The sequence below is a fragment of the Spermophilus citellus genome (assembly GCF_964194105.1).
Source record: "Spermophilus citellus genome assembly, chromosome: 9".
Lineage (NCBI taxonomy): Eukaryota > Metazoa > Chordata > Mammalia > Rodentia > Sciuridae > Spermophilus > Spermophilus citellus.
This window is the reverse complement of record NC_138191.1, coordinates 17,535,654-17,824,011: the sequence shown is the minus strand read 5'-3', so window position 1 is coordinate 17,824,011 and position 288,358 is coordinate 17,535,654. Positions and strand designations below refer to the sequence as shown.

At 37.2% G+C, this 288,358-nt stretch overlaps 1 protein-coding gene and 1 pseudogene across 2 annotated transcripts; one reads left to right on the top strand and one right to left on the bottom strand.

Moving 5' to 3' along the window:
* The first annotated feature begins 103,794 nt into the window (after positions 1–103,794).
* On the top strand, positions 103,795–248,074 carry MAN1A2 (mannosidase alpha class 1A member 2). The gene is made up of 13 exons (XM_081306320.1): positions 103,795–104,849; positions 131,259–131,514; positions 134,542–134,638; positions 144,214–144,332; positions 149,672–149,752; positions 162,164–162,258; positions 186,020–186,143; positions 188,770–188,863; positions 214,721–214,836; positions 219,155–219,374; positions 232,344–232,516; positions 235,894–236,009; positions 246,107–248,074. The coding sequence occupies exons 1-13, from the start codon at positions 104,548–104,550 to the stop codon at positions 246,237–246,239; spliced, it is 1,926 nt and encodes a 641-aa protein (XP_081162446.1). The 5' UTR covers positions 103,795–104,547; the 3' UTR covers positions 246,240–248,074.
* On the bottom strand, positions 137,538–141,841 carry LOC308656752 (dnaJ homolog subfamily B member 6-like; annotated as a pseudogene). Its single transcript has 3 exons — positions 141,739–141,841; positions 141,061–141,624; positions 137,538–137,605 (listed from the first exon to the last, which is right to left on the bottom strand). The product of its transcript is annotated as a dnaJ homolog subfamily B member 6-like (transcript).
* Positions 248,075–288,358: the final 40,284 nt, after the last annotated feature.

The window sequence follows — 288,358 nt, the reverse complement described above, 5'->3', positions numbered from 1 at the left end:
TAATCAATTTAGATATCTTAGTGGATTTCAAAAACAAATTTATTATAATCAAGGAACAAAAAAAAATCATTACTAATTATAATAAAGAACCAAAAAAACCTCTGAGTCCTCAATCATGGTCACAAAATAGGATTCTAAATGAATGCAATGACAAACAGCTTTTGGTGAATACTTAATTTTTAGCATATTTTAAGCAGAAATGGGGAGAGTTCCTACTCAGAACTCCATCCTTCAAGGTAATTTTTCTTGCCTGAAAGTTTTGCCTTCTTTTAGGCAGATGTAAAGTTTGGATGAACTGTGTGACTGTGGCCATCACCTTGACCTCTGCCCACAAACTTCCCCACCATAGCAGGTCTGTTTCTATTGCCGGAATCGGGGAGACAGGTTATGATGTCACTGCTGGGAATGAGAAATGGGTTTCTTTTCCCAAGAAAATGATGCTATAAATGAGGCTAAACATACAAAAGTTTTAATGATCCTTTTCTATTTAGGGTTAAAACAGGCTTCTGAAATCTGGCCTCATAAACAAACCATGTAGCTTTGTTGGTTTAAACAAAAATATTTTGAGTTTCTACCAACAGATGAACTTTTGAAATACTGCTTTCTGGACATACTTAGTAGCTGGAAAACATTTTTTTTTTTTTTTTTTGGATTTCTCACTGAGTCCTATTGACTATGCCAAATGGCTTCTGGTCTTGTGGCCTCTGTCCTGAGGGTATGGAAGAGCTCACATGCAGATATATCATTTGCTGAATGATATCTGAATCCCTACACAAGTGGAATTTCTTAGAGAGCAAGAAAAGGAATACAGAATGAAACTGCCTATAATAAAGCACCGAAGATAATTTTTGAAATTTTCTTCCCGAGATTTGTTGCCATGATATTCTATTCCAAAAAACGATTTACTTCTCCCACAATTCACCTGAAATTGTTCTCATCGGCCCAGAAACCATAAACTTTCAGGGTTGGAAAAGCCCTTGGAGATCATCTGGTCCAATGCCCTCGTTTTGCACAAACACAATGAAACTGCTTCCCTTTTATTTTTGTCATAAATTCTATGTGCCACAAATGTTCTAAATGCTTCCTAGGGGTTCTCTGTGCAGCCCATTGAGTTCTATATTGAGCCAGCTTTGTTTATAAAACTACAGGAAGAATTCAAATATGGTGCCTCTTTGGATAAAGCAAGGCAGAAAACAATGTCAGAAACAATTCTATAAAGTGGCAATCTGGAAATACAAGACCACAGATTCAAAATTTTAAATTAGACTCTTCAAGCAGGAAGAAGGAGAGGAAGAAGCACCCACCAGCAGCAGCTTAACTTCTAGACTCCTTGGTACTTTGGAGACATATTTATTCTTGCATCTAACTTTTTTGGACACTAAGAAACTGAGCAGTCAGAGGCTTATTTTATTCGAACGGTTTCTCTCTGTAGTTAGAAATTTCTTTGTTCATAAACTCATGTATCAGGGAGGGAATTTTTTATGACACAGGGAAGCTGTGACCTGGGGCAGCTGGTGACACAGGAGACTTGTTATTTAGGGTTATTCTAAAATACAGGACAGTTACAGAGGCTTCTAACTAGAAATAGGCAAGTAGAGTCCTCATAAGGCAGTGGAGAAAAAAAGCAAATCTCTTTTTCCACACAGATGCAGACAGAAAGAAAACTATTGAAAACCAGAATAATAACATAGTCAGAGGTCAAATTTGCTCATCCACCAGATCAGTTCCATCTTTGTCCGAAAATGTATCAAGATTCCTTAGTGGGCTGGGGTTGTGGCTCAGTGGTAGAGCACTCGCCTCGCACGTGTTCGGCCCTGGGTTCGATCCTCAACACCACATGAAAATAAATAAATACATAAACCTGACATTAAAAAAATATTTTAAAAAAAGATTCCTAGTAACATTTTGTTTTTAAAAAGAATTGTGCAAGGCTGGGGCTGTAGCTCAGGGTTTGTGCTTGCCTAGCACTGTGGGAGGCCCTGGATTTGATCCTCAGCACCACATAAAAATAAATAAATAGAAAAAAGGTATTATGAAAAAAAAGTCTTGAAAAGAAAAAGAATTGCACTAAGCGGTATTTCTAAAGTTTCAAAACTATTTATTTATTTCAGTTTCCTCTGCTTAAATCAATTAAACAAGCATTAATTAGGCACCTGCTACATTTTGTGAACTACCTTGTTTTCTAGGGATATAAAGATGAATGAGACACACTTTCTGCTCTTTGGAAGTTTGTCATCTTGCACGAAAGAAAGACTCATCCAATCACTGCAAGGGAGACGATAAGAGCTGTGGGAATAAGAGGAAGAAACAATTCACTGAGCTGAGAGTCAAATAGAGCTATAAATAGGCGACATTTGAGTTGGGCCTTCAATAATATGAGAAGTTTGTTAGGTGGACAACTAAGATAAGAGCAGTCCCGGGCAACTCGATCTGTTGTGGCTGGAGTCAGAAGCTTGCTGACGTCTGAGGTCTAATGGAGCTGCTCTGGAGAGGGATGATGCGGCCACTGCAGGTGGCGGGTTCAGTGAGCACCATGTGAAGTGGTCACTGGTCGTTGACCACTTTGAAGGGGAATGAAAGAATCAATTCTATGCTTTAAATCTGTAACTTTGGAAACCACATGGAGGAAAGAAGATGGAGGTAAGCTCCGTTGGGAGGCATCAAAAGAGCCTACGTGGAACGAGCTGCAGTGGTGCACACCTGCGATCCCAGAGACTCCGGAGGTTGAGGCAGGAGGACAGCAAGTTCAAGGTCAGCTTCAGCATCTTACTGAGATGTGGCCTCAAAATAAAATATAAATAAATAAAAAGGACCGGAGAGTGTAGCTCATTGGTAAAATGTCTCTGGGTTCAATAACCAGTTTGAAAGAAAGAGAGAAAGAGAGGAAGGAAGGAAGGAAGGAAGGAAGGAAGGAAGGAAGGAAGGAAGGAAGGAAGGGAGGGAGGGAGGGAGGAAGGAAGGAAGGAAGGAAGGAAGGAAGGGTCGGTCTAGTACAGGAAGATTGAACTTGGCAGATCAGGATGGAAAAGAACAAATATTCTCTCAAAGTGTAGGAAGTAGAGTTGGTTGTACTTGGTGAAAAACTGGGTATCAGCGGTAAGGAAGAAGGGGTACCAAATAGACTCCTGGGAGTCTTTCTTGAGAAAGGTACGGGTATGGTCCTATTATTCGGTCATCAAGGGCCAGAAACTCAGTATGGACAAAGCAGGAAGCATATTCCTCTTAAAATCCATGTTTGGGGCTGGGGTTGTGGCTCAGTGGTAGAGCGCTTGCCTAGTATGCGTGAGGCACTAGGTTCGATTCTCAGCACCACATACAAATAAATAAAATAAAGGTCCATCAACAACTAAAAAATTAAAAAAAAAAAAATCCATGTTTGGGTTAAGAAACCAAACTGGAGATGCAGCGAGGCGTCTAAATTCACTCTTTCTCTTGACTGTCCTCCCTTCTCCACTCACACCATCCACCTATGCTTCTTTCTGTGTTAGCTTCCCCTTCCCCAAGTCCTTGCTTTTTGAAGAACATCCTGTATTGAGGATGTAGCTCGGTGGTAGAGTGCTTGCCTAGCATGCTCAAGACCCTGGGATTTAAGGTGCATAACTGGATACGTTTTGGAAAGTCCACACCTATGAAATCATCACTGCCTTCAAGATTACCAGACACACCCATAACCCCCAGCTTGTTCCTTTGCCCCTTGATAATTCCTCTCTTGCCCTACTCTGCCTCTCCTCTCCTCTTCACCCTTCTCAGGAGTGACCGGATCTAATTTCTGGAACCGTAAATTAGATTGCACTCTCAAGAGTTATAGAGAATCTCGTAGGCACTTATGTTTGTCTGTCTTCTTTCACTCAGAAGGATTCATGCAGTATGAATCCATTGTATGAATCTACAATTCACTCCTTTTTTTTATTGCTGAGTAGTATTTTATCATCTCTGAATTTTCCTGTGTCTGTTTTATTCTTTCACCACTTCTTGGCTATCTTCTCAGAAGTCTGCCTGTCTCATGGAAGTCCCAGGGTTTACACTTTATGGTCACCTTCACCAAAAAACTGTCTGATTCTCTTTTGATGACAAGTTCAGAAATTCCTATGAAAGGCTCCGAAGGGCTCTGGCTGGGGTCAGATATTCACCCCTGTTGCAGATCTATGACTTGAAGCTCCTGGTGCAGTCACAAGAATCTTCTGGATATGTTTGATCTCAGCCTTTGGGTCACACAGGCACATCCTTTTGACCCCCTCAGGCCCCATTTCTCAGGCTTACAGTGAATTTGTGAAAAGAAAGTATTCTTATAGAAGGTGTTGAGTTCGGTATCATTTTTATTTCACAAATTCCTCTGCTCTTTCTATACTTCTGTTTTGGCTGATATCTCAGTGATTTATACAGTTTTAAATTTTCTGTTGTTGACAGATCAATAAAACAGAATATAAAATTCAGAAGTATATTCAAATATATACAGGAATTTGGCATATGATAGAGTTGTCTTCTCAAATCAGTGGGGAAAATGATAGACTCTTCAATAAATAGTGCTGGAACAACTGTGGGTCCATTTAGAAGAAAAAAAAAACATTGGATCTATTCCCTCATGCATTATGTACCAGGATCCATTCCAAAAGAATCAAATATTCAATGTAAAAAGTAAGCACTCAAAGGAAAGTTCCTGCATAAATTCAGAGTGGGGAAGACCTTTCTAACTATGATACAAAATCTAGAAGGCAGAAGAGAAGAGATTTTAAAATTAAGTTCCATAAAAATCTTCACTTGGCAGAAACAATTTTATCGAAGACAAAAGACAAATGGTGAATTAGGCACAAATTATATGCAACTCATTTCACAGACAAGGTTTAATTAATGTCCTTAATATTTTAAGAGTTCCCACAGGTCAATAAGAAAGAGATCGCTTATCCAGAAGGAAATTTGGCAAAGAATGCAAAGAGTTCACAGTAAAAAGACACATAAATGCCTTTTAAAGATATGAATAGTCAATCAGCCTCATTCTTATTAAGATAAACAGAAATTCAAACTATGACGAGGTATCATTTTTACTATCAAATTAATAAAATTATAGGTGCAATAATGCATGCTCAACAGCAAGAAAGGAGGAAATGTGCACTGTCCTATACTGCTGTTGTGGGTGTCCTTGGTGCCACATACGGATGGGAAATGTAAGCATCAAAACTGGTTATTCACTGCAACACTGTCACTAGGTAACTGGCAACAACCTAAATGTCCATCAATGGGGGATTTGTTAAATAGATTATGGTACATTTGTATAATGGGATATTATGTAGCTGTAAAGAGAATGAGGGGCCTTCTTATGAATTGATATTGAAAGATTTCCAAGATGGATTATGAAGTAAAAAAAAAGTAAAAATAATAATATTGATTGTATGCTTTAATTTGGGTATAAAGGAAGTGATTGGATTGTAAATTTGTATTTACTTGTGTAGTATATATTTCTTAAATTTCCAGAAGCATTCAAGGGAGATATTTACATGGTTACTGGTTTGGGAAAGTGAACCAGAATTGAACACAAGGACGACAAGGGTGAAAAACAGACATATGTATAAATCTTCAGTTAATTTTGAATTATGTAAATTATCATCTCCCTTAAATACTAAATTATTTTTTTAAAAAATTCCATTGTTTGTCTTCAATGGAATTAAGCCATCTTCTTCTAAACTTTGGTTCAAGGAAAGTTTGACTCTTAGATTTACCTTTGCTCAGCAAAGCAGCCTATTTTCTTTAGGATTTAGTTTCATGGTTGTGGTTTAAGTTCCTGATAGCCACATTGCTAGGTTACACCTTCATATGCACACAGGGAGAACCCTCTACATGGACAAGTATGGATACTCATCTAGACAAATGCAAGACCTATGCAGAGGATCAAGCATTATAAAAGTCAAAGTCGAGTGAGCAAGTAGGCATCCATCTAAAGGAAGAACATAGGATCTGAGCAAGTGAGATTGGGGAGGTAAATATAGAGGGGAAAAGAGAAAATGAACAGAGGGGACAGAGGCCAGATAGACAGAAACAGAATTCAGTCCCCTTAGGTCTTTTACTGCAGTTGCTACATGTACCTTCAAAGGGAAAAATCTCTGATTCAGCAAGAGATCTCAGAGCTGAGTTATGCATCATCCTGAAGAATCAGGAGGGCCTACCCAAGGCTGAGAGGCCCCACCCCAATGACTGTTTTTTGTACTCTCCATAAGGCACACTCTTTTTAATTTAAGGCACACCCAGTACAACCAACCTCTGGGCACATCAAGAACACATCATGACCTCTCCTTCCCCACTTCAGTTCCTGAGAGCCATAGAGAAGATAAGAAAAGAATTCCCTATTCAGGAAGTGAAGAAATCTCTTTTGTCACTGCTAGATTCAAATGGGGTCCTTCCTCCAGTGGGAGGGGTTTGTTGGCTTGAAGTCCTCTGGGGCTAAAATCTTTGTTCCAGCTCAGGTATAGGATATATTTTCTGGATGCCTCCAACTCATTTTCGTTTAGCACCTGCCTTACATCACCACTGGAAAACGTTCTTGCCAGGTGTTCCACATGAGCTGGAGCTTGATCTCAGTCCTGCTCTGGAAGGCTTACAGCTCTGGGTCTTAGGTTCTCCAGAAAAGAGCTCTTAGGAGGACAAATGGGATGATGAATAATTGCTCACTTTTGTGAAGTACTTAGTGTATAGGAAAAAACTTACACTATTTAATTTTCACAAGTACCTTAGACCACTTAGGTACTGTTATCTCATTTTACAGATGAAGAAACCAAACCTTAAAGGTTAACCAACTTGCCCATGTTTACAAAGTTAATGACAAAGGAGCCAGTATTTGAACCCAGATCTGTATGAACCTGGAGGTTTGACCTTTAATCACAGCACCCCCGGAAGCATGCATATGAAAAGACTTTGTAAATGAGATTCCGCCTGAGGTTCTGCATGCATTGCTTCCTGTTATAACTGTTTCTGTTAATGGCTTGCAGTTGTTGAATAGTTAGGATGTACTGTGTGTTTAACATGTATCATTTCATTTCATCTGAACACCAACTCTTTGAATATATTTCTTTCTATATAACATTTTCTTGTCCAAGGTAACACAGTTAAGTCTATCACCAATGCCTGCTCTTCTCCCAAATACATTATGCAGTCTTCCCGAAGACACAAAGACTCATGAAAAATATACAATGATTCTGATTGGAAATAACCTGGGAATGGTGATATCTCTATTGCTTGTGCAGCTGCACTCTGAGAGATATTCAAGTGTGAGTGCTCCAAACTTTATCCAGTTACCTTTCTCACTCTACCAGTGCTATTTCTCGGTTATTTAACACTCAATGCCCTTTCTGTTAAGTCCACCAAAGATCAGACAACCAGCACTGCTGTTAATGTAAGCATTCTTCTCCTCTCTTCCTCCAATTTGTCCCATCCACCAGGTCAATGTATCTTTTTCCTGTGGAATTTCCTTCTTACCACTCAGAGAGGTGCTGAGTTGCAGTTCTACCTGGAGCTCAACTGTGCATGGAGAAACCAACCTCCACTGCCAGGAAACCACTTTCACTTGCACCAGGGAAGTGATTTATGACCGTGTACCACAAACATGCAATTTAAGCATGTATACAAACTTTACATGCTCACAAAATGGCTCCTTATTTATACTTAGAAAGAGAGGGAGCACACTACTTATTTCCCTCACTTCAAAGTTATAAAATTCTTATTGTAAAGTCACAGTGTTGAAAAAGTCACATATGTGTGTCTATCTCTCTCAGACTTTATATTGCACGGGGGCTCTGACCCTCTGCAGATGGAAGAAGATGCAAGATGCAGTTAGGACAATGGGCACACTTTATTCAGTGGTGGCCACAGCCATTAGCCAGTCTCCACCTTCAGCTGCAGCCCCCAGCCAGCTCCATTTTAGCCCCCTCAGTCCTTTTCCATATGCCTTTTTTATACGCAGGCCAAACAAAGAAGGCACAATGCCAACAGGTTACATAAGGGGGCGCATGCTCACAAGTTAACGTTTCGTAAACATTAACTTGAATATATACGCTGAATCACAGTGTTTCTGGCCTCGACTAACCACAACACAGTGGGTTCCCAGCCCTGGTTACACACTAAAAACATAACATAGCTCACCAGAAACTTCCGTGAGGGAGCCTGACTACAGCCATTTGGGGGCCTATTCCAACACTCCACTATAAGCCCCTTGAAGACTGGAATTATTTGAATTCACCTGAATCTCCCACAGTGCTTTGCATGGGGTAGGTGCTTAGAATCCATTTGCTGAGTGAATGCAATTTTTTGACTTAGAAAACATTATTTTAATTATAGAATAATTATTTTCCATAGAACTTCCTCTATACCATAAAAATGTCTAAGGGCTGGGATGTAGCCAAAGGGTAGAGTAGGTACCTAGCAAGCACAAGACCCTGGGTTTAATCTCCAGCACTCCCTCACTCCCCCTCCACCCCCCAAAAAAAATCAACTAACCTGACAGGATAGCCTGTCCCATGTAAAGTTCCTGCTGTGTGCCAAGCACTTTGCCAGATGCAGAAGACACAAACACAATGACGTTTAGCAGTCTGGGAGCCTTTTTTTCCCTGGGGGGAGAGTCCATCGGTCTCTTAAGTCAGAGATGTTTCTGGACTACAGAATTCTTTCCTATGTTTCAAAGTCCCCAAGCATAAGCACAGTGAAGATTATTTCACAAGCTGCAGAACCAGGCGGCTCAGAAAGGCCAAGGCAGCGGGCCATGGTTGAGCTCACCATGCCCTTGTTATTGTTCTGGGTGGAAGGCAGAAGACAGAAGAGGCAGAGAAATGGCAGATGAAGCCTTTTTAATTTGGTGGCAATTAATTCTTTCGCTTGCTTTAAATTAAAATGTTCAGCTTTTCCTAGTCACACTCATCAACAGCTGTTAACATCAGTGTCTCTTCAGCATTTGGAAGGCTCTGAGTGTAAACAGCCCAATGAAAGATAAATTGTAAAACCTTGATTAAGCAGAATGCTCTGGGAATGAGCTTTACTGGTTTATTGATTCTTCTACTTATTGAAGACTTAGCCAGAAAACTCGTTTTTTCCCCTTCAGCCTACATTTATTCATTTGTTCATCCCATCAATTAATCAACATAACAGTAAAGTGGCTAAGTGCAGTGTGGGAGCCAAGCTGCCTGGATACCATCCCAGCTCCGTCACTTAGTCACCCTGGGCACGTTGCTTATTCTCTCTGTGATTCTGTTTCCTCATCTGTAAAATGGAGACAATAATAGTACTTATGGCATATATATGCAAATTAGGTAAATTAACATATAGAGACGGCAGGATAGTGCCTAGCACATGGTGGGTGCTTGATAACTGTCACTGCTATTAGTATTATTGATCACCTCCTGTATTTGCATGGCAGGGCAAGAAGTAGGTGTGACCCTGCCTCATTGTGAATTCCTACCAATATTAAAAAATTCAAGTAGTAAAAAAGTGGATGTGTAACCGATGTGATTCTGCAGTCTGTATACGGGGTAAAAATGGGAGTTCATAATCCACTTGAATCAAATGTATGAAATATGATATGTCAAGAGCTTTGTAATGTTTTGAACAACTAATAATAATAATAATAAAAGACTGCAGCACACCAAAAAAAAATTCAAGTATTAATTCTGCCTATCCAAGAACAAGGTAGCTCTTTCCATTTTCTAAGATCTTCTTTGACTTCTTTCTTTAGGTTTTTGTAATTTTCATTATAAAGATCTTTTACCTCTTTCATTAAGTTGATTCCCAAGTATTTTATTTTATTTTTTTGAGGCTATTGTAAATAGACAAAATTGTAGAACCAACCTAGATGTCCTTCAATAGATGAATGGATAAAAAAATGTGGCATATATACACAGCAGAATATTACTCAGCAATAAAAGAGAATAAAATCATGGCATTTGCAGGTAAATGGATGGAGTTGGAGAAAAGAATGCTAAGTGAAGTTAGCCAATTCCCAGAAACCAAATGCCGAATGTTTTCTCTGATATAAGGAGGCTAATTCATAGTGGGGTAGGGAGGGAGAGCATGGGAGGATTAGATGAACTCTAGATAGGGCAAAGGGGTGGGAGGGGAAGGGAGGGGGCATGGGGTTAGAAATGATGGTGGAATGTGGTGAACATTATTATCCAAAGTACATGTATGAAGACATGAATTGGTGTGAATATACTTTGTATACAACCAGAGATATGAAAAATTGTGCTCTATATGGGTAATAAGAATTGTAATGCATTCCACTGTTATATATAAATTTTTTAAAAAAATGTTTGCAGTACAAGAAGTGCAAATTAAAATAAGAAATTGATCAAATAATGTTATGTGCATGCATGAATAATAAACCACAGTGAACCCCCCCACCAAATTCAAGTAATGTAGAATTATGTAGGATTTCTTAAATCTCGAGAGTGAAAAACAGATTGAAAGGAAATAAGTGAAATATGCTATTCTGTTTTTTAAAATTTATTTTTCCATTATGAAAGAATGTGCATGTCTTATGTCGATATACATATAAATATACCCTCAGAAAAATTGGGAAATATGGAAAAATAGAAAGGAGGAAAAAATCCTTCTAAATTCCTGGCAATTTTTCTGTGCATAAATGAATTTTGCTGTGGAAGGTTGGAGAGAATGGAAGTAACCAAAAGTTGTTATCATAACATATATATATATATATATGTATGTATATGTATACACACATATATGCAGACTTACATCTGTGTTCATTTAATGTTTTAACAAAAGTATTTTCATGTTATTATAATATGTGCTTAGAAAAACAAAATCTACCCCACCTGTTTTAGTCAGCTTTTTTACTGCTGGGACTGAAGGATCTGACCAGCACAACTGTAGGAGAGGAAAAGTTTATTTGAGGGCTCACAGTTTCAGAGGTCTTAGTCCAGAGAAGGCCAGCTCCATTCTTGTGGGGGGAAGCTGGAGATGTGGCTGAACATCAAGGCAGGAGAGGGTAGCGGAGGAAAGCAGCTCACATCATGGTAATCAGGAAGCAGAGAGAGAGACTCCAGCTCCAGATACAAAATATAGACCCCTAGCCATGCTCCCAATTAACCACTTCTTCCAGCCACATCCACCTGCCTCTAGTTAACACCCTGTTAATCCCATCAGGAAGCTTTTGGGGGACACCTCATATCAAAACCATAACATTTCGCCCGTGGTCCCCAAAAGCTCACACTAATCTGACAAGGCAAAATACATTTAGTCCACTCCCAAGAGTCGCCATAATCTCCACAGTTCCGAGACTGCCCAAAGTTCAAGTTCAAAGTCTTCTCTGTGACTCAAGGCAACCTTGCATTGGGAGCTCCTATAAAATTAAAAGCAATTTACAAATATCCAACATATAAAGGCATGGGGTATATATTTTGTACCTGGATCTGCAGTCTCTCTGCTTTCGGATCACCATGATGTGAGCCGCTTCCCCCTGCCACACTCTTCCAGCCTCACCTGGAGCCCTGAGGGATGGAACCAGACTTCTGTGGACTAAAACCTCTGAAACTGAGAGCCTTCAAATAAACTTTTCCTCCTTACAGTTGCTCTGGTTGGATCCTTTAGTCACAGCGACGAAAAAGCTGACTAAAACACTACCCTTCCTAATTCTGCTCATCACAGGTAATCATTATATAATAATCCCACGAATCTCTTTCGAGACTATTTTTCTAGGTATAAGGTAGTGATTAATATTGAAATTAATACTGGTAATGATACTCTCAACTAAACTACAGTTTATTCATATTTCCCTCATTTACAGTAATTGTCTTTTTTATTACTACATATTAATTATACATGTTAATGGGGTTGTGATTTTCCATATGGCATGCATTGATCATATCCACTCTCCCTTCTTATACCCTCAGCTCTTCTGGGCCCCCCAGCCCTCCCACCCTTCCTCAGACTTGCATACTTACTATTATACTTTTAGGATGTCTTTTTGTTTTTGTTTACACATATGAAAAAGAACATGTCATACTTGTCTTTCTGTGTCTGGCATATTTTTGCTTTACATGATGTCCTCCAGTTTTATTTATTTTGCTGCAAATGACACGATTTCATTCTTCTTTCTGGCTGAATAATACTCTATTCTGTATATATAGTATATTTTCTTTATCCATTCATCTACTGATGAGCACTAAGGCTGATTGAATAGCCGATTTCATAGCTATTGTGAATAGTGCCGCAGTAAAAACGCACATGCGTGTGTTTCTTTAGTTTGCCAACTTCATTTCTTTTGTATACATATCTAGAAATAACATAACTGGATATATTAACATTAATATTATAACTAACTGGATATAATATAACTGGATCTATCATGTGGTAGATCCATTTTTAGTTTTTTGAGGAAACTCCATGATGCTGTCCATAGCAGTTATACTAATTTACATTTCCACAATAGTTTTAAGGGTTCCTTTTCCTCCACATCCTCCCTGGCATTTGCTACTTTTTACATTTGGCTCGTTTTGTTTTTTCTTTTTTTCTTGTGACAGTAGAGTGTATTTTGACATATTATACATTCATGGAGTATAACCTTTTCTAATACTTTTTTTTAAAGAATAGCCCTTCTGACTGGGGTGAGGTGGAATCTCATAGCAGTTTGGATTTTCAGTTCCCTGATGGCTAAGGAGCATCATTCGCTTTTTTTTCATACATTTATCAGTCATTTGTATTTCTTCTTTGTTTTTTTTAAAGTTGTATTGGTTCATTATATAATATATAATATATAATAGTGTGATTTGTATTTCTTCTTTTGAGAAGGGTCTACTCAGCTAATTTGCCCATTTTTAATTGGCTTACTTGGTTTTTTGTGGTTAAATTTTTTTTTTTTTGTCCTTATGGAGGCGGCAAATATTTTATCCCATTCTATAGGCTCTTTCTTCACTGTTGATTGTTTTCTTTGCAGTGTAGAAGCTTTAATTTGATATAATTCCATTTGCCAATTTTTGTGTTTATTTCTTATGCTTTGGGGGCCCTGTCAAAAAAAAAAAAAGTCGTTGCCAGTGCCAATATCTTGAAATGTTTTACCTATGCTTTCTTCTACAAGCTTCAGGTTTTTACATTAAGTTATTTGATCTATTTTGAGTCGATTTTTGTACAGAGATAATAGTCAAGTTTCAATCTTCTGCATGTGGATATCCGTTTTCCCTGTATCATTTGTTGAAGAGGCTATACTTTCTCCAGTGTATGTTTTGGGCAACTTTGTTGAGAATCAGTTGGCATAGGTGCATGGGTCTATTTCTGGGTTCTCTATTCTATTCCATTGGTCTACACATCTGTTTTTATGCCTATGCTACACTGTTTTATTTACCATGGCTCCACAATATATTTTGAAATTAGCTATAGTGTGATTCATTCAGCATTGCTCTTTTTTCCTCAGGATTATTTTAGCTATTTGAGATTATTTGTGTTTCCATATAAATTTTGGGATTTTTTTTTTTTTTACTTCTGTGAAGGATGCCATTGGTATTTTGATGGGGATTGCATTGAATTTGTAAATCTGTCTGGGTGGTATGGACATTTTAACACTATTAATTCTTTTAATCAATGAACACAGAAGGGCTTTTCACCTTTGAATGTGAAGTTCTTTTTCACACTCTAAGGTGTAAAGACCTCAGTTTTTAATTTTTATCAAAAATATAATCATTTTTTACTATCAATACATTATGGACAATTTTGTAGGTCAGTGCATACAGGACTTCAGGCGTATCTTCTAGGAAGGGGCTGCTTTGCCTTTTATAATGATATAAACCATACTTTAGTTAATCTTACTCATATTGGACATTAGGTTGTTTCCAATTTCTTTTTTTTTTTTTAATCAGTGCAAAAACACTACAATGAACATCCATATACAAGTAGTATTGTGCATTTATGGAGTCGTTGTTTTTTGGTGCGGGCAATCAAACCCAGGGCCTGGCACATGCTGGATAATCACTGATATTACCCTTGAGCTATAACCCCAGCTGCAGAATATTTCTGTGGGAGAAGCTTCTTTCATCTCCAAAATGTAACTGTTTTGACAAAGCAGGGACTCTGATGTTGAGATGGCCTCAGAGCCATTAGGACACATTCTTATCACATCACATGCAGATGTGGGCTGAAACTCTGGCACAGATCTAAGTGACTGGTTCTTTTTTTAATGATCTCTACCTAAGCAGCTTCTTTAGTCATGATTTTCTTCTTTCTTAAGATTTGGTAAAAAGCATTCACATTAATAGCAGCTATGATGAGCTGAGTTCCAGGTAATTAAGGCCTTCATTTTCACATTAAAACCTCATTCACATCACTTTTCTCCTCTAGCCCACCCTCCCTCGGGCCAAGAAATTCCATGACTTCTGACTCTGGTTGTTCTCCAATTATTTAGAGCTTGTCAACCATGAAAGAGGGAGAGAATGAGCAAGGAAAGAGGGAGGAGTTAAAATAACAGCCAGATGGAGATCATGAAATTACTTAAACTGGAAAGTCACTCAGGAGAAACCTCGTGCTGCAGCTATGCAAAGATGATGACAAATTGGGTAAATGACTTTACAGTCATGAGCTAAGCTAAAAACATACTAAAAGGAAGATCCTGGATATATGAGCTGGGGTGCAGACTTAACTGTCCTGTAAAGAGACCTGAACAGACAGTGGCTCAGATAAGACAGAGGTTTAATTCTCCCTCTCTAAAGAATCCAAAGACAGGCTAGAGGTCCAGAGCAGACAGATGCACTGTTCCCTAATATCATCCCAAGACACAAGCACTGGGTCAACTCTTGCCTCCCCAATGGCTCCTATCTTTGGTACAGGTGGCAGCTGCAGTTATTGCCGTATCCACACCATAGGAAATGGAGGGTGCAGCATGAGCCCCTTTCTTTAATGTTCACATCATTTCCACGCCCATTTCAGTGGCAGAAATTTAGTCACATGCCCCTACTAGCTGCAACGGAAGCTGCCAGCATATTGGTTGCTACATGGACGAACATTTTACCAAATTAAATCTTGCTTTTTTTTTTTTTAAGGAAAAGAAGAGGAAGATAGTGTCAGTAGAAGGAAGGATATATACATATGGGCTTTGTTTTTGTTGTTGTTGTTGTTGTTTTTGGTCCTGGGGATTGAACCTAGCAGGGATTAACCACTAAACTACATCTCCAGCCCTCCTGAGTCACTGGGATTACAGGCATGCACCCCTGCACCCAGCAATATTGGGGTCTTTGTTCTCTGTTATGCTGGGTTTACGTAGAGGAACCAAAGAAAGTCATTCTACAGAATGGGACTTATTTAAGGGCTTGAGGACCTAATGAAAGGGCATGATTAATAGCAAGTTTAGGTCATTAACTTCTTTTTTACAGAATCCATGACAGCGTGTACCTCACACATGCACCATCTCTCAGTCTGGCACGTTATTTTTGTTTTCTAAACACTCCCCTTTCTAATTTCCCAAAGCCCTTAATCTGTATCCTCAAAAGTCCTCATTTATATCCCCAATTCTTCCCAAACTTGAGAGATACCAGGAAGTCATGCCTGAGGTAGAGTTTACAGATAAGCAACTAGACATCAGCAGCCACATACCACTTTGCTAAAAGAGAAAATAAAGTTTATTCTTAGCAACCACTGAAATATACACAGAAAGTTTATGACAGGGTAGAGAGAATTATAGGATCGCAGCTGTACTAAAGAGCATATAAGAAAAATGTATAGGAGAATTTTCTTGGACCTCTGCCTGATCTGTTGACTTATTTTGATTTCCTTTACAGCAGTCTTGTGGATATCTGTTTATTTTCATGACTTCTCTAATTGGAGCAGGTTCACTTTGTTTTGATAAGGTTTGTGCATTTTAAGAGTGAGAGAAAGAGTATAAAACAATATAGTTCCTGTGGGTTCCTCTGAATGTACTGAAAGATTGTGAAATTCTTTCTAATATAGTTCCCAGTGATATTATTTGGGGTGAGGTGTTTCCTCTGGCAAAGAATGTTTTCAGATGTTCCTGTTATGGTCTCTAAATAAAGAGCCAAGCCCTAACCTGATCCATAAAGTAATGTAAAGGAAAGTTCTGGTATCCAGAACATTTACTGTGACTTGAGCTGACTCTCTTTACTGGGTTGGGTCCACGGCCTCCAGCTGCTAAGAACCAGAGCCAGCCATAGTTATTTGCTACTTGCCTGTACATTTGCACCGACTGTCCACCTCTGGAAGATGCACTCCCAAACTCAGTCCCTTCTTGAAGACTGACGCAAAGGCAGTGGCATAGAAGAGCCAGAGCTGACAATGACATTGTTCTACTCTCTCCCTTTTAGAGATGTAGAAAAGAGAAGAGACTCAACGTGGCTTGTGAGAGAACGTGGAGTGAATTCCAGGTCACCGGTCACTTTGCAGCGCTGTCCCTAGTCCTCCTAATGATAACCATTACTAAAATTTTCCTTCAATTTAAATCTCTAAAAGTCCCTGCCACCCTCCTTGGAGATGAACCGACTTTGGACTTAACCATAAACTAACTATCTGTCATAAGCCATTTGCAGCTCACACTTAATGTTTATCTGTGGCTAGCCATCTTGTGACATGGTGTTAGCCCAGAATTCAATTTCTAGGGCTATACAAGGTATAGGGCACACCTAACACCCAAAAATCATAGTAGAGGGGCTTGAATAGCAGAGCTGGGCAATTCAGGAACACGGAGGAATCACAGGTATGTGAACAGAACCAGACTGCTGACTGGCTCTTTAGGAAATTGGGCAACACGTGCCCCTTCCAACAGGGAAGCTAATAGCTCCAGGAGATGAGAGACTTCGAGGGCCCCGTGTTGTTAGATATCCATCGACAAGAGATGTTAGAATTTTGTATGCATTTAAATGTGAAATTACTTGCATTTTAAATATTGGCTCACATTTTAAAACATTTTTTAAAATACTGCCAGGCTCAACAAAATCCAGCTCCTGCGCTTGCCTGCCAATGCAGCGTCTACAGCCTAGCCACAGTCAAGGGTGAATGCTAAAGCCAAGCACACCTGTGTGAACCCTGGCTCAGCCTGGCTGTGTGGCCTCGGGCAAGGTGACCTCCCCACCCACAGTAGAATTGCCGACCTCATAGAATTCTTGGGAAGATTGAGATAATGTAGGTGAAGCACTTAGCATGATGCCACACACATCATACTTGGTTCAAGTTAGCAACGCCCCTATTATAACACTGAACCATGAAGTCCTAAATGTCCTTGGTCAGAGCAACACCCAGAAAGCTCTCTAAAGCAAAGCCAGCACTTATCTCCTAAAAGCACACCATTTCTGTCAGCTAGTTTCTGAACCAGGGTCCTTCATGGCTCCCTGTTCCCCGCTGGGCATACTGTGTGAAGTCAGCCTAGCTTATTGACATACAGTTAGTTCCCTGTGGCCTTCCTCTGGAGCTGGATAATTGGAAAGAAGGAACATGCTGGTTGCTTGAATCATTCTGGAGAGCCTTGGAAGATGCAGGAACATGGCCCCTGGTAATGAGCATGCACAGAGGCCATGCAGGTTCAGCCAGGAGGCGCCTTGGCTCTTGAGCCTAAAAGAACACCCTTCCCTGACAGCACAGATTATCTGCTGTGAGAGTGTGGCCTCTGACTCAAGACAGGTCTGTGCTTTCTCAGCTCGACAGGCATAAGTGGCATATGTGATGAGATTGGGATCAGGCCTGGAGAGATTACTAGGAGACTCTGAGGGCTTAAATGTGGATGAAAACTCTGGAATGCTGCCCAACCAGTACTTTGGGTAGTACTTAAATTCTCAGCAAGGATGGAAAGACATTGAGAACCAGAAAGGCTACTTTGACCATTTTACTTTGGCTTAGGGGGTCTTAGTGCTCCTATGGACATTCAGGCAGATCTGCTTCCTCTGACCAAAGAGTCAGAGATACATTTCTTTGGTAGATTTAACAACTGGTCATAGGCCACAGTGGGCATGCTAGGACAGAGGAAAGCCTGCAGGGTCAGCAGGAGGTACTGGAACAGTGGAAATGGCTTGATAGCAGTACCTCTTCTTTGAAGGGGTTTTAGAAAGAAATACATTTAAAGTTCCTTTGCTTAAGCATCATTGTATAAGCCAAAGAAGGCATTGAAATTCCAAAGGCGCCTCACCTCTTGTGCTACAGATAAGGCCTATTTTCAAGGTCCATTATTCTTTCTGTAGATACTACCGTCCTAAATAATAATTTGTAAATATTGGGTGTATTTGAATATTGAGAAGTGCTTCACGTTCTATCTCCACCTATTTTCATGGACATGGAAGGAAATAGTCCAAGAGGAAGGGTTTAATCCTATGCTGCTCCAAGAATCCCCTCTTTTCTAGAAATTATACGACATGGCCCCCAGCTTCTTTGGACAAATCTAATTCTCTTCTCTGTGCTACAAAGGAACTTGTTGTTATTTACTGCAAGGGAAGCATGCTATAGCATCATTGCAAGGGGCTGTTGTGTGATTGCTAAATAACCTTTTTTTTTTTTTAATCCTTTGAGTCAGACAGAGTTGAGTTTCAAATCTCACTTTACTATCTCCTAGATATGAATCTGGGCAAATTACTTAACCTTTTAAAAATTATTTGCCAACACCTATAAAATGAAACTAATAATAGCATCTATCTCAAAAGATTTTTCTGAGAATCAAATGAGTTTACAGATACAAAGTATTTAGCAGGAATCTGGCACATATCAAGTGCTAAATTAATGATAGCTATTAATAAATTTCCCTTCAATTTAAATCTCTAAAAACAACCCACATTTTCCTAAAGCATGTTTCCTTAAAGTGAGGTTTACTGATGATACTCAAGATATCTGGGGAAGGAATATTGAAGAACAAATTCTCTCCTATTCCTCGTGGCTCATGCTGCTGGTGAGGTCCAGTCTCAAGGCAGTCTGGTTGTATGATTTCAATGGTGACCTTGGCAGAGTCCTTCAGGGGTCATGAATGTAGGCTGGCCCTTCAGTTTCCTGAGTTCAAATGAGATATATAAAGGCAAATGCAAATTAAAAACAAGAGGCTTAATTCTTCCTGTTCAAAATAAGGGAAGAGATTTTTCCCCATCTCCTTTTTATTTCTCAAAGTTTTTTTTTTACTACGCTTTGCAAATGTATGTATCTTTATATTGGCTGAATAAGACTTGTCAAAGGACAAAATTACAACAACTTAAAGATTTAATTGGCTTACAGTGTTCTCAGTTCTAGAACCAGGAAGCACTTCATTTCACAAAATGCAATAAGTGTTCTGATGGGCTGAACCAGAGAGGTTGGTGCTGTGGACAGAGGAGGGTTAAAGAGAGCAGAGACAAAGAACAAACAGCAGATTGGTCACTTCAAAGCCACTTTTCCTTTAAGGCGGGTACAGGGAAACCGACAATAGAAAAATAACGAATTGGTTAGCAGATTACTTTTGGTTTATTTTTGTTTTGTAAGGACTAAAGCAGAGGCAATTTCCCTGTGGCTGTTATATCTTTCTCTTCTGATTCCTTAAAAAGTCAGAGAACAGCTGAGTTGCGGTTTGACTTGTAGGAACCTTGTGCAGGAACCTAGTCCCAAACAAGGCTTCCTGTAATGTTTATTTGACGGGTCAGTCTCCTGACTCAGACATATTTCCTCAAGCACCTGGCAACTGTCTTTCGGAGCAAACATGGAGGGAGACTGATTGCCTGTCTTCCAGTTCCAATGCAGAAACTGATGTGTCCTGATGGCAGAACTGTCACCACCCGGGATGAGGGTGGGTGCTTGAGGAAGGCTCTCCAGAGGCAGAAGAGACCTCTCCTTGGACCTTTCAGGCTCTTGACATGTCCCAGAAAAGAATTTAATGACATATCACATATGAGGAAGAGAGCAAGAGATTCCTTGCGGAGCGAAACGCATACTTGAGAACGGGAGGGAGGGAAGGCAGATGATGGGAGGGAGGGAACCTTTTCCTCTGGGATTCTAATGTGTGTAGAGTAGCTGGGGGGCGGGGGACGTAGCACTAGAGGTGGAGTCTGGGCAGGCTGAGCACTTCTGCTCCAGTTTCCCTTGGTGTGCACATTGCCCTGGCATGTTTTAACCCTGCCACTTATTCCCACCAGAGGCCTTGCGGGTATCTTGAGGTTTTGATGCCTTTTCATCAGCCAATCAGCAAGCTGCTTGCAGGGTGGTGTGGGATGGGTTGCTTTCCAGCTGTTGGTTTTGAATTCCAGTGGTTCTGGGTATTTCCTGCATTCCAAAGTTTCATGGGTGTTTTTGTTGTTGTTGTTGTTTTATGGCATTTATTTATTTATTTACTTACTTACTCACATTCAGTGTTTTCTCTGTCTTCCTAAACTTCTATCTCACAACCAATTCAAAATCTGACTGTAGAAACCAGAATAGGACACCCCAAATATGTCTCTTTGGCATATTGATTTTTCGACCCTGACTATTTTGAGAAACTGCGGTCACAGGAGTGTCTGAAAAGCTGCCCTTTGGTGTTAGAAATTCACTTCTATAAAAGAGATCAGCATTTGTCAGCAATGTCCCTCTTCACCAGAAAGAGAAAGATGACTAAATCACTAGACTCTTCAACAGTGAAATTTGTTTTTCCTTCACATAAAGTTAACACGGTGGTCTCCCCAATGACATGAAAAAAATTAAGATGAACTATGTGTGACAATAGATGCTGTCCTCTTATTTAAGAACTTGTTATTATTGATCTTGAAAAGATGCATTTAATGTGTCACATCTGCTTGTCCATAGAAGGAGGTGAGGTTCCTCCTGCCAGCAATCTCTTCATGGTTCGCCTGTGATATGCACCACATTCTGGTTTAACACTTATTCAATAATAAAACTGTTTTCTCTCTCCTTCTCTTTCAGTCTCTTAGTACTATATCTGTGGAATTTTCTGGTCTGGGATTATTGTTGTTGTTGTTGTTGTTATCATTATTTAGTTATTTTTCATTTTTAAATTTCTTTTATTATTATTTTTTAAATTTCTTGCAGTTCTGGGGATCAAACACAGGGCCTCATGCATGCCAGGCATATGCTGTACCACTGAGCCATGCCTCTAGCCATTTTTGTTGTTGCTGTTATTATTATTGCATTTCATCAACAATGGCAGGGCCTTTAATCCCCTCTGCCAATCAGTCATGAGTCATGGGCCCCTGACAATGTGGGTACTAGTTGAGGAAGAACTCTGCAGCAAAAATAGACATATATAGATGATCTGCCAACAGCACTCTACAGAGGGTGAGTGGGATGGTGGTGGCTGCAGTTTTCACTATTCTTGGTTACACCATTTTGTTTTGTTTGATTGCATTTTCCATCCAAACATTTCCTACCATTTCACAAACAACCACATTTTCTCATCCACCTGTACAAGGGACTTAAGTGAGAGGCTCCCGACCACACTCATGACCATTTTTCACATAATGAAGAGTGACATATGCAGGTCAGAGTTGGTGATAGCCACATAAGTCTCCTGCAACTCAGTCGGGGTTTGCGGCCATAAGCAGATGCTATGATGCCCAACCTAAAAATTGATTTTGGTTTTGCTTCATGGAGAATACCTTCTCAGAGCTTTGCCCCACAATGGGGATCTTCTACTCCAACACCCCAGTACCAGAACTAGGATTTGGTAAGAGTGGACAAGAATGTTGTATTAGTTCTCCAGAGACACTGAAACAAAGGGATATATATATATATATATATATATATATACACACACACACACAGAAAGAGACTTATTATGTGACATTGGCCCACACAATTGTGGAAGCTGTCTGCAAGCTAAAGGTTCACAGAAGCCAGTGGTGCAGTTCTGGTCCAAGCCCAAAGGCCCAAGGACCAAGAGGAGATTGTGCAAGTGCTAGACCATGAATAGTCAAGAACCAGGAGAACTGATACTCAAGGGCAGAAGATGCATGTCTGAGCTAAAGTAGAGCAAACTTATCCTTCTTTGGCTTTGTTATCCCTTTCAGGCTCTTATTGGATTGGATGATCCCCACTCACATGAGTCAGGAAAGCTCTTCCTTACCAGTCTACTGTTTCACAAGCTAATCCCTTCCAGCAGCACCTTCATAGACACACTCACAAACAATGTGTACACCAGCTATCTAGGAATCCCTTCACCCACTCAAGCTGACACATGAAATTAACCAGCACAGATGTTCCAAACTACTATTAACCAAACTAAGAGAGTATCAAGGGAACAGAACTTCCCACCAGAGCACCCAGGCCTTCCTACACCTTACCCCTACCCATCTCCCTTAAGTATGTTTGTGGACCTGTCTATCTTAAATCATAACACCATAGATATATGTGCAAATTACTTAGTCCAGGGTGAATCCCTAACACAGATACGTGGGAGAAAATCTTGTTATCTGGACACTAAGGTATTATCTAAGGTATTATTAATGTTATCCGGACACTAAGTTGATCAGCAGGTATGTAATTTCTGGCTCCATTAAAGTTGTGGTTTTAGCACTTCTGGGAGATTCACTAGTATGTTCCACATTTTTTTCCCTACAAGAGAAGCCTTTGAAACATAAGGTACATTAAACTCCCTGTTCATATTCAGCTGGCTTTTTGAGTATCAATTTATCATTTTTTGCACATCAGAAATGGGGCTCCTGGTGTCATCAGAGCTGTTGGCCAGAGATTCCCATATTGTTATTTCTTTAGCCAAACAAACAAAAAGAGAGCTGGAATTGGCTTGTTTCAGACAAATAGGATTTATGACAAAAAGCTTTAAATAGGTCAAAGAAAAACGTTTTATACCAAATGAAGTTACAATCTATAATAAATATCTAACAGCTGGAAACTTTATGTGACAATAACAAAGTATGCTGGAAACATAAGAATAAAAAAAGATGCTCGAAACACAAAATTTGTGGAAGACTTTTTAAAGACACATATCTCAACCTTTGACAGCTCAAATAAATAAAAACTATCAAAAACATACAACATCTAAATCATAGAGCTTTTTCATTATAAAAGAGAAACTTTGCCATCCTTTTAAGCTTCTGGAATATTTACAAAATATGACCATGATCATAAATAGAACTCAAAAATATAAACTCAATAAGTTTGAAAGCATAAAATTTATATGAGCCATTTTATTATATCATGGAGTAATAAAACTGGAAATTAAACAAACAAATAAATACTTTGAGGTAGAGGTCAAACCCCCAAACGGTTATTTTGTCTAAGTAAAATAAAAATTGCAGATATGGATTATTTGAAAAATAATAAAAATAAGAACACTTTTTCATGTATCCCATGTAATAAAAACTCATTGATCACCTTTAATAAAACTCAAGCAGAATGATGTGACTGAGGCTAACTGGTTGGAAAGACCTCACTAAGGTGGCATTTAAGCGGAGATGGGAACATCAGGAAGAATTTGCCCATGAAGCCCCACCAAGGGCACATTACAGCAGAGAGACAACCCTCACTGTGTATCAAAGTTAGAGAATCAGATGTTGGAAATGCAAAAATTCATAACAAAATTTTCTTATTATTGATGACAGGATAAAAATAATTGAATCGTTCATTCAACAAGGCACCATAAAGATAACAATTCTTTGAAAAGGAGAAAAAAGATAATTTAGATAACAACCAAAATAAATTAATGCAGAAAACAAAAAAGATAGAATCAATAAGCAAATTCAAGTTTTAGTTATTTTTGAGCAACAGTATGGAAGATAAGCATCTAGTCGAGGATTTTTAAAAAACATGTATAAATATAAAAATGAAACGTAGAAATATAGAAAGCTACCAATCTTATAATGGAACTAAGATAGCTCTAATTCTAAATATGACCAAAAAAGGAAAATAAAATAAAAGGAAAGGAAACCATCAACTCTTATCATGTTTAGTCATCTAGAATCATAAACCTACCAAATTGACTCCACAATATATTAAATCATTCGTGTAGGGGATTTCAAAATGGCGGAATAGAGGGGGGTTGCATTCCTGGCTGCTCTGTGGTATGAAACTAAGAAAGCAGACAGGCAGCTTCTCAGCAAGATGGATGAACACACACACACACACACACACACACACACACACAAAGGTGGGGGAGAGAGACTTTACTGCAATTTAAAAATGGACATTCAAAACAAACCAGGGACTCAGGAAGTTGGATATAATAAAATCAGAAAGATATCCCCAGTAGTACAGCTGCTGCCATAGCCAAGCGAGAAGCACTGGCCAAAGTGTTCCCCCCATGAGCAAAGTGGAAGAATAAGGGAATTAAAGGAACCCGCATTTTTAGAAGGCCTGAGGTGTATCTGGATACTAGAGATCAAGGACATCACCCTGCTAAACTGAAAGGTGTGTTACACAATATCCTTGTGTGGGGAATAAGTTGCCATCTCTGCAGGTGGTTTTCAGAGAACAAAGGAAGAAACCATTTTGCAGCCACTGATGGAGGCTGGCAGCTGAGGGAGCCAATTCCTGCAAACCCAAATTTGGACCGAAATACAGGCCTGGTAATCCCATACTGCATGACAGAATGTGCCCAAGTGACCAGGAGAAAATCAGATGTGGAGAGAGGTTTTCACAGGGGACAACTGGTTTTGAAACCCACCTGGCTTTCTCACCCTTCCCCTCCAACCTAACTATCCATAGGACCAGCTGGGAATTTAAAAGGGTGGGGTTGGAGAGATTGAGTTTGGAGGCTGAACTCAAGACCACGAAACATAGAGGGGCCACAGGTGATGTAGGGTACTGAGAATTGGCTCCTCCATCACATAAATGGAACCCAGGAAAGATCCCTGGAGTACAGTCTTCCAGCGTGGACCAGCAATTACTAGGCCCTTGAGGTGCACTGATTTAAAATCTCCAGACCAACTGGCATTCAGCAAGAGGCTGGAGCCCACCTAAACCTAAACCCTGCCCCAGGAATTTTGCCTATGGGATTACCTCTCTCACTCCAGCAATCCCAGAGGGTGGAGCATCACGCTCCAGATGACCCCACCTAAAACTACTCAGAAGAGAAGCTGAGAATATTTTGAACTCCAATAGAAAGAATTCTTTAACTTGTCATCGAGTTTTTTTTTCTCTCTCTCTCATTTTTTCCCTCTGTTTAATTCTGACATTATTGGTACATGGATATTTATACATATTCATAATTTTTTCTCATTTGTAGCATTTTTGAAGCCAGTTATTTTTCATGGATCAGTTTTTTAAGGACTAAGATGTTTAATTAGTACATTTTAGTTTTGTTTTGTATTCTTTCATTTTTATTTTTAATCTTTAAAAAATTTTTACTATATATAAAAACCTTCCATGACAAACAAAAGTTAAAAGAATTCACAACTAGAAAGCCTGTTCTACGAAACATACTCAGAAAGACATTTTATGAAAAATAAAAGTGAAAACCACAAAGGAAGGAACTACACTGAAACAAGAGTGAATCAATAGAGAAATTAATTCAAATTAAAAACCAGAAATAAATCAAAATGATGTGGAATAAAACTCCTAACTCAATAATGATACTGAATGCAAATGGCCTAATCTCATCAATCAAAAAAGAAATAAGTGGATTGGATTAAAAACAAGACTGAACAATATGCTACCTCCAAGAGACTCACCTGATAGGCAAACACATCTGCAGACTGAATGTAAAAGGATGGGGAAAAAAAATCATTTACATGGATCATGCAAATAAGCAGGGTTTCTATCCTCATATCAGATAAAGTAAACTTTAAGCCAAAGTTAATCAGAAGGGACAAAGAAAGACATTTCATACTGCTTAAGGGAACTATATATCAATAAGACATAACAATCATGAATATTTATACCCCAAATAATGGAGCATCTACATACATCAAACAAACCCTTCTCAATTTCAAGAATCAAATAGATCACACACAATAATATTGCATGACTTTAACACACTTCTCTCACTACTGGATAGATCCACCAAACAAAAACTAAATAAAGAAGCTATAGAACTAAAAAATACGAGTAATAATTTATACTTTGCAGACATATGTAGAACATTTCATCCATCAATGACTGACTATACTTTATTCTCAGCAGCACATGGATCCTTCTTTAAAATAGACATTATCTTAGGCCACAAAACAACTCATAGCAAATACAAAAGATATAGAGATAATACCTTGTATTCTATCAGATCATAATGGAATGAAATTAGAAATCAAAAATAAAATGAAAAATAGAAGATTCTCTAAAACCTGGAAACTAAATAATATGCTATTGAATGACTAATGGATAGCATAAGAAATCAAGGATGAAATAAAAAAAATACTTAGAGGTAAATGAGTATAGCTATACAACATATCAAAATCTCTGGGTTACTATGAAGGCAATGCTAAGAGGAACGTTCATTGCCCTGAGCACATTCATTAAAAAATTAGAAAGTTGACAAATAAACAACCTAACATTGCATCTCAAAGCCCTACAAAAAGAACAAATCATCATCAAAAGCAGTAGAAGGCAGGAAAAAATTAAAATCAGAGCTGAAATCAATGAAATTAAAACAAAAGAAACAATCCCAAAAATCATCAAAACAAAAAGTTGGTTCTTTGAAAAAAAATCAATAAAACTGATAAACCCTAGCCAAGCTAATAAAGAGAGAGAGAGAGAGGGTGAGAGAACCTAAATTACTAAAATTTGAGAAAAATAAAATATCATAACAAATGCTACTGAAACACAGATAATCAGAATTTATTTTGAAATTTTATACTTGATAAAGTAAAAAAAAAATCTTGATTAATATAGAAAATCTTGAAGACATCAACAAATTTCTAGAGACATATGGCCTACCCAAATTGAATCGGGAGGATATAGAAAAATTAAACAGATAAATTTCAAGCAATAAAATTGAAGATGCCATCAAAAGGCTACAAAGAAAGAAAAGTCCAGGACCAGATGGCTTCTCAACTGAGTTCTTCTTCAAAGAAGAAGTTACACCAATCCTCCTCAAGTTATTCCATGAAATAAAAAAGGAGGGACCCCTTCCAAACTCATTCTATGGAACTAGTATCACTCTGATACCAAAACCAGACAAAAACACATCAAAGAAAGAAAATTTCAGACCAATAGCACTGATGAATATAGATTCAAAGTTCTTAATAAAATACTAGCAAATTGCATACAAGAACATATTAAAAAGATAGTGTACCACAATCAAGTGGGGTTCATCCCAAAGATGCAAGGTTGGTTCAACATGTTGAAATCAATAAACATAATTCATCACATCAATAGACTTAAAGACAAGAATACCAAGGTTATCTCAATAGATGCAGAAAAAGCATTTGACAAAATACAGCATCAATTCATGTTCAAAACACTAGAAAAACTAGGGATAGTAGGAACATACCTCAACATTGTAAAAGCTATCTGTGCTAAACCCAAGGCCAACATCATTCTAAATAGATAAAAATTGGAAGCATTCCCTCTAAAAACCGGAAAAAGACAGGGATGCCCTCTTTCACCACTTCTATTCAATGTACTCCTGGAAACTCTAGCCATAGCAATTAGACAGAAGAAAGAAATTGAAAAAATACACATAGGAAAAGAAGAACTCAAAGTATCCCTATTTGCTGATGACATGATTCTGTTTTTAGAAGGCTCAAAAAGCTCCACCAGAAAACTTCTAGAACTCATAAATGAACTCAACAAAGTGGTAGGCTATAAAATTAACCACATTCCTATATATCAGTGATGAATCAACTAAGAGAAAATTTAGGAAAAACTATCCCACTCATAATAGCCTCAAAGAAAATCGAATACTTGGGAATCAACTTAACAAAAGTGGTGAAAGACCTTTACAATAAAAACTACAGAACACTAAAGAAAGAAATTGAAGACAACCTTAGACAATGGAAAGATCTCCCATGTTCTTGGAGAGGCAGAATTAATATTATCAAAAGGGCCATACTACCAAAAGTGCTATACAGATTTAATGCAATTCCTATTAAGGTTCCAATGATGTTCTTCACAGAAATAGAAAAAGCAATCTAATCTAAATGAAATTACTTTAGAATAATAAGAGGCTGAGAATGAACCAAAGTAATCCTCAGTGAGAAAAGTAAAGCAGGAAACATCCCAATACCAGACCTTAAATTATACTACAGAGATATAGTAGCAAAAATGGCATGGTATCAGCACCAAAACAGACATAAAGACCAGTAGTACAGAATAGAGAACAGAAAGACAAAACCCACATAAATATAGTTATCTCATACTAGACAAGGTATGTACCAAAAGCATACATTAGAGAAAAGTAGGCTCTTCAACAAATGGTGCTGGGAAAACTTGAAATCACTATGCAGCAAAATGAAATTAAACCCCTGTCTCTCACCCTGCACAAAACTCAGCTCTAAGTGGATTGATGACCTAGGAATTAGAAAGAGACCCTGCACCTAAAATAAGAAAAAGTAGGCCCAACTCTTAATCATGTAGGCTTAGGACCTGACTTCTTTAACAAGACTCTTAAAAGCACAAGAAGTAATATCAAGGATCAATAAATGGGATTATATCAAACTAAAAAGCTTCTTTTCAGCAAAAGAAACAATCAATAACATGAAGAAAGAGCCTACAGAGTGGGAGAAAATCTTTACCACATGTACATCAGATAGAGCACTAATCTCCAGGATGTATAAAGAACTCAAAAAACTTAACACTGAAAAAAAAAAAGAAAGAAAGAAATGAATAACCAAATCAATAAATGGTCTAAGGGGCTGAACAGACACTTCACAGAAGAAGATATACAATTGATCAACAAATGCATGAAAAAAGATGTCCAACAACTCTAGAAATTAGAGAAATGGAAATCAAAACTACTCTAAGATTTCATCTCACTCCAGTCAGAATGGCAATTACCAAAAATACTAGCAACAGGGCTGGGGATGTGGCTCAAGCAGTAGCGCTCTCGCATGGCATGCGTGCGGCCCGGGTTCAATCCTCAGCAAAGATGTTGTGTCCGCAGAAAACTAAAAAATAAATATTAAAAAAAAATTCTCTCTCTCTCTCTCTCTCAAAAAAAAAAAAAAAAAAGGCTGGGAATATGGCTCAGGGGTTGAGCACTTACCTAGCATGAACAAACTCCTGGGTTAAATCCCCAGTACCTTGAAGCGTGTCCCCAGGAACTAGGTGCAAGCCTGACCCAGGAGAGTGGTAAGAAAATTTGAATCTGCTGAGAACTCTGACCAAAGGAAAAACTCTTCCTTTAGAAAACTTGAGTCCACACTTTGAGTGTGGAGCCCAAATGTACTCTACCCAGGGTATGTGGGCATCCCTGAGTCAAGAAATTGCTGTAAAACTGGTTTCAGGTCAGAAAAATCCCTGACACTCAGCAGATGGAAGGACACATTCCAACATCCCGAGCCGGGGTCAGCAGGCTAACGCCATAGACCAAGCACTGCCTGTGGCCTGTTTTTGTATGACTTGGATTTTAGGAGTAGTTTTTAAAGTGTTTTTGCTTTCCTTTCTTTCTTCTTTGTTTTGTTTTGTTTTAGTGAAAGGAAGAAGTGGAGGAAGAGAAAACACAGAAATTGTGTGTGTGTGTGTGTGTGTGTGTGTGTGTGTGTATGTTCTATAAAACCTAAAATATTTACTTACATGACCCTTTACCAAAAAAAAAAAAAAAAAAAAAAATTGTGCCAATCATTGACAGGGAACAAAGGAAGTCTGAAGGTGGGAAAATATCCCCGTTGAAGATCAGCTTACAATAAATTTTTATGCTACAAAATCAACCACTATTTAGGAAAATCAATAGGCTCAACAAGTAGTAGATAAGCAGATTTGCAAATTTTAGACACTAGCATAATCTGAAGAGACTATAACATATGTATTTTTAAAATAAAGTGAAAAGAGGAGATAGACTTTTAGAAAAATCTTTCCTAAAAAGAAAAATCTAGCAATTTGAATTAAAAATTCAAAGGAAAAATTAAGTATCAGATATAAACACAATTGAAGAACCAATTATTTTACCAGAAGGTTAATCTAAGGAAATTAATCAGAGTGTAACACAAAGTGATAAAGGGATAGTAAATATAAAAAACCAAGTTAAGAGTCAGGAAAGAGACTAAGGAAGAGCAATTAGTTGTAGTTCCAAAAGGAAAGATTAAAGGAAATGAGAGAGAAGAAATATTTGAAGAGACCAAAAACTAGGAATGGAACCACCATTTGACCCAATTATCCCACTCCTCAGTACATATCCAAAAGATTTAAAATTAGTATACTACAGTGAGGCAGTCACATCAATGTTTATAGTATCACAATTCACAATTGCCAAGCTATGGAGCCAACCTAGGCCCCTTCAACAGATGAATGTCTCAGCTATCCCTCTCCTTGGTTTATACCCAAAAGACCTAAAAACAGCATGCTACAGGGACACAGCCACATCAATGTTTATAGCAGCTCAATTCACAATAGCTAGACTGTGGAGCCAACCTAGATGCCCTTCAATGGATGAATGGATAAAAAAAAAATATGTCGCATATATACACAATGGAATTTTACTCAGCATTAAAAAAGAATAAAATCAAGGCATTTGCAGGTAAGTGGATGGCGTTGGAGAAGATAATGCTAAGTGAAGCGAGCCAATCCCAAAAAACCAAATAACAAATGTTTACTCTGATATAAGGAGGGTGACTCATAGTGGGGTAGGGAGGGGGAGCATGGGAGAAATACATGAATTCCAGATAGGGCAGAGGGGTGGAAGGGGAAGGGAGGGGCAAGGGATTAGCAAGGATGGTGGAATGTGATGAATATCATTATCCAAAGTACATGTATGAAGACACGAATTGGTGTCAACATACTTTATATACAACCAGAGATATGAAAAATTGTGCTGTAAATGTGTAATAAGAATTCCACTGTCATTTATTTTTTTAAAAAATCAATAAAAAAGAATTAAATAAATCTAGATTTGATTCTCAGCTCTAAAAAAAAGAAAATATGGCATATATATACACAATGGAGTATTCATACACAATAAAGAAGAATGACTTTATGGCATTTGCTGGTAAATGGATTAAGCTGGAGATTACCATACTAAGTGAAATAAGCCAGTCCCCAAGTCAAAGGTCAAATGTTATCTCTGATATGAGGAAGCTAGTTCAAAATAGGTGTGGGTGATAAAAAAAAAAAAATAGAAGAAAGATCAGTGGAGTAGACAATGGGGAATAAAGGGAAGGGAGGAGGAATGGGACAGGGAATGACAGTGGAATGAATTTGACCAAACTTTCCTGTGTACATATATGAATATACCACAGTGTGTCACTATCACATACAACCACAAGACACTAATTTAAAAAAAATAACTATAAGTAAATAGCAAAACAAATAGAGGGAAGAGAATCGGGATGGGAGGAAAGGAGGGGAAGAGGAAGTACTGGGGACTTAATTACAAAAAGTATACTCCATGTTTTTATAATTATGTCAAAATAAATTCTATTGTTATGCATGACTAAAAGGAACTAAAAAAATATTTGAAGAGAAAGTTATTGAGAATTATTCAGATATGATAAAAATGTAAATCCTTGTATGTGATAAATACACTAAGTCTTCCGCAAGATAAAAAATAAAGAAATCTAAAATTGGACAAATTATGATAAATTATTAAACCCAAAAGAAAAATTTAAACTAAGCAGAGAGAGAACACAAATGATCACTGTGGCAGAGGTTGTTATAAAGCCACCTAAATATATTCTTCTGGGAAAACAGAATTGTAGTTGGACATAGGGATGCTAATTCAGCATTTGATGAGTAAAGCATGTCTTGTAGACTTGACTTTAGAATCCTGTAATATTTTACATAATTATGAAACCAATTTAAAATTTTAAAAAGCAATCCCTAAGAGTAGAAGCTAAAAGGAAATAATCCTAACTTGTATCTAAATGGTAGCTTAACTACATGGAAAGAGACTAGTAAAAGTGACTTTCCAACAAGGTAATGACTGTGTATCTCTGGTGGTATATATGCTAAAGACAAATAAAAAATTTGCAAAAATACAAGAGTTAACAACTAGAATCAACAAATGGGACTTAATTAAACTTAAAAGTTTTTTCTCAGCAAAAGAAACAATAAGAGAGGTAAATAGGGAGCCTACATCCTGGGAACAAATTTTTACGCCTCACACTTCAGATAGAGCCCTAATATCCAGAGTATACAAAGAACTCAAAAAATTAGACAATAAGATAACAAATAACCCAATCAACAAATGGGCCAAGGACCTGAACAGACACTTCTCAGAGGAGGATATACAATCAATCAACAAGTACATGAAAAAATGCTCTCCATCTCTAGCAGTCAGAGAAATGCAAATCAAAACCACCCTAAGATACCATCTCACTCCAGTAAGATTGGCAGCCACTATGAAGTCAAACAACAACAAGTGCTGGCGAGGATGTGGAGAAAAGGGTACACTTGTACATTGCTGGTGGGACTGCAAATTGGTGCGGCCAATTTGGAAAGCAGTTTGGAGATTCCTGGGAAAGCTGGGAATGGAACCACCATTTGACCCTGCTATTGCCCTTCTCGGACTATTCCCTGAAGACCTCAAAAAAGCATGCTACAGGGATACTGCCACATCAATGTTCATAGCAGCACAATTCACAATAGCTAGACTGTGGAACCAAACCAGATGCCCTTCAATAGATGAATGGATAAAAAAAATGTGGCATCTATACACAATGGAGTACTATGCAGCAATAAAAAATGACAAAATCATAGAATTTTCAGGGAAATGGTTGGTACTAGAGCAGATTATGCTTAGTGAAGCTAGCCAAACCCTAAAAAACAAATACCAAATGTCTTCTTTGATATAATGAGAGCAACTAAGAACAGAGCAGTGAGGAAGAGTAGGAAGAAAAAATTAACATTAAACAGAGACTTGAGATGGGAGGGAAAGGGAGAGAAAAGGGAAATTGCATGGAAATGAAGGGAGACCCTCATTGCTAAACAAAATTACACATAAGAGGTTGTGAGGGGAATGGGAAAATAAACAAAGAGAGAAATGAATTACAGTAGATGGGATAGAGAGAGAAGTTGGGAGGGGAGGGGAGGGGGGATAGTAGGGGATAGGAAAGGTAGCAGAATACAACAATTACTATTAGGGCATTATGTAAAATTGTGGATGTGTAACCGACGTGATTCTGCTATCTGCATTTGGGGTAAAATTGGGGGTTCATAACCCACTTCAATCTAATGTATGAAATATCATATGTCAAGAGCTTTGTAATGTTATGAACAACCAATAAAAAAAAAAAAAAAGAAAATCCCTTGGAAGAAGGAAAAGATCAATCAATTGGGAGGTGGTTGTACTTATTCATAACTAATAATAGATTCAAAATTGACTTGACTTCAAAAAAAAAATTTGCAAAAATAAATAATTTTAAACTATTTACTATTTATTTTTAAAAAATTAAATGGAGTCATATAGGAGTCATATTGTGAATGGTGGCAATGGTGTGTGTGTGTGTGTGTTAAAGGCTAAAGTATATAAGTAATTAGGGTAATATATTAGTCTGTTACAACTGCCATAACAGAATACCATCAACTGTGTGGCATAAACAACAGAAATTTATTTTCTCACATTTCTGAGGCTAGAAGTCCACGATAAAGGTGTCATCGAAGTTTGTTTCTGGTGAGCTCAATCTTCTTGGATTGTACATGTGTTGTCAAATGGCCTTTCCTCTATGTAGACTGCAAAAGAGAGGGGGAAAAAACTCTCCTTTCTCTTTATCTTCTTATGACCTTATATAAACTTAATTACCTCCCCAAAGGCCCTATCTTCAAATATAGCCCTATAGGAGTTAGAACATCAACATATGAATTCTGAGGAAACACATTTCAGTCTATATCAGTCCCATTGAAAATTGAAAATTTTGATATGGGAGAAAGAAAATATAGATGAAAGATCAATAAGGCTGGGTAAAAACCATACACTCCTAAGTCTGTATAGAAACTATTATGTGAGTCAACTTTCCATCACTAAAACTTAACACCTGTGAGATAATTAACTTAGAAAGAGAAAAGGCTTATTTTGGCTCACAGTATTGGAGGTTCTAGTCTATGATCAGGCAGACTCATGGCTTTGGACCTCTGATAGGCCTGCTAGCTGGCAGTGGGGACAGATAGTGGGGATCACATAGCAGAACAAAACTGCTTATATCCCAAGCTGGGGAGCAAAGAGGAAAACAAAATGCATGGGATCCAGGGCACAGCCCCCATGACCTTCGTACTTCTGGTTAGGCTCCTGTCCTGAAGGTTTTACCACTTCCCAATTGTGCTACCCTTTGGGTCAAGTCTTTAAAACATGGCTTTGAGGGATAGGCACATCCAAACTATAGCCTCAGTCAATACAAGTTCATGATGTATTATGTATGATATGATATGTATAAAATAATATATGCTGCATTTGTCCATTAAAGAGGCCTAGGGAGGAAAAAAGACCAACCCAGTTGGAATGAGACCACTGGTGGCCAAATTACAGCCTCTAAATATCATTTCCTTTTCAAATGAATGGGAATTCCTTTGAAAAAAAAATGTCTGATTCTAAGCCTGAAAAGGGAAAAGTACAAGCAGAGCAGAGGATATCTTGTCCCAGGTAAAAAGAAGTTTCCCAAAGTTTACATTTCAGTATCCCCATGAACCAACTTGAACAGTTGTCCCCTAGTCAAAGATGAGATCCTTTGATTTCTGGAATTGATTTTGGCTACAGAATATATAAACTTGATTACCTGCTTTGCCTGGCCAATTCTCTGAATTGTCTGATATCCTTTTACTAAATTCTATTCCACTTTAAGTAGGTCAGTACTACTTTTGTTACTTACAACTAAGAAACCTGACAGACTCTGTGAGGAAGCTTGCCTCATACAGTCTAAGTCATAATAGACATTCAGAAAATGTTGATTTCCTTCCTAGGAATCGAAAATTAGTAATGACTTATTTTCAGATGTTAAGAACTGAATGGGAAATGTTTTCTCTATACACAATGGAGATCCTGTCTTTGTTCATATCCCCCACAGCTCTCCCTACTGGCCCGCCCCCAACTCAAGGGAAGAAAGTCGGTAAACAGTTTGGTCTCAGCCCAAGGTTTTGAGTTGGCTTCTATTTTTAGTGGGTGTGGGTTCTGTGTAGAAATGGCAGCAGATGAGCCCTGCTCTCCTGTACTTTCTGCTTCTTGCCACAGGGAGATAAGAAGGGATGTAAGATTTCTTCTCTCTTCCTCTGCATGGTGCCAGAGGGTAAATGACCTCATAGGGCAGGGATTTTTCTATCAACTAATATGCGTAACATTTCAATTTGAAGAGAAATAAAAAGATCCAGGGAGACACTGAGGCTCAAGCCGTGTGCTCAAGTGCATCCTTTAGCAGAGACCCTCCGTATCAGGATCTTAGCTCAGCTGCGAACCGTGTCCCACATTGATTCTCCTTTGCTGCTGCTCCTTGCCTTGCACAGAACTCCCCTGGAAATCCAGTGGCATATAACAGGACACTTGAAATGAGAGAGCTGCCAGGGAGAGAGGGCAACACCATTAAGAATCGGTAAAACCCTTCTCTCCTCCTCACAGAACCCCAAGAGATGGGAAGCCAAAAATACAGCAGAACAAAGCATGGGTGCCGTGCCCCTGAAGTCTACATGAAGGGGCTTTTGACAGGTGGTATTAGGGTAGAAAAAGGGAAAGGAGGAAGCCAGTGGAGGGAGAAAGAAAGGGGAGTTAGAGGATGACCTGTTCCACGTTCCTCACCCTGTTTTCTTGGCCTCATCCTCTCTCTCATTAATTCCCACCCACACGTCCAAGGTAAAGTGGTAAAAGGGTAATGAGGATGAGGTAAGTTCATGGGCATTTTATGGGCCACATCATTTTCTTGGGAGTTCATGTCTTGGGAATTTTTCTTTTGTACCTCTGAGGTGCTAAGAAGTTGTTTTGCTCAAAATTTTAAAGCACATTTCCCTGTGCTTCCACTGGAATCCTAGGATTCATCCTTCCCCGCCCCGCCCCCCCCAACAAAAAGTTAAAACACAGAAACCTGAGAAAGTTATAAACTTAGGGGGAAAAGGTGCTAAGAAGGACACACTTAGGCTTGATGTTTAATTTTGCCTTTAGTCAAGACATGGAGAACCCTTCTGTGGTTATCCCAGCTTCTCAATGGTCTGGAGTAGTATTCGGGGCCAAAACATCTTGCATTTTCCTGACCCTGTCCTCGGAACTTGATGTCACCCTGGCAGACCCCATGGGCAAGGGCATAACTCTGGCAAGACAGGATTCAGCGTTCAGAACCATGAATCCAAACCCATTATTATCTCCCCAAACATCATGTCCCTCAAAACAAGCCACATGAATGAAAACAGAGCTGTCATTCTTAAGGCCACCTGTAGTTAATGCCTTGGCAAATGGTTACTCTGCTCTGAGCCCACCTAAGCAGTGGTGGCTCATAGATATCAATAGGTGCAGCAAGAAGACCCCAGCTCTTGGAAATTGTTGCTGTGCACTCCAGATCTGTTCCTTCCCTGGTCTTGTCTCTTTGATTACTGATGCCACCATCAACCCCTTCCTGGTGCTCCCCAACTTTAAGGAAACCTGTTTCCTGTGGAAATTCTAGGAAATACTTAATGGTTGAAGTGATGGCTTCCAACCATGGAACCTTGAGTTCCAAAGATGACATAGTTGAAGTGCAAATGGATCACTGTGCTTGAAAGATGGTGTCTCCAAGGCAAGCGTTTAGACTTCCTGCCTTATCTCAAGATTGTTCCCAAGTCACTTATAGGGGTTTCCAATGCCATCTCAGGTCCTCTGCTTCCCTCTTCTGGCCAACCGAAAGGAATCTTTATAGCTGTTTCGAGTTCAGGGAAAGGACTAGTATGATGGTACCTCGTCATAGAATCAAATCATCATCACCTAACAGTCACTTTTCAAGACAATTTTTTTAAAAAGTTATACCCAGGAAGTGAGGTAAAAATAGCATCATGACATTTTAAACATTCTCACACTGAAGGCAATTATGACAACTATTCTACTATATAAAACTAAAGAGAATGTGTTAAACTGGCAGTTCCCAATCGTGTGATCAATGTTTTTGCAGATTGGGTTGTGACCGAATAAGTTTGGAAATTTTTAGGGTAATGTAAGTTATATCGTTTTTTTTTTTTAACTGAAAAAATTGCTCAGGGCATTGAAATTGCTTGTGTGTGTGCCCCATGAATCCCCCTTAGAAGAGAGAGCCTATAATTTTTGATCAATGAACAAAGTGTTTCCTGAGAAGCATCCGAAGGTCTAGCCATCTTGCAGAAGACTCTGGGAGAAATGTGACACTAGACATTGAAGAGTTGAACAACAACAACAAAAAAAGATCACATTTGAAATGAGAAATGTCAACATTAGGCCCCAAGAAAGCAAATGGCCACAAATTCCTTTTGAGCTGATATTTAACTTAATTTTAATTATGAATTTTAGAATTGAAAAGGACCCTGGAAGCTATAAAGGTTCCTTGAAGTTCAGTCCCACCATTTTGTAGATAAGGCACGTGAGACTCAGAGAGCTATTTAAAAAAAAGTCTCAAAACCCAGCAAAGAAATGCCACTTTAAATCTATTTGTGGGAGTCCAGGACTCATGACCATTTTTCCCAGAAAAGCTATCAATTGCAAAGGATCTGCATTTTGACATATTAGATGAGCAGGTTGGAAAAAAAAATCTTAGTTTAAGAAAGTATGTATCAGGCCATCTGCTTCACTGGAAAGATGTACGCAAGATGTTACAGCATTTGACAAAACAAAATCCGACTTATTACTCATTTATAAACCCACGGAAGGCACTTTTATCAAAGTCATCATCCTCATTCATACATCAAATAGAAAGTCAGGAAATACAGTTTGTGTTAAACTCCAACGTGCTTTGATGCTTTTTCATAAATGTTGGCACATTTGGGAGAGCGCCACAGCCTTCTGTATCAGCTAGGACTACTCTGGTTGATAGCGACAAGAACACTGTTGAACTGACTGAGGCAGAATAAAAGGGGCGTCATTGTTGGAAAGCTCATCTAACAAAAAGAAGAGCAAGGGGTTAAGTGAAGGAGCCCCAAACTTCTTACCTTATATCTTGGTTTCTCTGTGTCAAACAGCCTTGCTTTCTACTAGAGATGGTACCTGCTGGCCTGTGTATGTGTGGGGGGTCATTGCCTCACATCCTCCCCACCAGAAAGAAATAGTCTCAAGTTCAGAGTCCCAGAGAAGGGCTCTGATTGGTCTTGCTTGTTTGAGACATTCCTTTCTGAAACAAGCCATATAGGGCCTCAGGGACGGTTGATAGGATGTAGGTGAAAGAATGGATTGCAAAGTCAAATCACTGAAGTTCAAATACTGAATACTCTGCCTACAAGTGGGATGATCTGGGACAAGTTGCTTAAGTGCTTGTCTCAATTTCCTTATCTGTAGAATGGGGATAAAAATTGTATAAACGGATACAGTTTATGTCATGGTTAAATGAGATAAAACATGAAAAGAATTTTATATAGTACCTGCTACAATGTAAGCAATCAGTAATCATTAGCTACTATCATTACTGCTTCAGCTTCAAGGGTTAGGAAACCTGGATTAGATCGACCACTATGGCATCGACCCCAACACTGACTAGCTTGTGGTGTTGCTTAACTCTTCGGCACCTTTGTTTTCTTCATCTACAAAATGTGGGTAAGAATGATTCCTACCTTGCAAAGTGGTTGCAAGGAATAAATGAGATGATAAATGTAAATCATTTAGCATCTTGGCTAGCACATTGGAAGCGTGTAGCAAAAGTTATCATTATTATCATTAAGACTGTGCAGATGGTCTATGAAAAGATGATAGCTCCCATTTGAATCATGATCTTAGGAGTACTTCATTCATTTATTCATTCATTCAACTTATATTTATGGGATGTTTCTGCTGTGCTAGGCACAGTGTTCAATTTGGAGAATAGAGAATGATGAACAAGATAGACAAGGCCTTGAGCTCAAGAAGCACACTTCCTTGAAAGGCTTCTAGAAGCATCTTGTTCAAGACAGGAAAAATAATAGCTGTCAGCTTCACCTACCAATTAGTAGACCCCCGACTTCTCTGTTACCACAATTCCATCAGATTTCTTGTTTTCTGCCTCTCTCAAAAACATAGCCACCTTGATGATTATATCTATTTTTCTGCTCTCGATAAATAACTATGGCTATTTGTATGTATGTATACAAGTACTGTATGTATACCTTGTAATATATATTATGAACATACACACACACACACACACACACACACACACATATATATATATATATATATATATATATATATATATATTCTTTTTAATATTTTAAAGATCTGGTAGATCACTTCTCTGTTCAGGGATTTCAGAGACTTGCCATCTGGATAAGGCTGATGAAATTGAGGTCATTTCCATCAACAGAAGAATGGATCAAGAAAATGTGGTATCTATACACAATGGGATCTGATTTGGTCATAAAAAAAAGAATGAAATTCTGATATTTGAGTCAGCATGTATGATCCTGGGGGACTTTAGTTTAAGAGAAATAAGTCAGGCACAGAGAGCCAATTACCACATGTTCTCACTTATGCATGGAAGCTAAAAAAGTTGACCTCATAGAAGTAAGGGAGAAGTGAAGTGGAAGAAAAGAAAAGTGGTTACCAGACTCTGGGAAGGCTGGGTGAGATACAGAGATAGTTAATAGGCACAGGGGTATAGTTGGATAGGAGGAATAACTTCCAATGTTCTATAGTCCAATAGACAACTCTGGTTGACAACCATTGTATATTTTAAAATAGAATTTTGAATCTTCCCAAAATAACAACAACAACAAAAAAAAGATAAATGTTTGAGGTGATTGATATGCTAATTACTTTGATGTGATCCTTGTATGTTGTATACATGTATTGAAATATCACACTGTATCTCTTGTAAGTATGAAATTATTATGTGTCAATTAAAAATAAAAAAACCATAAAGTTTAAAAATTACTTCCAGGTAGATCAGAGGTTAAATTGGAAAAACACATTAAAGAAACTTCTAGTGGAATAGATTTATGAATTCTGGGCCAGGAAAGATTTCACAAGATATCCAAAGCCCTTTGTCATAAAAGAAAGTTTGAAAAAGTTGATAAATTAAAATTAAGAACTCCTATTCACTGAAACATACCCTGAAGAAAAAGAAAAGTCAAGCCGCAAAGTGAAACATTTAAAAACCGACAAGAGGCTCATATTCAGAAGATAGAAAGAATTCCTACAAACCTGCAAATCAAAAAGAAAACAAAAATGGGCGATAATTTATAAATGGGGAGAAAATTTGAACAGTCACCCCACAAAAGAAATTCATTTAAACAATAAGCACAGATAGGTGCTTAACCTCCTGTACCTGCAGTAGTTAGTAGGGAATGAACACTAACACTGCACAGGTATCCACTATTCACTCACTAGATATCAAACTAAGGACACAAGAATGCTGATTCACTGTCTATGGAAATATAAACTGGCACAATTACCAAGGAAACCAGATCGACATCATCTAGTAAAATATGAGATGCATAATTTAGGACCAAACAATTTTCCTCCAGGTCATATACCCTATAAAACACATGCTTTTGTGTACATGTTTAAGAATGCTCATAACAGTACTGAGTAATAGCTTCAAACTAGAAATAACCTAAATGTCTATCAAGAACAGAATAAGTAACAAAAGTTTGTGGTATATCCATAATATGAAATATTATTCCATGAGAAATGGAGGGTGAGTATAGCTACATGACCCTTAGAAAATGGATCTTAAAGATGTAATACAGAGTTAAAAGAACCGAACAGTAAAAAAAAAAAAAAAAAAAAAAAAAAAAAAAAAAAGAAAAAAGTACTATATGCTGGAATTGATATAAATTTTTTTTTCAAAGGGAAAAATATTTTTGAACTAAAACTATAAAGAAGCTTAAGGAAATGATAGTATATAAATCAAGAGAATATTTTTCTTTAGGGGAAAAGGGAAAGGTGGGGTTACAACCAGGAGGGGTTTCTGAAGTGTTAATCATGTTCTGTCCTGACACAGATAGGTTACACAGGGGTTTGTTTTTATGAATTGTTAAGATCATACACTTATTTAAAGAAGCTTTCTGTAGGATTGTTACATTTCACGTGCACACACACAGGAGTCATTATAATATAGACACAATGGACAGAGACAGAAATTATTTCAGTCAGATAAAGAGGAGGCTTGTTTAAAGTCCCAGAGCCCTCTAAGAGAGGGCTGAAGGTCACCAGTTTAAGGGTGATCACCATCCTAGAGCAAGTGCTGAAGTGACTTTTTGCTGAATGGGGCAACTGGTGTCTTGTCTAACCATATTACACATTCCATTGATTGATGTAACCTGAAGAAAAGAATCAAGTTATAAAGAAAATATATAACAAAGATTCAATCTACAGGTTACAAGTCAGCAAGGCTAAATGTCTCCCAGGACCCCAATCTCGGGGTGCATCACTGGAGGGATTACCCAAGTGATGGATGGAGAATGTCAGCCACGAAGTCACTGTTAGGAGGATACCCTCTGTCCAGACTGCCCTTCTTTACTGCTCCTGGGCAACAGACTCTCCGCAGGTGCAATACTGCTCCAGCAGGAGACACGGTCACAGCTGCCCTGCCCCATTACCTCCATCCCTTATGAAGCTGCCGTTCTGCATCCTCCCTACTGCCCTACAATGTTCATGCTATGGAGGAGATGTTTGGTTGGTTGGTTGGTTGGTTGGTTGGTTGGTTGATTGGTTGGTTTGGTTAAGATGAGAAAAAAATCCTATCACAGACATACTGCCCACATTTTTTCCATGATGGACCTTCCTGTATCATGCCCATACTTCCCTTTACATCCTCCCCAGTGCCAGCAGGCAGGGATTTACCAATGTCATGGTCTATGAGATTAGTGCATTGTTCTTCTCAAGTGGGTTCAAATTTTCTGTTTCCCTGTCCCTACCCAGACATGTCCCATCCATGTGCAACAACTTTTAAGTAATTCTGTTTTCATTGAAATAGCACCCTAAAAATATTAAAGGTGATATTAAAAGACAATTTAATTTCTAGTCTCACCATCCTACTACTTTTTTTCATTTTATGAAAATTTTTCCACATATATGTTTGATTAAGTTATAATTATAACCTATATATACATCTGTTTTTATGTCATTAATCATAAATTTTTCTTATGCTTGAACAACTAAAATTCTCAATTAGTTATATCATCTAGTATTTCACTTAGAAGATAATTATTTACTTAACCATTCCCATAATATTGGATAATATAGGCCTTTTCAGTTTAAACTGATAATATTGTATAATATTGTATGCTGTATAATTCAGTTGTTGAAGTAAAGTGGAAAATTTTACATTTATCTCTGTTAAATTTAACTTCATTACTTTGGGCCAATTATTACAACATAGAGAGAGCTTTTTGAATTACTTTACTGCCTAATGTACTTGAGTGACTCATGGATCTAATGAGTCATTAATTAAAGCATTAAAAGTGACGGACCAAAGGACAGAAGCTTTCAGAGGTATATGTGCCAAAAGGTACATACCAGAATGTTCAAATAGCGTCTATAATATCTCCAAACTTGTAATAGTCCAAATGCCATCAATGATAAAATGGGTAAATAAATGATGATATATTTGCAGGATGGACACTATGCAGGAATGAAAATAAATGAACCCACACCTAGAGAGATTACTTGGGCAAATCTCACTAACATGATGTTAAGCAAAAGAAGCCAGACACAAAAGAATGCATACTCTATGATGCCATTTTTTTTTTTGAAATTGGAAAACAGACAAAACTAATTTGTGATATAAGGTTAACTTTAAGAGGAGAGGGAAGTTAAGTGATTGGGAAAGCATATAGATAGATGTTTGAGAAGCTGATGAATGTTCTACTTCTATACCTGGATGATGACTAGATTAATGCTCATTTACTAATAATTCATCAATCTATATACACTTTATCAATTTTTCTGTATTTTATGCTCCAATCAAATTACTTTTAAAAATAACAAGAGCGGGGCTGGGGATGTGGCTCAAGCGGTAGCACGCTCGCCTGGCGTGCCTGCGGCCCGGGTTCGATCCTCAGCACCACATACAAACAAAGATGTTGTGTCCGCCGATAACTAAAAAAAAAAATAAATAAATATTAAAAAATTCTCTCTCTCTCTCCTCTCTCTACTCTATCTTTGAAAAAGAAAAAGAACCCACCCTTCCTTCCTTCTTTCTTTAAAAAAAAAATAACAAGAGGGGCTGGGGTTGGGGCTTCGGCTCAGAGGTAGAGCGCTCACCTAGCATGCATAAGGATCTGGGTTCAATCCTCAGCACCACATAAAAATAAAATATATTGTGTCCACCTATAACTAAAAAATATACTCTAAAAAAATAACAAGACTAATAACATCCATGTTTCATATGGTAAAATTAAACATAAATCAATAAAAATCAAACTAATAATATACAGAATTATAGATAGTTTGGAGTGATAGACAGTGAGTTCAGTTTGAATAGGTTGAAATTGAAGTTTTGGAAGAATTTGCAGGTGGAAATGTTCTCTATGTGGGTCAGGAGCTCCACAGGGAGAGAACTGGGCTGGAAAGAAATATTTGGAAATCATTAGTTCATTGATAGTAGTCAAAACCATGAAAAAAAAAATCAAATAGAAGAAAAAGCATTGAAGGATTACCAAGACTTACAAAAAGAAACATCCAGAAAGAAGATTAGGTAGAGAGTGGTGGAAACCAGGTAAGGACACTTTCAGAGGGGTGAATGGCCAAAATTCCAGAGATGCAGCAGAAAAGCTAAGGATGGGGAAATTTCCACTGGGTTTAGTAACCAGATCACAAGTGACTTGGGTGAGAATAGGATCAGTGGTGTGATGGGGTCCAACATAGGCTGTCCATATGGGTATCATCTAGGAAGGTGGCAGTTTGGGAAGAACTTAAGATTTTGGCAGGGTTGGTGATGAGAATGTGCAGAGAACAAAATACCAGATGGCAGGAAGGAGAAGAGTGTTGGTTTGACAGCAGCATGGGCACTGGGAGAGTGCTGACTACCCATCTTCCAGCTCTTTGGTAAAAGGGACTTAAAAATCCTCAGCTCCTATTTCACGTATGTCAAAGGAGAGATGGGCTTCACGCCAGATAAGGAGAAGAAGAAAACATTCTATGAAGTGGCTGAGGAGCCTTTTCATCATAGAAGGTAAATATGCATGAAACTAGAGAACATACACCATTCCTCCTTGCTTGGCTGCCTATATTTTACCTCCTGCAGTCTAAATGGCTTTCTCCATGTAACCAATAATCGGTTCTCCTCAACTAACATTTTGCTGTCTTGCATCCCTATGTGAGCTAGCTCTCTCTGTCTATAATCATCCTATACCTCTACCTTCTTGAAAGTTTATTCTGAACCTAAACATTTTCTTCCTCCAGCTCCAAATTTTAGATTCCTTTTGGATTTTTTGTTGTTGTTGTTGTTATCTACTAAAGTCAAAGCCATTTCATCTCTCCTGGGTGAGACTAAGTTACCTTCTGTTGACTCATGAATATATTGGTTTACACAGCAAAAGCCTGTAGATAACAGAAGTGGTCTGGGAATCAGGAAAAAAAATTGGAATTTATGATTTATCAAAGAGAAGAAATTTGAGTGGCCAGCAGTTGTTTCCAAGTGTGCCACTGTATACCATGACAGTCATGCTCAGAGGTTCCTGCGGCCATGGGACTAGTTCATGTAAACAGAATTAGACGGGTGAATGAGCAGAGAGAATGTGAATCAATGTTCTAGTTCATTTCCCCGAGGCTTCAATTTCATCCTCCACCTTTTGTGCAAGAGAAAAACAACCCCAAACTGCTTTCCCACTTCCTTTTTTTCACTCGGTTACCTCATTCTCTTTTTATCTCTTGTTTTTGGGTTTGCTCCAGTAGATGGCAAAAGCTAGAGAATTCAATGAGGCAAAGTATCGGAAAAGCCCGGTTCAGGGTCTAACACGCAGTGCAGAGAGGTTTTCTTCCTCCTGAAGTGAGAAATCTGGTGTGAGGTGCCTGTCCAGGTCATTCATTCAGGCTCATCTTTTGGACAATAAAGTTCGATTCCATTAAGGAAGCATTTATAAAATGCTAATGGGCAGGCATAGCAATATAGGAAATATATAGAAGAAGCATTTTTAATAGGCTTAAAAACAGTTCCCAAAGATATGAGGTCCTAATTCCAAGAAACCTGTAGTGTTACCTTATTTGGAAAAGGTCTTTGCAGATGTGATTAAATTAAAGATTTCAAGATGAGGAGATTATCCCAGATTATCTGGGTAGGCCCAAAATACAATCCTTGTGATGGGGAGTCAGAGGGTGATTAGACACACACACACACACACACACACACACACACACACACACTCAGTGATTTTTTTTTTTAAAAAAGCAATACAATCTAGCAACACTATCCAGCTGTAGCATCTTATTCTATAGATGTCCCATTTTATGTGAAATAACTGGTGGCTCTCTAATGCCTCTCACTTGGCACTTTCATACAGGCCCACCTCATATGTGACACCACCGATCACCAGGCCCTGCAGAGGACCAAGCAGAACCTCTAGTTCAACAAAGATAAGGGTTGCTTTGGGGTTCTGGGAAAAATACCATTCTCTGACATCTTGTTGGGGTTGGAGCACTTGTTGGGAATAAACAAAAAAGGAATAAAACTTACCTTGATTTTTGTTGTTATTGTCTTATTTTTGCTTTCAGGCAGTTCTGAGGATAGAACTCAGGGTCTACCACTTGCTAGACAAGTGCTCCATCACAGAGCTACCCTGCCAGGCCTCACTTCTGTTTTGAAGAGCCCAACTGGACGATGCACACATCCAGTGGCCAAGGTCTCATCTATTTGCTAGCCTGCAGCAGAACTGGAGGTAACTTGGCAATGGAAAAGCAAAGAGGGCTCCCTGGGAGCAACCTGGAGACCACGGAATTCTCCTGAATGTCAGCAGGTTTTAAACTCCAGGTTGTGGTTCTCTAGTTACCACCAGAGCCCTGAGAATCGAAAGATTTATTTCTTCTTTAGAAGGCAATATTATGTAATCTCAGAAAGACTTTGTGAAATTTCATCAGGGCACTCAGTAAGAATGTGAGGAATGCCATGAGAATAAATCCACCCAGCCTCACATTCTCAGTAACAGAAGTACCAGTGGGGTTCTGCACTTCTCCTACTAAATATCTCTAACTCTCCCCAAATACGACCCATAAGCACAGTACCATCCATTAGTCTCATAATTCTTTGATTTGAGGATTTAGGGCAAGGACTCTGGACATTATATTTTCTGCTCAGATGCTGGGAAAGGCGTGTCTTCCATTCATAATTCAGAACGGTCAGGAGTACCTTTATAAAGTACTAAGATGTCCCAGATTAAGGTCCCTGTTAGTGCAAACCTTGTCCAGATGACAGCTTATTTCCTGTTGCCCTCCACCATTGAGAAGAACAATGTGAGCTGTCCCAGTGACCAGTATTTTATATATTAAGCCTCTTCTGAGTGTGACTGCACAGCCTTATTAACCTTCCTGCAGTTTAGAAGCGGATGGGTCTGAATTTCATTATAGATATGACTTCCACGCTCCCCTCCACTGGGGCACAAGGATTCAATTGGAAGGGTGTTGAAATTACTATGCAGATTGCTTTCCTATCACTTGATTGAAACTTCAAGAAGGAAGGTCATTAATGTAACTTCTTCCTCAATTTCTCATTTTAGGAAATCTGGAAGCAGAGCCACGTATAATTCAATGTAACTCAGTCCACTGAGCCACTCTCCACAGGAAGTATAAATAGAACACAGAAACTCTGTGGTTCCATTTCATTCTCCCTACTCAACCAATGTACTGAGAAAGATTGGAAGGGACATTAGTGCAGAACCAGAACAGTGAGAGACAAGAGAGAAATTAAATAGCAAATAACAACAGATGGCTATATATTCAATATCAAATAACAATACTATGTCTATATCATGGGATTCCAGGTATCCAACAAAGAGAAAAAAGGCCGGTTAATATACACAGATATGAAACGATGTCAAAATAGGTGGGAAAGCAAGGGGCAGAAGGTATGTAAAATAGGAACACTTTAGGTAAATATAAAATGACCTGTATACACACACACACACACACACACACACACACACACACACACACACACATATTTGATATCATATAAATACTTTTATGTTAGACATACATTTTTTTCCCCTAGAATATTCAAGAAAGTATCAACTTCCTTGATTGGTTTGTGAGCAAGAAGGATTTTTGTTTTTATTTCTTCCTACATACATTTTCAAAGCTAGGTGTATATATTTTTTTAAATTTTATTTTTATGACATTTACCCAAAGTCTCCCTGACATCCCTCAGAGGATCTTTCCAGGCTCTTCGCCTTGACCTCAGGGCAACCTTCTATATTTGTGGTCTATTGTGACCACATGACTAAACTGGTCAGGGTCACCCCAAGTGAATTTGGGGACTAAATAAAGACACAGACACAGAAAGTACCTTTTCTTTGGGTCCAGTGACTGCTCCTCAGCCGCAACTCCCACAAGCAGGGCACAGTGGGCAAGAAAGAGAGCGAGGAGCATGTTCTGACTCCTTTTATTGGGGAGAAGCCATGCACATGAGGCAAGGGGTCAGGTTTCAGAGGGTTGAGTCTAGCTTCCTGATGTCTGCTGTCAGCAGATTCACTGACATCTTGGAAGGCCAGGCCCATCTCATGTGCTGTGTGGGGGTCATAAACACAGCGAGCCAAAAGGACACATGTCTCCAGCCAAACAGAGGCATTGTCAGTCCAATCCACTTTGTGTGCTCAGTGTTCATAGTTCACACACACACAGCCCGTGGCAGACCTACCACATACATAGGTCCTCTCCAGAGTGACTCCCGACAACAGTCTGCATCCTGAACACAACACCCAGCCCAGGATACAGTGGGGACTGAAACCCATTCTGAGGAGTGCTCACCCAGCTGTGAACTCCTCCACTGGGCTGCATTTACCCAGAGCCACATCCTTTTCTAATTTCCAAAATGCCATCATGTGGGCTGGGGGCAGCGCTGCACAACCCCTTGTTTCTTTCCTCCATTACTGGGCACCCTCTATTTCCACGACGGTTTGATTCTTGTTCCTCACCTACCTCCTTCAATCTCTTCAGTTCACCTCTCTCATCCTGGCCCATCCACGGCCATGTGCAGCTCACCCTCACGATTTACCTAACCTAAATTCAGGAGAATATATTCGCATTGCCCCAACTTCTGCCTATGTGCATAGCAATATCTATAGTGCATTGTTTATGATCTGTGGGTTCTTATTTACCCACATAAATGGAAATGAGCATTGGCACAAAGATGATCACAAAAATAGGGCTTTGGAAGATAATTGGTGATTCCTTTTAATGTAGTTTTTTTTTTTCCAAGCATAGATTTACTTAAATTAAAATGAATTTATATTTTGTTTCCTGTCTACTGAATGCAGTAGAACTGAGGAAGGTGGGGAGAATCTACCAGAGATTAAGTCAACCAGATGTTGAAGGTTTGTTCAGGATAATCTGTATGGCAGGGGGGAATGCCAAGTTCATTACATTTAAAGCCATACTTAGGTTTCTCTTTCTATTTTAACATAGCCACATTTCTGCAAAACTAAAAATCCAACCTAAGGCCAAAGCAGACTTGCTTTAAACTGGTTTCCTACCTTGAATAAAATTCTTGTGTGTGTGTGTGTGTGTGTGTGTGTGTGTGAGAGAGAGAGAGAGAGAGAGAGAGAGAGAGAGAGAGAGAGAGAAAGAGAGATATTAGTGAAATTGATTTTGCAAAGCATCCAAAATCTCTTGTTTTAGGAGTAGCTACTTGACTCTCTTAAGCTTCAATTCATTTTCTCTGGTTCAGTCTTCAGAAGGAAACATTACCAGCTTATCAATTTTTAGCATGTTGGCACTAAATATCATTTATTAAATCTTGTTGCATTGCTACAACTACAGGTGTAAAATAGGACTTCACATTCTGATGGTTGATTTGTAGGCTTAGAGTACCAGGAGAATGTGATTTTCCGGTACATTCTGTTCAGAAAGTGTGTGTGTGTATGTGTGTGTGTGTGTGTGTGTGTGTGTGTGTGTAGTAATCTTTTGTGATGGTCCCACATGATCTAGGATACTAGCACATTTGATCAGAGTAATCTGTACCCGCAGAGCATTGCTGCTTCTCATGTGACAGAATTTAGTTTGCACATTTGTGAGTGGGCCCCTCCAGATGTCCCCTCCTCTAAAAAGCATTAAATAGATTATAGCATTCTATAACTATGGAAGCCCTGAAAAGCAGTGAATTTTCTTTCTTCCTCTATTTCTTTTTTTCCATATGACCCTCTACCGTCCCAAACCTGGCAGCCTGATCATGGTATATCTGATCCCAGAGTTTTCACCTGAAGAAGGGTTAGGAGGCATCGGCCCAGCCCATAACCCAGTGCAAGACTCTGACAGTAGCTTGAGGCTCATCAGATGGACGTGTCAATTTGAGCAGATATGTTTTCCATTTTTATAATAAAATTTTGATTGTCAGAGTGTAGGAGTTATAGTGAAACTTTTAAATTCAATAGAGAAGGAACCATGAGGTACATAAACAAGCAAGGAATGCGAAACTGCTGCTTCCCCATCCTTTACTGCAAAGATTTTCAAACAGCCATGTCGATGACTCCAATTGCTAACAGTGATGCCATGCAGAGCCGTTCAGTGCTGTTCTGTGCTCAGAGGAGGCTGGTTTGTAACTAACTTATTGCTCCATGCTTGTGAGCAGGAGTGGCTGAGTCAGGTTTGGCTAGAAATGGGATCTGCCACTTCCCCAGTTATGTGACCTTGGACAAGAGGCCCATTTCCTTACCTATAAATTAGGAATCATACAAGTGCCTATCTAACAAGGTGTCTAAGTGAGTTATGGATAATAACATACGTAGAGGTTTTAGTACAGTGCTCAGCACATAGCAAGTGCTCAATAAAAATTTACCTATCATTCTGCTTAAGTATTTGAAAGCAATTTACGTTCTTAAGTAGGCTAACCCACTTAGGATGGCTTTTAACAAATGCTCTCTTCATAGAGTACATACAAGTAAATTCCAAACAAGCCCAAGTAAAATTATCACAAATTCACATATAGTGGGAGCCTAAATAAACGAGGTGCCACCATTTTATATTAATTATATTAATATCTCCCTCCATTTGTATAGATAATCGAGAACTGAATGTAGGCTAAAGAAAATGTAAAAAGTTGTAATGCCCAAATGGAACTTATTTAAGGTGTGATCATGGCTAGGAAATAGTCTGTAAAAATAGCTCTGGTCCTTATCCCTGGGGTGCCTTCAAGTCTTCTGACAAACAGGCCTGCCCTCCTGCAGACCCAAGATCCCATTCTGCCTCACACATCCCCAACACAACTGCCAGCTGAGTTCTAATTGCAGAATCTTCATTACCAGGGATGATTGAAACTATAAAAAGAACCCAGCTGAATTTTTCACATCCTGCTGGGCGAGCACAAGGACTGGCTCTCCTGTTCCTGCCCTACTCCTTCCCCCAGCAATTACCCTCAGAGCATGTGTGGTCTGGCTTCTGCAGGAAACTCTGAGCAATTGATAGATGTTATCGCCCTTCCCCTCCAAACCTCCCTCCCCAGGAGGTGGCTTGATGACCATGACGAATGTGTCTGGCCTTCCTCTAGAGCTGCAAAGACAGGAGGCTCATTTCTTAACCTCCTCACCTAAGTTTTTTTGCCCAAAGTCACCTAGAAGTGAGTGACCATAGAGAGATAACAGACATTTCTTCTATCCTCCGGGCCTTTGTGACAACCTATTGTAACCCCCATCTGCAAATTAGCCTTTTTTTTTTTCTGTTACATCCTTTCCATCAATGAGCATTTATAAAGCACCTGCTGAGTGCTTAGTGCTGAGTTAATTGCACTAGAGAGGGATATCCAAAAGTAAAAAGAACACTGAGGAATTTAAAATCTAGTTGGAAGACAAAACTAGACAGGAATTCTCCTGTTTCTGTAGCTAATAACTTTAAGAACCAAGGGATTGATTTATGCACATTTTACATAAAATTCATGCAAACTGTTTTTTTCTATGTATTTGGGGCAGCATGCATCTTTATATCTAGGAAGAGAAAGTAATGTTTGGAAAGATGTTCATCAGAAAAGTTAAAGGAAGCCATCTGAGACACTGGTAAGTGATAGAGCAGGTGGTCTCTGCAGGCACAGTGACCCCATGCAGGTTTGAATCCCCATTTTGCCACTCTGTTACCTCATGCATGTTGTATTCCACTTCTCTAAGTTTCCTTTTTCTTATCTGTAAAATGGGATGGTCATTGCAACATCTCATTGGATTGTTGTGAGGATTACATAAGATTTAGCAGTGTGTAGCATTTAAAATCAAGTGCTCAATAAATGTAACTGTTTCTGGTGATGAGATGGTGGAGGAGGACAGACCGGAGGGGAAGTCCTGGAGAAGGCAAGACATGAACTGGCCCCTGGGGGATGGAAGATAGGGGTAATGGGAGGAGAAGGCCTGGGGAATTTAGTTTAGGGAAGCATCCTCAGCAAAGGGAGAGGCAGAAAGAAATCTCAGCTGTTCTTTGAGAGAGAGAGAAGACTGTGCATGAAGTTGCACAGGAAGGGAACCCACAGTGGAGGGCCTCAGAGTTCAGTTGATTTCCCCTTTCCCTCCTGATGCTCCCACCCCATGCACAGCCTCTCCCATTATCAATGTCAAAACCAGAGTCATCAACATGCTCCAATCAGTCAAAGTCCTTTCTACATTAGGCTTCCCTCTTGGTGTCATGCAATCTGTGAGTTTGGACAAAAATGTATAACGACACACATCCAGATTGTGTGTTTGTGTGTGTGTGTGTGTGTGTGTGTCTAATCTCTTTGACTCTCCTCAACAAAAAGAGACACAGCACTGAAAATAGCAAAACAAAGTCACCTGAGATAACCTCTTCAGCAAAACCCGGCATCCAGGCATCCCCACGCACTTCAAAAGACCTACAATGGGCCCAAATCACCTCAGTGATGTCAACAACTGACTAGGAAGCAATAGGAAGAAACAAAGAATGGGTGAAGGTTTGAAGAGCTAGGCAACTCTTTGATTACTAATACACAGCCTTAGAAGGAGAAGATTTCACAAGGTGATAAATGGAACCAACCCAGCTGAGACTGTGAGGCTTTAGAATGGTTTGTAATTGGCAAGAGCCCAATTTCCCCTTCAGAGAGAGGGCTGAAGTAGAGGATGATTTTTCTCATACAAAAGTGTCCTGGATGGACCTGGATGGATCATTGCCTGATCTAACATCATCAAAACAGGAAAATTGAATTCAAGGCCAGCAGAGGGGTCACATGTGAACTTTTTTTTTTTTGACTCTGGAAGCCTGCTATGAAGAGGCATGAATGGACAGTAACGGAAGCGGAGGGAACCCTGGGTGTCTGTTCCTTCTGCCTTCCTGTCCAGGGAATAAAATGATCCAGATTCTTAGATTGTGGGGGAAAGACTACAACTGGATATGGTCACATCAGGCTCTAATCCATGTATTCTTTGCCCTGAAAGACCATCCCCATCCTCCTTCAAATCAGCAGGAATGAGAGTCTGCATTTAACTTCCCCTCCTCTTCAGACAGATATTCTGCCAAATCGCTGACACCTACGAGGGGAAATGAAATTACAGAAAAAAAAAAAAATACCAGATAACTGAAGAATGCAACCACTAATTAAAGAAAGGTAATAAACTTAATTGTCCATACTAAACGGAATCAATTTGAAATAAGCATAACATGTACTATTGAAGAGAGATGATAAGATATTGTTAACATCAAGTGAATACCATATAATTTTTAAAAAGGATCAAGTAAAAATACCAGGTAAAAGAAATTCAGCAGTTTAATTAAGGAACTTCATTAAAGAGAGAAATGACAGAAGGAATACAAATTTGAATTTGTGAGCAAAGGAAGAGGCTGAAGAACTATCTCACCACAAGTCATCAGGAAGAAATAAAATGAAGAGAAAGAGAATAGAAATTTTAAGATCTATGTAATAGAGGACCAGAAGAAAGTAAACAGAGGAAGATGTGATACACAGTAATGCCATGGTCCCCACATACCTCTCACAATGTATAATCAGTCGCCTCTCACATTGACACCAGGGGACCAGTTTTTACCAATGGGATAATAATAAACATGATGCAAGCAAAAAAGAAAAATGTGTTAAGTACTTGTGCCTTGGGGTTAGAGTAAGACTTGTGTGGTCATGTGACTTGTTTTGACCAATGGAATGTCAGTAAATCTGATCAAACACAGACTTACTAAGCACCTGAGCCCAAACACTGCGTTGGCTGTGTACGGATGCTTAGTACAGACTCCTAAAGGATCAAAGATCACAGAGAGAGGCCTAGCCCTCCCAGCTGTCTGACCAGCCCAGACCCTGGATTCTTGTCAGCTGGAAGCAGCCATAACTATAACTTCTCAAAATCAATAAACCATCCAGCCGATTCACAGAAGCATAAGAAATAATTGTTCTTTCAAACCACTAAGTTTGGGGAAAATTTATGATGTGTTCAGCAATAGAAAATTGATATGGGCAATAATGTATGGATAAAGAATGACCTAAAATTGCCAGAGTAAAAGATGTTAAAATGAAATCTTTAAAAAATTTAGATGGAAAGGCTAATACAATGCCAAAAATTAAAAAAAAGAAAAGAAATTCATCTAGGATGTAATAGCTTCAAACTTCAAAAGGCAATTCTAAAATCATACCAAAAGAGAATATATGACTTACAAAGTAACATGAATAAGTTTGACATCAGATTTCTCAACTGGGACACTAAAATCAAGAAATTGATGGAGCATTATTTCCAAGAAGTAAAAAAAAAATAAAATAAAAGGACTGCAAATCTAGGGCTAAATTATTCCACTTAACTGTGAAGATTCAATAAAGATATTCTTGGCTAAAGAAGGTTATTGGAACTTTACAAGAGACACTCCTAAATGTGCTCCTTAAACAAAACAAAAACAATGTATTAAGTCATCAACTAAGAGAGGTAAATACAATAAAAGAGAAAAATAGATAAACCTCCAGCAAGAGTAATAAGGGAGTAAAAATGAGAAGATACAAAGAAATAAAATGCAGAGTAAGGGGAAAGATTAACTAAAGACATAATCAATTTTAAACCTAATGAATGGCTGATTACTTTGGACCTTTCTCAGTTGCTTTATTTTGTCATGAAATAAAACTTAACCTTACCCTAAAATAAATAAATAAATGAATAAATAAATAAATAAATAACAATAAACCTAATTAAAGAGTATAATGAAGAACTATCTGCTCATAAATTTGACAACAGATAAAATGAGAGGGTACTTCCTCAGGCAAAATTATTTCCAAGAAGAAATGGAAAATTCGAATTAACTATTATAAATTGAAATAGTCATAAAGCAACTCTCTTCCTAAACACACACACACACACACACACACACACACACACACATACATTTAAACACACAAGTTATAGATAACCACTACCTTATCTAAGGATCCAAAGCTACCCTACTCATTTTATGAAGCATGCATAAACTAAGTTCCAAAACTAGAAATAAAGAATACAAGAAAACATCCTTTATGCTGGCAAGAACAAGATGAAAAATATAACATAAAATCAAACACTATTTACAGTAGCAACAAAGTAATAAAGGATCTATGAATTAACCTAAGGAGGGAAATCCATATAGAGAAAGTTAAAACCTTATTACAGTACATAAATGTTTATGCACAAATGAAAAGATGTGAAAATTTTCCTCCAAATTTATCTGCCTAATGTCATCTCAATAATATTTTAAGATCTTAAATATATTTATTTGTACATATATATATATATACACACACACACACACATATATATACAAAGATACATGTATGTACATACACAAACACATATAAAATAAAGGTCCATAAATACTAAGGCAATTTTGAAAATGATAAGTAAGTGGTCAAGAGAGAAAGAGGACAACAGAGAAGGAAGCAGGGCTTGGCTCGCTGCACCAGATAATCAGTATATCATATAGGACAGGGGATTTATCTTAGTGGTTGGGTATTTGCCAAAGCAAGTGTGAGATCTTGGGCCCCAGCACCACAAAAATAGAAAGTATATAATATAAAGTTGTAAAAATAAGTATATTGATATACTAGGAATAAAACACACAAAGGTGGTCTAAAGACCAAGAAGACAACTGACATCTCAGATGATTCAATAGTGCCAGCAGGGAATGGTGAGGCTCTTCGCTATCTTGGTAGAATAGAAGTGGGAAGAGCACAGCAGGCCAGCTGTGAGATTTATTTCCTTCAAATGATCGGAGGAGGGACTGGGGTTGTGGCTCAGTGGTAGAGGCTTGCCTCTCATATGTGAGTCCCTGGGTTCAATCCTCGGCAACACATATAAAAAAATAAAATAAAATAAAGATATTTTAAAAAAAGACAGGAGGAATTTCTGACTGAATAGATACAGGAGTTAAGAGAAAAAGAACATGGAGTTGTATGATGGGATTTGAGGTTGATAAGATGAATTAGGGGTAGACCGTGCAGGATGTTTGTATGAAGTTAATCTTAGAAAGGTTAAGTATAGGGTTAGCATAGAGAATAAGTCATAAGAGAAATAGACCAATTAGGTCAACTGGAGAAACACTCGTTGAATTCTTGCAATTGTCAGGCAGGGAATAGTGAGACACTTAGTTTGCTAAAACTGTGGGAACTAAGGTGGGAAGGGAAAGATAGAGATAGGAGATACTAAGTATGTTGAACCTGAGTGACTTATTAGATTAGTTAAAGTAGATGGCGAGGGGAAACAGATTCAAGAAAACCCTTGAGTTTTCTAGTTTTGTTAGGAGATAAATGGTAGCAGCATTAACCAAGATAGGAAATCCAGGGGCATTTATTTGGCCAGAAATTTATTTAATTTTTTTTTATACAAGTATGGATACTTCCAATTACAGTATGCATATTCAGTAGGTAATTGGAAATGAAGCTCTAGAACTTACACTAGGGCAAAGTATATAGAATCAATACTCTGACCAGAATTGGGGAAGTAATTGAAGCCATGAATATGCTCAAAATTTCACAGCAGATGAATATGGAAGGTACATGTCAGCTACTTGAGTTCCTGGCTATCCATGGTCCAAAGGCAGAATCCAGTCCTGTTTCTGAGAGGTGCAGGGAATTCTGGGAAAAGTGAGAACTACATTTGGCAACTGTCAGATCACATCTGCTTTCTGTGGCATGGTTTCCTCGCTGACTGAGGATCCCAGTGCATAAATACATGTAACACATCAAACAGACAAATCCACTCTGCTCCGATCTGCCTAAATATTTAGACACAGCCAAGCAGTGACAGAAATTATTAGGAAATTGAAATTCCAATCACTAAAGGTGATCAGTGAAGCAGAGAACAGCTCTCATCTCAATCCAACTCTCATCTTCAGAACTGTGGTTTGCTTGTCACCTCCAGAATGAAGAAAGGACACAGTTCAACACGTGTGGAAGTTTCTCTGTTTGACTGGTCACATCTAGGTCAGCCTTTAATTCTCCTTTGAGAATCTTCTCATAGTATCCCCCCCTCCCATGAGAGTAGATTGGGGAAACAAACAAATGGTAGGGTATAAGTAAAGTTAAAAGAACACAGAGGGGCTGGGATGGTAGCTCAGAGGTAGAGAGCTTGCCTAGCACATGTGAGGTACTGGGTTCGATCCTCAGTACCACATAAAAATAAATAAAATAAAGATATTATGTCCATCTATAACTAAAAACGTTTTTAAAAATACAGAATTCAGCATTTAATGTTGGACTAAATTCAAGTCTCATATCCACTGGTTACTTCCTATAACAAAACCTCTACAAATCTATTCTTCTCTATAAAATAAGAACACTAAGTCCTGACCTAACTGCCCCCAAAGGGCTCATGGGAGTCAAGAGCTAATGTATGTCTCTAGGTTTTGAACTGTGTTCTCTGGGGCTCTCATCTGTCAGGACCCACAGCTACAAGGACGAACAAGAGGAAGGAATATCTCCTAGAGCAGGGCTCTGGCTGCCCCATGCCTGCTACACCAGAGCAGTTGCACTTTTACTTGCTTTGTATACTGAGTTTCCAAAGGAGATGCTGTTTGAAACTATCTGCTTCTAAAACATCCTTGAAAACCACTGACATGAATGAAAGGGCCATACATAAATATAAATTATTATTATGAGGGAGTAAATTCATTGCCGTGGCTGAATAGACGAAGAAAAACAGGTATCTGCAATGAGCTTTTTGGATTATCTACGCACTGCAATTTCTGGTATCCTCTCTTGACCTTGATTATCAGATAATTAAGAATTCATTCTATGTGCATTTTATTATAATAATTATAACTTGGCTCCTAGTACCACCCTAAATTACTTCTCCTTCTGTAGGACCACAGACTTTTGTTGGTTGCATCTAAGGATGGGTGCTGAGTAATGGGGATTGCTACCCTCTTTCACCCATCCTAGTTTAATTACGATTCCTCCCTCAGTCTGCTTCCCAGTAAAATTGTTGGGAAGAGGCAGCACCCCAGCTGTTTCCACTGGAGGAACACAATTCAGGAGACTGCCATCCCCCCCCCCCCCAGCCTGGAGTTCCTGTGGGAGAACTCAATTTCTCTCAAAGTTTCAGCACATTATTTCACACCATTAGACCAGGCTCTATCACAAAAGACAGTGCCAGGGAAAAGAAACTGAGCCTGGGTTTTCTGCAGGCAGATCATTAATGACTTTGCTCTGGTGTGTCTTAATAGAGTTCCCAGGAGCTCAGGATCTAAATAGTCTGTAGCGCTAATCTTCCCAGTAATGGGGAATAGGGTTGACAAAAGAAAAATTTCAAATCTGTTCTAGTTTTGAAGAGAGGCATAAGTCTGATCAAGTATGGTGACCCGGGAAGCTGGGGCTAGTTAATTACTATCCACGTGTAGGAATAATATCAGCTACCCGCCAGTCCTTTCTTTTCAGCTATAACATCCAAGAAATGATCATCAGAAATAAAGGGAACATTTAAGGAAGCGCTTAAATTCTTAATTATCTTAGCCTCTGAAGACTGCAGGGCTTTCAATCAACATCTCTCCAGGCAGAAGCTTCTGTAGTCAACTCACTGTTTCCAGGGTTTGTTTCTGCCTCCTCAGGGATGTGTCACACAGCAGTTTCTCTCTCCTGGAGTGTTGCTTTCTCTCATGCCACCTGGTCATCCAGCCAGGAGACCGAGAGGAAGCACTGCAAATCTTGTCATTTCTATTCACTGGGGAAAAGGAAGGGATGGAATATTCCGTAAATTCAGGTTCAAGACCTCAGTAACTTCTGGTCATCACAGGAGTGTGAGAAAATGTTTAAGTCTCTAACTATGGTAAGCAGCAATATCGTATGTAGGTACAAAAGTGAAATTCTAGAATCTTCTTTTTACCCCAAGCTGGAGTAGGAAAGAGATTCAGAGCGAGCCCTGCTGTCATCTAGGAGGACCACAGAATCCCAGCTCCCATCAGCTTGTATCATAAAGGGTTGGAGTGAGAACAATGTCAACTGAAGCATAGGGCCCAAAGAATAGGGTCCAAACTGTCAGACCTCATTTAGGAGCTTCCAGAACCTTACTGGGGAGCACAGCTCCAGCTGCTTCCTCAGAGTTGAGGAACACCATTGCCACAGGAGCCCCAAACATGATCCATCCAGCTAGAGGTTGCTTTATCATGAAAACTCCAGAGATGTATCATGGCAGGCATGCTGCCCCCCACCTCAAGCCCCAAATGCTCTTAGTTAGAATATTTCTAAGAGCCAAGTGTCTATCATTCAGAAGAGCCCCCTTGGCAGGATGAGCTGAAGAGGAGAAAAGAAACTAAGAAGAAAACTAATACTTGTGGAAAATCGATTTGTATAAGGCCTGGTGATAGTTGCTTTTACAGTGAGCACTTTCAAGACTCTTGGCAACTCTGTGGACTAGTTCTTATTACTCCCCATTTTTTTTAAGTGAGGAAACAGAGAGTTGGAAAGGTCAGGCACTGTGCCCAAAGCAACATCACTAATAAGGGGGTAGAACTGAGATTTTTTTTTCTCTTGGCCATTATATTTAATTAACTAATGACTAAATCTTCTTGGTTCTGCCTCTTAAGTAAGCATTAAATTGGTCTCCTCTTTGTCAACTTTATTACCAGGAGCCTCGCTTAGGCCTTCATCAATGTCTTGTCTTGACCATAGCAAAAACCAATTTACTGGTCTGCCTACATGTCTCACTACTACTGCTAATCCCCTTCCTCCCTGACCCCATCAGCCCCATCTCATCATCCTCTACACTGGCCATGTTTTGCCCTTACCAGCTAAACTGAACTGTCTTGGTAAAATCTTTTTTTTTTTCTCTCCTTTAAATCTCAACTTAGAACATCAGCTTCTCTGTGAATCCTGCTCTCACATCACAGGCAGAGTTATAGACTCCACCCACAGTATGGTAGTACCCCAGGCCCAAGTCTTTCTTAGCAATGTTTACATGGTGTCAAGATTGGCTCCTTAAGAGTGTGTCTGTATTGTCATCCTCCTCTAAGCTCTTTGTGGATAATGACAACCGCCATTCATTTCTCCCTTGCATTTACAGCATCTTACCCATAGTAGGCACTAAACAAGAACTTGTTGAACAATGCAAATAAATGAATGAGTGAAATTTTTAAAAATCCACTGAATGAAACTTTAAACAATAGTTATCTGACTCCAAAACTGTACCAATAAAAGAATCTTGAATCATTACTAAAACATTAGATTTCTTTTGTAAACACAAAAGGAAGAAGAAAAATAATTATAGAGTACCCTTTGTAGGTAAAATTCGAATTCAAAACAGAAAGTAATATTATTCGCTTCAGCTTGCAAAAAGGACACACATAGAACCATGATAAATTATGTTTATGCAATACTTCACAGTTTTCAAAAGATACTTACAGGCTCTATTTCATTTGAACTTCATAGCAAATCGGAGGGGTAAAACAGTAGATGGGTTTTTTTAATCCCCATTTTTCAGATGATGAAGCTGAGGATCAGCCAGGTTAAAGTGACATACCCACAGTCACACAGAGGCAGAGATAGGACAGAACCCATGAATTCGGAGTGCAAACCCAGAATTCTTTCCTCTCTACCGGGGCACCTCTTGAAGAAGGCTTTGATCATCCCATGTGAAAATGTACTGTGATTTTCTAGCTTACTGCACTCACAAACTTCTCACATCCCTTCCTGAAAAAGGCAGTAGAGTCCCAGGTATCTGAGGAGGTCAAAAGACTATAGGTGGACAAAGTCCTCCTGAGTCCAGACTTGGTCCTCTCCAACATTTCTCAGCCTTCCTGGCCAACCGTTGGCACTGTGTTGCAGTTGCTTTTATCCCAAGCTCTAGACACGCCTTTCTGCAGGCTACAGAGGGTAAACATGCCAGGTACAAGCAGGGTGGGAACCCCGGGTGAATGAGGGGAAGTCAAATGAGGCAGGCACACCCAGGTTCAAATTCCAGCCCTACCTACTTTTCCATACAGTGTTCTGTTGTTCCAGCACAGTGTTGAACATGCTTTTCTTACCCAGTGGATTGCTGTAGTGCCTTTGTCGAAAATCACATGACTATATGCTTGAGCTGTTTATTCTGTTCCAAAGATGGATTTATTGTTTCACCTGATGCCATAGTATCTTAATAGCGTACCTTGACACTAAGTCTTGAAGGCAGGTGGTTTAAGTCCTCTAACTTGGTTCTCTTCCTCCTTTCTCTGGGCATCCTAAGTTCTTACATATAAGTGAGAATCAGTTTGAGATTTTCTTAAAAATTAGAAGGATTATAACTGGAATTACTTTGAATCTACAGATACATATGGGGAGAACTGACATTTTCTCAATATTGAGTCTTCCAGTGCTTAAGTATGGCATTTCTATCCATTTACTTAGGTCTATTAAGTTTTCTCTTGGCTATATGTTACAGTTTTCTGTGTAGGCACCTTACAATTCTTTTGTTAGATTTATTTCTAAGAATTGTACATTTTTGCTGTTACTGAAAATGGAATTATAGGTTTAATATTTTTTTGTCACTTTCCAATTCTACCTAGTAAAAGGAAGATGAATTTACCTTGGTGTTAATAAGTATTAAGCTTCAGAGTCTTTTTGTACAAAGTCACTTTGTAAAACCTTTAGAGGTGGCCTAGAAGTTTTGTAATCATTATTTTCTGTTATTATTTAAAGGGCCCCCAATTTGTAAAAATTTCAGGCCACACAAAACTTAGACCCATCGTCTGCCCGATAGTAAAGTTCCTGGCATCTCTTAGAGCCTCAGTCTTTTTATTTACAAAGTTGGGATAATGATCTGTACCTGTTAGGGTCATTTTTAGTATGGTAAAGTGCCCAAAGCAAAATTCATTATTTTAACCACTTTAAGGTGTAAAATGCATGACATGAAGCACGTACTGTTGTGCAACCATCACTACTATCTAGTTCAAGGATGTTTCGTGACCCCCAAACATCCTATATGTTAAGCAATCACTTCCCACCCCCAACCCCCACACCCTGGTAACCACTAATCTGGATTTGCCTATTCTGTACATTTCATATCAATAGAGATACACACTGTGCCCAGCGGCACATACCTCTAATCCCAGCAACTCATGAAGCTGAGGCAGGAAGATTGCAAATTCATGGCCAGCCTGGGAAAGTCAGCAAGGCCTTCAGCAATTTAGTGTCTCAAAATAAAAAATAAAAGATAAACAAGACTGGGGATGTAGCTCAGTGATAAAGTGCCCCTGGATACAATCCCCACTACCTAAATAAATAAATAGAGTCGTGCATTATGTGTCCTTTCACATCTGGCTTCTTTGGCATAACATTTTTCAAGGTTCATTCATGTTGTAACATGAATAAATCCTTCAATGTCTCTTTATGGATGGGTGATATTCTGTTGTAATATACCACATTTTGTTTAACTGCTCATCTGTTGATGTTCATTTGGTTACTCCCATTTTTTTGGCTATTATGAATGGTGTTTCTATGAATATTGTGTACACTTTTTTGTTTAGACACCTGTTTCCAGTTCTTTTGGGTACGTATCCAAGAATGGAATTGCTGGGTCATATGCTAATTCTATGTTTAACTTATTGAGGAAACATCAAACTGTTTTCTCTCCTAGGGTTATTTTGAGGATCCAATGAGCCAACACATTTGTAAAGCTTTCAGTATAGTGTCTGGCACATAGCAAAAATTCAATAAATCATTGCTAAAAGATAGAATTCCACACAAGTTATCAGCAATAGAGTACATCTGTTGCAACATGTGTCATATGTTAGAGGGAACAATTAGTCCCCCTCATCTCTTTGTATGGCAGGGCCTCCATGAGGCTAGCTTTCCAAGCTCCTCTCTCCATTCCCTCCATTACTTCCTCCAGGAAAAGATGCATGATTTACCATCTGGAAGGCCAAACTGCAAAAGCTCCTGCCAGCCCATTTCACTCTTCCCTTGGGATCTGCATGCCTATAGAGAGCATGTAATCTAATCTCTACTCTTCCATGCCATATAGTTTTAAGGGGCACATCCCTATAAACAGAGGGCCAAGGCTATTCAGCTCAAAGTCAGGCTGGCATGGCAGAGTGGTGGGGAAATTTAATCTGGGGCATAATACCAGCAACTACACTTGCTGATAGATCCAATCCACCTTCACTAAACACCTTTTTCCATAAGTAGTAAAGATTACATTTGCAATTTACATCTACTGAGCCCCATATGACTTATACAGTTGGTTCTGTCGGCAGTGAGGAAGGGATATTATGTATTACCCACTGATGGGCCAAAGTCAAACAAAATGCAACAAAATGAAAAAAACTTGAACATACCCAGAAAAGTTAAAAAGGCTGTTTCTAATACCCAAATTCTTCTACCTGAAATCTAAGTAGGTTAAAAATAAAAGACTTTGAATTGAGATCAAATATAATGAGTGACTGTTTGCCTTTTCCAGAGGTTTTTTTTTTGTTGTTGTTGTTCTTTGATCTTAGAAAAGTTGGAATTAATACAGAAAGGCGTTGGGCTATTCTGTAGTGGCATTATAGTAAACCTTGATAGAGAAAAACGCATTGTAAGCTTCATTTCAGAGTCCCTATATTTTTAAATTACCAACCTTGAGATGGCATTTGTTTTCATTTTTGCACTTAATAGAGCATAGCATCCCATTCATTGTTTTTTCTCTCTTGGGGTGAGTGTAGAATTGATAAGTAGTGAATGTCTTCTCTTTAATTCAATTCAATAAACATTTATTGAGCACCTGGTATGTGTTAGGCATTGTGCCAGGCATTTGGGGGGAGACCAAGAGGAGTATCCTTCAGTTTCATATGCAATGAACTTTTAGTCCTGTGAACAAGGCAAATTTTAACTGATCTGGCTTTAAATGGGTTTTAGCCATTTGGTTTAGATGATTAAAATCTAATACATCTCACCAAAGGAAATTGGATTCAGAATTTTATTTCATTACTATTCTCATGCTAGTTATCCTCCCTTCTGTCAGACTAAATCCCTCTGTCCCTTTGGAAAATGACATATTTTGCAAACATACTCCAGTCTATTCAACTAGCTAATTAGTTTATTTCCTCTATGAACCAACACTTTAAGTGGCTTAATTGTTTAGTTTTTTTGCTGTATTTATCAGACAGGTAGCAGGCAACATCAGGTTAATGAATAAGCAAATTAATGAAAAATTAAAATCCCAGACTAAAACTTAGAAAGCCTGAATTTCAGTTTTATCTTGGATACATACCTTGGGAATTCTTTTCCTCAAAGTCACATCCCAGGGTTCTGGATCACACTGAATGTATGTGTCAGGTGGATTGAAAGGAATGGAAAACAAGGACATCCAAAGAATCTGTGTCCAGGCAAACCAGTACCCAGACATATCCGTTAGGACTGGCACAGGGACAGTCAAGGCCAATGAGAGTCAGCTGTAGCAAAGTCATTTTGAATGGGGCTATCAAGCCAGACTGCTCAGCCTTGAATGCTGGCTCTCTTTTCCAAGCTGGGTGTCCTTGGGCAAGTAAGGTGACTTAGTTTCCTCATCTGTAAAATGAGAGTAAATCATGGCATCTGCTTCATAAGATTGTTGTGAATGAACATCTGCAATGTGCTTGTATCTGGCAGGTAGGTGGTGAGGATTCTGGCCCATCCGCTGAAACACAGATATGACTGTAAAACCCTGAAGAAGCCATGAAAATCAGAACCCCCAAAGCCTCCTTTGCATCCCCCAAAGGATGCAAAGAAGCAGAATGAGGCTGAATGGAGTGAAATAAAAATATAGGCAGCATGAAGAGAAAAGTATAAGGTAGAAAAGAATAGATGGCAGATGCTTGGCTCAGAGTGAGACAGTGTCCCTACTGCAAGATGTGGAAAGAAAGCACCAGTGGCCTTCTGCTTCCTGTTCTATGTGACCCTATGCAATTCACCTGACCCCTGCCTCCCGTCTCTGATTTCTTTCCTGTAAAACAAATGAGAGGCCCATGGAGAGTAGTGGTGAAATACCAGCATGGCCACTGACCAGCTAAGTGGGCAAATAGACCTAACATCTAGATATCCTAGTTTCAACTGCTCTGTGAGGATACTAATAGTTCCACTTTATAGGTATTATGGGGTGCGGGGGTGTGCGTTTAATTCGAGAAGGTCTCAGGATATTGACTTGTGCATAAAAAGCACTTTATTAACTTCAAATTCACTCCTTCCAATAAATAGAAGAGATTATTATGACCTTCAAATTTATTTACTGTTTTTTCATTTAGATAATGTCATGGCCTAAACATTTTCTTTCTGTCTTCATCCAGCTGATTCTTAAAACTAATGGAGAATCTCGGTCAGTAGAGAGATTTCATAGCTTCTCTCTCTCCTCTTTGTGGGCTGACTTCCTTGCTAATTCCCTCCCTCTGGATAGCTGTAAAAGCAAAAACTACTGCCAGGACAGCTCTTATCAAAATATTTTAGCACTTCTGCATCTGGTCCTGGTCATAAAATAGAAGTGAAGAAACACTTATGTAAAGCTTTCAGAGCTGTGAAGGAAAAAGAGAGCTCTTATTTTATTGGCTCTGGTTCATATATCTCCAGGACAGCAGAGGGGAAAAAATAACTTAAAGATTTAAACCAAAAAGGCATTCAGTGAAAGAAAGTTAAAGATATGACATGAGCACCAGCAACTAAGATAAACAAGGGAGGAAAAAAAGAGTGAATGTTGTCGAGTGAATTATCTCTCCCCTGGGCTCAGTTCAGCTCTGTGTACCGAGTAAACTAATGAGCTGGGCCACTTGGAGAACTCAATGATCCATATGCAAATCAGCTTTCTGAGCTCTCCTTCCCACCCTTGTTCAGTGGCTGGTTGCAGTGGCCGACAGCATCCATATCAGCAAAGTCTCTCAGGTTTGTGCCTACAAACTTCTTCCTCCCATTTGCTTCTGCAAGGTTAGTTCTTTCTGTCCTGGCCATTCTCATGATCACATAGGAAATGGATAACAGAGACAGGATTCATTTCATATTTATTGGGCATCTAACATGCTCCGGACACTCAACCCAGGGGATCTGGGGAATACAGATAAATAAGACAAAGGCCCTGAACTCAGGGAGTTCTTTGAGTGACAGGAGAGACCACTGCAATGTGATGCAGCAAGAATTAACAGGATGGGATGCCCTATGTTTTAGTCATATTTGTGCTGCTGTGACTAAAAGATCTATCCAGAACAATTTTAGGGGAGGAAAAGTTTATTTAGAGGCTCATGGTTTTAGAGGTCTCAATCCATAGGCAGTAGTCTCTATTCTTCAGGCTCGAGGTGAGGCTGGACATCATGGCAGAGGAGTGTGGCAGAGGGAAACAGCTCCCATGACGATCAGAAAGCAGAGAGGGAGAGACTCCAATCTCCAGATACAAAATATATACCTCAAAGCCACAGCCCAATTCCCACCTCCAGCCACACCCCACCACTTCAGTTACTACTCAGTTAATCCCTATCAAGGGACTAATTCACTGATTGGGTTAAGATGTTCATAATCCCACCATTCCTCCTCTGACCTTTCTTGCATTGTCTCACATGTGAGCTTTTGGGGGACACCTCATATCTGAACCATAACATCCTGGGTGCACAGATGAGGTAGGAAAGACAAAAGCCTGAACTCGGCATGTACTCTATAGATTGTCTCCTATAATCTTCAAGACATCTCTTATGGGAGGGGCATGGTTTCTTTTAATCATTGCATAGATTAGGAAACTGAGGCTCAATGTAATTAAGTAATTCGGATCACAAGAGCCAGAATCTAAATCTGACTCCAAAGCCTATGTTCTTTGCAAAAATCTTGCTGTGGGTTTTTTTTTTTTTTTTTTTTTGCGGTGGTGGGGGAGGGAGGTGGGTACTGAGGATTGAACTCAGGGGCACTCGACCCACTGAATCACATCCCATCCCTATTTTATATTTTATTTAGAGACAGGGTCTCACTAAGTTGCTTAGCATCTCCCCATTGCTGAGGCTGGCTTTGAACTTGTGATCCTCCTGCCTCAGTTCCCAAACCTCCCAATCCCTGCTCTTGCTGTGTTCTAACATCAGGATCATAATGCTGGTGGGATTCAGAGAAAGGTAGGTAGAAAACCCCAAGTGAAATTGTGGGTGATTTAACGGCAGAGAGGGACGGTGATTGGGAGGCACAGGGACGGGTGACAGAGAGGTCAGATGAAGGGAGAGATGGAAGCAGGGGTGTTTCAAAGCCTGACTTTACCCACTCTCACATTCAGGAGTTTTGCTGCCTGTTTTTATACCCTTGGTAGCTCAATACACCACGGGGGAGTATTTATAGGACAGAAATAGGAAAATGTTACAAATTAGGGTCATTTTCCCCCTAGAGAGTCATTTAAGCTGCAGTCCACTGAGAGAAAGGCCTAGGAGGGAGTGTGGATGGTCCTTGAAGCATTTACAAATAGTAGATGTTTTGGGGGGTAAACCAAAGTCTCAAGTCACCCACATCCCATGCATTCACATACTTCTAGTTCTAGTGATGAAAGACGCACGTGCTGCTCAGAGACTCTGGTGTGTGGATGCTAATTAGCTTTCCACTTCCCTCTTTCACGTGCTACAGTAACCAGGATTCTTTGGATTGCAAAAAGAGGATTTATTTGCTCAGGCACTATAGTCAGGAAGTCCAAAAGGAATTGAGCTCAGGGATCCTTGAGAGACAAAAGTGCCATCAGTTGTCAGCAGATTTTTTTTTTTCTCCTCCATTTTTCACATTTTCTTCTGGGTTTTTGCCTTATTCTTTCCAGTCGCATTATGGGGCTTTCTATGCAGAGACAGTGGGAGGGAAGTCTTGAGTGGGCAAGGAAGGCAAAGCCTTCAGACATGGTCAAGTTTGTATCATCCCAGCTCAGAAGAAAGAGACAACTTCTTTCCAACACCCAACTCTGACCCAGGGCACAACTGCAATAGTTCTAACTTAGGTCATACCCATGCTTAGGCCAATCACTGTGACTGGAGAGTGGGATATCCTGACTGATGAAACTAGGTACTCACTCCTGATACCAGGGAAAGCACAGTTTGGTTTGACTGACACTCTGGTTTAGAGTCACCAGAAGTGGGGGAAAGTTAAGTGGACCCAACCAAAGATGTTCCTTATATCTGCTAAACTTATTTTTGGAAGTACTAGATGTCCTTAGGTCACTTTAAATGAAACACTTAGGCTACATGGAGCAAGAATCATTTGACTTTGAGATCATTCCCCATCAGAGTGAATTTCTTTTCTTTCTTTCTTTCTTTCTTTTTTTGTACCAGGGATTGAACTCAGGGGTACTTAACCACTGAGCCACATCCCATCCCTTTTTTAAAATATTTTATTTAGAAACAGGGTCTCACTGAGTTGCTTAGGGCCTTGCTAAGTTACTGAGGCTGGCTTTGAACTCATGATCCTCCTACCTCAGCCTCCCGAGCTGCTGAGATTACAGGTGTGCACCTTAGAGTGGATTTCTTTTGGATAAAGTCCCCAATCCTTATAAGGCCCTGGGAGATCTGGCCATGCCTACAGCTACTCTGTTAGCCTCCTTCCCTTTGGCCCTTTAGCACCCCCCACCCCCTGTCTGCCCCTGCCCGCCATGTGCCCTGCATTTACTTCAGGCACGTGGCATTCTTTCCTTTTGCAGAAGGGCTGCCCTTTCCTTCTGGTGGCTTTTCAATTGCTGTTCTGCCAGAATGCTCATCGCCTGGGCATTCCCACAGCTGGCGCCTTCTCAAAATTCATGTCAAAAGTCACCTTTCAGAAAGACCTTCCTTACCTGCCACGTGTAAACTAGCTTTTGCCCCAACCCAAAACAACTTCTCATCATTCTTCCTTATTTCCGTTTCACTTGTATTTATCACTACCTCACACTTTCTTTCTCATTGATTTGCTTCCTTATTAATTGACTGTCTTGCTCCACTAGAAGATGAGCTTAATCAGAACAGGAGCCATGTCTGCCTCACTCGCTGATGTGCCTCCTGACCTGAGTATAGTGCTTCCTACATGATAACGCTTAATAAACACTTGTGGAACCAGTGAGTGAGCAGAATGACACATGTGTGCTGCTGTAACCAGCAAGAACGTGAGGCAAGAGAAGATATCCCGGCCTTAGACGACATTAATTCAATTTCATGGATACCTGCTTCCCTCCCAGTCTTCCATCCCCATTTCTTCTGCTCTTAAACAGCTCAAAAGTTAATGAGGGCTGGGGTCATGGCTCAGTGGTAGAGCACTCACCTAGCATGTTTGAGGCCCTGGGTTCAATCCTCAGCACCACCTAAAAATAAATAAATAAAGGTATTGTGTCCAACTACAACTAAGCAATAAATATTAAAAATAAATAAATAAGTGCCAGGTGTGGTAGTACACACCTGGAATCCCAGCAGCTCAGGAAGCTAAGGCAGGAGGATCAAGTTCAAGGTTAGCCTCAGCAACTCAGCAAGGCCCTAAGCAACTTAGTGAGACCCTGTCTCAAGAAAATAAAAAAATAAAAATATAAATAAACAAATAAATATAAAACAATTAAAAGGGCTAGGGGTGTGGCTCAGTGGTTAAGTGCCCCTGCGTTCAATTCCTGGTACAAAAAAAAATTTAAAAAATAAAAAGCAAATGAGTAAATAATGATCACTTGATCACTTTCTGTCAAATCTAACGATATCTTTTTAGTTTGTCTCATCTTGGTCTCTCTATTGCCCTTGTCACCATTGTCGAATTATTCATTTGATTTTTTCTAATTTCTACAGTTCTGAGATATCTTCCTTCCCCTTCCCACCTCTTGGGCTCTTCTTTATCTCTCCTTGGCTGACTTCACCTTTTCCCATTAATCCCAGTCATCATCCAGGCCTCAGTCTGTTTTTTTTTTTTTTTTTTTTTGTATCATACAAACACAGACCCGTCCAAAATAAGCTTCTAGAAGCTGAAAGATTTATAGCAACGAGAATTCAGTAAATCAACCAAGAGTAGGAACCAGAATTCATCAGTGCTATTAACATAAGCTTATAATGATTTTTCTAGGAACTTAACTATTTCAATGATTTATATACTAATAAGCACATAATAGGAACATTACAAAGAAGTTATCAATCTAGCCACAAAATCTGGTGTCAAGATATATGATATTAATGCAAAGGAGAAATTCAAATGTGAAGACAAATATTTATGCCTAAAGTTATTCATTACTGTCTTTTCATCATAATAAAATACTTGCAAGGAAAACCAATGTTCAAAAAAGGGGAAGAAATAAGATGCCCTTAAAAATCATGATTGTTATGTAGTCATGGTGGCTTACACCTATAATTACAGGAGGATTACAAGTTCAAGACCAGCCTGGGCAATGAAGTGAGTCCCTGTCTCAAAATACATGAAAAAAAGAAAAAAGTCTGGTCATGTACTTCAGTGATAGAGCACTTGCCTAGCATGTGTGGTCCCTTGGGTTCTATCCCTAGCAATGAAAAAAAAAATCATGAAAGTTTAATATATTTAATGTGTGAGAAAATAATCATGGTATATTGCTAAATAAAAAACAAAGGCCATAGATAATATAATTATATGATGAAAGAGAAAACAGGGCTATCTTGTTTATGGGTGATTTTCAGCCATGTTAGTAGATATTTTGATACTTTTAAAATATTACCTAAATTGTCTACAATAAGCAAATGTGATTTATGACACAAGTTTTAACATATGACTTTCCTATATTGTAAGTATCTTATATAAGTTTGTTTGCCTGTATGGATATTTCACAATGTAATTAAAAGCACAACTTCTGAATATTTGCAAGAACTGTTGTTGTTGTTGTTGTGTCTTTTTGGATTTTTTTTTAAAGACAAAATATTCATAAAATTCTGGGGAACTATGCCCAACACAGAGGTCAGGGATGTGTCAGTCATCACAGAGACAGGCAGAATAACAGTAACTACATCAGGGAGTTGTCTATCCACTGCCCAGGGCAGAAGGAAAAAGTAGCAGCTTGAATTTTGTGATCACCTATTAAGTTTCCGTTACTGAAGCTTGGCCTTATTGAATTAGGGCAGGAGATTGTGTGTCAATAGTGGTTTCCTGAGTTTTATAGGCAAGCCTCAGGATGAGAGAACAACCAAAATTTCAGATGATGGGCTGGGCAATTAATAGATAAGAAGAGCTGATATGTAGAAAATAGGAGGCTGATTCATATATTAAAATGCATAATTTAATTATTAGAGATAATCAGTAAATCTTTACATCCACTAATGGAATCAAATCAAATTAAATAGTCAGCACAACTCAGGACTTAACAGGCTATGAGGATAATGCAAAACAATAAAGAACAGCAGCTAAGTAAATTGACCATTTCCATTTTTATTAATTGGGGAACTATCTGGTGATCATTTAAATAAAAAGAACTGGGTTTTACAGAAAATACATATTAACCATTCAGATACTTTCTCCAGTAATACGTTTTCATACTGTTATATTATTGTTATTTTCATTCTTTTAATATTAAAAAAGAGAGTATCCCTGGGCCTTAATTCTCTCATCTGTAAAATAAAAGTGTTAGAACAATAGTTCTAATAATTCGTGCTATGGGAGTGAGACTGTAGGACTTGCAGAAATGTTTTATTCTCTTCACGGAAGTTGCTGTTGACATCAGACTGTGGTTATCATTCCTATTTCTGGATTCCACTTTTTTTTTTAATAAAACAGGATGACTGATAAGTTTTATAGTAAGTAAATATTCTTTATCTGAGCTTATAAATTTATCAGTTTCAAAATCACTTTGCTTGTTGGGGAGACTTCAACATTGGGGAAAACTCCATTTTACAGCTTAAATAACAAAGTTTGAAAACAATGGAGTTTCAGGAGCTGTAAGGTTGTACTGTGACTCAGATGCTGACATTTCATCACAAAGGAGTCCCAAGCTTCTAGTTCCAGGAAGCATCAGGTCCTGGCCTCGCCTGCAGCCAGCTCATCACCTTGAAATGGTATCCTTGAAGGACATTCCCAGCTGCTACTTTTCACTTTTGAAAACTCAAAGGATCTAATGGTCACTTTGCACCTTTAAAACTGTCTCACACGGAAGAAGTTCAAGCTATATCATTAAATTTAAAAAAAAGCAGGCAACAACAACAACAAAATACTTCCATCCCATCTTATAAAAATACACAACTGAATCTAGATAGATAATGCTAGATACAGGCTGTATTGCTTTTATGAAGCACCAGGCACTACTTGAACCACTTTGTATACATTCACTCATGTTTTGCCCACAATCATCCAATGAAGTAGATAATATCATAATCATTTTCACTTTGCAAATGAAAAATCCAATGCACAGCAATGAACTGTAAAATCTATCTGAGGTCATATATATGCATAGAAAAGAATTTCTGGAAGTATGTTCTATAAGTGGTAAAATTATGAGTGATGTTTGCTCTTTTGCCTGCATGTAATTTCCAAAAAGAATCTGTGTTACTTATATGACAAAATAAAAGTCCTCATACTCATTTTCCCATGCTCTCATTTAAATGAGTCTGAGTAGAAGAGGGCTCAGGATCAGAGATCTGGCTCAGTTTGGGAATAGGACAATGATCCATTAAGATTTGTGGGTAGTTTTCTGCTCTGTGTAACATGGAACAATAGGAATTTTTATTTAGTTGAAAGAAAGAAGTGGTTCTAATAAAACACCCTTGATAAGAACCTTTGCCCCTAGGGACTTTCTCTCTTTTATTAAGGTTATCTTCAACTTTCCCTACCAGGCTAGGATCACTCTGTCAGCATCAAGCCCCAGATAAAGCCAAGCTTGCAGAATGTGTTCATCCACTTGGCTCCAAGAGAATCAAGGGTCTGGCGCCAGCTTGTTTGGGTATTCTATTAAACTGCTTATTTTTTATTTGTGTTATTAATCTACTTTAAATCTCTGTGTTTCATTTCCCCAGTGAGATTTTAAACTCCTGAATGGCAGTTATGCTGAGAGAAATACTTTCTCGTTTTTCCCAGAATGAGTTAAACACAGGAAGTGTTTGTTAAATTGTAATTGAATGGAATCGAGTATGCATATAATGGTAGATTCCATTCAACTGTTGTTTTGTGGCATTTGTTTTGTTTTAGATCAATGAGAGCAACACATTGACAATTAGGTTCACCACTTCAAGATAATATCCCATTCAAAAATGAAGACTTAGGGCTGGGATTGTGGTTCAGTGGTAGAGTGCTCTCCTAGCATGTGTGAGGCCCTGGGTTCAATCCTCAGCACCACATAAAAAATAAATAAATAAAAATAAAGGTATTGTGTCCAACTACAACTAAAAAATAAATATTAAAAAAATGAAGACTTAGAGATAGATACATAGATATACCTTGAGGTATGCTAAGTCTCATTGTAGTGCTATAAACTATCTTTAAGCATCTATTCTAAAAAGGTAGAATCCATTGGTGCATGTTCAATAAATATAAAATGGAAGAATCTTCCATTTTCCTTCCTTTCCTTCCCTTTTCTGAACAACTCAGGCCTAAATCCACCATATAGGACAGAGCAAGACAAACAGACATCCAAATGGGTGACCTGACCCAAACAGGATGAAGGCCCTGTTGAGGGAAAGAGGCAGCAGTGGTGACGGAAGATTGGCTGCATACAGGGGAGCTGACTGAATGCATTCATTAAAAATAATGGGAGCCAAGTTTCTATCGTAGAAGAGAGTTATAAAGAAGCAAAGTAAAAGGGCCGGAGATGTACCTCAGTGTTAGAGCCTAGCACGTATGAGGCCCTGGGCTTGATCCCAGACAACAACAACAAAAAAAAAAAAAAAAAGAGAAAACTAGAAGAGTGTGATGTTGAATTGATATTGGGAGTATCAGTGTAAACACACGGAATTTTGTAAATATACATAGACGGGGCAATAAATTTGATATATATCTATGCCAATGCACATACAGACACACATGTGTTTTATATATATGTGCACATATGTATTTCTTACCTAAATTGTTTTTTTAACTTTGTTATACTTTCAATGCTACATTTAAATTCATCTGGCATTTATTTCCCTGTGCTGCATGAGATGGGGTGCCACATTTTTTTTTACTAAATTGCCAGCCAATTTCCCCAACACTATTTATTGAATAATTCATCTCTCCCCATTGATCTGAGACACTTCCATTATCATATATTATGCTGACTGCAAACATCTTAGAAAAGCAACCTTGATCGTCTGTCTCATTAATGATAGAGCACTGCTGACACATCTCTGTTTCTCCTGCTCTGACATCTTGGGTGTCAAGGGCCTGTTTCCAAATGAGGGTCCAAAAGACATCTTAAGCTCAACACTTCCCAAACTCAACCAATCCTGATTGTCCTCCCGAATTCTTGACCTCCATCAGGATCAACCTAACTGCCCAACCTTCCTTTGTCTGCCTCTGATCCTGTGCTCTTGCCCCTCCTCTTTCCCTTGTCTCTGAAGTTCCTCAGTCCTGACTTTTCCTGAGCTACTGTGACAGCTGATTCCTGAATAATAAATAAAAATAACAAATAAGTAAATACAACATAATAATACAGCCTTTCCTATGGCTCTGCAACTCAAAAACTTCAAGCTGCATGTTAACTTGAACAGCACAGCAGAACTTTCAAGCCACTGTGATAGACCTTCCAGAGGCTCCTTCTTTTACCCGACTTGCTCAGCTTCCACTCAGAGTAAGCTCTGGACATGGAACATGACAAACACTTCCCCAGTTTTGAACTTGTTTGTCTGGTCTGGAAAGCTGTCTCTTCCTGTCGTATCAATCCATTTTTTTTAAGATCCAACTTAAACATAGCCCTCTTCTCTGGAAGTTCCAGTTGGAATTCATTATTTGCCACCTGTCTTCAAAGTGTTTTGTCTGTGTCGTATCATACTGCAGGTTTTATTATGCCTTGTGCATAAGTGCTGTGCCTCTTGGTTTTTAGATCTAGATTTTAACCCCTGAGGGCAGAACCACATCTTTGTACCTCTGACCTTTGCCTATAGCTAGAGCCCACTTATTGAGACACCTTGCAGGGTGCTTTTATTCTTTCCTCCTCCCTCTTTCTCTAGTTCCCTTCTTTCCTTCTTTCAACTCTGTTTTGGTAAGTGGCAATGCATACCTAGCACTATTCAAACACTTGGAATACTGGGACAGGCAAAGTCCTTGTCCTCTGCATTCCATAAGGATTCTTACTTAATCCCATCAGGAACCCTGTGACATAAAGGCTATTATTTGACTTCAATAAATTATCCCTCAAGAGTGGCTACATATTTGGTAAGTGTCAGAACTGGAATTCAAGTTCATGTCTGTATGATGGCCCTTTTTCCTAGCATCATGCTTTGCTACAATGTTTGCAAACTGAAAAGAAAATTTGGCACCTCAAGAGGGTTAAGTAGGATACCTCTTTAGGTGCTAGTAAAGGAAAACAATTATGTGTCACTGTTGAAAAAGCCAGGACCCCCTTTGCTAGGTTCTTAGGAAGTAAATATACTCACCAAACCTTATACACAAGTTAGGTCTTTAATTCTGAGGGATGATGTTGCTATACTACAGAAAATTGGGAAGAAAGGGAAATGCATTAACTGAGATAGCTGCATATATGGGTTTTTTTTTTAATCTTCATAAGAACAATGCAAGATAGATACTGCTCTCTTCATTTTCATGGGGGTTGCGGGGGTGGGGACAAACCCAGGGAAGTTAAATAACTATCCACAGCCACTATGGCTATTTCTGGCATTATTTTTCAATGAAAATTTTATAGACCGCATATAGAACTTACATAAATGGAATCATATTTAAAATGTACATGGAGAAATTATTATTTAAAGGACTCCTATGATGGTAGATTAATTCAGTCAATGGTAAGGGGAAGTACTAATTGCTGTTTTGAGGTTTTAAAAAAAGACAATAAAACTGGAAGGAAGGAAGGATGGACAGAGGATGGTTAACAGGTACAGGGATACAGCTGGACAAGAGAAATAACTTCTTTATATTTTTATTTGTTTGCAATTCTGGGGAAAGAACCCAGAGACTTGCATGTGCTAGGCAAGTGCTCTACCACTAAGCTATGCCCCCAGCTCAGGAATAGCTTCTACTGTTCTATAGCATAGTGGGACAACTATAGTTGACAACAATTAATTGAATCTTTCAAAATAACTAGTAGAGTAAAAGGAAAGTGACCACAACACTTGGAGTGACCTAGAGATCTTTTTTGGGTGGTGTCTGATTAACAGGGAAGGAAGAGAAAAAAAGAAAGAGAGAAAGAGAGCAAGGGTGGGGGGAGAGAGAGAGAGCAAGCCCAACAGGAGAGAGTTTTTAGTTTTTATAGCCAAAATCTAATGGGGTCTCTGGGTCTGCAAGCTGCCTTGTTGGCGTACAGTGATTGGATCACACAGTAGTTGCTAAGGGTGTCATCTTTTGCCCTCAGGCAGACCGGGCAGGATCCAGACGTGGGTTTCCATTGCACCAGATGGGTGGAGGTCGAGTGTTCAGCCTTGAGTAGGGTTGAGTGTTCAGCCTTGAGTGGGGTTGAGTGTTCAGACTTGAGGCAAACAATCGATAAGGAACCAGATGGACGGGGGTCGAGTGTCCAGGCTACCTGCAGCTAACATTCGTTCAGCCTGCTCAGCAACCAACAGAATTTTGAGTGTTCCCAACCCTAAAAAATGACATATTATGTGATGATAGATGTCAATTACCCTGAACTAATCATTGCACATTATATCCATGTATTGAAATGTCATACTGTACCCCATTAATACGGTTACTATGTATCCATTAAAAATACAATTTAAAAAAAAAACCTGGATCCCTATTTCATTTCTTATATCAAAATAACTTCAAGATGGATCAAATATTTACATGTAAAACATGAAATCACAGACATCCTAGACAACCACATGCATGGGTATCTTTAAAATCTTAGAATGGGTAAGACTTTTAAAAATATAACATGAAATCCAGCAGATATACAGAAAAAGATTATTAAATTGTTTATATGAAAATTAGAGTTTGTATATCAAGCTTCAGCCCATTAAACCAGTGCAAAACACAAAGGCAATCAATCAATTAAAGTTAGAGAAATGTTTTCTTTGGTTCTAGACACTAGTTAGACCTCACCAAATGACTGCATTGGGGTTTGGAGCCAAATCACCATTAGTAATAGAGGACTGTGTGGTTTGGTTGTATTTTCTACTCTTAGACCTTGCTTGACAAACTTGTGTGATGGTAGATACTAAATCAGAAACAGGACTGAGAATCAATGTTCTGTATCCTAGACCATATGTTTCCTGCCAGTGTCAAATTACAACTAATTCACAAGTTAGTACTAGGAGACTTAATATGCAATGCATTATCTCAGGCTTTCAAAATTGAACACATGAATATGAAAGTAAAGCATTTGTCTAGTTTGATTGTAAAGGCTGACTTGATGAATCTGGGCAACCAGAGCTGCCTGTCACTCCTTGAAGCACAGTGTTATGGTTTGGATGTGAGGTGTCCCCACAAAGCTCGAATATGAGACAATGCAAAAAGGTTCACAGGAGAAATTACTGGGTTGTGAAAGTCTTAACCTAATCAGTGAATTAATCCCCTGATAGGAATTAACTGTAACTGAAGGGGAGGGTGTGGCTGGAGGAGGTGGGGATTGGGGCATGGTTTGGGGTATATATTTTGTTTCTGGAGAGTAGAAACTCTCTCTGCTTCTTGATCACCAAGATGTGAGCTGCTTCCCTCTTCCACACACTCTGCCATGATCTTCAGCTTCGCTCTACCCCAAGGAATGGAGCCCACCTTCTATGAACTAAGCCCTCAGAAACTGAGCCCTCAAACAAACTTTTCTTCCTCTATAATTGTGATGGTTGGGTCCTTTAGTCATAGCAGAAAAAAAAAAAAAGCTGACTAAAACACAGGGTTTTAATCATAAAGAGAGAAGAAATATAAGAATGCAAAGATAAGTGAAATCTGTTTGAATCTTGGTGGAACTCGGTTTTTCTGTGCAAGGTACTACTTGGCTATTTTTAAGGAATCAAATCCAGGGCCTCATACATACTGGCAAGTACTCTACCACTAAGCTATATCCTCAGTCTTCTATTATTTCTTAAGCATGACAAGCATAAACTTATTGGGGATGAGCCATAGAATTTATTTTTATAACTGTGCTTTTATTCTCCATAGTCATTTGAGTTACTGTGTTTTCTAATGAGATTTCAAAAGATGCTGGAGCTTTACATTAGGAAGATTGGTCTGACCCGCCCCAGCCTAGTTACTCTTGCTTTGTGATAGAACCTCAGTGTTTGTGGTGTGTGTGTGTGTGTGTGTGTGTGTGTGTGTAAAAGAACCAAGGGGTGGGGGGAAGGGCATATAATTAAAAAGCTTGAGCAGGGCTGGGATGTAGCTCAGTGGTAGAGCACTCACCCAGCTTCTGAGAGGCACTACACACACACACACACACTCACACTCACACACACGATCAAACAAACAAACCAACAAAAAACACCTGCAACTCTTTGGGCTCTAGCCAGCTGTGTTGTGGGATATCCTTAACTGATCATGGCTCTATAAAGAGGACCTCCCCACTTCCAAAACGATTACTGAGTTTCATAATGCAAGAATGAGCCATGAGACTAAGGAGAAAACAATGAGGGGAAGTACATCCATCATATCTGCAACCTTGAATAAAAAGCCAAGGGAGACATTCCCAAACACACCTTATCAAGGAAGGCAGTTTCTAAGTGCCAGCCTCATTAGCAAGCCAAAGAAGGTGCATGCAAACACTCCCAGGGATTCATGCAAACTTTTTTTCCAAAACCTTCCATTAAAAAAAAAATTAGTTGTAGTTGGACACAATACCTTTATTTATTTCTATATGGTGCTGCAGATTGAACCCAGTGCCTCACACTTGATAGGCAAGCGCCCCACCACTGAGATACAACCCCAGTCCCTCATGGAAATTCTTAAAGAGTGCAATCTGGGAATGATTGGACTTAGGGCAAATTAGCCAGGGGATGGAGTAAAGGCAAAGTGTGCTCAAAGTCCTTGTAATTTGGGTATAGATGCCGATTAGGCCTTATAGTGAAGTCTGGATAGTTACATTTTAGTGTTCCTTCCAGGATTTTTGTTAATCCTAATATTGTCATACCTGTAATAGAACTGATTATTTCCTCTAAGAGTTATGGTCAACTGGTATTTGGAAATGGCAGTAGTGATATTGTAGGAGGCCAAATGTGAGGAAATGAATGTGGATTCTCAGTTTGTTTGTGATTGTAATGAATAGTGAGAAGCATGTGATTAAAAATAAAAACAAAAAAAACATCCAACAGGCTGCCTTAAAGATCCTGGTGTCAGCAGCTCAGGAGAATTGCAAGTTCAAAGCCAGCCTCAGCAACTCATCGAGGCTCTAAGCAACTTAACAAGACCCTTTCTCAGAAAAAAGAAATAAAAGGACTGGGGATGTTGCTTAGTGGTTAAGTGCTCCTAAGTTCAATCCTTTTTACCACCAAAAAAAAAAAAAAAAAAAAAAAAAAAAAAAAAAAAAAACAAGAAAGAAAGAAAGAAAAAGAAAAGAAAAAATCTGGTGTTGTAATTTGTATCTGGAATGTCCTTCAAAGACTTATGTGTTAAAGGTGTAGTAGTCTCTCAACCTGTTCTCCTTACCTTCAATAAAATAATGAATTGCTATATAGTCTGAATCTCCTCCTAGATCAAGAATCAGGCATGACCTTGGTAATGGATTGTCCAGTTAATTTAAAACGAGGCAGATCACATGTCAAATGCACAGGAGCTCCTGTTCTGGCACAGACAGTGGTAGAAACCCTCAGGGCCAGGGGCAAGAACTGGGTGTGTTTAAGACCAGTGACACCACAAAAATGACAGATATCAGAAGTGAGACAACAACAGCCCCCAGACACAATCCTGACAATAGCTCCACTTATCAATTGCTTACTAAAGTGTCCAGCATGGCACAGACCACTTTACAAGCATTATCTCATTTAGGAAATTGAAGGGGGGTTGTTGGAAAACTTTAGAGTCTTGATATTTGAGGTCATATGTATCCTAAGGTATACGGTACTTCAATAAGAGTGTTTAAATGTTTGAGAACCCTTGAGCAATCATTGGGGAGCGTTACCAATTATAGAACAACACAGGTAAAACTGCAAAGCTGTGAGTGAACTAAGAAAAGGAAAAGCTGACTTTAAAAGCTGGAGTCACTAGGATGGAAGATAGTGGATAGAAAAGCATAGATCAAGCTCTCTGTGAACGAGCTCTGGAGCAGAACCCTTCACGATTGCTCCAGCTTCCAGCCCAAGAACAGGCTCCAACTCCCTCCAGCTGCTAAGACCAGGGACAGGCAGGAGGAAAGCCTATCCAAATCAGGAAGGAGTCACCAGGACCAATTGGCACAGTCACTAAACTACTAGGAAGGTAAAGGTCTGACTTTAGTCCAGGTCTTCTGTGAAGGCCTATAGGTGGCCTCTTGCCAGCCACAGGAGTCACTTGACCAAGAAAAAAAATGTAGGAAAGCGTACCCAGAAAACTGCTGAACAAAACTACCCCTTTTTTATATCCAAAAATTGGAACAAGATTATATCCAAAAAGATTGTGATCAATAAGAAAAATCCCTCTTTAGGATTCCCAAGGTAATCAAGCATCACAAAGATATATATTTTTTTTTAATTGCTGAGGTTGACATTGAACTTGCAATCCTCCTGCCTCAGCCTCCCGAGCAACTGTGATTACAGGCCTGTACCATTGAGCCCAGCACAAAGAGATGTTTGTGCAGGAACTTAGAGAGACTGCTTTTGCTGAAAACAGTGACTCTTCACTTAGGCCTGCCTGCACATGCCCTGTGGGTAACGGAAAGCAGGATAAAGCTTGGCATCTCTGTCATCATTCTATACATATTCTTTATTTCTGGGGTCTTTTGTGAATGCATGTAGCCATGTTAATCACTTAAGGAATATTCATCTAAAAACTAGAGTGCAAGGTTTATTAGCCCTCAGTCTTTCTAACCTATCTCATTCCCTTCAAGATTGAGACAAGATATGCAGCATCCTGTTTCACACCCCTAAAGTAGTGCCTAGAAACCTTCAGTCATTGTCCTGTATCTTCCAGGAAAGTGGAACACATCACTCCACAAGAAGACTGTCCCCCCACCCCCACCTCCCAGGCAGGAACAATTATCCCTTGGAAACTGAATCTCCCACTTCTAGGATCACAGATCTAATAGATAACCATCCTGAGCAACAAGTAGAACACGCCCCCTCAAATAATAAGTACTTCTCCAGAGCCACCTTGCAGAACCAGAACTGAGATAATGATCAATCAGACCACAGTTAGTTTGACTAAGATTGCTTAATCATGCATACATCTAGCCCCCTGCCCCAGTTCTTCCTCTGTGTAAACCTAAAACTCCCATTGACATCTCAAAGACAGAGCAGAGATGCTGGATCTCACCTTGCCTTCCCAACCAACATGGCCATATTGATGAAAGTTCTTTTCTGGCTTTTCACCATGACCTTCTCTGTTTTTTTTTTTGGGGGGGGATGGTGGTGAGTGGTCAGCCTGGTTTATGGGAACGCCACAGTCAGGCCTCTGTTCTAGGATTCCACTAACAATATTGAAGTGGCACCCCCTGTCTCCACAGAAAAGCCCTCTTCACCATGGCTGATTTTAGGACTGTCAGAAAAAGAGTCTATTGTAGTGGGCTGGGGATGTGGCTCAAGCGGTAGCGCGCTCGCCTGGCATGCGTGCGGCCCAGCTTTGATCCTCAGCACCACATACAAACAAAGATGTTGAGTCCGCTGAAAACTGAAAAATAAATACTGAAATTCTCTCTCTCTCTCTCTCTCAGAAAAAAAAAAGAGTCCATTGTAGATAAACTTCCTATTTTCCTGTCACCCTGTTTACTTGGCCACTGGCCGAGAAGATACCAGCACTCCAGGTGCTGGACACCCCCTCACTAGTTTTTCACAAAACTATCCAGTATAGTACTTTGAAGAAATGTGCAAACAAGGCCTCTGGCCTTGAGCTGGGGCTTCACAGAGATGTCTACATTTTTAAGATAAGTTACAAATGGGCTCCATGGTAACAGCTGGCAGGGGGAGGAAAGAAAGGGGAGAAGAAGCTCTCCCCTTCTCAGGTGTTGTCCTTGAAGGGTTAACATGTCCAGAACAGTGAAAGAAAAAGCTGCTTTTATGTGAACTTCTGCAGACTGTGAACTTCTGAGCCCCTCCCCTTACATGCTGGGTATAAAACTCTGAAACTCCCTGAACTCGGGGTTCAGGGGATTAATTGATTACAGCAAAGGCTGTGCCCTCCGAACCTGGCTGCAGCCAAATAAAACTGTTTCCTTCTATCTTCGGTGCCTTGCCTCGTTTGTCCCTACAACAATATGACAATATGGACCAAGATAGAAATTGGTCCAATCACAACACAATCTCTAGGCATGCGGAGATTTGATGATTTGAGTAGAGTTGAACAGAAGCAAGGAGGGATTTGGTGTTTGCACAGAGCAGGAGCTCTCCCCATGATCTAATTCTGACCCACTCTTCTTCATGAAAATTGGATGCTTTCAGGGATTCTAGCATACATGATTTACCCCTCCCTACTTTGGAAGTGTGAGTATGAGGCTTGAGTTTTCTGAAGTAAGGGAAGAGGTGGATATGGATGGCAGCAGCCATGACCTTGAAGTGGGAAGGGGGATCAAGGAGAAGCCACATGGATAAGAACTTGCTCTTGTTTATTCAAAGTACTTTCTGCAGACTGTGGGCAGCAGGTTGGTTATCACAGAGATCTGGATTTTCTCCAGACCCACCCCTCCAGACTGAACCCTCAGAAGACAGGAACAGGAAAGGACCAAAGATATTGACCCTTGAGGATATACCAACTGGATTCCCAGGAATCCACTTAGAAATCTTAAGGAAATCCACTGCTGGATGAAATAGGTTGAGGGGAGTGTAATTCACACAAAAGAAATGTTCCCCTTTCTTCTGAGAATGGGATTGAGTCATCTTCAGGGAAAGTTAGCACATAGCAGAGCTGTATGACTCTTCTCCCTGAAGGGAGAAGTTCACAAAGATAGCATTGCTTGGGATTAATAAACACCTAACTAATAAATATCAAAGTGGTGATATGTCTTGACCTATATGCTTTCTCAACATGATAAGGGGAAGATGAAGCTTAAAAAAAATAGATGTAGCATTGAGTGCTCCACATAGATGAATTAAACTAGTGCACTGTACACAATACTTTCCACCGATTGTCTTCTAGAAGATCAGTGATTATTGGTATCTGTTTGAGGAGAGAACTGTCAAAACCCTTTGACTAAGGGAATAAAAAGAGAACATGAGCTCAGTGCAGTACTCCCAGTGACTCAGGAGGCTGAGGCAACAGGATCACAAGTTCAAGGTCAGGCTTAGCAACTTAGTGAGGCACTAAAAAACTTGGCAAGACCCTGTCTCAAAATAAAAAGATAAAAAAGGGCTGAGGATGTGGCTCAGAGGTTAAATGCCCCTGGGTTCAATCCCTTAAACCCCCTACCAAATAAAATAAAATAAAATAAAAAGATCCTGAGCCAGGAACAGTGGTGCATACCTGTACATCCAGCAGCTCAGGAGACTGAGGCAGGAGGATCCCAGTTCAAGGTTAGCCTGGGAAAGTTAGTGAGACCATGTCTCAAAATTTAAAAAAATGAAAAGGGTTGGGGATGTAGCTCAGTGGTACAGCACCCCATTACTCCCCCCACAAAAGACCATGAAATAATGTATGTATAATTTCTATGGAGAAATTGGAGGTGGAATGATTTATCTTTAGGTCTAGAAGCTATTAACAAATAGGCTCTAAAAATAACATACAATGCTATGAAACAAGCTGATGGAATGACTCTAGGCAGTTTTCTTCCCATCACTCTGGTGATAATACCTTTAACATTTTTTTGTTCTATCCTGTGCTTAATGTTTTTCTTTAAATTGGTGTGCATCTCAAACATATATTTTTAAAGAAGAAACTTTATGTCATGATTGTAAAAAGAAAACAATATCACTTTCCATAAATAAGAGGTAACAATATAAACAAGTACTTAGGTAATAAAAACCAAAACAACATTATAAAACTCTAGCTAGATACTATTACACTAAAGGCTCTCAGCCTGAGGCCTGCTCTTTTTACAAAAGGGAGATTAGGTAGGAATAGGCCTACAAGGACCAAATGGAAATTTTTACTTGAAATAAAGGGCAGGGCTGAGAGAGAGAATTGGAAAGGGAAGAACTCTTTTCACGGTGTGGTTCAAATCCATTTGAAGGCAGTGTCTGGGTACCACTGATAAACATCTCCAGTGTTACTTAGGCCTGATTCATGACTTGAGGGCTACAGAGTGTAGGAAACATTGTTTTTGACCCTTCTGAATCAAGTAAAATAAAATGGGAAAACAGAGAAAGAAAGTGTTTGAAAAAGTCTTTTTAAAAAATTGGGAAAATTAAGACGTAGAAACTAAGTTGGAGCAAAAGACACACAAACACAAGGCAAAACACAGAAATTGAAGGGTAGCCTGATGCTTGGGAGGAAAAAGAGCTCATGAAAGAAAGAAGCAATTAAAGACTGAAGGGGTACCATATGCGTCACATCCGATTGACACAGCATGAACAGAGAGATGCAGAAAGTCACCCAAACAAGAGCTGAGTCTGTAGGCCACATGGACAGTTATTCATTGACCTCTGTTCTTGAGGGGAAAGAGAGGAGGTGTGAGAGAGTTGGCTGACACCTCTGTTTGTGCCCAGTGAGATCATCACAAGGCTGAACCAGCTGGCTGAAGTAACAGGACCAACTGGCGAGTCAGGTATTTTAGCTACTCTAAAACAAACACATTCTTCTTTTTCCCCTGGGAAAAAAATGGGAATTTGTCCAGCTGAGTTTTACTTCTCAAACAGTGGTTTTGCATGTGGAATTTGAATTGCCCATCACTTAATTTGTTTTTCTAGAAGGTAATAAAATGTAATTTATAACTGGTAGGTTCAGTGGCCAGGAAGAGTGATAAAATTCCAAACTCAAAGCATTGGTATTCAGTACGTTTAGCTATTCTACTATATAATCTAGTTTACAGCAAAGCAAAGATGGGTCACTTGGGGCTTCTAAAGTTGCCATTTATACCTCAGAAAATAATTCCTAATGATTGGGGCAGGATAAATAAATAGAAGACCAATAAAGTTCAAGGTGAAAGCTATGTTTAGATCACATCAGAAACTACACATACACACTTATGCTACCTAACATAAATTGTGTAATGTTGCCTCAAAAATTCCACCATCTGGATATTAGTGACTCAGACATAATAAACAGAAACATATTAATAATATACTTAATATGTATAATATAAAACATATTTTAGCATTTCATTTTCATAAAGTTAAATTATATTTTAATAATTGTGTATATTATATTTTGTATATTATACATTTTATACATTGTATGATATATTTTTATATATATATTTTTTAAACTTCAAAATGGTGTTTCTCAAGTACTGTTCCAAATATAGCTTTCTGAATTTTCAGTTTCTTTCAATTTGGGTTTGTTCTCACATAAATGGAACAAAATGGGGAAACAAAACTATGATAAGACTTCCTGGATTTTAGTGTACATTTGAAAAAAAGTTCTTTGTATGTACGTACTGTATTATGGTCTGTGGAATATTTTCACATGCATGACTTTTCCCTGCTCATCTTCACCATGACCCAGCAAGGCAGGTGGACTTTACAGGGGAGTTACAGGCAGCGAGATTAAATGACTAGCTTAAGCACAACATAGCCCTTAAAATGCAGGTGACATTTAAAATGAGCCGGTGTTGCAGCTGGCGTATTACTAGAGGAAGAGAGGCTGGCTGTTCCCTCTGAGACTTCACAGGTGGCCTTACTTCACTGGATCTCCAGTTGTAGGATCTGTGTCTAGTCTGTCAGTGTCTCAGAGTGTCTGAAGCATCCAGACCAAACCCATAAGAGACCAAAGTAAACCAGAAGGCTGGTCTATTTATTGAGAGCCATTACTGCCCTGTGAACCAGTCGGAATGCAATTGCTGACACCACTGTGTATTCTCTCCCTGCAGGCAGAATTACATGGGATGGCAAACTACAGTCATGAGACTGAGGGATCCACGTGCCGGGAGGAAAGAAGGCAGATGCTGAGGAGTGAACAAGGAGAAAAATCACATGTCTTGATACTTAACAGTGTGCCTTTCATTACTATCACCAGTGACATTATTACCAGTATTCATTATCATCTGTCCTTTTCTAGAAAGGAAGGACTTCAGACCTGAGGAGTTTAATTAACTTGCCCAAGCGTTTGTTTGATTTCATTTCTAGGTACTGCTTTTGAGATGGTGTGCTCACCCTTGGGCCAGAGGCCAGCTACTCTAATTACAGCAGAGGAAAGAGGAAGCTTCTCCTCATTTACAAGGAGCAGGTCCGTCTATGGATTAAACCCCCCACATTAAGGGCCAGGTAGATGCACCTTAAGTCTTGGCTCCTGACTTGACAGCATCATTGAATTTGTTTGTGAATTTATTAAAATGATATCCCCTGAACTGTGGCTTTCTCTACAGGTGCTCTCATGTAATGGAGCCAGACGAGAGGGGGTTCACAACTTAAATTTCAAATTTTCAAAAAAAAAAACGTTTGAAATTCTTCATTAAAAAGCAGCATAAATACTGTATTACTAATATTTAATTTGATGAGCAGTAACGGGGGACCCTTATCCTTTTTCCTTTTGTGATTTTAAAGCTTCCACATTAATTTTTAGAGGCTTAAATATATCATCTCTCCATGACTCCATAGTTTTTAATTATCAAAGCAGCTACATCAGTTTTTACCAAAAGCAGAGTGACCTTATTTTATAACTGAAACAAAGCCCATAGCTTGGTCCCAGCAGCAGGCAGTTAATAGGTCATTCCATAAAGATTTATATAGACTTTGTGGACAGAGGAGAATTTCAAATAGGGTCAGTTAAACTTACAGGCTCACTATTTTTAATCACTTTAGCAAGTTAGGGTTTACTACCATTAAAGGCTGTATCCTGGCCAAACAAGGTTTGTTTTCATGAAGACTTCTCCCCCACAAAATCTCAAAACAAAATAAACAACAACAACAAAAACACTGACATTAAACCACTCAGAGAATAGTAAATTCAGCAACTAATTTTAACATTCCTTTGGGGGAAACAAAAATAATCACCAAGTTTTCTTTTGTTTCAGCAGGAAGGTGACTTCACTGTGGACTAGAGAAACAGGCAGTGTTTCATAATTGTGTTTATGCACCTGACATAAGAACATATTCTTCCAAAATGAAAGCAAAACTAGGGCAGAAATAGCTGGGTGTTGGAGGGAGGTGGGCATATGTGTAGGAGAAGGCGAGGAAACTCTTCTATTGTCTTTTAGATTTAGTAATATCAGTATCAATTTATCTTCTAGCTCACTTTGTTGTTATGAAAGTCTCCAGGAAAAAAATATGTGATGAAAATCCTCAATTCTGCACCCCATTCCCACACTCACGATCCTCTCCCCTAACAGAATCTGTCACCAGTGCCTTTCCTGAGATCCTTTCCTGCGTGTGTTTTCTCTCTGGAATAACAGCTAAATCTGGAAAAGGTCTTGGCCACAGCTCACTGCTTCAGTGACTACCTCAAGGCCAGCTGGGGACTGACAGTCTCAGACCCCGACCAGTTGCCACAGACGCAGCTGCTTTGAAAAGCAGATTCTCTTCTGTGCTAACCTCATGCAGAAAAATGAAAATGGGAAATGCAGTGATCTTTTATTCAGTTTCCTTCTGCTCATTCTAGGAAATAGAACCGAGGGGATACATGATTGGAGCAAGACATGGCTTTTCTTAGCAAATCAACACTCCACATGCAGAATCAGTACAAAATGTAGGTTAGAGAGTTTTCTACAAACACATTAAATGGCCATTCTTCATCTTCCTATCACTGAGGGACTGGGGTGATGGCAGAGGGGGAGGCTGGAGGCTAAATAGGTGACATTTAGAGAATAGGCCTCATTATCCTCATTTTACAACTGACAATCAAACACACATAAGCTTTATAAATTATAATTTTGTCATTACAGACAGAAGTGTCCTTTTAAGCATGTTTTGGATGAGCTATGAAAAATGTGATTGTTGTGGTACAGAGATATGTTAATTAAGACTGTTAGAATTTTCGGTAATATAGGGTATCCTTTATTGGCATCCAGAGTCCAGAGCATCTGTCCTCACAGGTGAAGACATGAGAGGCTGCCCCTCAAAATGGGCAAGATCCAAACCGAAGAGGAATGGAAGCAACACCTTGCTACCAAATAGAATGCACATCGTGCAGCCCTGACACAAGGAACGCAAGCCTCTAATAGCCTGCCTTGTTCCTGGCTCTTTTTCTCCCACAAGCTCATACTTTCGGTTAGTGGTTTTTTGCACCTGCCTGAGTGGCTGTGTCCTCCAGATGAGCTTGCTGGGGTCTGTGTGACTAAATGAGCAGACAGGAGATCCCTCCTTCCCCGTGTAATCCCACCATGTTGTCACTGCATTCTCTTCACTGTGGGAAGGAAAGATCCTGGCTCCCCACAGCCCAGACATCATGTGAACCAGCAGTAAATACCATCCAGATTCATCAGTCTGAGAGAGATGCTGCTGATCTCAGGGATGACAAGAGCTCGGCCTCGGGGAACCAGACTCCAGAATGGGCATCAGACGGCGGGGGATTCAGGGCAGGACCAGACCTGCCTCATCAGTGGCCCAGAAAGCTGGCATCTTGAGAGGGAGGCAAGTTCCTCTGAGGCTGTCCAATCAATTTGGCTTCTTACTACCCCATTGTTCTCGGGGACATTTCTAAATTTCTGCAGTTGCAATGGCAGCCTTGAGTTTCCTTATCTCTAAAATGAAAATAACTATGTTCTAAAAATTTTAAGAGATAACGTATGTAAATTGCCTGGTGTACAGTAACTCAATAAATGTCAGATATTATCATCAAAGATAGACATGGATTTTTTTAAAAATTATTAATGTATTTAATTGTTTAGAAAAACAGATTTCATTATCACATATTCATACAAGCAAATAGTATAGTGTGGTCATATTTGTCCCCTATTATTCTTCCTTAACCCCCATCCTCTTTCTCTAATAGACAGACATGGATTTTTCAAATAACAAACAGCTGGTGTGTGGCATGTTTCTTGTGTCTCTGAACCCGGGCTCTTGGGTGGGCAAGTGGAGGGACACACTTAGCTTGTCTTTAAATTATGACTTTTATTTTGGTTCTGCAAATGTTGATTTTTGTGTTGGGTTAATTTCTGTGCGATGGAGCTGGCATGAAGGCAAGATGAGCTCCCAGTTGAGCATTTTCACTTTATGCTCTGCCTGGTCTCTACAAGTTGTCTAATGAATATTTATGAATCAGCATTAATACACGTCTACCTGAGAGAATTGCAGAGCAGTAACATCTGACCTTTCATCCTGTCTCCCCTGTTTTCTGGGGTTTTGATAGCAACAATTATGGTTGTAACATCTATTTTTATTAAATAAGGAAAGGGACAAAATTAGGAAAATGAAAGGCTTGGGTGCCTTTGGTGGTGCTGCCTTTTTAAACGTGTATTAACTATTAACGTTAACTTTGTTCTGGGCACTCTGCCAGCTGCTTTCCTCATGTTCCATCTTTTAGTCATTGCAAAAACCCACAAGGAAGTTATATTAGCTTTGCTGAGGATCTAAGAAGTTACGCAGCTCACTTCAAGTTACAGATCTGCAAGTGATAGAGTCCTAATCTATGGATAGCGACAGCTATCTATTCACCTCTCAAAAATTTTTGGAATACCTAATAGATGCTATTCACTTTGCTAGATGCTGAGAGCATAATGGTGAGCAAAGACAGACCCTGTTCTGGTCTTCACAGGGAGGCTGACAAGTTAATAGGCCAATACTCAATGTCAAGGTAGAGAGGATGGGGTGGCATATGTACTCCAGACAGGAAGTACAAAGGCCAGGGGTAGGTAAAAGCAAGAGTCTTCTGGGAATCTGCAAGGAGTATGTTGTGGAATTTAGTGCTATATAATAAAAAAAAAAAAGGCACAGGCAGAGTCCTGTGGGCTCTTAGGGGAAGGAGACACTATCTCTGCCTGGGGCAAGTTAGGTTGAATATGATTTTATATATACATATATATTTAGTTGTAGATGAACACGATACCTTTATTTTCTTTATTTATTTTTATGTGGTGCTGAGGATGGAACCTAGTGCCTCACACATGGTAAGCAAGCACTCTACCACTGAGCTAATACCGCAGCCCCAGGTTGAACATGATTTTATTGGAGAAATTTGTGTTGTCAGACTGAGGTTTGGCAAAGGAGTAAACAATAGGCTCTGGAGATAGTTATGTTCATTTCTTTGCTTAGAGTTTTCCAAAAAGCAATGGAACTCAAGATTTCTCTAGGTTTGTTCCAATTCTTGTGCCCTAACATGAGCTGAGGGGCAGCAATGACCAGGTCAAATAAGACATATTATGTGTATGTGTGTGTGTGTGTGTGTGTGTGTGTGTGTGTGTGTACGTATGTTAGTGTATGATGCATATGGGACCCCAGTGTAAGATCTTGAGTCTTAGAGGAGCAAAACATCCTTTTTAAATAATATCAGTTAATCCTGTAGGCCTAACATCCTGTGACAGACTGTGTTCTTGAGCCATGCAGGTACCAACTCATCAAATCTTCAAAATAACCTTAGGAAGCAGGACCAATTACTTCTAATGCTTCAGAGGAGGAAACCGAGGCACTGAGCTGTCAAGTAAGAGAAGACCCACGCTCACACAATGAGTGGGTCATAGAGCCTGCCTGTAAACCCAGGACAGTGTGGCCCTCTAGGCTGTGCTCTTATTTGCCACCCTGCAATCCCCCTGCCTTGGAAAGAGACTAGCACTGTCAGAAGTCCTTGAAATCACATACGTAAATTATGAAGATAAGTTCTGTTCTCTGGCAGTGTATGAATTAAAATCGTATATGGGCAACGTCGTGGATAAACCTACCACCACCCACACCTGCCCCAGAGTGTTTGACACTTTACCTTTGCTCAAAGCAGGTGTTGCAAAGGCTGTGACCTTTGGTCGAGCAGTCAGCAAACCTGGTGCACTATTGTGGAAGTGGAGTCGCTGCCAATAGGGGGTGAGGTTTTTTTTTTCCCATACCTAAATGCTGGCTTCTCCTCAGAGAGATTCAAAAAGGCTCGGCCTAAGGTGGATAAAGCAATGACACAGTGGCAGTCATTTGTTCCCAACAAAGCACCGTAGGGTCCGTTATGTGGACAGGTTCCACCCCAAGGATTGTAATTTAGTGATTCACAAAAGGGGCTAGGGCACACAGATTTAAAAGAAATGCCACATGTGATTCTGCTATGCAGAAGGAAGAGAGAACCACTAGAATCCGTGAATCTGTCATTAAGAGAGAGCAGTAAAGAATGCCTGACACCATGATGATGATGATAATAATGCATTAAGACAGTTGAATCAGTGAATGAATGCTTCCATAAACCCCTGAAACAAACCCATTTGAGGGTCTAGAGTTCCCAGCTTCTGCTCTGCCACAGGGTTGTTAAGAGACCCATCTTTTATAGGAAGTGGTGACCTGCCTTAGATTAGATCTTCTGTGTCTCTCACTCATACTTGACTCTCAACCTTGTGCCCTCTGGTCCATTTTCCCTACAGGCTTTATTCAGAGTTCTCCCTGATGTTCCTTTATCTATACTTAAGCAGTGCATAGTTTGTTTGATTACCTCCAATTCCTCAGCTCTGCTGTGTGTGTGTGTGTGTGTGTGTGTGTGTGTGTGTGTGTGTATAACTAATTTTTACTGCTATATTCACCTAAGTGATCCTGATGTCCAACAGCTACTGTGACTACCATTTCCCCTGCTACCTGTGGGATTCACTGATGCAGCAGGTAAGTCAGAAAAGAAATTCAGTTTAGATGCAGAACATAACTTTGCATGAAATAGCATGACACATATTTGAGGAGCCTTCATTTTCCCCAAATTCATAGAAATAAGATATTGTCTTGTGGAGACACTAGACATTTTGCTGAAAAATAAGAGAAAAAAACCTCTCTTGTTATTATGGTATTATAATGATTAAATTTCTGCTGTGGAAGTGATACAGGTAATTTTGTTTCCTGTTTGTTGCTGAGTCTATCTTCAAATAGAAGATTTGGTGAATCCTTCTGGATAGCATATGTGAATCCTGAGCTTTATTCACATCTATTGGTGAACTGGTTTCTTCCTTCCTTCCTTGTATATACATTTCTAGGAAGCACAAAGATCAGAAGGAAAAACTATCAGCAATACAAAAACAATAACAAAAAAAAAACACCCCAAATTTATTACATTTTGGGCTCGCTTAAAAATACAAAGGGCTAAAACTTTATTCCTGTGGTCTGATTTTTTTCTGTGCTGTTTAAAACCAGTGAATTATTATGATTTTGAAAAATACCAGTAGAGTTGTAGTGCATCCATTCTTCAGCTTACCTTATAGGGAAGAAGAATCCCACAGTATCTTATTAGTAGGACCTCTGTGTTTTTAGCATTTCTTCATTAAGGGTGATATGTCTATATAGCAGATGATAATCAAATAACACTTTGGGTTAGGTAACACAACATGGTGACTGGCCCTAAAGGAGAGGAGCCCACTGTACTATTTTGTTTTCACTGACCTGAATGAAAAGGGACACAATTGAAGGTGGTCACAAGTGAAGTTCTATGATAATGACTCAAAATAAGAAGCAGACTATAGTGTGAGGAATTTAATATATTACGAGACCTCAAATAAGTATTAACTTTAAAAATGAAATACAAAAAATGTTTTTGTCTTTGAAAAACACATCCAGAGTCACACATATTATTATTGCTCTTTACTACCAGGAAATTTCTGGTCTGCAGATTTTCAAGCAAGTTCCCTTTAATGGTTCCAAATATTTTGTGTCTGTTAGAGCAGTCCTATTCTGGATTAGGCTGAAATTGCGCAGCACATTTAGAACTTTAAAATCTACATCTCATTTGCATTTTGGAATTGCTGTAAATACAAAACTTTAAAATTCATAATTGGAAATCTGTAAGTCCTTTATACCTTTTTCACGCTTGAAGCTATTAAGTAAAGTGACTTTGGAATAATAGCTCCTTAATTTCCAGCATTTGTGCCTTAGTTTGGTTGTGTAATATGTGCCCACCTCCTTAGTCCCGGTACCTACAAAATCATTGTTCTCTGAAGGATAAACACACATTGTAACTCAAACATTAGTTTAAGGTAATGCAACCAGGGAAAGGAAAGGAATGTTTGTGCTGTGAAATTTGAGTGTAAGAATTCACAGGTCAACCTATTGGCCTTACTTTTTTTTTTTTTTTTTGATGTTGGGGATCGAACCTAGGGGCCTGTGCATGTGGCATGTGCTGTATTCTTGAGCCACACTCCCAGCCCTGGATTTACTTGTTCTCAATAGCAATGTGCTCTAATGAGAGTCACAACTCCTTTATTCCAGCAGTTAGTCACATGGGTGTGTTTGAAAATCCATTATGTATAGAAGTGTGTGAAAATCTGCCATAAAATATAAATAATCTTAAAGGACTAGCATTATTATATGAAAAATGATTATTTAGGACACACACACTTTTCTGGCATTATTAAAGACTTCTCTCAGATTATTGAAGCTTCTCATAGAAGTACTTTTGGCAGGGGTTGGGGGTGGGAATGTGACACTGGACCCCTGAGCCACATTCTCAGCCCTATTTTGTATTTTATTTAGAGATAGGGTCTCACTGAGTTGCTTAGCGCTTAGCTTTTTGCTGAGGCTGGCTTTGAACTGGTGATCCTTCTGCCTCTGCCTACTGAGCTGCTGGCATTACAGGTGTGCGACTCAGCGCCTGGCTAGAAGTACTTTTTGATGGGTATTTTAAAAAATTGATATACCTACTTTTTATATATTAAATATAATTTAACTTTTTAATAAACAAGTTTGTGAAAAGTGAGGGGAGGGGAGTTCAAGGGTTATAATCAGAGAGTGAAAACAATATCTCCACCTGCCTACCAAAAAAAAAAATCTGCTTTTCTTCATTGCCATGCATCAAGTTGTCTAGCAGGATTATGATTGTTATCTTTGATCTCCTCCCCTGCTATCCAATCAACTATGCTATCCGAGTGCTTTTTAAATGCCTGCTCATCTTTGCCAATGGTTCTACTATGGTTCAGGCCATTAATATCATTCTGCTCTGCAGTAGAAATGGTTTTCTAACCACTTTCTCTGCCTTTATGTAGTCTGACCATCCTGAAGCCCATTCTCCATTTTATAGTCAAAGTTCTAAAACTGGATATCTGATCTAATCATATCTGTGCTTGGAATCCTTTAACGGCTTCCTATGGCTCTGAGGAAAAAAAACCTCAATTACTTAATGAGGCCTCCTTAGAGGCTCTTCATGATTCAGTCTCTTGGTTTTTGTCTACTTGATCCAGCTGTTTCTGATTGTCAAAATCTCCCATTCCCATGGTGGGCTTGTCAATCTCTCCTTTCGGGTCTGGTGGTTCTGCTTTCTATAATTGAAAACCATGTTGTTTAGGTATTTAAAATTTCTTGATAACAACCTTATTCATTTCTATCAATATACTTGATTTAAAAGAATATTTTTTGTCTGACATTAATAATGTTCCATTGCCTTTCTTTATGTTAGTATTTTGATAGACTTTTAATCCCATCATATCGGCTTTCAATAATTTAGTTTTGTGTGTCACTTGCTAACATTATATACCTTGAATATTATTTTAAAACCAAGATGACCATCACTGTCTTTTACAAATTAATCTAAATCTGTCCTTACTAATATATATTTGGATTTAATTCTATTATTTTATATTGTGTGTATTTTGTTTCCTATATCTTTATTTTCTTTATTCTGCTCTTTTGTTTTGTGTTGAATTATCAGTTTTTTTAATATTAAATTTCTTCAATTCTTGGCCATTCTTTTCTCTTTGCTGCTTTAGAAGCTTTGGGTTAGATTTTAATTAATATAAAATATCTTAAATACAAAATATTCAGATAAAGCCATTGTTTCTAGCCCCCTCTCAAACATGAAAAAGGCCTTATCTTGCTTTTAATTACCCATTTTACACTCACATTTATATGCTTTTTATTTGTTCTTTTTAGTTATACATGCCAGTACAACATATGTTGGCAGATTATGCATACATAGAGCATAATTTACTCTATTTATGATCCCACTCTTGTGGTTGTACATGATATGGAGTTACCCTGGTCATGTATACAAATGCAAAGGTAGAAAGTTATAACCATTTAATTCTACTGATTTTGCACATTTATATATTTTTTGGTGTTAAAAATAGCATAAAAGTGGGTATTTTTTAAAATGCAACTATACATTTTATTAATTTCTTCCTCACCAGTTTCTCTTATCTCCTATGCTTTCCCCCAGGCTTTTATATTTTTTTCCCTTAGTCGGGTTCTTTTGATGTGAGTCTGTGGGTGGTAAGCTCTCTTAATTGTTTACAATTGAAAGTGTCTCTTTTACCTTCCTTAAAATGACAGTTTATGTGGAAATAAAATTCTTGGTTTAGAGTATTAATTCAGCACTTCTAAGTTATCATTTATTTGTCTTCTTATTTCTGTTGTCACTTTTGAGAACTCTACTTACACTATCTTTTCAGATAACCAAAATTTTCCCTTTGATAAATTAAGATTTCATTTTTATCCTATTGTCCCATAATTTCACTGTAATATGATGAAAGTTAGTTTTCCTTATATGTGTAGTACACATAATGTTCTGATGTTTTCATGAGGAACTTTCAGCTTTCTTCTCTTCTCCCTCCTTCTCCTTCTTCCTCAAGTGTAGCTTCTCTACTCTTGCAATTTTTCCTTCTGGAATTCCTATTAGATGTATGTTGGAGTCGCTCAACCTAACCCCATGGATATGAAATTTTATTCCATATTGGAAAATCTGTTTTTCTAAACTTTCCTCTGGTCTGGGTGAATTCTGTAGTACATCCCTTTAACCCCCTACCTTTTCTCTTCAACTTTGGATAGCTCCAGAGACCTTTTAATTTCAGTGACCACATTTTTGTTTTCCGAGATTTCAGTTAGTACTTTTTCATATTTACCTGTTCTTTATTCAGCTTTAATTTGTTCTCTAATTTCTTGTCTTTTAAAAATGAGTATTATACCATCATTTATTGATTTGAGAATGCAAAAATACGAAGTTTATAAGTCTTTGTCAGACAGTTCTGTAGTTACTTTTATCTAGAGTAAACTCACGTTCAGAGTGTTCATTTTGATGGTTATCTTTCTTAGTGTGAGATATTTTTATGTATTTGGAATCTAGATCATGGTTAGGTTCATTCTGAGGGGGAATTTTCTCTTTGCTTTTTAATCTCTTTTGCTTCAACTGTTTTGTTTTCTTTTTCTCTCACTCCCTCTGTGCTCACTTCTCCATGTTTAGTAATTTTACCTCGCTAGACCTCCTTTCTAGGATCAGGCCTAATGTTGGCACTTTGATGTTCCTACCCCATAGTGATGTTGGGACTACCACAGAATTAGTCAGGTGGTCAGCTGCTTGGCTTGGTTCCTGGTTCCAAGTCTGATTCTTTGTCCTTCTGCTTCCCAAGCAGTGGGTGGCAGCAGTTATTTTTGACCTTCTTTCAGGAGCTCTTGGCTTCAAGAACTCAGTCTGGCTCCTGTCTCTCCACCTGGTTTGAAGCATCTTCAGTTTATGTCACCTTGCAGGAGACAAAAACCTTAGACTTTGAGCTTGAGATCCTGGTGGGCCTGTAGCTTCAGCCTTCTAAAGACTTTGTTTCAGTTCCATTTTGGGGTCCATGGAAGTGTTTATTTTGTCTCTGAGCCTGGTTATATATTTTGGGGGGCTTTTCTTTAGATATTTTAGTCATCATTCATTGCTAATTGTGTGAGAATGGATAAAACATGACCACTGCACCAACTTGAGCAGAAATATTTCTGTGAGTACCTCTCTTTTTCTCTCTCTAGCTTCCCTTACAATCTATGTTCTAGCCATAATGAACTACTTTCAGTTTCTAGAAGGTCCTCAAGTTGCATGGCATCCCTTCAAACACCAAGTTTGAATGAAATAAAGCATAGAAAACAAGCAAATGGAGATTTTTTTTAAACAGTCAGCTTTATTACAGATAGCCTAATAAAAAACTAGTTTCTAGATCTGTAACCCAAAAGGACTTGGCAACACTCTCAACCCCTATGGAATATAGCCACCATACAGGAAAATTGGGTCTGCAGAGCAAATATGTACACCAAAATTATTGTCTGCAGCAGACTAGGGCAGAAAGGGAAAAAGAGAAATCTTTAGTACTGGGCCTTTTTGCTAAGTTTACTTCACCCAGTCAAAAACTACTAACTAATGCATGGAACAGTACTCATTAGTCAAGCAACTCCTGAGTGTGAAGAATATTGGTGTAAGGAGCCAGACATGGCACTCCAGAAAAATTTCCTCTTTCCTTCTGGGAATGGAACCACCATTTGACCCAGCTATTCCCCTTCTCGGTCTATTCCCTAAAGACCTAAAAAGAGCATGCTACAGGGACTCTGCTACATCGATGTTCATAGCAGCACAATTCACAATAGCAAGACTGTGGAACCAACCTAGATGCCCTTCAATAGATAAATGGATAAAAAAAATGTGGCATTTATACACAATGGAGTATTACTCTGCATTAAAAAATGACAAAATCATAGAATTTGGAGGGAAATGGATGGCATTAGAGCAGATTATGCTAAGTGAAGCCAGCCAATCCCTAAAAAACAAATGCCAAATGTCTTCTTTGATATAAGGAGAGTAACTAAGAACAGAGTAGGGAGGAAGAGCATGAGAAGAAGATTAACATTAAACAGGGATGAGAGGTGGGAGGGAAAGCGAGAGAGAAGGGAAATTGCATGGAAATGGAAGGAGACCCTTAGGGCTATACAAAATTACATACAAGAGGAAGTGAAGGGAAAGGGAAAAATAATACAAGGGGGAGAAATGAATTACAGTAGAGGGGGTAGACAGAGAAGAGGGGAGGGGAGGGAAGGGGAGGGGGGATAGTAGAGGATAGGAAAGGCAGCAGAATACAACAGACACTAGTATGGCAATATGTAAATCAATGGAAGTGTAACTGATGTGATTTCTGCAATCTGTATACGGGGTAAAAATGGGAGTTCATAACCCACTTGAATCAAAGTGTGAAATATGATATGTCAAGAACTATGTAATGTTTTGAACAACCAACAATAAAAAAATAAAAATAAAAATAAAGAAATAATATGAATAGAAAATGGGGATTCCCTCTGTTTCATTATTTTTCCTTGGGAGAAAAATATCATCCTATTAAAAAAGAAGAAGAAACATTTAAAAACCACACATCTTTCTTAGAGATGCCAAATAATTGCTTGAGGTAATTTTTATTATTTTATGCCTGATATGCCACCTGCTTTAATTTTCTTTGTAAAATTGAAGGTATGATGCTAGGGTGTCTAGAATCCTTTTTGGAATAATTATGTTTTAGCATTAAAATATTCTATTTGATTTTTTAAAAAAATCTTCATATTCTTCACTTATGCTTAGAGACTGAAGCATTTCTGGCATGTTCCTTAAACATAAAGATGTATCTGCAATGACCTCTTCTTACATTTGGCTCTTAGTCAATAAACATTTATTGACTGCAAAAAAAAAAAAAAATTCCTCTTTCCCCCCATGAAAACTTGGGATAGGGAAAAGGAGTTTCCTCTAACAATGCTGTGCACTTTCTTCCTCCCTTAAGTCTTTTCAAAGACTCTTCCCACTTCTTTTCTCTTTGCCAACTCTTACTTATTCTGATGTCTATAATAGAATAATGCCACCCCCGATCTGCGCGGGCAGCTGAACTTAAGGTTGCTCCTGTGAATTTCTTGGGACACCAAATAAAACACAGACACACACTTTACCTTTACACCATGCTTCAGGACAGCTCGTCCGTTCTCTGTTTCAAGCTCCCCAAATGGGAGAGCGAGGAAAAGTCCCAAGAGGCTGGCAAGAGAAAAGAGCATGTTTGGAAGTGCGCTTTTATTGGTGGGGGGAAGGAATGCTAGGCACAATCATGTCTCCATGTTATACAAACACTATCACCAACAAGCAATCTATTATTTTGAATAGAGCTAATGAATTTTTTAGAATGTTTTAGAATTTATAATAAGTTTGAACCTTGAACAACAAAATTTGATCCTTAAACAACAAAATGAAAAATTTTGTATAAATAAGGGAACTCAGAAAGGGATAGAACTAAGTTTGAAATCCATGTATTTTGACTACTAGTTCAGTACTCTGTAATTTGTGGTATCTCTTATATATGTGTGAATAGCCTCATTTTGTTAATAAGTTTAAATAGGTAGACTATTTCCCTGAACTAACAGAGTACTGCCTGTGAAAGCAAGATACCATCTAAGTCTTTTGATTACTGAAACAGGTTTATACCTGTAAGTCATTCTGAACTCATTTTATTCATAATGTAGGTAAAAGCATTACCCCACCATTTTAATTTTTCCAGCTCAAGAGTATGGAGGGATCAGTTCCAAGCAAGCTATTTACTGGAAGAGTAAAGTAGAAAGGTTCTAGGTAAGTGGCAGGAAATCCCAGCTGTTGACCTGTGCATGTTCTGTTCTCTAGGTTAGAAAACAACCCTTCTCTTCTACCTAATTAAAGGCTTAGTTCAGGTGATTCCTGAGCCAGAAAACTTCCCTGACCCAATCCCCATCCACCTCCCCTCACTCTGCTGTCCTGTCAGTATCCCCATAACCCGTGGCACTATATTCTAACAGTATTCTTCCCACTGTTTTTTAATTGTTAGTGTCATTTATTTCTTCGAACCAGACTGTATGTTCAGTAAGCATGAAGATTCTGATTTATTTCTCCACATCTCTGGCACATAGTAGATGATTTGTCACATACTAGTCCTTCAACTAATGTGTCTCTTATAAGTAAATGAACCTCAAATACTTTGGCTCAGAGAAGCAACTGAGGTTTTTTTTTTTGTTGTTGTTGTTGTTGGCTTTGCTGACTTTCATGAAACTAACTCATATTAATTGTATAGATTAGTGGATTTCTCTGAGACATTTCCAAACATGTATACATTATGCTTTATTCAAATCCATCCTCCTTAATCCCTCCTCTTAATGTTCCCTCATTCCCCTTACCCTTATTAGTCCCTCTTCTACTTTCAGGTCATCTTTTTTGTTTGTTTGTACAGATAAATGAAAATATGATTCTTGTCTTTCTGTGTCTGGCTTATTTAGCTTAATTTGATGTCCTCTAGTCTAGTTCATTTTCCTTCAAATGACAGGATTTTATTCTTCTCTATGACTAAATAATACTCCATTGTATATATATGCCATATTTTCTTTATCCATTCACCACCTAGGTGGATTCCAAAACTTGGCTATTGTGAATAGAGCTTCAATAAAAATTGACATGCAGCTCTTTTGTATGTTGACTTCGTTTGCTTTAAATATATACACAGGAGCCGTATAGCTGTATCATATGGTAGTTCTATTTTGAGTTTTTAAAGGAATCTCAATACTGTTTTCACATTGCCTATTCTAATTTACATTTTATCCAACATAATGTAAAGATTCTGTATTCTCCGTATCTGTGCCATCATTTGTTGTTGTTATTATTATTTTTGACAATAGCCATTTTGACTGGGGTGGAATGGAATCTCAATGTAGTTTTGATTTGCATGTCCCTGATGGTTAAAGATGATGAACATTTATTCATGTGCCCATTGGCCATTTCTATTCCTTCTTTTGAGAAGAAATTCTTCTATTGAGATCTTTAGCCCATTTATTGATTGGATTACTTTGAGCTATAAATTATCCCTGACCTTTGAGGAAAATGCTTCATAAAGAAACCGAGAGTGGAAGAAGTAGGACTGGAGCCTGGTTCTTCCCCTATACATTCAGTGGTCATGTCTGATAATTTCTCCTCTAAATCTTCCTTGGACACTTTGGGAACCAATTTAAACTATGAAGGAAGAGGATAGTAAGTAAATAGTAAGTAAATCAAAAGCCTTTTTTGCATACCAGCTATTTATGTTTTTCTTCTACCCTATGATTTCAGTTTTGCTTAAAACAGGGACAGACTGTGTGTGTGTGTATGTGTACACAAGGTGTTAAAATTATTTTAAAAATGGATGATTCAATGTATGATTAAACCAATACAAGTAACTTTTACATTGCAATACATGAGTGGATCTCTGAAATCTGTAGGACTAAATTTTTTGTTAATAATTTAGTAACTCTAATCTCCTACAATATTAACTAATTTATATAATTTTGTAAAAGGGAAATCACCACTTTATCTGCTACTTTGGAATCCTGTCCGCACCTTTGATCAAAGTATTACTACTCTTTGAAAATGAAATATTCTCTTTAGACCCTCTGAAATGAAATCCTTCTCTGTTATATGTGATTACACAGACACACCAGTTCACACACTGTTTTCTGCTGATTGCTCTCAGAGGGACCGGTGTGTATATTTACCTAATATGACTAACTTCACCTCTTGAAATCAGACCTTAACTTTTTCAAGTACCAGTTCTTTACATATTTTTAACTTATTTAATTATAAATGTAACATAAAGAGAACACATGGGGGGGGAAATTATATGTAATATCAGCTATAATTTTTTCAAATATTCTCTTTTATTCCTTTTATGTGCATATTTTTATATACTTATAATTAATGAATGAATTTGCAACTTGCTCTTTTATTTTAACAGTACTGATTCTTTATTCAGTCTTGGCTCTAGAAGAATGTGTATGTGAGTGCATGTATAAATGGTTTTGATGCTGGTGTAGGAGTATAATAAAATAACTGATGGTATCAATGGCCTTAGAATTGCAGACCACATTTGGACATCTGCAATAATCACTAATTTAATTAACTGTGCATACTCTCATGATGGAAAAATAATTTTGCAAAACAGGCAAGGGCAAAAAGAGAAAGAGGACTGTATGACCAATGTGATTCTGCAACCTGTACAATCAGAAAAATGAGAAATTATACCGTATTTGATTCAAATGAAAAAAAAAGAAAAGAGAAAGAGGGACATATAAGATTTCTTTTAAGTTATGAGGTTGAATTTGCAGATGTCACACTTGTCAGCTAGATTATGGAAAGTTTCATATGATTGCTGACGTCAACCTAGGTAATATTTACTTTTCAAGATTTATATAACTTGCTATTTATCAGATCAATAGTTATTTCCTCTGAATTTCTCATGGAAAATAATGACCTCAATAGTAGGAAACCAAAGTGTTTCTTTTCCTTTAGCTCTTAGTTTTAACAGTAGAGACTTAAGACACTTTGGGAAGGCACTTATTTTTTACCTATGTCCAACACTAAACTCACTTTGGATAGGGCACTCTTAAGAGGTGGCCCTTAACATTCTTCGATGTCTTTATTTGGTGAAGCAGGGTCAATGACAATGACTTCTTTTGTCATGTGGTAGGTAGTTAGATATGCAGAGCTTCTAGAAATCCTGTAGACTGGAATGTAATTATGAATTGTGCCATTGAACATGAGACTTTTTTGCTTGATTTTTAATCTAAGGCTGATTTTTTCCCCCACCCCTGCTATTTAAGGGCCTCCTCTTAAATCCCCAGTCATCAGTAAGGATGTGTACAGGGAATGACAACTTAATATTGGAATAAAAATCCGAAAGTAATTGGACACGAGTGTATATATATATATATATATATATATATATATATATATTGCTCAGAAAACTTTTGGCTAAATCACAACATGGTTCTTCTCAATTACAGGGTAAGAGAACAATCTGTTGTTTTTAAGCCTGAATTTAAACAATACTGTGTTTTGAGTTTTAGCACTTCCAGATTCATCCCTATTAGCTCTTACGGGGAAGGGTAGTGGTAAGGAGCATGAAGGAGATGACAGGAGAACATGCTCTAGAACTTGAACCATGAGGAAGGCGTTCTCACACGGGGTGGGCAGTGGAGGTAACTGGGTTTCTGAGAAGGGAACCTAACTGGAAGGACAAGGTTGCCATTTTACTTTTAACACAGAACCTGGCACGTGGCTGGTGCTTTCTATGAACTGAGCTTCGGGTTCCCAAAAAACGTGCCCATAGTCTGTATGGAAGAAGTTTGAGACCCTTTTCCTGAACCCTGGGGACCAATGGTCTATAACCCAAGACAGGACTTGGACACTGGAAGAGTAAACGTTAACCTCCGCCATGAGCATCCGTCAATCTCAGGACCCCTAGATTCCAGCAAAACCTTCGTCACCTGCCTCGCACCCACTCGCCCCAATGCCGGTCAACCCCACCGGAAGGCGGGGGCAAACTCCGGGTTCCGGAGAAGCTCTCGGTCCAGCGCGGTTGACAACCGTCCGGCTCCCGCCCCCAGATCGCGGCGGCAGGACGCTCCGGGGCGCCGGCGGGCTGGCAGCAGAGCCCGCAGCGGCGCGAGGCCGGAGCTTCGGCCCGGCGGGGCGGGGGAGGGGCGGCGGCGGCGCCGGGGCCGGGAGCGTGCGCGCGCACCTCACACTCCGCCGCCCGGGGACGCCCACTCGCCAGTCGGGGCCGGCAGGCCGGTCCGCGCCCCGTCGCCCGCTCCCCCGCCCGGCTGCTCTACGGCGTGCGCCCAACGGGTGTCGGCCCCGCGGCGGTTCAGCTCTCTCTGGGCCTACGAAGACCGGGGACGAGGCCAGGGCCGCAGCCCCGCCCGCGTGGGAGCGCCGCCTCTCCCGCCGCCGCCAGCGCGAGCGGCTGCGAGCTACCGGAGGCAGCGCGGAGGAGGGCCCCGCGGCGACCGGCGGCCGGGCAGGAAGGAGCCGGAGCCGACCCTCTGCCCGCTGAGGCGCAGTAGCTCCCGCGCGCCCGCGGCCGCCCGCCTCCCCAGGGCGGAGCGAGGAATGAGCAGGCGCCCGCCCCGGGCTCTCGGACCGAGGGCCGGGGCCCGGCTTCCTCCCACGCCGCGGAGGCGCGGGGGTCCGGTCGCTGCGACCGGGCACGGCAGGGTCGGCGGCGGCCTCGCGCGGGGAGCAGGCGCTCGGGTCGACTGAACCGGCCGCGGTGAGGAGGAGGAGGAGGAGCCGGGTGGGGGCGGCCGCCGCGCCTCCCCTCCCCCGCACACGCCGGGGCCGCTCAGTGGCCGCCGGAGGAGGAAGTTCCGCTGCCTGACAGACTGTGCCGCGGCGGCTCCGGGGCTCAGGTATTGGAGGCGCGATTGCCCTTCGGGCCGACCGTCGAGGGTGCTGCGTCGGAGCTGCGCCCGGCGCCGGGAGCCTGCGGGGCGGCGTGGCGAGGCGCGGGCGACCGCCTGGTCCAGCCTGCTGGCTTCACCCGCCGCCGCTGCCTCGGCTTTCCCGCGAGGTGAGATCTTCCTCCCTTTTGGGAGACTTCCGAGGAGACCTGCATTTTCGCCCCCGCCACCGCGGGGGAGAAGGTTAAGAGCCGGTGGAATAGAGACGTCAGAGGAGATTAAGTGGACCTTGCACAACTCCTCGGACCTCGGCCGCCTCCCCTCTGGGGAGGGAGAGCACATTTGAGCATCTCACTGGGGTGCGGGGATGGAAGAACCCACCTTGCAGCTTTTCTGCAGTGTGGTTTGCCCGATCTACTCCCAGGAATGAAGAGGAGACTTCTGATAACCTGATGAAGTCCTCAGAGCCTAATGGCAGGAAGGTATCACAGGACATAAAACTAACGATCGTTTGGGAGGCCACCCAGGTTTCCGGATGTAGTTGGACGAGCGTGAAAGAGATACCCTTTTTAAAAAGCACAACACTCCTGTGAAAGGAGAAACATTGAGTTTATTCTTGTTTTTTTTTTTTTTTTTTTTTTTTTTTTTTTTTTTTTTGCCAAGATTTTGAAAACGGTTCGATGTCTTGTACATTTGGTATAAGATGAGAACTTTATAAAGTATTCCGTCCGAGAGCCTAAACGATGACTACCCCAGCCCTGCTGCCCCTGTCTGGACGCCGGATTCCACCTCTGAACCTGGGGCCGCCCTCCTTCCCACATCACAGGGCTACCTTGAGACTTTCCGAGAAGTTTATCCTTCTCCTTATTCTTAGTGCCTTCATCACCCTGTGTTTTGGGGCATTTTTCTTCCTTCCAGACTCTTCTAAACACAAACGCTTTGATCTGGGTTTAGAAGATGTGTTAATTCCTCACGTAGATGCCGGCAAAGGGGCTAAAAACCCTGGAGTCTTCCTGATCCATGGACCTGATGAACATAGACACAGGTTTGTTTATTTCAGAAATTCTGGTGTTCACATTTGGCAGAGCAAGGTACAGTCATTGCATGTAATATGGTGGTGTTTTTTTTCTTTCTTTCTTTTTTTTCTTTTTGGGCAGTAAAATGTAAAAGAGTCCTAAGAGTTGCATTGCTAGTTTAAAACTGAGTGGAACCGTGGACTGGAAAGATTGCTAGAGTCCCATTTCAAATCCAGCTCCTTTGTTTATTTTTTAATAAGAGTAATGCTTGTGTTCAGTGTTGTTTGATGTTGACAATTGGGAATGGAGGTTTGAAAACAACCTAGAGAAATAATGGCATATGCTGTGCCTACAGTTTATCAAGAACGTATTGCATTCAGTCATCGTGTCACCATGTGGAATCAGTACATTGACAGCTCCCATGTGTTTGCTCTCCCAAAGGGCTCTAAATCCCTGGCTTACAGTTTAAAACTTAGTGCTGAATCTTAGCTTTGTAAATGACTCACATGGGAAGAATATCCGGAATATAACATGGTAAAAAAAAAATCCTGCTTTTGGTTATTTTCAGGGACTGTGTGTTGGTGTTCTATATGGAATCAGTTTAGTTAGCTATTATCAAGTCATTCACTTTGGGAATCTTGTGGATAGATTTAGGTTTTTCCCTCCCTCATAATTTATTTTTTTCTCTGATATTTTTGTTTCAATAAAAGAGATGGACTGTTAAGCCTTAACTATTAGAATTTGGTCAGTTAAGGGGTTCACATTCTTTCAGATCACCAAATATGAAGTGAGCTCTTGGAGATTGTAGCCAAATTAGGATGAATTCAAAGCCTTAGTTACAATCCCTTTAAATCATTTATATATTTTTACTCAAAAGAAGACTTTGGGAAGTAGTTTACTTTTTCCAAACCTATCCCATTTATTTTTGAAAATAATTTTTGAGTATGAAGAAAAGTCACATGCTTGAATTCAGTTTTCAGCTTATGTTAAGTTTTAACTTTTAATCGAACATGATGATTTTGAAAAAGTGTGAGTCCAAGTTAAATACTTGGGAAAATACACTGTTGTAATGTTGTTTTTCCCGTTTCTTAAACTATTTAATTCATTACTTGATTGATGATTCTTTGACTTTTAGTTGAACCTTTTGGAGTAGTTCTACATTTTTCATACCATTCTTCTATAACTAAGTTATTTGGGGATTTTTGCTATTTTCAACTTTTGTACTCTTTTTTTTTTTTTAATATTTATTTCTTAGTTTTTTGGTGGACACAACATCTTTGTTGGCACGTGGTGCTGAGGATTGAACCCGGGCGCACGCATGCCAGGCGAGCGTGCTACCGCTTGAGCCACATCCCCAGCCCCAACTTTTGTATTCTTGTAGATTGTTTCTTTCATTTTGCTTTTTGTGACTTCGAGAAAAGTCTAATGTGATCTATGAAATGTTACTAAAAAATTAGCAAAGTAGTTTTTCTTGAAGATCTTATTTCCCATTTTATTTATATAAACTATGATGAATATTTGTAAAATATATATTATTTAGGACTAGCATCCAAGCTCTTTGTCACAGCCATGCATTAACATTATTTATTATTAACAGCTGTCATAAACTAAGCGGTTTCCTTTATATTGTGTGATCTAAAAGTTTAAATAAATATGGGCAATTTTCAGTTTAAAACATCACATAGTAGTTGAAATTAAAAATTTGAATGAAATATATTTGCATTTATTCAGGTTTAAAAAGTTTGCTTAAATTGTGTAAGTAAAAAAAAATTGTATAAGTAAGAATTCTTTAATTTATATAGCCCATGCATACATGTATATATATTCTTGCTATCTAAAATTCCTAGGTTCCTAAATTTGGAGATTGGATGTAGAGTTCTGATGGCAAAGGGTGGTTTGTGACCCAAATTCTGATTTTTGGAGAGTAAGAATTCAGATAGCAAATGATGCATGTGAAAATTTATTGGAATCTTTTTGGTTCCTGAATTTTGGAAAGTGAGAATTTGAATAGAGTTCAGTTAGTGAAGGATCTCTGTATTAGCTTGTGTGTATGTATGTGTATATATATATATATATATATATATATATATATATACACACACACACACACATATATACATATACATATATATATATATATTTCTGTGGTTATATAACTTTATTTTTTTATTTTCTTAGTGTGTTTTTTGATGCTTACTCTCATCTGGAAATGTAGCCCATAGTGATAAAAATTCTGTGAGAAGGAAATGAATTTTAAATTAAGTTTAAAATGTGGAAACAAAACATCAAATTAATATGTAAATATTAACTTAATTAAAATATTTCAGAAAGATGACATCCCCACAGAATTGGTTGGTACTGGGATCATCCATATTTTGGGTGTGGATAAAAAGCTTAATTTAGAAGGCATAAATTGACAATTTATCTTTATTTTGTGTGTATGTGGAAGTGTTTGGGGAGAGGCATGAGGAACCTTACTTTAATAAGCATGGTCCTTATTCCTTATTAACAGTACTTAGGAGATACTTCTTGGACTGGTGTTTCTTTACTAATGGATCATTTAGTATAGTAGCTTGATGTTTACTCTCTGGAACACATGGGTTGCAACTGATTAGATGTGGGATCTTTTTAAACTCTATGCCTAAGTTGTTTCCTCTGTATGACAGTAGCATCTATTTTGTAGGTTGTCATATTGAATCAAATAATACATGCAAAGCACTCAACGTAGTTCCTAGCATTTATTTAATTAACTATACATTTTTAGCTATTATTATCAGTAATCATAATTATAGTTGAATATTTTAATTTGGACTCTGCTTTAAATATTGTATATGTTCCTGAAAAGTTGGGTGTCATTTGGTTTATATCTTAAAAGTACACTAGAATCTTATTGTCTAAAGGAACATTTTGTAACCATACCACTGTTAGCAGCAAATGTATATTGCATGTGAGCTGCCAGGCCCTATTTATATGGAGCTTCCTTATCTAGGAGGGATGATGGGCATTAAATAATGTTGGTTTCGAAGCATAATGAGTGCAGTGAAGTTTGATCACAGCACATAATGGAGTTAGAGTTACTTAATATATGGAGTGGGAGTACAGGGCAGTGACAATTAGGGAGGCTTCATTGGGAAGCAAGGGCTCAGAAACTTTGAGTAGGAAATCACTAAATGAAGTATAAAGAGGGGAGGGGGGAGGGGAGAAGTGGCCAAAGAGGTGACACTTGTGAGACCCCCTAAGGTAAAACAGCTTAAGGTCATTGAGGATCTGCTCAGTGTTAAAGTATGGTTGATGTAGAGAGGGACTGTGTGGGGCCAAGTGAGGAGACTAGATGAGACGTGTGATTTGGCTTGTGTGCATGTTTTTTGGGCCTCTTTAACATTACAGAAGTTTGAAGTAGTTGCCAGCATTCTCAGATCAGGAGATTTCACATGAAATTCTGTGTTTCTGATTTCTTTTAAAAGATTAGATAGAGGACCGGGTAGCACCCAAGTTTGCGTATTCTGATGGTAACTCTCAGCTCAAATCTGGCAGCAACTGCTCCCTCTAGAGGGGCACGTGCTCTTCATTTTATGCCACTCAATTAAGGTGTCAAATAAGTAAATGAAATGAATCAATATTTAACCTGGTTGTTTTTGAGTTTGTAATCCCTAGGCAGTAACCTGGAAGGTTTTCTATTTAGTATTTTGGTCTTCATCACAAGTGTATTAATGGGAAGATATTGATGCAAGGGTATGACATGCTCATTTTATATTTTTTTAAAAAGTAAACAATCTCTTTTGTTCAGGAGGGCAACCAGATAGGAGGGGGTAGGTCACAGAGGATATTGACTTAAACTACAGTGGTGATGTGGGGAGGTGAGAAATTAGTGAAGAAAAGAGATTAATGTAAGAGATGTTAAATTGTTCGGTTTTGTAGAAAGTCGTGGTTGGTTGGAATATGGGGACTGAGGTAGGAGGAGGGAGGTAGTCCAGGTTAACTTAGAGGTTTCTGGGTTGTATGGCCATGGGCTATATTTATTTATATTACTTATATTTTATATATCTATGTCATATTTGTACTATATTTAGCACCAGAATTTATTCAATTGATAGTATATTTTTATGAGGAAACAAGTATGTTTCCTTCTGTTAAGTAGTACACAAATAACCCAGAGTTTTCAAACTGTATTTTATATATTATGTATAATATATATTACCACCTTGAAGGTGGTAATGACATGTAATTTGGGTTGATTATGGTCATTTGTAGCATTTGTGACTTAAAGTACCTCATATGGGAATTGGTTATAATATACATCAATGTTGTTGCAATATCATCCTAATTTGTGTATGTAAAAGACATAATTTTCATTTTTGAAAGTGGCATTTGTTTATATAATAAACTCTGTGTATGTGCATGTGTGTGTATGTGTGTGTTTCAAAAAAACTTATTTGAACATAAGTTCTTTATACCATGATTTGGAGTTTTGTCTTTTATTACAAGAGTACAGATTTTGTGGCTCCGGAGACTGAGGCAGGAGGATTGCAAAAGCAAGTTGCTAAGCATTTCTGTGATACCCCGTCTCTAAATAAATACACAAAATAGGGCTGGGGATATAGCTCAGTAGTTCAATCCCTGAGTTCAATCCCTGGTACCAAAAAAGGAAAAAAAAAAAAAGTACAGATTTTAAATCTGACTGTTGCAATTTTAATTTTCATGCCATCTTTCCTTATCTCATTTCTCTTCTGTGGCTTCCCCCCCCCCCCTCTATCCTGTTCTCAACTTAAGACTTTCTGCTCCTTGGTTTCATTGTTTTATTCTCTAATAAGTCTTTTGGATATTATATTTCCCTTGTAATTTATCGCCCCCACTTGGCTCTTGAGTATTTTCCTGTTTCCCTTTACTTAGATTTGAATTATTTACTATTTGTTTATACTTGACATTTGTCAACAACAGAGTGGTGTAGATGCCTTTGCTGTATTATTTATTGATTTTTAAATATAGTATTGAGTGAATACCTTTCTAGCTTTGAGGTTGGAGAAAAGTTGATCTTTCAGCTCTCAGTCTGTTTGCCTCTGTTCTGTCGATGATAGGTAGCATTTTTAGTAGTCTCAACTTTTGGTACTAGAGTAGGTTTTATGTAGTTTCCAAAGTCAGAGTAGAGTTCACAGGATAGATGGTCACTAAGAATTTTTTTTTTTTTTTGTCTTGTCCTTCTGTTTGCAGGATAACGACAGTCACTAAGATTCTTTTTGTCTTGTTTTTCACCACCCAGATTGTGGTGGTTCTTCCTTTTGTCCTCCCACAAGAACATAGTTAGGTTTGGAATGGACTAAGTGGAAAAGAAAGTTCAACAGTGCTCTGACTGCATAGAGGTCTCTTTTCCATCTTCTCATTGGGATAGACCAGTGACTGAGATAAGGAACAACTGGAATAGAACTGGGATAGTGTAGTAGTTTAGGCTTTCTTTCTTTTCTCTCTCTCTCTCTTTTTTTTTTTTTTAATGCTGAACCAAGGGCCTCATGCATGCTAGGCAAGCACTCTGCCACTGTATATCCCCATTCCATAGTCAGGTATTTTTTGTTCTATGAAGATAAAGTAAGGCTTGGTTTTTGTGAAAGTTATGGGTTAGTGGAGAGTTCTTCCAGATTCTGATGTAAAAATTCATAATGGCTATTGTTTTGATAGTTTTTAGTTTTTTTTAAAAAACATTATTTTCTGTGCCTTTTGCAAGTATTATAATAATCTGGAGGAAGCTGTATTTGAGAACTACTCATTAGATGACATTTCGAATACTCTATATTTAAAGTCAAATTTTGATCCAAAACAAAATAACTATGACTTTGCTATTTTATTTGTTCAGCAGTTTTTAAATAAAATGCCAAATTTATTAGTATGTATTTCATTCTTCTCCTTAGGAATAGACTATTAGTGTGGCATGGTTAAAATGCAAAATGCCAGGGTCTAAGTTCTGATTTTCATGTTGGTTATAGTGAGTATTGGATATTCTAGGAGTTAACAATATAAAATGCTCATAATAGGTGAACAGTATTTATTGAATGTAGTTAAATAATTCAAGGAAATAAAATTTGTTCAAATAGTTTGTTTACTCTAAAAGCTATAATAGCCTCTATATAATTTCCATTGGATTTCATAAGAAGAGTTGTAGAGTTAGAAATATTTACTTTCTCTTATTTACTAATATTTACTTGGCTCTCTTATTAAAGTATTAATAGTACAAAATATTAACATTGATTTGTATTGATTATATAACTTCTATAGCATAGTTTAAGATTTTATTTTTAATCATCACTTTTTATTGTAAATCTGTACTTTAATATTGTAAATCTGTACTGAAATATTTCGAGTTATTTTTAATATCGTTTCCTAATAGTATATTTTGACCTTCAGCATTCTTGTTAATATAATTTTAGTTATTAATAGCTGAAATAGCCCAAATTCACAAATAGATGAATTACTTTAGCTTGCCTGCCATTCTGTAGTCTTTTTTAAATTAAATGTTTCATATGTATCATCTGTGATTACACATGTAAAGCATTTTATATCATTTGTTTACTTATCTGTCTCCCTTAATAGGACATGAATTCTTTGAGAACAAATGACTATATTTATGTATCTTTGTTTTTCTAATGCTTGAAGTACATTTGATCCTTAATAAAAGTATACTTCTACTGAATAAATATTGTCTGCGGTAAGATGACAGATTCCCTGAGTATAAAAGAATTGCAAGAAAGCATTGAGAGAGAAAATGCAAAAGTAGGAAGAATGATGCCTGAAATTGATAATACAGTCTTTAATAAAGGCCTTTTATACAAAAGAATAACAGATTAGAAATAGTTAATTTTGGCCCTATCCATAACAAATTTATTTCTGTAAATGTATCTGAAACATTCTGCATGACCCTACAGTGAATTTCTGCCACTTCAAGAAAAAAGGAAAACAATAGAGAATATGTGATGAGTTTTCATATATTTAATCCTCTTTAAACTTCATATGAAATCTATAAATTAGGTATCATTGATTTCATTTTTATAGGTATGAATGCTGTAAAATTTTTATAGGTATGAAAAGCTGGAGTTGTTCACATTGAAGTTAAGTGACTACTAGGAATCAGTAGTATATGATAAGCATTAATTGATTTTTTAATGGGAAAACGTATGTTCACTGTTGTTTTGAACATTATAAAAATATTTAACTTATAGTTTGGACTGAATTTACATATTTTTGGCTAGGAAAATCATTTTGCTACTTTAATTTTCCCTAACTCTGCAAATTCTGTCAGAAAAGTTATTTTTGCCTGCCATTGAATTTTTTCCCATTTTTTTTTTGATTGGTGCATTATAGTTGTAAATAATGGTGATTATTTGAATTTTTGCTGGAATTTTTTTTCCTATTGGAACATGGTTGAAATGAAACCTGAACTGGAGATTCATTATTCAGACTGGGTTTTAGGATTTATCATTCTTTATGATAAATCATCTTGAAAGGTTATGTTTTCCATTGATCTGTCTTGGAATGTAGTGTGGTCCAGAGGGACGGCATCATTATATATTTAAAAGAACATTGGGTTCAGTGTTAAAGAGTTAGGTAGGGGCTCTAGTTTCAGCCTGGTCCTTTGTTGTTGAAGTATATTTAGATAAGCTGTTAAATTTTCCTATACCTTAATATCCTTATTTATGAAATGAGAGAATTGATTAAGTCTTTTCTTTCAGTTCATGCATATGAAACAAATAATTTTATGAAATAGGGAACTGATGAGTGTGTGGTAATTTAGTTCAACATCACAAATACTGTGAAGATAGAATGGAGTCTACTAAATAGGAATTAATGTCATTTTGTATAAAAATTGTTTCAAAATCATTTTAGAATTACTAAAATTTATATGTTATCTGATTATTTACATAATGAAATTGTACAAATTTAAAAAGTGGAAATGAATCAAATGACTGTTTATATATTCTTATTTCTCATTAGTTTAAAAGTATAATTTATTAAGCATTTTATTTGCAAGCCTGAAGGTAAAGGGTGTTTTTACAAAAGTGTTTCTAGATATTATTTTGAGCTCTGGTTAGCAAGCATACTTTTTCATTTGTTACCTAAGATGTTAGGATAGATTCTGTGGAAAATGGGGTCCTTGAGTAATTGAGGCCTCAGGCCCTGTGGAGACTCATACTACTCCTGGGCACAATTTTCTTTGATTTAAGACTTTAATTTTCTAACTTTAATATTGAAAGATACCATTGAAAGTGTTCTTTTCTGTTCTTCATATTTTAACAAGAACTTTTGGGATAAGTTATACAAATATGGCATTAATAAACATTTACCTTTTCATGACCTTGATTTTTTTCTTCTCCAGTTAAATAGGCGAAGAAGGTGAACATTGAGTAGTTGTCTTCTCTTGTGAACTCTTATAAATATAAATTAATAGAATTTTCATGAAGAGCAGTGTACAACTAATTTAAAGTGCATATTTTTTAAAAAATTATTATTTTTTTTGTGGATAGACATAATACCTTTATTTATTTATGTGATGCTGAAGATCGAACCTAATGCCCCATGCATGTGAGGCAAATGCTCTACTACTGAGACACAACCCCAGCCCTTTAAAGTGCATATTCTTTAGATTTAATAATTCTTCCAGGAACTTATCCTTGGGAAAGTACATCAGTGCACAAAGAAATGTTCCGGAATATCCCTTGAAGCTGTAACATGACATGTTGTAAATGATCCAAATGTCTGTCAACAGAAGATTAAATAAATGTTCCTGATATGTCAGAGATTTTTCGGTTTGCCAGTTTTATAGTTTTATAATAGTGTATTTTGATATATCATAGGTTAAGTCCTCTGTGTCATTTTTTAATAAAAGTTGTTAGCATCTATAAAACATCAACAGATAATTAGTGAATGTTGATGCACTATTTAGCTTTGTTATATACAAACATTTCCTTATGTTAGCTGAAGGTTAACCTTCTTGCTTTCTCAAAGTAAATCTTTATCCTCATTTGGACAGTCATTCTTAGTACATGTTCTTAAACATAATAAATTATCCTACAGCGTTTTTTTTTCCCAGCGGCATCTTTGCTGCTTGTGTATGTTAATGTTAGTTTATATTCATTTAGGTTGTTCCATTATATGAGTGAACTTCAAAATATTTGTATGTTCTACTAATGATGGATCATTTTAGGTTTATTTCTTCGCTTTTTCTTTTTTTTTTTTTCCTCCCTGCAAAACCATTTCTTTACATGTATTCTTAGGCACATGTGTTTTCTGCCAAGTTGCAAACGTAGAATTCATTACTGGATTATAGGTTATGTTCAGCATTGACTCTAAATTTTGTTACTAATAAACCATGACACTTCAGAGCTATCATTTTCACTGCTACCCATATCTCACAAACCATAGTATTACTAGATTTTAAAACTCTTTGCCAATTTTAGTTTGCATTTCCCTAGTTATTAATGAGGTGAAAATTTCTTTTAATATACTTACTGGTTGTTTAGGTTTTTTAATCTCTTAGTTGCTTTTTTACTTTTTTTTTTTTGCTAATTTTTCTCTTGGGTTGTTTTGCTTTTTCCTTATTCATTTGTAGAAATTGCTTCGACATTCTGGATAAATTCTCCTTGCTATAGGTATTTTTATTTTTATATTTTGTGTCTTTAGTTTTACGAAAGTTTTAAATTTTAATATAATTGCAATTGTCCATATTTTCTTTTATGGTCGTACTATTTTTTTCTTTTTCTTTTTTTTTTAAGGTAGGGAAAATGTTCCAGGAATTATAGTCTCCCATGTTTTCAGTGCTAGTAGTTTAAATTTTTTTTTAATATTTAGGGATTTCATCTATTTAAATCTAAATATTTAGGGATTTAATCTATTTGGTATTGATTTTTGTTTATGGTGAATTAGGGACTGAATTTATATTTTTCCATATGGGCATCCATTTGTCTCTGTGTTACTTAATGAAGAGTCTTTCCTTTTCCATGAATTTGTTTTGCCGTTCCTACTATATAATATTTTTCATATATTTCTATGTTTTCTAATCTCTTGGTTCTTTCATATATTTCCTTTTGAACAACATGTTATGTTTTGATAAGGATAGCTTTAGATAAGTTCATATTAGATAAACTGCATTCTTCTGTCTTATTCTTCAAAGTTGTTTTTGACCTTCTTAATTCTTAAGCTCTTTCATAGTATTTTATTTTTATCAGTTTAATCCCCCCCAACCCCTTCTTACCCCCCACCCCCAAAACAGGGATTGAACCTAGGGTTTTTAACCAGTGAACTACATCCCTAATACCCCACCCCTCTTTTTTTAATAGCAGAAATGCTCTCATCCTGCCAGTATTTAATTTTTTTTTTTTTTTAGTTATTGATGGACCTTTTTTATTTATTTATATGTGGTGCTGCAAATTGAACCCAGTGCCTCATGTGTGCCAGGCAAGCACTCTACCACTGAGCCACAATCCGAGCCCATTTGAGACAGGGTCATGTTAAGGTGCTTAGGGCCTTGCTAAGTTGCTAAGGCTGGCTTTGAACTTGCCATCCTACTGCCTCAGCCTCACAAGCTGCTGGGATTATAGGTATGTGCCACTGTGCCCAGCTATCAGGTAAAATTTCCTTAATTTAAAATAACCATTTTAAAGTGACTATTTTAGTATATTCACAATATTGTGCAACTATCGAAACAATTTCATCTCCTCAAAAGGAAACATCATTTCCATTGATCAATACTCCTCACTCTTTCTCCTCACTACCCCTACCCTCTTCAGTCCTGGCAACCACTGGTTTAATTTTTGTTTGTATGGATTTTTGTGGTCTGTGTATTGCATGTAAATGGAATCATGTGATGTAAGACCCTTTGTGTCTGAATTTTTTCAGTTAGCATGTTTTTGAGGTTCATATACATTGTTCCATCTCTTATTTCTTCATTCCTTTTTATGGCAAAATAATATTTCACTTTGTATATATATATATACAGTTTGTTGGTGCAGTCATCTGCTGATGGACATTTGGGTTGTTATCACCTTTTTGACAATGGTAAGTAGTGTTGTGAACATGTTCACAAATGGATTTAAATACTTATTTTCAGTTTTCTTGGGTGTTTCCCTAGGAGTGGAATTGCTGGATCATATGGTAATTCTTGTTTAACTTTTTGAGAAACTGCCAAACTGTTTTCCACAGCAGATGAACTATTTTTCATTTCTACCAGCAATGTACAAAGATTCTAATTTCCTTTTTTATACCCTCTTTGATACTTGTTATTACCCAGTTTTAAAAATGTTCATTATATCCATTCCAGGGTTATGAAATGATATCTCATTGTGGTTCTGACTTGCAGATCCCTAATGACTAATGAGGTGATACATTTTCCCCCCATGTATTTGCTTGCCATTGTATATCTTTTTTTTTTTTTTTGAGAAATGTCCATTCAAGTTCTTTGTCCATTTTTTGAATTGGGTGATTTTTCTTTTCCTTATTGAGTTGTAAGAGTTCTTTATGTCTTTGGGACTATAGATCCTTATTAGATATGTGATTTGCAAGTATTTCTTCCCTTTCTGCTGTCTTTTTACTTTTTTGGGGGACAGGGGGAGATCACCAGGGATTGAACCCAGGGTCGCTTAACCACCTAGCCACATCCAGTTTGTATTTTTTATTTTGAGACAAGGTCTCGCTTAGTTGCTTAAGGGACTTATTAAGTTGCTGAGGCTGGCCTCAAACTTGCAATCCTCCTGCTTCAGCCTCCTGAGCTTCTGGGATGACAGTCCCCATTTTGCAAAAAGAATGGAATCAGAGGACATAATGTTACGTGTAATAAGCCAGGTGAAGTAAAATAAACATTACATATTTTCTCTCTTGTGGAAATTACAAGGAAAGAAAAACAAAAACAAAACCAAAACGACTTGGAAGTAGAAGTGTAAATGTGACTTTTTCTCCCCACATTTTTTAATTGGTCAATTGTAGTTGTACATAGTGATGGGATTTGTTGTTACATATTCATACCTGCACACAGTGTAACAGTAGCCTTTGTCCAGTATCACTCCTCAGTACTTCCCCCCTCCTTCACTCCCTCCCCAACTCCTTGCCCTTGGTCTCTTTCCTCTGCTGATTTCCCTTTGATTTTCATGAGATCCCTAACCCTCTTGCCCCCACCTCCACCACCCCATTCTTTTTCTTTTTCCTCTCCAGCTTCCACATATGAGATAAAGCATATGATCCTTGACCTTCTTAGTTTGGCTTATTTTACTTAACATAATGGTCTCTAGTCCTGTCTGTTTTCCTGCAAATGACAATTTCATTTCTCTTTATGGCTGGATAAAATTCCATTGTGTATATATACCACATTTTCTTTATCCATTCTTTTGTTGATGGACACCTAGGCTGGTTCCATAATTCGGCTATTGTGAATTGTGCAAATATGACTTTTAATTCCCTTTTTTGATTTTTCATTTTTGGTATGTAGAAACACAACTGATTTCTGGGTGTTGGTCATATACCCAGCAACTTTGCTCAATTCATTTATTAGCTCTAATAGTTATTTTGTAGATTCTTTGGGATTTTCTATATAATCTGTGAATAGTTTTTAGTTTTTCCTTTCCAATTTAGAGGCCTTTTTTTCTTGACTGATTACTCTGGTTGGAACCTCTGGTATTAAATAGCAGTGGTAAAAGTGAATATCTGTCTTATTCTTCATCTTAGGAAGAGAATTTGTCAGTCTTTCATTGTTAGGGATAATATTAGCTTCTTTGTGGTGAAGAAGTTTCTTTTTATTTCTGGTTTGTTGAGTGTATTTATTATGAAAGGATATAGGATTTTGTCAGATGTTTTTAAAAAATTTATTTGTTTACTTATTTGTGTCAATTCAGATGCTGCTGTGTTTTATTCCCTTCATTGTATTAATGTGTTGCATTACATTTGTTGGTTTTCTTATATTGAGTCATTCCTGGATTTCTGGAATAAAGTCCACTTGCTCATGGTGTATAATCCTTTGAATATGCTGTTGGAATCAGTTGCTGGTATGTTAATGAGGATTTTTGCACTTGTAAGAGATTTGTCTTTAGTTTTCCTTTTCTTGGAATGCATTTGGGTGGCTTTGGTGTCAGGATAATAATGGCTCCATAGAATGAATTAGGAAGTGTTCCCTTCTCTTTTATTTTAATGACAAGTTTAAGACTGATTGGTGTTAATTCTTTAAATGTTTGGTGGAGTTCACTTGTGAAGCCTCTGGTTCAGGGTTTTGCAGAATTTTATTTATGACTTGCAATCTCCTCAGGTAGATGAACAGGAGGGCTTCTTCCCAGAAGTGACCAAGACAGACTTTTTTAGCCTGTGCTGGAGCACATACCAGTTTTTAATTCAGGTGTATAAATAGAAGAGAACAGTAGACTATGTAGCTGAGTGCCTTGCTAGACTCCAGATCTCTTCCCAGATGCTCGGAAGTGCCTTCTTTTTGAGTATGTAATAGTAAATAGTAATTATGGGCTGGTTGACTACCTTCCTACATGTCACCTTGTTATCTGTGCCATATTCAGAATAACTTGGGGTTTTAAGCATATAGGTGGGATTCTTCTCAGTTTCTTAGTGGTATTGGTAAGTCAGCATTTTCCATTTTATTTTAATTGTATTGCCTTAGCAAGTGCTGGTAGGGCGGGGAGTCAAAAGCCTGGTTTTATTCCTAGAATATTTTCCATTCACAGTATAAGAATTACAGAAAGGAATCTTTTTGATACAAATAGTAGAAATCAACTATAACACATGCAAAAAATGTATTTATTGGAAGGATATTGGGTGGCTTTCAGAGTTGAATTTAAAGTCTGGAGAACTAGGTTTAGAAAATAGTTATTAAGTAAAGCCAGACTTCATTAAACGAAGCCAGACAGAACCACAGTGAAGGTTAAGGAATAATTAGGTTCCATTGTCATTGTTGCTAATCACCAAGCACTGGTTATGGCATTGCTACCTCATGACACTGGATACCTCTATTTCCAGAGTGGTTTCTTAAATTAAGTTTTAATAATATTGGAAAACCTAGAGAATTCTGGATAGTGATAACATGAATGGAATTCTTAAGATATGAACATAAACTCATCAAGGTAGAAGTAAAGGAGATTGCAGGGTTTAATGTGCATAGTCTGGAAGGTATGAAAATACAGAATCTATTTAGAGGGTGGTCAGAGTTGCATGGGGTATTTTTAAAGGCATCAAGGCTGGTAAGGGAGGCTGGGTCTTTAGTTTAAATAGGGATTGCTTAAGAAGAGAAGATAATTTGTTTTCCCATTTTAATAGGTGAAAGGTACACAGCTATGATAGAGTAGAAAAACATTAGAGAACCAGTGTTACTGATCCTAATACATTTCTAGCCTAAAGAAGTAGGAAGGAGACCTGATACTGATCTATTTGAGTTGCTAGATGCTTTTAAAGATGAAGAAGAATGTGCTTCTGTCCCAGAGTATAATTCCCCCAAAGTGCAAGATAGTCACTCTTTAGAAGTTAAGGTATTTGACATTTAGTTCTATATAGGAGGTATTGTTTACATTTTACAGCCCAGCAAACTGAGGTATAGAATTTAACTTGTTCCAGATCATGTAAATTTCAAGTTTCTCTGACCCTACAGATCATTAAGCAGAATTCACTGATGTTTATCAGTTAATCTGTAGATTATAGCCTAAGTAAATAAAAGATTATCACTAGACTTTTGAAACATCATCCTTACTCTCAGGGAAGCTTAAAACTGGATCCCGGATTGGAGTCATTCTTTTTCACCGCTACTTTTTTTTTTGATTGTCAGTGGACATTTATTTATTTATTTATTTGTGATGCTGAGAATCGAACCCAGTGCCTCACACATGCTAGGCAAGTGCTCTACCACTGAGCCACAGTCCTAGCCCAACACTGTAACTTTTTTTTTTTTGAGTTCACTATACAAGACAATTTCCTTTGTGAATTGCACACAGTATTATATTGTATAGATATTTAGTTGTTTCAACACCATTTGTGAAAATGAAGACTTTACTTTTTCTGTTGAATTTTCTTTGCATCTTTGTTTAAAACTAAATGACCATATATGTATGAATCTGTTTTTGTACTTAATTGTGCATTTTTATGCTACTACTGCATTGTCTTTTTAACTGTATCTTTATACTAAGTCTTGAAATTAGGTAGCTTAAGCCTCCAGTTTCTTTTCTCTTTTTAAAAAAGTTGGCTATTCTTGGTTGCATTTCTATATAAATTTAAAATCATCTTTCTAATTTTTCTGAAAAAGCCTGCTTATACTTTTGTTTGGATTGCATCAAATCTATATAGATTAATTTTGGGAGAATTTTTATCCTAACAGTATTGAGTCTTCAGTTTACAAACATGCTATAACTTTTTACTTATTTGGATTTTCTGTAATTTCTTTTCAGCCGTGTTTCATAGTTTTCAACATATAGGTCTTAACACATCTTTCTTAAACTTTTTAAAGCAATTCACATTTTTTAATGCTATTTTAAGTGATATTTTAAAAATTTTGCTTTTTTTTCCTTTGCTGGTAAATAGAAATACATCTGATTTGTTAATGTTGACTGTTGTTCAATGATCTATCTTACAAAACTAACTTCAAAACTAACTTACTGTATTTTATGGCTTTGTTTTTAAAATTTTTTTTGTAGATTCCACAGAATTTTTACATAATCATCTTTCCTATCAACAAATACAGCTTTATTCTTTCCTTTGTAACCTACATGCTTTTATTTTATTTTTTTTTGTGCTCTATTACACTTTCCATAGAGTGTCTGATGTGTTATTGAGTTGATGTGGTGAGAGTGGGTATCTTTCCCTTGGTCTTGATTCTAGCAAGAAATTGTTCTGTTTTTCACTAGTAACTTTGATGTCAGCCATGGATTTTATACAGATGCTTATATCAGTTCACTGGTATTCTTAGTTTGATGAGGTTTTTTAATTTTTTTTTAAAGTCGGGTGAATATCTAATTTTTGTCAAGTGTGTTTTCTGCCTCAGTTAGGGTGATGATATTATCATTTTTCTAAGTCTGCTACATTGTTTGATATTTGACTATTAAACACCATTTGGGTCATTGTTTATTATATAATTCTACTAGTGGATTTCTCTGTTCATGAGGGATATTAGTTTCTAATTTTATTTACTTATTTTTGCTCTGTCTGATTCTGTATCAAGGTAAAGTGGTCTCATAAAATGAGTTGGGAAGTTTTCTGAAAGAGTTTCTGTGTAACTGCTATTAATTTTGACCAAAATCCTTGGTATAATTCACCATTGAAATAATATGAACTAGAAGTGGATTTTTTTTTGGTGTATATGAGAAAAGGTTTTATACATTCAGTTTTTTAAAATAGATTATAGGCTATTGACTATTGAGGTAACCTATTTCTTGAGTTTATTTGAATAGGATTTTATTAAACAAGGGATATAAATTGATGAATTTTTTGGTATAAAGTTGATATACTTTCTTTCACTTTAATATTTGTCAGATTATAGTTATGTCATTTCTCTCATTCCTAATATTGGTAATTTGTGATAATTTCAATGCCATTCACTCAAGAATTGGAAAAAAAAGTAGAAGGAAAATATGTTAAGAATATAAAGGACTTTAACATTATCAACCAGCTTGACCTAATGGATGTTTATGAAGCACTCTACCCAAAAGCAAAATTCATGTTCACGTTCAAATGAAGATGTACGTACATGGACCATTTTGTGGGCCATAAAACGAGTGAAGGACTCAAACAGTATAAAGTATGTTCTTTGTTACAATGGAATTAAAATAAAGATCAATGAGATGAAGATACTGAATAATCTCCAGATATCTGGAAATTTAAAACACTTAAAATCATAATTTGACCCAATAATCATGGGTGAAAGAAGAAATCAAAAGTATAATCAAATGAGTGGTCATTCTTCCAATATATCAATAGCCACTGAATTGTATGCTTGAAATCAGTAAATAGTATGTGTTGTATAAAATGGTCACCTTTACCCCTACTCTTATGAACTACTGCCTCATATTAATATAGCTGCTCCCACATTCATAATGAAACATCTTTCTTGAGGTATACCTTATACAACATAAAATTCACCCTTGTTAAGTAATATAGTTAGGTGAGAGCTTCATCTGTCTTCCATAGGCTGATGATTTCCAAATCCTCGTTGTCAGCCTTGTACATCTGAACCTGTGTGCATTGTAGTTTAACTTAGCATGTCTCAAGTCATAGAAGTTTGTCTCTCTTTGTCCAAATAACTTTTTTCTTCTTTATTCTCTGTCTAGTTAATGGTACCCCTTTTTTCTAGTCAGTACAGTGAAAAACCTACTATTTTAACTTCTTTTCCTTTTCGTATTTACTAACTTGTCTTAAACTGGTTCTGCCTTTCTGAGGTCTCTGATATTCAGTCCTCCTTCTTCATACCTATTTTAGATACAAATTATTAGGTGATTGTCTTCTTATTTTTTATTTTTTGGAACCCAGGGGTAATTAAACACCCAGCTCTTTTTTATATTTTATTTTGAAACATGGTCTCACTCATTTGCTTAGGGACTCTGTAAGTTGCTGAGGCTGGCTTTGAACCAACAATCCTCCTGCCTCAGCTTCCCGAACCACTGGGATTACAGGCATGTGCTTGTACCTGGTGACTATTTTCATTTTTTGCCTGCATGCCTGCTTCTAGTCTTATATCATCTCCCTTCTCTCCTCCACTCCCAAGTCAATTTTGAGGGGGTCCTCTTTTCAAAATTTAAGTACAATTATGACACTTTCAAGTTGAAGTCCTTCAGTGACTTGTTTTTGTCCTTAGAATGCACTGTAAGCTCTCTTCATAATTGAGCTTTTGCTTTCTCTGGTTTCCTTGTTAAGCTTAGTATATCCTACTTTACTGTACCCTCTTCCACCCTACATACTATACTTTAGTGGTTGTATTAAATTAATTTGCTATCTGGTATGTTATATAACTTCTTCATTGCCTTTGTACAATCTGCTTTCTATCCCTAGAATGTCCTAATTTTTGTGATCTGCCTGGCAAACTCCTGTTCTCCCCTTTCTGTTTGAAGATAATGTATTTTTTTCTGCCATTTCCCTCTGTAAATGTGCTTTCCAGTCATTCTGGTATGCTTAGAAAATGGCTATTCTTTTTCCATGTATATTTTACCTTTCCTATGATAGTCACTGTTGTGATTCACACATTTTGTGCCTATTTTATTTATGAGAACCCTTTGAGCAAATAAGGTGTCATATTTTTCTGTGTATTTCCTGCACCAATTTCAGGGCCCCTCATGTTTGGAATATGATGGTTGATCATCATTGAGTTAAGCTAAAATTAATTTAATAACTTATCACCATTGATTTAAACTGAAATTACTATTAACTCAAATCCTATTAAAGTTCCAGTTAGAATAATCTATAGTTTTTCTCCATGTAAATGAAATCTTTGAGTAGCCAAACAAATGGTCAGCCAAACTTTAGAGACAGTGAGTTACTGTTGATGTCCAGGGGCTGCATTATTAAAATGGAAGCATTTTGGTGTTATATGGGAATTATGTGATCAAAGCAGGTGGATTTAGTGTTGAAAGTTGAGGTTCAGTGGATTTCTCAGTGTTTGACATTGAGTATTTTTTAGACTTTTTTATGTGGCTGACCCATTACCTCTATTGAGAAATAGTTGTTCTTTTCTATTAAGCTATCTTAAGAATAGTAGGATTCATTCTTATGAAATGGGGAGCCCAAATGTGATACAGTTTGTGCTGTTCATTCTTACCTACAATCAGTACACTGGAAAACACACGATTTGGCTTAAAATGATAACATTCTGAAATTTCTTTGTTGTTTATATAACTGTATTATTCTGAGCAGATAGAGTACATTCAGTTGCTGCTGAGAATCATCTTAGGCAGAATTTGTGAACAGCTCCATTATAATAGTTGACATGTTGGTTACCTCCAAGTTTAAGGAGTTATTTCATGACCTTGAAGGTCATGATTAGCATTTCTTTTTGGAAAGGCTTAAATTCCTTCAGACACTTAGCCTCTAAGCTCTATAGAATGCTTCTGTTTTAGTGTTTTCTGTACTAGTTGCTGACTGACCTGTAGACATTTCTTAAAACCATTTTTGGCCTATGTTGTATATAGGTAGCTGTTTACATAACTGCTTCTACTGTTTTTATTGTGCTTTCCTGAATTCTCTGAAATTTCTCTTGAATATTATGAAAATATAGGATATTTGAGAAGGTTGTTTAATATCTAGCATTATTTAAAAATTTATGGTATTAGCTGTCATTTATCTTTTAAAAGATCATATTACATTATTGATTTTTTCTTTTTGTTAGCACATAAGGGTAAAGGTAAATTATTCATGAGTTTGGGGGGAGTAATAAGAAAAAATTTAGTACAGTCTATAATGGTTGAGAATAGTTAAAGTCCATATGGGCTCACCTATTTCTTAAAACTTTAGTCAAAAGAACAAGGCCTAGAACTCTTAGCAAGAGGCAATGGATGTGTAATGGTGTTGGTATTGCCATAGAAGAAAGTAAGTATCAGTGGAAGTTTGAAGACTTGGAATCTAGAAAGATGGGATCCAGTAGGTAGGAAGAGAAGAAATTACATTACTGAGTATCTGCTGTCTGCTAGGTAGTTTTGTTCCCTGACTTCTTGCACTCTTATTTATAACGATTCGTTGGCTATTTTGGGTTTTCTCTGTAGAAGTAATATTGCTTATGACAGAAGATATATTTTTTAAAATTTTCTTTTCCTTATATTCACATTTTTTGTTTAATTTTATTGACTAGGACTTATACTACAACCAAATAGAAGCTGTGATAATGAGCATTCTTATTTGTTTCCCTCGTTTGGGAGGGAATTGCTTCTGTAGTTTCATTATTAAAAATTATACTTGCTGTCATTTTGAGAAGACATCTTTTATATGGTTAAAATTCTCTTTTTCTTCTTTGCTGTTAGGTTTTGGTATTAGAAATGGTGTTTTTTTTTTTCTTTTTTCTTTTTGGCTTGTTTGTTTTTGTTTTTGGTGGTACTAGGAATTGAACTCAAGGCCATTCACATGCTAGACAAAGTACCCTGCCACTGAGCTACCTCTCCATTAGTCCTGGGTGTTGAATTTTACCACTGTCTTTGTCAGTTTCTATTTTTCTTATTTTACCTATTAGTAGATAAGTTATATTGATAGTATGAAGCATACTGGGAGAAATCCAGTTAGTTTTGATGAATTATCTTTTTTCTGATTCCTAATATTGCTGATCTGCTTTGCTATAATATTGATTTTTAATTTTGATATTGCGTTCATGAACAAGCTTAGCCCTTGATTTTCCTTTACCATATTAATTATTCAATCCTGTTTGGAGATGTTGAATTGGAGGTATCTGGCAAATATTCAATGGTGATAACCTACGTAGTGTTAGTCATTTGGATCTGGAGTACTTAGTTACCTGATGAAGGCTGAACATATGTGTTTTGATATAATTAAGAAAGTACAGTTGGTTGATGTTAATAGGAGGAGTATGTTGGGGAAGAATAGAAGTGGCCCAGAGAATGGAATACAGTTTGGTGTTAATTGAAGATGGTAAAGCCAGGTGGTAAGCTTATTGGAAAGGCATGTTTGAGGAAAAGAGAATTTTGAAGAAAGGATAAGCTTAGCTATCAATTTTTCACTGTGGTGTATAGAAGAATTACGTAAGGTCTAGGAAATAGAAACAAGTGTAGTACTCTTTAAAAAGGTATAGTGGTGAGAGGAAGGAAGAGGAAAACAGTGAAGGTAGAGTTAGAGGCAGTTAGGAGGGAGGTTTTTATTTATCTACTATTTTTAAAATTGTTTTAATTACTTATACATATGACAGCAGATGAATTTTGATTCATTGTACACAAATAAAGCACAACTTTTCATTTCTCTGATTGTACACAATGTAGAGTCACACCATTTCTGCAATCATACATGTACCTAGGGTAATGATGTCCATCTTATTACACCATCTTTCCTACTCCCATATCTACTTATTTTAAAGAATGAGTGAGACTTCATGTTTCTAGGTGAAGGTTAAAAGTTCTAATTGAAAGTGACTACAAAAGGAAATAGTTTTGCCAAATAAGATCTCAGTGTAATTTTATGTATCCCTGTGTAATTTAGCATCATTTTTGTTCTTCAGAGTGCCTCCACACATGGTTTATTTAAATATTCTAATTGGACAAGGAAATATATTGGTAGTTCATCCCTGTCAAGTCAACACTCAAAATACTAACTAAAAAGAGCTTCAGGAAAGTAGACCATCTAGGATGGATAATGTCTCAGTTAAGATTAGGTAGGTTACTTATCGATTACAAAAATCACAAAGTAACAGTGGCTTAACCAAGATAGAGGTTAATTTCTGATCAGACACAAAAATTTTGTAGGACAGTATAAATAAGAGAGGCTAGTAGTTTTTATTTAGTAGGAACATTTACCTTACAAAACAATTGAGGGCTCTAAGGCTAAGGAAGAAGTAATATCTATTGGGAGACAGTTATTAATATCTGTGCAATCAGTAAGAGACAATCTCTTACATAAAATTCCTCTCATATAAAAAGCAGCATTTGTATGGTGTTTAAGAAGTCAAAATGCATTTTTTTATATCCAGGCTTTCTACTTTCTACCTCTGTGACCCTGAACAAGTCACTTAATTTTTCTCTTTGTGCCTTGTTATTTTCACAATAAGAAAAAGAAAGGTTTTTAATAGAGGGTTAAATTAGTACAAGTACAAAATTACATATAAGAGGTTATGAGGGGAATGGGATAACAAACATGGAGGGAAATGAATTACAGTAGATGGGGTAGAGAGAGAAGATGGGAGGGGAGGGGAGGGGGGATAGTAGAGGATAGGAAAGGTAGCATAATACAACAGTCACTAATATGGCAGTATGTAAAAATGTGATGTGTAACCGATGTGATTCTGCAATATGTATTTGAGGTAAAAATTGGAGTTCATAACCCACTTGATTCTAATGTATGAAATATGATATGTCAAGAGCTTTGTAATGTTGTGAACAACCAATAATAAATAATAAGTATGGGGAATTCATTATACTTTCCTATCTACTTTTACATGTATGAATTTTCCCTTAATAAAAAGCATGTGTCTACGCATCCCCCCCCCCACAAAATATATACAAAAAAAATTAGTACAAGTAATTGGTAAGAGTATTAAATAAGGTAATCTAAGTAATTGACTAAACCAGTTGCCTGGTATATGTAAGCCATAATTATTAGTTTTGTTGGTGTTTGCCTTTGCATAGTGTGTTTTCCCATCATCGGTGTGTGACAGTGTGCATGGAATATTGCCAATCTTGATAAACTCACCTAATCCTCAGGGTCCAGCATTTTTACGGGGGCTTCGTTCTGTAGACAATATTGTTTTCTTGTCTAAATTGTTGAACTCAGTCTCTGGATGAACTATGTGACCCAGAGCCTTCACCCAAAGTTACATTGTTGGTGTTTCTGTCAGAGCTGTCTTCTATCCTAAGACTGTCAGGTGAGGCCAATCCCACTGTGGATAGACAGAGATACTTTATCACATTTGGCAGATTACTTCCCAGAAACCAAAGAAAATAGCCAGACTTTAATTTGGGGAAGGACAGATTCTTTACAACACAGGCAGATAAAAGCACTGATGAAAAAGAAAATAAAAGATGTTTATAGATGAATCTGTTGAAGTTTGTTATTGTTTGGATATAAGGTGTCCCCCCAAAACTCCTATTGATACAGGAATATTCAGAGATGAAATGATTAGACTATGAGAGCTATGACCTAATCATTCAATCCTAGTTTGAATGGACTGACTGGGTGGTAACTGTAGATAGGTGGGGCACAGCTGGAGGAAGTGGGTTACTGGGGAATGCCCTGGAAGGGATGTTCTTCTCTGTGGCCACTTATACCTCCCCTCCACCCCCATGTCTTGACCTTACTATGAGCTGAGCAGCTTTCCTTTGATGGGCCCTACCCCATGACATGCTGTCTCACCTTAGGCCCAGAGCAATGGAGTTGGCCATTGTGGACTGAGAGCTTTGAAACTGTGAGCCCCAAATGAATTTTCCCCCCTCACAGTTGTTCTTGTCAGGTATTTTGGTCATAGTGATACAAAAGCTGATTAAAACAAAGTTGTCAAAGTTAAAAATATGGAAAAGAAAGATCTAAGTGAAATAAAGGTTCAAAAGAAATGACCCACCAGGCATGGTGGCAAAAGCCTGTAATCCTGGCTACTCAGTTGGCCCAGGCAGAAGGAGCTCAAGTTTGAGTCTTACTTGAAAAACAGTTAAGATCTTGTCTCAAAATTCAAAAAAAGGAAAAAAGGACCGGTACCCCTGGGTTTCATTCCTAGTACCATCAAGAAGAAGAAGAGAAAAGGGGTGACCCAATTGATGATCTAGAAATTGGCTGTTGAAATGAAATTTGAGGAGCCAGTTGAATGAAGATCAAAATGAAAATAAATTTTTGCAGTATATAATAATACTAATTATAATGTACTATTTATTAAAAAACAGGAGTTTGAATGTTTTCATCATAAAGAAATGATTAGTATTTGAGGAGATAGGTTTACTCTGATCTGATTAGTGCACAATATATACACATGTAGAAACAATGAAACATCACATGGTGTCTAATAAATGGGTATAACTTTAATATATTAGCTAGAAATTTTTTAGTGCCACTAAGTGGTTATTTAGAAAAATACTGTTAAGGAAGAAAGGAAATAAAGTGCTTTCTTTCCTGTGACTGTTGGAAGGTTTGCTGTCATCCCTTGTATTTTGGAGGAGAGGTTAGAAGGAGGGTTGAAATAATTAATGACTTAATGTGTGTATAGAATATTACCATTTACTGAGCTCATTTAGTTACCTTGGATCTCCTAGGTCAGTGGATCCAATGTAAGTGAAAGTAATTAGTAAAAAGCACTATTTAAAAGTGATATAGTCAGGGTAGTATCATCTGTTTTCTTGTCTCTATCGATGAAGGTCCTGATCTTGAAGTTTTTTTTTTTTTTTTTTTTTTTTTTTTAGTGGTTATGCCAGGTTGCAGAGTGAGTTGGTAGGGCTGGAGCTAAAATGTTTGTCTCCTGACTTTGGGTTAAGTGAAATCCCCCCAGGCCCTTTAATTACAAAAAGGATTCCTTTTGGAATACAGTTCTCAGGAGTTCTAATTTAATTCCTGAAATTCTGCATTTCCTCTTAAGTACTAGGTGATTGGTCTTTGAACTCTAGTTGATATTGGTTTTTCTGAAATGGTGAGTATGCTTACTAAACTCTTAAATAAGTAGTGCTTTTTGAGGGACAAGTGCAAATGCATTTATAGATGGTTTAGATTTTCAACAGGTCTTTGAATAAAACTCTTCACAATATTTCAGTAGTACAAGTTCAATGGAAAAGTTAAACTGTCAGTTCAATAAAGTGAGATAATATGACGGGAGCTTTTTTCTAGAACATTAAAATTTAATTTTTTTATTTCTATAAAAGTTATATAATTTTTAACACATGTTGCTATTATGTGTACTTCTTGTGGAGGAACAATTGATTCTAGCATTAACATTTAGTTAATAAAAATAATAAATAGGAAGCTATCACATGGCGGTATTATTAACACCTAAATGTTACCATATTACCATGTCATGAATTTTAATATGTATTTGAGGGTGCATTTGGATTGCTCACCCTGAAGTCAGATTTTCTATGTATATATCTTGATCATTTATAGCCTTATGGTGGTCCATAAATGTTTATCTCATAATCACTTTAGATGAGGGTCTTGAAATCTGTTTGTTTGTATTTAATATTATGAGTGCCTATTATATTCCAGGTATTGGACTAGACATTGAGGGATACATAAGTAGAGGGCACATTATATAGGATTTTTTAATAGGCCAGAATATAATTACTAAGGATAAGGGATGCCAGGAGGTAGTGTTTTATGTGAGAGAATGATATAATCAGTATAATTTCAGAAAGTTCATTAGTTCTGTCATGTAGATTGGCAGAAAAGTGAGTGTTGGGTACTGGAATCAACTATTCTGCTTTGGATTGTGAATTGGAGACCTCAGGTAAGGCAGTTAGATATACTGTTTTGGAGCCTGGGTTAAAAGTCAGATTTGAATAATACTGCTTTTATTATCTGCATATTACCTTTGAGTTCTTACTAACATGTGTACCTTAAAATATGTGTAACTATAACCACAACTTCTGAAATAGTAATTTTTTCTATATTTCTTTTGAAGCTGTTAGTCTGTGAAAGAAGACTATGGTTCAGGAGTTAGTCCCTGTTCTTGTATGATGTGGTTCAGGCCTCGAAGGAGGACTTTTTCAGAAAATCCTGCTCAGCTCATGCTCTGGGGGGAGGTCATGTGAGCCATATGGTCAGGGCAGAGCCTCTGGAGGTCTTAGAGAAGCAGCTGAACTAGAGTAGACTCTAGGTTGTAGGGCTCTCTGGGAGTTTGAACTTGGTTAGCTTGTTTCCAGGGACTCCTGTGTTGACCAGTTTTTAAACCACCCAGAAACAAAAGAAAGAGCCCTGAACAGATAACCTATTCTTACCTCTACTTCTTCAGAGAACCAGGGCTCATGGCTCAGTAGGGTTTGAGGGCTCAATAAGGTTTGCCAGCCTTTGAGTTTGGGTATCATATGATGAGCTCAGGAGTTATAATCTATCTTTAAAGGTGGCCTTAGAAATTAAAGATGCAATGGGAATGAGTGTTATTCTAGACACAGTGATGTCTGTGCACGTATTTTAAAACATGAAACCCTATCAAATCAGAAACGCTTCTGATCCCAAGAATTTAGGATAAGGAACACTTGTACAGATCTATAGGTTTTAAATGGACATATTAAATTGGAATCTGTATTTTCAATGGCAACCAAGGAGGGTTTTAAGTGGTCGTGTCCACATCAGTTGAACCATCGCACTATGAAATCTTAGTTCCAAAATTTGAAATTTTTAGAAGCATATGCTGTACTTACAACAAATGAAATTTTTTTTCCCTTTGTATTTTTTCCCCTTTGTCCTTGTATTTATATTTTTGTTCCATCTCTGACACTTAATTCTGTTTTACTTTCTCTCCTCCCTTAATTTTTTCACTGCTTTCTGCTTTTTTCATATACCCATAAGTTACTAACCGCCATTTTCTCTATTTTGACTTAACCTTGAACTTGGAACTTTGTTTCTAGGTTTCCTCTTTCCCTACTATGTAAAGTCCTTACTCTTCAGCAAAGTTCATTTTCTTACTCATATCAAGTTATATTTATCCTATTCTTTTAGGCAAATCTGAGTCTTTCTCACTGATCATTCTTGTCTTTCAATGTCAGGATTAGAAAACAGTGATCAGTTTGATGAGGAACTTTTTTCTTGTTTAAAGGTTGATTTTCTTAAGAATGCTCACTCTTACCAGTCTTCTTGTTGTTGTTTTTCTTTCCTCCTAGGGAAGAAGAAGAACGTTTGAGAAATAAAATTCGAGCAGACCATGAGAAGGCCCTGGAAGAAGCAAAAGAAAAATTAAGGAAGTCAAAAGAGGAAATACGTGCAGAAATTCAGACAGAGAAAAACAAGGTAGCTCAAGAAATGAAGATAAAAGAGAACAAGCCTCTGCCACCAGTCCCTATTCCAAACCTTGTAGGAATCAGTGGTGGAGAACCAGAAGATAGTGACATAAGAAAGAAAAGGGAAAAAATTAAAGAGGTAATAAGCTGAGATTTGTGACATGGACTGGTTATGGACATGTGTTTACCGGGCTGGTTATAGAAGTGTGTGGATATAAATATATATATTTATACCATCTGTGTTGCCATATTTTGATATTTTTTGTTCTTGGGTCATAGTTGTATTTCAGTTTCTAGGTCGGCAGTAAAGACTAGAGCTCTGTCTCTTTCTTGGTGTTGATTGTAATATAATTATGTACAATCACAAATTTGATACAAGGTTGTTTTCTTTTTTTTTTTGGTACCAGGGATTGAACTCAGGGGTACCACTGAGCCACATCCCCAGTCCTGGTTTGTATTTTATTTAGATCCAGGGTCTCATTGAATTGCTTAGCTAGTGTCTTGCTGTTGCTGAGGCTGGCTTTGAACTCCTGCTCCTTCTGCCTTCACCTCCCGAACTTCAGGGATTATAGGCATGTGCCTCTGTGCCTGGCACAAGGTTGTTTTGATGGTTTTAGCATTTTCATTGTGTTCAGATATCTTATGAAATTTAGCATTTTATAAATAATATAGAATAGAATCCATTTATAATTTTTCTACAGCATAATCAATTTTAAGTCTTTAGTTATTAAGAATCTTTGCTTGTGCAAATCTTTTCATAAACAAGTAAGCATAATATCAACTATTTTTAAGGAGTTATTATGGTACCTCTAAACTGTACTACACATTAAGAACATATTTCTTCCAAAGAGTCTCTATGAATTGAAGAATGGGGAAAGATTTATCTAAAAATTTTTTATATTTATTTAGTCTCAGGGGCCTTTAATTAAACCTGTTATTCTAGGACTTACTTACAGATAAAAGAGAGTAACTGAGGGAGGAAAATCCAGTATATTTGAGATGAACTTTGTTGCTTAGAATTTATGATAATCTTGCATGGAGTTTGCACTTGTACAGCCTCTGAAGGAAAAGATTTTGTCAGAATATGATAGTATGGACAATATTTCAGAAAGCTTATTTATCTTAAAATAAGGCATTTAATTTAAATGGCCAAATATCTATTTGCATATATTCTAGTAATGGATATAAAAGGTTTATTAGATATTTTAAAGTTGGACTTATAAATTATTATAAAACCTGGACCTGGATGGAGTGAAAATAGAGCTGTACTCTAATTTTTACCTCATCTTTAGAGGTTTTGTTTTATATACAGAGACTGCTTAAGATACTTTCTTTGACAGTGTTGGAGGGAAAAACAGTGATAGATTTTTTTTTTTAGATGCCACTACAATTTTTTGAAATAACTTTTCATATATATAATAATTTCAGATAAATAACCATGTGTGTTCAGGGGACCCCCAAGGTGACCCTGAGGCTCAGTGAATTGCTAGAAATACAAACAGAATTCATTTTACAGAAATATAACTGATTTTAGTTTGCTGAACTTGTAGCCTGTTAACTTTGCTAAGATCATTTACTGATCCTAGTGGCTCTTTTGTAGATTGCTTAGGATTTTCCTTCTACATAGACATGTCCTATAGGAATAGAAGTACGTTCCCTTTTTCCTTATTTCTCTTTCTTGTCTTTATTGCACTGGCAAGGCCTTGCAGTACATTGTTTGAAAGAAATGCTGAGAAAGAACAAACTTGATTTGTTCCTAACTACAGGTTTAATCATTTAGTGTTTTATTATTACATATGGTGTGTTAGCAGTAGGTTTTTTTGAAGATGCTTTTGTTAGGTTGAAGATGTTTCCTTGTAGGTACAGCTTACTAAATTTCTGTTGTGAATGAGTGTTGAATTTTGTCAAATAGTCTGTATTTTTGTCTATACAGAAATGATCACAATTCCCCCACCCTTTATTTTGTTAATATGGTGAATTATATTAACTATTTTTTTAGTTAAATTAGTCTTTTAGTCTTGGGTTAAACTCTACTTGCTCACGGTATGGTATTTTCCTTATCTATTGCTAATTTTTTAAAAGAATTTTTTTTCTGTGTTTGTGAAATATATTGCCCTGGAGTATATTTCTTATAAAGTCTTTGTCTATTTTAGATGTATGAGCATGCTGCCTGCATTAAACAAATTGGAAAATGTTTTAATGAATAGTATGCTATTAAATGAATAGATTTTTGATACACCATAGCTAGTATTATATAATTCTGCTGATATATAATTAAATACTTTGTTACCGAACTTCTTGAGTTGTAAGAAACTCAGTTCAAACTAACTCATATAAAAATGTTTATTAGCCTAATGAATTTAAACTATGGATTTAGAATTGACTCAATCTAAGTATGTAGATATAATTGTCAGTAGTATGCATTTATCTCTATTTCCTTTTGCTATCTAGTTTTTCCTTGTTAGGAGAGCTAGTCATTTTCAGCTCCAGGATTCTATATTATATAGACCTTGTGATCACAAAATGAAAGTCTCCCTGTTTCCCAGTGTCTATAATAGTATGTTTAAAAAGGATATGATTGTCCCTACTTAAGTCACATGAACCCAGTCACTCTGTCTAGGGATTGGCAAACTATAACGTGTGCCAAATTCTAAAAGCTGCTTGTTTTTGTTTTTTAAACAAACTGTGTCATTTTGGTTATATATTATCTAGTACTGTTTTTGTGCTACCTCAGCAGAGTAAAGTTTTCTGACTTCTGATTGAAGGGTAAGAAATTTTCTCGCCATGCTGAATTAATTAGAGATAGAAGCAAAGCCCTGTGATTGACACCTCTGATACAATCACAATGAGGGTAGGGTAGCTGTTCTCAAAAGGATTGGCAGTTCTTAAAAGTAAAGAATGCCAAACACCTTGCTCCTCAAGAAAAATTGTTGATTACACATAATTTTTTTCTGTTACATAGATTAACATAGTTATGTATAGATTGATATTAACATAGTTATGAGTTTTTTCACACTGATACAAGTGTTAATTGAATCATATGCTTATGTAGGGAGACCTAGAAGAATGTATAAGAATATGGTAATAGAACCCTGAATTACATGAAATATAAAAATAATGGTCTGCGAATATTTTAATTTGATGAATTATAATTTTTTCTTCTCAGATGATGAAACATGCCTGGGATAATTATAGGACATATGGATGGGGTCATAACGAACTCAGACCTATTGCAAGGAAAGGACACTCCACTAACATATTTGGTAAATTTACTTTTCTCTAATTACTGTTTCCATTCTCTGTTTCCATATTTTAAAACAAGATTAATTTTTTAAAAGTACTTTGTAAAATCTGTTTCTGTGGAACTGTAAACGTATATTTTTTTGCAAGCATGTCAAGATTTAGTTCTAGTTACTTTGGAATGCTTAGTATTCCAAATACTATTTGTAGTTTTTCTTCTTCAACACAATACCATTTGCATATGTAGAGGAAGAGGGAAGAGATAGGAAATTCCGTTAGTACTATATACATTGAAAAAAATAAAAGCAATACACCCAAAGTAGTTTGGTTGGTAAATTGAGTTATGTTGTAAATTCATAATTCTTAAGGAAAAATTAACAGTTTGTGTGTTAATGGAGGTTTGAGGAAGAGTAGTATTAATCTTGAGTTTTGTTTTCCTACCTCTTTTTAGCTCAGTTCACTTGTTGAACTTTTCTGTTTGTTGGTTATCCAATTTGACTGAACAGGTTTTATTAAACTCAAGTTTAAGTCTTGAGAATTGTTGATCTACTCCTTCTTGCCTTTACTCCTTACCCCCATTTTAAATGCTTTTTGATGTGATGGATTTTTTTTTTTTTTAAACAATGATAGGTGAAGGCAAGAAAATTTTAATGGGGATTAGAAGGTACTAATAAGAAGGTACTATACTTCTATACTAGTCACATGCAATGAAGTTTCTTTATTAATCAAAGTATATCTTCACAATAATTCAAATGACAGTATTTTTCCTTGTGACACTATGAAAACATTTTTTTTCTAAAGAGAGAGTGAGAGAGGAGAGAGAGAGAGAGAGAGAGAGAGAGAGAGAGAGAATTTTTAATATTTATTTTTTAGTTCTCGGTGGACACAACATCTTTGTTGGTATGTGGTGCTGAGGATCGAACCCGGGCCGCACGCATGCCAGGCGAGTGCGCTACCGCTTGAGCCACATCCCCAGCCCCATTTTTCTTTTTTTATTCCTGAGATTTTTATTTTTATTTGTTCTTTTTGGTTATATGTGATAGTAGAGTATATTTTGAAGTATTTATACAAACATGGACTACTTCTTATTCTAATTAGAATCCCAGTCTTGTGGTTGCACATGATGTGGAGATTCACTGTAGTGTAGTTATATATATACATAGGAAAGTTAAGTCAGATTTATTCCACTGTCTTTTCTATTCCTGTTCCCCCTCCTTCCCTTCATTCTGCTTTATCTAATATACTGAATTTCTGTTCTTCCCCTCTCCCCCTTGTTGTTTGTTAACATCTACATATCAGAGAGAACATTTGACCTTGGGGTTTGGGGATTGGCTTATTTCACTTAGCATAATAGTCTCCAGATCCATCCATTTTCTGTTAAATGTCATAAACTTATTTTTTTTATGGAAACATTTTTTTCTAATGCTGTAATTTGCCTCATAATGTGTGTGTGTGTGTGTGTGTGTGTGTGTGTGTGTGTATGTGAGAGAGAGAGAGAGAGAGAGAGAGAGAGAGAGAGAGCGAGCGAGCGCGCGCGCATTACTGGGGATTGAATTTAGGAGAATTCAACCCCTGAGCTACATCCCAAATCCTTTTTTGTTTTTGTTTTTGAAACAAAGAACTTTGGTCTTGCTAAGTTGCTTAAGTCAGGGTTCAAACTTGGGATTCCCCAGCCTCAGTCTCACAGTAACTGAGATTATAGTTGTGCATCATTGTCATTGCTCGTCATCATGTAACTTGTTTTCTGTCAAAAATAAAATGTCTTAAAAATTAATTTTCCCTGGCTTTGAGAGATGTTGTGGTAGAAGAGGAAAAAAAATCTCCTTTATGTAGATAATCAGTAACTACCAAGAATCTGATACTATATTTAATTTGGTAGCTGTCGTTTAATGAAATAAAGTATATTTCCTTTGCAGAAGTTGAGAAGTTCCCATTGCTTTGTAGATATCAGAAAATGAGGTATTAATGTAAAAAAATACATTATACTTACTGGTTAATTAAATTAAATTCTTGAAAATAAGAAGTAAATGTTGATTTTCTACTTTTTTCAAACTATATTTCTTAGTAAATCTGTTATATTTTCATGTATCTAATAGGTACTGGTTCTGATATTTTAAAGGAAGAGAAATATTAATTGTATCTCATGGAAAACATATATTGTGTGAAGAAAATTTACAGTGAAATGGTGGAAAAAGCAAAACCACAGTCTGCAGAATTTTCAGTAGTCAAAATTAGGTGTTTTGTTTTTTTAAAACTTTTTTAGTGCTTAATTTTTTTCTAGCCAAATAGGCTAAATGGGAACAGATCCTTGATTATGATTAGTCTTTTGTATGTAGTTGGTTTATTAAAGGATACATTTTTAAAGTTTAAAACTTTGTTTCCTACTTTGTTCCTTCTGCTTATCTCTCATTCTCAGTGGTTTGAGAATTTTTGTACATCTGTTTTTTTTTACCCTCCCCCCTTTTAATAAAAAGCCTTAAGGGAAGTGTAGAACTTCTCTGCGCCTCATTTGACATACACAATGCAGTATACCTGTATTGAACCAGAATCTTAAAAGTTAGCAGAAACTTGTAAAAGTCCATCTTCTATAACATAGGAACATATAAGTGGATATGGAAATTTTATTTTAGGCTACAGGGGAAAAATTGACCAAAAACAGGTTCTTTTTCCTAGCTTTGATTATTAAACAATTCTTTCATATTAGTAACTAAAATTAGTGTTCCTCTGACTTATGTGTAATTCATCCTTGGCATCAGAAGATTCTTTATGTGGAGATAATTGAAAATGCATATCAAAATGACTTAAATTAAAAAGGAAATGCAATCAATTCAATGAAGTCCTGAAACAGACTTGATTCCAACTAAACTTTTTTTAATTCTTTCTTTTATTTATCTCTTTGTGTTCATATCTTCACCTGGCTTATTAGCGGGATGGTTGCAGCATCTGAAATTTCATGTCTTCATAGTGCTCCATCTGTGGAAAAGAGAACACTGTAGAGAAGAAATAGTTTGGTTTCTTAGATGTTTCAGTGAAAGATTCATTGTTTCATGCTTTTTTTTAAAATTGGGTCTTGTGCCCATGGTTGAACCATGTGCTATACCTAAAAGGTAAAATATGTTCATTTGGTTTTGCCCAAATAGGACCTGCCCTTGCGGCACATGATTGAGGAGAGTTAGTACTGATACTAATTATTAAACCAGTGATAAGTAGAATGAATTCTTAGTTTTGTTAGGGAAGGGTCTTTTTTTGCATTTAAAAAAGGAATTTTGAATTGGAAAAGAGTATTCTTTGACTTTGTAATGCTTTTTGAAAGGTACTTTTTATTTTTCATGTGCATTTATGTAGGTATTTAATTAAATTATTTTCATTATTTCTAAGTTAACTAGGGTTTGATTTGCTAATATAGTGATGATTTTGGCTTTCTTGTTTTAGAGGGATATTGGTTTGTATTTTTCTTGAAGTATCTTTGTCTTGCTTTGGTATCAGGTTAATACTGGTCTTATAAAAGAACCAGTATGAAACTGTGAAGCACTTAGAGTAATCAAAATAATTTTTAAAAAAGAAGAGCAGAGCTGAAGAATTTATATCACTTGATTTTAAGATTGGCTGTAGAATTCTCATAATGAGGACAGTAGGGTTTTAGTCTAATATAAACAAAGAGATCAGTGAAACTGATCAACATACATTGTTAAGTGATTTTCAACAAAAATGATAATTCAGTGGGCAAAAGGATAGTCTTTCCCACAAATGGTGCTGGATCAACTTGAGGTGTACTTGGAAAAGTAATGAAATTTGACTCTTTCTTCAACATTGTAGAAAACATATGAGAAAACCTTTGTGACCTTTAAGTAAATAACTTTTTTTTTCTTTTTAGAATATAGAAAACATTAACTATAAAATTGGAGAGGTATTGGGAACTGAATTAGAACAAATTATATTCCATGCTTTTATAGTTATGTCAAAATGAATCCTATTGTTATGTATACTTAAAAGAACAAGTAAAAACATAAAATTCATACCACAAAATAATATCTCCACATATCCATTAAAATGTCTGAAATTTGAAAGACCCAACAGTACCAAATATTGACAAGGATGGTGGAACAACTGGAACTGTCATATTGCTGCTGGGGGTATAAAATTGTGCACTCTGGAAAGCAGTTTGTTAGTTTCTTATAAAGTTAGACTTACCATATTGCCCAACAATTTGACTCCTCACTGTTTTCATCATACAATGAAATCAGATAGTTACTTTATTTTCTTTTTTTAAAAAAGTTTTAATCTTATTCTGTAAACATTTTATGAAAATAAAATATACAGACCAAAAGCACACAAACCACAAATGTGTACAAGCTAATTTAACAAACAGGAAGAGTCAGCAATTTACACTGCTATAGAAATAGATCACTATCAGTATCTAAAAGCCTACATCCCAGTCACCATTTCCTAAAAAATGGTTGATTATTCTGACATCTCATTCCATGTATTTTGCCACTTAGTGACGTTTCCTTAATAGAATCATGTTGTGCCAATATTGATCTGCACTTTAATTATTCTGCTGAAAAATTGTATTTTTGAAATTTATCTATTTTTATGAGTAGTAACTTTTTTCATTATATTTGCATTTCAAAACATTAGCTGTTATTAGTAATGCTGCTATGAGAACATACTTGTACATGTTTATTTTTTTTCCCATTTTTAAAAATTTTTATTATTAGTTGTTCAAAACATTACATAGCTCTTGACATATCATATTTCATACATTTGATTCAAGTGGGTTATGAACTCCCATTTTTACCCCAAATACAGATTACAGAATCACATTGGTTACACATCCACGTTTTTACATACTGCCATACTAGTGTCTGTTGTATTCTGTTGCCTTTCCTATCCTCTACTATCCCCCCTCCCCTCCCCTCCCCTCCCATCTTTTCTCTCTATCCCATCTACTGTACTTCATTTCTCTCCCTTGTTTTTTTTTCCCCTTTCCCCTCACTTCCTCTTATATGTAATTTTGTATAACAATGAGGGTCTCCTTCCATTTCCATGTAATTTCCCTTCTCTCTCTCTTTCCCTCCCACCTCTCATCCCTGTTTAATGTTAATCATCTTCTCATGCTCTTCCTCCCTACTCTGTTCTTAGTTGCTCTCCTTATATCAAAGAAGACATTTGGCATTTGTTTTTTAGGGATTGGCTAGCTTCACTTAGCATAATCTGCTCTAATTATTTTCCTTAGTAAGTTATGTTTTTTCATTAATTTGTATACAAAATGTATACATTAGATTTTTTTCCCTATGTTTAATAAAGGTTTATGCAGAATAAGAGGTAGTCAGCCTTAAAATTAAAGTAGAAATTTATTCTATGAAACTTCTAGAATGTGGTACTTTTTAGTGGTTAGCTCTTTGAAAACTTTTCATTTTCTTTTGCTTCCTTTTCTGTTAAGAATTTCTGTTTTTTTCCTTTGATAAGTCAAAATAATGCAATATTTTCATAGAAACATCCCAATTCCATTTGTTTATTTTCCAAATTTGTTAAAACATGAATAAAATGAGCTTCTTATAATTATATTTATTTTTTCTGTATTTATTTGTTGTTGCATTTTTACTCCTTTTGTTTTGTATTTTGTTACTTGCTTTTGAAAAATTAGGGTTAGAGGTAGATTTACCATGTGATTCTTTTCAAGGACCCATCTTTTGAATATATTATTCTGATAGTTTTCTTCATTCTAATTCATTAATTTCTGCCTTTAGCTTTTTCTAATTCTGCTTTGTTTCTCGGATTTATTGTTATTTCTTACTTGCATGTTAAGTTCAATTATTTTCATTTGTTCCTTTATTTTATTATTATTTTTTACTCACGAAAAAAATATACCATTCACATTTTTTTTAAAGCAAATGACAGAGACCCAGCTTACTAGCTTTTAAAAACTAAGCTAACATTACATAGTTAAACAATTGTCAAAACTTATACTAAGTTTCCAGCATTCATGCACAACGAGAAAGCCTTCTTAAATTTTTATTCAACTAGAAATGCATTACCATTAATATATTAATATCTTTAATTATAAGCTACTGAAAAAAAATCCAGTATACAATCTTGTCCTAGCAGTACTCAAAAGTCAAGACTCACCTTGGATTACATTTATTAAAAAAGAAAAGTGCATATAGATACTATAACAGTTTTAAAGACACACACAAAAAATGGTCCTATCGTGTGGTCCCAACAATAAACTCAAAAGTCTGTGACAAATATGGGCTCAGATGAGCTGTGTATAAATATATTAGATTAGATACAATTATACTGAAAGTTGAGTTTGCTTGAAATCTTAAAAAAAAAAGTTCCTGTTAATGTTAAAATGGTGCATGTTATAGTTCAACATTTGTGTTAAATGTGGGCATTGAATTACTTATTATCCAAGTGTAGCACTATTTTTTTTTTTTTTTACCATTTATTGTTAAGGACTGTAACTGACAGTCTTCTTCAGTCTTCTACTCTTTATTGACCATTCTCAACATTTTGTAGTGATTTTTATGCCATTTACTATTTTAATAGAAGTTGATATAGATTTGAAGTTGCCCATCCCACTGCTGCCAAATAATGTTGCAAAGAATGAAGGGGTTGCCCCGTGAACTACTGACCCAGATGAAGTAAATCTTATATCAAATGAAGAAAATAATCCAGCTCTGAATAATAGAAATCCACTGAAAGCAGAGAAAAATGAGCATGCATCTCAGTTTCTGCTTCCTTGGGGACCCCTGCTTTGGTTCCCAAAGAAGTCTTTAAATCTGTGTTCAAAGAAGTTGAACAAAAATGAGTTTATTACACCAAAAAATTCTCTGAGGACATCATCTGGATTGTGGAATGTGAAACCAAACTAAAACAGAGTATCAAAATGACTTACACATCCTCCTCCACCATTTATTCCTTCTTAGCTACACTTGTCATAGATGTCCCGTTTTTTAGCATCTGATAATACCTTGTATGCCACAGCTACTTGATTGAATTTTCTCTGTTGCTTTTTTCCCCCTATTTTTTATTGGTGCATTATAGTTGTGCATATGATGGGATTTGTTGTTACATATTCATATGTGGTCACAATATACCAATATAATTTGGCCAGCACCATTCCCACTCCTTTATTTTCAGAATTTTTATCTGGATGCACTTGCCAGTTTCTGATATGTCTTTTTGATATCTTTGGATGAGGCATTGTCTCTGCACTCCATGTTTTAACGTAGTAATCCACCATGTTTTAACAGATTGTTGGAAAAAGTCCCAGGCCACATTGTCCAGTTTAGGACTGGGTAGGGCTGCTGGCTGAGCTTTTCATGGTCTTCAAGGCTGTGCTGGTTTGGTGGCAGCAAAAGTTCTTTTCTTTTCTTATTTTTTTCCTTTTAAGTGGCACAAAAATTTCAAATTGTGCCTTTTTCTTTCTAGTTAATTTCCCTAATAATTTTGTATGAATGTTTTGTATATTGTGCAATGAATATTTTGCTGCTTTTTTGACTCTGCAATTTTAAGCCTTTTCTTTCTTTCTTTCTTTTTTTAACCAGTTGAAATCTTCAGTGTTTTCGGTAAAAAATCATAATGCTCATCAGTAATTTCAAGTTAGCTCTTCTCTTCCATGAACTTTTAGCTTGTGACACAAACCTGTCCCTATGGAGATAACCAGATCAATATGGAATAGTGGGATAGATCTTTTTATTCCTCAAATACTTTAGGAAATGTGCATTATGGAACTAAATTTATAATTAGATTAACAGAGAAGCATAATTACCTAGAAAAATTGAAAGAACAAAATAGTAATTTTAAGGATTTCAAATATGTTTGATAAATATTTTTGGTTGTATACTAAAATAAAAATACATATTCAAGCAATTGTACAGGAGATAGGGATATGTAGATGATTAAAAATCTTGATAAAATTTTTATCTTGTACAAAGCTGAGCAGCAAGAAAAGTGAAAGGAAATTTCACATGTAACTCAGAAATTACATTCAAGATAATATCAATGTGAAGAGAACTAAATAGGGAAAAAAACACCAAAGAATTTTTCAGAGTGTGTTGGAGTAGTTGTCTTTTTAGTGAGAAGACATACTTATTGATAAGTGGAAAAAATTATTAGGAACATAGGAGCAAGAAAATGACATGTAAGTTAAGGAAAGCTGTCAAAAGAATTAATCTATTAAACCATCAGAAGAAAATAGTTTTTACTCAGTAAAAACTGGGTAAGAGAAATAGAAGATCAAAAGAAAAGTAAGAACGGTAAATGAAAATATGAGCCAAGTAATGTTGAATGCTGGTTCACCAAGAACAGCTCTTGATAAGACTAAGTTGGTTAATGTGACAAAATTGTTGATGGTTACTGTAGTTTGGAGATGACTGAGCCTTAGTAGCCTTTCAGAAAGGGAAGGACAAAGATGAGATATTGTGTGTTGGAATAGTTGTCTTTTTAGTGATAAGACATACTTAAAGGGATTTTCAATGGGGCAGGGCTTCTTGGTTATGGTCAAGTAAGGATTATGTTATAATAGTTTAGGAATATAAAGGAGAATTTGAGGGCAAAGGGTTCTGAGTTTTGGGATGTAAATCATTATTTGATATTTTCTGTTGAAGACTTAATAGGTTTTTCAGTAATTTTCTGGAATGAACCATAAATCATTTTTTTGTGGCGTTAATCTTTCTGAATAAGAGTATCCCATGGAACAATAATCTTATGTTGTTGAATAGTAAAGCCATGTTAATGTAGGCAATGAACTGTGCGAATGATTTCCATTCTTTGAGGACAGAGAAAATTGCATTTGTGGGCTCGGAGAGCACGCCTTCACTGTCTTTTATTTATGGTTTTATTACATTACTAGATTTGTTTTGCTAGCATTTTATTTAGGATTTTTGCAATTATATTCATTAAGAGAGACCTGTTTTGTTCTCCTATGTTTTTAAAATCTAGTTTTAGTGTTAGGCTGGCTTTGGTGAATTAGTTCATCTCTCCTTCCCTCTCTCTCTGAAACATTTTTTATTTTTTGTTCAGGATTTTCTCTTTGTTATGGGCAGGTTTTATTTTTAAATTTTCTCTAACACATATTTCGTTATTTTTTTTTAGTGTGATTTAACTGGCTTTTGATTACCAAGGGTTGTTATATTTCTATTCCACTATGTTTATCTAGCCTTGTTACACATTTTATTATTGTTTTAAATATGTTTTGTATTTTCTGAGGATTTGAACCAGATGTGCATGGTTGTGTTATGACTTAGCTGTCATCTTGAACAACACTTGCCTTTTTAAATTAATCCTCCTTTTTCTTTTCTTCTTTTTCCTATCTCAGTTAAGTAGATAGGTATCTTATATTCTGACCAGACAAAAATTAAGGAGAATTATACTTTCAGTTTTCCTTTATTTTCCTATTAGTTATCAATGTGCCATCTTCAGTAAAATATTGTAAACTATATTATCTATTCTAAGGGAATGGTGAACAGTCTTGGGTATTCTGTTTTGGTCCTTACAGTCTTTAATTTACTTTTAATATATACATGTAAAATAAAATAGACCTAATATAAAGGGGATCTTTTAATGACTTATTTCCCCTCCCCCAATATAGGAAGTTCACAGATGGGTGCTACTATAGTAGATGCTTTGGATACCCTTTATATCATGGGACTTCATGATGAATTTCTAGATGGACAAAGATGGATTGAAGACAACCTTGATTTCAGTGTGGTGAGTATACAATTGATAATTAATCTCCTAGGTTGACTAGGAAAAGGCATATTTTTCTTTGCTATAGAACATAGCAGAATATTTGTATTTTTCCAAAATTCATATATTGAAACCTAATCATAAACGATGGAGCCCTTGGGAGGTGATTGAGACATCAGGATAAAGCCCTCCTGAATGAAATTAGTGCCCTTATAAAATAAGCCCCTGGAGAGCTGCCTTGCCCCTGCTACTTTGTGAGGACACAGTTAGACGGTACCATCTATCAATCAGAAAGTGGGCACTCACCAGACACTGAATCTCTTACATCTATATCTTGGACTTCCAGAACTGTGAATTTCTGTTGTTTATTAGCTACTCAGTTTATAGTGTTTTGTTATAGTGGTGCCAGTGGTCTGTGAGGCTAAGCATGATAGTAGCAGTTTAAAGAAATGTTAATACTAAGTCCTCTTTCTTCTTTGGGGATCATCAGCTGTTACTTATTTTATGCATAAAATACACACCTTTTGGCAGCATCTTTTTTTTTTTTTTTTTTTTTTTTTTTTTTTACTTTTCTTGCCCTTATCATTTGAGGTATTGTGTAAGTGTGTTAGAGCAATAATTGGAGTGGGGAAAACAATGAATTAGATACATCAGGAAATTAAAAAGTGCTTTGTAAATAATAAGTGGGTTTTGGGTTTCTTTTTTCTTTAGAAAATATTTAATGATTTGGTACAACTCTAAGTTGTTATAATCAGGCTTACATGCATCCTTCCAATACTTTGCCTAGCACAATTAATTCTAGATATGTGGCTCAGGAATTTTATTTATTCTTTTTAAACTTATGATAAAATAGTTATCTTATTGTAATATTATGAGGATTATTTGACATAATCTGATACATTTTGGATGCTTAGTGAAAAATCATTATTTTCATAAGACCAGTACCTAAAAGGCATGTGGGCTGTTTTGTCATATTCGCTGTTATATTCCATGATATTTCCATGTGTTTGCTCTGTTCCTTTTGACTCTAGTGTCCTTCACTTCTTCTCTTATGTTTTTCTCTGTGACACTCATTAATAGTTAAATTGTGATTTTAGTCAATATTTATTTCTTTTCTAATGATTTTCCTTGTGCTAACCAGAAAAAACTGTTTATCTTCTATTATGTTATTCTATCATTAAAAATGCTGGATCTGTTTATTGACATATCTTAATTAGAATAATTTTATTATCTGTTAGGTTTAGGTTTGGCTATGGGTGGCAGAAAAACCTAAAATAAAATAACCAAAACAAGATGTTTATTTCTATTCATGCAAGTCAGATACTGAGATGAATCAGGGCTGCTTTGGATAGCTCCTTGGATCATCAAGATCTTAGGATCCTTTGTTTCAATTGCTCTGTTAACTTCAGTATATATATAGCTTTAACCTCATTGGTATGAGATGGCTCCATAAGATCCAGGATCTTATCTACCTTCCAGATGGCATAAAGGAAGAAAAGAGAGGATAGATATGTAACTAATCTTTCAGAACACTTCTTGGGAGTTGGTTACTCTATTTTTGTGTCCATGCTGTTGGGTAGATTTTACTCATATGGTTCCATCTAACTACACAAAAGTTGAGAAATGTCGTGGGTTTTTTCCCCCTTTGTAGCTAGGCAGATTGTTTTTTGTATATCTAGTATATAAAATTCCTACTATAAGGCCATAAGGATATATAGGAGATACGTGTGTGTATACCTGCATATATATGTGTGTGTGTGTGTGTGTGTGTGTGTGTGTGTGTGTGTGTGTGTGTTTATTTTGTTTTGTTTTGTACCAGAGATTGAACCCAGTGCAATCAACCACTAATCTATATCCCCAGTCCTATTTTGTATTTTGTTTAGAGATGTATTTTGTTTAGGGATGTGGCTCAGTGGTTAAGTGCCTCTGGGTTCAATCACTGGTACCAAAAAAGAAAAAAAAAAAAGAAAGAAAAAAAGAAAAGATTGGTTGGGGGATGTGTGTATATGACAGGATAATGCCTTGGAACCAACTGCCACTACTAGGGTGAAGAACCATGGCTTGTGTGATGCTGTTAGAAACTAGAAGTAAACAGGAAGGAGTAAGTCCCTTCTTCTTCCTCTAGTCTTGTATTTTGTTTTTATAATTGCCTAATGGTAGGGCCTAAACAGGAACCAGCTGGTGAAAGAGAAATCTATTTTCATTTCCTTTATATCAAAGTTGAAGAAGAATGAATTTGAACCTGAGAGAAAAAATAGTTGATGGTATAGTTGTTTTCTGTCCCTTTATTTTTAACCTATATCCTTATGTTTTAGCTAATTTGCACAGTGTGTATTTGAATTTTGTTATCTTTATGCTGAGGATGTGGCTCAGTGGTTAAGTGCCCCTGGGCTCAGTCTTTGGTATCCCAAAAACTAACAAACAAAAAACCCCAAAATGGAATCATCTCTTTCTTGGTTTTACATTCTAGTGTTGGGAGAAAAGCAGTAAATAGTTATTTAAATTATGTATGGTTATGTCAGAAAGTAGAAAGTGCTGTGGAGAATAATAAACAAGAGTAGATAGAATTAAAGTAAGTAGTGGTGGGGCATTGCTATTTGACCTGGGGTGGCTATTGAAGAGCTGTTTAATAAGATGGTATTTCTGAAATGAGACCCAAGGGAAGTCCTGTGCATGTGGGTAAAAGGACCTCTGTTAATAGATATAGCTGAGGATAGAATGAGAGCTCAATTATTTTCTCTCAGTCTTTTAGAGTGGGATGGTTCCATTGTCATCAACTTCTGTACTGTTGTAAAGTATGCTCATCAGTCTAAATTTTAACAGTAATCTTTCTTTTCCTCCCATGTTTCCGTATTTTCTTTTACGTTTTGTGTGTGTGTGTGTGTGTGTGTGTGTGTGTGTGTGTGAGTGTGTGTTATATACTGTGTATACAGGGGTATGCTTCTACTGAGCTACTTTCCAGCCGTTTTTATTTTTAAAAATTTTGAGATAGGGTCTTGCTAGTTGCCCAGGTGGCCTCCAACTTGTGACCCTCCTGCCTTAGGCTCCTGAATAGATAAGATTAGAGGCATGTGCCACTGGGCCTGGCTTCATTGTGTTGTTTATAATTATATTACCATGTGTCTATGTTATTATTTTTTAAAGGAGTCACAGTGTTTCATAAAGCTGAGGATTTATGTTTTTATCAATGTTAAAAGATTCTCAGTTATTACTCCTTTCAATAATGTCTCTCTCACATTTCTCCCTTCTTTCCTTTCAGAACTTCTTTTATCTTCTGTCTAGAGAAGGTCAAGATAGGAATTTTATAAGTGGTTATAAATAATTAGATGATAATAAATGTTAATTGGGGAACTAATGCAGAGTAAAGGATATTAGTGATGGATGATTACAACATTTTATATTGGGTGGTCAGCAAAAGTTTCTGATGTAACATTTGTTGACATCTGTAGAAAGTGATAGAGTGAGTGATTTATCTAGATGAAGGGAAGGCACCCAGACAAGAAGGTAACAAATGTAAAGACTGTCATAGAAGACTCAAGATTGGCAGTTCTGAGAATACCAGGTAGGCCTATATAGTGAAACTGAATCAAAGGAGTTATGCTAGGAGAGATGTCAGAAAAGTTGTGGGGATGAGCATATTGATTTTTATTTACTCTAAGTGTAACCAGAAGCCATTGTGTAGTGACCTAACACTAAGATTTAAAATGCCCACTCCAGCTATATGGTACTGAGTGGAGTGTAGGAAGTAGGACATGGATGAAAGCAAGGAAACTGATTTGAGGGTTCTTGTTGCAGTTCCAGTGAGTGTTGGAGGCTCTTCCTCCCTGTGTTTAGTAATGTCTGCTGTATGCCCTGCAGTATGCTAAATTTTGGGAGTACATGAATTAACATTTGTCCTTTGCAGTCTTGTTAGGAAAAAATTACATTGTATTATCATAGTTCTATATTGGAAAACTATATTTATGTTAGCAAGCAATGTGTTCTGCCTGTGAATGTCAGAAAAACTTCAGAGTAATCCATTTTTCCCTTTAATTTTTATTTTATTTACTTATTTAAATTTTTAAAAATATTTGTGTGTGTGAGTGTTGTTTTAGTTGTAGTTGGACACAATACCTTTGTTTTATTTGTTTATGAGGTGCTGAGGATCGAACCCAGGGCTTTGCACACACTAGGCAAGTGCTCTGAGTCACATATACTCTGGATTCTTTGGTTATACTCTTTGCCAGTTTTACTTTTCTTTCCAGGTGTTAGAATTTTTCTAGCAGCATAGCCATACTTACAGACTCTGTCTATCTAGTCTATTACATATGTATATGTAATTAATATTGTTATATTTGTGCCAAATATCCTTCAGTTTGTTTGCTTTTTAATTTTAAGATTTTTATTCTTATAATTCGTTGTGTTAGGGATATTTCATGTCTATTATAAATTTGTTATGAAAACTTCTGATTTTATGCTTGCATAGTACCTGATTTCATAAGGAGATTTATGAATTATAGTATTCAATTCTTTCTTCAATTTCTTTGTTTTTTGATATTTATAAATAATTTGTTTTTCATTTTGATATATATTGCAATGTGAATATATACATGAATTTCTTACCTGTTACACCAAGTTTTCTCAGCATTATTATTTTGGTAATCCACAATTTCTTTTTTTTTTTTTATTGGTTGTTCACAACATTACAAAGCTCTTGACATATCATATTTCATACATTAGATTGAAGTGGGTTATGAACCCCCAATTTTACCCCAAATGCAGATTGCAGAATCACGTCGGTTACACATCCACAATTTTACATAATGCCCTATTAGTAATTGTTGTATTCTGCTACCTTTCCTATCCCCTACTATCCCCCCTCGGTAATCCACAATTTCATCATTTTTTGGTGCCTCATTTAACATTTCATTAAGTTACTATATATACATTAGGAAAATAATTAAATTCATGAGAAGAGATAGAAATAAAAATTGTGATGTAGTGATTAGAACAAAAATAAAGGGATTAGTAAGGAGAATGATGTTCTATCCTCCAAGATCTAGTATTCAAGAGAGACTTGCAAGAGGAAGGGACAATAGTCAACAGAATTGAATATCTTGGTAATTTTACAGTAAGGTACATGGAAATGGTCCATTGGTTTCAGCAATTAGAAGTTATGTGATAGAGGAGTTAAATAAGATTAACAAATGGAAGATGAGATTGCAGTTTCACATTAACAAATGGAAGATGAGATTGCAGTTTCAGAGAAGTAAAGATAGAGAAAGTGAAAATACATTCTTATAGACTCTTAGAAACACATGAATGTTTTGAAAGCTATAAAGCAATATGTATATGTGACTGTTTTCAATATGTTTTCACAGAATTCAGAAGTATCTGTGTTTGAAGTTAACATTCGATTTATTGGAGGCCTGCTTGCAGCATATTACCTTTCAGGAGAAGAGGTGAGTAAAGTTAAGTAATAAATACATTGTTTTGTGGGGAGGGGTTATGAATGGAATTTAATCAAATGAAAGACTTCCCTAGCAGCATGTTGTTTTTTGAACTTGAATATTATTGAACTCATCTAAAGGTTTGCCAAAAGAACTAGATGCTTCAGGTGGAAATGTTCCTTAGATAATTTTTTGGTTTTTGAGAATCTCAATAAAATATAATTTTATCACAGATTCCAGCTTTATTTAGATCAAGTGTCCTTTACAAAAGTCATCTTTCTCTAGGATTTTGCCATTATAATTAATTGCATGGTTCAACAATTGGGAAAAGAAACCAAGAACAAAATTAAGGAATAAATCAGGAAGAATTAATACAGATGCTCCTAATACCAAATGTTAATTATTAAAACTTATTGTTTGGAAATTAAATGCAAATTTATTCATAAGATATTTTTAAATTTAAGAAAATTCATCTTTGGTTACGTATGTATATTGTAAAGACATATTTCTATTTATGTTGTCTTTGGGGATACTTGTTAATTTTTGCTGTGAACTTTAGTTATTTTTAGAATTTTTTTCCTCCGGTGTGGCTTCTAGATTTTGGTTCTTAAAAAAACTTTCCCTGTATCTTGAGTTACAAAATAAAATTTCCCATTTTGACTTTATATGCTTATATTTAAATATTTGTCTTTGTGTGCTTGTGTATGTAAAGAGTGAGCTATTCATGTACTGCTGTTTTTTAAGAAGAAATGTGTTTGAAGATGCTGGTATTTAGTATTTAATATATAAATCATTTAGTATGTAATTTTACTGTAAAATTTTATTATGCAACTTGGATATACCTCCAATTTACATTTCCTTAGAACACTTCAGTTCAGATTTAATAGAATAGAAAAAAGTGACTTGTATTTGGTCCAAGAGGTTTTCAAAGTGTGTATTAGAATCACATAGGGTGGTTTTTATGAATGAAGGTCCAAGCTCTGTCCACAGGACTGATGTAGTGGTTTTAGTATAGAGAACACAATTACGTTTTTTGGGTAAGTATTCTTTGATAAATGTGATTTTGCAAATGGTGGTTCTGTATTTTGTGAACCTCTGATCTAGCTTATGAATAAAATCATTGTAAATTAATTAACTAGGATTTCGAAATCAGTTTTATCAAGGTACATTCACATACAGTTAAAAGTTACCTATTTTAGAGTATAATCTGTGAACTTCGACAGTGTATATGATTGTAACCACCAACAAAAATAAGATACAGAATTTGATCTTAGAAAATTTCCCTATACCATTTTATAGTAACTTTACCATTTATAATATTTTTTTACTATTTCCATATGGTGTTCATTATTATGGCTTTATGGAAAATCTTGAAATCAGGGTGTATGTGTTCTTTTAACTATTGTTTTGTCTATTTTAGTTTTTTATATAAACTTTAGAATCGGCTTGCTGTTAAGGATCCTCCTATTGTTTTTATGGGAATTTTAACTTTAGAGACAATAAACATCTTAACAACATTGAGTGTTCTAATCCATGAATATGGTATATCTTTTCATTTGGTTATTTAAAAATTTTTCTCCATTGGTGTTTCTAATTTTTAGCATATAAATGGTCCTTGCACATATTTTGATATTTAACTGAATGTTTCTAATAATAGTGTATTTTTTCAGTTTCCATTTGTTTATTACAAATGTATATAAATCCTATTTATTTTAAACATCTTTTAATAAAGACTTAAATTATTAACTGTTTCAGGACATCTTAGTTCTCTTTAAATAACTTTCTGATGCTATATCATTGTTGAAAAATTGTGGTAGATGTGTATTAAACAAGATTTGCCCTTTTTAAATGTACAGTTGCACTTAAAAAAACATTCAGATTGTTGTTTAATATGTAATGAGTTTTACATTGACCTTCTACCCTGAGATTTTTCTAACTTCATTAATTTTAATAGCTTTTACATAGATTTTAATGGATTCTTAGGAATTTTCATTGTAAACAATTAAATCATTAGTAAAGAAGTGAGTTTATTTTTCCACAGAGAAGAATTTTCTTTGCTTTGCTTTAGTGCATTGCCTAGGACTTCCATTACAAAGTTGAATAGGAGTTGTGAGAGTGAGTATCCTTGCCTGGTTCCTGAATCAGGGGAAAAGCATTTAGTCTTTCACTATTAAGCATAATGTTTGCTATAAGTATTTTGTAGATACCCTTTATCATCTTCTGGAAGTTTCATTATATTCTTAATTTACTGATAATTCTTATCATGAATGGATGTTGGATGTTATAAAAAAATTGGCTATAATAAAATAATTATATAATAGTTCTTTTTCCAGTCTATTGATATGGTGAATTATATTGGTTACTTTTTAAATATCAAACCAGTCTTGCATTGTTTTGCTAAGAAAACCCCACTTGGTTATGGTATATTATTTTTATATATCACTGGATTTGGTTTAATACTACATTGTTTAGAATTTTTTGCATCTGTGTTCATGTGGATATCTGTAATCTTTTAATACCTTTGTGTGTGTGTTTGCAGTAAGATATGTGGAAGCTAATAAACAATAAGGGGAAAGGGGAAGAATGGAGTTAAGTAGATTAGACAAAGGGGAATGAAGAGAAGGATGGGATAGAAAAAGGAAAGACAGTGGAATGAATCTGACATCATTTTCTTATATAAAATATGAATACACCACAGTGAATCTCACATTGTATACATCCACAGAAATGGGGTCCTAATTAGAATAAGACATATTTCATGTTTATATAATTATATCAAATGGATTCTATTATCATGTATAACTAAAAAGAATCAATTTAAACAATAAGAAATAAAGAAAAAAAATGTAAAAGTAACAAACTTCCTGTGGTGGGGGAAGAGTAACACTGCCCTTAAAATGAATTGCCAAGTGTTTTCTCTTTTTTCTCTAGAAGTTTGTATATAATTGGCATTATATTTTTCCTTAAATGTTTGAGTTGTGTGATACAACTTCCCAGTGAGGCAACTTGGGAGTTGTTTTTCTAAACTACCAGGAATTGAACCTTATGTACATACATAATTGAGTACATTGTTGTTATTATTTTTAACTATTATCTGTAGAGCAAGAAAAATAAAAGTTTTTAATTTTACTGATTTATTTTCTGATTCTCTCCTTTATGTAGATCCAAATTTCTGACCTATATAATCTTATTTCTGAAGATTATTTTAACATTTATACCAAAGCAGCCTTTCTGGCAACGTATTATCTTTCTTTACTAGAGAAAGTGCTAAAATATATAAAACAAAAATAATTTGAATATGACATTATTCTGATATTTAATGGGCAGTAAATTCCTTTATTTCAGTATGAACCAGAAAATTACGTGTGATTTATAATCTAACAAAGTGCTTTCTTGTAGTAAGGAAATATGTAACTATAAATAAAAACATGTTACATGCACTCTGTTCTCATATAAGGAACCAAGTGAGAGTTACATGCCATTCTAACAAAGTGTTCCTGTCTCCTATTGATTTATTAATATTATAGATGTGAAGTTTTATCATTTTATTTTCTCAAAAAGCACTAGTTATATTAAATAGTCACAGGTTAAAAACCTTGATGATTTAATATTTTACTTGATGCCAGCTTCAAATTTATGGCATTTCTTTAACAGGATTGTCTCTGTTCATGTTTTATAATAGTTATCAAAATGGTGCTCTTCCTATGATAACATGATTTATGTGTATAACAGTACCAGAAATCTGTCAGATAAAATATAGAAGTTGTTATGTGGAGTTTAATATATAATCATAGATAATAAAAAACAAAAGAAACAACAGCAGTAAAATCTTTCTTTACCAAAATGCAAATGTACTATGTTGCTTGTAGGTAAGATCATTCAGGGATATTATCCCTGAACTATGTAAGTTTTTAACTTAAAGTCCTCTTAGTGAAGTTATGAATAAAGAAAGAAATTTTAGACTGCTAATTTTTTCAGTCTTAATACCAGAAATTATTACCCTTTTTGGCATTAATTCTCAGTTTAATTTTGGAAAGCCTGATTTCACTCCAGAAATTAATATTCCCATTGAAAATTTGACCTCTTGATTTTTTTTGCAGGTGTTCTGGTAGTTAGGCAAAACATTTCACTAAGTTCTGGTGATGTAGAAAATATTTTAAAATTTATTCTCTCAACATTTTTTCTTAAATGTGTGAGGTCCTACTACTTTTGTACATATTCATGTTTAAAGTCACAATGTCTTCCCTAAGTCATAGTTGATGGTTCTGGTTATTATTACTGATGTGATGAATTTATCGCTACCATGGAAGTAGAAATTTGAGGGTAAAATGTGGGATAGAAGAGTACCACAGAAAAGAAGCCCCAAGTGCTGTATATAACTGCCCATTTATTTGGCTAACCCTGTACTATGTGTGAGTGGGAGAAACACTGAGCATCCTAGCCATCACTAAAGGAACTGAACACCTGTTGCAGCTTCTTCCTGCTGTAGGGAGAGACAGTTGGATTTTGAGTTTATCTAAGTGCCTCATAAAACAAAAAATGGTATAAGAGAGAATATAACAGAATCAATAGTCTCTGAAGAATATCAATCACAGTGACCAATACAATTCAAAATTACTCAGTGTATGAAAAAAACAAGGGACAATGTGGCCCATACATTTTTAAAAAGTCAATGGTAACCTGTCTTGAAGTAACCCAGATATTGAATTGGCTGAAAAGGATTTTATATCAGCTTCTACAAAGTATTTTTGAAATGACTGTATAGATGAAAAATCTAAGCAGAAATGAAGTCTGTGACAAAGAAAACATTGGAAATTTTAGAAATGAAAATTCAGTATCCGAAATAAAAGATTTATTGTTTAATAACATCACTGGAAATGGTAATAGTAAACTTGAGGATAGATTTAAATTATTTAGTGTGAAGAGAACGAAATCTTTAAAAAAGTGAACATAGCTTTAGAAACTTGTGAGACAATATTTAAAAAGTCTAGCATACATACAATTTGGAGTCCTAGATGGAGAGAGAAAGTGCCTGGAAAATTTTTTGAAGAAACAAGGGCCATATTTTTAGGTATAGTAGTGCACCTCTGTAATTCTAGAAACTCAAGAGGTTCAGTCAGGATTACAAGTTCAAGGCCAGCCTCAGCAACTGAGCCCCTGTTCCAAATAATAAAAAAGGGTTAGGGATGTAGCTCAGTGAAAAAAAAAATCACACCTTTGTTCAGTCTCAGTACCTGGAACAAAGGTGGACATGATTTATATTTGATGACAAACCTGAATTTCAAGAGGTAGATTCTTAACATGATATATACCAACCATACCTAGGCATATTGGTCAGATAGCTGAAAAGCAAATACAAAAAGATAACTTTGAAAAACATACAGGGAAAACTAGTACTCATCAGAAACCACAGAGATTTTTTTTAATGTCTTTAAGTTTACATCCTTCTGTTAAAGCAAAAAATAATACTTTATATTGGGGTTATATAAATATAGTACATTATAGTTGTGGAATAAAAGGAGGAGGAGGACATGAACTTATACAGTTGTAAGGTTTTACAGTTTACAGGAAATCTTATGGTATTACTCTAAGTAGACTCTGACAAATTAAAGGATTTGTTTAAATCCCTAGAGCAAACACTGAACAAAATAATGCAAACATGTATAGCTCACAGCAATAAATAAACTGGAACTATAGAAAATATTCATTTACATAAACAGAAAGGAAGAAGGGACTAAAGGGACCAAAAGAAAAAAAATGGAGATAACACAAACAGAAAACAAAGGAGAACTGGGAGTTTCATTCAGTGGTAGAATGTATGCCTAGCATGTGCAAGGGACTGGGTTAGATCTCCAGCACCAGAAAAAGTTAAAATACATATACATACATACCATACATACATACATCTATGCCCAGTAATATCAACACTACCTTTACATTTTAGTTTAAGGTAAAAGTAGTCAAGATGGGCCTAATAAAAGCAAGATCTAGCTATGCTATATTTGTAAGAGATCTTCTTTAGACAGAGTATAAGAGTTTGAAAGTAAATGGATGAAAAAAATGATTCAAAATATATAAATGGTAAGCACAGAAAGTCTGGAGTGACTGTATCAATATCAGACAAAGTAGATTTCAAGATAAAAATATTACTGGATAATGATAAAAAGTTTAATTAATTAGGAAAGTTTGTAATATGAATGTGTAGGCCTCTACTTACAGAGCTCTGAAGTGCAGAAATAAAAAAAAGGACAGGTTTCATTTAATTGTGATTGCCTTTAAAAAAGGGATGATGGTGCACATCTGTACTCCCAGGACTCAGGAGGCTAAGGCAGGAGATTGCAAATTAGATGACAGCCTTGACAATTTAGCAAGACCTTGTCTAAAAATGCAAAATAAAAAGGGCTGGGGATGTAGCTCAGTGGTAGGCACCTGGGATTCAATCTATTGTACCAGAAAAAAAGAAAAAGGCAATTACAAAAGATGTAGCAATCTTTCAACATTTCTTTCATAGTAACTTGTTAGGACAAGTAGATAGAAAGAAGTAATGTTGTAGAAGTCCCAAATGACACTCTTAAATGAATGTCATTATCTTAAATGAATTGATATTTTATTGAACACTCTATGAACTGTAGAATACATGTGCACATGATGTATTTATCAAGATAAGTCATAGGTTGGACTGTAAAACAAGTTTCAATCAATTAAAAATATTTGAAATAATATTGAATATATTATTGGACCACAGTGGGACTAAGTTAGGAATCAATGATAGTCATCAATAAAAAGTTCAAATATTTGAAAGTTAACAACACACTTCTAGGTAATAAATATATCAAGTATGTGATCACAAGGGAAATTGAAAATATTACAAAGTTGGTTTATGGAAAGTATCAACAAAATCGCTAAACTCTTTTAGCTAAATTGATAAGACAGATCACCAATATTAGGAACAAATGATAGGTCCATTGTCAAGCTATCATTGCAAATTCCATAGACATTAAAGCATAGTAATGGATTTTATTTTTTGCAAAAAATTTTAACAACTGAGACAATGGACAAATTTTCTTAAAAATGATTTTATGAAGATTAACTCAAAGTAAAAAATATGAATAACCTCCTGTATAGTATTATTTGAATTCATAATAAAACTTATAAAATTAATTCCGAGGTAAATAATTTTATTGATTAGTTCTGTCAGATAAGAGGTAAAGACCCTCATCAATCTTCCATAAATTCTTTTTTTAAAAAATTTTATTTATTTTTATTGGTTGTTCACAACATTACAAAGCTCTTGACATATCATATTTCATACATTAGATTGAAGTGGGTTATGAATTCTTTTAAGTAACCAGAGGAACAGGGAGCATATCTCAGTTCTTCTGAGGCCAGCGTAACACTAATACCATAACATGAAATATCAACCAAGAAAGAGAAAATTGTAGACCAGTATACCTTGTGAACACATAGTTCTGAGCAAACTATCAGTAAAGCATAACCAGTAAGAATATGATTATATATATATATAGTTATATTTATACATATGTATATATTTTATGTATGTGTATATATACCTACATTTACTCCATATATAAATCTTACAATTTGATTTTATCCTAGTAGAGCAATATTGGGTTAACATTTGAAAAAGCAGTGAATGTAATTTACCATATTAATTGACAAAAAGAAAAGTTATATAATTTTTGTGGTTAACTCACTAAAAACATTTGATAAATCAACCCATTAGTGTTTAAAACTGAGTAAATTAGTACTAGGAGTTTCTTCCCCCCCCCCATTCTGATAAGAGACACCTACAAAAATTTTACAGCAAATCATATCCTGATTAATTTTTTTTATTCAAGGATTGAAAATAAAGAGGTCCATTCTTACTGTTTATATTTATCATTATACTGGAGGCTCTAGCATTGCAATAAAAAGAGAAAGAGACTGTGGTTTAGCTATTGGTTTTGTAGATTCCTTTAGATTATGTCGTCTGCAACTAAAGACAATTTTACTTACTCTCCTTCCTGTCTAATCTCTGTGTAGTGGTAAACACCATCACAGTACCGATTCACTGTAGACTTTGCTGCACACACATTGTAGTTTGGATTGATGGTCCCACTGATACTGTAAACTGTTCTTCACGGTTTCTAGACACTTGACATGAGGTATTGAGTGAATTCTCCACCATCTGTGGTCCCTAGCTGCTTCTCTCCGCCTAATTTGTATATTTCTCAGTTGCAAAACTAAGGTCATATTCACTTACTGCCTTAGCTGCAGAGGAGGCTTAGAAAAGTGATTATATGGCATTTGCAGCTTCTTTAAGTTAACAAGATAGAATGGGGTTTCTTTATCAGGCAGGTAAAATGACAGTTCCTATAAAAAGTAGAGGAAGTACTTTCTAAAACTTTATTTCCCCCCGAGCAGCATTTTTGAAGACTGTCTTTTCTCTAATGCATGTTCTTCTCCCATTTTTTGAAAATCAGTTGACTGTAGATCTGTGGGCTTCAGGGCTCTCTATTCTCTTTAGTTGGTATATGCTTCTGTTTTTCTGGTGATAGTATGCTACTTTGATTACTATAGCTTTATAATGTATTTTGAAGTCAAGTAATACAATGCCTCTTTTTTTCCCCCCCTCAAGATGTTTTTTTTTTTTTTATTGTTCCTTCTTTACAAACTTTAGATTTTTTTTTTTTTTTGGTAGTTCTGTGAAGAATGTCACTGGTATTTTGAAAGGAATTGCATCGAACCTGTGATCACTTTGGGCAGTATAGATAGTAAACAATATTAATTTTTCTAATCCATGAACACAGGATGTCCTCCCCCTACCCCATCCCCCCCCCTTTTTTGTGTGTGTATGTATGTATATCTTCAATTATTTTAATCAATATCTGGTAAAATTTATTCCTAGGTGGTAGTGGTGGTGGTTGTTAACCACTGTAAATATTGACTAGAGATATAAATTTGGGAGTCAGGTGCTTGTACCTGATAATTGAAAACAAAGACCTTAAAGTGATATCTTTAAACTACTGAGGTAAAAATGGCTGCCAACCCAGAATTTTATAATAGCCAGTGTATCTTTCAAGAGGGAAAATGTAAGATACAGTAAAGAGGTATACACATAAAAATAAAGACATATGAAATTGTCTGGGGAGACAGTTTAGGGTAGGAAGAGAAGAGGACATAGAATCAGGCCTCAAGAAGCACAACATTCGAGGCCAAATAGAGGAAAAATTTAGTGACTGTAAAAATTAATGTTAAGTAATGCAAATTGAAAGCATGTGTATGTGGTCAAGAACATGGACTCTCAAGTTGGACTGCCTGGGTTTAAATTCAGACTAACCACTTACTAACTTTATGACTTTCGGACATGTTATTTTTTCACTTTATACCTCAATTTCTAAGACTGTAAAATGTGGGAGTCTGGGGAAATTTTTTGTATAGTTTTCTGTCCTCTGCAGTACACAAAGTTATGCTTGAAAAGGGTTTTGAATGGATATGGAGTATCTCCCACGTTCATAAGCAAAGAAATGGATATCAAAATAACAATAGAATATGTTTTCAACATCAGATTAGTAGAAGAGAAAATTAGAAAACTTTTGTGTTGTGAGTGGGAAACAGCCACTCACAAATTGCTGATGGGAGTATAAATTAGTAAAACATGTATAGAGGACAAATTGATAATAACATCAGAATTGCCAATGCACATGCTAGTTTATATATTTCTATTTTGAAATTGCCCATAGCCACATAGTGATACATCACATAGCTACATAGTATAGAAACAAATTAAATGTTCATCAGTAGGAGTCTGATGAAATAAATTGCAATATATACATACTAAAGGAAATTCTGCGGCCACTAAAGAGAACAAGGTGGTAGTCTTTTGTGGACTGATTTAAAAAGATCTCCAAGGTACAACAGTGAGGGAAAGAAATAAGTTCACAATATGATAATCTGTGGTGGAGATTCTGCGCATGAAAATGTGACAGAATTTATTTTTCAAGAAGGGCTCAGACTTAAAGCATTTGATGTTTGTAATGGTTAAGAACCATGCATACCATGGAACTGGTTAAATACAAAATATTTACTAGATATTTAAGAAGCTGGTAACTGGTTGAATTATAGAAGGAACTGTGTGGTTGAGGGGCAGAACTGTATAATTATTTCTACTTTTGAAATTTACTAGATTTTATGTTATTTGCCTGTGTTGCATGTTAAAATCGAATGTTTTAAATTAGCTGTTCTGTTGTCTTAATGTTATCAAAATATGTTTCTGAAATAGAAAGTGCAAATCAGTTAAAGGACTGGGGTCTGTCAGGAAACTGAGGCAGTGCACAGACAACCCTCGCCTCCTTCAAGCCCCAATTCTTTTGATCAGTTCAGAAAGATTTCAGACATATTGCAAAGAGTAACAGGCATGAGTTTATTAGAAGGGATAGGGAAAAAGAGGACATGCTTGCTCTAGGGAGAGAGTAGATCCTCTCAGAGAGGGGAGGAACAGTGCTCCTCTCCTGACTTCCAGTTTTATTGGGGGTTCCAAGAAAGTTTTCAGAGAGTCCTAACCAGATCTACCTCTTGACCTATGATCAACAGCAGGATGATATCAGACTTTTAAGTTCCTACTACCATAACAACTCTCAGTCACTTTGGCCCATGCTGACCAGTTCTAATTGGAACCTGTTCTTAGAGATTTTATGGTTAGTAGAAATTATCCTTATTTCCTTGAGTTGTGGGATCTGCTCTATATTAGGAGTCACAAAAGTTCCTGGGCTCCTCTTATTGGCATTATTTCAGTCCTGCATTTCCTGTGCAGATAACAGTTAGTTTTCCTGAGGTATGTAACATGTCAGTTTAAGCCAGGAGGGGCTAAAGATAAATTGCTTTTTAAAAGAAAACGTGGGGTCAGCACGGTGGGCCCAATTAATAGAATTATTAACATGTAATTTTAAATATTTAAAATTATATATAAAATATGTAATTTGGGGGGAGTGTTCCCCCCAATCCTTCTTAGCCTTTATTACTTTTTGTATTCTTTTTTTTTTTAAAGCGAAATTTTGAGTTTAATTAAAATCAGAACAGGGATACATTAAACAAACAAACAAACAAACAAAAAATACTTTTCTGATTATCAATTTGACTCAAAGCATCCCCAAAACACTGGAGATCCAGCTTATTCCTGAGACATCAATCATTAAAAAAGATTTTTACTCTTTGAACTATTCACATTTTTGTAGCAGAAAACAGAACAAAGTTCCGCAGATACTTTTTGTATTCTTAATGATTTTGCAGACCATCTTAATGTTTGTTCACTTATACAATGTTTCCTACCCTGAGTAATTTTGGGATGCTTGGTTTAATATAATCTCAAATCAAAACTTTTATCTGTTTCAGGCTGTCAACTACTAGTTATTTGGAGATCAAAATTATTTGGCATCAGTGAGAAAGTAGTATTCTAAATAATTCATCCATTTGGAATTGTTTTGAAAGAGGATAGACTTAAGGAATATAGGAGAACACGCCACTTTTCCTACTAGAACATTCTGAAACAGTCTTAGTTTAGAGTGTCTGAGTCAGTAGTGTTCAGAATAGAGTACCCAAATCTATTTATTAGAATATGCTAAGCAAATAATAGAAATTTTACCTTATACTTCTTGATAATAGTGTATGTTTTTAAAAGTTCAGAAATCACTGATATTACTTTTTTTTTTTTTTTTTTAAACTTTGGGAACCAAAAAAGCAGCAAGTGGGACTGAAGGTTGAAAATTGAAATGTGAACTCAAATTTTTTTTTTCCTTTTATAACATGATTAGGTCTTAATGGAAAATGTTGAAATATAAACGTGTTTATGTAATCCAAGGCCAGTTATCCAAATTGGATTACATCTTTCTTTTACTTCTGTTTTAATTTTAATTTATCATCGAAGTTAAGTTTGAATATCTTGAATGAAAATTTTACAGCCTCATTTTTTTTTTTTTTCTGTTTTCTTTCTCTTTTGGTAATGGTGCTCAAACCCCAGGGCACTTTCCCACTGAAGCTACAACCTCAGTCCTTTTGGGTTTTATTTTGAGACGGGGTCTCACTAAGTGGTTTAGAGCCTTCCTAGTTGCTGGAATTATAGGCGTGGGCTACCATTCCCTGCCATAGCCTAATGTTTTAGATTTTTTTCCAGCTAAAAATAGAGATAATATTGATACCTGACCTGTATCTTTCTTTTCAATTAATTGTAGTTTTAGGGTTTTCCATTCTGGGTACCCTTCCTCAGTTTGCAAACATTTTCTCTGATTAAAATAGTCTCCATGATAACAATAGGTTGCCCTCCGCCCCATGGACCTAATACATTATGGAATGCATACTGTGAGAAATAACAATTTGCAAATACTTATTGATGTCTGTAACTTGTGATCATTCATATTTTTGTCTTAGATATTCAAGATTAAAGCAGTACAGTTGGCTGAGAAACTCCTACCTGCTTTTAACACACCTACTGGGATTCCCTGGGCAATGGTGAATCTGAAAAGGTAAATTCTATTTTATTGCTTATTTCTATTCTGGAAGATTAAATTAACAGATTTTTTTTGTTTATTTGTTTTTACCTGATTAGTCTTAGAAATTTCTTATGATCTTCTCCCACCATGCTTTTCAAGACATAAATTGTTTTTCTTTGCTTTTTAAATATATGTCCTTTACTTTAAAACAGGTCGCCTGCTCTAACTTCATTCCACTTTCTATTACTTGTTTCTCTCAGATTTTTTTTCCTCATGTATATGGTTACACAATATTTATTGTTCATTTCCATTTAGTGCTGTAATAGATTCAAAATACATTTTCTCTTTTTCTTTTTACATATCACATGCTTTTTTCTGAGTCAAAATGAAAAACAATGTGCCTAGAAATTAGTTTTTCTATTGTTGACTCATATTAATAGTAAAACTACACCTAATGCATGATGTTGGCTGAAGGGTCTTTATTATTTATGTTCTTCTTTTGGGGGGTAGGTACTGGGGATATAACTCAGAGGTGCTTTACAACTGAGCTATGTCCCTAGTCTTTTTCATTTTTTATTTTGAGCAGAGTCTTGCTAAGTTGCTGAGGATCTAAGTTGCTGAGGCTGGTCTTGGACTTGAAATCCTCCTGCCTCAGCCTCCTGAGTCACTGGGATTACAGGCTTGTGCCACCACACCCGGCAATAATATCTACACTCTTGAAAATCAAAGTGAACTCTAAAGGATTATTCTTTGCAATCTATTTCATTCTAAAACACTACTTTTTACTTAGAAATAGACAAAATATCTTCTTCATATAACTTTCAAACAAAGGTACAAAATTAAAATTTGAATGATGTTAACATTTTAACTGGTGTTTAAATTATTCATGCTGACTGAAATGTTTGCTGCTCATTTCCAAGTAATATTTATTTTAATGTTGAAGTTTATAAATTATGTGAAAATTTGACAGTTGATCCCCTTTTATCCAAGCTCTTTAGAATAAATGTTAGGAACATTTATTTTTCTCCAGATGTGAATCTGTGAATTTATTTGAAAAAATAATCTATTTTAGTCATGTCTTTCTAATGAAGAACTTTATGATAGAGTTTAAATTTACATTAAGAATCAGCATTTAAATAATGAACTTTATATCTAAATTTACTATTATTTAATTTTATGTACTATACATAATGCAGATTACTTCCTTTGTGAGAGAAGTGCTGGCTAGAGTTCCAGAACAATCTCTCTTGAAAGAACATAGCCAAATGATGTACACACACTTCTCTTTTCCTTAGCTTCATCATAGATTTTCTGATATTTCCTTCAGTAACTTTACAGAATCATGCAGTCTTCTTAGATAATAATTAAAACTTAATTCTGAAAGAAGAAAGACTTTTTTTTTTGCTACATAGAAGAAAAGAACTGAAAAATAAAGATGAAATTGCAAAACTTCAAATTTAAGATTGAGAATAAAGTAGAAAAGTTTTCAAGGACTGTCGGGGTTTTTAGCATGCACCCCCCTTCCCTCCTGACCTGTGGGAGAGATTGGGGGAGCATGCCCCGACCAGGATGAACCAAGAAAGGTAAAGGTCCACTGGCCTCCGGCACCCAGCCCTCCCTTGCAGGAGAACAATCAGACACGCCAGGGAGAACAGTCAAAGCAGGATCTCGTTTATTGAGAAAACACACACAGCTAATATAATGTACAGGAAACAATCAGGGTAAAGGTCAGCAGGGGGGGGACAATTTATATCTACACCCATCCTACAGGCAGTAATGGGAGACATGAGCTGTCCATGAGGGCAGAAGGGTTCTGAGCCTATCCTAACGGTGATCCGATGCCTTCTGGCTAATCGCTAGGTACTCTCTTAGCCACATGTGGCCCCAGGACTGGGAAGCGGGTAGCAGCCAGCAAGTTAGGTTTCTTCTTTTCTGATGCAACATGTCCCACGTTACATCATGCCCTACAAAGGACCCTGTCATGAGCATTTTATAAGTTTAATTTTCATTTAGTTTCTTTGTATATATTTCTATAAATGATTTACTTAAGTTTATGTTTCATAAAATTTGTTATTTCCCTACTTTTTAAGTTATTTTCCCCCCTTTGGGATGGGATCTGATCATTTCCAACATGGCCTTCCCACATTCTTGCTGCTCAAAACCCAACCCATGGTAACAATGGGATATAGCATATAGAAACACAAACATATATACCTGGCAGGGCTTTTTTTTTTTTTTTTTTAAGGGCTTATTTGAATGTTTGATTTCCCACTTCTTATTTTCTTATTCAGTGATACTCTTTTCAAAATACTCTTCCAGGTCATCTAAACCTTTCTGTTGAATAATACATAGTGAGACCTGGAATAGTTTCATTCATTTTATATATCAGTGGCATTTGTTTCCATTATTTTCGTTCTATCATAAATACTGCTTGGATAGCATCCTGTTATGATCCTTGTGTTAGTGGGCATTTTATTTCTCTAGAAATGATTCTCAAGAATATGATTGCTGGGTCAAATGTCTTTTTTGATTTTTTTTTTGGTACAGATTCCCAGGTTTGAGTTTATCAGATCAAAGGTATACACATGTTTAAATTTAATGAATACTGCCAAAATATTTTCCAAATAGGCTGTAGTATATCACTTTTCTACCACCAGTGTGTGGGAGCATCCAAATGTCTGCAGATATCAGTATTTTAGTAAATTTGATGAACTAGTGGTTGAAAAATGTTACTCATTGTTATTTTAATTTGTATTTTCTGACTAGTGAATTTGATCATCCTTATAAATTTATTGGACATTTAAATTTACCTTTTTGTGACTTGTCTTTTTCTAATTAATTTGTAAAGTTATTTGTAGATTGTAAAATTCCTGTCTTTCTGCCTTACTGTTATCGGTATAATATTTTTTCATTCATATATTTAAAATTTTCCCACATTCAGATATACTTTCTATAACTTTTTGGGTTTGTGATCTTATCTGAAGAGATTTTCTTTATTTTTGTATTCTTTTGAATTCCCATGAAAGCTTTTGACATGGCTTTAGTTGTTTTTCTTTTCAAGTATGATGTTAGTTGTACAATCTTTATCAGTGCCTTTATCAGATTGAGGAACTTGTCTCTTCCTATTTCACTGAGAGTTTGTTAATTTGCTTTGTAAATCATGAAAGAGTGTTGAATGTGGCCAGATACATTTTCTTTATCTAGAGAAATAACCATAAGTTTTTTTGCCTTTATTAGTATGGTAAATTACTTGTAAAATTTTCATATGGTAAGTCAATCTTGAATTCCTTGGGTATTTCTTGGCCATAATATATTATTGTCTTTATATTTTGCAATATTTGATTTTCTAGCACTTTTTGAAACTATCTGTTTCTGTATTGATAACCCCTTCATTATTACTTTATGAAACTATGTTTATGATGAATTTTGGTAGGAAATTTACTTTTTAGTGCTACTTTTGATAGGTTTTTATGTTATTTGGCCTTATAAAATAAAATGGAATTAGTCTCACCTTCTTCTGAAATATTTATGTTATACTGGTGTTACTTCTTCCCTAAAGTTTCTTTTCTTTTATCTTTTTTTGGTACCAGGGATTAAACCTAAGGGCACTTAACCACTGAGCCACATACCCAGCCCTCCTGGTTGTTTTTTTTTTTTTTTTTTTTTTTTTTTTTTTACTATTCATATTTAGAGACAGGGTCTTGCTCAGTTGCTTAAAGCCTCTCTTAAGCTGCTGAGACTGGCTTTGAACTCAGGATCCTCCTTCCTCAACCTCCTGAGCTGGTGGGATTACAGGTGTGCATCCCCATGCCTGGTCTCTTCCCTAAATAGTTGATGCATTCACTTATGTAACTGTCTCGGTCAGAAATTTCCTTTGTGAGATTTTTTCCCCATGAATATTCTTTTTTTAATGTAATTTTTTAATTTATATATGACAGTAGGATGCATTACAAATCTTATTACATATATAGAGCACAATTTTTCATATCTCTGGTTGTGTACATAGTATATTCACACCAATTTGTTTCTTCATACATGTACTTTAGATAGTAACGATCATCACATTCCACCATCATTAGTTACCCCATGCCCCACCCTCTTCCCCTCCAACTTCTCTGCCCTATCTAGAGATCATCTATTTCTCCCATGCTCCTGCCTCTATCCCATTATGAATCAGCCTCCTTATATTAAAAAAAAAATTGGCATTTGTTTTTTTGAGATTGGCTAACTTGACTTAGCATTATGTGAGAAGATTTTTAATAATTCATTTAAAAAATAAATGTGTATTTATATATATGTGACAATTCAGATTTTATTTTCATTTTCTGTCACTTTTACTTAATTATATTTTTAAGAAATTTCTCCATTTCATCTAAATTATTTAGTTCCTGTTACTTTATTATGCCTGATGTGTTTGTAGGTTCTGTAGTAAATAATCCCTTCATTTATTACTGATACAATGCTCTTAATTGGTATTCTCTTTTTATTTTGTTCAATCTAACTAGGAATTTATCCATTTTATTATTATTTTTAAAGGGGTACTTTTTGTCTTCACTGATTTTCACTTGATTGTCTTTTCTGTTTCATTGATTTCTGCTGTATTTCTCTTATTCCCTTCCCTTTCCTTACTTGGAGTTACTTTATTCTTTTTACATTGGAAACAGGTAATTAATTTTAGACGTTTTCTTCCTTATAAGCTACTATTTTCCTATAAAGCTATACGTTTTCCTCTAAGGAAAGAATTTTAATGTATCACTTTTCATTATCATTCAGTTTAAAATATTTTAAAATTTCTCGGTGAGTTTTTCCTTGATGAAACAGTAGTTTTTAATTGTATTGTTTAATTGCCCTGCTTTTGTTTTTTTACAGAGATCTTATTTAGTTTTTAATTCAGTTTCATTGTGCTCACATAGAACTCTCGAATTTGAACCTTGAACATTTTTTGCAACTCATTTATGGCTCAATATATGGCCTTTTGGGGAGGTGAATACACTTGAAAAGAAGGTGTGTTCTATCTACAATGTGTATAATGTTTTACATATATCAGGTTCAGGTGATTTATGGTATTGTTCAGGTTCTCTGTGTGTGTCTTGATTTTGTTTAATTTTTGTGTGATTGTTCTATGAATAGCTGAGATGATGTGTGTTAAAATATTCCAAGTGTGATTGTTTAATTGTCTGTTTCTGGCAAGCTTTGTATTTATGAACTTTGAGATACATATTTATAATATACTTTTCTGGTGGTTAGCTCATTTTATCATTAATGATGTGTCCTTCTCTGGTAATATTTTTCTCTTAATACTTATCAAATTTAATGTAGCTGTTCTACCCTTACATTATCTATTGGGTTTTTTTAACCTGTGTTTCAATTATAGTATTTCTTTTGGAGATAGTATGTAATTGGATTTTGCTTTTGGTATCTTATATGACAATATCTACCCTTTGTTTGAAATGTCTAGTACATTAACATTAATGCAATACTGATACAGTAAAGTTCTGTTTTTTCTTCCTGTCTTTTCCTGATTTCCTTATGCATTTTAGAATTCTGTTTTAGTTTATTAACTTCCCCTATTAATTTTGTTAGTGATTACTACTCTAGCAACCATTAAATGTATGTATACATATATATGTAAGTGTATATATACTGATTCCTTTAGCAACCATGATATATACATACACACAGATGTGTGTATATGTATATGTATGTGTGTGTGTGTGTGTGTGTGTGTGTGTGTATATATATATATATATATATATATATATATATATATATATATACTGTGATTCCTTTAGCAACCTAAAAAAGTTAATATATAATTAATTTATCTGTTAAGTTAGAATTAATGTTGTAATATTGTGCTGTTTAATAATACTGGAGACACATTGAAACTATGCCTCTCCATATACATCTTCCTTCCCATTGCTTATATGGTATACTATAAATCTCAAAATACATTTTTAAAATATTAGTTTTGAATTAAAGATAATATTTATTTCAATGAAATTAAAAGGGGAGGAAATATTCTAATATCTAGATGTTTAATATATCCATTTATCTGTTCTTCATTCCTTTTTGAAGATCAGGGTTTTCATCTGGTATTAGTTCACTTAATCTTGAAGACTTTGTTTTAGCATTTCCTACAGTGCTTGTCCATTGGGATGTATTCCTATAATTTTCTTTGTTTGAAAAAGTATTTTGCATTCATTTTAAAAGGATATGTTCAATGTATATAAAATTCTGGTTTGATTTTTGTTTGTTTCCTTGCACTTTAAAGATGTTATTTCTGTCTTAGTTTCATTGTTTCTGATCAGTGAGAATTTGAATTGTTGTCTTTTGTATATAAAGTGTTTTTTCCCCTCTTAATGCTTTACTTCTTTTTTATTTGATTCTCAGAAGTTTAATTAAGATGTGCTCCAGCATGGTTCTATTATTTTTTGTTCCCCACTCTTTATTTCCTTCTGAAATTTTTATATAAAAGAATTTTTATTACTGTTCCACATGTTTCAAAGCTCTTGTTTGTGGCTGTCAATACTGTTTTCTTTGTTCTTCAGATTGAATAATTTCCATTGGTTTATCTTCATGTTCACTTACTATTTTCTATATTATTCTAACTTGCTCTTAAGCCCATCCAGTGAATTTTTTAAGATTTTTATTTGAGTTTTTCTAGTTCAAAAATGATTTCTTTTTTTTCTTTCATACCTTTGATCTAGAATTTATTATGGTATAAAAAGGAAGATAGAAATTGATCTTTTTTCTTAAAGACGTTTGGATTACTGCATGGGTATTACTTATGAAGGATTCTCTCTCAGTGAAATTATAATTTTATGTAAATATAATAAAATATAAAAGGTATTTGCATATACATATGAATCAATTTTCCAGACTGTCTTCTTTTGCATCATTTTGTTTAGCTGGACCTGGTTGCACACCTCTATAATATAGCGACTTGGGAGGCTGAGGCAGGAGGATTGCAAGACCAGCCTCAGAAACTTAGTGAGGTCCTAAACAACTTAACGAAACTTTGTCTTAAAATAAAATATAAAAAGGACTCAGGGTGTGACTCAGTGGTTAAAAATTCTGGGTTCAATCTTCAGTACCCCCCAAACAAACAAAAACCCAAATAAACAAAATTAGTGTGTTTATTTTAACTCTACTTTATGAATTTAATTATAACATTGTAATAACTTTTGTGTCTGATAGTAGAAGTTCTTTCAGTACCCTGTTTTTACAGAATTTTCTTAGTTCTTACATATTTATTCTTTTTATATAAAGTTTAGAATTATTTGGCCTAGTTTTTTTTTTCTGTTATATTTTAGTTGGATTTGCATTAAATTTAGAAATTAATTTAGGGAACATTATTATATTACATTTCTTTCTTTTAATAAGTTATGCCTTTTTAAGTATTTAAATTTTGTATCAATTCAGATATAGCTTTATTTTACGTAGTTTCTGAATATTTCTTAAATGTGTTTAATAACCTGTATTTTGTTTATTGTTTTCCTTTTACTTAATAACCAGAGGAAAAGAAGGAGATTGCTTTTATGTATTTAATGTAGGAGTTCAAAGGCTTTCTAAATGTGATTCAAAGCCCGGAAGTTGTATAGCTTTTATTAAACCAAAGATTTAATGAAATATTAGAGATTTTCCACTAAAATCAAGACAGTACATTTTTTTTGCAAAGGTCATAAAAGTGTAACAAAATAGGAAAAATGAATAAAGAATGGATTGGAGACAAAATTATAATTAATTTCAGATCATATGATTGCTTTCCTGGAAAACAAATGTTTTAATTTATAAAATTAAAATCAGAAACATGTAGAATAAAATAGCCAAATAGGAAGTAACAAAAATCTTTCTGAACACCAGTAACATTGAATGGACGTTCCTGAAGGGTCATGTCTTAGTGAAGAACTAAATTAGCCACAGAATAAACATAACTGTATGTCTATGACAGCATATCCCAAAACACAATTTTTGAAACAACTGAACAGCCTAGAAGTTATTTAACTGCCTTTCAAGAGAAAATTGAACACAGAATTGAGCATTCATTGTTGGGGGAAACCTGGAGGTAGAAGCAATGGCAGAAAAACTATTTGAAGAAGCAATGTCTACATTTTTTCCAAATTTGAGTGAACAATATAAACCTGCAGACTCTAACACTTGATGAAACTTAGCAGGATACCTAGAAAGAAATTTAGCAGGATAAACAGAAAGATAAAAATCTTTCATGAAAATTAATGAAAAGAAAAAACATCGAAGACCAGCCAGAGGAAAAATTACATTATACACATGAAAACAAAAATAGAAGTATTGCTTTCTTTTTATCAGAAGCAGTATAATCCCCAAAACAATGGGCATGCATCTTTTCTTTCTTTTTCAAATTCCTGGCATCCACGTGATTCTTCCTCCTCAGCCTCCTGAATATCTGGGACTAACAGGTATGCAGTTCTGTTCCTGTTATTAGAATGCATTTTATAATACATTGAGAGAAAAGTCAATCTAAAATTACATGACCCTTAATAACATTCTTTTTTTTATGCTGTATTATCATATCCTTTTTTTGAGTATTTTTTAATTAATTTTTTATTATATATAATAGCAGAATGCATTACAATTCTTATTACACATATAGAGCACAATTTTTCATATCTCTGGTTGTATACAGAGTATATTCACACCATTTTGTGACTTCATTCATGTACTTTGGTTAATAATGTCCATCACATTCCACCATCATTTCTTGTTTTTTTAAATTGGTTGTTCAAAACATTACATAGTTCTTGATATATCATATTTCACACTTTGATTCAAGTGGGTTATGAACTCCCATTTTTACCCCGTATACAGATTGCAGAGTCACATCAGTTACACTTCCACTGATTTACATATTGACATACTCATGTCTGTTGTATTCTGCTGCCTTTCCTATCCTCTACTATCCCCCCTCCCCTCCCCTCCCCTCCCCTCCCCTCCCCTCTTCTCTCTCTACCCCCTCTACTGTAATTCATTTCTCCCCCTTGTATTATTTTTCCCTTTCCCCTCACTTCCTCTTATATGTAATTTTGTATAACCCTGAGGGTCTCCTTCTATTTCCAAGCAATTTCCCTTCTCTCTCCCTGTACCTTCCACCTCTCATCCTTGTTTAATGTTAGTCATCTTCTCATGCTCTTCTTCCCTACTCTATTCTTAGTTACTCTCCTTGTATCAAAGAAGACATTTGGCATTTGTTTTTTAGGGATTGGCTAGCTTCACTTAGCATAATCTGCTCTAATGCCATCCATTTCCCTCCATATTCTATAATTTTGTCATTTTTTAATGCAGAGTAATACTCCATTGTGTATAAATGCCACATTTTTTTAATCCATTTGTCTATTGAAGGGCATCTAGGTTGCTTCCACAGTCTTGCTATTGTGAATTGTACTGCTATGAACATCAATGTAGCAGTGTCCCTGTAGCATGCTGTTTTTAGGTCTTTAGGGAATAGACCCAGAAGGGGAATAGCTGGATCAAATGGTGGTTCCATTCCCAGCTTTCCAAGAAATCTCCATACTGCTTTCCAAATTGGTTGCACCAATTTGCAGTCCCACCAACAATGTACAAATGTACCCTTTTCCCCACATCCTCGCCAGCACTTGTTGTTGTTTGACTTCAAAATGGCTGCCAATCTTACTGGAGTGAGATGATATCTTAGGGTGGTTTTGATTTGCATTTCTCTGACTGCTAGCGATGGTGAGCATTTTTTCATGTACTTGTTGATTGATTGTATGTCCTCCTCTGAGAAGTGTCTGTTTAGGTCCTTGGCCCATTTGTTGATTGGGTTATTTGTTATCTTATTGTCTAATTTTTTGAGTTCTTTATATACTCTGGATATTAGGGGTCTATCTGAAGTGTGAGGAGTAAAGATTTGTTCCCATGATGTAGGCTCCCTATTTACCTCTCTTATTGTTTCTTTTGCTGAGAAAAAACTTTTTAGTTTGAGCAAGTCCCATTTGTTGATTCTAGATATTAATTCTTGTGCTATGGGTGTCCTATTGAGGAATTTGGAGCCCAACCCCACAGTATGTAGGTCGTAGCCAACTTTTTCTTCTATCAGATGCCTTGTCTCTGGTTTGATATCAAGCTCCTTGATCCATTTTGAGTTAACTTTTGTGCATGGCAAGAGAAAGGGATTCAGTTTCATTTTGTTGTATATGGATTTCCAGTTTTCCCAGCACCATTTGTTGAAGATGCTATCCTTCCTCCATTGCATGCTTTTAGCCCCTTTATGAAATATAAGAAAGTTGTAGTTTTGTGGGTTGGTTTCTGTGTCCTCTATTCTGTACCATTGGTCCACCCGCCTGTTTTGGTACCAGTACCATGCTGTTTTTGTTACTATTGCTCTGTAGTATAGTTTGAAATCTGGTATCGCTATACCACCTGATTCATACTTCCTGCTTAGCATTGTTTTTGCTATTCTGGGTCTTTTATTTTTCCATATGAATTTCATGATTGCTTTCTCTATTTCTACAAGAAATGCCATTGGGATTTTGATTGGCATTGCATTAAACCTATAGAGAACTTTTGGTAATATCGCCATTTTGATGATGTTAGTTCTGCCTATCCATGAACAGGGTATATTTTTCCATCTTCTAAGATCTTCTTCAATTTCTCTCTTTAGGGTTCTGTAGTTTTCATTGTATAAGTCTTTTACCTCTTTTGTTAGGTTGATTCCCAAGTATTCTATTAGTTTTGAGGATATTGTGAATGGAGTGGTTGTCCTCATTTCCATTTCAGAGGGTTTGTCGCTGATATACAGGAATGCCTTTGATTTATGCGTGTTGATTTTATATCCTGCCACTTTGCTGAATTCATTTATTAGCTCTAATAGTTTCTTTGTAGACCCTTTTGGGTCTGCTAGGTATAGAATCATGTCATCTGCAAATAGTGATAATTTAAGTTCTTCTTTTCCTATTTTTATGCCTTTAATTTCTTTCGTCTGTCAATTGCTCTGACCAGTGTTTCGAGAACTATGTTGAACAGAAGTGGTGAGAGAGGGCATCCCTGTCTTGTTCCAGATTTTAGAGGGAATGCCTTCAATTTTTCTCCATTCAGAATGATGCTAGCCTGGGGCTTAGCGTAGATTGCTTTTACAATGTTGAGGTATGTTCCTGTTATCCCTATTTTTTCAAGAGTTTTGAACAAAAAGGGATGCTGTACTTTGTCAAATGCTTTTTCCGCATCTATTGAGATGATCATATGGTTCTTATTTTTAAGTCTATTGATGTGGTGAATAACATTTATTGATTTCCGTATATTGAACCAGCCTTGCATCTCAGGGATGAATCCTACTTGATCATGGTGTACAATTTTTTTGATATGATTTTGTATCCGATTCGCCAGAATTTTATTGAGGATTTTTGCGTCTAGGTTCATTAGAGATATAGGTCTGTAGTTTTCTTTCTTTGAAGTGTCTTTGTCTGGTTTAGGAATCAGGGTGATGTTGGCCTCGTGGAATGAATTTGGAAGTTCTCCCTCTTTTTCTATTTCCTGAAATAGCTTGAAAAGTATTGGTGTTAGTTCCTCTTTAAAGGTTTTGTAAAACTCTGCTGTATACCCATCCGGTCCTGGGCTTTTCTTAGTTGGTAATCTTTTGATGGTTTCTTCTATTTCCTCAATTGATATTGGTCTGTTTAGGTTGTCTATATCCTCCTGTCTCAATCTGGGCAGATCATATGACTTAAGAAATTTATCGATGCCTTCACTATCCTCTATTTTATTGGAGTATAAGGATTCAAAATAATTTCTGATTATCTTCTGTATTTCTGAAGTATCTGTTGTGATATTGCCTTTTTTATCCTGTATGCTAGTAATTTGAGTTCTCTCTCTTCTGCTCTTCGTTAGCATGGCTAAGGGTCTGTCGATCTTATTTATTTTTTCAAAGAACCAACTTTTAGTTTTATCAATTTTTTCAATTGTTTCTTTTGTTTCGATTTCATTAATTTCAGCTCTGATTTTAATTATTTCTTGCCTTCTACTTCTTTTGCTGTTATTTTGCTCTTCTTTTTCTAGGATTTTGAGATGAAGTATGAGATCATTTATTTGTTGGTTTTTTCTTTTTTTAAGGAATGAACTCCATGCAATGAATTTTCCTCTTAGAACTGCTTTCAATGTGTCCCATAGATTCCGATATGTTGTGTCTGTGTTTTCATTTATCTCTAAGAATTTTTTAATTTCCTTCTTAATGTCTTCTATAACCCATTGATCATTCAGTAACCTATTGTTCATTCTCCAACTGATGCATGATTTTTCCTTCCTTCTTTTATCGTTGATTTTCAGTTTCATTCCATTATGGTCAGATAAGATGCATGGTATTATCTCTACTCCTTTATATTATCTAAGAGTTGCCCTGTGACATAATATATGATCTATTTTTGAGAAGGATCCATGTGCTGCTGAGAAAAAAGTGTAACTGCTTGATGTTGGGTGGTATATTCTATATATGTCAATTAAGTCTAGGTTGTTAATTGTGTTATTGAGTTCCTTATTCAACTTTTGTTTGGAAGATCTGTCCAGTGGTGAGAGAGGTGTGTTGAAGTCTCCCATGATTATTGTATGGTGGTCTATTAGACTCTTGAACTTGAGAAGAGTTTGCTTGATGAACATAGCTGCACCATTGTTTGGGGCATATATATTTATGATTGTTATGTCTTGTTGGTGTATGGTTCCCTTGAGCAGTATGTAGTTTCCCTCTTTATCCCTTTTGATTAACTTTGGCTTGAAATCTATTTTATTTGATATGAGTATGGACACTCCTGCTTGTTTCCGCAGTCCATATGAGTGATATGATTTTTCCCAACCTTTCACCTTCAGTCTATGTATGTCTTTTCCTATCAAATGCGTCTCCTGTAGGCAGCATATTGTTGGGTCATGTTTTGTGATCCATTCTACTAGCCTGTGTCTCTTAATTGGTGAGTTTAAGCCATTAACATTTAGGGTTATTATTGAGATATGGGTTATCCTTCCAGCCATATTTGTGTATTTATGTTACTGAGTATGGTTTGTTTTCCTCTTTGATTATTTTCCCCCCTTTACTGTCCTACCTCCCACTGTTGGTTTTCATTGTTATTTTCCATTTCCTCTTCCTGTAATGTTTTGCTGAGGATTTTTTGGAGAGATGGTTTTCTAGCTGCAAATTCTTTTAACTTTTGTTTATCGTGGAAGGTTTTAATTTCATCTTCCATCTTGAAGCTTAATTTTGCTGGATACACAATTCTTGGTTGGAACCCATTTTTTTTCAGTGTTTGAAATATGTTATTCCAGGATTTTCTAGCTTTCAAAGTCTGTGGTGAGAGATCAGCTGTTATCCTGATTGGTTTACCCCTAAATGTAATCTGCTTCCTTTCTCTTGTAGCTGTTAAAATTCTCTCCTTATTCTGTATGTTGGGCATCTTCATTATAATGTGTCTGGGTGTGGATCTCTTATGATTATGCACATTCGGCGTCCTGTAGGCTTCTAGGATTTGGGATTCTGTCTCATTCTTCAAGTCTGGGAAGTTTTCTCGAATTATTTCATTGAATAGATTGCTCATTCCTTTGGTTTGGAGCTCTGTGCCTTCCTGTATCCCAATGACTCTTAAGTTTGGTCGTTTAATGTTATCCCATATTTCTTGGATGTTCTGCTCATGGTTTCTTAACAGTCTTGCTGAGCTGTCTATGTTCTTTTCAAGTTGAAATACTTTGTCTTCATTGTCTGATGTTCTATCTTCTAAGTGTTCTACTCTGCTGGTAGTATTCTCAATTGAGTTTTTAAGTTGGTTTATTGCTTCCTGCCTTTCTAGGATTTCTGTTTGTTTTTTATAACCTCTATCTCCCTGTATAGTTGATCTTTTGCTTCCTGGATTTGTTTATGTATTTCATTGTTGAAGAGATCTTTAATTGTCTGATTTTGCTGTCTAATGTCTTCCTTGAGACTCCAGATCATCTGAAGCATGTATCTCCTGAATTCTTTATCTGACATTCCATCTGCTGCAGATATTACCTCTTCTAACGTTGAGTTGACCTGCATTGCTTGTGGTCCTTTCTTTCCTTGTCTCTTCATACTGTTCACGTTTCTTTCTGCTTACTGAGACTGTTGTGTTGTTGAATTTTCCCCCTATATATTTTTATTACTCTTGTATAGTTGCAAAGTCTCCCGCGCAGGCGTGGGCAGGGGCTCTGCTCCTCCTCCAATTGGGGCACTGTGCCTACCACATCGGCAGGCCGCTGGGCCTGTTCTTCTGGTTGGTAGCAGGTGTGCCTACCTTGCAGGCGCGTGGGGCTGCTCTGCCACTCCCAGGTTGCTGGGCCTGACATGCTGGTGGGTTGCAGGTCCGGCTACCTTGCAGGCGCGGGGGGAGGGCGCACACCTATTTGTATTTAGACAGTTACGCGAAATGGAGGACGTAATGCTTGGGATGAAAGTTGGGGGGAAGGGGAAGGTAGGTGCTCTTGAAAAGAAAGAAGGAGAGGGAGATAGATAGCATAGAGGAGAATGGGAAGAGCAGTAAAACTTGGAAGGGGAGAGAGAGAGGGAAAAGGGAGAGAAAAAATTAAAATGAAATAGGAAATAAAATTAGGTCTTAGAGATCCATTCTCTTCTTTTCCCGTAGGCAAAGCTGTGCCCTCCGGGCTGAGTTTTTCCCTCAATGTGTCAACAGCAATCCCTGTAAGGCGGTTCCTGGGAGTCTCTCAATCCTGTTGGTCCAGAGCTGTTTCACTTCTACGGCCCCTCCTCCCCTTCCTCCTGCCAGCCAGCCAGGTCCTGCTCACCGGAGGCAGTTCCCCAAGGATTTGGTTACACTTTCAGCCCCACCGAGTGCTCTATTTCCGTAACGACTGAGCACTCTCGCTGTCATTCATCTAAGCCCCAGTGCTGTGGAGGTGTGGTCTGGGAGTCAATTGTTTAATTTTTCCCGACCCCTTTGGTGGGCACACCTTCAGAATCTGGCAGCTAAGACCATTGGTGTCGCTGCTGGTGGTAATAGGAGTTGGGGGTCGAGGATTCCCCTCTACTTCCCTCAGCCCCTACAGTCACAACCACACTGCTGGTGGTAGGAGGAGTTGGGGGTCTGGAGTGTCCTCTGTTTCCCTCCGCCCCTACCGTCACACCCTCTCAGTTCGTGGTTGGGGGATTTGGGGGTGGGGAGTCTTCTCTGCTTCCCTCTGCCCCTACAGTCACGCCCTCGTCACTGGCAGTAGGGGAAGTTGGGGGTCAAGAGTCCTTTGGCCCTTACGGTCACGCCCACGGAGAGATTTTGAAGTTTCCCGGTTGTTTGTATCTGGTGTGGGTGGGAGTCACACACCTGCTAAAGTAGATTCCGCAGGGAAGGAATCTCTTTGGCCGAACTTTGGTGACTTCCCCTCTCTGCTATGGCGGGTCCCTGGCTCCTTGCCGGAGTGTCCGAAGGGAGGGGTGGAACTGGCTTGTCTCTGGTCTGACACAATCTCTGGTTTTAGTTCCCAGTTCGCTATTTCGTAAAGGGTTGGTTAGATTCCCTTCAAGCTGTCGGGGGGGGGGGGGCGTTCGCTGGGTGGGCGGGGCTGTTAGTAGAGTCGGGAGGGCACGGGCTGTCTGCTGGGCCAGGCGGGGATACTTCTCGCTGCGCCGGGCCGCTGGGGGCTGCCTGTAGAGTCGGGCAGCTGCGGCCCGCGTGGCTAAGATCAGGGCGGGCGGGGTGGCCGTTCGCTGAGCGAGAGTGGGGCCTCCCGGGAAGGAGGAATGGCGGGTGCGGTCTGCGGGTTCGGGCGGGCTGCGCCGCTCGGGGCTGCCGGCTGCTTTCTGAAGCGGCTGGTGGCCGCGGGATTGTACTTCTGCACCCGCCGGGGGGCCGCCTGTAGAGCCGGGCAGCTGCAGCCGCGTGGCTAGGAGCCTGGCAGGCGTGGTGGCCGTTCGCAGAGCGAGAGCAGGGCCTCCCCGGGACGGCGGGTGCCGTTTGCGGGTTCGCGGGTTCGGGCGGGCCGCGCCGCTCTGGGCCGCCGGCCGCTTGCAGAAGCGGCTGGTGGCTGTGGGACTGGACCTCCGCGCCCGCGTGGCCGGCCAAGATCCACTTGTCTGGGACAAACTGACACTTCTAATAAACCTACCAATTCCCGGCAGGTCCCCTCTAAACGGAATTTTGCTAGAAGTTCCTCAGTAGGTAGACTGCCGCTGTTCCAATGGGTCTTTCTGATCCCGTTAATGTGGAGACATTGGAATCGCTGCTTCCTCGCCGGCGGCCACGTTGGATCCCCTCCCTTAATAACATTCTTCAAAATGAAGATGAAATTAAGCCATTTTTAGGCAAATAAAGTCATAGGGAATTTGTTGCCACCACGTTTCTGTTAGTAGGAATGTTAAAGGAAATTTTTAATGACATAAAAATGGAAAGACAGATCTATAAAAGAAATGAGAAGCAGTGGAAATGGTAAATATTCAAATGAATATAAAAGGTTTATTTTTTCTATGTTAGTCTTAGAATTTTCTTCTAAAGGTAATTAAAGCAAAAGTAATAACTTGCTATTATTTAAAATAATCGTGTGGTCTATAATATACATGTAGAAGCAAAGGTATGACCACAGTAGCACAAAAGTTTGTATGCAGATTGCATTGCAAGTTCAGATGCTTTTCAACTCATAATAGGGTTACAGACTGATAAACCCATCATAGGTCGAAAATGCATTTAATGTACCTAACCTATCAAATGTTATGGCTTAACAACAGAATACACAGTCTTAAGAGTATCAACTTTTTATTCTTGTAATTGAATGGCTGACTGGCATCTGGTTCACTGCCACTTCCCAGCATCTCCAGAGAGCTTAGGAGGCCAACCTTAGGGGTGACTGAGTTACACTCCACAGCTGGGTGCTGAGGCACTCAGTCACAGAAATGGGTGTGTCTTGCTACAGCCCCATGGGTGAAGCTATGCTCACCTGTTCCTTTGTAATATAATCCCTTTAGGATAGAATCTTCCATGGAAGTGCCTTGTGTGTGTCCCCTCCTCTTACTGTGCCCTTGGGTGTGGCCTACCCAGGTGTCAGTCAACCTGCTGACAGTGGACATCATGAAGATAGACTCACCCCCTGAAACCTGACCCCTGCCTCATTTGAATAGCTTCTCCTCAATAAAAGGGGTCAGCGTGTGCTCTAGCTCTCTTTCTCTTTCTGCGGACCCTTAAGGTCAGAGGAGCCGTCATAGCAACCCCAAAGAAAAAGGTATTTGTGTCTCTTGTGTGGTTATTTCATGCAGCCCAGTTAGCCCAGTTTAACTAGAGTGACCCCTGAGCCTTTTAGTCTCGAGAACAGAAACCTGGCAAGAGAGTTTGTCTGCTTGTGACTGTCTGTATGTCATAGACATACATACAGATACAGATAGCCCAGGAAAAGATCAAAATTCAAAGTATGATTTTTACTGATCCTATATTGTTTTTGTAACATTATAAAGTAAAAAAAAAAAATGTAAGTTCAGCAGGGTGTAGTGGCACATACCTATAATCCTGGTGCCAGGAGGATCACAAGTTCGAAGCCAGCCTCAGGAACTTTAGTGAAGCCCTAAGCAACTTAGTGAGACCTTGTCTCAGAATAAAAAATAAGAAGGGCTGGGGATGTTTGTAGTTAAACACCCCTTAGTTCAATTCCTGGTACCAAAACAAAACAAAAAATTGTAAGTTGAACTGTTTATTGTAAGTCATGCTGTTGTAGTATTTTTTCATTATATGGAAATAGTGTAATAGTTGATTATATATTGTATAAATTAATAGTCAGTGCTGTAATCCCTAAAGCAGCCATACACACAATAAAAGTCTCAGTAGAGAAATTGAAATAGTAAAAAAATAGTCAATATTGGATAAGAAAAGTAAAGAATTGATCGGGAAAATTGAAAACAAAAGGCAAGATAGTATACTTATGTTGTGATGTGAAGTTGTATAGTCACTTTGGAAAACAGTTTAGCAGTTTTGTATAAAGTTAAAATAGAATTAGCATAGGATTAAGAAATTATCCTTCTAAGGTATTTATATGCCCAAGAGAAATTAAAATAAACGTCCATTCATAGTTTGTAACAACCTTATTCACAATAGCCCAGAACCATGAACAATCCAAATTGTGTATCAAAAGGTGCATAGCTCAATAGTTATTATTTTCATATCATGGAACACCAGTTAGCAATAAGAAGAATTAAACTATTGGGTAATACAGCAATATAGATGGGTCTCAAAGACATATTGAGTAGAAGATCTAGTCTTAAAAAAAAAGTGAAGTGTGAGGCTGTTCATAGTGGATTTTTGCATGTAAATTATACCCAATATTGTTTATTTAAAAGGAAAAGTAAACCAGATTCTAGGTGTGGCTATAGGGATGATATAATAAAAAAGCAAAAGCAACAGCAGCAACAAAATAACATGAACTAATAATTGAAAGACAACTTTAAGTTTAAAAATATATTTACAAAATATGTTTGAAAAAATATCGAGTTAAGGGCTGGGTTTGTAGCTCAGTGGTGAAGCACTTGCCTTTCATGTGTAAAGCACTCAGTTCAATCATCAGAACCAAAAAAAATCCTCAGAACATAAAAAAATAAAATGAAATAAAGGTAGTGTGTCCGTCTACAACTAAAAAATATTTCTTAAAAAATAGGGTTAAAATTAGAAAGACCAAGAGACATTTAAAATTATGTTAAATACTAATGTAAGAAGCAGTTCAAATTATGCTTAAATAGTCATAAAATTTTCCAAAAGGGTAGGTGAAAATATGACCATAGACTGGCTTTCAGATCAGGATGTTATTGGAAAAGAGACAAGACTTAGACATAAGTCTTTATATTTTGGGGGGTATACTTTGAATTTTATGTCTTCTGAATATATTATCTCCCTAATTTAAATGAAAATAAAACAAAAGTCAGATTTCATATTAAAATAAAGTTGTTACATTCTGTCAAACAGGGAATTTTTTTTTAATTTTAAAAATTTTGCCTTCTGTTGTAGATCAGGTGAGAAGTAGTTCATTCTTACATTGTAGTTTTACTTGTAGACAAGTTTATCGTTATCTGTCAAAAGCCTCTAAAACTTTATATTACTTTTGACACAGCATTTTACCCTAAGGAAATAATAGAGGTGTGGGCTAAGGAAGACATATACAAAACCATATTTTTTCATAGCATATTTCATAAAAACAAAAGATATAGGTTAAACCTCCTAAGTATAGGTTAAACCTCCAGTGGGAAGGACAAACAAGTTTCGTACTCTAAAAGATAATATGCTGCCCTTTGAGTTATATCATAGGGAAAATAATTTATACTAGAAAAATGTAAAAACCAGGTTAAGATATCTTATAAGGGAGAACATACAACATGTTAGTCATAAGTATACAATTTGAGAATGAAAGTGCTAAAATATTTAAAATTATTTATTTTTACAGTATTTAATGATAAATTTGTTTTATTTTTACTAGATGTACTGTGAAACAGTTCTGTTTAAAAAACTATTTTCCAAATATTCAAATTGGAATAATTTCTTAAAAAAAAACAAGTACACCTTCATGTACGTTTATACAATTTTGAAATTATTAATATCTGTGACCTTTGTCTGCTTTTATTTGAGAAGGTATTTCCTGAACAGTTGCTTAGATCAAATTCTGCTTAACTGCCAGGTATTCTAAATTCTAAAAGTTTGCATATTAAAATGTGTAACTATTTTGAACCACTTATTTTTAAAAATGCATCCTTTTACTTTCATTCAGAATGCCTTCTACATGTACTGTATATTTTTACATTGAAAATAAGACTTCTGCTTTTAGTTGTTTTTTTTAAAATAATTTTTCCAATTTAGTTAATCCAAAATCATGGGGCTTCTTCATTTCATCGAGGTCTAGAATTTAAATACGTCTAATTGAAAATAAGAGCTCCATCAAATCATTATTTTGTAGGTCAAGATATTGCAACTTAAACTTACACATTGTTTGAATGCTTTAATTTATTAGTTCATACTTTGTTTTGGGACAAATTTTAACATCAATTGTTTGCAAACTTCTTCTCTGATAACTACATTTCACTAGAAGCTTTGTTCTTTGAATATACCAGAGAAAGATTTTCAATGGACTTTGGACAAAATATAATTCAAATTTATTATCAAAATAATGAGTATGATTGTAGGACACTTAGATTTACCGTGAAAATTATTAAAAGTTTATCAAACATTTCTAAAATTCTGTTGTTGGTAATCAGCCAAGAGAGAAATCGTGTTTTTTACTTATTTTATTGTTATTCATTGTAAATGTATTCAGGTACTTATTATATATAAAAACATATGTACATTTAGATATCTATACTTCTTATTTTGATCATCTGAAAAATCATAACAAGCAGAAATAATAATTTACTTGGTTTTTGGCAGCTTTTTTATATTTGGAACTTTTCTGTCCTTGACAGTTTTATTTCTTGTTCTTGAAGATTTCCTTATTTTTCTGAGTTGTTATTTTCTCAGTGCTGTGTGTGTGCATGAAATTTAATATTTTAGATTCTTCTTATGAGACACTATATAAAATAAAAGATGACAAACCTTGTATATAATTTAGTATTTTGAAAGGTATTTCAGTGTATTGTGACTTAAGCTTAACTTCATGACTTTTGCCAGAAAGTTTCTACAGAGAAGGGTAAATTGTTGAACTTCCTGGGCTATATTTGACAACACTGTAATTTATTCACTACACCAAGACCTAGCTAATCTTTCTAAATGGTATGTTTTTCTTCCTAAAGCATTATGCTCAGTTATCCATGACCTTTTATCACACTTAAAATGAAAATTCTGAAATTGTACCACAGCCTACAGAATTCTTATGGAGTTTAGATTATACTAACTCTCTAACCTCATCCTATATCATTGACTTTCTTACTTTCTGAGCTCTAGCCACACTAGTCCCCCTTAATTTCCATCAGCCCCATTGCCATTACCTTTGCTGTTTCCCCTCCTAGGAATTCTCTTCTTCCAGACATTTCATGAGTATCTCCTCATCATTCAGGTCTTAGTTCAGACTGAGTCATTTCAGAAATATGTTGTCTAAATTTGGTACATAAAGAGTCTTTCATCTAACATGCTTTCTTTCTTAGTAAATTATTCAGATTTCTATTTTCTTATTTAATTTTCTTTATAACAACTGTAACTATTTAAATGATCTTTTTTTATTGTGGAAGCATGAATAAACTTGACATAGGTTTACCAGTGTCTCTCCCACAGTATAGTAGGCACTTATTATTTGTGAGATAAATGACTATCCTGTGTAGTTACTATATTTATATGCTTTCTTTGGTTTAGCCTATAGTCATTAAAACTACATTAGTGATATTGGCCTTCCATAATTTAAAGATATTATAAAAATAATATTTAACAATGAAGGAACTTTAAGCAAGGTACTGATATGTTCTGGTATAGATTTTGATGTTTTAGCACTGATCAATAAAATATAAAGGATATTGAATTCTCATTTTACATCCATTTATCCAGAAGACAAAGGAATGTAAGATGAGAAAATATTGATAATTTTACTTCTAAAAGTAAGAAAAGACCCCATAGAATGGTTTAAAATTCTAGTAAGAAGAATCTATGAACTCTACTGCTTGAATAATTAATCTAGACTTCCATTTATAACCATGGAAGGGCTTTTATCAGACTACCTTCTTACCAAAAGCAAACATAAAAACTAGAAGTATATAAGACCAAATTGATTGAAGATTTCAGAGAACAACTAACTCAATTCTTGAAGTGGCTATGATCTTAAGTTCATCTCTATACTGGCGTTTTTTCCTAAGGGATTGTTCCAGTCAATGGAATAGGCAATAGAGGCCAAACTCAAACTGATAGTCTATTATTATTATTATTATTATTATTATTATTTATATATGGCAGAAGAATGCATTTGGATTCATTGTACACAATTACAGTACAACTTTACATTTCTATGGTTGTACACGATGTAGCGTTGCATCTGATATGTAGTCATACATGTACCTAGGATAATGATGTCCGTCTCATTCCATCATCTTTCCTACCCCCATTTCCCTTCCCCACCCCTCCCCTGCTTCCCCTTTGCCCCATCAAAGTTCTTCCATTTTTCCCATGTTCCCCCCATTATGGATCAGTATCCACTTATCGGAGAGAACATTCGGCCTTTGATTTTTTGGGGATTGGCTGGCTTCACTTAGCGTGATATTCTCCAATTCTATCCATTTACCTGCAAATGCCATAATTTTATTCTCTTTTAATGCTGAGTAATATTCCATTATGTAAGTCAGGTCTTGTAACTGCTAAAATGACTGAGACATGATGACATTTTCTCAGAAAGGAAGGGCTTAAGAAAAACTCAAAAAATTTCTTAGAAATTTTCCTCATGTCATTGGTGACTCTGTGTATGTATGATTGTCAAGACTCAATGAATCACAACAGAAAATTGCAGAAGACAAAATGACTAAAGAAAGAGTTTAATAGTCATACCATTCTGAGGAGCCCAGAGATTAGTGTTTACATCTGCTAAGGTGAAGAAACCTTGGTAAAGATAACTTGAGATCTCAGGGCAACTATATAAAAGGTAGAGGTAAATGTGAAATAGATTACCATAAAGCTTGAAACCAAGGTAATCTGCCTGTATTCAAACTGCATTTCAGGAGAAATTTAACCTTTTAAAAAGATAATGCCATCTAAGCTGGGTATGGTGGCACATGCAAGGAATCCTAGCAGGAAGATTTTGAGTTCAAAGCCAGCCTCAGCAAAAGCAAGGTGCTAAGCAATTCAGTGAGACCTCATCTCTAAATAAATACAAAATAGGACTGGGGATCTGGCTCAGTGGTTGAGTGCCCCTGAGTTCAATCCCAGGTACCACCCCACCCCTAAAACAAAAACAAAAACAAAAAAACCCATCATCTAAAGTCTCTATAATTTTTCTCTTACATGATAATGTTTCAAATAAAAAATTATAGAGCAGGCTGGGAAAAAAGGGCAGGAACATATCCTAGAGATTATTTCTACAAAACTGAAATGCACAGAAATTTATTTTCTTTAAGTTTATATGATAAACTTAATAAAATATTGGAAATATTTCTAGGGACCATCAATAGGGTATTGATTAAATAAATTACATCTATTTATATAATGTGATAGATGTTACTCAAGCACTATCAGTATTTGGAGCAGGATAGTTCTTTATGGTATGATAATGTTCTAACCATTTAGGACATTTTATACCTTTGGTCCTCTTGTCCTAAATGCAAGTTGTACACTTACGGTTTGAGACAAGTTGAAATGCACACATGGTTTTATGGCCCTGGGATGGGATGTTTCAACTGAGAATCAACAATATCATTGAATTCTGTGCAGATTAAAAAGAAACCAAGGAGGAGAAAGCTGTGATAACAGAAGGACCATGAAGGTGCATTGTAGAATAAAATGCAAGATACAGAGAAGTTAGTATAGTTGGCTATATTTGTTCTAGGAAAGGAGGAAAATATGAATATATATTTAGATTGCTTATATATGCATGAAAATTTGAATTGATATGTAATGAAAGTTATTGTGGAGCCTTGCAGTGTGAAAGGAGATGAGACTAGATAAAATATGTTTAATGTATACTTTTTTATAATTTTAAAACCTGGATGTATTACCTATACAAAATTTTTAATCATCAAAGTTTTAGATATAAATTAACTATTGTTAGATGTAATACTTTTTACGGGATTTATTTAAAATTCATGTATTCATTAGATTTTTTGTTGTTATTGTTGTTGTCCCCCTTCCCCCAATCTTTTCCTTTCATTCAGTGGAGTAGGGCGAAACTGGGGCTGGGCGTCTGCAGGTAGCAGTATTCTGGCTGAATTTGGTACACTACATATGGAATTTGTCCACCTCAGCTACTTGACAGGGGACCTGGTTTACTATAAAAAGGTTAGTTTTCTTTCCTTTTTTGTTTGTTATAAAAGAGTTCTTAAAAATTTGTTCAAAGACTTGATTAGTGCTTAATATGTTTATCAGGGCTCTGGATATTATTATTTTTTCTTTTTACCTTAAACATAGCTTTTCAATTTAAAACATTTAAAATATTTATTATTATTTTAAAAGTTTTTAAAAATACAAAAATTTATTGTCATTTCAATTGTGCTGAAGTTCCTAGCCAGCATGGTAAGATAAGAAAAATGAACAAAAGGTTTAAGAATTGAAAAGGAAGAAAGAACATACTGATTATTCACAGATTACATGGTTATCTATTATATAGATATATACTATATTAAGGTAGTCTAAATTTTTCTTTTTGGGGGAGCGGGGTAGGAAGGGTAAACGGATTGAACCCAGGGCTTTGCACATGTTTATGCACTTTGCCACAGAGCCGTATCTTCAACCTGAACAGTCTTTTTCAATGACTAAACCAAGAGCTTAATGTGGGTTTATTTTTTGTATAAAAGACTGATATCGACATTAAAAGTCAACAATATTTCTCTGAACTAGCTACAAAAGGCAAGAAAATGTCATTTTATAAAAAGATGCCTTATGATGGTAGGAACAAAAGTATGTTTCCCACAAATAAATCTAACAAAAAGTAAAGTTCGATACTTTATTAAATGGCATTGGAGAAGACTTAAATAAGTGAGAGTAGGATCACAGACTGATGGTTAATACTTCTTTGGACTGCAAGTAATGTGTGAGAAGCTAGAAAAATAACAAAGAATTTTACAGACAAGCTGTTTGTGTCTGCAAACTTGGGCGAGAAAAGAGAATCCGTGACAGATATTCTGTCCTGAGCAATGAGTGCTGCATTGAAAATCACAGTTGACTAGGGGAAAGCAAAGGGCATAAAAACATATTTACATCTGGACTCTTGTCTTATATATGAAAGCTTTCTTGTGAATAGCTGAGTCAAGAAAAATAGTAATGAGTAGTTCATCAAAAAAGAATAAGTACAGAACTTATACAAAAATCTTCCAGAATAAAAGAATGAAATGCACATGAGAAATACTGGCCAAAAAATATTTATCAGAGAATAGCAGTCGAAAATTCTGAGCAAACATTACCATAGCAAAGAGTATAAGACCTCATCTGTATAGAACAGAATATGTAGTTACAAGTGCTCAGAGAAGATAAGATGTGATATCAGTAACAAAGTATAAGATAGAATTATTACAAAATGAAGGCCAAAATGGAAGCGCAATGCAAAGAAAGACAGGGTTCAAAATATAGCAAAGAAAAAAAAAGAAGTCAAAATTGAGAAAAGTTAATGTATAGAAATTAAAAAGAAAGGAAATGATAGGGAAAAGAGGCCAAGATAATTCAATATTATACATAATTTTCAGATAACGAAAAGTTGCTAGTTTTCTCATGTTACATAATATCCTTCAGAACTATCTAAAACTGGTTCATGGAATTATTCAGATTGAAATTATTATACATAAGGGAACTCTCAAATATGAAAGGACACAGGAAATATAGATAGCGTTTTTGAACCTATTCCTAAAACTATTTGATGATGACATTCAGCCAAATACGAAATGATGCAAGACCTTGCAGAGAAAGGATTAGAATTATGCCCAAATCCAGAAAAAGCAAGTATGTATAAGGTCCTGTGAAAAATAGAATGTTTTCCCAACCAGTTAGAAATAATTAATACCAGCCAGGTACCCATAAAATATAAACATAATATTCTCAAATAAAGAATACTAGAAATAAAGCACCTTTACTGCTGTATTGTTTAAACACTCCCCCAGCCAAAGCACTTATAAAATCCAACCAATCTAGAAATAAATAAAAATAAATCCCTGGAGAATCTCCAGCCTCTTAATATATTTTGTGATTTAATTTCCCCCTTAACCTCTTGGAGATCCCTTAGGAATTGGAATTTTAGGAATTTAGGGATATGTACTATGGGGCCAGTATTTAAAGTTAAACCATTTGGTTTTACTTCATTGTTTCTTTTTAATTCATTAAATTCAAATTAATGTAATACTTTCTAATGTTTTGCCTCCATTTCTATGAAATTATTAATGTTCTCATGTTAAATATGTACATATTAAATATGTCTGGAATGATATTTATCAACAATGTTTCTGATGTCTGTTTCTGGATAGTAGAATGTAGAAATTTAAAATGGTATCACAAGGCTGACAATGTGTAGTTCAGCAGTAGAGCAATTGCATAGCATACAAGCGACCCAGGGTTATATTCCAATACCACTTACGTATATACATCTGTGTGTGTGTGTGTGTGTGTGTGTGTATATATATATGTATATACGTAAATAATTATATACTTAAAAATTATTTCTATCTGAGCTACTTTTCTTTGTATCGCTTTTATTATTGCTTGATTTTTAAAATAACAATCTTGTAAGAATAATGAGTCATTTAAGAAATAGCAGGCTTTCCTGACCATCACACACACAAAAAGCAGGGAGTGGGTTATAGGTTCTTAAGTGACAGAAAAAAAAAAAAAAGAGAAAGAAAACAAAGACTAGACTAATACCAAACCTTGATAACCTTTATTTTTGTTCATTACATTCTTAATTTTAAATTATTTTGCTTAGGTCATGCATATTCGGAAACTACTTCAGCAAATGGATCGTCCAAATGGCCTTTATCCAAATTATTTGAACCCAAGAACAGGGCGCTGGGGTCAGTGTAAGTATTTCTAGTATAACTGATATTTTGTTAAGAGGTTAATTGTCTGAAAACTCATGCTTGATGTAGTGAACGGTACACTGTGAGAATTAGAACCCTCAGTTCATGTCTAACTCTGTGACCTATTAGTGCTGTTAACTTTGATGAGTTTCTAATCACAAAGCTTGTTTTCTTCTCGTAAAATGCAAACATTAATAACCTGTCCCACAAAAATATTTTAATTCATGTATTTTAAGTACTTTACTAAAATACTGTGTGGCAGTTTGAAGGGTCATACTTACTATTAGCACATCTTTGAGCACTGCTTGAAAGGATTTTGAAACACAAATAAGTTAAACTAGGAAAGGAGGCAGTTGCTCTTGGACAAGCAGTGTGTAATTTAAGGAAAAGATATCATGACATCCATAATTTACTGAGCTCTGTGCCAAGTTTTTGGATGTAACTAAAGGTGGGGAAAGAATATTACTGGGCTTGACATGAATTTAGGGAGCTCCCAGCCTTAGCAGAATATACTTAGAAGTAGTTGGAATATGATATGATAATGATAAATGTTGCAGTAGAGGAATATACCAGTTGTTAATGTGAAACTGTGATAGAAGTGATTCCTCTGCCTGAAAGTTTCATGTTTGTTTTGGGTGGTGCTGATTTTTATTATTAGAGCTTTAGAATATTTCGTTAAAGGAACTAATTTTTTTGGAAGGAGGTGGGGTACCAGGGATTGAACTCAGGGGCACTCGATCACTGAGCCACATCCTGTTTTGTATTTTGTTTAGAGACAGGGTCTCACAGAGTTGCTTAGTGCCTCACTTTTGCTGAAGCTGGCTTTGAACTTGTGATCCTCCTACCTCAGCCTCCAGAGCCACTGGGATTACAGGCATGCACCATGGCCCTGGGCAGGAACTGATTTTTAAAAAATAATAAATAATGAATGTTCATGTGGAATTGTGGAACTTAAGGAATGTTAAAAATTATGGATTTACCAATGTTGTTCTCTTTAAAAAGAGTCTATTTTAAAACTAAAACCATAGAAGTTGCAACTTCACTCCTAATAAAACATTTGAGTTATTTTTGAGACTAATAAAATCATAATGAAGTAATAAGAGTAAAAAATAACAATCATAGCAATCATTATTAAATTTTATGTATTGAAACACTCGTAAATTTGCTAGTGAAAAACTTTGCCAATATGAGTATAAAGAGTGGGAAAACTTTTGCCTTAGAATTGTTTTTTAGGCTCCATTTTAGGAGTTTATTGTGATTTTGTGAAAGACAGGCAGATTGGTCCATATAGGTCTTTCAGAGACTAGATCTCACTTTTTTGGTACTACTTCTTTATTGTTGTTATAACTGAGGATTGAACGTGGGGCGCTCTACCATAGACCTATACCCCAAGCCCTTTTTATTTTTTTGTTTTGAGACAGGATCCTAGATTACTGAGACTCTTATCAAACTTGGGATCTTCCTACTTCAATATCCTAAGTTGCTGGAATTGTAATTTTTTTTTGGTACTTCTTACATACTTTTTCTCTATCCAAAAATTCTTTACATATAGCTCACTTTTCTCTTCATTTTGAAAATAAGGTCTAATTCCTGGGCTGAATGGAAATTATATTATCTGAGAAAGCAAAATCTTAAAAGCCACATTTCTAAATATAAGAGTACAGTCTTTTTCTAAAATATAAAGTTGGCACACACCTGTGATCCCAGCTGTTTGGGAGGATAAGAAAGGAGAATCACAAATTTCAGGTCTCAAAATAAAAAATAAAAAGGAGTGACGAAAAGCAAAGGCACGAGTGGTGTGACTGTACTGTGTGTATAACCAGAGACATGAAAATTCGTGCTCTATATGTGTAATGTAAATTGAATCTCATTCTGCTGTCATATATAACAAATTAGAATAAATAAAAAATAAATAAATAAAAAGGACTGGGGATGTAACTCAGTGATAGAGCCCCTGGATTCAATTCCCAGTACTGCAATAAATAATTAAATAATAAATAAATGAAAGAAAAAATGCAGTTTTTGTGTTCCCACATAAAAGTGATTGGATTGGATTGGATCTCTACTTGGTATCTACTTGGTAGATTTTGTTGTAAGTTTTTATCCCTTAGAATTGTATTGAGATTGGAAATATTCTAACATTGGGGAAAAATATGACTAGTTTCTGCCTTATACCATATGCCAGTATATATTCTATGTAGCATAACTATTTAAATGTATAAAATGAAACAAACAAACAAAAAAATGGTTGAACATATAACCAGGAAAACTTTCTAAGCATATCACTTAAAGCAGAAACAAAGGTGTCTATTTTACAATATATAAATGTTAACCTACATTTCATAACAAATAAAAGGCAAGTTATGAACTAAAGAAATATTTAAACATATTTGGAAAGCAAAGTATTCATATCCTTTCTTTATTAAGAACTTTTAGAGGATCATAAGCAAAGAAAAATTAATTCATAAAAACAAACACAAATGGACAATAAACAAATATTCATATTTAATCCCAAGAATAGTGTTAGTAAAAATAAGTAATAGTTGGAAATAATGTAATGTGACAACATCTGTTTCTGTACAGACTACTGCTTCTAGAGTAGTATTTACAAAGCCTGTAATACTTGTAGCATCTCTGGACTGGTCCCCAGAGATCTTTGTCTCTTCTATTTGACCATACCCATAAGCAAATCAATGCAGCTTTAACATCTATACATTAACGTTTATTTACTTTAACTAACTCAGGAGTTATTTATAATAGTGACAATTTTAAACATTTTAAAGCAGCTTTTGTCCAACAGAATTTTCTACGATGAGCAAAGTGTTCTGTATTGCTTTTGACCCATATAATAGTCACTAGCCAGACAGGGTTATAAGCACTTGCTATCTTGTGAGCACTGTTTGGAACTTTATTTTTTATTGTATTTACTTTCAATTAATTTAAATAGCTTTTTGTTCCTAATGGACAGCCATTGGACATTGTGGTATTTTTTTAACATTCTTTTTTTTTTTGGTGGGGGGGGAGGGTTATTCAGGATCGAACTCAGGGGCACTGAATCACTGAACCACATCCCCAGCCCTATTTTTTATTTTATTTAGAGACTTTAATATGTTTGGTTAAATAAAAATTTTGGTTCCTCCATATACACAGCCATTAAAATTTGTAGTATACTTGACATGGATAAATATAACAAATCCAGAAAGACATTTAGAAAGAGAGAAAAGAATTACTTTAATAATAGAAAGCAGAATGTTCTATTTCTTCTGAATGTTTGTTTTTATTTTCTCCTTTTTGTTTGCCTAGTTATTCAAATTTGATAGTAAACATTAATTACTTTTGAAGTAGGGTTAAAAATATTTTAAAATAAAAACCAGGATGCCTTTATTCACAAAAAAAAATATTAAGATACTGGAAAAAAAATTACAATTTGAGAATTGCCAGCCTTTAAATGAACAACAGTATAGTATAAATTAGCATCTCAATTATTGAAAGATAACTTTTTTCCTTCAACATTGTTGAGACAACATGAAAAAGAATGAAGTTGAACCCTTACCTTATGCCATTTACAAAAATTATCTCAAAATAGATTTTAAAAACCCTAAATTTAAGAGCCCAAACTTTAAATTTCTTAGAATTCTTAGTGGCAAATCTTCATTTCTTTTGATTTATCAGTGGACTCTTTATTATGACAAACAGATAACAGTAGTTTTTTAAAAAGATAAATTAGATTTTATTATATTTAAGAACTTTTATGCACCAAATGATACAATCATGAGAGTGAAAGACCACTCACAGAATGAGAATATTTGAAAATTGTGTATTTGATGAGGGAACATGTAAAATAAATAAATAAATAAATAAATATATATACATATATATATATGTATATATATATATATATGTGAATATATATATATATGTGAATATATATGTGAATATATAAAGAAGCCCTACAACTAAACAGGAATATGATGATACCATCGAAAAATAGACAAAGAACTTGGAAATTCATTTCTTCAAAGTACATATGCAAATGGAAAATAAGTTCATGAAAAAATGGTTAATATTATTAATTATTAGGAAAATGCAAATCAAAACCACAGTGTACCACTTTACATCTACCCAGATGGCTATAATCCAAAGAAGAGAATATATGTACTGGGAAAGATGTGGAAAAATTGGAACCCTTGTCATTGCTGGTGGGAAAATGATGTGTTGTAACCACTTGTGAAAACTATTTGGCAGTTCCTCAAAAAGTTAAACATAGAATTACCATGTGAATGCAATTCAATTTCTACATATATATTCAAATGATTTGAAAACAAAGATTCAAACAGATACTTCTGAGCTAATATCCATAACGACATTATTCACAATAGCTAAGAGGTGAAAACAGATTGTGATGGTCTGAATGTGGTTTGTCCCCCTAGAGGTTTATGTACTAGAAACTTGGTACTGAGTGGTTGTATTGAGGTTTTGGAACCTTTATGAGGTAAGGGGCTAGATCAAGGTAATTGGAGGGTTGTGCCCTCAGAGGGGATTCTTATTGGTCTTGTGGAGTGAGTGAGTTCTTGTGGATTGTTATAAAGCAAAGCTATTCCACATGCTTGGTCCTTTCTGCATATGGCTGGTTATCCTTGTTCTCTACCATGTTGTGTTATAGCCAGAAGTCCCTCACGTAGAAAAAATGTTGGCATGTTGATCTTGAATCTCCAAAACTGTAAGCTAAATAAACGTTTTTTCTTCATAAGTACCTAGCTTCAGGTATTTTGTTACAGCAGCAGAAAAATGGACTGGTACATAGTCCAGGTATCCAATAGTGAATGGATTAAAAATTATATACATAGTGGAATATTACTTAACTATTAAAAGGAACGGAACTCTGAATCATGTCACAACATAAATAAACCTTGAAAATAGCCATAAAAAGACAAATATTGTACGATTCTACTGTCACATATCTAGAGTAGTCACATTCATAGAGCCTAGCAGAGGCTTGAGAGAGAGAGGAATGGAGAGTTACTACTACAGAGTTCCTCTCTCTGGTCACAGAAAAGTTTTAGAAATATGTAGTGGTTATGGATATACATCACTATGAATGTAACTAATGCCACTCAAAGATACACTTAAAAATAGTTAAAATTCCAACTTTTATGTATAATTTACAATAAAAATTCCAATGAGAAAAGATAACTCATGTTCCTTTATTTTTCCCTACAAACTAAATTCAAATTACTTTTCGATGTGTTCACTCTCAGCAGTTATTAATTTTGAAAATGTTATAGAAAGAGCTATTCATTGGTTATTTTGGCAAAGGTTTTTAAAATCCTAGGGAGCTGCCCTGATATTGCTTTAGCAGCTGCAGTCCTTACTAAATTGTCCAATTTGTCCTTTTTAATGTTTTTGTATATTTTATATCAGCTTCTGAAAAGTATATCAAATTCCATTATTATCTTTGAGCAGTATACATCTGTCATATCTATAAATAGACTGCAAAACAAACATTTAATTGAACTGAAATTTAACAATTCAGCATTGGCTAACTGTATTATAATTAGAGTAATGATAATGTCTGACATGCACATAGCAATCACAGAGAGTAATTACCAGTAATTACCTTCAGGAAAAGTACTTGGCAACAGATACAAAAGAATATAGTAAGGAACCTAGAGTTAAAGGCAAAGTTCTTTTTCTTTTTTACTTTGTTTTTTTTTTCCCCCACAAGTTTCCTAAGTACAATGCGTAACCTGTGCCAGTTGATGGTTAAAGTGAAGAAAATATAAAGAATTAGTTGTTATAATTCACTAATATTTTTTGCTCCCAAGTTTAAAATTGTGGAAAAATAAGAATGAGTATATTATTTGGAGTTAGAAGACTAATCCTGGCTTTCCTGATTACTAAATTAGATAAAATATTGAACTTCTCTATGCCTCTGTTTCGTCTTTTGGCTGAAAGTTTTTAGAAGGATGATCATGCGGATCATATTTGTAAGGTAATATATTTGAAAATGCTTTAATATTAGCTTTTATTCTAAAATTTCCTATATGAATATTTCAAAAAGTAGCTTCTGTTAGAATCATTAACTGTATGACATGCTGAAATAGATGTGAATTATTGATATTTAGGAGTGCTTTAAAATACATTATCAATTTGTGAAAATCAAAAGGACCTTGTTGTGAAATCAGACTTGACATGTAGGTAGTCACGGTTCAGTGGTTCAAATAAGAACATCAGGCTGCTGGGTGACAAACTCTATAGTTATCTTGGCTTTCAGGCTTCTACATACAGTCTTCTCCCGGACCAATTCCTAGAAGCGCTTGAGTGAACTTGTCAGGAAGGAGGAGGGACTGAGACTAAGTTTTGTAAACTAAGTAAGTTACCACTAAGTCTGTCAGCCCTAACAATTATTAAGAGATAGAGAAAACATTTTCCCCCACCCATAATGCTAAAACTTGACTTTCCCCTGCCCTTTCCTCCTTTATTCATTTTTATTTAAAATTCTCTTCATATATTGTTTTCTTTTCTACTCATTTGTTAATCCTTTCTTAGGTCTACAATGTATCTAAGAATAGATGCCTGATACAAAAAAGAAAGAAAGAAAGCCCTCCCCCCCCCATTATCTTAATGACTCTTACTTATAAATGTGTTGTGTCAGGGCTGTTTTGCCTGTTTTTTTACTTCTATTTATACCTTTAAAGAGACACCTCCTGACTTCAAAGATTAGCTCTTGATACTTACACCTTCCTAACCATTGAGTTACAAATTATCATTTTATGCTGTTATTTCCTGATCTAAATATTTTTTCTTCATTCAGTCTCTATCACATTTATTTAAATGTAAATTTAGTAAATAAAACTGTATCTTTTAGTTTTTGCACTGTTCAGTAACAATTTCCTATTTTTTAAAATAAAAGTTATTATGTTATGAACATAACATAAGAATGATACAAATAGGGCAGTAATTTATGGAAGAATTTGGTTGATTCTGTTCTTGGTCTTTCCTGGTTTAAATATGTAGAGAGAGTGGATATGTGAAATGATAAAAATATGTGGATTCCACAAAAGCATATCTCAGTGAAGGTATTAGAGGTAAAAGTAGTGTTGAATTAGTAGCCTTCTAATCAAGCAGTTTCTATCATTTAAGGAGTTGGTATAAGAAATTGTAAATACAGGATTAGATAGTGATTGGGTTCTTCTACTGTTTTTTTAGAGAGAGAGAATTTTAATATTTATTTTTTAGTTTTCGGTGGACACAACATCTTTGTTGGTATGTGGTGCTGAGGATTGAACCCGGGCTGCATGCATGCCAGGCGAGCGCGCTACCACTTGAGCCACATCCCCAGCCCTCTTCTACTGTTTTAACATTATTGGAATGGGCCTGGCCTACTCTATACCTTACTTATATAAACTTTCCCCACTATTGTATAAACTACAGTAAAATAATGATCTATTCTTATCAAACAGATACTGTGTTCCCATGATAAAGGCAGTTATTTCAATACAAATGTTTACAAGGAATAAGTATCATCAGTATTTTCTTTGTTGAAATACACTGTTCAGGAAAGAGAAATGACTTCTTGGTCTTCAGTAGCATTCTTTTACGTTAATGTAATTTCACATGGTCTCTAAATCAAGATCGACAGAATTCTTGCTTGACAGATTTTTTTGGTTGTTGTATATTTTATTTTGAGTGGAGGTAATTGATTACTTTTTACAAGAAAATGTAATATTCTCTCTACTACTTAATAATAAGGTTAATTTTAATGAGATTCATTACTGTTACTTTTCCAATTTCCGTTCTTCCTTCTTAGAGAATATATACTCTGTTAAAGGTTAAATAGTTAAGGCACATACCATCAGGTTTCTTTTTCAGAAACTTGACAAGAAACAATCAGGTTTTAAGAAAACTCCAACGAGGAAACAATTACTTTTATTCTGACAAAACTGTCTATAAATTAAGTAAAACAAAAGACCTTAAAGCAAGAAGGTCTACTAGAAAGTTATCATAATAAGCATGTGGATCCAAGGTAGTTATATGTGAGAATGGTAACCATCCTAGCTTTTTATCCTCTTCTTTTTACCATTCATCCTTCACTAAGTCTTAGCAGTTATATTTTCAAAATATTATTTTCCTCATTTTAGTTGTCACTTTTTCTATTTATAATACCTTCCTCCTTATTTATGTTCTCTTATCAACAAATTTCTACCTATTTGATTGAAATAGAAAATGAAAATTTAAATAAAGTTTTCAAATTCAGTAGTCTCCAACAGAAAACTATCTGATAGCAAAAAAAAAAAAAAAAAAAAAAAAAGCCAAGATATACACCTATGTGTTAAAGGCTTGGCTCTCAGCTTGATGCTGTAGGAAGGTAGTAGAAGTCTTTATGAAGCAGTCCAGTGGGAGGTTTTAGATCATTAGTCTGTGCCCTCAAAAGGGAACTTGTGGAACTTGGATTTCTTGTGATCTTTCTTTCCTTCTTTTGTTTTCTGGCCACCATGAGGTAAGCAGCTTGCTCCATTACACATTCCCTGCTGTGATTGCTGCCTTGTCACAGGTCCAAAGACAATGGAACAATAATGGACTCAAATCTCCAAAATTATGAGCCAAAATAAGCCTTTTCTTTTTATAAGCTGATTGTCTCAGATATTTGATATAATAGCAGCCGGCTAATGCATTCATTAAAAAATTAATATCAGTTTTGTTTTGGTGCTAAAGTTATAGGATAGGTTTTCTCTCATTTACAGTATTTTTGCATTCATTAATTGCACAAATTCTTACTGAACTACCAATTAACAACTACTGTTGTAGATACTGGGTGTATAGATATGAACAAATAGACAGTGACCTTAAATTAACCCATTTTTTCCTTCATTCCAGATGTGGAACACCTATAAAAACTTAAGTAGAATAACAAATATTCCACTTATGATAACATTGAAAAATATTTGGGTATATATTATGTTTGCAGAATTGAAAACTTGGGACTTAATGGGTTAATACCTTTGTAGAACTTGTGTTCTACAGAAGAAACATACAATAAACAAACATATAATGTGTTGTCATCTAATGATTAAGAATTTTACCACAACTCTTCTGGTCATAGTCACGAGGATTCCCTATTTGCTGAATATAGTGGGGTCAATTCTTAGGTCTTATCTTTCTGAATTCATCAGCATCTCAATTTCAGTTTCCTTGAAGTTCTTTTGGTTTCTACAATAACATATTTTTTGCTTTTTTTTTTTTTTGTCTTTTTTAACTACCTTCGGTTTTCTTAACATTTTTTTTTCTTTACTCCTACTGTCTTGGAATGCTTAGTCCGCTTCTCTGTCTTCACCATAGTATCATGATTTTAAATGCTGTCTATTACACAACATGATAGATCTCTAATTTAGAACTCCTGTCCCCACCTAGTCCTTGCTCTTTGTACTCAGATATCCAATTATCTATTGGACATCTTTACTTAAAATCTTATAAACATCTCAAACTTAATATAACTGAGCTCTTTTATAATTCTTTCCACCTCATCACTTGTTATTCCTCCAGCCTTTCTCATTTCAGTTAATGGTAGCTCCATTCTTGCTTATGCCATGTATCTTGGTGTCATCCTTTATGTCATACTCAACCTCCAGTTCCTCAACAAATTCTATTCTTTTTGCCCAAGTAACATACCTGGAATATAATTGTCACTATCCTGAGGCAGTTACCATCTCTTGCCTGGATTATTGTAACAGCATTCTAATTGGTCTTCCTATTTCCAACCACCCCCTCACCCCCAGTCTACTCTTAAAACAGGAGCTAGTAATTGTAACAATATAAGTCACATTGTGCCACTTTGTATAATTCTCCAGTGGCTTTCTATCTTATTTGGAGTAGAAATCAAAGGCCTTATGAACCCTTTTTGATCTAGCTTTTATATCTCTTCTCCCTTATTTATTCTGTTCCAACTGCCTTGGCCTACTCTCAGCCCTTGAGTCCACAGGCACATTTTTCCCACACAGCTATTATACCTTCTGTTCCCTCTGCTTAGAATAATCTTCCTAGAGATATTCACATGCTTTCTTTATTCAGATTTGTTTTTACTTAAAAATTAACTTGTTAATGAAAGTTTTTCCTGGTCACTTTATCTAAAAAATCTATAGTACTGTGATCCCCAAATATCCAAATATATACTTTATATGTCCCTTTCAAGAACACAGAATCGAAAGTCAGAATATCTGGGGTGTGAATCCTATATTTGCTACATTCTAGCTTTGTGACCTGCAGATTATACTTGGTACCTGAGTATCCTTATCTGTACAATGGGATAATAATAGAACATACCTCATGAAGTTACTGTGAAGATTAGGTATTTTAATATATATATAGTCCTCAAAATAGTATCTGTTACATATGACTATATAATTGCTTGCTTTTCTTAGTATCAGTAATACTTACTAACCACGTGTGCAGGAAGCCATCCATGATTTACATGAGGGTCTTCTCTCCGTATGGTAGCCGGGGAGATTTAGGTTTGGCATTGCAAACTATCCATGGCTCTCCCTCTGCAATAGATTGCCCGATACACATGACCTTTATCTCCTTTCTGCTAGGAAGATATCTCATAGTAGCTCTGTCTGATCACTTGCCCATCCTGCCCCTGCTTTTGAAATTATTTTCTGTGTCCTATAATTTTTTCATCCTTTTATTTTTTCCTAGCTTTTATTTCTCAGCCACCCCATTCCACCAAGGGAAACTCCATTTCCACCGCCTGTGCTAGACTTGGGCAGGACATGTGTTTTGCATCTCTCCATACTTTTTACTACCACCACTTATTTTACTCATTACTTTATTTATCTTGCTTGTTTTTCATCTCTCATAGCAAAATACAAGACACTTAAAGGCAGACAGTTTTCTCAGTTTTGTTCAACGCTATTTCCACGTGCTTAGAACAGTGCCTAGCACATTGAGGGCACTTGATAAATATATTGATCCATCTGTAGATTTTTAAATGACGGTGATTCTCTCATGTTCTCATCTTTTGTTGTTGTTGTTGTACAGCTTCATTATTTCTTTATGAAGTGATTTTTAAAGAGTCTTTCTTTTGTGTGTGTGTGTCTTCATACATGTACTTTGGATAATGATGTTCATCACATTTCACCATCGTTATTAACCCCCTGTTCCCTCTCTTCCCCTTCCACCCCTCTATCCTATCTAGAGTTTGTCTATTCCTCCCATGCTCCCCATTCCTACCCCATTATGAATCAGACTTCTTAGAGAAAACATTCAGCATTTGTTTTTTGGTTTTTTTTTTTTTGGAATTGGCTAATTTCACTTAGCATTCTCTTTTCCAACTCCATCCATTTACCTGCAAATGCCATGATTTTATTCTCTTTTATTGCTGAGTACTATTCCATTGTGTATATATGCCACATTTTTTAAAATCCATTCCTCTATTGAAGGGCATCTAGATTGGTTCCACAGTTTAGCTGTTGTGAATTGTGCTGCTGTAAACATTGATGTGGCTGTGTCCCTGTAAGTATGCTGTTTTTTAAGTCCATTGGGTATAGACCAAGGAAAGGAATAACTGGATCAAATGGTGGTTCCATTTCAAGTTTTCCAAGGAATCTCCATACTGCTTTCCATATTGGCTGCACCAGTTTGTACTCCCACCAGCAACGTATGAGTGTGCCTTTTTCTCCACATCCTTGCCAACACTTATTGTTGTTTGTCTTCATAATAGCTGCCATTCTGACAGGAGTGAGATGATTTGCATTTCTCTAATTGCTAGAGATGATGAACATTTTTTCATATATTTGTTGATTGATTGTATATCCTCATCTTGTAAAAATGTTACCTTTTACTTACTAACTTTTGTATCATGTTTTTATATACATGTCATATTTCTAAGTGCTTTAAACTTACTGATTTGTTGGATTTGCAAGTTAATATATAGCCTTATGAGATAGGTACTAGTTTTTATTCCCTTTATATATATATGGGGAAAATGAAATACAAAGAAAGTAGTTTGTATAAAGTTATACTGCTAGCAAGTAACAGCAGAGCCCTAGGGTTCAGACTTAGGCAATCTGGCTGCAGAGCTCAAGCTCTTACTCACCGCTCTGTCCTACCTCCCGTGACTTTTGTAACACCACTCTCTCCTCATTCTTTTGCTTGTATGCTGACCTATTCTCAGTGTCTCTTGTGCTCCCTCTGCAACTTATTCTTGAATTTTTCATATTTTCTAAAATACTATTTATGTCCGTTGATCACTCTGTGTGTTCTCCTAGTAAACTCCCTTGGCTCCATTCCATTTTATATATTGATAGCTATCAAATGAATACCCCCAAATTAGCTCTTCTCTGGATCACCACATATCTGACTGCTTGTTTGTCATATCCATGTAGATGTCCACTAGCACTTCACATTTAACATGCCCCAAATTCAGATGCCTTCCACTCCAAGCCATTTTCCCCCTCCAGTATTCCCAGTTTCAGTGAAGAGCACCACTTGTTCACTCATTTGCCCTAGTTAGAAATCTAGGTATCATCTATAGTTTTTCCTCTTTCCTTTCACTAAACACCTGGTAGATGTCAAACTAAAAGAATGTAACAGAGCCAGACAGGATTATTAAATTATTTTAGGATTTATTAATAAACATTCATATGCTAAGAGGTCAGTTCAATTGAATGATAAATATTAGAAATAAACTAAGAAGGAGATGACTCTGAGAGGGAAGCTGTAGGAGATAGGGTCCAGAGCCAGGATTATATCCCATGGAAAACAGACATTTCTCTCTCTATAACAAGCAAAGGAAACAGATAAATTGACAGGTAGGGATATAGAAAATTAAAAGATGTGAGGATTTTGCCCCTTCTCCCACCAAGTGGTCTGTATTTTCTCTATGAATTAGAGGGGACTTTGAAGAAGAGATTTCAAATACTTGCTTTAGTTAATGGGAAAAAGAAACACTAATTAAGATATCATAGAAAAGGTGATAGGCACTGTTGAGGTTCTTGTTGATGGTGAAAATTGTGAACTTTGGGCTTAGAGGAGACTGACGGCTCATTTGATACAAAGTTGGTATTTTATTGGTTGAACACAATGGTTGAACACAATAGAAGAACAAATGGACCAAAGGTCTTAAATGTTTGGATGAGAGGAATTACCTGTTGTTTTCTTTCCTAACCAGCCTAGACTACATAGGATCCTAAGTAATATAAGAAAAATTGTGTGCATTTATCCTTCTGTTTCTTCTGTTCAGCAAATTCCCAAACTTTCATCAGCCCAGCCATTGACTTTTTCCCATTCATGTGCAGTCAACTGAGCATTGCGGTTGATAATCATTAATTAAAATTGTCAATTAAAAATTACAATAAATGTATAGCTTCTATTCCAGTTGGATCACTAGTATCTGTTGACAATTCTTTTATTTTGGTCAGTTTACTTTCCTGTTCTTTGTTTGCCTTCTTCTGTATAAACCTTTTATATCTCCTCAACTGTCTTTTGACTATTTTCAATTTAGGGGGCAATTTTAGTTCAGTATATGTTTAGTAAAAAAGTATTTACATGCATTTTTAAAAGTTTGGGAGTTGATATTTTAAAAACTGAATTAAAATAAGTTAAATTTATTGGGTTACTAATAGGTTTGGGTTAACTCCAAAAACTTTTTGAATTTTGTTTATTATATTAAAAATTGTTTTTATCGATGTACAGTTAACATACAATAAAGTGTGTATATTAAAATGTATTATTTGATAAATTTTGAAATCTGTATATACCTGTGAGAACCTCACAACAATCAAAATAAGGAACATACCTATCATATTCTTTTGTGTTCCCTTCATCAGTCTCCTCTTCACCCTCTCTAGGAAACCATCCATCTGCTTTTTATATTTGTTTTTTTGTGTGGCTTCTGTAATTCAGCATGATTATTTTGAGATTCATTCGTGTTGTATATCAGTGGTTCTCAGTAGAATTCTTTTGTGTGGAATACCAGTTTGTATCTATCTGCACACTGGTTGATCAACAGTTGCGTTTGCTTTCCTGCCCACCCTCCCCATCTCTTTTGGTCTGTTACAACCATAGCTGCTGTGATCATTTATGTACAAAATGTCACAGGTTCTCACTTCCCTGAGTAAGTACCTAGGAGTATAGTTGATGTATATGTTTAACTTCTTAAGGAACTGCCAAATTATTTTTCAAAGTGGGTGTGTCATTTTGCATTTCCTTCAGTAGTGTTCCTCCACATACTCCCAACAGTCTTTTAATTTTAGTCATTTATGTATGTAGTGGCAACTCATTCTAGTTTTAATTAGCACTTCCAAAATGACTAATAATATTAAACAACTTTTCATTTATTTACCTTCTTTGGTGAATTGTTTGATTAAATCTCTTGCCCATTGTCCATTAAAATAATGGATTGTTTATTTTCTTAATTGCTGAGTTCTCAGATTTTAGTACATAGTTTAGATACAGGTCCTTTTTTAGATGTATTCATGGCAAATATTTTCTCCTGGCCTACGACTTGTCTTTTCATTCTCCTAATGAAAGCACTGAAGAGCAAAATAATCTAATTATGAAGTCCATTTTTATCAATTTGATTTTTCATGAATTTGTTTTTTGGTGTCATATCTAAGAAATCTTTGCCTAACCCTTTGTAAACTTCACAAGATTTCTTCTAAAAGTTTATAGATACAGATTTTATGTTTTGGCCTGTGATTCGTTTTGAGTTGATTTTTGTATAAGACTCAAAGTTTATTTTTGTGTATGTATATCTGATTATTTCAATACCATTTTTAGAATAGCCTTTCTTTTCTTCATTGTATTACCTTTATACCTTTGTTAAAAATCACTTGTATCTATAGGTATGGGTATATTTTAGGGTTCTATTCTATTCTGTTGATTTGTTTTACTATGCCAGTGCCATAGTAGTTTAATTAGTATAGCTTTATTGTAAGTCTTAAAATAATGCAGTGGTTGACGTAGTGAACCAACCTCTAATTTTCTTGTTTTTAAAATTGTTTTTGCTACCTAGGCTCTTTGAATTTTTATGTTTGTTTTATTTTATTATTTATTTTTCTTATCATCATCATTATTTATAGTACTTGGGGTTGGACCCAGGGCTTTACTCATGTCAGGCAAGTGCTCTACCACTGAGCCACATTCCCAGCCCTTCCATATTAATTTCAGATTCACCTTGCCAAACTGTAGAAGTCTTCTGGGAATTTTTTTTTTTTTTTTGGTGTGTGTGTGTGTGTGTGTGTGTGTGATTGTATTGAATAGATAGGTCAATTCGGGGACAATTGACATGTTCATAACTACTAATTCTTCCAGTCCACAAGCAAAGTATATCTATCTCTACATTTATTTGGTATTTCTTTATAATTCCTCAAAAATATTTTGTACCTTTGAAGGCACAGGTCTTATATGTTTTGTCAGATTACTCTGTAAATATGCTATATTTTATGCTCTTATAAGTGATTTTACATTTAAATATTTTGTAGCTAATTTATAGAAATAAATTGATCTTAATATATAAGCTTTATATCTGCAACTTGCTGAACTTATTATAGTAACTGTTTTGTAAATTCCACTAAATTTTCTACATGCATGATCATGATATATCTAAATAAAGACAGTTTTACTTCTTTATTTCCAATATGGATGCTAATGTTGAAGAAAAGTGGTGAAAGTGAATATTCTTGTCTTGTTCCTGATCTTTGGAAGAAAGCATCCAGTCTTTCATCATTAAGTATGATGGTAGCTGTGGGCTGTATCAGTTTGTAATCAGGCGTGATTGTCGAATTTTGTTACATGCTGTTTCTGCCTCTTTCTTTGTTTGTTAATGTGTTGGTCACCTTTATGTTGTTGTGATCAAAAATACCTGACAAGATCAAATTAGAAGAAGAAAAGTGGACCCACAGTTTCAGAGGTTTAGTCCCTGGTCAACTGATTCCGTAGTTTTAGGCCCATGGTGAGGCAGAACACATGGCACAATGGCAGCAATGGAGGAAAATTGATCTTTTCATGGCTGCTGGAAAACAGAGAGTGGTGAAGGGGCTGTAGGAAAGATGAATCCTTCCAGTGATGGATTACATACCTCCACTGATGTACCTCCTCAAGCCATGCTGCATCTGCCTATAGTTAACACCCAGTCAGTCCATTAAATTAGATGGACAACCGTTATAATCTAATCATTTTACCTCCAAATATTCCTGTGTTAATACAGGAGCTTTTGAGGGAGTCATCATACTCAAACTATAATATTCTGTTCCTGTTCCCCAAAATCTCACGTTCATCTTACAATAAAAAATGCATCCAAGAGTTCTCATAGTCTTAAGTGTTCCAGTGTTACCCAAAAATCCAAGTTCAAAGTCTCCTGTTAAGCTCAAGGCAAACTCTTGACTGTGAGCCCCTATAAAAATTAAAATCAGGTTATACATATGTAGTATATGAGACATAGGAAGAAGAAATGAGACCAAAACAAGACCTAAACCCAATGTGGCAAACATTTTTCATAGCTCCACCTCTGGCATCAAAGACACAATGTGGCAAGATGTTTTCTCCAAAATAACTTAGGCATCCCTCCCTCCCTTTTGGCCTTGTCAGTTGCAGTGTTAGCTTGACTTTCTCTGCAGCCAACAGCTTTCCTAAGTAGAGAGTCCATATTACTATCATCTCTTAATTCCTGAGGTCCCTATTCCAGCTTTGACTTCACCTTCACAGCTTCACACATTGTACTCTCAGGGGTGGCCTGCAGGGATTCCAACCCTACTATGCTTTTCATGGCCTCCCAGGCCTTCCTTATTGATGAAAGCCTCCATGAACCCTACTAATGTAGCATCCTGCATTTCTACCCCAACTCAGTAGCATCATGTGGAAGATGCAGCTGGGATGACAAAACAACTTGCTAGACCCTCTGTACAAGCAGGGTTCCTTCACTGTTTCTTCTCAAAGAATTTTTACACTGGGCATAATGGCACATGCCTGTAATCCCAGCAACTTGGAAGGGTAAGGCAGAAGGATTACAAATTCAACACCAACCTAAGCAACTTGGCAAGACTCTATCTAAATAAATAAGTAAATACAAGGGGCTGGGGTTGTGGCTCAGTACTTAAACACTGATAGGTTCAATTCCCAGCACCAAAAAAAAAAAGAAGAAGAAAAAATTTTTTACAGGTATATCTTTGAGGCTGCAATGAGTGTGGTCTTGCCAGTTCCTGAGACACTCTCAAGGCATCTTTCCTATTGTCTCTGTGCAAAATACTTAACACCTATTTAGTGCCCATAATCATTTCAACAATCATACCTTCCTTGGCCTCAGTTTTACACACTTTTTAGGCCAAACTGCAAGTTTTTAAAATGTATCTGTCATGTTTTCCACCCCCAGTTCTCAAAGTAAACTTGGCTGAAAGCCAATAACAATATCAGTGTCACTGCCTAAATGCTGTGCTGCCTTAAAATAGCCACCACCAAATCAATTAATTAGCCCATCACCTTTAAATTTGGCCTCACAGAAAGTATAAGGACATGGGCAAAATTTAGACTAAGTTCTTTGCCAGAATATTGCATGAATGCCTCTAATCCACTTTCCAGTAGAATCCTTGTTCTCCACTGAAACCTCACAGTCTTTACTGCCCTGCATTCCTATCAGTATTCTGGTTTTCTGAATCACCACCAGAATTACCTGTTAAGCTCCACTTACATCATTTTAAGTCTTCTTTATCCTGCATCTCCAAGCTTTTCCAAACTCTTCCCACAAACCAGTTCCAAGGGCTTCTATACCATATGGTCAGATTAGTCATAGCAGTGACCTCACTTCTTGATGTCAATTTTTGTGTTGGTCAGCTTTTCATCACTGTGACCAAAATACCTCACAAGAGCAACTTGGAGGAGGAAAAGTTTATTTTGGACTCATGGTTTCAGAAGTTCAGTCCACAGTCAGCTGGTTCCATCCCTTTGGAGCATCATGACCAAAGGGCAGAGGAAAGCTACTTGGCTCATGGTGACAAGGATGTTGAGAGATAGGGGAAGGGACCACAGGAAAGATGAGCCCTTCCTGAGCATGCCCCCAGTGAGACTTCCTCCAACCGTGCCCCTCCTGCCTACAGTTACCACCCAGTTAGTACATTCAAATTAGAATGGACTGATTAGGCTATAGGTCTCATGTCTAATCATTTTGATACTTAAAGTGGGGTCCTTGTCCCTGATGCTAATCCAATACAGGACCAAGACGTCGAGGAAGAGGAAAAGTTGTATTGCTTTGCTAGCAGAAGAGAAAGGCAACAGATTCACATCACAGGCTGCCAGTTAAGTTACTAGAGGGAACAGAGGGTTTTTAAGGGGGGGTATATCAGGGCTGTTTTCCAGATATTATCGGTAGAAATAATCAATGTTCAAATTTATCCTTAAGAAAAGCTGTTTCCCCATTGGCAGGTCCAGAATTTTTTTTTTTTTTTTTGTTCAGGTAGGCAGTAAATAGAAGGACAGATAACTTAGATTTAAGACATGAAGAATGTTAATCTTGTTTTCCTTGCAGTTAGGGACAGAAAGAGGGAAAGGGGAAAGGAAAAAAATAAAAGTCAATTTTAAAATAAGCTGCCAGTGGTCAATTATCAAGATTTACATTCAAAACATAAAGTGGACTTCTGTTTCATAAAAAAGACCCCTGTAACAGTTTCACTCTTGAATATTCCTACATTAACAGAGAAGCTTTGTGTGGGTGCTTGATATCCAAACTGTAACAGATAATACAGTGAATTAATTAATTTTGAATATTTAATCTGTTTTGCATTCCTAGTATAAAGCACACTTAACTAATTATGTTATCTTTTTAATATTTTGTGGGATTTGATTTTGTTAAATGAGAGATATTATGCTGTAGAATTTTTTTTTTTTTGTATTTGCCTTATTTTGATAAGGTCATTATAATGACCTCATAGAATTAGTTGTGAAGCATGCTTTCACCCTCAGATTTTTGGTGAGAGTTTGTGCAGAACCAATACTGTTTCTTCTTTAGTGTTTAGTATAATTTACCAGTATAACCGTGTGACCTGGAGTTCTCTTTTGGGAGAGTTTTTACCTTCTTTGGCAGAGAAAGTATTTTTCAGTTTATCTCTTTCTTGAGTGAGTTTTGGTAATTTCTGTCTTTTATAGAATTTTTCCATTTTGTCCAATTTTCCTAATTTATTGATATGAAGTTGTTTATAATTTATTTCCTTATTAGTATCTACAGAATTTTTCTTTGATTTTTGCCCTAACCTTTATTATTTGCTTTCTTTTTATGTTGCTTTGGACTTAATTTGCTCTTCCTTTTTTAGTTTTTTCAGGTTAAAGCTAAATCCTTCCCAGCCATTTTATTTATTTATTATTTTTTTATTTGGAGACAGGGTCTCACTAAGAGATCTTGCTAAATTAGGGCCTTGCTAGATTACCTCGGCTGGTCTCAAACTTAGTATCTCTTCCTCTCAGCCTCCTGAGTCACTGGGATTTACAGGCATGTGTCACTACACCTGGTGAATCTTCAGGTTCTTGATAAGAACTTTTCTCTTACCTAATAGTTTCATATATTAATTTCTCCCTAAGTACTACTTTAGTAGCATCCCACAAATTTTAGTATATTATGTTTTCGTTTTCATGTGAGTTTATAACTGTCATCAAATTTGGAAAGTCTTTGGTCAATATTTCTTCAAATAAATTTTATTTTTCCTTCAGAGATTCGGCATAGCTTACTGATTCCTTCTCTCTTTTTTAACTTTTTTTGTGGTACTAGGGATTGAACCCAGGGCCTTGCAGATAATAAGCAAGCACTCTACCACTGACCTAAAATCCAACCCTGCTTTTTTTCTGTTTGTTTTTTTAATAGTTTTTATCACAAGCTTTCAAGTTCACTCATCTTTTCTAATGCATTGTCTAATCTACCTTTAGTACCAGCTAGTATATTAAAAACAAACAAACAACCTCTTGACAGGGCTGGGGTTGTGGCACAGTGGTAGAGCTCTTGCCTAGCATGTGTGAAGCACTGGGTTCCACTCTCAGCACCCCAAACAAATAAAATAAAGATACAACAACAAATACATTAAAAAAAAAGAATTGCTGAGGCTTTTAGAAAAACCTCTGACATTGTAGTTTTTATCTTTAGAAGTTCAGTTTGAATCTTTTTTGTATCTTCCTTGTTACTTAACTTTTTGAGCACATGTGACGTAGTTATAACTGTTTTAATGTTCCTCTCTGATAATTGAACCATCTGTGTCAGTTCTGGATCAGTTTTGACTGAAGTCTTAATCTTACTGTGGGTTGTTTTTCCTGGTAGATGTCACACACTGTAAATTTTATCTTCCTGGGTGCTGGATATTTCATTATGAACTTGTGGTTCAAAGAGATTCTGTTTGCTACTGCTTCTTGAATATCTCATTCTTTTCTACTAGGTGATTGTTTTCTCCTTTAGGTTCTGAGAACAACTTTTCTGGTAGTTTTCTTGTTGTTCATTTTCATACCTTTTTCTCTCACTCCCACTGAGATGACCTTGCTTCTTAAAGTGAAAGATGAGGCTGGGGATATAGCTTCATGGTACACAGCTTACCTAACATGCTTAAGGCTGTGAGTTGAATCTCCAGCACCCCCCAAAATAAAGAGAAAGATAAAAGGAGGATGTAGAGAAATAAGAGGAAAGGGAAGAAAGGAAATGAATCTAACTCGGGAAATCTCTTTATAAATTAATTTACTTACTTTGTTTCACCTCTGTTTTTTCTGATCTCAGAGAATGCAGCAACCAATGTACGGACTAGTGTTTGTCCTTTGAACTATGTTCTGGATCTCCTCTTTTTTGGTGTTCTTATTTAATTATGCTACATATTAAATTTTATGATTCTTTTCTCATTGCTGTCTTTTTAGATGCTATTGCCCACTTCTGATGAATGTTCTACATCTCTTCTTATGATAAAGTCTTTTGCAGTATTAGTTTAATATTTATTGATATAGTTCATGTTTTTTCCTATTTCTGTTCACTTCTCAATGCATTATTGCCTTTTGGGTTCTGCTTCCCACAACCCCTTTAAAAGTAATTTCTTCTGTGTTCTGTTGACTGTCCTGTAAACTAGTCAAAAAAAGACATTATATTAGTTAGCTATTGCTACCTAACACAAACTAGCATGGCCCCATTTGGGAAGACTCAGCTGTGCTTCATGTGATCTTCATCATCTATGGGAATGTATCACAGCTTACTTCTTTACTTAGCAGTAGCAGAATCCCCAAAAAGAAGTTGGAACGTGCAAGGCTTCTTGAGGTTTAAGCTGGAAACTGGCACACTGTTAGATTTTACTACATTCATTTAAACAAAGCAAGATACAGGGTTGTTTGTTAATCTTCTTTTATTGCTGTGACCAAATAATTGACGATAACAAAACTTAACAGAAGAAAGATTTATTTTGGTTAAGGTTTCAGTGGTCTCAGTCCGTGGTTGGATGACTCCATTTTTCTGGGTCTATGGTGAGACAGAATGTCCTCGTGGAAGTGCATGGTGGAGGAAAGCTTCTTTGCTTGTGACAGTTAGGAAGCATAGTGTGAGACAGAAGCAGAAAAAGAAGAGGTTTGGGGAAAAGATAAACTCTTCCAGGGAATGCCCACAGTGCCCTACTTCCTCTAACTAGGTCCTACCTCCTAGTAGTCCATACACCTAGGTCAGAGCCCTCATGGTCCAATCATTGCTTAAAATCTCTATGTCTGAACCTTGCTGCATTGGAGACCATGACTTCAACACATGAGCTATTGAGGGACATTCCAGATCCAAACCATATCACAAGTCCAGTTCACTTTCAAGGACTGGGAATTTATTTCATATTCTTCTTCATGCAGCTTTTTAAATATTTATATTCCTAGGAATACCTACTTCTTACCCTTTCCATTTTGCTTCTCAAGCCTTATCACTTTCTTCTTCTATAATGAACTATGTCCTGTAATATTGATGAGAACCAAATTGAGCAAACTGAGGCAGGCCTGTGACCTGTTTTGTATTTTACATTTTTAAAGGATTATTTAAGCACATATCGTCAGCACACATCGTCATCAACAATAACAACAACAACAACACAAAACAGGAATATGCAACAGAGGCTATATGTTAGCTGGCCTTTTATAGGACCCCCGGCCCCGGTTTAATCCAGTATTTCATTATTGCTCTTCTTTGGGCTTTAAACTTGTATCGCCACATGTTGTACAGGATATTTGTGCCTGAGTATATTACAAGTACCCTAGACTCCATAGATACAGAATTGAGTTTAGTATTATTTTAAAATTTTCTCTTCTTGATTTCTTGTCTTGCCCGCAATCTATCTGGTAGAACCTGTGTTAGAAACCTGACAGTTTGACCTAGGTGCTGTGGGGTCTATGAAGACACAAGTGGGTTATGGTTTAGCAGAGAATCTACTTGTCTTTAAGGCAATTCAGACTTCTTAGCCTGTTAAATAGGACTTTTCAGATTCATTTTCTACTTTTTTCTGATTGATTTTTCAGTTAAAAATAGGTATATTAAAATATTATTTGTCAATTTTTTAATGTAATTTTACTGGTTTTGCTTTAAAGATTTACTTTTTCTCTTAGGACACTCACCTTTCTGTTACTATAATAAAATACCTAAGAGAATTAGCTTATAAAGAGGAAAGGTTTATTTTGTATCAGTTTTGTAGATCTTAGTTCATGACTCATTGGACTCATTGCTTTGGGCCTGTGTGGCCCAGAACATCATGGTGAGAGCACATGTTTACTTCATGTGAGCAAAAAAAGAGGGAAGAGATCAGGGTCCCACAGTGCCCTTCAAGATTATGCCAACTATTGACTTAACACCTCCCCAGGCCCTACCTTTTTAAGGTTTCACTGCTTCCCAGTTTGTGTTAACTTTTATGATTTTTATTATTATAAAATATTTTGTATCTTAGAATTTAGTATCTTAAATATAACTTAACCTGTAAACCCATTATCATATATGGCCATAATTATAAAATTATTAACTGTAAATGTATTGCGTATTTAAAGCTATTAGAAATTTAGTTGTTGATTTCTGATATGGTACAAGATTTAAAGAAAGGGATCATATTGTAGCCCTGTCTTCTCCAGGTGTCTTCCAATATACCAAATCACTTTGAATTAGAGACTCAGAAGCCTACCTTAGGTAAAAACAAAGTAGAACAGCATTAAGTTAACAAATCTTAGTGAAAAGTAAACAACCACTTTATATGAAGATCAGAACCTCATAAAACAAATCTGTGGTGCTAGAGATCAGAAAAATGACTATCTTTTGGGATTGAGTCATTGACTGAAGGCCATGTGAAGGAGGAAACTGGAAATTTTCTTCTTTTTTTTTTTATTTGAATTTTTTTTTAATTGGTTGTTCACAACATTACAAAGCTCTTGACATGGAAACTGGAAATTTTCTATATGTTTTTACTTGGTAGTGGTTTTACTGGTATAAACATATAAAAATTCATTAGCATGTACATTTAAGATTTCACACAAAAAAATAAGAAGCATTTGAACTGCAAGCTTTTTAAGGTATATGTGAATTACTGGGTTATTAGCAGATGTATTGCTGAAGGTAATTTACCCATTTATTATTTTCTACAAGATATGGTTTTTAGTTATATATAGTTACATGTATTCAGTTAATATAATTAAGTATATAAAGTTAAAATTTAACGATTCCTTCTTTAAAAATAATTATTTTTATAGCTGTTTTTTTCAGATCCTTTCTATATGTATGCTAACATTCTTTAAGCATATAAATCAAATATTTAGTGTTGTCAAACTGTATTATTCTGCTCCCTCCCCACCACTCAATAGCATATGGATATCCTACAGAGTTAGAATACAGATGAGCCTGATTCTTTTTAATGATTGTATAGGTCTCTATAGTATGTTCATATTGCAGTTTATTTAGCAACTTTAGGTTTAGTTTTTAACTAATGGAAGTAATTCTGTGATTAACTGTTTTATTTTTCACATCTGTATTTATATTTTTCTGTGAATATTGTTAAAGGATAATTCCAGAACTAGAATTTCTAGATTACATTTTATTTATTTATTTTTATGTGGTGCTGAGGATCGAACCCACTGCCTCATGTGCTAGGCAAGAGCTCTACTACTGAGCTACAATCCCAACCCTCTGGGTTACATTTTGATAGCTACCACAAAATTGCCCTTTAGTCCCAACAGCTGTGAACCATAGTTCTTATCAACATTGAGTTTTATTAATCTTTGAAAATGTTTGTGGTTCTGACAACAGTGGAATCTCATTTTTATAAAATGCTTTTTTTTTTCTTTTATTCTTTCCCTCCACCCCCCGTTCTTTTTTGGTACTGGGAATTGAACCCAGTATACTTTACCACTGATCTACATCCCTTGTCCTTTTTATTTATTTATTTATTTTTTTGAGACAGAGTTTTGCTAAATTTCTGAGGCTGGTCTCTGAGGTGATCCCCCTCCCTCAGCTTCCTGAGTTGCTGGGAGTATAGGGTATGTGATTTCTTGTATGTATTATTTTTTGTTTATTGTGTGTATCCTGTTTCATTTTGCCTCATTTTTTGTCAGAGGTCTTTGTTTAGGGGAATTACCTTTTTCCTGTTACATACATTGCAAATATTTTCTTCCATTTAATTCTTTAATCTTGTGGACTTACTTGTATTTTGCTTGTATCATATGAAGATACAAGCTTGTCCTTTATGGGCTTTCTCATTTTGAATTTGCTTAGATCATTTACTTAGGAAGACCAGATGTGTTCTTATATCTTCATCTGGTTCACTTGTAGTTTTACTCTGAAATTATTAATCAACCACAAATTTAATTTGTAAACCAAAGATACATATTAACATACATTTTTCCCCAAATGGGAGTCATTTTTTCTCATAAACCACTAAATGGTCTATCCTTTACTTATAATTTAAAAAACAAGTGAATATGAGCAAATTGAAGTGTTATAAAAAATGTGATATTTTTCTTGCATGAAAATGCAAGGAGGGTGTTGAGTTTTGAGACAAAGTTTAAGAATGTAGGACAGAGTTTGGTGAAAGTCAGGGATGAAAGAGTGTGGTTGTCTCAGGAACTATTTACTAAATTAGATAGGATTAAAAGAATAGATGGCCATAAAATAAGAATTATACCTAGGATAAACATATATATATATATTAATAGTTGTATAGACAGTAATTAAGGACGGCAATTTCACAGCTAATTTTGCAGAATTGTATTATAAAGGAACTTTTGAGTTTTTAAAAAATTGACATATTTTAATTTACTGTCTGGCCAGGAGTCACCATTAATCATCATATAAAAAAATATTAAAGAGTGACCATTTTGGGTTAACATCAAATTTAAGTATATCTCTCATATTTAATGTAGCTTTATATTTAAAGCTATTAATATACATAAGGTAATTATTTGAAATTATGTGAAAGTTTGGATGTATGACAAGGTATAAACGTAATTCAAGACAAAGGCTCCTAAATATGTAAAATATCAGATCCAGAGGAAATGATTTTCTAGAAACCTGGATACATGTATAGAGAGGAGTTATTATGCTATATTCTGGTTTTTTTTTAAGTAGTTGGGCACAATACCTTTATTTTATTTATTTATTATATGTGGTGTTCAGGATTGAACCCGGGGCCTCACATGTGCTATACCAGCGCTCTACCGCTAAGCCACAATCCCAATCCCTTATGCTATATTCTTACTGGACAAAATTTGAAGTTTGTTGGAAATATAATGTTTAAATTGATCTGTAAAACAGTCATTATGATTGAAAAATAGTACTTTGCCTTCCGTTTTTCTCTTTACTTCATCTGTATCCTTCTCTTTTCTTTCTTTCTTTCTTTTTTTTTTTTTTTACAGATCATACATCAGTTGGTGGTCTGGGCGACAGTTTCTATGAATACTTACTGAAAGCTTGGTTGATGTCAGATAAAACAGATCATGAAGCAAGGAAGATGTATGATGATGCTATTGAGGTGATTATTTTCAGAATATTTTCCTGCTTAACATATTGAATGTATAATTATTTGATAGTGACTCAAAAAGTAATATTTTATTATATGCTTTCAGGAATAACCATTTTGTTATGCATTCAGGAAATAAATATGTAAACATTTTATTGTGTACATTTACTATAGAGCTTTTTAGTGTTTTAATAGCAAATCCTTATTTAATAGCAAATCCTTATCTTCTTTTATCTGTAACATTTTAGAGAAATTGTTGAAGTTTAGTATAGATACTTTAGGAGAATTTATTTTAGTTTAGTTAACATCTGTAAGACTGGAAAAACTTAGGACTTCACATTTATTTCCATAAACATTTCTTCTTGGGGGGTGGGTGGAGTAAACTCAAGGGCACCTGGCCACTGAGCCACATCCCCAGCCCTGTGAGACAGGGTCTCATTGAGTTGCTTAGTGCTTCCCTTTTGTGGAGGCTGGCTTTGAGCTCCAGATCCTCCTGCCTCAGCCTCCCAAACCACTGGGATTATAGGTGTGCGCCACTGCACCCAGTTTAAACATTTCTTCTTTAAATGACTGTTTAAACCTATATGCTGAGATCCTTGTGAGTAAATAATTATAATATCATACTTATATAAGTACTTTCCATGTGCCAAGCACTGTTCTAGCCCTCACTTTGTATATGAGGACCTTAAGGCACCATGAGGTTAATGTTGAAGGTCACGTACTGGTAAGTTATGGAGCCTGGAACTGAACAGTCTGGTTGCAGAGCTCGTTCTCTTCGTCACTTGTTTCATACTTGTATAATTTCATACTTCAGTGTTGTGATCTAGTGTTGAAATTTAGAACAAGTCATGCTAGGAAGCATTTATATGGGAAATTTCCAGGCAAAAATTGTGAAATAAAAAATGTGTTAACCATTTAATAAGTTCCTGGCTTTCAGACCTATTATAAACCCACATCTTTCTAATGATTTTAATTACTTTTTGTGTATTTTGTATAATCACACCATTCTGAGATAGTCAGTGATCAGTTTTCAGCATTGTAGTTTTTTAACTTAAAGCAAGGCTCTTATTACTCATTTTATATCCTTATTTTTAAGGACCTAATACCCTTCATTTGCTGTTTGAAATACACAGGAGTTGACTTTAATGTGTGTAACACAGTGTTTTACCCATTAAAGTCACTCAGTGAATGGTTGTGGAAGGATTAACTTAAAAAGTGAGCTAAATTAAGGTGTAATCAAGAATTTAAATTTTTATATGTTACTTCTAAAAAATTTTATGAAGTCTTAAATTTTTGAAAAGTTGGAGAGTTTCGCTCTTCGTTGGCATGATTAAAAAAACCTAGATATTTTTATGATTCAAGAATAATCATTAACTAGGAAGAATTATTTAAGACTATTCTTAGGATCATAGTACTAGAAATAGCCCTTTTTCATTTCCACTAAACTTTGGGTTCCTTTGAGGGCAGAGACTAATTTGTTTGTCATTATCTCAGCATGAAGCATACTACCCAATGAAAAATGTCCAGTATTTGATAAATGTATGACTGAATTTAATATTTTTATTTTTAAAATATGACATGTCATTTACCATGTAATATCATCTTTTCTTCATAATTGGCTGTTTCTTGTAATAATCTAAAACCATTTTCTTCTTTTTTTTCTTAATTCTTGTCTAAATGACCACAAAATTATTTTATATTTGTTATTACCTTTTTAATTATATATACTTTGAAAGAAGTAATAATCATTTTGAAAGTTAATCTTATAATTTAAAATTATTTCCATCTACATTAGGTGTTTTATAAATGTTTCTGTATTTGTTTTCTATGTCCTATTTTTATTAGTTCTTAAGTCTGGAATGGACTCCTACTGAGCTTAATAAAAATTGGTCAACTTTTTTTTTTTGAGCCATGATCTCAAGTTTGTAATTTCTGCAGTGTCAGTTTATCTTTAATAACTGTTCATTCTGTAAGGAGACAAAGTATATATAAATTGTAAAATAAAAAACATATTAAATGCATGGAAGAGATAGGTATGGCACTTATTTTTAAATTTTTTCAAATTTGAAATAAATCATTTCTAAAATTTGTCTTTCTGAGCTATTCTATTTAAATTCTTTCCATCTGTATCTTTTTTTTTTTAAAGAGAGAGTGAGAGAGGGGGGAGAGAGAGAGAGAGAGAATTTTTAATATTTATTTTTTAGTTCTCGGCGGACACAACATCTTTGTTGGTATGTGGTGCTGAGGATCATACCCGGGCCGCACGCATGCCAGGCGAGCGCGCTACCGCTTGAGCCACATCCCCAGCCCTTTCCATCTGTATCTTAACCTCCTCTACCCTTACAAATTCCCATGTCCTTGGTTCCTGTATCTTAGTTTTCTTAATCACAGGTTTTATACTTTGATCAAATTTATGTTTTGTCATTAATTTTTAAAGGTGAACAAAATGTGATTTTTCGAAAGTCCTTTGGAACATGACATAATGCCAATATTAGTCACAATTTAACACATTTTAATTGAAGAACAATAATGTTACTAAATGCCACAGCAGTTTGGTATTTTATTTAAGTTGCTTTCTTAGGTACTTGTCATATTTTTAGAAGAAGGCCATACAAACAATTTTACAAATCCAGAAGTAAATTACTGGTGAAAGCTTATGCTAACCTAACCTATTTCTGTAGTCCTAGTAAATTCATGAAGTTATGTTTGGATATCTTTTAATTATAACATGATAAAATTTATATTGTAGTCAACAGAAATGACAAACTGTCAAAAAACACTATGTAAAAATGTATAAACAAAAACATGGATTATTATTTAGGCATTGGTGGAGTAACTTTAATGCAGAAAACCTGCTAGTATCATGAGGTCCACAAGGATGAAAAACATTGCCCCTTCATTTAAAAGATTAATCTTTTATATATGTGCTTCAGAGTATTATGGCCAAAAGAAAACAACAACCACAACAACAAAGCTTATAATCTACTCTTAGTTCTTTAGCATTTTGGTTATCAGCTCTGTCTCACTCTCCTAACAGGTCAAATACAACCATTAAGAGCACCATTCATTTATTAAATTATTTACTTACTAAACTTTTAGTGAGTGCAGAGTACATTACAGACCTTCTGGAGTATAAGATGATGAAAAAGTCATAGCCCTCCCCTCAATTCTATAAAACTTATATGTTATTGCCAAGAATACAGAATACATTTTTACCAAGTTAATTTGTTATTCAGATTGTCACAGAACAGTACACAATTAAAATGAGAATTCTTCAAAGACATATTTCTTTGTTTCATCAGAAAGTGGAGTCATTAATCATATACAATTATTTCTACCAAATAGAACTGAATTAATGCAATTTCTTATACTTTTCCATAGAAATGCCTCTAAACAACAACAAAAAATTAATCCGTAGCCTTCCTTGCAAAGTTTGAGATCATAGTCCAAAGGAACAAAGTGCTTAAAAACTTCACTTTAAAATGAAATGTGATTTTTATACTCTAATGCTTTGTTATATTTCAGTTTGGTGTAAAATATTTCCCTCACTATCCCCATGTCTTTTTAGAAAAACTGATATTCCATAAGGATGGACTCTTTATTATGTGTCCTCTCATCCATGACATAATATCCCAGACAGATGTCTAAGTTTGAGAGTAAAGGACTAAAGAACTAAGGGATAAATATTTAACTTTCAACTAGTTTTGAAAGCCTTGTAATGTGTTAGGTGGCTTACCTAGTGGTGCCTTTTTAAAGTATTTTTCCAAGTGACGTGGTTGCATGGAAAATGAAGAACCACTTTAACTAATTATTAAAATCATTTTTTATTAAGTTGGATATTCTTCCTGTTCAGATTTTGTTATATGAAATAGAAATGATACAACCTTTTTGGTATAGCTTCTCATTACAATCAGTTGACTGATTATTATTAATTACATTTAGCCCTAAAGACAAAGGCGTAATGGCTAATATTATATATAAAGGAACTCTTTCAGCCAGCTCTCACATCTCCCACTCTTTTTGTTTGTTTGTTTTTAATTCTTTTTAGTTATACATAAGAGTAGGGTATTCTACATATTATACATACATGAAGTATATCATTTTAATTAGGATTCCCATTCTGTCTTACAGAAGTGATTATAGAATATTTGTTACAAGTTGTGTTCAATTTGGTTACTCCTTCCAAAACTTATTATAAATTATGTCTTTCAGTGTGGGAAAACTACTGCTTTATAGATTATTATATTGCAATCATTTTATGATAGCCAGAAATATATATTTGAGCTAATAGATTGCTTTTAAAAGTTTGAATATCTTTTCTTTTTTACAGGCTATAGAAAAACACCTTATTAAGAAGTCCCGGGGTGGTCTTGTCTTTATTGGAGAATGGAAGAATGGACACTTGGAAAAGAAGATGGGACATTTGGCTTGCTTTGCTGGGGGAATGTTTGCACTAGGAGCAGATGGTTCCAGAAAGGATAAAGCTGGTCATTATTTAGAGTTAGGGGCAGAAATTGCACGTACATGTCATGAGTCTTATGACAGAACTGGTAAGAATATTAATAAAACTAATTACTTGGTCTAAAATAACATCTAAGTTAAAAAGTATATTTTAAAATTAGAAAATATATAGGTACTTTTCATTTCAAAATAGTTTACAAATAACACAGTAAATCATTCTATTAAGAACTTTAATTTTGATTTCAGAAATGTGTTTCTGCATCATTTTATAAAATTCAGAATTCAAGATTTTGAATTAATTGTTTTAAAGACAAGAGAGTGTGGGGGGGTATAAGGAACAGCATTATTCATTTTAATATAAGAATCTATTTTAGCCATTCATTTCAGAGTCACTAAACCAGTTACTCAAAAGAACGTAAGAAATGACTGATTTCAAGGTTATCCTGTCTTACCTATATACTTGTGAAAATAGGAATAACCAAAAGAGAATAGTAGTTATCTTGGATGTGTAATTGGTATTAGGTAGCTTGTCTTTTACATAATTTGCCAATCATTTTTTGGAGTTTTGTGCCTTTAACTAAAAAGACATTCCTTTGGGAAAATGTGTATTATTTTCTGAACTTCAGTTTCTTTACTTGGAATGTGAAACGATGGTCTTAATGGTGACAAAAATTGGCTTTTGGGGAGGTGAAAAAAATTTCTTTTCCTGTTTTGTAGAATAGATTATGCATAGTCATAAATAGACATTGAGTATATATTTGCTATCAAATTTCCATGGAAGGAGAAAGCAATTTTTTTAAGCCTAAAATGGCTCATTGAGACTCCAGTAATGAAAAAGGGTTGAGAAATACTGGACTAGAATCCCACAGTTTTCTTTAGCTTTAAAAATGTATATTTCTATAAAAAAATAATTAATGGGCTGAAAGCCTAAAAACTCGTAATTTCTCTTTGATTTCAGAAGTGGAATTGTTGCTTTTATAAAATAACTGAATTTCTGCTTTAAGATTAATTTGTCATTAGGTACCATGACACAAATATGATTATTGGCTTAAAATTTATCCTAGTTCATAAATCTGTCAGGTTATTTTTATATAGTAAGAAATTAAAATTATCTTGAAATTGATCTTTCGGTTCTCTCATTAACTAATAAGTGGTTCCATTTCTTTAAAAAAAATATATATGTATGTATGTATATATAAAACTCAGGAGGACGTTGAAGCAATATTAGTTTTGGGTAGTTTCAAATTGGTATATGATACAAAATAAGTGATTTGTTATAAATAAAAGCTAAATTAAGTCATGTTGATGATATGGAGTATCATTATATACTTAAATTTTATACTTAAATTACATATTTACAATTGTTTACTTAAATTTTAGGATATATATACTAAAGCTGGTAAAACATTGAGGACCAGAATGGATATTCAGTGTGTATATTAGGACCCATGATAATTAGGCTTATGGTTGTACGGATTTTGACCATAAATAAAAAAATAGATCTAAAATAGAATTTAATAGAGCAAGCCTACCAAAAATATGAGAGCAGAATTGTTATAATTAATTAAGGAACACCCATTACATGAAGAACCTTATCTGAATGCTTATAAGTTCAAGTGTGGACAAGATATATCCCCTACCCTAGAGAAATTCATAAATTACATAGGTACAAAAGGATTCCCTTATAATTCTAACATTTACATTTTATAACAACATTGCTGATTCTTCTTCTGATTGTCATTTTCACATTGCAAGTTGAACCTGTGACCCTCTTTGTCATGCTATAACCAGAAAAGATTACTATTTAATTTGTGTCCTGTATTTTCAGGTCTTTCAATGTTTTTACTTGTCTTTAATCTTAATTTAGATCCTTTAATTAAAAGGTGTAATTCTACTAAGTATAATTTTGCTAACTTCCCAGCAGGTTATTATATCCTCTGCTATATTTTCTTGCAGCTCTGCTATAATTTTTGGCTACCACGTTTAAAAATACTCATCTACTTCTCCTTCATTATTTCAGCTAAATTCCCCATACTGTAATTATTGCCTTGGGATGTCACTTTCATCTGTTGTTGGAATTAGAATTAATATTAATTCTGATTTAGTAATCTTAATTCATTCCACCATTTGGTGAACATGGCCTATTTTAATAGTTACTGAGTTTGTGGAAACATTACTGAATCTGTTTATGACACCTAGCATGAAACTTGGTGGTTTCAAGCATTATCTACATGTCATACTAGGTTAGTTATTAATATATCATTTCAGTTTATTCTGAGGCATAATGCAGGACTGGTTCCAAACCTAATATTAGACTTCTAAAATATAGTACTTTCTTTTTCTAGGTTTCTGGATTTTTTAAAAAACTCCTGAACATCAGTAAAATATCAGCTATTAGATTTAATTTAGTTCATATAGAAGTTTAGTAAACTATCTTCTCTAGATTTTATGTTGTCACAGTTGAAGAGAAATTTTTTAATCTATTTAGATCCATGGAATATTAGACATATTTGAAGAGTTTCTATAACTGTTCCTTATAATAAGAGAGAATAATACAGGAAAATAGTTTCTTTCCTTACTCTTTGCTCATCTGACTGTAGTCAGATTACATGTCCTAGAATATTCCTTATATATATTATTAATGTTGAATTTTTTTGTTATTCACTCAATTGTGCTTATTTTTTCCAAATCTCTAGATTCTCCCCAACTTGGAAGATGTGTATGAATTGCTTTTTTCCATGACTTTATAAAATAATTTTGCCCTCTTAAACTTCTTTATATATATTTTTTTGGCTTTATACGGATTTTCATCATATTTGCTATTTTGCTCTGATTTTTAGTTTTGCAAATCTCTTATTTGCCTACAGTATATAAATACTTGAAGTTTTGTATCTTGAAGTTTTGTATTTTCACCGAAGCACTAAATTATTTTTTGTTTTTACTCCATTGGTACTTGTTTGGTTATTTTCCTTTTAGAAACAAAATATCAAATGTAAAAGGGGAATTTAAGATTCGGGTGTAGTGGCCTATGCCTATAACCCCATTTGATCAGGAGGCTAAAGTAGGAAGATTGAGAGTTCAAGCAACATAGCAAGATCTTGTCCCAAAAAGTGGGGAGATTGAAAGCCAGCCTGAATATCTTTTTGAGGCCCTGAGCAAGCGAAGCCCTGTCTCCAAATAAATTTTTTTTTTTAAAAAAAGGGCTGGGAATGTGGCTCAGTGGTTAAGCATTCCTGGGTTCAATTCCTGATTCCTGTTCCCCACCCAAAAAAAAAGGAAAAAAAAAAGTGAGGAGAGATTTAAGATGGAGAATAGCAATTAAGCACAAGATAGAATGTTATGATAGAATGTTATCTTTAAAAATAGTACAAAAGAAATAATGCCATCAGAATTGTGCAACCCATAATTTGGCCAAAATAATGGATGGGATATATATATAATATAGGCTTATCAATTTTTATAGGACAAATCTGTTATCTTTCTAATATGCTGATTTTTGTGAAGTTAGCAATAAGCAAATAGTAATTTTCAGTGGGAAGCTTAAAATACATGTGATGATTTTTTTTTTTTACAGTTCAGGTGGTTTTATCACCATAATTATAAAATTTATTATCTGAAGTTAGGTATTGGCTTTATTTTGTTATCTAATTTAAATTTAGCCTTAATAATAATATTCACTTTTAAAAATCTGATTATCTCTAGTACCAATAGTTTTTTTATTTTTTAATTTATATATGACAGCAGAAGGTATTACAATTCTTATTATACGTATACAGAACAATTTTCATATCTCTGGTTGTATACAAAAGTATTCACACCAATTCATGTCTTCATACATGTATTTTGGATAATAATGATTATCATATTCCACCATCATTTATAACCCCATGCCCCCTCCTTTCCCCTCCCACCCCTCTGCCCTATCTAGAATTCGTCTATTCCTCCCATGCTCCCCCTCCCTATCCCACTATGAATCAGCCTCCCTATATCAAAGAAAACATTTGGCATTTGGTTTTATGGGATTGGCTGACTTTACTTAGCATTATCTTCTCTAACTCCATCTATTTACCTACAGATGCCATGATTTTATTCTTTTATTGCTGAGTAATATTCCATTGAGTATATATACCACATTTTTTTAATCCATTCATCTATTGAAGGGCATCTAGGTTGGTTCCAGAGTTTAGCTATTGTGAATTGTGCTGCTATAACCATTGATGTGGCTGTGTCCCTGTAGTATGCTGTTTTTAAGTCCTTTGGGTATAGACTGAGGAGAGGGATAGCTGGGTTAAATGGTGGTTCCATTCCCAATTTTCCAAGAAGTCTCCATACTGTTTTCCATATTGGCTGCACCAGTTTGCAGTCCCACCAGCAGTGTATAAGTATACCTTTTTCCCCACATCCTTGCCAACACTTATTGTTGTTTGTCTTTATAATAGCTGCCATTCTGACTGAAGTGAGGTGAAATCTTCAGAGTAGTTTTGATTTGCATTTCTCTAATTGCTAGCGATGATGAATATTTTTTCGTATATTTGTTGATTGATTGTGTATCATCTTCTGAGAAGTGTCTCTTCAGGTCCTTGGCCCATGTTTTGATTGGGTTATTTATTTTTCTCGTGCTTAGCTTTTTGAGTTCTTTATATACCCTAGAGATTAATGCTCTATCTGATGTGTGAGGGGTAAAGATTTGCTCCTAAGATATAGGCTTTCTATTCGCATCACAGATTGTTTCTTTTGCTGAGAAGAAACTTTTTAGTTTGAGTCCATCCCATTTATTGATTCTTGATTTTAATTCTTGTGTTAGAGGTGTCTTATTAAGGAAATTGGGGCCTAATCTCACATGATGGAGATTAGGGCCTACTTTTTATTCTATTAGATGCAGGGTGTCTGGTTTTATTTCTAAGTCCTTGATCCATTTTGAATTGAGTTTTGTGCATGGTGAGAGAGAGGGGTTTAATTTCATTTTGTTGCATATGGATTTCCAGTTTTCCCAGCACCATTTGTTGAAGAGGCTATCTTTTCTCCAATGCATGTTCTTGGCACCTTTGTCTAATATAAGATAATTGTAATCTTGTGGGTTAGTCTCTGTGGCCTCTATTCTGTATCATTGGTCTGACAATCTGTTTTGGTGCCAATACCATGCTGTTTTTGTTACTATTACTCTGTAGTATAGTTTAAGGTCTGGTATAGTGATGCCACCTGCTTCACTCTTCCTGCTAAAGATTGCTTTAGCTATTCTGGGTCTGTTATTTTTCCAGATAAATTTCATGATTGCTTTTTCTATTTCTATGAGGAATGTCATTGGGATTTTGATAGGAATTGCATTAAATCTGTATAGTGCTTTTGGAAGTATGGTCATTTTGATAATATTAATTCTGCCTATCCAAGAGCAAGGTAGACCTTTTTTGTCTTCTAAGGTCTTCTTTGACTTCTTTCTTTAGGGTTCTGTAATTTTCATTATATAGATCTTTCGCCTCTTCCGTTAAGTTGATTCTCAAGTATTTTATTTTATTTTGAGGCTATTGTAAATGAGGTAGTTTTCCTCGTTTCCACTTCTGAGGATTTATCACTGATATACAGAAAGGCCTTTGATTTATGGGTGTTGATTGTATATCCTGATACTTTGCTGAATTCATTTACTAGTTCTAGAAGTTTTCTGGTAGAACTTTTAGGGTCTTCTAGGTATAGAATCATATCATCAGCAAATAGTGCCAGTTTGAGTTCTTCTTTTCTTATGTGTATCCCTTTAATTTCTTTCTTTTGCCCTGGCCAGTGTTTCAAGAACTATGTTAAATAGAAGTGGTGAAAGAGGGCATCCCTGTCTTGTTCAAGTTTTTAGAGGAAATGCCTTCAATTTTTCTCCATTTAGAATGATGTTGGCTATCTGGGGTTTAGCACAGATAGCCTTTATGATGTTGAGATATGTTCCTGTTGTCTCTAATTTTTAGTGTTTTGAACATAAAGTGGTGCTGTATTTTTTTTTTTTGAGAGTGAGAGAGGAGAGAGAGTGAGAGAGAGAGAGAGAGAATTTTTTTTTTAAGAGAAAGAGAGTGTGTGTGTGTGTGTGTGTGTGTGTGTGAGAGAGAGAGAGAGAGAGAGAGAGAGAGAGAGAGAGAGAGAGAAATTTTAATATTTATTTTTTAGTATTTGGCGGACACAACATCTTTGTTGGTATGTGGTGCTGAGGATCGAACCAGGGCCGCATGCATGCCAGGCGAGCGCGCTACCGCTTGAGCCACATCCCCAGCCCCTGGTGCTGTATTTTGTCAAATGCTTTTTCTGCATCTGTTGAGATGATCATATGAATTCTTATCTTTAAGTCCATTGATATGAAGAATTACATTTATTGATTTCTGTTTGTTGAACCAACCTTGCATCAATGGGATGAATCCCACTTGAATATGGTGCATAATCTTTTGATATTTTTTTAAATTTGATTTGCCAGAATTTTATTGAGAATTTTTGCATCTATGTTCATTAGAGATATTGGTCTGAAGTACTGGTATTAGTTCTTCTTTAAAGGTCTTGTGGAACTCGGCTGTGTATCCATCTGGTTCTGGGCTTTTCTTGGTTGGTAGACTTTTGATGACATCTGCTATTTCGTCACTTGAAATTGATCTGTTTAAATTGTGTATATCATTCTGATTCAATTTAGGCAGATTATATGACTCTAGAAATTTATCAATGCCTTCGATATTTTCTATTTTATTGGAGTACAAGTTTTCAAAATAATTTCTAATTATCTTCTGTATTTCTGTAGAGTCTGTCATGATATTTCCTTTTTCATCACGTATGTTAGTAATTTGAGTTTTCTCTCTCCTTTGTTAGCATGGCTAAGAGTTTGTCAATTTTATTTATTTTTTCAAAGAACCAATTTTGTGTTTTGTCAGTTTTTTTAATTGTCTTGTTTGTTTGTTTTCTGATTTCAGCTCTGTTTTTAATTATTTCCTGTTTTCTGCTTTGGGGGTTGATTTGTTCTTCTTTTTCTGAGACTTTGAGATGTAATGTTAGGTCATTTATTTGTTGACTTTTTCTTCTTTGAAGGAATGAACTCCATGCAGTGAACTTTCCTCTTAGAACTGTTTTCATAGTGTCCCAGAGATTTTTATGTTTTATCTGTGTTCTCATTCATCTCTAAAAATTTTGTAATCTCCTCCTTGATGTCTTGTGCGACCCATTGTTCATTCAATAGCACATTATTTAGTCTTCGGGTGTTGGAGTGGATTTTATTTCTGATTTTATCATTGATTTCTAATTTTATTCCATTATGATCTGATAGAATGCAGGGTAGTATCTCTACTTTTTAAAATATTTGCTAGGAGTTGCTTTGTGGTATAGTATATGGTCTGTTTTAGAGAAGGACCCATGTGCTGCTAAGAAGAAAGTGTATTCTCTTGTTGAAGTATGAAATATTCTTTATATGTCAGTTAAGTCTAATTTATTGATTATATTATTGCATTCTATAGTTTCTTTGTTCAGCTTTTGTTTGGAAGATCTATCTAGTGATGAAAGAGGTGTGTTAAAGTCACCCAGAATTATTGTGTTGTGGTCTATTTGACTCTTGAACTTTAGAAGAGTTTTTTTGATGAACATAGGTGATCCATTGTTTGGGGCATATATATTTATGATTGTTGAGTCTTATTCGTGTATAGTTCCCTTGAGCTGTATGTAGTGTTCTTCTTTATCTTTTTTGATTGATTTTAGTTTGAAGTCTAGTTTATTTGATATGAGGATGGAAACCCCTGCTTGCTTCTGCAGTCCATGTGAGTGGTATGATTTTTCCCAACCCTTCACCTTCAGTCTGTGGATGTCTTTTTGTATTAGATGAGTCTCTTGGAGGCAGCATATTGTTGGGTCTTTTTTTAATTATTATTATTTTATCAAATCTGCTAGTCTATGTCTTTTGATTGGTGAGTTTAGGCCATTAACATTCAGAGTTATTATTGAGACATAATTTTTATTCCCAGCCATTTTTGTTTATTTTCGGTATTTTTTGTGACTTGTTTTCTCCTCTTGATTAGATTTTCCTTTAGTGTAATCCCTCTCTCTGCTGATTTTCATCATTGTTTTTCATTTTCTCTTCTTGGATTATTTTGCTGAGGATGTTTTGTAGTGCAGGCTTTCTAGTTGTAAATTCTTTCTTAACTTTTGTTTATCATAAAGGTTTTTATTTCATCATCAAATCTAAAGCTTAGTTTTGCTAGATTAAGATTCTTGGTTGGCATCCATTTTCTTTCAAAGCTTGGTATATGTTCTTCTACAATTTCCTGGCTTTGAGGGTCTGGGTTGAAAAATCTGCTGATATATAAGTTGGTCTCTCTATATATGTGATCTGATTCCTCTCTCTTGCAGCTTTTAAGATTCTGTCCTTATTCTGTATGCTAGGCATTTTCATTATAATGAGCCTTGGTGTAGCTCTGTTGTAATTTTGTACATATGGTGTCCTGTAAGCTTCTTGAATTTGGTTTTCCAATTCGTTCCAATTCATGCTTGGGAAGTTTTCTGATATTATTTCATTGAAGAGATTGTGCATTCCTTTGGTTTGAAACTCTTTGCCTTTTTCCATTCCAATAACTCTTAGATTTGGTCTTTTGATGCTGTCCCATAATTCTTGGATGTTCTGCTCATGGTTTCTAACTTTCTTCACTGTGTGATCAACTTTATTTTCCAGATTGTATACTTTGTCTTCATTATCTGATGTTCTTTCTTTTAAATGATCTAGTCTGTTGATTATGCTTTCTATTGCGTTTTTTATTTGGATTATTGTATTCTTCATTTCAAGGATTTCTGACTGGTTTGTTTTCAGAGTCTCTAGCTCTCTCGAAGTAATCTTTTGCTACCTCTATTTGCTCTCTTATCTCATTGTTGGAGTGATGAGTTTTTGCTCATTTAGTTTTTGCTCATTTTTCATTCACAGATCATTTTAATTATGAACCTTCTGAAGTCCTTCTCTGACATTTCATAAACTTTGTTGTCTATGGATTCTGTTATTATAGTGTCCTGGGTTTTGGGGGGTCACTTTCCTTCCTTGTTTTTTTTATGTTGTCTATGTGTCTTTCTTCCTTGCAGATATTACAGTTATATTCCTTATATTCTTGTAGTACCCGTGCGGATTACCTGTACCTCATCTTGATGTTGGGCTTCCAGACCCTGCTGGTGTCCCTCAATGAATGCTACTGCATCCTGGATCTGGGTCCTGTGCAAGTTGGTGTAGGTGGATCCAAGCTGCTGGGCCTGACCTCCCTGGTAGTCTGCTGGTCAGAAGGGGTGGTCCCGGCAGAGGCTAGGCTCTGGCGGGTGCCAGCCCCGCTGGGTGAAGGGTGGACCCAGCCTGCTGTGAGCCTGGGACCTGCACAGGCCAGTGTAGGTGGATCTGGGCCTGGGCTGCAGGACTAGACCTCACATGGTAGTCTGATGATCAGAAGGGGTGGTCCTGCGCCAGAGGCTAGGCTCTGGCGAGTGTCTGTCCCCTGGGGGAGGGGTGAACCAGGGCTACTTAGAGCCTGGGTTCCTCGAGGGCTAGAATGTAGTAGTACAAAATAGTTTTTGAGGAGGGAAAAAACACAAGAAATCCACACCAAAGGAAAGCTTATTAGTTTGATATAGTTTCACTTAATTATTTTTGCTTTTGTTGTCTTCATTTTTGTGTGATATCCAAAATATCATTTCCAAAGATGGTATCATGTTACTTTTCCCTATTTTCAGGAATTTTACAGTTTCAAGTCTTCCTTATCTTTAAGTCTGTAATCCATTTTGAATTCATATTGTGTGTGGTAAAAGGATTCATTTTATTATTTTTCATTGAATATCCACTTTTCCCAGCACTATTAGTTGAAGAGACTGTCCTTTCGCCATTTGTGTTCTTGGTGGCCTGTAAAAAAATTGTTGATTCTATATACTTGGGTATTTCTGGGCTCTCTGTTCTGTTTTGTTGATCTATGTGCCTGTTTTATGGTAATGTCTCAGAATGCAGGAAAGGCATTTTACAATGTTCAGCATCCTTTCATAATTAAATCTCTCAACAAAATGGCATAGAAAGAAATTTCTCCAACATATTAAAGACCAAGTATGAAAAGCCCATACCTAACTTTTCTCTAAGATTTGGTACAAAGCAAGAATGCATTTCCTGCTACTTCTGTCCCACCTAGTACTGGAAATACTAGTGAGCTCAAACAAACAAGAAAAAGAAAGAAAAGACATCTAAATTAGAAAGGAAGAAGTAAAAATTTTCCTGTTTGCAAATGACCTGATCTTACAGGTAGAAAACCTTAAAGATGCTCCCTCTCCACAAACACCTGATGAAATTAATTAATGAATTTAGTAAAATAGCAGGACACAAAATCATATGTCAGTTTTTTCTTTACATTTCTTTATACTAATAACAGTCTATGAAAGAAATAACGAAAATAATCTTGTTTATGATAGCATCAAAAATAATAAAATACTTGAATTAATTTAACCAAAGAAGTAAAAGATCTGTGTGCTTTAAGCTATAAAACATAAATTGAAGCAGATGAAAATGGACATATCATGTGTTCATGGGTTAGAAAAGAATTAATATGATTAAAATGTCCAGCAATCTATAGCTTCTGTGCAATCCCTACCAAAATTCCTGTGGCATTTTTCACAGAAATTGAAAAGTCAATTATGAAATTCCTATAGTACCACAAAAGGCCCTCAATAGCCAAAGCAATCTTTTTGTTGTGGTGGTTGTGGTAGTTCATCTATTTGTTTTGTTTTGTTGGTACCAGGGATGAAACCCAGGAGGTTTAACCACTTAACCACTAAGCCACATCCCCAGCCTTATTTATTTATTGAGGCAGGGTCCTGCTAAGTTTATTAGGGCCTTGCTATGTTGTTTAGGCTAATCTCGAACATGCAATTCTCCTGCCTCAGCTTCCCAAGTTGCTGGGATTGTAGACATGTACCACTGTGCCTGGCTAGCCAAAGCATTCTTTTTTAAAAAAATTATTTATTTCTTATTTGTTCTATGTAGTTATACATGACAGTAGAAATCATTTTGATACATCTTATATAGATCAAGTACAATTTCTCATTCTTCTGTTTGTACATGATGTAGAATCACACCCGTCTTATAGTTATCTATGTATGTAGCATAATAATATCTGATTCGTTCTACTATCGTTTCTATACCCATATCCTCTTCCTTCCCTTCACTCTCCTCTATCTAATCTAAAGTAACTGTATTCTTCCCTAGCTTTCCCCCTTATTGTGAATTAACATCCTCATATTAGAGAAAACGTTCAGCCTTTGTTTTTTGGGGATTGGCTTATTTCACTTAGCATGAGATTCCCCAGCTCCAACTATTTACTGGCAAATGCCCCAGCTTCAACTATTTACTGGCAAATGCTCAGTAATATTCCATCATATATATATACCACATTTTCTTTATCCATTCCATCTGTTGAAGGGCACCTAGGTTGGTTCCATAGTTTAACTATTGTGAGTTGAGCTGCTATAAACATTAATGTGGCTGCATCACTGTAATATGCTGATTTTAAGTCCATTGGGTATAAACCAAGGAGTAGGATAACTGGATCAAATGGTGGTTCCATTCCAAGTTTTCTGAGGAATCTTCATACCATGCTTTCTATAATGGTTGCACCAATTTGCATTTCCACCAGCAGTTTATTAGTGTACCTTTTTCCCCACATCCTTGCCATTCTTGAGAAAGAAAAAAAAAGTTGGAAGCATCATATTTTCTAATGTCAAATTAAATTACAAAGCTGTGGTAACCAAAACAGTGAGATATTGGTATAAAAACAAACATACAGACTTTAATCACCATTTTAAAAAACACATATTAAATGCCAAATCATATTTCATCCTATACCAGACTTTAACAATAAGCTGGATAAAAGTGGGGTTTTTTTTTCCCCAAAATAGTGATAATTTTTTTATTACCCCTTTGAGGAGCTGGTTAAAACTTCATATGCACACAGTTTTGCTTATAATTTCAAAGGCTTTTTGAAACACTATTTTTTTTGCAACACTCTATTTTCTAAGCCTACCATAGTTTTCATGTCCCTCAGGTTAAGAAATTTCTGCTTGAGTTTTACTCTAGTTCTCCAAGACTTGTCAGTAACAAAATGTGGTTATTAATTCTTCTGGATCATGTTTTGTTTTTAAAGAACTAACTGCTGTTACTACAGTGGTTTTGATTTCTTTTTTATTTTTTTAGGGGGTTTAGGGGTACATAAGAAAGGTCTGCTTTCACCTCCTTTGAGTTGTGATTATTTGGAGCATACATTACCACTTTTGTAAGGCTGAAATTTGGCCATTGCTAGAGTATGATTTTATTTATGTTCTGTCTTCATAGTAGTTCTTGTGCTATACTTTATATAAAAAAAAGAGAAAAATGTTATTATTTCTCAAAAGAGGTAAAACTTCTCAAAAGAGGTAAAACTCTTGAAACTTTTAACTTTTGCCATCAGTACAACCTAATAACCAGAAAGAAAGGTGGGAGTGGAAAGTTGTAGTTGTGTTATGACTCCAGCATCTCAATGGAAGATAACTTTATACTGCCCAGGCTTAGAACCGTAGGTGTGATTAGGAAGAGGTCTGTCTTAACATTTTGTATTGTTATAACAGAATACCTAAGATGGGGTAATTTATAAGAACAGACATTTATTTTATAATTTATTATAAAATTTATTAGACATTTATTTTATATTTTAAAATTTATTAAAATTTATTAGACTTTTATTTTATATTTTATTTTATTATTCTGGATACTAGAAAGTCAAAACAAGGAAATAGCATTTGGAGATATAGTGAGGGGTCTGCTTCCATTTTTATATGGAAGAACATGGAAAGAAGAGTTAAACAAATGTTGTAGGAATGAATATTTATAAATCTGTTACAAGAAAATCAAATTTGGATCTTTTAAAGTGACTCATTTTGCACAACAGCAACAAGAAAAATAAAACAAAAATTACTTCAAATCCCAGTCTTTTGGTGGGAGGAAAAAAAGCTCTTGCAAAGAACACAGTGGTTTATTTGGTTCATTTACTTTATTTATTTTTGTCATGTTACAGCATTAAAGCTAGGTCCTGAATCATTCAAGTTTGATGGTGCAGTGGAGGCTGTGGCTGTCCGACAGGCTGAAAAGTATTATATCCTCCGTCCAGAAGTAATTGAAACCTATTGGTACCTATGGCGATTTACTCATGATCCAAGATACAGGCAGTGGGGCTGGGAAGCAGCACTGGTAAATAAGCCAACATTTTATTTTATCTGTAAGAATATGAAACCAAGCCCTCTTATAGTGCCATGTATTCTTATCTGTGTTAACCTCAGTTTGAGAAACTATAGTGTGATTTTTATTTTTCTAATGAAGAAACTATTAGTTCATTTAAATTTCTTGAGCAGTAGATAAAACCTTGAAATCCTGTTTTATTTTCTAGTGAGAGTAGTTTCCTGCCAGTATTTACTTATTATCCTTATTGAATAATATGAGGAATTATTTAAAAGGCAATTTTCCAATATAACTGTTACATAAGTAATGTAATTTTTACATGTCCTCTTAATGCTTAACCACCGGAGGGGGGAAAAAGTCATAAAATTAATCAAGTGTATAACTTGGGTAGATGACCCCGTTCACTTTATCTTGAGATATGAAAGATACCTAATAGATCACCATGAAGGATCAGTAAATTTTTAAAAATTTTCTAGGTTGAAAAATAAACTATGTATATTTAAAATTAGGAAATTTTAATTATAAGTTAAAGAAGCAAATGATTTACTCTTAAAATACTAGACTTTCAGGAAACCTCATGGCTATCAGTACCTGGGGAAGAAAAAAATTAGACTTTTATAAAAATATAGCTTATTCCTGGAGTGGGGATGTTTTATTTTCTGAGATTCACTAGTTATGATGAATAGTATTAGTTGTGAATATTTATATTCAGACAAATTAACTTAAACTTGTAATCTGATAAAATGACTAATGAACGTCCCAGGCAAGATAAGGAATGCTAGTAAATTGCCTAACCAAGAATGTGCAAGGTGTATTTTAGGGCAGAATGTACACTGATTTATGTACAGAAAACATTCCACAGTGGCAAAGTTGGAGCCCTTATGTGTCAAATCAAGGGTACTTCATTTAGTTGTTCAGGAATAGGACACAAAAACATACATACACATACCCTCACTAAGTTTTGTTAATCACTTTCTTATGTTTTCATATGCAAAGTAATGATAAAAAGTTGTTTGGTAATCTAAAAAGCCCTTCAGATCTTCTTTTTTTCCCTCACTATTTTTTATTTTAAGAATCTGGGGGCTGGGGATATAGCTCAGTTGGTAGAGTGCTTGCCTGGCATGCACAAGGCCCTGGGTTCAATCCCCAGAATGGAGGGAGGGAGGGAGGGAGGGAGGAAAGGGAAGGAAAGGGAAGGAAGGAAGGATGGATCTGTTATAGAACTACTAAAAGTTTTCAAAGGGTTAGGGACTACTTAAAGCTTTTTTTCATTGGGGAATAACAAAGCAAAGGGATCTGATTATAATTCACACATTGATGAATCTAGGAATAGGGTGATATCTTAAACTAAGGTAAAACACTTAAGGGTCTTTTGTCATTCAGGTTTGGGTAATCCTTTGGACAGGAGCTTGTTAGAAGGAAGGTAGTTTCACAGAGCAAAAACAGGCACAGCACTTATTGATGCTGCTTTCCCCTGGCCCCATGAGTCTAAGATTAGGTAGATAGTACAGCTCTGCCAGCAGGTCCTGCCAAAGCTGAGAGGACAGCCAAACTGTTGTCACAGTGGTTAGGGAATAGGCACTCACACACATATATACACTCCCATGCACATACACTTATTTTGTTAGTGGTGGCTTACTAGTGCTTGCATAGGTAGGTAAAGTAGTTCTGTAATGAGTCTATTTGACTTGAATGTTTCCTAATATTTAATGATTCTTATTTAGAAAAATGAGGGAGATGTTTCTCAAATCATGTGGAATGGGGAGTTGGGTAAAAAGTGATGGTGGATACACATCTTATCATTAGGAAATGCTATATGATAAATTATTCTTTTCCTAAAGTCCTTTTTTCCTGTGTGCTATCTTAAAGTATGGCCCCACATTTACCTGTTAGAAGAGGTTTGACAGGATTCAACTTTAGCCTACAGCTGTCCAAATTTGAATTATAGGAGTTAGGATTTTACTTTTTTAGACTATATAGACACATACAGATTCAAAGTGTAATCTGTCAAGAACAAGAACAAAACAATTATGCTACAAATTAAAGTTTGGAAAGTGTGCCATGATGAGAACTGGAAAAATAGAGGCAAAGAGGAAGCTTCACAACTTAAAAAGAATTTCTTTGTGCATCATAATTGGCCCCTCCTATTGAAGGTGAAGAAAGTAAAGAGAAGGTGTAATTGGACAATAGTGATGAGTCTGTCTTCTGAAGCCTTAGCTGTTTTGTTTACATATTCAGTCTTCTAAACTGGAATAAATTATACATGGAAACTCTCTCAGGAAATGACTCTAAATGGTTTAAGGATTAGTCACACCTCCCTCATGTTCCTCAGTATTCCTAAATAGCTGTGGTAGTTCATATAGTCCTGAAGATATGATCATTGTGGGATTCAGTAATTAAAAACTCTTATATTTGAAATGTTTAAAATATTGATAGGTATAAGAAAAAAAACCCAGCTGTAATCAAAATGGAACAATAAAATGGAACAAGTTGACTATACTCTTTTCAGTGTTAATTAACTTTTTATTAGAAAAGAAGACCAGAAGAGAAAGAAAAATTGCAAGACTAGGAATAAGCCATGGTAGCCATGATTAAATAACAAGAGAGTTAGGTAGAACAAAGAAGGAAAAGAACCATAAATAATTCCAACTTTTCACAGTTTAATTCTGTACGTGATATACCTGCATAAGCAAGATATTTGATTGCTTTGAATTAGAAGTAGAATTGTGAACAGATAGCATTTGATTGGATTGAATTCAGAATTCAGTTTTATTTAGGCATGTTCATGGATGCAAAAGGAGATAAAAATTTAGAATCTTAATTTCCAGCCAAGCAATAAAGTACATTAGTTAATATTATAGAGCAAATTACTCTGCTTAGTTTTTCCATCTGAAAAGAGAAGCTATCAAACTCAGGGTTGTTGTGAAATTTAAATGTTGGTGCCTTCAGCACATAGTAAGTACTTCATGTTAGCCCTTAAATTTTAAGTATTATATAGAAGGTATATAGATGAGCTTTCTGCTAGTTTGTATCTAAATCATACAATGTCTGGTAAGAATTTATTTGTAGTGAATATATACTAGTAAATATCTTATTAGTATTACTATAGAAAGCTCCTAAGAAATAGATATTATGGACTATTGTTTGTTCTTGGAAGTGATAAAATTTAAATTCATAATTTGAGTTCACGCTGACCTCTAATTTTCCAAGAATGAGAAATTTCCATTTGATAATGTATTATTTTTAGGCTGAATATATTATTAATTAATTAAAGAATAATTGATATTGTCAAATTTTTATACAGATTTTTAGGAACTTTTGATTTTGATTCTTAGCCTTCAAAATTTGAAATTATGTGGAATTGTTTCTTTTGTTGATTTCATTTACAGGCTATTGAAAAGTACTGCCGGGTCAGTGGTGGATTTTCTGGAGTCAAGGATGTATATTCCTCTACTCCTACACATGATGATGTACAGCAGAGCTTCTTTCTTGCTGAAACATTAAAGTAAGTAAATACTTTTAAAACTCTTTTAAAAAGTAAATTTATCTTCTAACCAGTACATCAAAACACAGAAATCTTACATATTAAACGGTAAGGTAATTACAGTGTTTTGATATATATATCATGTAATGTTTAAATGAGGTTAAACATATCTGTGTTTTCAGATATTTGTCAGTTCTTTGTGGTGACAATTTTCAAAATCCTTTCTTCTTTTTGAAATATACAATACATTATTGTTATCTATAATGATGCTATTGTACTATATATACACCAGAACTTCTTTCTTCTGTCCAGCTGTAATTTAGTACTCTTTGATCAAGTTCTGTCCCTCTCTCTTACCCCTAGTCTCTCATAGCCTCTGGTAACCACCATTCTATTCTCAACATCTATGTGATTAACTTTTTTAGATTTTACATATGAATGAAATTACATGATCCTTGTCTTTCTGTGCCCGGCTTATTTCCTTTAACATAATGATCTTTGCTTCTGTCTGTGTTACAAATAACAGGATCTCATTGTTTTTTATGGCTGAAGAGTATTCCATTGTGAACCACATTTTCTTTATCCATTCATTAAAAATTTTTATTGTATATTAGTTGTATGATTGCTAGATGATGCATTAGGACTGTGTGATATGTTACACTAAATTTTATTATGAATATCTTTTTATGTAATTGGGTCCATTAACTTTCACCTACATCTCAAGAAGAATGACTTAGACCATAAGGCAGATATTTTATCAAATACGTAATTACTACCTTTATTTTTTTGTTGTTGTTCTTAGTTCTTTAGAGTGCATTACAATCACTTGGAAGGCTTCTTAAAACAGATAAATAAATGGGCTCATACCCATAGAATTTTAGTAAATCTGGGGTGGAGTCTAAGAATTTACGTTTCTGACAAGCTCCTGATGATACTGATGGTGCTGATCCTGGGACCACACCCGATCTCTCTGCTATAGCTAATTAAATTTTAGGAATAATCATGAAGTTTTGATGGTACCAAATGATATAAAGCCATAGTCAACCATTTCCCAAAGAGGTTTTTCATAAAGATACACATAAAAGGAATAATGGAGGCAGGGGGGAGATAATTTTTGACGTATACTCAAAATCCCAGATAGAAAACTCTGTAAACCACCATAGGAGAAGGTGGAAACCTTAAGCCTTACTTTGCTAAAGACTTGAGAGATTTCTTGAATATTAAATTTATAAAATATTTATATCTAAATATTTTGAGAGTAGATTTAGATAATTAGTGAATATTTTAGGTGCATTGTTAGTATAATAAATATACAACAGCCTGATTTTTATGTAAGGGGAAGAATCATACAAGAAAGGAAGACCTTTGAATAGTCTCTATTAACATGAAAATGCTTGAAGATATTTATTGAATCTTGATTGTTTTCTAAAAATAGGTAAATGCTATCACTCTACCAAATTTCTCCAGTTGCAATAAAAAGAAATATGTTCTTTGGCAATGGTTTTCATTACTCCAGGAATTGTTAGTTCACTGGTCTTATTGAAATAGCAGTTATTAAAAAACCCTTTAAGCTAAAAGATGCCAAGGAACCAAGATTCCTGGGAATACTTCTGTAAGCAGCAGTCTGTGATTGTCTACTGAGTATATTCTATTTGGATTCTCAATAGTTTTATTTATGTGGATGTGTATCACTTACTAGCATTAATCAATTCCTTTTAAATAAAACTTTGAAAGAAGCTAGGCACAGTGGTGCATGCCTGTAATCCCAGCAGCTCCAGCGTCGGAGGCAAGAGGATCACAAGTTCAAAAAGTTTATTGTCCACTTATAAAAAAATAATAAAGCTGGATCCCTGATAAACATCAAACTCATTTTATATAGAACAAAGCTTTAAATATAAAAAAGGAAAGAAAATCATGAAAAAAAAATGGATTCCCCTCTCCCCCAGTGCTGGGGATTAATATGACATGATACAAAAATCAAGAAACCATAGAAGAAAAGATAAAATTTTAATTGCATAAAAGTAGAAAACTTCTACAACAAGAACATTAAATAAAGTAAAGAGCTGGATGTGGTGGCACACACCTGTAATTCTAGCAGCTCCAGAGGCTCAGGCAGGAGGATCACAAGTTCAAAGCCAGTCTCAGCAACTCAGTGAGGCTTTAAGCAAAGTAAAACTTTAAAAGGGGTTGGGATGTGGTTCAGTGGCTAAATGCCTCTGGGTTCAATTCCTGGCATCAAAAACAAAATAAAACAAAAGACAAACACTGGATAAACAGTGGATTACTTAGAACAGGGAGAGAATGGAAGGGATGGAGGAAACCTAATAATCAGATACAATGTTTTACTGTCAGAAGACTTAAAATTTGAAAAACACCTGTGTTCTGGTGTTGGAAAAATAGAGTTGAGAGTGTGTTGTTTAGTATGGGAGTGAAATTGTTGGAAAAGAACCTATTGAAATATTGAGTGCACATTAATTTTGCTCCTGTGGATCAACTCCTACCACTTATCCTATAGGTATATTCTCCCAATTAAGAAAGATAAATGTAGAAAGGTATTCTTCATTTCATTGATGTTAATATTTTTTGCTCTTATATTGAATAATTAAGATTTAATGCCATTTTTCCCTTTTCAATCACATCTTCAGAACTTATCATTTTAAGGTAAATTGTATAAACATCTGTCCCCTCTGGTAATGTTTTAAGAAATCTCATTTCCTAAAGATAATTATTAAACCAGTTCTTGATGTATTCTTTGGAAGTTTTCTGGGTATATGCAAACATAAAAGTATGTGTTCATATGTCCTCTTAATGACCTTTCATTTTTTTGCCATAGATAGGATTATATACACCTATTGTTCTAATACTTGTATTTTTCATCTTAATTTATACCTAGAGAAAATTTCCACATTATCACATATAAATCCACTGAGGAATGTATCATAATTTATACTTATAATTAGTACCCTATTATTAAATATATAAGTTGGTTCTAGATGTTTGCTGTTATAAACGATATTGCAGCGAATGCCTGTCTCTGTCTATGCTGCTTCCTGTGTGAATATAAATACTGATTAGATTTCTAGAAATAAATGTCTGTTTCAGAAGGCATATGCATTTGAATTATGGTAACTTTAATTAAACAGAATTAACCAAGAGTGGTAACTATTCACAAAACTTGTTACACATAGAAAGCTCTGGAAGTTCATGGGGAGAAAATGGTGTTTAGAAAATTAATTTAAAATGGCTAGAATCAAGAGGGTACACTGAGAAGTACTCAAAATACTTAGGTGTGGTACCTGATAATATGAGGTAAGGTTTGAATAGTTAGCTTAAAAAAAAAAGTCAGAATTTTTTTAAAGTCAGTATTAAAGTTTTTAAAATCTCAAGTGACTTAAACTCACTTAAGATTCAAATGACAGAATAAATTACTCAGGTCTTTTTTTCTATAGGTAAAATGTTATTCTTAGGATTAATGTGATAAAATTTTAGCATTTGCTCACCCTTTAAACCATCCTTAGAAGTGGATCCTTTATTCTATCTCTTTGGTCTTTAAGTAGATCTGTTTCTTTATCTACTAAATTAATGATCACCAAAATATAGAAAAGATACAGTGTAATATATGGAGCAGTTCACCCAACACATGCTTATTGTTTAGTGCCTGCCTAATAAGTGCCAGCTTGTATATCATGTGCTGGGGATGTGTCCTGAGTATATCAGGAACATCCTGACATCAAGGAACTTACATCTAAGTCTCATGCACACTCTTCCTAACATATAATTGCTATATGTTTTGAGAGTCTGCCTGTAAAAATACACCCTATGTATGTTATCTGTACTTGCCATCATTTTCTCCCTTTGCCCTGCTTTATTTCTCTTCATAGCACTATCATCACCTGATATAGGTTTCCCTGTTTTGTCTCTACTAGCACATTGTGTGCTTTAAAACAACAGTGTTTTCATTTTAACTCCTCTGATCTTCTCAGCACCTAGCACATGGCACTCAGTAAATAAGTGTTGGATTTGTCAAATCAGCTCTGTTATGCAAGGGAAAAAAGGCTATTTGCATCTCCATTCTGGCTACTCTTAAGTAGTAGTTTTTAATGGTGTAGTTTTGTAATTTTCAATTGTATTTTTAAGGCATTCTTTATCATCCTATGTAAAATTTAAATTTCTCCTTTAGTCCCTATCTTTTTCCCCACTTTGCTTCATTGCACCTATCTTCTAACATGCCATATAATTTTCTTAAACATTCCACAACTAGAGTACGATTTACAAGATTTTGTAAAGATTGGTTACTCTATCATATGTCATCCACAGTGGGGCTACACATATAATACATGTTTCAATATTAAATAATTTGTCAAATAAAGGATTGAGTCATTTGATTCCAAGAGAGACATCTGAATAAATGGCAGTTTTATAAGATCTTGCAAAAGGAAGAGTGGGAATAAGAAAATAATAGAACTATGTAATTTCCTGATTGAGTCTTAGGGTTTCAGAATTCATTTAGTGCCCATCGGTGGTAATAATGGACTAAGGAATTGACAAAGCAAGAAGAAAGGGCAAGGTGTGAAAACTGGAGGAGTCAGGGCTGTACAGCTGAAGGTTCAGATGTCTACATGAAGAAAAAACAGAAATGGTACAAATTAATAGTTGTTAGAAGTTACACAAAATTGGTGACTTGAAAAGTTGTTCTCAAATTTGAGTATATGTCAGAATCACCTGGAAAGATTCTTAAACCATGGACTGCTGGGCTCCATTGACAGAGTTTCTTATTAATGAGTCTAGGATGGGGCTTGAGAAGTAGCATTTCTAACAAGTTCCTAAGTTCTGCTATTGCTTCTAATCTGGGAGAATCACTCCTTGAGAACCATTAGCATCTGTGGCTCTGTTGTAAAACATTTATGGATGCAATTAGGGATCAAGAGATTAACTCTATGGATACAGAAGCTAGCACACCAGAAAGGTAGGCAAATTGTTGTGTAACTGCTATTTCACGTAGTCTGGTCTCTTTGAATAGATATGCTGGAGGAACAGAACTACTCATATTTCCTCTCTATCACTGTAGGTTTAATACCTCTTAGGACCTGACATAGTACAATCCAAATATTTGGCACTGGGGTGGGCACACACGTACAAACCCAGTGGGTTTTATGTCTGTCATTTCATTATAAGCATTTTTTCAGTTTCAAAAATGCTTTGAAATATCCTTGCCAGTTTCTTTCGCTACAGTAGAGGGAGCTACAACCTAAATTGTAACACAACAAGGTTATTTTGCTTTTCCATTTTTGTCCATTAGTCTTTTTTTTAAAGGTTTTAAAATCAGATTTATTGAAGTATTTTAAGTGTATACTTCTTTGTATTTTGACATACACATAAGCCTGGAGAACTGCCACCTTAGTTAAGTTAGTTGTGTGCTGTATGATCACGTTTTTGTCAACATTTGAACACGTGTCCAACAGTGGTTCCTTAAGATTATATCACGTGGCTGCATTGGGGATATCTTAGTTTATGTTCAGTACACTCTTAATGTTCACACAACAAAAAAATCATCTAAGTGCATTTCTCAAAACACAAGTGAGATGTGACTACGTATGGAAGATTTCCATATACAGTGTAAGTTATCTCATAAAATTTCATGTAGTTTGAATCATTTGGGGATAATATTTTCAGAGTAATCCATGTTACATTTATTAGTAATTCATTTTTTCTGTTGATAAGTAGTAGTCTGTTTTTTGTGCATATATATTTTGTTTGTTTACTCACATGTTTTTGAAAGAAATCAGGGGAAAAATGGTTTGTTTCTTGACCATTTGACTATATTTAAATATCTTGTACTTAATTTTTTCTTTGTAATTATGTTTTCCCTTAAAATAACTAAATTTCATCTAATTTTCTATTGTTAACAAAGTGATTATCAAATAGTTGGCTAATAAAGAAAATTCTAAATGGTTTTCATCTGGTGCTTTTTAATGCAGAATGTCATAACTAAAAAGCTAGAGTGGTTATGAAAAAAGACTGAAATGATTTTAAATGATACATAAGATATTATTAGGCAAAGTAAAATGGAAAGTCACTTTGTGAAAAGAAAGATCCAGCTGGAGAAAGTATCTTTAAAAACATACTAAGAAAACTAGAGTGCACCAAAGTACATTCACTGAAAGTAACGCGAAATAGGATTTTAGAATCAAGACCAGGGAATTAACATGGATGAACTTTGAGGACATTATGCCAAATGAAATATTAGTCACAAAAGGATAAATACTATATGATTCTACTTATATAAGGTATCTAAAGTAGTCAAAAGTGATAGAAACAGTTACTAGTGACTTTGGAAAGGCAAAAAGGAAAGATATTAAAGGGTTTAGAATTACAGTTTTTTAGATTTAAAAGTTTTAGAGGTATGTCTCAGAAAAGTATGGATTATATACTGTTGAAGTGTGCACTTAAAAATGGTTAAGATAGTAAATTTTATGTGTTGTTACCACAGTGAAAAAACACCAGGGAAGCAATGACATGCTGAAAAGGGAATCATAAGATAAAATGCAAAATGCCCACACTATAACTCCAGCCTCCTCTCCTAGCCCCTTCAATTCTACTTTTTTCCTTCTCTAAAATTCTCTCTCTTCTGTTCTGCTTTTTCTATCATTCCTAAAATAATGACTACCAAATCACACTTGTGGTTGTACCTTCAAGTATAACTTATTACAAGGTGTGCAGTAATTTAATATAACAGATTATATTCCTGGTAAACAAATAGGGTGAAAATGAAACTTAGAGACCCAAAGGAAGGAAAGCATTTTTTTTTTCTTTTTTGGTGGTACTGAGAATTGAACCCAGGACTGCTATAACACTGCTATAACATCCCCGATTGTTTTTAACTTTTTATTTTTGAGATAGGTTATTGCTAAGTTGCTGAAGGTCTCATTAAGTACCCAAGGCTGGCCTCAAATTTACCATCCTGCCTCAACCTCCCTAATCTTCTGGATTATAGGCATCCCTAGTTAATAATTTGTTTTTAACAAATGATTATAGTTGGATTGAAGAAAATGTTGATGAATTTAATGTCCATTTTAACAAAATTCTAGAAGTCATATAATGATGACTTCAGCAAACTGATCATGAAGAGTCAGAAAGAATACAAGGATATCTCTTCACTTCTGCCTAGTATTGTATAGGAGGTTGTAGCCAGTGCAGTGTAGACCAATATGAAAAAGAAAGACATCCAGACTAGAAAGGAAAAAGTGAAACTATCTTTTTTTTCATTGGGAATATGGTAATCCATGCAGACAATCCTATGAAATTTATCCCAAAAATTACTAGATTAAGTGAATTTAGCAAGGTTGCAGATAGGAGATCAGTGTATTCAAATGAATTGTGTATACCAACAATGAACAATCAGAAATTGAAACTAAGAAGGAATATCATTTATAATAGCATAAAAATAATGGGATATTTTGGACATGGGGGTAGGAAAGATGGTGGAATGAGGTGCACTTCATTACCCTAGGAGTAAATCTTAATAAAACATGTGTGAGACGTACATACTGGAAATTATTGCTGAGAGATATAAAGAAGACCTAAAAGAATATTCATGGTTCTGAAGAGTTGATGTTGTTAATTCTCCTCAAATTAATTTTAGACTCCACAATTCTATTCAAAATTCCAACAGTCTTTTTTTTTATAGAAATTGACAAGCTGTTTTTAAACTTCTTATGGAAATGCAGAGGACCTAGGATAACCAAAACAAATTATAAAAAGAACAAAGTTAAAAGCCTAATGCTACCTAATTTCAAGACTTATTATTCAGCTGTGATAATCAAAATAGTGTGACACATCAGGGGAACAGAATATTGAGTTCACGATTGTGGGGTCAGGAATACCATACCTATGGTCATCTGATGTTTGACCAAAGCACAAAGGTAATGCAATGAAAAAGGATAGACTTGGCTACAAAAGGTGCAGGAACAACTGGATTTCTGTATTTATATATAAAAATCAACTCACAGTGGGTCACAGTCCTAAATTTAAAGCCTAAATATGTACAACTTGGAAGAAAACATAGGAGGAACTCCATAAAAAAAAATAGTGATTAGATTCAAAATTAAAATTGTCTACTCTTTGAAAGACATTGCTAAGAGAACAAAAACACAAGCCACACACTGAGGAAATCTTTGCAAATCTTATATCTGATAAAAGACTTACATTAAGAATACATGGAAAATCTCAAATTTCACCTGTAATATAACAAGCAATCCAATTGAAAATTGGGTTTTAAGAGCATTGCTTGTTGGATTTTACAATAAGATTAAGAGATGCCATGCAACCCAGCTATCCCATTCCAAATCAGCATACTGTAGTGATAAATAAATGTCAATATGTATAGAAGCGCAGTACAAAATAGCCAAGATGTAGAACCAGCCTACATGTCTATCAACAGATGAATGGGTAAAACAAATGTGGTATGTGTGCACAATGCAAACTCAGCCCTAAAGAAGAATGAAATTGTCATTTGCTGGTAAATGAATGGAACTGGAAAACTTCATCATGCCAGTCTCAGAAAGTCAAGAGTCAAATGTTTTCTCTTTCATGTGGAAACTAGAGAGAAAGGAAAGAAGAAAAAAAAAGAATAAAAAAGTTGTCTCAAAAGTGGAAAGGAGACCCAAGAGTAGATGAAGGGTATAGAAAGGGAGGGAGGACATGGGAAGAAGAGTGATCAAATTATGTGCATATATGAATATGTCATAACCCATCCCATTGTTATGCATAATTATAATGCACCAATAAAAAAAAACATTTAAAAAAAGCACCTGACATTTTTTAGCACCAATCTGATCAAAAGGAATGGGTGCCACACCAAGAACACTAAAAGCTTGGCCCTCTGGTCTCTGTAGAGTAAGCAGAACATGTAGAGTCTTTTGCTGTGTCCAACCAAATCTCTTAGTTCCAACTTCTCTACCTCCAACCTGGTCAGCAAATCTCTCAAGCAGGTCTAGTGATCCAGGGTTGAAGAGGGAGATAGGAAGCACAGTTAACTCTTCATTCCAGCTTTACCAGTTATAAAGTTTATGCGCTGTTCTTGTTTACCTCAGTGTTGTGTTGTTACTCTTATCCAGAACTGTAACCATAATCCAAGAAGATACTGATATGCCTATTTTAAAAATAAAGAAATTCTTTACTGAAACTTTGTAAGGCCTAGCTAGTTACTGCTAAGATCAAGAGTTAGAATTCAGATTTTCTGACTTTATTGTGTTTTTGGTTTTGGTTTTGGTTTTGGTTTGGTTTGGTATGGTTTGATTTTTATCAGGTGCTGGGATTCAACCGAGGCCTTATATATGTTAAATAAGTGCTCTGCCACTGAACCACACCCCCAGCCTGACACTGTAGTTTTTTATGTTCACTTTGATGACATGATCTACCCCCCCAAATTAGGATTCATAGAGGAATTTTTCTGTTATTATAGATAAGGATCATTGTTTTTGTTGAAACATTTTTAATTTTTAAGTGACTACTGTGGCTTGCAGTTCCATGGAGAAGTCAAGACCCTTGTGTTCATGTGCATAGTGCTCTCATCCATTAAGGGCAATTATTAAACCTCCTGCAAATCCAAAATGTGTATGAAATTTAACAGCTTGCAGTACCAAGAACTGTGAAAACTACAACATTAACATATTAGGAGTAGTATAAGTCCTTTCTGTATCCAAACACTATAATTATTTCTCTCAGTGTTCATTACTAAGTGTGAACTAATTTCTATCTCCATGAGCTCTGTAAGTTGTCAAAACATGATTGGTATTATGTGTGATTTTTAAAAGAATGTCTTTGAAAAATTATGAATTTGTTTTACGTGCTGCAGACAGATATGTGGAATTTTCCTTAAAACCCATTATTTCAGCAGATCTAGTTGTACATCTTACTGGATTTTCTTATGCTCTAATTTGAAGCACATTCTTTTTGTGTTTTAGATCATCTGTGTGACTGAGGTTTATTTCTATGATGTGTTTTTCATCAAAGATTCTCAAAATAAGTTATTGGTTCTTTCTGCTGTTGTGACTGAGTTCACTTGGTCTTCTTGCTGAATTCTAATTGAAGCTCATTTCTCCCCTTTTTATTTTCAGATATTTGTATCTGCTCTTTTCCGGTGATGACCTTTTACCTTTAGACCACTGGGTGTTTAACACAGAAGCTCACCCTCTGCCTGTGTTACATTTAGCCAACATCACACTTTCAGGTAATCCTGCTGTTCGATGAAAGCAGCTCCAGAAGGAACAGTCTTACCTGTGTTTTGTTTACATGGACCACTACAGAAACTAGTCTGGAGAGGCGGCTTTTGAAAATCTGGACCTCTAAGTCAACGTGACAGGGTGAAACTTCCCCACAAGACTTTTCAACTTGTAGATATATCAACTTTGAAATTATTCCATTTTATACCTGACCAAAACATGTTCTGGTACATGTAGGACAGAGACCTGATGTGCTTTGATTCTTAATGAGATGGTCACACAAGAAGCAATGCCCATTACTGCTATATTGCAAGAGCAAGCCAAGGACATAGAGCACCTTGCAGGAATTCGAGATGGCTTTTGGAACCAATTATATAATTTGTTTCCTCTCACAGTGGAGCAGCTTTCAAATCAGATATTTACACATTGATTATCCCTTTTTCTCCATTTTAATAATGGAATAAACTAAGATAAACAAAAACAAAAGAACAGTGTAACTGCATCAGTAGCAAGAAGACTCAAAAAAACAGAAGTACCTATCCCTGTCTGAATTTTGAAGTTCCCCATTGGATGAACAGACTGGCAACCATTTCAATCCCAATGTTTTTCATTGAAATTTCTTGGTTAAATTTAATTTTTCCTGGGGCATGATCTCACAAAGAATACTCTTCAAGTCTTTTTCTCTATCTGGTATCACTGAAATTGCTATTTATCATAACCACTACTTATGAGCCTGGGTTTGGGATTTTGTGCATGTAGTTCAGTCTAGTGTTGGTAGCATGACAAAAAGAGATGGAAGTGCCAGTGTGTTGCCTTGACACCTGTTCTTAGAGAAATTTTTGGTTTTGTTGGTAAGAAATTATTCTTCTAAACCAACACATCTACCAACTAAATTTTATTCACTTTAATCTCAGAGTCAGTCAGCTTACAACTTTACATGGCTTGACAAAATTCACTCTAATATCATGCAGCTCTGAATTTGCTATGATAAGCTAAGTTACTTTTACAATTTAGAAAAGCAAAAACAAAACACAGAGAAACTCCTCAAGCATTCTATCAGAAATGGGGACAGGGGACCCTTTATTTATTATTTCATCAAATGAGTGAGCTGTTCACAAATATTTTTGTTTTTTTTTAAATTTTTCCAAGAATATTTATAGACTCCAAAGAGTTAATCAGAATAACTTCAAAATAATTTTTGGTGAAAAGAGTGTAATTAGTCATATTACACTGAAATTGGGATATATCTAAAGGTCTTTCTTTTAGTAGATTTTGCATTGATTTTTTTTAAAAAAAACTATTTCTTTATATATTGGCAGAAGAAACAAATTTTATCAAGAATTATATAGTATAAGGTAAATACTAATACTTATAAATTTTCTGTCCCTTGAATTTCTGTGACAGTGCAAGACACTTTTTTCCTCTTGATTTAATATATTTTCCACTGACATTAATAAAAGTTGGAAACAATATTATTAGTATTTACTCTGAATTTGAATATTTTATGAAACAAGTTTATACAGGAAGCCCACCTTGGAATTCTGAAAGCTTATTCCTTATTCAGTAGCTTGACTTTTTAACCCTCTAATTAGCATGTAGTATATTTAAATTGGGAAAAGATTTAATAAATTAATTAAACATTTTCTAAGGGTGATCATTTTATACCACAATCATCAGACAATCCTCATAGTTCAGCCAATGATTCATAAATGGATAGCCATTCCAAAATTGTTTAGTGTACATAGAAAATAAGGATGTAGAGCCACTTGTATTAAGTTTCTAAAAGGGTTAAATTTATTATCTTTTACTATTTGAACATTTAAAGTTCTTGCAAAGGGTAGATGATGTAATTTTAAAAGAAAAAATTAGCCTTCCTCCTAAAATTAGCACAAGCCCACTTATGAGTCATTGAAAAAAAGTAAAAATCTTGAGTTGTGCAGATAGCAGCAATCTCCCCTGCCCCTCCCCCTTCTTTCTAGAAGAGTGCAGAGTAAAGGGACCATGCTGACTCCCTAGGTACTCCTCACCAGAGAAGACAGAACCCCTAACCCACGTGCTCTATATTACTTGGATGACTGGAGTTTAAGAGAAGGCAAGGAAGTGTATAAGCAGAGCCAGTTCCGGTACAAAGAATTTGAGAGGGACCATGGAAGGGTCTTCTTCACCACTCCCTACCTTCTTTGTGATGATAAGTCTAGAGCTTACAACAGTGCTTTTTCTTCTCTGAATACCAAAGGCAATTAAAGTCAGATACAAATGACTTGCCAGTGTCATGTTTTGTTTTTGTTAAAGATTTTGTAAATAACTTCCACTGAGATCAATCTTTACCCCATATTTTGCTTAGTTTCCAAGAGTATTCTTTACTGTCTTCTGTCCTTATTGCCCTTTGCATTTTGTAGATTTTATTACTCAGGTTCAGAACTCATTACATTTATAAGACCTCCTGCAAAGAGCCCAGAAATGTTCCTTTTCAGGTGCCTGCTCAAAGAGCTGACCCCTCACTTTGTGCCTGTGGCACAGTTGTGCAGAACAGCTAGATGGGTTGGTACATAAAAAAAGAAAAGAAACAGAGATATTGAACACCTTCTACATTTATCTCTCTTTATCTTAGAATCACACTTTTTGGTTCAAACCAGATTTTTTGTTTTGTTTTGTTTTATTGTTTTCTGTTCAACCAGTTGAAGTTGTTAAAACCAAGGGAATGGGCCCTAACCAAAAAGAGTCTCAGTGCAGAAAAATAAGTCCCCAGTCAGGGGGTTGTTACTTTCTGGTGGGTTGCACATGTTATGTCTAACGCCAACTCATTCCTGTCTTTGAGCAGATGTGTCACTATGTGAAATCTTATCAACCTCTCACCTTCTCCATTCTCCATTGCCAAAGTATTTTATCAAAACTCAAAATTTGTTCATAAAAGATTGCGCTTGCCATTCTCATTATAATGCAGTTTATCCTTAAGCCTGAGTTTATTTGAATGAATGCATGAGTAAATGAGAGAATGAGTGGGAACTTGGGACAGAGTACTGAATATGTGCCAGCATTGTGTCTGGCACTTTCAAGCATTATAACATTTTGTGTGATTCTAGTGGCATTTTCTGTATGAGAGTAGTTAATACCATTTTAAGTGTTTTCCAATATGAATCATGTTACAAAATCCTTAATTTTATATTTCATTTAAATTAAAGAGGAAAAGAAAGGTTTATAATATATTTTAAACAATGTGTTACTATATAATACTAACAACTATAATTGTAGCTAATAACTAAAGTCTTGGAAAATATCAAAGAAATATTTGATTTCTGATGTAATTTTGACTAAAATATTTACTTTAGAAATAAATAAAAACATTCTTATTTTGCTATATCACTATAATTACATAATTAAAATCAATATTTTATAGAAGTGCTGGTTATTTTATATTCAAAGGTTTTGTCACTTCATTCATGGGTAAAACTTGTAGGTGTAAATTGTCTTTGCTCTGGTATGCTTCCTACTAGTGGTAGTACCCATGTTCTTAAATATAAAGAAAAATATACTAAGATATTTCTTAAGTTCCAAGTAATGGTTCCTAGTAATAATATTTGGAGTTCTTACTTTTCTTTAGGTTCCTTTACTCTGAAATTGGCTACCTTCTTAGGCAGTCTTTACGTAAATATGTATACATATCCATAAATACAGTTATAAAGATTTTTAATACTGTCAGTTACACATACAGTTGTAACTTGTTTTGGCCTCACAGATTATCAGCAGAATCTTTAAGTAACCACAGATGATATGGAAATATTTTCATCCACTTATCTGTTTCAAGAATTGTGATGAAGATGATTTTCTGCTACTTCAGCTCACTCAGATCATGATGGAGATGTTCTTTTTTGATTCATATGTAGTTAAGAAGCTTTTCTGTAAAGGGCCACATAATAAATACTCGAGGCTATGTAATCCATATAGTCTCTTTTATTACTTAATGCTGCAGTTGAAGTGTGAAAGCAGCTATAGATAATATGTAAATGAATGGTGGTAGCTGTGTTCTAATAAAGCATTACTTATAGAAACAGATGGAGGGCTGGATTTGGCCTGTGGGTCATAGTTACTGGCCCTGATCCCAAGCCTAATTTGTATAAGACCATCTAACCTTTGGTCTGTATCTTTTCTCTGTGTTTTGACTTATATATTCATTTTTAAAGCAAAAAGATGTGTGTATGTTCACTTGTCTGTGTTTTGTTACCCAAAGCTGTATCTTTCATTGTCTTTACTCTTCTGGAGTCTGTTCAGGTTTCAAGATAATATGACTATACTCAAGAGGCGGAATGGGGTGGGGAGTATGCTATCAACCATTATCTTCACTTGTTATTTTAATGCCATATTTCCAGATTCCCTATGTAAAAAAGGTATATGTGGCATAAAAATACTCTTTTCTTTGAAGTTCCGCCTATTCGTTGACCCTTGGACCAGGACTCTGGATTGCTGGAGCTGCAGAAGTGTATCCACTTGAGTACTCAGAACAAAAATATAATAGAATTCCTAATCTTGGTGCTGCAGAAACTAATCTTTTGAAAAATTTTAGGCAACAGAAAATGGGTTATGTGCCTCATTTAAGGGTATTACTCCTGACCTCGAGAACAGCCTGAGTTTGAGGACTATGGAGAAAAATGTATCCAAAAGAAGAGCTTTCTTCCATCCTTGTATACCTCTCCACAGTACCTTTCCAAGTCACTAACACTATTTCAGAATATCAATATGCATCATTTTTCAATTAAAGCATTCCCCAGCTTCAACTTTATACTTCCACTACTTAACAGCTAATCTATTTCAAACTTGGTTTGAGCCCAGCAATTGAAGAACTCATAAAATTGCTCACAAAATTACATGACATTATAGTAACTAGCCACATACATTCAATATATCAATCATCCTGACAGATAATAGATTTTTCATTGAAAGTTTATTAAATATTTCACTTTTTTTTTTTTAATTCTAAAGGAGGGAAAGATGATTCAGACTGAAAGAGCACAGAGATGTCTCTCTTCTGCATTATAAATATGCTGCCCTTTCAGGTCCATCCTACTATAAGGTTGCTTCAGCTCAGCGTGAATGTAAATTTGATACTAAAACACATACACCCACATACATTCATATTAATATGCACAGGCTTTTAAACAATTGCAAATATCTTGCAGCTATTTGAATGCTACAGAATTCTGTTGCAAATTGCATACCAGAAATTTTCATGAAGATAAGCTTAGCTCTTTGGGAAAAATTATTTTTTTAGAAAATTTAGGGATTAGTTTTTGCTGGATTAATTGAAATGCCCCGAATTTTAATTACTGGTTTTGAAAATTGAAATGCCATTCTTTAATCTTTCTGTTGTCAAATTCACTGATAAACTTGTTCCTTAAACTAATAAGTGGGGTAAGTATAACCTCCTAAATTGGAACCCACTGGCTGCCCCTGAATTGGTTTCCAATCATGTCCTCCATAATGTGATTTTTACAAATCAAAGGTAATATTGTATATTAAAGATCAAATAAAGATGTTCTTTAAGTGAAAAGTCTTTGTTTACCTTTCATTTTTGCCCACTGGTGACAGTCAATCTTCCTGTATAAAGAAGAGCAACTTCAGTTTTTATAATAACTGGCAGTCCTTAGTATCTCACATTCCAAGATTATTTCTTTTGGCTCAGCCAGTTTTCACATCCCTTGATATTATAGAAAGATGGAGAGAGCTTTCTGGAAGGGTAATTTGTTTGTTTTTTTGTTTGTTTGATACCAGGAATTGAACTCAGACACTTGGCCACTGAGCCACATCCCCAAGCCCTATTTTGTATTTTATTTAGAGACAGGGTCTCACTGAGTTGCTTAGGACCTTGCTTTTGCTGAGGCTGGCTTTGAACTCGTGATCCTCCTTACTCAGCCTCCTAAGCTTCTGGGCTTACAGGCATGCAACAGGTTTTAAGAAAGCAAACTTTAGACCTATGTAGCAGCCTTATAGTATTCCTATGTGTGTTGTTCCTAAAGCCTTGTTTAGTCCAGCCTCTGAGATCACCAAGCTTAAAAAATGTCTCTATTACTGGACCTTATCCTGTCACATTAAAATCTGACCTAGCTCTGCCAATGTACATCTTGGACAAATACAGGATAAGGGGCATAAGGTGGTTTAGTCTAACAATACTATCAAAGCACAGGATATTTTAAACTCTGTATCCACAAAGCATCAAAGTTGTGATAAAACCTGAAATAGCAACCGGTATACATTTTTGAGGTCTGATTCTTTCTAGTACTGTGAATTTCAACTTGATCAAAATTTTAGACTAGGAAATTACATTGTGGATATACCAAAATCAGTTATGGATTTAAATTAAAGCAGAACAAGTTAAGAATAAAAGAATATGGATCTTTTAAGTGAACATAATTTGAAAACCTGGACCTATCTCTGCTAGATACCTGAAATTTACATAATTTCATTGGGTTACAAAGGAGTGTCAACATACAAACAACTTCCATGTTAAGAATGGGTTTCAAAGTGAGTGAGCCTGTACCATAACTTGTCGGATGGTCTAATACAAATTTCACTTAATTTTTAAAATTGGAAACATACATCACATGAAATCAACTATTTCGACCACTTTAAAGTATACAATTCCGCATTCTTTATATTGACAGTGTTGTTCAATCATTGCCAGTATCTATTTCCAAAATGTTTTCATCATTTCAAACAGGAACTTTTCTTTGAGTAATAATTCCCTTTTCCTCCCTCCTCTCAACCCCCGGTAATCTCTATTCTACTTTCTAAGATAAGTCCCTCCAAGTCTCAGGCTGGCCAGTATTTTGTCACCCACCTCTCTAGTCAGTTGTCCTTTGACTGTAAAGGAGTACAAAGTTGCTGCCTAGATCCATTCCACCATCTGTCTTCTACTTTCTAAGATAAATTTCTTAACCCCACTGAGTCTCAATTTTCTGGTAGAGGAGAGAGAATATAGAATTCTTAAAAGTTCATGTGCCTAGCCCAGATGAGGTCGACAACTTCAGTTGTTTTTAATTTTGTTGGCTGCAGGTTAGAATGATCATTCTTACATAGAAAGAAAAAGCAAAGGGAAAGGCCAAGAAAACCATCAGTTCTACCTCAAATTTAATGAATGTAAGTGCATTGATGATGCATACGAACCAAGCAATTTTAAAACTTGTAGAATTGACTTTTGCTAGAGAGATAGCAAAAACAAAAGCTTCAAAGTTAATACAGGTTATTTTTGTGGGATAAGGATATAAGAGACTCCATATATAACTTTTTGTAAAAAGTTTTATTGAGGCATGATTTACATAAGAATGTTTCTATTGCAAGTATACAATTCAGTGATTTCTAGTAAGTTTATAAGATGTTACCATCCCACAATTTATAAAGGTAGATAAATAGATGCTTAGAAATTGGGTTTTTGAGTTACATGGTATACTATATATACTTTTTTGAAAAAATATATATACCACACTGTCTTCAGAGGGACTGCTTTTACATTCCTACTAGCAATGCATGAATATACACGTACCACATACCCACTAATGTTTGCTACTGTATCTTTTTACTGCTTGCTTTTTTTTTATTATAGTCATTCTAATGGGTATGAAGTTGTATCTCAGTTGAGTTTTAATTTGCTTTTCTGTAATGACTGATATTGACCATCTATGCTATGAGCCAGTGTACATGTATTTGATTGTCTATTCAAATATTTTCTTCATTTTCAGCTTTTACTGAGTTTAAGAGTTATTTACATATTTTACATTTATTTTACTAAGATGGCTATTTGTCTTTTTAGCTTTTTTTTTTTTTTTTGGTACTAGGGATTGATACCACTGAGCCACATCCACAGCCCTTTTCATTTTATTGATTGATTGATTGATTGATTGATTGAGATGTGGGCTCACCAAGTTGCCTAAGGTCTTGCTTAATTACAGAGGCTGGCTTTGAACTCCCAATCCTGCCTCAGCCTCCAGTGCCACTTGAGATTATAGGCGTGCGCCACCACGCCCACCTGTCTTTAGTTTTAAATGGTATCCTAGGAAGTGCAAAAGATTTTAATTTTTTGAGGAAGTATAGTTAATCAGTGTTTTCTTTTATGGACTATGCTTTCCTAGCTAATACAAGGTTCACCAAGAGATTAAACTTGTTTTCTTCTAAAAGTTCTGTAGTTTTAGTTCTTACATTGAGGTCTACAATTCATTTTGAGTTAATTTCTCATGTATGATAGAGATCTGATGACAGTATTATATGCAGGTATCCAATTATCACATGTTTTTTATTGAAAAGACTATCCTTTTCATTTTAAATTGTTCTGGCCCCTTTGTGAAATATCAATTGATCATTAATGTGAGCTGGACCCTTAATTCTGTTCCGTTGATGTATGTCTTTCCTATTGGGGTACCATGTTATATTAGTAATAGATTAAGAGCAGCGGTTCTCAACCAAGGGATGAGTTTGCCTTTCCTCCCTCCAGAGACATTTAGCAATATCTGAAGACATTTTTATGTCATGACTGGGGGAGGAGAAATTACTACAGCATTTAGTGGGGTAGAAGTTCAGAACAGAGATGGTTTTTATCAGCTACTTTTTTTCTGAAAATTGGCCACTCCCATCTTTTTGCACAGCTTATAATTTTTGGTTGAAAGCTGAGCATTTTAGATAAACCTTTTGTAACCCTCTGGATTCTGATCTGATCTTCGCAACCCAGAAAGGTGGTGGTTGCTGCTATTTTTGTTTGGGGGGTTTTATTTGTTCAGTGATTTGCCTGGACTTACTCTGTGGAGGTTATCTCAATACATAGTGTGCCATCACTGATACCTTTGCTCAGTTTTGTACTTTTAAGATCCTGTGTGCATTTTTAAGCCTGGCTTCCTAGGAGCCAGCACTGTGGCAGCATAGCTTAGTGTTCTTTCAGAGGCTGGACCCAAATGCCTTTAGCCAGTGCACTGCTTCTCCGCTTTACCTATGGGTCCATGTGTGGATGGAGAACACACTCAAGGTTTAGTTACATGTCTTCCCCAGCTTCTAATCTCCAGGCCCTTTCCTGTGTTTTCTGTCTATCTCCAAGGGCTTGTGCTCAGTCAGGAATGTGTGGAGGTAGCTAGAGTTTTCAGTGTCTCCTGAATGTATGCTCAACCTTGCTCTTGCCTGCAGTTTTGCAAGCCACCAAGGATATGAGGCAAGGAGACATGATTATCTCATTCCACTCTCTCCCTGTTAAATTTCTGACTTGTCTGCCAGTGTATTGCTTTGTCTGCCAATGTATTGCTTGCCTCAACCAGAACCACAACCTCACACTGGCTACATTGACCTTTCCTATTCATTTGCTATTGAGATTGTATCTGTTTTGTGTTTTGTTTTTGCTGGGGATCAAACCCAGGGCTTGTGCCTATGCAAACACTCTACCACTGAGTTACATCCCTGACCTGCATCTGTCTGTAACTATGCCCAGCAGGATGGTATTTTTCTGTGCTTTGTTCAACATCAAGTCACCCCCTCTTAGCTTGGCCTGTCCTGGTAGAATTGCCTTGCTGATGGAGCTGAAAGGGGAAGGGAGCAGCCCTGGGTCAAAACACCACAGATGCACTGTTCTTACTCAAGGTTCAGTAGTTTTTGTTTTGTTTTGTGTTTGTTTTTGTTTTTTAAGAAATAACATCCCAATTTGTTATATGTCTTTAGCAAAATTTTTAGAATCCTAAAGTGACTTTTTAGTTTTTTTTAATGTGTTATTTCATACCTTTGGAGGGAGAAGAATTTCTTGAGCTCTAAAGATTAGCTCATTTTTTCCTATTCTCACAACTAAAATTTTCACAAGACTCTTCTGTGGCTTCCCCATCTTTGGTTTCCCACATTTGCATATCCATACTTCTTGTTCATAACTCATGCTATTCTTGCATTTTGTCATATATTACACTCATTTGTGAACACATCTTTATCTCCTCTACTAGATTGTTAGCTGCTTCATAGTATGCTAGTTATCTTTGTATTATTTTTAAATGTTTATTTAATAGACACCCCAATTCTTAGAGCCCTGTGCTCTTTCCACCAGCCCTGGCAGCCCCACTGAAGGGTAATTACAGTCCGTTTCTCGTGATCTGAGTTTTCTGTCAACAAAAACTTTATCAAAACCATTATCACCAAAAAAAGCCTATTATAAAAGGGCATGGATTGAGACCTTTTTCTGCAAATATAGGAAATACACAGTGCCGCTGGTGCATAGGTGGTCTGGAAGACCTAGTGGAAAGAAGAGTGATCCTTGACTAGTGAGGAAGTTCACTAGTGCTTGACCTCTGACTGGGAGGCCTTAGGCACATTGTTCACCTTCTCTCTACCTCAGTTTGTTTCCTATAAAATAGGACGAGACTAGAAGATCTGAATGTGATTCTTGATATAATATGGTTGTTAGTTCCACAATTTATTGAAATTTCAAAGCTTTAGTAGGCCTCTTATATATAGAAGTCAAAATCTATCCTCAAATAGAGACTGGCCTGCTTAATACTGGGGTTGAGTACTGTCATCAAGATATGCTTCAATATTACAAGGGTAGGGTCCTAATCAAGCTTAGCTTAGAAGTGGGAGGAGAGAGAATAATTAGGAAGTAAACAGAAACTGGATCTGAATTTTAAAAGGTGGTCAAATTTGAAGGGGAAAGAGATATTTGATAAGGCAAATTCACCTGAAGAAACAGGAATTTGAGATTCAGAGCACAGGTAGGAAGACTGGCCTTGAACTTGAGAAGGGGAAAACATAAAACAGTCCTCTCATGCAGTCCCTTGTCAGGCTCTGGGACTGCATTTTCCTTGACCAAGGGGAAGGGAAGAAATAGGGGACCCAACCAAGATCCTCAAGGGTAGGGATGAGGGTAGTTTTCCTTTCTGAAAGTTGGGTTCAGTCCTCTACTAGTATCAAGGAGTCCATGAGATAGAAAGAATGAATGTCAAGAAGAGACTAAGGGACTTGATTATCCATAGTTTACTATGATTCAAAAATACTAAAAAAATTCCAGAATGAGACAACTTATAATTTTTAAATTACATGCCATTCCAAATACCATGATGAAATCTCACTGTTCTGCTGTGTCCTGACCAGCATGTGAGTCATTACTTTGTCCCACATTCCTTGTAGACATTAACAACTCAGCCACTCAGTAATCCTTTCAGGTGTCCTATTAGCTGTCACAGTATCACAGTGTATTTAAGTAACCCTTATCTTATTTGTCCCAGAGTGCAAGGAAGTTATGCTAACAGTTTAGCTGTGCCAAAGAGGAGCTGTGAAGTGCTTCCTTTAAGTGAAAAAGCAAAATGCTCACCACTTCACAAGGGGGGAAATCTCTATTTTGAGGTTGCTAAGAACTATGATAAATTATTGTTAATATCTTATTGTGTCTAATTTATAATCAAACTTTGTCATGAGTGTGTAGAGGGAAAAAATCATCGTTCAGTACTATCTGTAGTATCAGCATATAATGGGGGTCTTGGGCTGTATGGCCTGTGGATAAGGGGGAGGGGCTGCTGTAGTTTCAAACAGTTCAGCAGAAAGAATTCAGAAATTACAGAAGCCTATAATCTCAATTTTTTTTAAAATCTTGTTGAAGCCTAGAAAGCTAGGCAAGCAGTGAAAACCCTTGAGTTTTTTATACATCATGACATTGGCTGGTGGGAGGGTGTCATTGCTCTTTGTTGCTCAGGCAAACCTGCTACATCAAGAGTTTTCTGAGCCCTACAGCAGCGTCAGCATGGGATTCTGATGAAATGTGTCCTAAACAGATGACAAATACTTCCTAAAAAAGACTTTTCCTTTTCTCTCAAAACATGGCTACCCTTCCTTTAAAGGCTTTGAGCTTTGTATAAGTTATTAGAAGATTTAAAAATATAGGGGCTAGGGTTGTGGCTCAGCGGTAGAGTGCTCACCTAGCTGGTGCAAGGTGCTGGGTTCGATCCTCAGCACCACACAAAAATAAATAAAGGTATTGTGTCCAACTACAAATGAAAAATAAATATTTTTAAAATAAATGTATAATATCAGAAGGTAGACTAAGAGAAGTTCTAATTTGAACCCTACACATGATTTTAGCTCACATAGAAAAACTAGGTTGTGGAGTGTGTGTGTGTGTGTGTGTGTGTGTGTGTGTGTGTGTGTGTTGCATTGCTGGGGTTCAAAACCAGGCCTTAGAGCATGCTAGGCAAGTTCTCTACCATTGAACTATACCCTCAGCCCATGGAAGAGTATATTTAATGACATAAATCAAGTTGTAAATGCTCATAGTCTTTGTTGTTAATATAATTCTTGTTGAGTCCTTTATGAATTATTTTTTCTGTATAGATTTATGGAACATCTGCTCTGTGCCAAGGAGTGTGCAAGGCACAGGAAATAGAGCCAGCCATGCTGCCTAACTTATGGAGATTCTGTGCTAGAATAGGGCATAGGCAAGCCAAAAAGTATGTTTTGCTAGTAAAGATACGTACAAAATGCTTAGGGCACAGAAGAGAAGAATAGAAAGCAAGGGGATATGTATGACAGCAAATTAATTAGTAGTGAAGAGTGTGATCGAAACTCTTCCCCATCCACAGAGCAGAGGAAGTGAGTTTACCTAAGCAAAAATGAGGTTTAGGGACTGGAGTGGAATGTTTTGAAGTGGCAAAGGGCTACAGTGGAGAAGGAATCCAAACCATCCTCATTCAAGCTTTCAGAGAGGAAATATTCATTTGACTAAAATTTGAGGGATGAGAAGTCTGTTGAATGTGGCAAGTATCTGGCTGCAACTACACAGCGAAGACACTAGGAAAAGGAAACATTCAAGGCAAGGAGGTGAAGCAGGCACTGCAATCCACAGCAGCCAGTCCTTCCAGGGAGGGCTGCAGAAGGAGGAGCACAGCAGGGTGAGCTGGGGCAGAGTAGGAGACCAGAGGTAACAGGAGCCCAGTACTCAAGACCGTTGTCTCTGGAAGGGGGTTTGGCTCTTATCTTGAGTGAGGTAAAGGCCTCCTGGCATGACCATCCCTGTTTTCGAAGGGTAGCTCTGGCTTCCATGTAGAGAACAGAGTGTAGGAGAGTCACAGCAGGAGAGGGGAGACCCTTTACAAGACTGCTGAAATAATACAGCTGAGGAGGAGTGACAGAGCAGTAGTGAAAGTGGGACAGGGATCGGGTCTATATTGTGAAGGCAAAGCTAACATGATTGTATATGGGGAAGAAAGAGAAAAGTCAAGGTTGGACTCCAAGCCTTTTGACCCGAGAAACTGGAGGAATGGGAATTCCTGTTTACTGAATGATTAAGATTTAAGAGAAGTGCAGTGAGGGATTTGTCCGTGAACATGCCGGTTTATCATTTCCTATTAGATGTCTGACTCATTAGTGCTCAGCCCTGTAGACTTATTGGGATGACTGAGAGACGGTTGGTAAAGATGGAGAAAAGAAATGATCCAACGGCTGAGCCCTGAGGCCCTCCAATGTTCAGAGGTCCATGGGTGAGAAGGAAGCAGCAAGGAGACTAAAGAGCAGCTGGAGAGGTAGGAGGAGAACCCAGAAACCAAGAAGGAGGTGAGCCACCACCTCCCTGAGAGATGGAATAAAACGAGTCCAAGAATGGATTGGATTTAGCAACATGATGCTGAGTGACCTTGACAAAAGCGCTTCTGTGGGATGGCGGGGACAAAAGCCAAACCAGGGAAGGTTCAAAGGAAGTGGAAGCCGAGGCAGAGTCAAGAGTAACATCTCTGTGCAGGAGTTTTGTTACAGGAGGTGACCAGATCCAGGGGTCCTGCGACCTAAAGGAACACCCTTGACAGGTAGCACTGCGACCCGGTTCTGTTCCCAGGGGAGAGATCCCTAGAGAGGGAAAGGCCAGTGCTATAGGAGAGGGTGGATGTCCATGGGATGTGACGGGCACAGCCTACACAGCCTGTGGGAGTCACCATCGCTCGCTGTGGGAATTGCAGCTGAGAGAGTGAAGAAGAGCATGTGGGAGCTCTCCTCAGGCTTTGCTTTCCCGGTGACAGGAGGAGGTACATTATCAGGAATAGAAAGGGGCAAAGAGGTGAGAGTTTAGGGACAGAGGAAGAGAGAATGTAAAGGATAAGGAATGTGGGAGTCTGAAGGACCAGGGAAGCGGCCTCAGTTTTACCATCTGTCACAATGGACTTGCTACCAACCCTCCCACCACTGACAGCTTAGAAAGCCAAGTGAAAGTTTAAAATGAAAATAAAAATCATTTTTTAAAGCACTGAAGAACTAAAACCTTGTAAAGGATCATCACACCAAAACCTAGGAGGCGTGGACCTGAAGTAGTAAGCCCAGCTTTCCAGGCCACCTTTGATCCAGGGGCATTTGCTAATGAGATAGAATATGTGGGACACTGGGTTCTGGAGCTGTGCCTTAAGGGGAGCATGGAGATCAGTCACCCACTGGATTCCCACCTGCAATTCCACATGTGTTTTTAGGCCACAAGGGCAAGAATAAAACAGTCTCTGCCTTACAACACAGTGGGCTTGCGGAAGCGGGTGCAGTTTGCGGTCCCGGAAGGCCCAAGTGTTATGTGCCCATGTGACCTGGAGACTGGACCATTTGTGCCATCTCATCCACCTTGAGAAATAGCTCTGTGTCAAAAGGAGAGGATATTACTTCCTTCATCACTGAAAAAGAGAAGTAATCAAAAGGAGAGGACCCCAGATGAGGAAGGAAAAGAAGACAGGCTTAGGGTGGAGAGGCAGGGGGTCACCCAGGGCTACTGCATGCAGACTCCAGACCCTCCCCAGCTCCACTGTGCTAACCTGTAGCAGCAGGAAGCTGCATGGCACAGTGACTTCAACCAGCACCCACCATCTTGTATACGACCCTGCACTTCAGAGGACAGGACATACCCTCCAGCATAACCTACCTGCCCCTCTGAGCTCTGGCCAATTCTGCTTGGTTTTTCTAACCTTATCATCCTTTACTCCCTATTTCATAACTCAAACTGTACAGAACCAAAATGGGCAGCTCAGCTCACTAATGTATAAGAGAAATAAAAGGGGTCATAGGGACAATTCTTTGTACACTTGTGGGTATACGTGCGGGATAAGGAGGGGCTGTGGTGAGGCAGATATTGCATGTATGTAAGAGTATGTAAGTGTATGTGGGCACACATTTCACTTTGTGCAACCAGAGAGGGGTTATATGATTGAGTGCAAGCCCAGAGTGACCCCCAGCCCTCTGCTGGAATTCCTGCTGAGCTCAGCTGATGGGGCCAACAGAAACCCTCACACTCCTGTGCTTAGTAAAGGGCCTTTCAAGGCAGAAAGGGCAAGACCGTAGGTAGCCAACTCACCCTGGCCTGCATGCAGGGCCCTAGGCAGCACTGACCTCCTTTGCCTAGTAAAGATAGGCAGCAGTGTTCTTCAGTGCAAAGAGCAAGAACCAACTCCGGTTACTTAAGCAAAAGGGATTCATGAGAAGGTTATTTGGGAACTCAGAGTCTGCCAAAGGCTGGAGGCCTAGGCTTGGGAATTGAGTACAGCCCAGGCACTCAGGAAGCCAGGCCACAGAACCCTTGGGCAAAAGCCCCTGCCTGCATTGTTGTCCCCACCCCATACCGTCCTCAGCAGCTCCTTTCTTGCTGCCTATGCAGGGTGTGAAGCTGGGTTTTATTTGAGCAGTGAGAAGGATCCAGTTGCTTACTCTGGCTGCCCAGAAGAGGGAGCTTTCTGCCCACTAAGGCTCATTTAGAAAGCAAAATCCCTGAAACATGGAAGGCTGTTTCAGGGCTGGCCAGCAGCAACAACCCCGACAAAGACAAGCATTCCTTGCACAGTCAGACATAGGGTTCAAGCTCCAGGTCTGTTGTATATTCACTGCGAGACCCTGAGCCACACATATGACTTCTCTAAGCCTCAATTTTCTCCTCTGAAAGTGGGATAATAATACACCTCCTACCAGTGATTGTGGAGATTAGATAGATTGTCCACATGCCTCCTTAGACAAGGCCACTTGAGGTTCAGACCTCCCCTCCTTCCCGACTACGCTGTTGGACAGGAGTCAGGACAGAGGGTGCAGGACCTCGCTCAGTCTCCCTGCTCCTCCCCAGCCTCGCTCACCTCCCAGCCCACCACCTTGTGCAGCTGTAGAAAGTAGTTTCGACACATCCTGTGACGATTATAAATCCCTCTACCATTCAGGCTCTTGTCATTCAGCTTCACAATAATACCCTTGTGTTCCAGGCCCTTCTAAAAATGCCAGGGACTCTGCTAATCACATCATAAACAACGTCTCATGCTGTTCTCATCACAAACCGTGAGTTAGGTCTTGGCCTTGCTCCCACTTTCAGATGCGCCTCAGAGGCTGGGTGGCTTCCTATGGGTCCCTTGGAATAAAGAGCATGGGCTCCTACCCACTGGGCAACCCACCCCTCAGAACAGCCAACAGTCAGCCCGTGGGCCCAGCCCTGGCCACTTCAGCTTACAATCAAAAGCCAACCTTTCCTGAGGCCAGGGTCCACTCGAGAAATTACAGGGATCCTGCCCTTCCCTCCAGAGATGGGTGGGCGGCTTCTTCCACACTTCCACCATGGTCCGAGCTTGTTACCTGGGCTAGATAAGTCCAGTTGGAGCTCTCGGCTGCCCACCAGGGTCTGCACCTGACCGGATCTCGGAAGCCTGGCCAGCCTTCTGCCCACGGCTCACAGGAAGGAGCACCAGGGGAGGTACAATCAAAGAAGCGTGGCCCTGAAGTCACACTCTGCCCGGATAGGGTCCCGGAGCCATGCAGGACCAGCTCTTACCAGCCTTGTCCTTGGTGCACGCTCTAAAGGCAGAGGAGAGGGCTGCAGCCTCCTGGGGCTTGACGAGGATGTTCCCTTGAAAATGGCATCAGTGCCATGTGATTTCAGATAGCTCCCTCTGGGCATACAGGGCCCAGAGCTCTTCAGATCAAGTACTGGGAAATGGCAGCCCTGCATACCGAGGACAGAGAAGCACAGCACACCTGTCTCAGGCGGAGAGGGCCTGGTGTGTTTCACTTTACCCCTTTAATGAAATGTTTCTAAGAACAAAAGGAAACATTCTGGGGGGCTGGTACTTTTCCCCTTGGCAATCATCCGTGATTTGTGGGCACTGGTGTTCCTTGCTGACTCTATTTCTGTTCTTCCTCTACCCACATTCTCTATCAGCCCAGTGGGGGTAGAAGGCCTAGATCACCTGTGCACACTCTCCTCCCATGGCTTGTCCTGTGGTAGTGGGGCCCAGGGAGGCGGCCCGGGGAGCTTCAGCGGCCTTGCTTACCCAGAGCTCCCAGGTGTGGCTCAGGGACTAGCAGAGTGTCTCAGAAGGTAAAAGCGGAGAGTGGGGAGTATTCCTCAGCCTCTCCAGGAACCACTGGGTGTCACAAGGAAAACTAGTGGAAACGGTTCTTAGTTTTTCACCCACATTGGCGAGTAGAAGATGCAAAAGACAAGAGTTCACCACAGCCACCGAGAAAGGCTTCCCAGTTTCTTCATCTTGGTTTTTTTTTTTTTTTTTTAAGAGAGAGTGAGAGAGGAGAGTGAGAGAGAGAGAGAGAATTTTTAATATTTATTTTTTAGTTCTCGGCGGACACAACATCTTTGTTGGTATGTGGTGCTGAGGATCGAACCCAGGCCGCACGCATGCCAGGCGAGCGCGCTACCGCTTGAGCCACATCCCCAGCCCCATCTTCTTGGTTTTAAGGACCACCAGCCCCTCCTCTAGGAAGCCAGAACTTTTTAATCTAGCTTGAAGCAGTTCTGGAGACCATCAGTAAAAAAACAACAACAAAGTGAAAACAAAAAAACAGAGAGGGGGAGGCTTCTTTCAAAAATTCATCCTTAAAGTGTTCATTTACAAAGCAATTCCATAACCTTTAGTGCTGAGTTACAAAGATTTAGTTCTGTATAGCCCCTGTCACTAGGAGCTGTCAGTATATTGTCACTTCTGCTTTGCCATCAATCTGCTTTGAATCAGGAAAATTGCTCTGGAAAAAGCTGCGTTTCATTTAGTCCTTTTGTCAGTAATTTTTAAATCTGGTTCAGGTTGGTGACAATGAACCCACTAACATCAGGCTAAAGACATTTCAGCTGGCATTAGTGTGGCTCGTATGGATTTATTTCAATGGATCAACCTCAAGGGAGCATCCTTCTATGGCAGGTGAAGGCATTGGCACTGGGGGCCCGGGAGTAAAAGGCATACCCTGCTGTGGTCTCTGTGCTCAAGGCAATCAGAGTCTATACAGCTCATACTACAAGGTGTGATCAGAGTCATCAAAAAGGCCTTTCATGGAGTGGGCAGAGAGCTGGAGATTAGGAAGCTTCATGGAAAAGGTAGTATTGTAGAGTCAAACAGCCTTCCTCAGTTTCAACCCCTTCTATGCACATATCCTATGCATTATTTCTCTTGCTAACTTATTCATTCATTCATGTAATCATTCATTCAGTTGTTCACCAAATATTTATGAAGTCTTAGGATGTCCCAGGCACGATGCTAGACATGGAGGATACACTGGTAAGACAGAGCTCCAATCTGCGTACTTTCCATCAGGGTGTGGATGGAGGACAGATGCTGACAAACAAATAAGAAAATACAATATCAATGATGGTGAGTACTGTAAACCAAAGATGGGCTGAAGGGGACAAGTAGTGGATGAAGATAGGGAAGGTGAGTGTGTCCGATTTTAAATATAGCGTGAAAGAGGCTCTCGCTGAGGTAGAGACATTTCAGCAAAGATCCTAGCGGAGGGACACAGTGAGCCATGGAGCTATGGACCAAGAGTATTGCAGACAGAGGGAATGGCGAGCACAAAGGCCCTGAGTTACAAACATGTCTGATGGCCACGGTGACAGGGCATAGTGAATGAGCAAGAGAAGGGATGAACTTGGGTGAAAAGACAAAGCAGGAACAGATCACCAAGGACCAAGGTGGGAGTTTGGATTTGATTCTAAGGGTGGTCAGAGCCACTGGAGACTTTGACCCGGAAGTCCCATGATCTGATTTATGATCACTTTAGATGTATAGGGTATAGAACAGAATCAAGGAGGTCAATAAGAGAAGCCAAGAGAATTTGTAGAATAGTTTCATTTTGAGAAATAAAAAAATAGAGTTGGCATTTCTGATGTAATGAAATTAGCTGGAGGAATACGGCTGGGGAGTGGAACTTCAGGGGCTTAACTTTGGACATGACAGGTGAAAGTGCTCCTTTGATAGCTGAGGGGACAGATGGAGCAGGTGGTAGGCAATTGGGATATCTGAAGCTCAAATTCAGGGGATAGTCAAAAATGCCCTCATCACTTGGAAGGCAGGTTACATGAGTATAATAGCATGATATACAGGAAGTCATCACACTCTCCTTTGCTAAAGTAACATCAGTGGAATTGTGGGGGCGAGGACAGTGAGTATACATTATTCTTTCAAAAGAATGAGTGTTTGGCTTTGTTGGTTCTATTTTTCTTTGTTTTCTACTTCATTAATTTCTATCCTTCATTATTTGATTTTGTCAACTTTTTTCAGAGGTTTGTGTTCTTTTTCTAATTTAGGGTAGGATAGAGAATTATTTTTTTGCTTTCCTTCTTTTGTAACACAGGTATTTAAGAGTATAAAAATGTCAAATATCACATTCACTGCCTTCCACAAATTTTGACATACAGTGATTTGACAATCATTTAGTTCGAAATCTTTTAAATTTTTCATTTGAATTCTTTTTGGACCCTGCCTCATTTCTTACCCTAAAGAAGGAGGCAATTACAAAGATGGGTTTACTGCAGAAAACCAATGAAGAGGACAGGCAAATATGAATAATAAGCAAATGGAAATGTTAGGAATGAAAACTATAACCACTGAATGGAAAACAGTCAATATATTTTTAAAGAGACCAGACACACTGAAAGAGAACACATCCAGAATGCAACAAAGATGTCCATGGTAGTCAGCTTCCCATTGCTGTGAAAAATACCTGAGATAAACATCTTAAAAGGAATAAAGTGTTTATTTTGGCTTACAGTTGCAGAGGTTTCAGTCCATGGTTGGAGGCCCCATCACTTTGGGCGTGTGGTGAGGAAGAACATCATGGCAGGGAGCACTTGGTGGAACAAACTGTCTCACCTCATAGTGGCTGGGAAGCAAAGAAAACAAGAAAGAAGCTGGGTCCCAATATCCCCATCAAGGCCACGCCCCCAATGACCTAACTTCCTTCCCCTAGGCCTCACCTCTTAAAGGTTCCACCACCTCTTAATGGTACCTCAGGCTGGCAGCCAAGCCCTTAACTTTTGGACCTTGGGGAGGCATTTAAGATTCAAACCATGACAAAATGTAAGAATAAGAAAAAAATGATAGAGAAGAGGAAGCCAAGATAGAAGAAGATGTGACACATCTGATTGGAGTTCTGAAAGGAGAAATAGAATGGAGGGAAGGTACTGTTTAGGGAAATTCTAAACATGTTTAATGTGATGAAAAGGAAAAAAAGTCAAGACAGAGGGAAGACCTGAGAGCAGCCAGAAATAAAATATGGACATTAGGATGATAGTCTCCTCTCCTCCCAACACTATGAAGTGTTAGGGAAAAAATGGCTGCTAACGTAGAATTGTGTACCCAGGAAAAGAACTGTGTGATAATATTGATGAAATATTTATAGGAAACCAAATCCAGGGCCTTTACTACCAATAGAACTTTACCAAAAGGTAAACTTCAAGGAAGAAAATGATGCCAACAGCATGGGATCATATGAAAGAAAATAAATGGTAACTCTCAATAAATGCAAGCATTTGTTGCTGGGTTAAAAAGTCAGAAATAAAATATTTTAAATGAGTTCAGAGATGCTAAATTCTAAGAAAGGGATGAACATCCAGATTACTTTCAAGATTTAGGATACAGACTTTTAAAGACGTAGGTAAGATTGGAAGGTGACCACCAATAGAATCGAAATAGCATGCAAACATCCCCAAATCTGTAGAGAGAGAAAGGGGAAAAAAAGAAATATAGGAAATAACTTGCTAATTTTTATAAAAGGCAAAAATGAGGAAAGACAGAAATTTTCTGGTTAAAGTAAAACAGTGATGTGCATAAATGATATGCATGAATAGCACCTCACTGTCCACCATATAATAGTACTCATGTGCTATTTTGTACATTTATGTATTATTCAAGGCATAAATAAATACAAGGATGTGGAACTCCTACACCCACAGAGGATTTGACACAGAGAGACATGTGTCTCCCTGGGATCCCTTCTGGCCGGGACGGTGCACTCTGGAGAACAAGATGGAAGGCAGTTATTGTACTAAGAGGCTTCTCCAAGGTCTGAGCTAGACGTGAGGAGGATCTGAGAGAGGCTGAGGAATGATGGAGGACAGGCAAGATGGCAGGGGAGAAGAAAAGGCCATCAGTCTTCCTGGGGTTAAGACAAAAGCTGTGCTCTTCATGTTAAAATGCCACCCAGACTTCTGGTCTCAACGTATAAGTCCTTCCACTCAACCCAGGTCAGAATTGTGAACCCAACGTCAAGGGCTTGGGAAGGGCATGAGCCTGACCTTTGCCCACATTCAAGTGACATCAGCAGGACTCCAGGCTCTGGGCCTTCTCTTCCTGCTGTTGAGGGAGGTGGTTGTCACTGCAAGGCTCTGCTCCCTCAGGAAGTAGGGGAAAAGAGAAGAGAAAAGCAGCACAGCCTACCTGAGATTCACCAGCCTTGTGTTACTGCAGTGGAAACAACTTCTCCCACTCAAATGAGCTTGGTTGGTTTCAGATCCCTGGACTCACGGGTTCATCATCCCTCTCTAGATGAGGGGCTGCTCTCCTTTTGTTAGGCTGGGCAGGCATCATTTCCCCCAATTCTTTTGACTGAAAAAGAGACAAGGACTTAGAGTTGATGTGAGTGGCCCCAGATCACTGGATGGCAAAAGCTGAGAATGGAAACCCACAGTGGGAACAGTTGCTGCCTGTGCCGTCAGGCGTGAACTGGTTTTGGTGAGAAGCAGGAGTCAGTAGAACAGAAGTCAACCAACCCCAGCCTGTATTTCCATCCCCACACCCACTCACTGCTCTCTCATTTTTATGTACAGAGTTTTTTTTTTTTCCAAAACATAAGAAAATTTTTGCAATAGCCTGCTTTTAGATTTTAACAGATTTTTCAAATTTAAGCTGAAGGAGGCAGTTCCTGGGGAAAAAGGCCAACACCTAAATAATAGTGCTCCTAAAAGAGATATCGAAGCAGAAATGAAATCCAAGAAAAGGTTTTGGTACCATAAAAACATGAACGTCCACATTGAATTCACTAAGAAGAGGCCCTAGTAAATACTCCATCACAAAGAATGAGAATATCTGAAGCCGTGATATTCTATCAACACTGTTGCTGTGGCTTGAACGTATCCCCCAGAGCTCATGTGTAGGAATTTTATATTCAGCCATACTTGGGAGCACCCTCTGCGTGCTATGCACCATTTCTTAGTGGTCTTCTAGTAACGCAGAAGTGTAAAACCTGGAATCCGGGAAACAAGAGTTCCACCTTAATAGCAGGAAGAAAACCTCAAATGATGGTGAAAGGAGATTTTAGGATGGCAGCTATGCACCAGGTGTGCGCTGGCAATCAGTCCAGAGTGGCCCAGATCAGATGCTCCAGGAAGTTGAAAGTGATAGAAAACCCCCACGCACTTGAACTATCAAGAGGAGTTTCAGATGGGTAAGTGAGAGCTCAGGTTGTTATTAGTTGTGAGAACTATATGGAAAACGGTGCCAGTACAAATTCTGAGCATCTTCTAGCTACTCCTGCAGCTGGGCCCACCAGCCATTCCCTTCACTTTTGGTGTTAGATGAAACACTACAGCACGGGGTTGAGATCTGGTATCCCAGGGGGCAGTCCATCAGGGCTGGCTAATGTAATCTGTAAGTGCAAGGGAATAAAGTCACACGGGACAAATTTAGCCAAAAGAGAAACCAGACCTGAGGAGATACGTCACTTTCCGTCTTCTCTTTTATGGAGCACTGAGGCCTGGCTTCTCCGGCAGCCCATCTGGAGAAGTCTCAGGTGCCCCAGCGACCCTGTAGGAAGCAGCAGCCGTGTGTGGTAGAGCAACATTCTGCATGGCTCCTTTCTTACCTGCATTCCTTTTTCGTCTCCTCACTGACCTGGGTTTGCAACTCCCAAATAAAGTCACAGCTCTTCAATTTTTGTTTCAGACTCTCCTTTTTTGGAGCATCTGGGCTGAGGTTAAAACTAAGCAAATAATTAAACGAGAAACTTGAAGGAAAAATGAAATAATTCAAGAAAGGAAAACTAAGAATAGTACATGGCTCTGCCCTTAATAGCATCTAGTCATGACCTAAATACTAAGTATCCAGCAAAAATTGAGCCACAGCTGTCCTGAAAGGTGAGTCTATGTGGAAGTCATGCTTAAAGAGTGCTAGCTAAATCCTCATGTTCCCTCCTGACAAGCCAATCAGATCAAAAAAATCTGAAAAAGTGAAAATTAAAAAAAACTGATAGAACTGAACATGATGGTTGTCTTGGGAAAGGGACGAAGGGAATTGGAGATAATTCTTCATTTTCAAGTCATACTGAATCATTGAATCTTCTACCATGGACACTTATAACATTGATTTTATTCTATTTTATCTAATTTTACTTTTTTGGTAACCAGGGATTGAACTCAGAGGTGCTTAACCACTGAGCCACATCCCCAGCCCTTTTTTTTTATATTTTATTTAGAGGCAGGGACTCACTAAGTTCCTGAGGCTGGCTTGGAATTCACAATCCTCCTGCCTCAGCCTCCTGAGACACTAGGATGACAGGTGTGCATCACTGAGCCCGGCTTATAACATTGATTTTAAAAGACACATATCAAATGCCAGTTGTGATGAAGTCATCCGGTTTAATTGTAAACTTCAAAGACAAATTAAGAAGGACGAAGGATTTGTCTCTGAGTCTTCTATTCTATACAGGGCTGCAGCCACGTCAATGTTTATAGCAGCTCAACTCACAACAGCTAAACTATGGAACCAACCTAGGTGCCCTTCAACAGATGAATAGATTAAAAAAACATGATGAATGTTTTCTCTAATATGCTGGTGCTAATTCACAATGGAGGTGGGGTGGGTGGGAAGAATAGAGGTAAAAGGAAGTGAAGGGAAGGGAGAGGGTCTGGGGGTAAGAAAGATAGTAGAATGAATCAGACATTATTCCCTGTGTGCGTATATAACTACATGACCAGTGGGATTCTACATGATGTACAACCAGAAGAATGAGAAATTATACTCCATCTATATATGATGTAGCAAAGTGCATTCTATTGTCATGTATAACTAATTTAAATAAAATTTAAAAAAATTAAAAAGAACGATGAAGGAACGTAGGGTTTTCTGCAATGACCGCGCTATTTACACCCCCTTAGCGCCCTGAGAGCCTTCTAGTTGCTCTGCAGCCTCTCCACCACGGGTTGTTGTCAGCCTCTCTGTTTAGCCTCCGGCACTGTCTTTTTCACTTCCCACGTTCTCCCTGGTGTGCAGTGGTGTCTCCTTGTGGTTTAAATTTGCATTTTTCCTGATGACTAATGAGGTGAGGCACTCTGTCATAGACTCAGGGGCTTACTGGCCATTTGTACGTCTTCTTTTGTTTTCTTTTTAATTGATTTCTTTGATTTGGTCATTTTGTATATGTTGGATCCAAGTCCTTTGTCCGTTTTTTGTGTTGCAGACATTGTCTCCCAACCTTGACTTGCGTATTTTTTTTTTTTTTCTGAGTGATGATTTTCACTTAACAAAATTTTATTTGGCTCCAATCTCATTTACCACTTTTTTTCTTGAATGGTCGCTATTTTGAGTCCTCTCTAGGAAATCATTTCCTTTTCCAAGGTCATAGAGACCTTCAGTGGTTTTTTTCTAGTCACTTCCTGGCTTTCACATTGACGGTCATGGACCACTTGTTGACGTGATCTTCTTTCCTGACCACTGTGGTTCCAACACCCCTCCAAAACTCAAGCCCACGTTTCGCTGGCGTTGTAACAGGTGAGAGCCTCTAAGAGATAAGCAAGTTGGGGGCGGCGGGGGGGGGGGGGGGCATCCTCATGGCTGGACCCATGCTGCTGTCTCAGGAGGGAGTCAGTTACCTCAAGAGCCAGTTTGCTACAAGTTCAGCCCCCTCTCTGTCTCCTGTGCTCCCTTGCCTTCTCTGCCACGCCATGACACAGCAAGAAGGCTCTCATCAGATGCAGCCCCTTGATCTTGGATTTCCCAGCCTCCAGAACTGTAAGAAATAATTACTTTTTAATTTATCCAGTCCATAGTATTATGTTACAGTAGCAGAGAAAGGCCTAAGGTGCCTTGATGAGTGCTCCACACTATGGAACCAATGACTGCAAACTTACTCAATGTGCATGAATAGCCTCACAGTTTCTGTGGGTCAGGGGTCCAGACACAGGCTGGCTGCCCCCCCCCCCCTTAGGGTCTCCCGAGGCTAGAATCTTCCGGGCTTCATTGTTTCCCAGAGCTCAGGATCTTCTCCCCAGCTCCAAGGTTGTTGAGAGGATTTCATGACCACTGTAAGGCTGGGGCCCTACTTCCCTGCTGGCTGTCAGTTGGAGGCTCCTCTGGGATTCTACCTGCAGGTCTCGGCCATATACCCAGCTCCCTCATCCCATCTGCCTTCTACATGATGTCTTGGGTGATGCAGTGTGCTCACAGCAGTGAGGACCATCATCTTGGACTACTCTGTTGGTTAGAAATAAACCATAGGTCTTGCTCTGTCCCCCACCCGCAAAAGGAAGGGGTTTCATGGTGTGCAGGACCAGGAGGCAGAAACCACAGGGCATTCAGAATTCTGCCTACCCCACCCATCCCATTTGCTCTGGGATTCAGTGATTCTCCTCCTAAGTGTTTGTTTACCCAAAAGAAATAAAAACATGTCCGAAAAACAAAACAAAAAACCGTACACAAATGGTCATAGCAGCTTTGTGAAGAATAACGAATAGCTAGGCAAGGTGGTGTATACCTGTAATCCCAGCAACTGGGGAGGCTGAGGCAGGAGGATTCAAAATTCAAAGCCAGCCTGGAAAATCTAATGAGATCCTGTCCAAAAATAAAAAATGGTGAGGGGAGGCAGTTGGGAGGGTGGGGGTGGCTAGAAATCAGATGGGTGGTTGCTTAGGAAAAGGAATTAGCTGGCAAGGAGCACCAGGCAACTTTCTGGATTAATGGAAGTACTCTGAGTCTTGATATGCATTCATCAAAATGGAGAAGTTGGGATTCATTGTATGTAAATCATACCTCAGTCAAAACAAACCCAAGCCAGGCTCCTTAGCCCACACCCATAAGCCAGTGATTCCAGAGGCTGAGGCAGGAGGATCGCAAGTTTGAGGCCAACCTCTCCAATATAGCAAGACCTTGTCTAAAATAATAAAAAGGGCTGGGGATGTAGTTCAGTGGTTAAAGCTCCTCTGGATCCAATTCCTAGTACCAAAAATAAACAAACAAAACAAATATATATATATATATATATTCAAAGCCTGGCTGTATTTGGGCAGGGGTGTTTAGCCTTCCATGTGCATCAGAATTTGCTTATTAAAAGTACAGCTCCCTAGGCCCCATCCCAACCTGATGCAGGCTGTCTGCCCTGGTGCCTGGGGGGGATCTGCATTTTTAATAAACAGCCCAGGCTCTTCTGGCACTCTGGCCCTGGACCCGATTGGAGAAACCCAGGACAGCCGCCTTCCCTCCCTCCCTGCTCTCCCCCGAACAGGGGGCAGGGAAAGCCTCAGGACCAATCCTGGAACCTGAGCAGAGAGCAGGCAGGGACAGCTTGTCGGCCTCTGCCTGGACCCTGGGGCCCCGGGACACTCACCCCCTGACTCTGTGTTAGGAAGGGGAACTCTCTCAGGTGGAGCCTTCCCGGGGAGAAGGCTAGTGTGCGCTCCTGTGCTGGGCCACAGGCTGGAGAGGGGGGCTGTGCCTCCCCTTTGCTTGTGGGCAGCCCCAGGCCGGGGTGCAGGCTCCGCTGAGGGTCAGCTCAGCTCTGCTGCAGCTGGCCCGGGTGCCCAGCAGGTCTCAGGATGGAGTGCGGCGGGGCCTTCATCTCCGGAGCCTCCAGGCTTCCAGGGGCTTCCCAGCAGCACTTCTGCTGTGGCCTAGATGAGGTGTTACTGCCCGTGGTGCATGGGAGAGTCCTCCGTGCCACCTCCGCAAGGGCACCGCCATCTTTTCAGAACCGTATGGTAAACATCAGGGAGGGCTGTGGTCCTCGTGTCCATCTGTAGTCATGGTGAGACCAGAAGTGTTTATGAGCCCCAGGCAGGTGCTGTGAGCCAGGGAGCCAGCTCCAGTGCTCACCCCTCACCCCAAGGCCACTCTTGGCAGCAGATGTGAGGCTTCCACCTGCCCCAGGGGATAGCTCTGCCCTGCACCCTGCAGGTATTGAGCTGCTGCCAACTCTGGCAGCCAAGCCAGATCAGAGGCCAAAAACAGACGAGGGGGAGGGTTAGAGTAACTTGAAAGCAGTCTTTATTATAAGAGCTTCCTAGGTGCCAGCAAAGAAGCCTCATGGTTTCTCAGGCCCAGGCTGGTGCCCAGAATGGTATCGCACAGTCCCACGTGTGAGGATTATGTTAGACCAGGAGGCGCCAACCACACAACAGGAGAAAGACCATGTGCAAGGCACCTATGAAGTGCCAGGTGCCCTGCCAGGTGCTTTATGTGCACTATCTATAAGCACCCAAACAGCTCTGCAATGTAGGCCTTGTTCCATCTTGCAGATGAGAAACCAGGGCTCAGAGAGGTTAAGTAATTGGCCGAAAGGCACACAGCATGAGTAGGAGATCAAAGCTCCATCTACCTTCGGAGCTCCGTGGCTCTCCATTTAACATTCCACAGAAGAGATGTTGAAAAATACCAGTTGGTGCAGAAGTTCCCAAGGAAAATTGTTCCTGATCTGTCTGCTGTCAGATCACTGCTATAAGTCTGGGCTCAAAGCCAAACAGCAGCACCTGGAAAACTGTGGCAAATGGCCTTTACCACCATCGTCACTGTCATTGTCAACAAAGAATGAAACCCTTGCACATCTCTCCTTTTACTTGAACTTGTGACATCCTGAGAAGTAGGTGTCAGTTCTTCAGATAGACAAGAGGCTCCTGGAGCAAGCCTTTCTAGTGAGCTGTCTTTGGACCACAGAGCCCTGAGGGCAGCAGCCTCGGGGATGGGGTGGAAGGCTGTGGAGCAGGCGACCCATCCTGGCCAACTAGGGGTCCCTGCCAAGTATTTGTGGGTGTGCGTCCTCACCCAGGTGAGGGAGGAAGAGGCCAGGCCGAGCAGATTACTGAGCATTTGAGCTCAGCCTCAGAACAGCAAATATTGATTCAAGAAGCTGCCCAGAGGAGCTGACATTTTTATAGTCAACAAATAAAAGGGAGCCCCTCCCAGCCCCCCTTAGTCAAGGGCTTTTCTCCTGCAGCTGCTGGGGTTCATTGGTGACATCTGCGCCTGAGAAGAAGAGGAAGAGCCGGTGGGAAATGTCCACAGGGGCCTGGCTGATGTAATCGCTTGTCCTTTAGAGGGAAGGGGGAACCCAGACACCCAGGGTGGGACCTTGGGGAACTGGCCAGCCTGGCAGGTGCCCGAGTCCCTTGGGGCAGAGCAGAACTTGGCCCTGGAGCCCCTGGAGACAAGGGATCCGCCTCTGACGCGCAGCTTCCTCCTTTGGTGGCTCTCGGGCTGCGGGCACAGGGCAGCAGTTCAGGATCTGTCATTCCTGGGTAAGGGGCCTGAGGCCCCCCAGAGAGAAAATCCTCTCCAAGGTAAACATCGAGAGAACAGTGAGGTCCGTCCAGCTCTTGTGCTTCAAGGGGAAAGGGAGCGTCCCTGCTCACCTTGCTACTAAGCTGGAAAGGAGAAGGTATCACCTGTGCACGGCCCACGAGACCCACTTCTTGGCATTTACACTCTGCCTTTGTGCTGTCCTCCAGCAGGTCCCTTCCCTGGGCACCTTGGGGACACAACACATGGTTCTTGGCCTGGTTCACCTGTGGCCTTTGCAGGAGATCCTCCTAACCTTCTCCCACCCTCACCCTCTCCTGGGCAGGCCGACGTCTCGGCTTCTCCCAAAGCACAGGGTTGCCTCCGGTCTCCTGGCACTTGTGCTGTTTTGCCCCACGTGGACCATTCTTTGAATCTCTTTGAGTCCTCCTGAGCCAATTGCTTCAGCCAGAGGTTGATCCATTTCTCTTGCCCCCCACCCAAAGCCTAGAAAAGCGCCCCGTACTTGGCAGGTGCTCAGTCAGAGTTTGTGGAATTGAATCAGAACAACCCAGGACCTGTGGCTGAGAAACCAGAGTTGCAGATTCAGCTGCTGCTAGGCCAGGCCAGAGAGCTGGCCAAGCCACGGGCAGGCTCTGCGGCAGGAGGGAGCAGGAACTTGACCAGTTGCTGCTGTCCTCGCCCAGCCAGCCCTCTGTTCACCCATCCACCCAGCGCCCAGGGGTTGAGCTTCTGTTCTGCATCTGGTCCTTGTTGGGTGGTAGAAGGGTGACGGCAAGGGGCCCACAGCCCTGGATGCTGCCTGGGGATCTTGGACCACACCAGACTTTCCGCTCCAGGACGGGTCTACAGTCAGCCGCTGTGAGCTGCAGCTCTGGGGGCCGGGACTCTGGGCTTCATGAAATGCAGGGCAGCTCTTCCAGGACTGGCCCCTGGAGAACCGTGTGGCCAGCAGCAGTGTCCTCAGTTCTGTGCCCCTGTAGACACGTGGCAGGACTAGCCCCTGTGGTTGGGGGAATCCCTGGAGCTAGTGCCAGGCCGCAGTGGCACAGCTCGCCCTCAGCTGGCCTACGGTTGGCATGCTTAATTGCCTGCCTGAGTCCCTTGAGGGTTCCTTTTCCCCAGCAGGCAGTCCATGAGGTCCCTCAGGGACTGCGGTAGGACAGTTCTGCTCCATTCCACACGAGGCCCCCATATCTGGCTGTGCCTGAGGCAGTACCCCATTGGTCACCAGGTCTCAGACAGCAGGAAGGGGACTGGGATCGAGGGCCTGCAGCCAGCAGCTTACCTTCAGGAAGGTGACCAGGAATAGTAAAGCTCATAGCTTTTAGCCTGACCTTTGTCTCATGGCTACACCTACAACCACGGAGCGGGGAAATATGGTTCTCATGGGGTGGGGTGTGCCTGGCAATGCTCAGCAAAGCTCCTCATTAAAGTAAAAAGGGAAATGGATACCGGGGATGGACGGTCAGTGGCCTTCAATGTTCTCACTTACCAACTCCACGCACAGGCCAGGTGGAGCTGTGGACCCACTCTCTCCCCCATCAACCTTCCAGCGCAGAGTGACCTTGGGCAAAACACTGCTCTTCCCAGGGCTTCCTTTTCCTTATCTGGAAAAGCAGAGTTCAGCCAGCTGATCACTGACGTTCCTTCAGCACTGACATTTGATGGTCACGGCCGAGCCATTTCACCCCTCTTGGCTTCAGTTTCCTCATTCATAAAGCAGAGATGAAGACATTTCTGACCTCAGAGTATTGTCATGAGATTATCTAGGGTCACGCCTGACATATAAGAAATAATAACTGTTTGCTACAAATCAAAATAACGCAGGTTCCATCTGTCAATCCCTTAGAAATCCCTTAGTTGCCCTCACTCATACTGAGGCCTAAGTCAGGATCAGCAAATAATTGGCATCATCATGTCCCTTCTGTCACAGACATCACTAATCAATCAGGATGTTCTCCACAGGGAGGCAGGATTCAGGCTCTGGGTCCAGCTTCATGGAAGCCGCCACCAGTCAATCCCCTTCCAGTCCCTCCCCTAGAAATCCTTTCTGATTCAAACGCAGGCATGTTGGGGAAAAATTAGTACAGCTTACCCACACTGTTATCCTGGCCCTTACTGAACCATGTTTTAATTTTGGTTGTGCTTGTTGGTACCCCAATTGGCTTGTGAGTTCCATGAAACAGCCATCACACTCGGTCTCTCTGCTGCCTAGTCACAACACTGCGGAGGTCTAAACCATGAATTCTAGATCCTGTGATTGGCATCTCGGGGAGATGTTAGGGGACAAGCTGTAAACTACGGGACCGCTTTGAAGGGGCTTGTGTTTCCTGCCTCTTGAAGCCACTGCAGAATCGGTGGGCCACGTTTCCCCTGCAGGGGTGGCTGGAGAGGGAATAAGGCCCACAGATACGGGGGCCTCCAAGGCGGCTGTGAGGGAGCCCTCCTGCCCTGGGCCCAGGGTGTCTGCCTCACCTCAGGCTCCAGGAGAAGGGCAGCTTCCTTAGCAACTAATGGGCCTAAGGGAGCTCAGGTACCTGCTTTCTGCTGTCACACACAGCATCACCTTGGTGACAGAGTGGAAAATGGGAGATGGGGTAAGGTGGGGACAGCTGCCATCTGTCTGGTCAGCCCATGGAGATACTCACTGCTGGGGCTCAGGCAGGTGTGGGGGTGGCAGGTACCACCAGCGTCCTGGGAAGATCCTGACCACCTGCGTGGAGTGCTCACAGAGGCAGCCAGAGAGCCAGCTCCCAGGGTTCTGGCTCATGGCCGGAATCAGCCCAGTGTGGGTCTGGGAAGTACAGGAGAGTCAGAGAAGCATGAGGGCACCAGGAGCACTGTGTGTGTGTGTCCCACAGCCACCTTTGCCCTGTCACAGGCCCTGAAATGCCAGAATCAGGATGAAGCCAAGAGGGGCACCTCACTAAGGACTCCCTTGGCCACCTCACCAATTATTGTAGCCATTTTCTAGAAAAGGAAACTGAGACTCAGGAAGGTTGAGTGACTTCCAAAGGTCACGTCACTTGGAAACTAGTTGTGATCCCTGAAGCCTAGGGCTCATCTCATTGTCCTGAAGGCCCCCACAGCAAGCATCCAGTAACTCTCTGACAAGACCTTGTTCCGCTCTCCTGCAGCAGACTTGGAATCCAATGGGCAAAGATCCCTGGAGAAGAGCTAAGGTTTTTTAAATATTAAAGTGTTTCTGTTCATGAGCTCAGGTGATCCCAACAGCACCTGGCCAGGTGCTGGGGATTAAGATAGGAGCAAGCCATAGGCCCTGTTAAGTACCATTTATGGGGGTCACCGGTTAGGCTGAGCTCCTGCCCTAAGCCCAACAGACCCGACCACAGCGGAGTCTCTGGCGCTGCGATCCCTCACCCCAAGCCGAGAAACAAAGATATTTATCTGACCTTCCAAGAAATCAGGAGACAGAGAGAGAGAATAGCCAAATCTCCAGACAAGCCAGTTTTAGCAGGCCGGATAAGGAAATCCCCTCTGCTTTAACCTTTACAACGAAAGCAACTTTGAAATGATCAATCTGCGTTTTCTTCTGTTTCTGTTTTCCTCATCCCTTTTTCTGTCAATAAAGTCAAACTTCTCTGCTCAGCTCATCAGAAAAAAAATAAATAAATAGAATGAGCTTTTACCTGACTCTAAAATCACAAATAAAAGTCAATTCAGATCATTAAACTAAATTTATTATAATTTTGTCTTTCAACAATTCTGACCTCCAGAACTTTGGGTCTGGAGATGAACTAAAGCTACTGGATAGAGGCACCTAAGAGCGTTGACAGTGATGAGTTGGTGACATCTTTCCTGGCATTGTGGATAAATAAAAACAATAATAACACAGGTGCACCTGTCACGTAGAGAGAATGTGGGCTCCCCCACACTCCTTCCATGTCTGCCACCAACCTTCTCTGGGTTCCTTCAGAGCCATTTACTCCTTTCAGGAGGATTGAGGTTGTCACATCAGGAATACAAAGGAAAGAAAATTATCATGCAGAATTTTGACTTTCAAAAAAGTTCTTACGGCCCCTTTCAGAGGCAATAGTTTTTAGAGTCATAATTTTTGATTTACAATATTAAGAGGTGCAGACAGCCTTCACTTAGAGTATTCCACTTGGTGATGGTTTGAAAACCACTATGCATTCATTAGGAACAGTACTTTGAATTTTGGTCTTCACCTGGGCTGGCGACGTGTGGGCAGACACTCTCTCCAGATGCTAGGCAACGGCAGCCATCCGCAGTTCCGGGTCAGCCACATCATAAGAGTAATTGACCAGTACTGTCCAGCACTCCATGTTGCTAAGCTAGGATAGTCCTCAGTGCTGAATCCAGTGGTTTGGCCTAAAGTTGCCTCCACACATTCTTTTCAGTTTGGCCTGCTGGTTTTTCTGAACTCAGTGAACTATACCCTAACTTGATGTGTGGACAGACTGTAACATATTCTTTGTAACAGCTTGCTGAGTCTTAGCCAATCACAAGCAGCCACAGTTCAAACTTTGTTCAAAAAAGACACAAACAAGCTGTAACCAGTTGGTCTGTTTCTGAACCTTGCTTCCATTTCCTATACTTCACTTCCTTTTCTCTGGCTATAAATAAAACCTGCCCTGATGGTGGGGCAGAGCATTTGTAACCAGTTTTTGATCAGGACTGCTACCTGATTCTAGAACTGTAAATGTAGTCAATTAAAATCTGCCGAACTAGTTGGCTGTGATATTCTCTTTTAAGAATAGGTTAAGTGTATTAAATGTATTAAATGCATTTTTAATATTTATTTTTTGTAGTCATAGTTAGACACAATAACTTTATTTTTATGTGGTGCTGAGGATCGAACCCAGGGCTTTGCACATACGAGGCGAGCACTCTACTGCTGAGCCATAACCCCAGTCCTGCATTTTTAATTTACCGTATTTTCCATGTACAGTGGGTTTATCTGGATGTAACCCCATCATATAATGAGTGGCATCTGATATTGAGAGGAAAGAAGGGTTTTTTTTGTGTGTGTCCAAATACAGCTTGATCTCACTCACTTGTTTGACATATTTATTCAGAACCTATTTTGTGTCACATACACACTGTTCTGGATACTAAGGCTATTGTTTATCCACCTGCGTGGACAAGAACAGGTTAGGATTTAGTTTGCCGCAGGAGGGATTGGGGTGATGTGCCTTGAGAGTTTGGGATGGAGGTAAAGTTGAGATGCAGAAGGAAAAAGTGGAGTGAGTGGGGTCTCCCAGGCCTGGGGTCTTTAGGAAGGAGAGGAGATCAGTGTGAGGGACATTGCCCAGTACAGGCTCTCTAGTGGACATAAGCCTCCATGGTGACTGTGTCATGGACTGGTACAATCTCTGGATGGCTTGCTGAGTCCAGGATCACCAAGAAGGGAGGTGCCCTTTCATACCTCCTGACGTGGCTCAGGTGCTCTGACTGCATGACAATACCTCTTTTTTAATGACCAGGACACCCATAAGCCACCGCTTCCCAGAGGGATGGGACTCAGGATGGCCAGAGAGACCATCTTTTGGTGGAATTGAAGAGAAACTGTCCAGAATTTCCCTCTCGGCTGGGACAGGATTGGTCGCACATCCAGATTGGTACTCTCCAATTTACACCTATTACACTACCCTATCCCAGCCACACTGCCATGGGCTCATGATGTTCCCTGCCTTTGTGACCTAGGTACTGCCACTTTACCTTTACAGACGGGAAGTTTAAGCTCCAAGGGCTTGATTCCCTTGCCCAAGGTCATATGGTGCCGAGGGTCAAAGCTGAGATTCAGTCACTAATCATCTGATTCCAGAGGTCTGACTCCCTGATGGCGTCTCAGAATGCTCCTTGTCAACATTCCAGTGAACTGCAGAGGAGAAGGGAGGTTTGTTGACGACAGAACCAGAATCTAAAACATTCTTGTTGAACTGGAGTTCATCTAACAAGATGATGTTTAAAAGGGATAAAAGTGAACCTGAGTTAGGTTCCACAAATCCCAACTATAGAAAACAAAAATCAATGCCAGACCCACAGCGGAACAGCAGCATGAGGCAACATGCCAAGAACTATCTCTCTTGACGGCTGCTGCTGAGTAGGAAGCCCCTTGGTCCCCTCAACTGAGAAACATGGCTCACAGCACCACTTTGCACTGTGCTTTTGAAAGCACGCGTCTAGCTCTGTTCCTTGCAGCCTCTCCCAGATGAGGTTAAAGTAACAAATGAGATCCGAGGCTTGGTGGGACAGACTTGCCTCCATTTGCACAGCTACACAGGGGTGGCGTGTGGATTTGAATCCATGTCTGGATAGGTTGGGCACTTTGAACAATGTCTGCCTGGCTTGTGCCACGGGGCTGCAAAGAGGGGTGCAGCCTTATATAGTCTGGGAACCTGCTGGGAGAGGAGGGGGGTGCTGTGCCAATGTGAGGTGTGATTCTAGCCAGTGCTGATGGCAATCGAGTGGTCTGGGAGAGTCACATCCCCACCTACTTCCCCTGAGCTTTATGTTTTAACCTGTGGTCCCTGATCAGCCATCTAGCCTCCCCAAGCCGTGTGCTCCTGCTTGTTAACATGGGAAGGCTAGGCCTGAGGTCGCACAGCAAGCAGGGAACTGGGAGCTCTTTTGCAGAGTGCTTACTGGGTGGCCTGCACTTGGCTACCCTCAGGTCCACCGTGGTTCACTTGAGGCCCACAGCAATCCTGTGGGTTAGGTGTGGTCATTCCATTTCACAGAGGAGGGAAGGAGGCATAAGAGTTGGCTTAGGGCCTGGCTTAGGGTTTCCATTCAAATTTATGTCTATTGTTATTCTTCAAAGAGATTCTGAAAGGCTCTGTGGTCTTGTCATGGGTACGTACCCTTAAACATTTTCCTTATATTCAACACTTGTTCCTATTTTATTTTAAAATATCAGCAAAGCTACAGTGGTTCAAACGTGCACAGAAAGTTGCGTGCACTTTTCTGTTTATTTCCTTGAGGGAGATTCCTGGAAGTAGAATTACTAGGTCAAAGGGTATGCACTCATTTACAGGTCTGGGTATGTGTTGCCAGACAGCTTTCCCCAGTAAAGGGAGGCTGAAATACCCAACAGGCAGTGTTGGAGGCACTGCAAATCATGATCAAGATCTTATATCTCCTATATATTTTGTTCATCTCTCTATATGAAATATTTATAATTTTTTTCAAATGCTATAATTGTTCATGCTATTCTCCTCAAAAGACTAGAACACTAAAAACAACATTTATTGACCTGGGGTTGTGGCTTGGTGGTAGACGGCTTGCTTAGCATCTCTGAGGCACTGGGTGCAATCCTCAACACCACATAAAAAATAAGTAAAGATATTGTGTCCCATCTACAACTAAAAAATAAAAATAAAAAAGATAGCATTCATTTCAAAAGTTATAGTAAGTGATATATTTGTTGTTTGATTTAAGATTTTATTGGTGACCCACCACTGGGAGTTTACATGTTAATGATGAGTATGCCCGTTTGGGTAGTGGGAACCAAGAAACTGAAGCACAAAAAGTAATCTGCCTGAGGTCACACAGCAAGCAGGGGTAGATGAAGGTGAGCTGGACTCTGAAGGCACACTGCCATCCACCCATGGCACTCTGTGCTGTCTCGCTGAGGGGCAGAAGCTTCTCTGGTCAACTTGTCTTGAGTTTCTGGTAAACTCTCGTGAGAACAGCACTCGATAGGAGCCTCAACAACATTTGAGACGATCTAATGAAGAGTTGGTGTCCACCAGAGCAGTTGAGCTTAAAAAAAAAAATAGATAACCATGGTCTTTATCCCCCTTCCTTTTATAAAGGGTGACATTTCCTTGTACCTCTTTCCTGTGCTACTTAGAGGGATAAGAACTAAGAATCCTGTGGCCACTCCTCTGGTTCCTGCTCAGTGGCCCCAGCCCATCTTCCTCCCTCTTCAGCCAGAACAAGGATCAGGCCTGAGACCCGGGGCCTGCCTGGGGCAGCACTGTGCTCGCCTGGTAGGTGTGTACGCAAGCGCTCTTCAAGGTGTTTGAGAAAGGGCCAGATGTGAGCATGGGTGAATGGTGAATGGACCCATCAATGAAGAGCTCAATGCCAGTTTCCCCACTCATTCCTTGGACTGTAAGCTCTGTGAGAGCCGGGGCCCACCACCTTGTCCACCACTGTGTCCCTAGGGTCCACTTCTGTGGAGAAATATTGGCCAAATGAACACAATAGGTGCTGTGTGATTGTCAAACATAGGAATCAAGTACTTGGTTGTATTTTTTTTTTTTTTTTTGGAGTTAGGAAAATAAAGTCAGAGGAAGAGAAAGTCAGATGGAGGAAATAGCAGTGAAAGGAAGTGAGGAGAGATGCCGAGCAGGGGACAGGGTGACAGAGGGAAACCTAGACGCATCAGAGTCTGTCTGCCAAAGTAGGGCAAGAGGACACACCAGGCTGGAGGAGGAACATGGACCAGAGAGTGAGACTGTGCTGCAGGGTGAGGGTCCCTGGTGGAGAAATGGACTGGAGGCCTGATGGGATGCCCTTGTGGCAGATGCGCCAGGATACCCGCGGGTCTTACTAAAATGGGACTTCTGGGTCCCACTCTCAGAATTTCTGATTCAGCAGAATCTGCATGTTTGACCAGTCCTGCAGACAGAAGCACAGCTCCCCGTTCAGGCTTCCTGCCAGCCCTAGGGTGCCCTGACACTCCATCCCAGGTTGTGTCCGGGGGCTCTGGGACATCAAAGCCGGGAGCTACCCCTGGATTCCTGCCACTTGCCAGCCAGTGCAGTCTGCTTTCCTCCACAGGACACAGGCTCCTTGTGAGAGCACACAGGAGAAACAAAGTGCCAAGCACACCCTCAGGCCGGGACACAAGGAGGTGCTGCCCCAGGAGGCCCACTTGCTGAAACCAAGGTGGGCTTCTGTCCCTGTCTCAGGCTGCCTATGACAGCCCTCTTCAGATGGCAGCAGTGGGTCTGGGCTGGGGAAGAGCCAAGAGGCAGGCTTTGAAATGGAGAGTCCCTCTATCAGCAAATTCCTGAGGGATGTTGGACAAAATGTAGGCATTTCACATGCTTAGGATGAGAGAATGAAGCCAAATGCTCGTCCCAGAAAGGCTGGGCCCCTGCGACACAGAACTCCATAACTGCCCTTAACTCCTTGTCTGCCACAAAGACTGAAGTCCCCCTCTCGCCGTGGGGCTGGGGCACAGGTCTCATGGAAGACCTAGGACACCTGGCTGAGACCAAGAAGAGTGCTTTGGCAGAATAAGTATGACAGCCAGCCATGGGAGTTGTGGGTTCAATTCTACCTCCCTCTGCCGCTTAGGAGCCAGGTGAATTTTCTCTGAAATTAGAAAACTGCATCTGTAAAACCAAGACACTAAAATTTCCAATTCTCCAGGTTCGCCATGCCAATATATGAGGATGAAGAGCATGTGCAGGGTTTGGGTGCCCTGATGATTCTGTTTCCGGCCAGGGCAGTCCCAGCCAGAATGAATTCCTGGGTGGCAGGTGTGTGAAGGGGCTCATGCCATTGCTCTTACTAGCCCACCCAGGAAACCAGGCTGTAAACCCAGCAGGACCACAGTGTGATGCTGGCTGAGCTGCCTTGTGATCTAAGGGCTTCCTGCCAGTAGATGGTATGACAGATTCTAACCACTTGGGCCTCCTGTGGCCCTGCATGCCGGAGGCCTGAAGCTTACTGTTGCTCTCCAGACCCTATAGGCCAAACCTGCCCTGATCCTCCTTCAGATACTGGGGCTGGGGGTGTGCATCAGGCATTCCATTGAGCTGATGGTTCTCAAATTTGGGGGTACATTAGAATCACCTGGAATTGTTGTTAAAATACAGATGTCTTGGCCCCACCCTGCCCCCAGAGTTTCTGACTCAGTAGGTCTGAGGTGGGGCCCAGTTCCCAGGTGATCCACGCTTTGAGAAACACTATGAGGTCCTGTCAGCCATTCTCCCAATTCTGCACAAAAGGTGCTGAAGCCTGGCACCATCCACACCGGATGTTAACAGAGAGGGGCTCTGGGGGCCTCTGCCCTGCTGCTGCATGTCATGTAGCTCCATGTGGAGCTACACCCTTCCCTTCCACTGTTCCTTCCCAAACCACCTCGGCTTCCTTAGCCGTCTCCTTGGGAGGAATGGCCAACCTGGACAGCATTTCCAGGGGCTTCTTGCCCAGTGGAAAGAAACTCTCAGCCTCTGCTCCCTTGGCCTTTGCTTAGGGCCCAGCTCCCTTGGCTTCTGGGGCTCCACGGAGCCTACTTCCTTGGCTGGGCCCAATGTGCTACCCTCAGAACCACTTCTGTCCTCACAAGGCCTCTTTTCCTCAGGAGCCTCTCTTCTGCATCTCCAAAACCCCGTTGTCCTGCCGTTTTCCTGCCTGTGTCCCCCATACCCGACTCTCACTAGCCTGGGCCTTTATCTTGCTTGATTCTCTGTGTGGCCACGGCATGTTATCTGGGAATTTCCTCCAGCATCCAGAAGGGGACAACAAGTGAAGGGACAGGGCCAAAGGCTCAGGAATGCATTTGACCTGGTGGGAAAGACTTGCTACCTGCAGGTCCAGCACCAAAGTACACATGAAGCAATCATTTAACAAAGGGAAAGGCAATCAAGGAGCTCAATAAATATTTGTTGACTAAGGGAACACAAAAGCGACTTTCCATGATGCACATTCAAGCACACTTAGGAAAGAGCACTTTGGTTCTGTGAGAGCCCTGTAGGTATGCATGGAAAACCCTTGATGTTTTCACCCCATGTGGGGAATTAGGATCCCCTGAGAAGGAAATTTTTAGGTAGATTTTTTTTTTCTGAAATCTGTTAGTGTCCTAGTCTCATGAATACACCCACAAAGCATCTCGGGGACAATACATTTATTTCTTTTTCCTTTCCACTACACTACTGGGAATTGAACTCAGGGGTACTCTACCACTGAGCTACATCCCAGCCCTTTTGTTTTGAGACGGGGTCTCACTAAGCTGCCCAGGCCGACCTAGAATTTGAGTTCTTCCTGCCTCAGCCTCCTGACTTGCTGGAATGGCAAGCTTGGGCCATCATGGCCCAGCTTGGGGGTAATGTATTTCAGAAGCACTGGGGTAAGGAAACATAAGCTGATCTTTATACTAGGGGCTTCTCTGAGCCTAAAGGGAGGAGACCATTCTGAGGTTCTTAGACCATGAGAACTATGGATCTCAGCCCAGATGCCCAGCTACCTAGAGATTTAGGTTTACTGGGTGTGGTCTGAGAACTGGGGGTAGATGCAAGTGGCTCCTCTCAGCTTGGTGGCTCCAGCATTTGTGCCAAAGAAGGAGGGGATTTCCTTTCTGTCCAGGCTTCTACCAGCCAGGCTACATAGAGGCACCAGCATCCTGGACTCCTACAGAGATGCCAGGGCCTTGAAGGTAGCTGCCAAGGGGGACCATGAGTAGCCTGATGACACGGGGTCAAAGGTCTCCCTGTACACACACACACACACACACACACACACAGAGAGGCCAGAGGAAACAGTCATTCTGGAGGAAGATTTTAGCAGGAATATGAGCAAACAAGTGGATCAGTGTTTGGAGGGGATGTTCCCAGTACCCTTCACTCCTGTCCTGATCCTACCTAGACACAGGATGGGCCGCACCCTGATCAACCTGGGGCAGGAGGGCAGGAGCACAGAACAGGGTGAGAATCGCCAATCAGAGGGCCAGCTAGAAAGTAGAACCCTCCAGAAAGGCAATGCCACCAGATCCTCCCCCTTCCCAGCTTCCTGGCAGCCAGTGAGCTTTGTCTTGTTTGATGACCTGCATCCTCTAAGGACTCCATCAAGGCAGGGTGGAGGAGGGCGAAGCGATGGAAGACAGAGCTCCACTAGCCCTGGCCCCCATGGGAGATGAGCCAGCAGCCAAGGAGGACAACTGTCCCTGGCAAGTGAAGCTCATGGCTCCTGGTCCCACCAGAACATGTCCCTCCTCTAGAAGGACATTTTTCTGGGAACAGAAGTTTTCTGAGATTCTTCAGTTGGACGTCCCACTCACCTTTTTGTGGTCAAAGGAGAAGGTGTGTGAAATCCCTCCTCACCCGTTGGTCTGGAACGGGTCAACATCAAGACTCCTTTAGCCCTCTCCCTGGTGGGCGTCACCCAGGGAACAGGGCCAGGGCTCTGCTCCAGTGGAGCAGCCCGGGCAGGAGAGGAGGGTGTGATTTCAGACTTGGATTCCCTTGACTCTGAGCCATCAGGTTCATCTTGAGGCTGGAGGGGAAGTAGAATGGGGTGAGGGGAGAGGGTCCCATTGCCCTGGAGAGAAGTTCAGATTCAGGAAGGAGTGGAGCCGGAGCGACACCGAGAGGAAAGCTAAATGGAGAACCTCCAATATCCCGAGAAAGCTCCCACCAGCCCAAGAACTCTAGCATCTTGGTCAGTAGTCATCCAGTGGGAGATTCCCTGGCCCCCAAGTAGTCAGTGGATGTGTGGCTGAGTTTCCTTTCTTTATGTCCTCCTAGGCCACCCTCCATAGGAACAGTGTGACTGCACGTTAGACCTGTCCATCATAGCAGTCCTGTGTCCTTGAGACCACCTGGGAGCTTTGTTCCCATTCTTCTGTCACCATGTGGGCCAAGCCTTACCCCAGTATGTTCTCATACCTACCTCCTTGGCTGTCCCCTTTCCTACACCAATCCCAGTGCCATCAACCCCCACCACACCCACACACTCCGTCACCAGTCTGCTCCCATGCTGAAGTCTTGGCAGACAGCTCCCAAGCTTTCAAAAGTGAATGAATGTTGAAGAAAGTTCCGTGCCAGTGGGGTGGAGGGACAAATTTTCCTGTGTCCACTGGGTAGGAGTCTCTAGGTTCTTGTTGAGGAGATGAAAACACCTTGCTGGACAGAAATGAATGAAGTCAGTTATCACATGTCCCTTGCTTTCCCCTGCAGCAGTGCTGGCCGCAGAGGACCACATTTGTCTAAACACAACTGTGTTTCCTAAGGCTCTGGCCTGCAACCAGGAAGCCAGATGTATCACCACTTCAGACTACCCTTCCATTCCTAGTGTCCCTCATTGCTTCAGCTTCTTGTCTTCCTAAGCCACAGTCTCCCTGGCAGACAGTCAGTGGTGACATGGCTACAAACCCACAAGGACTGTTATGAAATGAAACTGTTCCCTGGAGTCATTATGCAATCAGATAATCCATCCACTCTTGGCCCACCTACAAGGTAACTGATCCAGGTACTGTTCTGGCGTGGGCAAGGCTGCTGGGATGGTTCAGCTCCCCCGATCTGATGTCCATCCTGGTTTCCAGGTTCCTATAGACATGTTGGGTCAAATTATTATGCAGAATAGAGGGGAGAGTGGTACTCTCTTGCTAGAAAACTGGGGTTACATGGAGTTTTTCCCTCTTTCCTCACTTATCAGTAAGTCTGGAAAAGGCTCCTTGTGTTCAAACAGCTTCCTCGTGGCATGTTGAGTC

What these genes read in the sequence shown, in the direction of transcription:
- MAN1A2 (XM_081306320.1), top strand. Translation starts at nt 104,548, where the DNA reads ATGACTACCCCAGCCCTGCTGCCCCTGTCTGGACGCCGGATTCCACCT. An exon ending in TGTATGATGATGCTATTGAG is followed by an intron (nt 214,837 to 219,154) that starts GTGATTATTTTC and finishes TCTTTTTTACAG; the next exon opens with GCTATAGAAAAACACCTTAT. An exon ending in TTTCTTGCTGAAACATTAAA is followed by an intron (nt 236,010 to 246,106) that starts GTAAGTAAATAC and finishes TTTTATTTTCAG; the next exon opens with ATATTTGTATCTGCTCTTTT.